Source organism: Motacilla alba, chromosome 7, assembly GCF_015832195.1.
Source record: "Motacilla alba alba isolate MOTALB_02 chromosome 7, Motacilla_alba_V1.0_pri, whole genome shotgun sequence".
Lineage (NCBI taxonomy): Eukaryota > Metazoa > Chordata > Aves > Passeriformes > Motacillidae > Motacilla > Motacilla alba.
Genome location: NC_052022.1, coordinates 37,183,227 through 37,464,165, shown reverse-complemented (window position 1 = coordinate 37,464,165; position 280,939 = coordinate 37,183,227). Strand labels below are relative to the sequence as shown.

The 280,939-nt window shown below is 50.5% G+C and overlaps 12 protein-coding genes across 21 annotated transcripts; 9 read left to right on the top strand and 3 right to left on the bottom strand.

Annotated features, from left to right (window-relative positions):
* Positions 1 to 6,988: 6,988 nt before the first annotated feature.
* Positions 6,989 to 34,629, bottom strand: TRAF3IP1 (TRAF3 interacting protein 1). Its single transcript, XM_038142685.1, has 15 exons — positions 34,414 to 34,629; positions 33,816 to 33,884; positions 32,327 to 32,488; positions 31,369 to 31,509; positions 30,771 to 31,223; positions 30,074 to 30,151; positions 25,627 to 25,702; positions 22,278 to 22,376; positions 20,486 to 20,567; positions 19,743 to 19,826; positions 19,326 to 19,437; positions 18,764 to 18,800; positions 18,164 to 18,240; positions 7,777 to 8,000; positions 6,989 to 7,400 (listed from the first exon to the last, which is right to left on the bottom strand). Exons 1-15 carry the CDS (start codon positions 34,534 to 34,536, stop codon positions 7,235 to 7,237), a joined length of 1,983 nt encoding a protein of 660 aa, XP_037998613.1. The 5' UTR covers positions 34,537 to 34,629; the 3' UTR covers positions 6,989 to 7,234.
* A 4,572-nt stretch (positions 34,630 to 39,201) lies between these two features.
* USP40 (ubiquitin specific peptidase 40) lies at positions 39,202 to 63,760 on the bottom strand. The gene is made up of 32 exons (XM_038142667.1): positions 63,690 to 63,760; positions 61,748 to 61,964; positions 61,452 to 61,519; positions 60,585 to 60,698; positions 59,660 to 59,824; positions 59,076 to 59,222; positions 57,390 to 57,533; positions 56,247 to 56,375; positions 55,888 to 55,989; positions 55,226 to 55,333; positions 54,360 to 54,681; positions 53,793 to 53,874; positions 52,786 to 52,957; positions 52,220 to 52,304; positions 51,397 to 51,467; positions 50,216 to 50,535; positions 49,627 to 49,753; positions 49,228 to 49,285; positions 48,884 to 48,937; positions 48,398 to 48,486; positions 47,893 to 47,979; positions 47,386 to 47,422; positions 46,884 to 46,948; positions 46,714 to 46,788; positions 46,186 to 46,312; positions 44,973 to 45,067; positions 43,734 to 43,852; positions 43,204 to 43,269; positions 42,771 to 42,981; positions 42,552 to 42,647; positions 41,720 to 41,814; positions 39,202 to 41,219 (listed from the first exon to the last, which is right to left on the bottom strand). The coding sequence occupies exons 2-32, from the start codon at positions 61,944 to 61,946 to the stop codon at positions 41,114 to 41,116; spliced, it is 3,735 nt and encodes a 1,244-aa protein (XP_037998595.1). The 5' UTR covers positions 61,947 to 61,964; positions 63,690 to 63,760; the 3' UTR covers positions 39,202 to 41,113.
* Positions 63,761 to 66,224: 2,464 nt separating this feature from the next.
* Positions 66,225 to 123,229, top strand: LOC119703208 (UDP-glucuronosyltransferase 1A1-like). 10 transcript variants are annotated; one of them, XM_038142695.1, is made up of 5 exons: positions 66,225 to 67,221; positions 118,458 to 118,589; positions 118,696 to 118,783; positions 119,500 to 119,719; positions 122,213 to 123,229. In XM_038142695.1, the coding sequence occupies exons 1-5, from the start codon at positions 66,373 to 66,375 to the stop codon at positions 122,508 to 122,510; spliced, it is 1,587 nt and encodes a 528-aa protein (XP_037998623.1). In that variant the 5' UTR covers positions 66,225 to 66,372; the 3' UTR covers positions 122,511 to 123,229. The 10 variants fall into 10 exon arrangements, with proteins under 10 accessions (XP_037998623.1, XP_037998615.1, XP_037998614.1 ...); XM_038142687.1 differs by lacking the exon at positions 66,225 to 67,221 and adding an exon at positions 71,891 to 72,788; XM_038142686.1 differs by lacking the exon at positions 66,225 to 67,221 and adding an exon at positions 72,853 to 76,464.
* Positions 86,833 to 98,831, top strand: LOC119703214 (UDP-glucuronosyltransferase 1A1-like). The gene is made up of 2 exons (XM_038142705.1): positions 86,833 to 86,924; positions 97,018 to 98,831. The coding sequence occupies exon 2, from the start codon at positions 97,020 to 97,022 to the stop codon at positions 98,043 to 98,045; it is 1,026 nt and encodes a 341-aa protein (XP_037998633.1). The 5' UTR covers positions 86,833 to 86,924; positions 97,018 to 97,019; the 3' UTR covers positions 98,046 to 98,831.
* LOC119703216 (UDP-glucuronosyltransferase 1A1-like) lies at positions 90,210 to 92,476 on the top strand. The gene has a single exon (XM_038142707.1). It carries the CDS (start codon positions 90,680 to 90,682, stop codon positions 91,550 to 91,552), a length of 873 nt encoding a protein of 290 aa, XP_037998635.1. The 5' UTR covers positions 90,210 to 90,679; the 3' UTR covers positions 91,553 to 92,476.
* LOC119703217 (UDP-glucuronosyltransferase 1A1-like) lies at positions 95,259 to 96,996 on the top strand. The gene has a single exon (XM_038142708.1). It carries the CDS (start codon positions 95,292 to 95,294, stop codon positions 96,162 to 96,164), a length of 873 nt encoding a protein of 290 aa, XP_037998636.1. The 5' UTR covers positions 95,259 to 95,291; the 3' UTR covers positions 96,165 to 96,996.
* Positions 98,954 to 100,307, top strand: LOC119703218 (UDP-glucuronosyltransferase 1A1-like). The gene has a single exon (XM_038142709.1). The coding sequence runs from the start codon at positions 99,070 to 99,072 to the stop codon at positions 99,940 to 99,942; it is 873 nt and encodes a 290-aa protein (XP_037998637.1). The 5' UTR covers positions 98,954 to 99,069; the 3' UTR covers positions 99,943 to 100,307.
* LOC119703007 (UDP-glucuronosyltransferase 1A1-like) lies at positions 100,699 to 102,523 on the top strand. Its single transcript, XM_038142035.1, has 2 exons — positions 100,699 to 101,724; positions 102,406 to 102,523. Exons 1-2 carry the CDS (start codon positions 100,799 to 100,801, stop codon positions 102,521 to 102,523), a joined length of 1,044 nt encoding a protein of 347 aa, XP_037997963.1. The 5' UTR covers positions 100,699 to 100,798.
* Positions 104,005 to 105,676, top strand: LOC119703212 (UDP-glucuronosyltransferase 1A1-like). The gene has a single exon (XM_038142701.1). It carries the CDS (start codon positions 104,579 to 104,581, stop codon positions 105,614 to 105,616), a length of 1,038 nt encoding a protein of 345 aa, XP_037998629.1. The 5' UTR covers positions 104,005 to 104,578; the 3' UTR covers positions 105,617 to 105,676.
* LOC119703219 (UDP-glucuronosyltransferase 1-6-like) lies at positions 109,217 to 114,825 on the top strand. Its single transcript, XM_038142710.1, has one exon. The coding sequence runs from the start codon at positions 112,781 to 112,783 to the stop codon at positions 113,645 to 113,647; it is 867 nt and encodes a 288-aa protein (XP_037998638.1). The 5' UTR covers positions 109,217 to 112,780; the 3' UTR covers positions 113,648 to 114,825.
* A 7,360-nt stretch (positions 123,230 to 130,589) lies between the features above and the next one.
* On the bottom strand, positions 130,590 to 163,470 carry SH3BP4 (SH3 domain binding protein 4). Its single transcript, XM_038142678.1, has 5 exons — positions 163,338 to 163,470; positions 141,263 to 141,459; positions 137,053 to 139,415; positions 131,460 to 131,648; positions 130,590 to 131,156 (listed from the first exon to the last, which is right to left on the bottom strand). Exons 2-5 carry the CDS (start codon positions 141,378 to 141,380, stop codon positions 130,932 to 130,934), a joined length of 2,895 nt encoding a protein of 964 aa, XP_037998606.1. The 5' UTR covers positions 141,381 to 141,459; positions 163,338 to 163,470; the 3' UTR covers positions 130,590 to 130,931.
* Positions 163,471 to 207,239: 43,769 nt separating this feature from the next.
* ARL4C (ADP ribosylation factor like GTPase 4C) lies at positions 207,240 to 208,276 on the top strand. Its single transcript, XM_038142717.1, has 2 exons — positions 207,240 to 208,042; positions 208,189 to 208,276. The coding sequence occupies exons 1-2, from the start codon at positions 207,468 to 207,470 to the stop codon at positions 208,274 to 208,276; spliced, it is 663 nt and encodes a 220-aa protein (XP_037998645.1). The 5' UTR covers positions 207,240 to 207,467.
* The last annotated feature ends 72,663 nt before the right edge of the window (positions 208,277 to 280,939 follow it).

The window sequence follows — 280,939 nt, the reverse complement described above, 5'->3', positions numbered from 1 at the left end:
AGGGGAGTAGAGAAAACCAGGAGTGAAGTTGAGGCTGGGAAGAAGGGAGGGGTGTGCAGAAGATGTTTTTCAGTTTTGGGTTTATTTCTTGCCCTACTCTGACGGGACTGATAATAAATAAATCTAATTTCCCCAAGTGGAATCTGTTTTTCCCATGACAGTGATTGGTGAGTGATGTCTCCCAGCCTTTATCCCAACCCCTGAGCCTTTCCTTACATTTTTCTTTCTTGTCTGATGGAGGAAGGGAATGATCAAGCAGCTTTGGTTGCCACCTGGAATTCTGGGCAGCCAGGGTTAACCCACCACAAGATGGTCAGGGGAGAAACTTGAGTATTGTGGAGAGGAGCATCTGGGGCTCTTTCTCTTCCCACTGCCACCTCTCCAGTTAAAATAAAAGAAAGTAAAATAAAATTAAACAGCATTGTGCAAACGTTTAGGGGCTGTTTGTCTGCCTTTAGCAGGATGTGAGCAGACAAAGCTGCTGGCACAGGGTGCCCAGAGAAGCTGTGGCTGCCCCTGGATCCATGGAAGTGTTCCATACCAGGCCGGATGGGGCTTGGAGCAACCTGGGATAGTGGAAGGTGTCCTTGCCCATGGCAGGGGGTGGGGTGGTATGATCTTTTAGGTCCATTCCAGCCCAGATCCCTCTGGGATTCCATGAGAGCCCCGGTCTCTGTGCTCTGGCGACCAGTGTCACTCGTGGTGGTTTCTGTCCCCTCCCGCCTCCAGCCCCCGATGCTGACCCAGGCCCCAGCTCAGGTTCACTCCAGTTTCCAGCCCTGTAACGTGCACTGGAAGTTCTGCCCAGATTTATTTGAATTGGACAGGAAAACTTCCTTTCTCCCTCCCGAGGTTAAAGCCAGAGCAGCTTGGAACCTCCAGCTCGGAGCAACTGCTGCTTATCCAAACAGCTTCTCCTTCCCAGACGTGGATCCCCAGCTCCTCCCAAGCTCAGCCAACACTTGGGCTCCAGCAGCAGCAGATGCTGCTCCAAAAAAGCAGAGAAAAATCTGAAAGCACAGGAGAAATGAAGCACCTCTTGCCACCCAGCTAATCCCAGGGAAAGCTGCTGGCCAGGAAGCTATCCCAAAGCCTGGGAAGGAGGAGACACTGGGCAGCTCCTGTCCCACTTCCCATCCCTTTCCTTCTAGGCCCACTCAGTCCCCTGTTTGTTATCAAAGCTCTCTGCTGAACTTTGAGGCTTGTTTAGGAGAGCGGGACAGAGGTGAGGTGCCATCGTTTTGTCCTGGATGCGAGAGAACATTTTCAGTTCAGCGTCAGAAAAGGGACCCACCCTTCTTCAGGGAGGGGACAGGTCCTGTTATGCCCTGGCCATGCAGGATCCGCTGTCCTTCCCAGGGAAAGGAAATTCCTTCTGTTTGTCTCTGCATTTGGGCTGGATCTGTTCTTTCGGGTATTTTAATAGTTTCTCCTTTTCCTTCTCTGCCTGGGCCCATTGCCTGGCACTCCTCACTAGCCAAAAAATGCCCCAAAGGGCAAGACAGCTGCGAGGGCAAAGCCCACCTTGCACGTTCCCCACAGAGCTGAACACGCCCAGCCAGGAACCTCCGTGACCAGCCAGCACCTGAGCAGGAGTGCCCTGGGAAAAGCAGCCAAACCCATCCATTCCCTGCCCACTCCTGGACACACAACAAAGCCAGGCCTGTGGGAGCCAGCAGGGCATAAAACAAGGCCAACCCCAGCTACCTCTGCCTCACAAGTCATAAATCTGGGGGGGAATTCCTCTCCCTTTTCTCCTGGGAAGCGTTTCCCTCCTGTGGCTGCCATCGGCTCGTGGATTTGGGTAGGAGGGGGTGGGAGCTAATCCTTTTTTTCATCATGTTAAATTAAACTATAAACCATACCTCTTAATTCCTTTTAATTAAATTTCTCCCTGGAAAACGGAAATGTTCTTTTGCCATGTTTTTTCACAAAACAGGGCACGGAAGAGACGGGCCTTGGTGCTGCAGGGAGTTTTCCAGGGAGTTGTGGGGGGTGCCTGGGGCTCTCCAAGAGCTGAAGGGGACTCCATGGCTTAGAGAAACAATGGGAAGGATTCCACTGATTGATGAATGGAAAGAGATATTTGCTTTTAGGTTTGCTGATGAATGAAACTGGACATTGAAAGATGAAAGAAACAATGGGGAAAACCCCTAAATTCCATAAGAATTAAAAATTAAAAGGGAGGGTTATACATCAGAGGGAAATCTCTGGTATCAGGCAGAAGGTTTCAGGAGGTCTGAACCTCTCAAGTACCTCAGCCAGTGGGGAAAGAGAGAGGGGAAATGAGGCTGGGAAATGAGGATAAAAAGGAGGCTGCGTCCTCCAAAAATTGGAGAGACCCCAGGGGAATGCCTCGTGGCCTCTCCCTTTGTTTGAATAAACTTACAGGACTCCTCTGTCTCCTTTTTGGACATAAACCTCTGATGTTTGTGCATTAATTTTCCTAAAAGATCCAAGGTGCTTTGAGGAAAAAATATTTTTAAAAAATCACTGGACTATTTTGTATTTCAAGCGAAACTGCTGAAGCAAGACCAGCAAGAGCAGACACCAGTTCAAGGGAGTGAAAAACCCAGCCTGGACTCAGGGACATCACGTCTGAGTTGGAGATGGGATGTTCCACACATGGGAAATTCCTGATCTCAAGGCAAAACCAGCAATGCTGCTGAGGATAACAAGACAGGAGCAGAGGTGGAACTCTTTTCCCAGGGCAGCAGATGGCCTGGAGCCACAGCCCGGGACAACACAAAGCCTCAGCATTCACCTGCGGCCAAAGCTTCCACAACACTTCCACAGCATCCACACGTGTTCAGTGCACAGCAGGGCCGTGTCCCAGCAGGGCCACCACAAGAGTGAGCTCTGTCCCCGCTGGGGACACTGCAGGGCACCAGGGGAATGGGAATTTGGGGGTCAGAGTGTCCAGAGTTGAAAGGACCCCCAAGGATCATTGATCCAGCCCCTGCACTGACAGCCCAACAATCCCACCCTGTGCATCCCCGAGAGCTCCTTGGGCTCTGGCAGCCTCAGGGCTGTGCCCATTCCCTGGGGAGCCTGGGCAGTGCCATAAATTTGTTGTGGTTTGAATTTCTTTTATTGATTCCTTGTTAAGTGTTTCGTTCTGTTGTACCCACATGTTCTCCCCAAGTTGGTTTGCCCCTAGGTTTTGTCCTCCCTCAAAGCTGTCCCTCATGCCATTCCCCACTCTTAGCTCCTTCCCTGCCCGTCAAGGTAACCCAGCCCTTGATTCCTGAACCTTCCCTGTCAGTTTTGTCTTGGGCCAATCCCTGACTGCACCACCCCTCTGGAATTGCCCTATTCCTCAAAGCCCCACTGGCCCGTGTGACCTACCCTGTGGGGTCTCGTGCCCCGGATTGGGGTGACCCCGAAAGATGGAAAAGTCTCTGCTCCAACCCGTGCCTTCAAAGAAAGACTCAGTAGTCTTCTGTTGTCGGGCCTCAAGGTAGTTTATTGTTGGTTATCTAAAAGATTCTTCTCCTGAACTGCTGTGGCCCGTTCAGCAGGTCAGACAAAGGCACACTGCCCTCCCAGGGGGCTGGTGCCATCTTTTATATCACACATTATGTGTTACATGTTTATGCTTTTTCCCCAATGCCCATCATCTATATTGAATGGTGACTTTCTACTCTAAACCAATCTGTGAGTGCCAGCATCACCAAAGACATGGAGGCTAGGAAGGAGAAAGAAAGAGGACAGGGCACACCCAAATCCCTCCATCTTAAAACTCCTGACCCCCATGTACAAAACTTGGGCCCCTGCGTACGAGGCTTAAAACCCCCTTGTACAGCACTCAAAAATCCTTCCTTTCACTTTGTGATTAGCTCTACTATGCAATCTAAACTTGTGTGTGGCTTGTAATTCTTCATACAGAGTTAGTAATTTGCTCCATGGGCTAAGATCAAAACCCCACGTGTGTCTTTGGCTGCCTGCCAGGGACTCCAAGCCCCCTGCCAGCAGCTCTGGCCATCCAGGGCACCCAGAGGGATGTCCTGGGTTCCCACACTACCCTCTCCTCCCATCTGTCCTAACTGGTGCCAAGCAACTGATGTAATCCCCTCACTGCTCCCCTGAAGATTCCTTACTGCTCAATCGTTTGTATCCACCCCCTGAGTGGTACCTCTATAAAATCCTGTGCACAGAAGTGCTTGCGGCTCTTTGCTTCCAAATCCTTTCCTTGGAATAAACCTTTGCCTGTGGAACCTCACAGTCGAACAGCCTCCTCCTTGTCTTTTGCCCAGTCCCTGTTGTGTCTTGTGTCTGGCACCTTACAGCAAGTGGCTCTGAAGGTTCTGCCTCTGGCAAATCCCCATCCCGAGGCAGTTCCCCACTCCTGGTGGGGCACTGGAGCTCTAAGAGCTAACCCGGGTTCCAGCAGCCACTTCATGGAAGAAGTTTTTCCTAATATCCCACCTGACCTTGCCTAGCTGCTCCCTCAGGTCGTGGTGGTCAAGAAAGCAGCTGGATATGGAAACAGCTCAGACGAGCAGGGTAGCTGGGCTGGGGACACTGGGCGCTGGCATCTCTGGTGAGCAGAGGGTCCCTCACAACCCCAGCCAGACCCTCTTGTACCTAAATTCCACCCCAATCCCACGCCACACACCTCAGCCCTCCAGCCTCCCCTTCCCTTGAGCTGAACACAAAACGAGACCTCTGCCATTCCCACCCTCGGGAACAGCCTCCCACAGCCAGAGCACTCAGGGACGCCTGAGTTCCAGGGCAGACCTCTGAGCTCACCCTGTGTCCCTTTTCCTTTCCCCTTTCCTTTCCCTTTTCCTTTCCTTTCCTTTCCTTTCCTTTCCTTTCCTTTCCTTTCCTTTCCTTTCCTTTCCTTTCCTTTCCCCTTTCCTTTCCTTTCCTTTCCTTTCCTTTCCTTTCCTTTCCTTTCCTTTCCTTTCCTTTCCTTTCCTTTCCTTTCCCCTTTCCTTTCCCCTTTCCCTTTCCCTTCCTCCTCTGTCCCTGAGTGCTCCTGGCCTGGGGACGCGCTGTCACCCCCGTGTCCCTCCCTGTTGGGATCCTGCCACCAGCTGCCCCTTCGCAGCTCAGCAACATTCCCGGAGGCAGAGGGGCTGGCAGCCCCTCCCGACCTGCACGGCACAGGAATGTCAGACACGTCGTGAAACACAAATCCTTCTTCCCAGAACTGTCAGGCTCCATTAGCGCCGCCGGGGCTGACAATGAGAAGGGCTTTCGATCCCAAACCACCGCTCCGGCAAAGTTTCCTTTGCTAATGAACCACCCACAGGCTGAAACACAACTCCCGGGCCCGGGCTGTGCGCACACATCCCCAGCCCCTCCTCCAGGCACAGCTGCTCCCTTGGCTCTTTTGGGGCTGCCCCCTCAACCTGCCTCAGCTCCGAGGCTCTGTTCCATGCCTGGGACACGGAACAAATCCAGAGAGCTGAGGCTGCGCGATGTTGAAATGCTGTTGGACCTTAACGCCAGCCAGCGTTTGATAGCGATTCTCGGTCAGCAAGCGCGAGGAAACGGGCACGCCAAGATGCAGAAAGTCATCCCTGAGCTCTCCCAGGCATCTGAGCCCAACCTCGCCACCCCGAGAAGAGACAGGCACTTCTGACACAAGGACAGACTGACACATGTCAAAGAGCCCACCAGCAGGGACACGATGAGGGGAGGCTGAAGGGAACTTCATGGGGCAGCTGAGGGGAAGGAAAAATCCTGGCTGAAATCCTGTTTAGGCCAGAAATCCCTTCACATCTCTGGGGAACACCTGCTGGTGCTCCCACTGCTTTCCTGCCTATCCCAGGCTCCAGCAGCACCACGCTGGATTTTATGGATGCAGAGGCTGTGGAAGGGGATCATAGGGTGACAAAGGCTGGGGGACAGGTGACAAAAGCTCTTTAGGGGTGGCTTAGAACAGTGGGAAGCTCATGGGGCAAGAGTGAGCAATCCCAGCAAACCCCGTCCTGTACAATCCGAGTGTTCGAGGGGAAAAGTGACCACGCAGGCTTTCACCAGCAGTTCTGGGGGTGCTGCTGGACATCCTGAACCCCTTTTCCTTCATGTGCCGAGACCCCGGGTGCAGCTGAGGGGTTGGAAAAGGGCCATGAAAACACAAAGAGCTCAGTGTCGCAGGCGGTTGTTACAAGAGATCAAAACATTTCTCCTCTTCCTTCCCAAGCCCCCAAATTCTTCTCCACCCCCTCAAAAACCCCACAGAGCAAAGCCTCCCACCCTTCCAAATGTCTGTATTTAACACCCTAAACACTCACATTATGATGATCATCATCTGGTAGATTTTTAGGTCCAGACACCAGGTAAGGAAACCACGAAGGAAAAAGAAAAAAAAAAAAAAAAGAACCCGAAAAAACATAGATACACCAATCAAAGAAGGAAAAACAGGGCCACTAACACTTCATCCACGGCCCAAACAACATCATAAAATCCTTGGCAACAGCCTTGCAGGGGACTAAAGCCTCTGCACCCACCCAGCACAGAGTCACACAGTTGTGTCTGCACTAATACTCTTTGCAGATTTAGGAATCACTAATGCTGGACTCTCATGGGCAGAACACTCCAGGGTTCGTTAGGAAAATGCTCCAGACATCTGCAGTTCACTAAAGAAAAATCAGTGGAGTTATTCCCGTAGAAAAAGCTACGAGGACGTGCATTGGGGAGGAAACAGGTACTTAAATTAATCCTTTCCAAATGAATGTATGCAATAAAAATGGAATTAACACCTGTGCAGATAAAACACTTCAGCTCCCTTACGCAGTGATGCTCGAATTGCATTTTCACTTGGTCCTAATCAGATTCCTGATAGCTCTGAACAGGATTCAGGAACCTTCTGACCTGCAGGAGTTTGGAACATTTAAGGGGGAAAAAGAATTCTTTAATGCCCACTTACCAGGGCAGTGTGTTCAGAGGGAATTTCAGGGGAGATAAGGATAGGAAAGGAGACGTGGCCAGGGAGGGAAAGGGGGCTCTGGAAGTGAGGAACAGCAGCTCACAGTTAAACAAATAAAAGTTCTTTTAATAGCTCTGCAACTTTAGCATTCAAGTGAACACAATTTTATCCTGCATAATATCAACATCTAAAAATCAATGCAATAACAGAGTTTTTCATAACATTTTTTAGGGTTCTGGTCCTTAAACATTCTATATCTGAACGAGGCATATCTGCTATTTGGGTTTTGGTTTTTTGGTAGCAATGTCAGTCAGTGAGTCCTAAGGCTTTTTAACTCCTTTTCCCTCTTCTTCACCTTCTTGAAGACACACTTATGCTAAGAATCATCCTCTGGATTTTTTCGTCGTTCCTTAAATTATTTGCTTTTGCAGCACAGATCTTGTCTTGCTGGTCCTTCATCAGCTGCTCCAGCTCAGCCAGCTCAGCCTTTAGTGGTTCCAGAGTGCTGTCTGTGATGCTGGAAGAGACACAAAGGAACGTGATGTTGTTGGAAGCTTTCAAACTGCTTCAGGTTATTTAATACTCCAAGAAAAAAAGTTTCAATACCTGAAAGGCTGCAAAATATTCCATGGAATCACAGAATTTGGGTTGGAAGGCACCTTAAAGCCCACCCAGTCCCAGCCCCTGCCATGGGCAAGGACACTTTCCACTATCCCAGGGTGCTCCGATGGATTCATTGTGTTCTGGTGTGAGACAAGCAAGGCCAAAGAAGCTGTTACAACAACTGTCACTCACACCAGAACAACTCTCATGCTCTGGGTTCAATATTTCCATTGTTTGTAAGCTTTAAGGGCCCCTAAAATCTGTCCCCAGATGGCCCTGGCCACACTCACCTCTGCTCCCTCCGCAAAGCCTCCGCGTGCTCCCTGTTCTCCTGGCGCCACATCAGCAGCTCGTTCCTCATGGCATCCATGTCCTCCTGGATGTAATCCACCATCCTGCCCAGCCTGAAGACATGCTGGCACACAGTCTGAATGGAGCCCTGGAACTTCTCGATTTCTCTGGCTACCAAGTCTCTCTCCCTCTTCCTGGATGCCTCTGAGACAATTGGCTTCTCCTAACAGAAGGGACAAACGGGAAGCATCAGAATTAGGGAAAACTGTGGATGTAGGCTGAATGAAGGATGTTTGGAGACTGCGAATAGGGAAGGAGCTGGAGAAGCGTTCATGACAGTTTAAAATGGAAGAGAAGGATCGTGGAATCACAGAATGGTTTGTGTTGGGAGGGATCTTAGGGCTCATCCCATCCCCTGCCATGGACACGGACACCTTCAAGTATCCCAGGTTGCTCCAAGCCCTGTGCAGCCTGGCCTGGGACACTTTCAGGGATGGGGCAGCCACACCTTTCTGGATAAGCTTTGAAAGCAGCATCAAGTTCTGCTGCTCTGTGGGAGCTCCAGGGCACAGCGTCCTCTGAGTTCTCTGCATCAGCCCCTTCCATGTGCTTCTCTCCCTCCACTGTCCACATCTGGATCTCCAGCTCCTAATGCTGCTCCCAACAGCAGCACTTCAGAGCTAAAACAGCCACGGTTACTCCCTGCCTTGCACTCCTGTTCCATGGCTGTAAAACCATACAGGCTGCAGGTGTGGCCGCCATAAACCCCACTACTCCAAAGGAATTTGGGCTTGTGCTGCTTCCCTCGTGTGCAACCGGCAGAGTCTCCGTGGTGCAGCTCCTGAGGCCTCTCAGCTCACTGCAAGTCAAATGCAGAGTTTGCTCCAGTGGCACAGCCAGCAGAAGCAAAAGGATGCCGTAAAAAGAGCAGAGGGATGCCACGCTGCTAATACACTGGAATAATCTTATTCCAGCAAAGCCATTAAGGAAAAGCCTGCTGGGATTTTCTCCCCCATGAAGAAAAAACAACTTCATTTTTCTTTCTTTCCATCACTCCTGCAGGTCAAATTCCCAAACCCAGACACACAGAGCTTGAAGTAGAGTTAGAAAGACCTTTCCCTGCCACCCCAAGCAGAGGGCCAGCCGATTCCTAGGCACAATTCCTGCTAAACACCGAGGTGGCAGTGCTGGGACAGGGAACCCGTCCCCTGTCCCCTCCTGCCCTCCTCCCAACTGCCTGGCTTCCTGTGCGAGCTGTGGCTGTTTGCTCAGCTGGCTTTGGAGGCTGCAGGGCCTCCTGCCAAGCACATTTCAGCAGCCCTGGGCTGGCTGGAGGGCTGGGGACACGGAGGGATGTGTTTGAGGAACAGGCTTTGCCGAAGGTGCGAAGGCTCAGCCTGGCTGGGGGCTGCTGCCCGCACTCTGCCACGCAATGAAACGCTGCATTTCTGACTGCTGCGGGTTCCTGTTTGCCTGGTTTCATCAGGAGCTGGGCTGAGGTGACACACGCTGCTGGAGCTGAGCCCCTCGCTGCCCACATCACCTCAGGAGAGCTGGCTGAGCTGTTAACAACAACACGGCCCCGAGTGCCCTTCTGTTCAGGCCGTGCCTCCCTCGCAGCAGCAGGTGTTCATTACACCACGCCAGCCACAGGATTCAGGGCTTTTCTGGAGCCATCCATGCCTTTGCTGTCCTTTAGGATGGAAGAGCTGTAATCTGACAGCATTCCAAACCCTTCTCTCTCTATCCTGACTCTTTTCCTCTCCTTTTCCTGCTCTGTGCTCCTCCAAAGCCAGAGGGAAGGCTCAGTCCACAGCACTGCATTTTCCACACGGGGCTGGCAAGTGAACTGTGCAGACAAACACCTCCAGTCCATCAGCAGAGTTGTATCAGGTCCAACAGCTTCCCAGGAAGACATCCCATTCCCTTGTTTTTCCTCTCCTAAGTGCTCCAAACCCTCACCACTCTCCTCCCCGCCATCCATTATCCAAAGGCTCAGCCAAAAAATAAGGAATTTATTTCACATCCAGCTCTCTCAGAAGGGAGAGGACTCAGCCAGTCCATTATCTGAGGGTTGGTGTGTGAAAAGCTGCTGCATTTCTATTTCCCAAATGCCAAGTTTTGGAATGTTTCCCAAGGCATTCTGCTGGAAAAGCTGGCAGTCCATGGTGTGGATAAGTGCACTCTTCAAGGGATAAAAACTGGCTGCTGGCCACATCCAGCTGGGACTGGTCACCAGTGGGGTTCCCCAGGGCTCAGTACTGGGTGGGCCCAGCTCTGTTCAGTATTTTTATCTTCATCAGGGGATATGAGGGGATGGAGGGCACCCTCAGGAGGCTGCAGACACACAGCTGGGGGATGTGGATCTGCTGGAGGGCAGGAAGGCTCTGCAGAGGCATCCATGGGCCGAGGGTCAGCAGGGCCAAGGGCCAGCTCCTTGTGACCCCACGGGACACCGCAGGCTCGGGAAGAAGAGCCGGGCAGCTGGAAAAGGCCCCACGGTGTTGGGGACGGGGCTGAACACGAGCCCAGGTGGGCAGGAGGCCGATGGCCCCGGGCTGTGACACAGCCCAGGGCAGGGATTGTCCCCGGGGCTGGCCCTGCTGAGGCCCCTCCATCCAGGGCCGTGTCCAGCCCCGGGCCCTCCGGCCAGAGGGACACTGAGGGGCTGGAGCGTGTCCAGGGCAGGGAATGGAGCCCCTGGAGGAGAGGGAATGGCCTCAGGCTGGGCCAGGAGAGGCTCAGGGCAGACATCAGCAGGAATTTCTCCATGGAAAGGGTGCTCAGCCCTTGGAATGGGCTGCCCAGGGCTGCCAGGAGTGCCCATCCCTGGAGGTGTCTAAGGAACACTTGGACGTGGCACTCAGTGCCCTGGGCTGGTGACAAGGCTGGCATCAGGCACAGCTTGGATTCAAAGGTCTTGGGAGATCTTTTCCAACCCAAATGATTCTGTGATTCTACTTCTCATCCTTGTAATGCTGGCCTGACCTCTCCGATACCTAGACAGACCAAGCAGCCACACTTCCCTCCACAGAGAACTATAGGATCAAAATAAAAAATGAAATACAACTTTAAATCCCACAATTCAGTAAAGAAGCAAACCAGAATTGGATGCTTTAGATACAGAATATATCTACATAGAGATCTACACAGGTCTGTAAACACAGGTCCAGCTCATAATTTGAAATATTCCAGGCTAAAATACACAACTGCTTGAAAAGCTCAAGTGAAACAAAAAAAATAATTGGAATATTTTTCATGAATCAGTTCCTTAAAGTGTATTAGTAAATACTGAACATTAATTCCAGTGTCCCTGTAACTCCAGCGTGTTCTCTGTGCAGTTGAATACTTCAAAAGTGAGATTCAAAAGAGAAAATATCCCATCCAAAGTCAGTCACAGAATTACAGGATTGTCATGGCTGGAAAAGACCTTTAGGATCATCAAGGGAAACTGGCATTGAAAGAACTGAAACATAACACCACTAAAAAATCTATTAAATACTACTTGAAATAAAAATCTAGTAAATACTATTCATACAGGTTCATCAACAGGCTTGCTTAAAAATAAAACAAAAACAATTTTTAAATCGGTGTCTTTGAAACACATATGACACTGAAGTGGCGTAAGAACACCCAAGTTTCCAGAAAAATTTCCTCCCAAGAAAGATTTCCCAACCAGAAGGCACAGCAGCTCAACCTGTGCCAATCACCATCCATTCTCTGTCTCATTAACACCTGTGCTAATGATCCCAGAATCCCAGAGTGGTTTGGGTGGGAAGGAACCTCAAGGCCCATCCAGTTCCAAGCCACATCATGGGCAGGGACACCTTCCACTATCCCGGGTTCCTCCAAGCCGGCCTGGGACATTCCAGGGATGGGACAGCCACGATTCCACGTCGTGCAGCTCAAGGCTCAGAATTATCCCTGTGACCCTCTCAAGCTTTGCCATCTCACGCTGATCGTAAATAGTTAAGGGGAGAGAAAGCCACTAGAGCCTGTTCCCAGCTGCACAGTCGCAGCTATGGGTTAAAATCTCTGGAATGATGGCAGGAGGTTTCCCCCAGCCGGCGACGTGGGCGGTGCGAGCCCCGAGTGCCACCTTTGCTCACGCTGCACAAACGCGTAACGGGAGATTTTCAGCCGGGAGAAAAACGCCAGAACCCAAACTGTTCCAGGCTTTTTCATCAGGCCCTACACCTCAACCAACTCCCCTGTCCCAACAGCCCCAGGATCAATAAATTATCCCCGTGTAAAAGGCTGGATCACTTCTGTAGGCCCAACACGTTTCCTTTGCTTCATGTTTTTCATAAGGCACCAAGACAAATGTTTGCTTTGGATTCCTGGAAAAAAGGCTGCTTTTCCCATTACCTCAATGTGAGCAGAACAAAACGTGGACTCGGGTGCAGCCACCTGAGAAATCTGAAAGCAGGAATTTTGTTTTTTAATCAAGAAGGTGGAAATTATCAACAAGGCTCCAGAAGCCACCAGGATTTCAAGAAAGGGCACTTGCTTACTTTTATACACCTTCCCCTTTGTTTCTTTTTTTTTAATTAACAGGCTTTTAAATATCAATCAAATTAGTACAAGCATCCATCAAGCATTTCAATAGTTTCTACAGCCCCTTTAAACACTATTATTATGTCCCACTAGGAAAACAGACCCAAGTAATCACAGTTTTATTGAGCTCCACCATTTCCCCCCACCTCTTTCTACAGGACAGGGCAGAAACTTCATTTTGGGCAAGTAACTGGGATATATCCACTGCAAAACCAACAAGGTGGAGTGCTTTTTTTATTGTATAAAATATATTTTTTCATCATAAAGGGTGTTTTCTTTTCCTGGTTTTTACAGAGTCTGTGTTTTAAGTATATTGTAACTATCCACCAGGGATCCCCATAAGAAACTCTTTTCACAGAACCAGGGGGGAAACAGTAAATGTTAAAGCATTTCAAATGAACAGGATGCTTTTTCTGCTGATGCCAGGTATGGGGTTCAGGCATAGGCCAAGGAGCTGGAGACACAATGTTCTTTATCACTGCACTTCCCACAGTCAGTCTGACCTGCTCCTGAGCTGGAAGGCTCCACAAGAAAATAAAAGAATGGCTCTTTCAAGAGAGCTTTTTCAACCTCTTTTTTTTTTTTTTTTTTGGAGGGTGGTGGTTTTCCATATTAGCTGAAGCTCATACTCGATCCTTCCAAAAAGAGCTGGACTTTTCACCTGTCGATGAACACCCACTCCAGCCCACACACCCACCCTGCTTGCCTGGGGAGAAGTCAGTTCCCAAAATCTCCTGTATTTGAGGCAGTATTCAGCACGCAAAGCAAAATTACAGAATCATGGAATGGTCTGACTTGGAAGGGACCTCAAAGCCCATCTCATTCCACCCCCTGCCATGGGCAGGGACACCTGCCACTGTCCCAGGCTGCTCCAAGCCCCAGTGTCCAACCTGGCCTGGGACACTGCCAGGGATCCAGGGGCAGCCCCAGCTGCTCTGGGCACCCTGTGCCAGGGCCTGCCCACCCTCACAGGGAACAATTCCTTCCCAATATCCCATCCATCCCTGCCCTCGAGCAGTGGGAAGCCATTCCCTGTGTCCTGTCCCTCCATGCCTTGTCCCCAGTCCCTCTCCAGCTCTCCTGGAAGAGGCTCTGAGGTCCACTTGGAGCCTTCTCCTCTCCTGGTGAGCACCCCCAGCTCTCCCAGCCTGGCTCCAGCCCATGGGCTCCCTGTGAATCCTGAGCCAGAGGAGACAAACCAGGAGATGATTCCAGCTGAAATTAGTGACAGCTGAGCACATTAATTCACCCACAATGCCACACTGGTGCCAGTTCTGCCCAGCCTTCCCCCTGTCCTCACACTCCCCGTCCAGAACCTCTTCCTGCTGAAAGAGCACCCTTTCCTGGTGAAAAAGGACCTGGAATAAACCTGCTCCTTGTATTAAACAACTTCCCTCCCCCCAGGCTGTGCCCCAGCACCTTGAAACATGTGACAGGCCCTGAGCTGTGTCCTTTTCACACTGCACCTCTCCCAGGGGCAACCACAGCTGCCTCACCACTTCTGCACATCCTTTGTGTCCACAGATCCACCTGCTGTCTCACTTGGATTTATAGTGCACCCACAGGACAGGAATTCCATGGTTTGGGGCACAAAGGAGCCCTGACACCACCAGGATTATGAACAGAGCCCTGTTCCTTTGTTCACAGCTTGCAGCATTACTGCTTGGGGGCCACATTTTTGTTCCCTAGAGCTGGGAGCAGTGTAAGGACCCTGGAGCACACACTCCTTCCATCTGAGCTCCTGTGCTGCTCAGCTGCTGGGTTAGAAATCCTATTTTGGAGGAACTGTGTGCTTGCACCAGAGATTTCCCACTGAATTAGCATCACATCTCCATCAACAGAGATGTGACAGAGGTGAAAACCCTTCCATGGGTAACTCCTCCTCCATTTCCCTGTCAGCATTCCTGAGGACACACCAAGCTGGCAGGATGCTGTGGTGGGAATGATGAGCCTGCCCCAAATACCCAAGTGCTGGCATTTCTGACTCCAGCTGCTGAGCACAGCACATTCACTGCACGGCCTGGAGGGCACACCCAGATGTGCAGCTGATGGATTAATGTAAAAATCACTGACCTGCAGCTCTTCAAACAAACAGAATCAGCACTGATTAGATCTGTCCCAAGCTCTGAAGTGCATCATGTACCACACTGGTAATTCATGTTAATATTGCCCAGGTGCTGAGCTATTCAATACCACTTGTTCCTCCCAGAAGCCTCCAAGCTGCTGCTTTTTTGAAGCCCTTTTGGTAGTGCAAAGATGGGAATTCTGTTATCCCACTTGCTTCAGCTGTTTAATAACCTGCCTACGTTTTTCCACACATCAAATAAATGAAGTGGAATACAAAATGGAACATCTGTTTCTTTCTCTGGTTGACATTAGAGGCTTAGACTCTAAACAAATGCATTTAGGAAGTTTTTTTAGGAATTTGTTAGGCTGAACGCAGCTAATCAAGACAGCAAAAATCGTGTGTATTTTCAGAATGACCCCTTTGTTTGACCTCAAAATTGTGTATATTATTTTAAGTTTCTGCACATGCAAAACCTAGATGATGAAAGTCCCCGTTTTCTTTCCTTCTCCCCTGTTCTCCTTTATTAAAACTCCTAAAAAAGCAAATGTATGTTTGGGAAACACAGCACAGAAAGGGTTTTGGAGGAATGTTTTTAACATAAATAAATTTTCCCCAGGCATCAGCAGTTGGAAGGTGTGAAACATCCCTGAGAGGGCACCAGCGTTACACTTGGATTAAGCATTAATCCACCAACTTCACCTCATTTCTGGTTGATTAATCCCCAATAAATCAGGTGGATCCATTGATCATTTTTTTTGCTGAATACTGGAGTTAATAATGTATTAACCAAAAGTTCCAAGCACTCAGCCTGCTATTTTTTCCCTCTTCATTTTCCTAACTGGCAGAAGATCAAGTCTTTAAAGACTAATGAATAGAAGCGGGAAAACATTTCATTTCTTTGGGATGTATTGAATAGTTTAATAAAATGAGGGAAGATGAACATTCTAGTGACAGATAGAGGGAAGATGGAATTTCCCAAAGCAAGTTTTCTTTCAAGTATTCCCTGGGTTTTTGCATACCTTACTCCAAAAATATAGCCATACCCTTAATTTTACTCTGATGCACAACGCAGTTTGGAATACAGCTGCATGCTGATGCAGAAGATACTTCTGGAGAGTTTGATGGAAAACAAATTAAATAGACAGAAAAACGTTCCCAGAGGCAAGGCCACATTGGAAATTTGGGTTTTTTTTCACTTTTACTGTCACAGCAACTCCATTCTCAGGATTCAACTGTGTCTCTAGCTCTTGTTTTCTGAACTGTCGAGTGCCTGTCACACACTGCAAGCATTTTTAATCATCTTTTCCATTCAACCCTGCTGTCAGGAAAACTACACTTCTCTCTGGATCACAGTTTCAGGAAAACCACACTTATCTGAGAGCTCACCATTTCAGGAGAACCACACCCCTCTCTGGATCACAATTTCAGAACTAGACTCCTCTCTGGATCAGGATTTCAGGAAAATGACACTCCTTTCTGGATCAGGATTTCAGGAAAATCACACTTCCCTCTGGATCACAATTTCAGAAGAACCACACTCCTGTCTAGGTCACAATTTCAGAACTAGACTGCTCTCTGGATCACAATTTCAGAAGAACCACACTCCTGTCTAGATCACATTTTCAGGAAAATGACACTCCTTTCTGGATCCCAACTCCAGGAAAATCACACTTCCCTCTGGATCACAATTCCAGGAAAACCACACTTCTCTGTGGATCACAATTTCAGGAGAACCACACTCCTGTCTGGATCCCAAGCACTTCCACACTATTATCTGAAGAGCTGGAGCAGCAGAGGAACCTCCTGTAGCAGCAAGCAGCTGCTTGGCCAGGCAATCCCATGGTATTCCAGGAGCTCGGGCAGGTTTCCACGTGATGGACTAGGAAGTCAGCAGGTTTTTTTCCAGAATTAGTTCTCTATTCTCGGCACTGCTAACGCAGAGCAGGGCTTCAAAAGTGCAACAAAAGCCAAACAAATGCTGAATGAATGTTTCAAGGGCTGAAAACCAGCAATGGGACTCAATGGTGATTGTGGAGAGTCACAATTGGCCATTTAAAAATATTTAAGGGGTTAAAAAGGGACTGTTTTAGTTTGTTACTCTCAGTCAGGACAAAAAACCAACCAGAAAATTTAGCACAGACACCAGAGGAAGCTTCCTGAGCTTGAAATCCATGTGACTGTGTAAATCCTCCCCCATTATCCTGTTCCATGCCCGGTGCTGGACAGGACACACCACCAAAGAGGGCAGCCCAAGGTGAGGGAGCGCTGAGAGACAGCACTAATGAATTCCTAATGCTCTTCCCAAACTGAGCTGGGAACTGATGATCCAACAGCACCATCTAGTTATCAACAGGGACAGCTGCATGGCTTGGGCTCAAGTGCCAGCTCAGGAATGAGCTTTGGAGCTGCTGCAGAAACTCCAGAATCAACCTGGAACCCTTCTTTGTCTCCAAACAATTCCCTAAAGGCAGAATTTCACCAAGCAGGCAAATCTTCCCGTTAGATAATCTCATGCCAAGCAGTCAGAGGTGCTTCAGAGACCACAGACACCACAAGAAGGACAATTCTAACAAATGGATGCAATTCAGCAAGTTGGGTAAGGCTAAAACCACTCCTAACAGCTTATGGGCAGCAATCTAAAGGTGTTCTCCTCTTTTTAGAAGGATTTGGTTTCTTCAGTTCAGAATTATCCCAGAAGAATTCAGGCTGGAAGGGACCTTAAAGCCCATCCCGTGCCACCCCCTACCATGGGCAGGGACACCTGCCACTGTCCCAGGGTGCTCCAAGCCCCAGGGTCCAGCCTGGCCTTGGACACCTCCAGGGATCCAGGGGCAGCCCCAGCTGCTCTGGGCACCCTGTGCCAGGGCCTGCCCACCCTGCCAGGGAACAATTCCTAAATCCCAATATCCCATCTAACCCTACCTGGGCTCATCAACCACAGCCCTTGCAATACATGAAGAATTTTCTTCCAGGCCTGGATCTCAGCCAATCCCAAACTCCAGAAAGGAGGATACTCCCCCAAGAGTCAGATCTGCCACCCCAACTTCCTCAACGTGCTGGAAAAGAAAGGAAAGCCAGAAGAGGCAGACAGGAGTCTGCTTCCAGAGTCTTCAGGAGTCACCACTGATTTCACAGAGCTCTGTGAACAGCTGGTCTCAAACATTACAGACCATTCCTGAAAAGCATACACGTGGGAAAACCCCAAGATACTGAATCAAGATTAAAATAAATGTGACTGGAAGATGTAAGAGCTCATGGAATGCATTCACCTCCCCAAAACATCAGGTACTTGTCTTAATTTTATGAGACTTTTATCACTGCAGTGCCTCAGTGCCTCTCCCCAGCACATCAAAATGGATTTAGCAACTTTCCATGGGATCAGATGAGTCCATCTCTGTGTTCTGCCTTTGCTGCCTCTCATACCAGGAGCTCTGCAAGGCACACCAAGCCAGAGCTCTCCATTTCAACAGGAAGACACTCAAATATGGGGGATCAAGCTTTTGCTTCTGGTTTGTCATCACTGCTAGATCCTTCCCACACACTTTCTAAGTGACCAAAACAACAAAAAAAACCCTACAAAACTCAGCAAAAACAAAACCTACCTTCCCCTTCTCAACTGTGGGAAAAAATCACATAAGCAAGACAAGACATGACAGAGAAAAGCTTGATCACAGATGGAATAAAACACATTTAAAGCAAAGAAAAGGGTCACAATTGCAACATCTCATCTCCCAGTTCTTTGAAGGCCATTGCCACCTCACCCTGTCTGTGGTCGGTGATGATTTCTGTGATGCCTCATAATCCTTCTTTGTTTCTAGGATTCTTTTCACCAGCCCACCTGTTGAAAAACCAGGATTTTTCTAAACATTGATGGACACTTAACACTTTTAAACATTCAGACAAAAAAAAATAAAACCCAACTGTTTTGTTTTTTTTAATGCAGACAATTTTTAGAGCAACATAAACAGCATTTTATTTTGTATTTTAAACACTGACACACAAGGTATTTGTTATCTGATCTTTTTTCTCCCAAGCTTTTCTAGAATTTGTCCAACCTCGCATCTCGGAGCTGACAAGCTGTACCTGACACTTGAAGAAACGTTAATTTATGAGCTTTGGGCAGAATTTTAAATCCTGCTGACACTGAGGATGCATAGAAAACGTGTCCTTAACACAGTTGTAAATCCAGCTGCACAGGAAAACAAGCCTGCGTAAATAAGTTGGTTTTCCTGCAAACGTTGCAAACTTTTTCCCTCAGGAGGGATTTTAGTGCTCTGTTCAGCACTTCAAGTGTTCAGCATTTGGTTTAAACCCAGGGGTTGATTCTAGATCTGTATAAATATGCATAAAAGCAAACGTACCATGCTTTTGATCCTCAACCAGCTCCACTTCTGGCTCCTACACATGCAGGAAGAGAGCTTTAGTTGCAAAAAGTTGGCATTGCTGTAATATGGAACTATTCAAAAATATTCAGCAGGAGGATATTTCAACACGTCAGGGAATCATGGAATGGTTTGGGTGGGAAGGGACCTTAAAACTCATCCCATCCCACCTCTGCCATGGGCAGGGACACCTGCCACTAGCCCAGGCTGCTCCGAGCCCCAGGGTCCAACCTGGCCTGGAACACTGCCAGGGATCCAGGGGCAGCCCCAGCTGCTCTGGGCACCCTGTGCCAGGGCCTGCCCACCCTGCCAGGGAACAATTCCTTCCCAATATCCCATCCATCCCTGCCCTCTGGCAGTGGGAAGCCATTCCCTGTGTCCTGTCCCTCCATGCCTTGTCCCCAGTCCCTCTCCAGCTCTTCTGGAGCCCCTTTAGGCCTTGGCAGGGGCTCTGAGCTCTCCCTGGAGCCTTCTCCTCTCCAGGCTGGACATTCCAAACAAAATATGGAAAAAGGTTCAGTCAGCTGCAACAGGAACACACCTTTGGCATCTCTGGCAGGGGCGCTGCTGTCTCCACCACGAACTGCTCATCCTCCTCATCAGAAACCTGCTGCTCCCTGAGCACGCTCGGGGCCGCTTTAGCGCTGCCGCTCCTGTCAGGGACACAGGGAACCCGGGAATGAATGGAAATACTGGCATCTATTAGAATAAACTAAACTCAGCTAAAAGCCATCAAAAGATCACAGAATCCCAGCATCACTGAGGCTGGAAAAGCTCTTCAAGTCCAACCTGTGAGCAGTCCCCACCCAGAGCACTGAGTGCCACGTCCAGGTCCTCCTTGGACACTCCAGGGATGGGAACTTCACCATGAGGTGACCATCCCAAACTGATTCCAGAGGAGCTGGGAAGGGTGTGCTCCAAAAAACACCCCCCACTCTGCAACTCCCTCGTCCCTCACCTTTCTGGGATTAAGAGCTCGGTGCTCTCCTGATGTTTCACTCGTGGAGGTGCTGGCCTCGCGCTGCCAGGACGGGGAATCCGTCTGCAAGAACAGCGGGAATGAGGAAAAATCACCTTCACAAGTGACACAGTGTGGTATTCACATTCCCTGAAAATTCCCTTCGCCCAGGATTTTTCTCCTGGGAAGCTGAAAAGCCTCAGAGAAAAAGGAAAACAATTCTTGTCTCATTTGCTTCCCCTGTGTTGTGCTCCTGTGGAATGTGTTTGGGGATTGTTCACCCACAGGTGATTGCTTCACTGGATTCTGCTGTGAATTATTTTGACTTATTGGCCAATCAGGGTCAAGCTGTGTCGGGGCTCTAGAAAGTGTTGTGAGTTTTCATTATTATCTTTTTAGCATTCTGTAAGTATCCTTTCTGTATTCTTTAGTATAGTATAATATTCTTTAATATAATATAGTATAATAAATTAATAAATCAGCCTTCTGAGAACATGGAGTCAGATTCATCATTCCTCCCTGCCACGGGGGTGCCTTCAAGTACAGTAACACAGCAACACAAGCCTTTGCTGAGAGAAAAAAAAAAAATAATCAAACATTCAAATTGAAAAGCAAGTTCACCTCATCCATAATGCCATCCTTATGCAATGCACAGAGGAAATGCAATGTTCTCCTCAAAAATTTTACTAACATTCCACAGAGCAGTTTATGGATTGAGAAGGGAAGAAAGGATGGAAACACACCTTTGGGCAGGCCGAGGTGGGACATCAGGAGGTGCTTCCCCATTTTCAGACTTGTCAGGAGCCGCGTTCTCTGCTTCTCTTTCTATTAAACAAAACACCATAAAACTGGGGCTTAGCTGGGCTAGGAAAACCTCAGCTTTTTATGACATTATTTGGAATCTTAGCACTGCACTGAAAAAAAACACTTAAATTTCTTCATTTTTATAAGTTTCTTAATATTGTGAAATTCTCCCCTCTGTGAAAATTACATCATCTCACTCAATGCTCTTGTTTCCCTTAACCTCTTATCTTCCCCTACTGGGATTCTTGGTTGAGGTACTGGCCACTCCTTCAGTAAAGTCTACTCAAAGCACCTAAACTCAGCCCAATTATGTTTAAAAATTCTGTAATACATCACAAAAAGGGCAAAAAGCATTAGAGAAGGGCTTGATTTATTAAAAAAACCTCTTTTTTCTGTTAAAAGTTTTCAACTATGTTTGATGCTGCTCTTTTGTCACTGGAATGTTATTGCGTCTTTGGCAAATTAATCTGTAAATAACAAATAGAATGATTTTTTAGAAAAGTTCTATTTATTCTGCAATCTGATCAAGTTAGGCATGAAGCACACAGGAGGAATTACATCCAGAACCTGGGAACTACTCCCAGGGCCAGGAAAATTGGGATACAGAGCCTCGTTGCTCTGCAACAAAATATAACTGAAGCAGACAGAAATAATGTTCTAAAAGATCCAGGAAAATCAGTTTACTTCAGCTAATAAACAATGTTTTATAATCCTGGGCTCTTGGAATGTCTTGGATTTGGATCTTAAAGGTCCTGAACCAAAAAATGAGGGGTTTACAGCGCCTTGGTGAATAAAGCCGAAAAACAAGATCAGTCAATAAAATAAAGGTTGAGCTCAGTGGTAAAGGTTGGACTTGATGATTTTGGAGACATTTTCCAACCTTCATTATTCTTCTGATCCTGAATATTTGGTTCTTTAACCACCAGGGGATCCAATCCAAATCCATAATGAACCTGGGGGTAACTCCTCTTACATCCCTCCCAATTATACCATAAATTTATTTTCCACCCCAGATGCATTCCAAAGGACAAGACAGCTCCAAGAGATAAAAGGGAATTCACATGGAAGTTCTCCCAGCTGGGGAAGGTCACACAAATGTCTTGGCCAAACCATCCATATTTCATTAGGCTGCCACAGCCACGAGGCCCTGGAGGCCAAAGGTGGGCTGGGAACACCTCCCACATCCGTGGGATCCATCCTCCCAAGCAGGTCAAACATCTGCAGCTGGGGAGAACAAAAATGGAGCTTTTTGCTGCAATTTCAGCTCCTCCTCCTGCACTTTGCTTCCATGGCTCCATGTGTGTTGGGTAGCTGGATACACATCATGTCTTGGGAGCTATATCCAGCTTGGGGGAGAAATGGTGGAGTAAGAAAGAATGCAGGGATGGAATTTTCCTCTGGAATCCGGTAAAATGCAAACACTGAGACTCCCAAATAGTTGCACAAAACGGCAACGTGCAAAGATTCCCTTCTTACAGAGGACAAGTCATCAAGGGACTCAGATGCAGCCATTTGCCTCTTGGAAAACAGAAGAACAGGAAAAAGGAAAAGTAATTGCTTTATCAAGGGATGGACATTTTTCAGGGCAGAGTATGAATCAGATGTGATTAAAACACACAGCAGCACTTGGATTAAGTGTGAATCACCCTCCTTACACCATTTAGCTGCAAAGATTTGACCCAAACACTCTAGCGGGGCTTTCCATGGCAGCCACACTTTAACTTTCCCTACCCTTCTGTTTTTCTGCAAGGCCTGGTTCATTTTTCTCCTGCAGCTCAGCAGCACCATCCTCTGAAATCCCATCTGCCATACTCCTCGTGTCCACAGCTCCTGTAACAAACCAGTTTATGGTCAAATGAAACCCAAGAGCCAATAAAAATTCAAAATAAAAAGCCATGCTAAATACCTGCTAGGACTTCTTTAAGGGCTACCCTAGTTTAATAAACCTTCTTCAGTGTCAATAAATCACAGTCAAGGTGCACAAAGACTTTTTAAATGACTGCTGACTGAACTCCTGAAAGCTGAAATACTCAGTATAAACCTCTATAATTCATCTGCCCACAGAGAAGAGACATTTCCTCCTGTTGTACATTGATTCATTTCCAATTAATATAAGATCAAACAGAAAGCTCTGATCATCACCACCAGCGTGCAACATGCATCAGCACAGCTCCAGAAAGTTTTCCAATCCTCTGGATTATTCACCTATGGCAAGCCCAGTGTGTCAGAAAAGAAAGAGGGGTAATGCCCCAAAATATTCCTGGCTCTGATAAACAACAGTTTGAGCGCTGCATCAGGGAAAGAGGATTAAAATACTCACCCTTAAGTCATTCCCTGTGTTAAACTTATCAGGAAAACTGGATTCTGGTGTTAAAGGGACAATCCCATAAATATGGTGTGTCTGGTCCTTACAGTTCAGTGCCATATAACACAAATACTGAAATTTTGGGAAATAAAAGAAGTTACAGGATCAGCTGAGGATCACTAAGTAGTAAAATAAGGCTGCAGTTTTAATGGAATCCAGACAGGGGTTTTTCAGCTGCCAAATTACTCAGACTTCGCAGCACAGGAGACGTGACATAAAAATTTCAATTTTCTAGCACCAACTTGAATGAGGCTCCTAAATTAACACACATACAGGGGGGCTTTTCCGACGTATTTAAGGTGCCCAAACAAGGCTACTCATTATCCTGAAAGCAGGACTGATATAACTCCAGTATTTTGCCTCAGATACATGGCAACCTAAAACAGAAATCAAAAAAAAAAAAAAGTGAGAGCTTGGGAAGAAATCCAGCAACACATGATCTCTTTATATAAATGAGATCGGAAAATTAAGTGCATGAAGATTTTCATGCACCAATTTTTAACCAGAACTGGCTGTTATTAACAGGCATCAGTTCACAGGTGTCACTGAATCTTCTGAACACAGACATTACAGTGATTTATTCTTTCATTCTTCTTCTTTAGGATTAAAATACCAGGGGCACAAAGCACTGAAAGGAAATTAGGACCAATCACTGAAATAAGGAGGGAGAAAGGCACTGAAATACAAACAGAAATTGCAGTTCCACTGCTGCTGTCTGAGCTCTGGGTACAAGCCACTTTTATTCCTCATCCAGGAGTTTCTCCAGGCTCTTCCTCTTGTCTTCCTACACAAAGGGATGGCAGTGCTAAGCTAAGATTCTTTTCCTCCCGATGGGCAGTATTTGGGACATTCTGAAGATCAAGCACTTTCCAGTCAGTGTGTAAACATAGTACTCAAAGGCTGAGCTACGAAAGTCGAAAGTTGGTGACACAATGCCGAAGGCCACTGGAACCCAGGCTAGCTCTGAACACTCTGGTAGCCACAAGGGGAGGGGGGAACAGCTGGGGACTGGGGTTTGCCCACAGCTGAGCCCAAAGAGCTGCAAGCTCTGCGGTGCACGCTGTTACAGCCACGGCAGGGAGCAGGCGAAGGAGGAAGGAGGAGGCGCTTTGTCTTGAGGTTCCACGGGGAAAGGTTATTCCAGGTGAAGGGGGTAAGGCAGAAGAGAGAGCCCCAAGCACCCCAGGGCAAGGGGTTAAACACAGCTACACACCAGGGGGGGATACAGAAAATCAACCCATAGGGGGATTTCAAGGGTGGAGCAAGGGGATTACATCAACACTGTGGCACCCTGTCGGAACTCAGAATGTCCCGCAGACATTCTCGGATGTTCCAAACCCAGGTCAGAAGCATCTGAGACCCTGGCATGCAGCCAGAGACCCCTGTGGCTTTGAATCTGACCCATGGAACAATTTACCAACTTTGCAGGAAGAACAAGAAGTCACAAAAGTTTAGATATTGTAGTAGAAGTAGTCACGAAGTGAAAGGAAGGATTTTTGAGTGCTGTACAGGGGGGTTTTAAGCCTTGTACGCAGGGGTCCAAGTTTTGTACATGGGGGTCAAGGGTTCTAAGATGGAGGGATTTGGGTGTGTCCTGTCCTCTTTCTTTCTCCTTCCTAGCCTCCATGTCTTTGGTGATGCTGGCACTCACAGATTGGTTTAGAGTAGAAAGTCACCATTCAATATAGATGATGGGCATTGGGGAAAAAGCATAAACATGTAACACGGAATGTGTGATATAAAAGATGGCACCAGCCCCCTGGGAGGGCAGTGTGCCTTTGTCTGAGCTGCTGAACGGGCCACAGCAGTTCAGGAGAAGAATCTTTTAGATAACCAACAATAAACAACCTTGAGGCCGGACAACAGAAGACTACTGAGTCTTTCTTTGAAGGCACGGGTTGGAGCAGAGACTTTTCCATCTTTCGGGGTCACCCCAATCTGGGGGTGAGACCCGACAGCACCAAGCAGGATAAAGGGGAGGAGAGGGAAAAGACACGTGGGCCAATGGGGCATCGTGCATTAGGAGATTTGCAAGTGGGTGTTTCAATCCGGGACTGGCCTGGGGTGAGTGGCAGGGAACATTCAGGAAAAAGGGCAGGGTTGCCTTGACAGGCAGGGAAAGAGGGACAGGGTTGCCTTGACAGGCAGGGAAGGGACTAGAACAAAGAGAGAGCAATAGCTTGAGGGACAACTTTAAGGGAAGGTACAACTTGGGGAAAACATGGGGGGATAAGAGAAGGAACCAATGAAATAATGAAATAAACATGAACCGCAATATCATAATTGCAAGGAAGCACCTCCACAGAGAAATAATTTATTTGGAAAGCCTGGACCAACTGTCTATAAACCAAATTAAAACCACTTCAACCTTCACTTTGCTCTGCTGTAAACATTTAACAAATGTTACATGTCAGAAATAGTTGCAGACAAGTCCAAAAGCTCGTTTAGAGAGTAATTACACAGAAATTACCAAAAGCAGGCTGAATTTCTGTCTGCAACTGTGCACGGGGAACAAGAGCAAACTGAACTGAATCTCACTTCCTATATCCCAAACCCAGGCAGGAAAACTGCCTCTTGGACTCACAAATGCAGGCTGGGAGTCCAAGTCAAACCCTGGCAATAATAAACAAGGATATATTTCAGTATTTCTGCTATTCCTACTCAATAACCCCGCAGCATATCTGATAGAAGTAACAATATCCTCCCTGTGGTTACCTTCTCCTGCAGGCTTGGAGAGATGCCTTGATGCTTTTGCTGAAGGCTGCTTTGATATCCTTGCAGGAGTTTCATTCTGGAGAAAAGCAAAACAAAACAAAACAAAACAATAAAAGACCAGCAATTTATATAACAGTAGATCTAAATATTATATCATTATATCTAAAATTTACTTCCTTGTGTTGCTTTTCTAAGTATTATACAGAGCAAATATTGACCCAAGAATTGATCCACACGTTTATGTTATTTCCCTCACAACCTGTGGATATTTTTTCCTGGAGAAATGCCAGCTATTTTCTTTCACATGAACTTACTTGATGGAAAAACAACTTCCAAATGGGAACTACGAGTATCCAACCTTGTAGAGTAAAAAAGTTATAAAAAGGAGGACGATTCCTACAATCACCTCTGTGTTTCAGCTGCATCAGATACACAGCTCCTCTTCAACCTGCTGCAAAATCCTTTAGACTTCATTCCAAAAGAGAAGCAAGGATTTAAAAAATTGTGCTACCAGGCTTGCCCAGTGCATTACTTAAATGGCAACTTCCCTGGATAAAAATCCTGCCTAATATCCCAAATCCTGAAATATGTTTAGCACCTCCCAGGATCTCCTTCCTTATGTGCTTTTTTTTTGTTTTCTTCCAAGATTTTTTGTCAGCCCTGCTGATCATCATTAAGGTTGGAAAAGACCTCCACTGATAACCTGAGAATCACAAATTCTGCCATTTTTTTGCCAAGAAAGAACGGTTTGAGTAGAAGGGACCTTAAAGCTCATCCTCTTCCACCCCCTGGCCTGGGGCAGGGAATCCTTCCACCAGAAGTGTTTTTCCTCTTTACAAATTCTGGCATGTTCTAAGGAAAACCAGACAGAATTCCAATCTTGAAGTGGTTCATCTTAATTTTAATTCTCCATAATAACGTCCGCAAGCCCAACAGTATGGAAGGAGGGAAAAGAAAGCTCTTATCCCATCAGGAGCACATCTGGCACACTGCAGCCCCAGCAGCTCTCTGGGTGAGGTCATTATTAGCACAGGTGGGGAGGGGGCTGCCAATAGGTGCTGAGGCTGCTGCAAGAGGGGATTTGGTCATTTATTTATGTGGCTACAAACAGAATTTTTGTGGAGCCACATGTGCAGCCTGGCAGCAGGTGCAGGGTGAAAGCTGACGTTTCCTCACCATGGCAGCACACATGAAAACAGAAAGCCCACAATATTTATGACTGGGGGGCTTTCCAAAGGGAGATAAAAGAGGTTATTCCCCTTCAAGACTTTGAAAAGCAGCCACCGGAGCCATTAAAGGGAAATCTTGCACTTCATCTCACACCATGCTGGAAAAACACATTACAGCACAATCCTTGATGGATGCATGCACGCTTCCCAGTCCTGAGTAATTATGTTTCCACGTGGAGAGGATCCAGAGCCTTCTGCAAACCATCGGGCTGCTGGTTTGTCTTCATTATTAACCTTTAAAGAGGCCAGATTTCACTTCAAGACAGAAGAGAATGTTTGCTGGTGTTTCAGAGCTCATTACAAAAGAAGCCACTGTGATTCCCCCCTCTAATTCATCAGCTCTACTGATGATTCTCTAATAATAAATAAGAATTAAGTCTGTGAACAGCAATTTCATTCCACCAACCCTCCACAGTACTTTTCTTCTAATGAAACCCATAGTGCCAGGAGGTATCTTTCCACCTCTACAACAGAAAGCCTGCAGGTATAATTTTATGTAAGTAAAACCACATACAAGGAAAGATCTCCACTTGCTGAGGCCAGTTTGAGTGCTGTGCTGGTAAGACTTACTAGGAAAATATCAATCAATTCTCTTTTCCTCACCTAAAGTCTTGCAAGATGATGTTCCATTTGCATTAGATCCTGCAAATTAAAACTTCTCAAACACAAAGAGATGAGGAAAATCTGTTTTAAAAGCAGTTTAAATTAGGTATTTCTGATGTAGTGACACCAAAGAGAGAGGGACATTCCCAGCTCCAGAACAGAAATGTTTTAGCCACGTCCTGCAGATTTCCATAAGTGATTCTCTCTGCTGTCCTTTTTTTAATTCCACAGTTTCATTACATAACCTAAGTTCCAAGAGGAACAGAAGTTCATCAGGCAGGACTCAGAGGCTGCTTTAAGTGACTACTTACAGAGCAATAGGGTTTTCAGGGCAAATTCAAACCCCTTCTGCAAGCAGCCAGAAATGACAGGATATTACAGAAGGCTTTAGCCAAGAGCTCCAGCTGCCATGGGAAACATGGAAGAGACTTCTCCAAGGTGTTTGGCCTCAGGGGGAAATGATTTACCTGTTCTGTGGCCACTTCCAGCACCAGATGCTCTGTGACCTCCTCCACCTCTTGTCAAGTCTAAACAATAATGATCTTCGTTATTTAGAAGGTCCAAAAGGCCATTTTAAATCTGAATTTTCCCTGAGATGGACTGAGAGTGAACAGAACATGACTTAACCCTGATCCCAAACTGCAGGATGCAAGAGCCAGCCTTGAGGCAGGTTCTGATTGCCATGTGGTAGCCAAATGTCTCTTAATTCCTACTTATCCCTGCTTTCTTCCAGCTCCAGAAAATTATGGATACCCATGTGATGACTACTGCACACTAGGTAGCACAAAAAGTTTTTTTAGCAACAGAAAAATTACATTTAAATTACAAAAAAAAAAAAGTCAGCCTTAAGTAGATTTGAAAGCTGGCATCAATAATTAGCAGCAAGAAAAACTGAGATTTGCATAAATAGAGAAAATCTCATTAAGCAAAGCAAGGGATTAAACTTTAAGTGACAGCTTTGCTGTACATATAGAATACTAAAAAAAAAAAAAACCCTCTAAATTGATCTGTTCTCTAAAGTAAATGCATTAAAAAGGTAAAGAGATTAATCCTGAGGGGGGGAAACAGTGGTTGACTTGTTGGGTACTGCCTCAAACTATTTCCCTTCTATTATAGTGAACAGATATATTCTGTAACTATCTACAGAAAAAATACATATAAAAAGCTAAAGAGAGATGCTGAAGATGTATTAACTCTGCAGCAGAGACCACAAAATACGATTCATAATCCCTCATGTGCACAGAAAGTTGTTTGCCTTCTTTTGAATCCATGTGTTTCCCTGCCACGTGACTCAAGTGGAGCCACAGTGGTTAAAATGGGGTAAATCCCTGGAAATAAAGGCTGGGAAACTCCTGGAAGGACCAGAAGATCAACCCCAGTCCATGAGATGCCATTTCCAATGATTTCCTGCAGGAATTTCCTCTAAATCACTTTGTGCAGCTACCTCAGCTCCCAAAATTCACTGGGCACGTTTTCATGTCATCTCTCCCTTCCCCAGCTTTGAAACGATGGCATTTGCCATGCTCTGCTCTCGGGTTTGTGTTTTCATCATCTCAGAAGCGAGCAGCCTCCGCTGTTACGCAGGCAGGCAGAGGCAGGAATGCCATTTGGACTTCAGGTAATGATTCCAAAGCCTTGGAATCCCTCCCAAAAGCACTTAGGAGGGGAAATGAAACTTTACTGCCCCTCTGCACTATTGTGGTGCCCAAGAGCACGATGAGAGCTCGGGATGAGGCTCATAATTTCCATTAGAGACCAAATTTGCAGGAAGTTTGACTTGGCCACGAATATTTGCTGGAGGCTAAAAAAAAAACAAAACAAAACCAAACTCTTTTATAAGCTCTCCCTCCCAGTGCCAATAACTTAAAGAGTTTGGTTGGACTGGAGTCAAGGAAGAGCCATAAATTTGTCATCTCATGGGGAAGACACAATAATGACAGTGGGCCCAGAGACTCCTGCTAGAGTTGGGATCCTGCCTGGCTTTTCCTTAGCCTGTGCAGCTTTAGGTTCATTTACTGAAGTGTCCCTCTTTAAACATTTGGCCACGTGGCTTCGTAATTCCCCAGATTGCCTCAGGTCATCAGGAAGCAGCACATGGAAGCACAGTGGTGACACAAGCAGCAGCTCCTGTGCAGAGGCACTGAGCTGCTCTTCCAGCTGCAAACTGTGGACCCTGAAACAACACTGGACTCCTTTTCTTTCCAAAACAGTAACTCCTGCTAAAATTCAAAACCAAATACAAAAACCCTATCAGCTTTCCAGGAAAGATTCTGGGAAATAAAGAAAACTCATAGCAGGGGGTTGGAAGAGATGAGCTCCAAGGTTCCTGCCATCCCTAACCAGGCTGTGATCCTAAGAAGTGTCCAAAATATGAATACAAGGAAATAAAAACTGCAAAATAAAATAAATTGAGGAGACTCTTTTTTTTTCTGGTCCAAGCTCAGAGAAATTTTTAATAAATCAACAACCAAAAAACCCAGGGAAGCCTCTATTTCATGTATTTCCCAGCCCTAAAACTTGCCATTTACCCACCTTTCAAACCCCGTATTGTTTTTGAGCAGATTCCCAAATCAAAATGCAACACTTTGGTTATTCCTACCTGCTCCACTACTAACCTCAGTGTCTGGCTGGCACTTGCTGTCTTTAGTTGGCCTCTGTGGTTTTCTATGCATGGATTCTTCAGAATCTGAGGGCTGGAAAGAAATGGACTGGTTTAGATTCAGGAGAAGCATTTTGGTGCCCATCAATCCTGAATTTCTACCAACAGAACAGAAAAGAGCAATAGGAAATATTTGGAGGAAGAGGAAATAGAAGAATAACAAAATGAAAGGAGGTGGCTCTCAGGGCCTATAATCCTTAGGATATCCAGGAATCCTAAACTGGTTTGGGTTGGAAGGGACCTTAAAGACCATTCAGTCCCAACTCTGATAAGGCCCTCCAGCACCTGAAGGGAGCCAACAAGATGGAGAAGGACTTGGACAAAAGCCTGGAGTGACAGGACACAGGGAATGGCTTCCCACTGGGGAAGGAATTGGGAAGGAACTGTGCCCTGTGAGGGCATTGAGGCCCCAGCACAGGGTGCCCAGAGAAGCTGGGGTTGCCCCTGGACCCCTGAAGTGTCCAAGGCCAGGTTGGACATCAGGCTTGGAGCAGCCTGGGCTGGTGGAAGATGTCCCTGCCCAAGGCAGGGGTTTGGAACAAGGTCCCTTCCTGGTGGATGAGCAGGAATACCAACATGGAAGGCCACTGGAACAAACACAGTCCCAACCACAGTGTGGGGAAAGTTCTTCCCCAAAATAACATTTCAATTACCTTTTTCTCTGCTTTCTCCTTCCCGTGTTCCCTGAGATGCTCCCCATCTTTTTCTCTGTCTCGATCTCTTCTTCTCTCTCTGTCTTTCTCTCCTTCTCTGTCCCTGGCCTTATCTTTGTCTCTTCCTTTCAGCCTGTCCTTTTCTCTTCCTCCTTCATGTCTTTTCTCTCTTTCCTGTCCTTTATCATGCCTGAGGTCCTCTCCTCGCTCTGGGTCTGCTTTTCCTTTGGTTTTTTCTGTTTCTCTTCCTTGCTTGGTCGTTCTGCTTTTGCCTCCTTCCCTCTCTTGTTTTTCTCCTTCCTTAGACGTGTCTCTTTCGGGTTCTTTGTTCCTCTCTTCATTTTTCTTCTGCTTATCCCTCTCCTTTTCTCTTTCTCTGCTCTCTTTCAAATCTCCTTTGGATTTTCTGTCTCTGCTAGGGCTTCTGTCTTTAATTTCAGTGTCTCTCCTGCTCTGAAAAGAAAGCAAACACTAAACATTAATTCCAACACATGGCAACTCAATCACACAGTGACTCCACAAACACAGAAATGCTAAAAATACCCCAAAACAAATAAATCATGGTACCCCAGTACCCCCCCAAAAATGCAAATGCTACCTCTTTATCCTTATGGCTTTTTTGTTCTTCTGCTCTGGGCTCTCTGCTTTCTTTATGTCGAGGTTTAGAGGGTGGAGGTTTCCCTTTAGCATCAGCTTTTTCCCCAGCCAAGACCCTTTTTACAGCAGCATCACTGGACAGCTGCAAGGAACAGAAAAACACCACTGAAATGAGTAAACTGTCTCATTAAATAATTCATGCAGTAATTGTTATTTTAAGAGTGCAACAATTCGGTGTAAAAACACAATAACTCCATGAAAGAATGCAATAATTCTGTGTAAGAACAGCCCCTGCAGTTGTTTTTAATCAGTTATCAAATTTCTCCATTATTTCCATAATCAAAAAAGCACAGTGGAAAAATGACTTTCATTCCACAGTTAAGAGATTTGACTGAAAGGAGATACAGCCAAAGGTGAGCAGCTGGTTGTATAAGTAATGCGTCTGTATCCCAAAATTTTAAAGGTTCTGGAGCTTCATTTTGTGCTTCAAATCTAATAAATGTTATTAGATGACAAACAAATAAAGTGAACAACAGTGAGCAATAAAACCCTTGCTATTCAGAATGCATTTGTGTGGCTGGCTCAAACTCTTGCTGAAGATCATGAACTCTCTATCTGCTGTTGCTAAGGGGTGACAAAATGTTTCTACTGTGCAATTAAGGCACAGAATCATTTGGGTTGGACAAGACCTCCAAGGTCATCAAGTCCAAGCTGTGACTGATGCCCACCTTGTCCCCAGCCCAGGGCTCTGAGTGCCACATCCAGGTGTTCCTTGGACACCCTCAGGGATGGGCACTGCAAACCTCCCTGGCCAGCTCATTCCAAGGCCTGAGCACCCTTTCCATGGGGAAATTCCTGCTGATGTCCACCCTGAGCCTCCCCTGGCCCAGCCTGAGGCTGTTCCCTCTCCTCCTGGCCCTGTTCCCTGTGCGCATAAAATCTGTCTAGTTCTGTCCCACCTTATTCAAGCAACACTTCCCAATTGCCTGAAGGAATTCATTGGTTTTCTCAGGCTCGTGTCCAGCCACAACTCGTGCTGGTTTCACTGACAGTGGCTCTCCTGTCACCATCACAACGGCATCGATGGCCTTCTGAAGGAAGTTGATCTTGGAATCCTTATCCTGGCAAAAGAGCAATTAAGAGAAACTTTTATCTCCAATTATCACGTTTGTTTTAGTTTCACGACTACACTTCACAACCAACCTGCCCCAACTGCCCTTTAATAAAGATGATGTCTTCCAGTGATTGCATAAAAGCAGAAGTAAAAAATAAAAGCCCAAATAAACAAAGCAAAGCCAAGTGAAATGTCACAGAAGCCCTCACAATTAAGGAATTTCATTATTTCAGTCCTCCTTACAGCTCTCTCCTATTGATTACTCAGATAAAAATTATTCTCCTGATCTTCTACAACTCCAAGAGAGATCACAGTAAGGAAGCAGCCAAGTCTTCCTCCCGACCAGTTTTGGGAAGAGGAACTCAAGGTTGAGACATTTTCCCCCACAGTCCAGGATTTTGATCTCCTCTGCCTGAGCTCTGGAAAACCCCATGGGCTCATGGGCTGTGAAAGAAATTAGTGAGGAAATTATCAGAGAGATAGCAGCATGTAGATGCAGCAAAGACTGCTCAGGAGCTGCTGGGAAATCTGCTTTTTGGGCCAACAAGGACACTATCAAAAAACCCCAACAATTCAGTTATAAATTACTTAATTTTAGTTATCCTGACAGCAGAAGGAGCAGTCACAGAAGTAAACACACGTAGTAATCACTGACTAAAACGTGCAAGAACTGGCTGGAGGGATGAGAAGTCACAGCTCACACTTCAGTTGCTATGTTAAACAAACACCATGGGATCAGCTGCCTAAGTGGCAACACACAAAAACTGGTTTGTTTGCCAGGAATCAGCAACCAAAGCTCCCAAATCAGGCTGGGAGTTGGGGAACTCCGCATCAGCTCAGCCAAAAATCAGGGGAAAGCAGCAAACAGAGAGTAAAGTCACCTTTGGACTTAAGAAAATGAGTTTTCAGTAACAGTATTAACCTCCTCTTTCAGTAATCAGCCAGTTTTATACTGCAATAAAACTAATGTGGAATGCATATCCTAGTCAGGTGAGTCCTGGGATATTAAACACAGATATTTAATGTATACATCTATATACTATATATATGTATGTTTTTACATACACGCAAATATATAGGGCAGTAAGTTTAGGGCCACGGATTCTCTTGAGAGACCACAAGACTCTTTTAAAACCAAAAATTTGCACACAAACCTATAGGTGTTCACCCCATGGAAAGTATAATACAACCCACCAGCAGGAATTTTTGCAACTTCTTCACAAAAATAGCAACAGCTCCTTGGTGCTGAACACAGAAAAGAGCAGAAGAACCTTGTTGCAAGCTGCAAAAAAAAAAACCTGAAAGCTAAACAAATAAGAAAGTCCCACGCCCACCTTGACATTATCTGACTTCAGCTCGAAATCTGTGTAAAGTCCTCTCAGAAAACCTGTCACTCTGATCACCTAAAAACCAGAAGAAACAGAGTAAGTCATCAACATTTAAAGCCTCTGCTCAATGAACCTTGTGGGGCAGCGGGAAATGTGTTCTTCATGGAAAGGGGGCTCAGGCATTGGAGTGCAGTCCCCGTCCCCGGAGCTGCCCTGGACGCGGCACTCAGTGCTCTGGGCTGGCGACAGGGAGGGCATCGGGCACAGGCTGCACTCCGAGATCCCGGGGGCCTTTTCCAACCTCAGTGATTCCGGGATTCGGTGATGTTTCGCTGTCCCAGGCTGCTCCGAGCCCAATGTCCAACCTGGGACACTGCCAGGGGCAGCCACAGCTGCTCCGGGCACCCTGTGCCAGGGCCTGCGCACCTTCCCAGGGAACAATTCCTTCCCAATACCCCACCTAACCCTTTTCCTACCGCGACCGGTGCCTTTCCCACCGCAAACCCCCCGAACTCCCCCCAAAACCCCGCGATTTACACAGCACTCCGGGCACGCCCCACAGCGCCGGGGGCGGCCCGCGGTCCCCTCAGCCCCTCTCACCCACCTCGCAGATCAGGTCGTGCAGGTAGCGGAAGGGCGGCTTGCTCAGCAGCGCGTCGGTGAGCGGCGGCTTGCGGATCACCTGCCCCAGGGTCTCCCGCGTTTGCCGCGACACCGCCTCGTTCATCGCGGCCGGGCCGGGCCGGGATCGAACCGGGATCCAACCGGGATCCAACCGGGATCGCCGCGGCACCCGCCCGCCCCCGGCCCGGCGGCGCTCCCGGCGTGCCCCGCGCGGCGCGCGCAGGGCCCCGTTGCTAAGGGGCGCCGCGGCCATAGCAACGGGCCCGCCCCGATCCGCCCTCAGGGGAGAAAAACCGCAGAAACGGCCCCAAAAACCCGGGAACGGCCCCGAAACCACTGTAAACAGCCCCAAGCACCCGGAAACAGTCCCAAAACCCCCTGAAACAGGCTTCAAACACCCAGAAACGGCCCCAAAAACCCTGGGAATGGCCCTAAAATCCCGGGAACGGCCCCGAAACCACTGTAAACAGCCCCAAACACCCGGAAACCGTCCCAAAACCCCTGGAAACAGGCTTCAAACACTTAGAAACGGCCCAAAAAACCCTGGGAATGGCCCTAAAACCCCAGAAACGGCCCCAAAAAAACCCAGGAATGGCCCTAAAACCACGGTAAACAGCCTCAAGCACCCGGAAACAGTCCCAAAACCCCTGAAAACAGGCTTTAAACACCCAGAAATGGCCCCAAAAACCCTGGGAACGGCCCTAAAACCCCGGGAACGGCCCCAAAACCACTGTAAACTGCCCCAAACACCCGGAAACCGTCCCAAAACCCCTGGAAACAGGCTTCAAACACCCAGAAACAGCCCCCAAAACCCCAGAAATGGCCCCAAAAACCCCCGGAACAGCCCTAAAACCACTGTAAACAGCCCCAAGGTGCCCGGAAACAGTCCCAAAACCCCTGGAAACAGGCTTCAAACACTTAGAAACGGCCCAAAAAACCCTGGGAATGGCCCTAAAACCCCAGAAACGGCCCCAAAAAAACCCAGGAATGGCCCTAAAACCACGGTAAACAGCCTCAAGCACCCGGAAACAGTCCCAAAACCCCTGAAAACAGGCTTTAAACACCCAGAAATGGCCCCAAAAACCCTGGGAACGGCCCTAAAACCCCGGGAACGGCCCCAAAACCACTGTAAACTGCCCCAAACACCCGGAAACCGTCCCAAAACCCCTGGAAACAGGCTTCAAACACCCAGAAACAGCCCCCAAAACCCCAGAAATGGCCCCAAAAACCCCCAGAACAGCCCTAAAACCACTGTAAACAGCCTCAAGCACCCAGAAACAGCCCCAAAACCCCTGGAAACAGGCTTCAAACACCTAGAAACACCCCCAAAACCCTGGGAATGGCCCTAAAAGCCCAGAAACGGCCCCAAAAAACCCGGGAACGGGCCTAAAACCACTGTAAACAGCCCCAAGCACCCGGAAACAGTCCCCAAACCCCTGGAAACAGGCTTCAAACACCCAGAAACAGCCCCAAAAACCCTGGGAATGGCCCTAAAACCCCAGAAACGGCCCCCAAAACCCCCGGGAACAGCCCCAAAACCACTGTAAATAGCCCCAAACACCAGGAAACAGTCCCTAAACTCCCTGAAACAGGCTTCAAACACCTAGAAATGGCCCCAAAAACCCCAGAAATGGCCCCAAAACCCCGGGAACAGCCCTAAAACCATGTAAACAGCCCCAAGCGCCCAGAAACAGTCCCAAAACCCCTGGAAACAGGCTTCAAACACCCAGAAACGGCCCCAAAAACCCTGGGAATGGCCCTAAAACCCCAGAAACTGCCCCAAAAAAACCCAGGAACGGCCCTAAAACCACAGTAAACAGCCTCAAGCACCCAGAAACAGTACCAAAACCCCTGGAAACAGGCTTCAAACACCTAGAAACGACCCCAAGAACCACAAAAAAAGCCCCAAAAACCCTGGGAACGGCCCCAAAAACCCCGGAATGGCCCTAAAACCAAGGTAGACAGCCCCAAGGACCCAGAAACATCCCCAAAACCCCTGGAAACAGGCTTCCAACACCCAGAAACGGCCCCAAAATCCCTGGGAATGGCCCTAAAACCACAGAAACGGCCCCAAAAACCTCGGGAACGGCCCTAACACCACTGTAAATAGCCCAAGGTGCCAGAAACAGTCCCAAAACCACTGGAAACAGGCTTCAAACACCTAGAAACAGACCCAAAACCCCAGAAACAGCCCCAAGACGCCCAAAAAGAGCCACCAAAACCAGGGAAACAGCCCCAAACCCCTAGAAACAGCCCTCAAATCCCTGGAAAGAGCCTGCAAACACCTGGGGACAGCCCCAAAACCGCCACAAAAGCCCTGGAATCAGCCCCAAAGCCTTGGAAACAGCCCCAAAATGGCCCCAAAATTCCCCAAAAATCCAGAAACAGCCCCAAACCCCCAGAAAACAGCTCCAAAAACTATGGAAACAGCCCCAAACCCACAGTAAACAGCCCCCAGACCTCTGAAAACAGCACCAAAACCCCCGAAAAGAGCCCCAAACCCCCTGGAAACAGCCCCAAATCCCCTAGAAAAAGCCCTCAAATCCCTGGACACAGCCCCAAAACCACAGTAAACAGCCTCCAAACACCTGTAAACAGTCCCTAAACCCTTGGAAACAGCCCAAAACCCCTGGAAATAGCCCCCAACCCCCCCAAAAGAGCCCAAAAGCTCCAGAAACAGCCCCCAAATACTTGGAAACAACCCCAAAATCCTTGGATACAACCCCCCAAAACCCCAGAAACAGCTTCAAAGCCCTGGAAACAGCCCCAAACCCCCCAAAGAGTGCATCAAAAAACCCAGAACAGCCCCAAAACCCTAGGAAACATCCCCAAAAACATGGTAAACAACCGAAAATGCCTAGAAACAGCCCCCAAACCCCTCGTAACAGGCCAGAAACCCTGGAAACAGCCCCAAAAGCTCCAGAAACAGCCCCAAAACCCCAGAAAGAGCCCCAAATCCGTGCCCCCCACCCCTCAGTGCAACAGGCAGTGAATAAAATGTGTTAGGGAGAGATGCTGTGTGTCAGCAGGAGGAGAATGGGATCGGGAAAAGTTGGGGGTTTTTGCTTCATCACTTAACAGTGACTCTGTGGCACCCAACACAAGAAAAGCAGGGACTGCATGGAGAAAATCCACAGAGCAGGGAGATGCTCCAAGGGTGCAGCCAGGCTGGGAGAGCTGGGGGTGCTCACCTGGAGGAGAGAAGGCTCCAGGGAGAGCTCAGAGCCCCTGCCAGGGCCTAAAGGGCTCCAGGAGAGCTGGAGAGGGACTGGGGACAAGGCGTGGAGGGACAGGACACAGGAAATGGCTTCCCACTGCTCGAGGGCAGGGATGGATGGGATATTGGGAAGGAATTGTTCCCTGGGAGGGTGGGCAGGCCCTGGCACAGGGTGCCCAGAGCAGCTGTGGCTGCCCCTGGATCCCTGGCAGTGTCCAAGGCCAGGTTGGACACTGGGGCTTGGAGCAGCCTGGGACAGTGGCAGGTGTCCCTGTCCATGGCAGGGGGTGGCAGTGGATCACCCACTCCATTCCAACCCACACCCTTCTGTAAAGGAAGAATCAGATTTGGGGATTAAAAAAGGCATTGCACAGCAAATGGATCTGTTCTTAGTGCAGGCAAGGAAATTTTTCCAGCAAAAAGGAAGCAGACATTTCCATGCCAAGTGGGTCATTTCACCCGGGCTCCTGCCAGCAGGTGCTTGAGGGAAGTGAATTTTACCTTCCCCTCCAGCCCACTGAGGTTCCCAGACAGGCTCTGACTCCAGGACCTTGGGATCCTGGGAAGAACAGGAGGTGTTGACAGCTTCCACATCCCAGGGCATCGGAAGAAGTCTCAGAGGAAGCAAGAAGACTGGGAAGAAGCTGCTCTGGGGAAGAGGGATGTTTATTTTGGGTTTGTGTGGTTTATCTGGGTTTTTCCACTGACTCTCTAGGAAGCATCTGAGATGCCTGAGGAGGAATCTCAGGGGGCAGTTTACATTTGGCCTCATTAGCTCATTTTCCTGCAGAGGCAACCCAAGGAAGCACAGCTCCGTTTAAATGAAGAACCAAAACCCAGGGCCAGGCCTTCACCACCCTCACAGGGAAGGATTCCTTCCCAATATCCCATTCAACCCTGCTAAACCTCTTGGAAATGCCATGAACTCTGCACCATGCTTTTCAGGAAGGATGCTGAGAAAAGCACAGGAATCTTTCAGCTCAATTTTGGGAGAATTCCCTGTACCTGGCAACCCCCAGTCTCCAGGTCCAGAATCCCAGAAAGGTCTCAGCAAGCTGGGATGAGCCAGATGACCAAAAAGAAAAACAAACAAACAAACAAACAAATCCCTAAAAAGAATTAATTTCCCAGAAAGTGGCTTAGTAGTCTCTAGAAGCCAATCACTCATTTCAGTCAAAACCTGTTGTTCAAAATAACCGGTTGTTGTTCAAAATTGGGATAAAAAAACTTCCAAAGTTTTTTATAAGTCTAGGGCATCAGAGCGGCTTTAATTTGTGTCCTGATGGAGGAACCTTCCCTGCCATCCCCGGTGCTTTCTCCACAGGAATTGGAAACATGGGACAAAGCAAAGCTGCTCCTACACTCAGAGCCCCGAGCCAGGACCAAGCCAGGAGCCTCAGGAAAAGACAACAGCCACAAGGAATGGGGAAACCTTCCCCAGAGATGGGAATGTTGGTCCAGAAACGCTGGAAAATTAAAGCTAATTAATACTCACATCAGAAACCCATTTGTGCCATTCCCAACCAGTGAGACATCCACAGACAATGCAACTAGGCAGATAAAAATGACATTTTATTTTGTGAAGAACACTTGAAAAATAAAGATGAAAGCTCTTCCAGGCTTTGCAAATAACCATCAGAACCCACAAAGTCACCAAGACTCCGTTTTCAAAAGGTGTTTCCTCTCCCCAGCCCTGTTTTCCATGAACTCTCTCATTGTGGAATGGCCCACAAGAGTTTCAAGTAAGAAAAAAAAAAAAAAGCATTTTGAGCCAACATTAGAAATAATCCAAGATTGGTTCAGTGCAGGTGCTGCTACATTACACTTGAACAAAGGCACAAGATTCCCACTTGGAATTTGCATTTCAATTTCTCCAAACTTGGTGTTCTCAGGGAGAGACCAGAGTTATTCAAGAGCGGAAGGCTGAACTCAGTCCAGCTCTCCAGCAGGAACCAGAGGAACTGAAGTGGCAGCAAATAAATCCAACGGGCTGGAACCATGTGGGAACACAAACCTTTGGAATCAGCACCTCTGATCCCTGCTGTAAACCCAGGCTCCCAAGAACACCTGATATGGAAAGAAGGCGACACAAATTAAGATGGGAAAACATCTGCTGCCCTCCCCTCGGGCAGAAAATGTATCCATGAAACTGGGATTTCAGGATCCAAGCGAGTGAGGACATTGAACAGCCAGAGCATCAGCCCCAAAAAGCACAGGAGCACCTGCTGAACTCTAAAGATATGCAGAGAAATATATAATAATCGTGTGTTTCATGGTGCTTTTCACTTTGTTTGTTTTGCTGCTAGCAGAGTGTCAGTTTTTATCTTTATGCTGTCTGAAATACCAGAGTAGTGTTAACTTATAAAAGTTACATGAAAAATCTCACGTTAGCCAAAATTTGAGGAATCTGCTCAACTCGCAGCTCCTCTTACATACAGCAAATAGATCAAATATTTACTGCAGCCCCCAAAAGCAAACTTGTGTTTTGTCCTGTCATTATCACAGATTTAATTCAGGATAATCAGGCTCACTTTGGAGTTAATACTTCAGAGCCTTTGACCTAGAGCTCGGTGAGCTGCTCAAAGTCAGCTCAGGACACCAAGAGAAATGGGTTCTCCAATGTAACAGTATCAGAACAGCTGGAAAGATGGGAAATGAGGGAAATTCCTCTGAAGAGGAGCACTGAAAATAAATGCAAGTCTTTTTCCTGAGTACAGTAAAACCCACTGAAGATAAAACATCAGATCTGCCCACTTTTTCCAACCGTTTTGCCTGTTAATGAAGTTCAGGGACAACAAAAATGCCCTAGAAATTGCAAAATGAAGTTTATGGGCAACGAAACAAGCCCCAGAAACTTCAAAATCTAAGATTACGTCCCTGTTGTTCCATATCACAAAATGTCTCCAAGTTTTACATCTTGACAGATCCTGGACTTGTTCTTCTTGAGCCAATTTCCTACACTCTGCTCAGAGATTTCTACTTTGCCTTCATTCTTAGGGCTGACTCCAGCTCCTACAGACTTAGGTTTAGAGATAAAGAGAGAAAAGCAAATTCTGGTATCAGCAGCAACTTCAGTGATCAAAGATGGGAAACAATTCTAAAAAGAGATGATTACGACTGCATTAGATCTCAGTAGTGATGGTGCAGGAGGTCAGACCTAACCCAACAAAGCATTTTGGGTGGTTAAAAAAGAGTCACTGAGGGGTTATACAATATATTAATCCTTTTCCTCCTCCATAAAGTGCATTTACTCAGCCTGAGAGTAAGTACCACACTGAGAAAGGGACCTTAAAGCACTTCCCCAAGAGAGAGCAGAAGAAAATCAAGAGTGATCCTGAATCCTACAGCCAGTTTGTGCCTCAGGGATCCTTGAAGACACTTTGGGACAGCCCCTCTTGCTGCTGGAGCTGAGGCCCTGCAGGCCAGGTTAGCACAGGGTGGTGTGGCACAGCAGCTCCTGGTGCTATCTGAAAACCCCCACGTTGATGGAAAGAGCCACTTCTGGTTTGCGGGGCTTCGTGGGGAGCCTCTCCTCGGGGAAAAGGGGATCCTGGACACGCTCCTGGCGGCTGGAAAACAGAAATAACCTGGTTAGTGTTCAGTGCTGGGCCTTAGCAGGGTGAGCCTGGCCTGAACTGTGAGCTCCAGCGAGCTGTGAAAACAGCCTGTGCAAGGCCAGCCAAGGGTTCATCTTCATCTCCACGGTGTGTTCCAGGAGGGAGAACCACGAGGCTCAGTGGAGGAACACTGAGAGCCAGGAGTCTGAATTATCCAAGTGCTCCCTGCAGGATTACTGGAGTTGTGCAGTCTGATAGCACCCAGCTACTACTGGCCTCAAAAATTATCCAGTTAGGCTGAATAATGGAATGGTTTGGATTTCAAGGGACCTTAAGGACCACCCAGTGCCACCCCCTGCCACAGGCAGGGACACCTTCCACTATCTCAGTTGCTCCAAATCCCGTCCAACCTGGCTGAGGACACTTCCAAGGATGGGCCAGCCACAGCTCCTCTGAAAAGCAGCAAACACTTTGCATATTTCTTAAGAAAAACGAAACTAAATGCTCACTACCTTTTCCTCTTTTCCAGAGCCAGCTGCCTTTGTTTCTCTTTCCCAATGTCATCCCTGACAGTGCTGAAGTCCTTGGTGTCATCAAGGAGAAGGTTCTGTTATAAAAAAGGATTGGAGAAATCAAAGTCAGAAGGTAAAACTATTTCCCAGCTGACAATATAAATTCCCAGATTGTTTCTTTTGATTCGTTTTGCACTGATGAATTTCAAGTTCATTGGAATTGCAATGGTTTGAGTTGGAAGGGATTTAAGGATGATCCAGTCCCACCCCTGCCATGGGCAGCGACACCTTCCACTATCCCAGGTTGCTCCAAGCCCTGTCCAGTCTGGCCAGGAACACTTCCAGGGATGGATTTCTTCCAACAGGTTAAAACAGCAGGACAGGGCATCACATTTTTCTCCTACTGCTCTAAAACCCAGCCAGAATGTTCTTTCCTTCTAACTAAGCCTGATTGCTAGCTGAGAGCTCAATGCTGGGTGATTGCTTTTCACACCATAAAATAGAACTGTCATAGTTCAGTAATCCATAATATGTAACAGTTTGTGTCTATAATGTGATTTTAAAAGGGCACTTCCTTGGATTTTACTCACAATTTAAAAAAAAACAAACCACCAAGTCAAAAAATGAGGGCAAGAAAAAAGATCCAGGAGAAAAAGGAAAAGCAGCAGCAGCAAGAAATTTCCTATCAACACAATGCAGTGTCCAAACCCACACCCCAGTACTCCCAGAAATGGAGCAGGATGAGAGAAAACCAGGAAGAAATGAAGATCCTGCAAAGGGGACAGTGCCTGAACCTGATCCTCATGCAACAATTAAATCCTGGGAAATTTACCTTCACCCCAATGATGTCTCCATCCTTCAGGTGGTAAGGTGCTGACTGCAAACTTGCCTGCTTTTTCCTTCTTTTCCTTTTGGAGATTTGCTGTGTCTGAACAAAATCAAAGCAGAAGAGTTCAGATTTCTCCTTAAATTCAATCCCTAAGGAACTGCAGCCCAGACCAACACGTGCTCCTCTCCAACAACTGTTGGATTCTGTCACTCCAGATCTTACCCAGCTAGATATTGGCAGCCACTCAAATCTCTCAGGGAAGTATTTGGCTATTTCAATTTTATCTACAGGGAGACAATAGTGAGAAGCCACTCTCTGCCTCAGAGCCCAGGTTGTGCATTCCTTGGAGATATCCCACACCAAATCCCGGGAGTTGGAGTAGTCCCTCTCTCCTGGTATTCCCATCTGGACTCGCAGCAGCAGCTCGTGGGGGCTGGCAGCAAGATGAGAGAATGGAAACTCTTGTGAGCCATGCTTTCAGAATTCCCAGCTTTCCCCCCCTCCTGCCCTCCCTCACTTTGTTTGTGGAAAACAATAAACAACCTCCAAGGTTTCCCACATCCTGAGAGCCCTGAAGTCAAAAGCTGTTGAGTGAAGGCTTCCCTCAAATGCAGAGCTGTAAGAAACAAAAGAAATAAAGATCTTGAGCTCTTACCCCAGATTTTCTTCTTCTTGCAAGGGTTCTATGCAGATTTCCACTCTGGCACCCAGCCTGTAGTCACTGAAAACAGAGCAGAGATTGTCTACGTGGCTCTGGAGCTGGGCTGGGAGAGCTGGGGGTGCTCACCTGCAAGGAGACCCCAGAGCCCCTTCCAGGGCCTAAAGGGGCTCCAGGAAAGCTGAAGAGGGATTGGGACTATGGATGGAGGGACAGAACAAGGGGGAATGGCTTCCCACTGCCAGAGGGCAGGGATGGATGGGATCTTGGGAAAAATTCCTCTGTGTGAGGGCAGTGAAGCCCTGGCACAGGGTGCCCAGAGCAGCTGTGGCTGCCCCTGGATCCCTGGAAGTATCCAAGGCCAGGCTGGAGGCCCTTGGAGCAGCCTGGGATAGTGGAAGGTGTCCCTGCCCATGGCAGGGGTGGGACTGCTTGTCTTTAAGATCCTTTCCAACCCAGACTGAGCTGATGAATCTCCCACAGTCCATCCCAGAGCCAGTCTGTTGCACATTCCCCAGGGAACCCACCTGAGTCTCCTCTTGTTGTCCCGTAGGAGCTTCCCAGGGCGTTTGCTGTCCACTGTCCAAGCTCTGAGGAACGAGGGCAGGGGCACAACCTGCTCCTGGCAGCAGGGCAAGGTCAGAGCCTGAAAAACAGAAATACTTGTTCAATAATTTTAGCAGCCAGTCTCCCTGGAAAAACAGAAAACCACTGGATTAGCTCCCAAAAAAGAGGGCAAGGTATCGAGATTTATTCCACACCAGCTGTTGCTTGTGGCTGTGAGCAAAATACTCACTTTTCAATCTCAAAGGGAGTTGGATTTCCCTCCCTCTCAACAATTCTCAACTCAACTTCCATTTCCAAAGTACCCAATTTCTTTTTTTAACGAAAATTTGAACAACTGGGAGGGAATGAGGTGGTTGCAGTCGTTGCCCCAGTCTCCAGCCAAGTGCTGAGCTCCTCTAAGCCCTTCCCAAGGACACAACACATCCCATGCTCAGCCAGTTCTCTGTGATCAAGCTGCAAACAGTTCTCCATAGCAGTAGCCTGGCAGAGCCCAAAACTGAAGTCATACCCAAAAAAATAAGTGTTGGTATGGAGCAGAATCAGGTGAGACATCCTTTTCCATGCTGTTCAAGTAGAACAATCACTGCTTAAACCACACAGAGCCTTTTGGTAGGACTGGGTTATACATTTTTGTGGGTTTGGGGTTTATTTTTTTCTTTTGGGGTGTTTTGCTTGGTTTGGTTTTTAGTGTATTAAAACCATACGAAGGTATTTTAGTTTCTGGCCAAACAAAATGAGCCAGACCTTCCTGGCTAACAAACCTGTGCACCCCAAAGCAATTCTTCGTTCATCAGATTCCACATACAGAAATTAAAAGAAAGAAGATGCAGAAAACTAATACAGGAACAATGTAGAAATGGCAAAGTGGCTTTTTAGGAGGTGCTTGTTATGTGTGTGCTTCCCATGGAGAGATTTTACACTGAAATAAAGACAAAAGCTGCCAGGCAGAGCTTCAGCTGATGTGCAACGAGGCTCCTGCAGGCCAGGACACGTGACAGGGAGGATGGGGACAGCAGGGACACTAAGGAAGTGTCTGAGCTACGTGCTCCAGCTGCCTCTTGGTACTTACCAGTGACCATGGCATAAACACCATGGCACAACAGACTGGAGACAGGGGAAAAGGAAATAGAAAAGAGCTGTTAATAGAGCTTGAGTCATCACAGCGCTGCTGCACAGTCCAACACAGGAGAACATCTAACCTGCATCTTCAGATCTTCCAGAGAGGCCTCTCCTGCTATCTCTATCCTGCCAGCATAACAGAGATCCAGGCCTGGGTGGGTGGGTTCTGGTGGAGCTTTGAAGGGGGGGAGAGGGAGGAGGAAGAAACAAATAACAGAAGAGTCAACGTGATTTGTATAGCCCTGAGAGATAGCAGCCACTTCATGGTCACATTTCACTTAGAGAAGGAGTCTGGAGTCCACTGAGAATATCCAGGAATCTCAGACTGGTTTGAGTCCCCTTAAAGGTGACCTCATTCCACCCCCCTGCCATGGCACACAAAATACATCCCGACAATTTCCAAACAGTTCCCATACAGATCCTATAGTGCAAGTTTCAGAGCTAGGAACAGTTATTGACACTGATAAATAGTGTTAGTTATTGGGTACACCTACTGCAAGCAAAGCTGAATTGCTCTTAGCTCCACTACTGGAATCAACAGGGGAGAAAGTGAAACTCAGGAAAGGTCTGAGGCAGAAGGAGAAAAATGCTACAAAGACAACTTCTACAAGGGGAGGGGTCCTGCCCTGCAGCACAACTCAGCACCAGAGGAATATTACTTTTAAAACAAAATGAAAAATCAATTTGTTCCCCATTTTTCAATTCTCTTATTTTCACTTCATTTTCTTCTCCCTTCTCAACCCTCACTTGATTTTGCTGCCCTGGCTGGTTTTGGATTTGACCTTTGGGAGAGCAAACACAGTTAAAACGCTGCAATTAAAGATTTTAATACTATTCAAGCTTTACCCATCCTTTCTTTTACAACTTCCCAAAAAGCAACACAGCCTGAAGGGAATTCATTGTTCTTCAGGAGTCTGGCATTTGAAACCAATCACATCTGTGCTCATGAAGGAGATGCTTTACACTGCTGCCACTGCCTAACATTCTAATCTGTGTCAGAATTTTCTGAGACTGAATCTATAATGTTTTGAGACTGACAAATAAAGCACCCCTGCTACAAAACTTAGTGGTGTTTTGAGCCAGTCCATCTGAGGAACATCCCTACAACAGGATTATCCAGCATTTATGTCCAAAACTGCATCTGTCTCCTGAGTGGTCCTTTCACCATAACCTTGATGCAACTCATGCAGCCCTTCCTGGGTTTCAGAAGGGTTTTAAGGCTTTGGATTAAAATTTGGGTTTGACTTAAAGAGCAACCACAGATGATTCTTTTCAAAGCCCGGCCAAGCTCACCTGCTGCAGCAGACATCTGCAAAGCCTCCATCTTCCAGGTGATACCATTCACCTGGTCTTGTGCATTCTCTCCATGTTTCTTATGGCTTGAAGGCTTCAGCCACCAGATGGGGATTTTCAGGAAACCCTGGAACAGAAAATACCAGGTGGCTCCTCAAGAGCTGTGTGCAGACAAGGTGAAATTTCACCTTTAGCACAGGAAGAGAGAAAATATTTGTTTAAAACTAAGCTTTTGGAACGGGCTGCCCAGGGTGGAGTCACCACTCCTGGAAGTGTCCAAGGAATGTGTGGATGTGGCAGCTGGGGGTGTGATTTAGTGGGGAACACGGTGGTGGTGCAAAAATAATGATGCTACAGTTTAGAGACACAATCTGTTCAGGGCCAGGCTGGACAGGGCTTGGAGCAACCTGGGATAGCGGAAGGTGTTCCTGCCCATGGCAGGGTGGCACTGGATGGGCTTTAAAGTCCCTCCCAACCCAAGCCGCTGTGGGATTCCAAGTCTCCAGACACTGCCCGCTCTCCTTTTACCTTTTCTGGAAGCTTTCCTTCAGTTATAACCAAAGTGTCTCCTCTGCAAACGTTGAGCTCCTTCAGGGTGGCATTCTGCAGGAAGAGAAAGCAGAGGATCCCTGTCAGCCCACAGCTGCCTTTCTCCCCAGGGAGCAAAGAACCAATGAATTCAAACAGGCTCCTCTTACTTCTGGACTTAATGCTTCCCCTGCTTCGTAGCACCAGTCAAGCCTTCTCAAATGCCAGCTGTCACCTACCAAAACAGAAACGAATCAGTCAATAACATCAGTGTGGGAAAATATTACAAAACTCTTAACAAGTGTCAAGGGTCCTTTTTCTTTTGTCCTTTATTTTTATTTGCTTTTTAAACACAACTCTGGCTAAATGAATTATCACTTTGATCTTCCCCAGACCTTTTGCTGTATGAAAATAATCTTTTATTTGCAAAGGTCGCTCTTCCTCACCTATCTAATTATTTTCCCTGGTTTCAGAGGAGAGAAGGAATTCCCATGTATCAAACTATCACTTGAATCTAAGACATGTTTATGATCATGTTTAGAATTCTTTCCCCTCCTCCCATTACAATGACACAGATCATTGAAAAAACTTACAAGGTTTAGGGTAGGAAAAACCTGTCTTAAAAATGTTAAAAATTCCTTTTAAAAATATGTAAATAACAACACAACTAACCTGATAATCCAGATTTCTCCAGCATTAAATTGAGACACTGAAAGAAGAAACAGGGGATGAGAGTTGTGTCAATGCTGAGGCTGGGAAATAAATTTTTCAGCAAAGCTATGTTAGAATTTTCTAACATTAAGAATGATTGCTGGTCAATTCTTAAAGCTATACAATTAGATAGACAAGAAGTATTTGGGGTATATATTAAACCCTTCCTGGATGAGATGGTTTTCAGGCAAAAAATTCACCACAGCAGGTGAGCCAGCTTTCCCAAGCTGGTAAAAAATTAAAATATGTGCTGTCAGTTTGTTCCTTCACTTGAACAAATTCTGCCCCAGAGTTTGCAGATGAACCTTTAAAATTAAAAAAAAAAAAAAAAAAGAATCAAAGCTGCAAATTCAACACTGGACTGGTAGCACCAGTTTCCTTCACTCTGTGCGTGGCTCTTCCCAACTCCTCTGCCTCCAGGTCTGTGCAAGGAATGTTGTCCAGGAGCTTGGGAGCAGCCAGCCTTACCTCTCTGACAGAGGTAGTCTCCTCCACAACTATCTCTGTCTCAGGGCTGCAGCTTTGGTCACTGCCAACCATGAAGTACAGGAAGAGCTGAAAATCCAAAAGCAAACTATCAGAATAAATATGGAAGTGTAAGAACAATTCCTGTGGCAAGAATGTCATCAAAAAGCACTAAAATGGCACAAAAAGCAAAGATAGTTGGGTTATGGCCATCAGCAGATCCTCATTAGCCACCCCCTGGTCTCCAGAAATGCACAACTACCCCTTACCCTGCACATCAAGGCCGGGTTGGACAGGGCTTGGAGCATCCTGTGACAGTGGAAGGTGTTGCTGCCCATGGCAGGGCATGGAATTGGATGAGTTTTAAGGTCCCTTCCAACTCAAACCATTCTGGGATCCTGGGATATTTACAGCTTGCACGTTCCAAGAGCAATATCCCCCCTTTTTTTCCTTTATTCTCTTTAGGAAAGTCCCTGCAGCAGGCTCCTCCCATCCCACACTGCTGTACCTGAGTGGAAGTTGGAGCTTTCCCACGGCACAGCCCAAGCAAGCTTCCCATCTTCAGTTCTGCTTCCTTGACTGTGTAATCCTCAGGCACTTCAGGAAGGACAAATAAAAACATCAATTTTATCATCCTCAGAGCAAGCTAAAACCCTTCAGTGCTCTCTGGAGAGCTTGCTCAGCCCTGACAGCAGATCTGTGAGTGTCCTATGAGGAGAACAAAGGCATGGAGATCTCCCAGAGTCTATCAGGAGCACAGGGGGATTAGGGATGTAAGCAATAAAACCAAGCTGAACTCCATCTTTGTATTGGTACTGTGAATTAACTTTAAAACTGGAAAAAAACCAAAAAAAAACCCACACAACTGGTTCAGTTAAGCTTGGGAATCAGCGGAGTTATGTGTGGATAACTTCTCCTCAGAAAAGGACCAACAGAGGCTCAAATTCTCCACAGTGAATTTCTTACAGAACAGTGATTCAAGAAATCAATTTACCTGGAGACAGAAGTTTCCCATTGCCACTAACAGGTCTAAGACAGCTCTCGTTTGCTGCAGCAAAAAGGGCAGGAAAGAGAGAAGTATTAAGCAATTCAAATGGGAATAAAATAGGAATTTGGCTCAGAATCTCATACAAGTAACACCTTTAATATTAATTACAACAGCTTTATCTTAGAGGTCTCCCTCTGTGACATCAAAAATAACTGGAGAGAGATGGCTCGAGACTCCAGCAACAGTCTCAGATTTTATTCTTTCACTGGAAGGAAAATTCTACCACTAAACCCACTCAAAAGCCAGTAAACTGTAACACTAGCAGAATGATAAAGCAGCTGAACACTTACCCAGCTCCTCCTCCAGCTGAAGCTCCCGGATCGCTTTCATTTTGATATCTGACATCACCTAAAATTCAGAGACATTAAAAGGGATATGAACACCTCCAGCCTGGAATGGCACCAACACACCCCTGCTTGTTCAAGTGCCAGTGCACAAAGATAATCCTTCCCCTCTCTTTCAGCTCTGGTTACTGACACCAACTCAAACTTCCATTTACAGGATGGAACAAACAGAAAGGCGTTTGACACTAAACACTGCACTGGTTTATGCTACCTGCAAGTACCCCAGAGATTGCAACCCCAAGCTCAACACTAATTTCAGCAGGGAAAAGCTTCATCCCTGAGGCTACATCGAATGAGCTGGGCCAAGTGCAGGGGCCAAGCTGTTCAGGAAAGCAGAGTCCTTACTGTTTCAATAGTGGCAGTGATTTTAACGTGTTTCTGCTCCTCGTCCCCCCCACAGAAGTTCTTCACTTGGAGCCAGCTGATGTCATAGGTGAAGGCAGTCAGATTCCCACTTGCCACGTTGACAAAGCTGTGGGAATCAGCAGTGCAAAGACAGTCAAGAGACAGGAAAACGAAACATTAGCAGGGCTACACCATTCACCAGCACAGCTCCCAAATAGACCAACGATGCCAAAGTTGTTCATAGTGATGGCATCTCACACAGCAGAGGCCTCAGGGAGCACAGAGTGTCATGAGACCACAAATTTGCCCCTGGCAGCTTTGGATTCACTGAGCTTGAGTTGTTCCCACCAGGTTTTTCCCCCTTTACAAGTGTAAATCAAAGGTTGTGACTGGTGCTGCATTTTGTGGGCAAGAAAAATCTAACAGCTGATAAATAACTCGTCTCCAACACTTAAGAGGAAAATAATTATATTTGTAAGCTCAAAGTGATAATTAATTACAAGAATATATGCTGTTAGTATAATTTGAACTAAAAGGTTTTGCCAGAATTGCTTTTTTGTTTCATTACAATCATAATCAAAAACGTTACCTTTGGTCATGGCTGTCTAAGATCAGCACAGAGCACCCATCCCTGAGCCCAACACTTCGGACTGTTTCCTTCATGTCTTCCTCATGGAACACTTCCCAGTTCTTGGCTTCTGTGTCTGCTCCCGAGCCGTTTTTGAGGATGATGCCCCCGGCGGGAGCCAAGGCAGAGTGCAGCTGGCCCAGGCTGGTGCTGCAGGAGAACACGTGCTGGGCCTCGCTGAAGTGCTGCCCCTTGCCGCCCTCGTTGTGCTCGGCCAGGCGAAGCACGTTGAGCACCACGGGCTCGTGCTCAGGGCCCGTCAGCACCTTCGTGCCTCCAACCTGAGGGAAAGCAGGAAGGAGTGACAGCTTTGTGGGGGCTGATCCAGAAAATACAGGAGAGACTGGGCAGGGAGAAAACTGAGACCAAAGCGGACACTCTGCCCCATACAAACAAACCTCCTCGGAGCAAATTCAAACTGAATAAACAAGCAGAGTAACCCACAGGTGTTGGGAAGAGAAAGAAAAATGTTATCCAGAGAAGCTGTGGCTGCCCCTGGATCCCTGCAAGTGTTCAAGGCCAGACTGGCCAGGGCTTGAAGCAGCCTGGGATAGTGGAAGGTGTCCCTGTCCATGGCAGGGGGTGTAATGAGATCCTCAAGTCTCTTCCCAAACCATTCCACGGTAAGTGGCTGGGAAACCAGTGGACACTTGGCAAAATCTAGGACATAGGAATTTAGCCCGTCAGGACATTAAAGAATTACCCAAATGTGACTGAACATTGTGACTTTACATTTTAAAAGCTTGATCTTTCTGATAGTCAACCTAAGCTCCTTGCTGAAGAAAATGTAATGACACAAAAGCTGCAATAGAAAAGAACTATACCAAAAATAAAATCAAGACAATACCAACTCTGTTACTACAGGTTTAGGTGGTTTTGTTTAATTTGGGGTCTTCTTTTTTTTTGATAAAGTCAATATCAAATGGATACTTTTATAATAAAAATAATTTTACAGTAGCATTTTATTCCACTAGAAAGACAGAATAAAATGCTTTGCTTCACAACCACTTCCAGGCTAAGCAGAAGCCTTAAATATCAAAAGGAAGATGGAAAAGTACAAAAGCAGTACAGGATTTCCAGGAGACCTTGCACAGTCTTATCTCTTTAGAGCTGACAAAGAAGGAAATCCTTGGTTCCTTTACCTCTTTTCCATTCCAGACGAAGATGTCTGCTCCATCAGCCAGCCCAACGCCATCCAGGGTCAGCTCATCTCCTAAAAAATAGGAGCAAATCATCAAGTTCTTGCTCCCTATAAAACACACCAACAGGGTCAGCAAGTTTTTAAAAATCACTACACTTCAAGAACTGTACAAGCATGGGGAGGAAAACTTAGAGCAGCTCTGAGTGTCTCTCTTTTTTGATGTCAACACCGTGGGGAGTCGGGTTATGTTCTGGTTCAACAGTGATTTTCTGAAGCTGACCACAGAGAACATAACATCTGAAAGTTGCTAAAGACTGACACTTAGAATTGCCTAACAAAGCAAAGCTGGAGACAAGAATGACACTTTGAAAAACTGATGTACCCGTAATAAATTAATGAACTCTTCACGGGAGCATTTCCCTTTACAAAATTCCTACTTCAGCTGAAGTCTAACCTACATTTTCCTTTGATGTCACCCTGGCTCCTCTCTTCTATCCTCTCCTCCACCTATTAGGCCAATCCTATGAAAGCAAACATCCACAAGCAAATCAAGGGCAAGACACAGACTGATACATTCTTGTCAGCAAATGTGCTTAGCTGGCTTAAGATACGCATTTTACAACAAAGATTTCACAGCAAAGTCTCAAAATCATTCATTCCACTTATAAGAGTGAAGTAAGTAATTTAAATAATTATACATGAGTTTGAGCTGGAAGAGTGTTCAGTAATACACATTTCCAGGATGATTTATAGATGAAATCTTTGATGGCTGCAGGAATTAAAATACAGCAACAGCACAGAGGCCTGGCATGCAGTGCTCTTACCATCAAGCACCTGGTAAAGATGTAATCCTGCTGGTAAAGGCTTGGCCATGCTGAGAACCATGTCTCCTTCCCAAGACTCCAACATCTAGTTGGGAAAAATAACCAGAAAAATTATGTCAAATAACAGCGAGCAGTAACTCCCAGCACTCACAATAATTACAATCTGCTGAAAGCTGCCACAGCCTGGCTCCCAGGCTCGCTTAGTGACATTTAATTGGTGACTCCTTGAAAAGACAAAGACAACTGTGTCACAAAAAAAAATATTAAGAGTAAGGCTGGAGTTCTGCAGTTTCAATCCATGGCCATGCACATGCTGCCCGAATATAATGAATTAGCTCATGTGAACTTTGAAGTCTCCATAGTTAAAATTCCAGCAATTTCACGGCTTCAAGAATAGACCCTGCACCACTCTTTCCTCCCGTGTAAACTCACATTAAGTTTTTAGCCTCCTAAGCTCCATTTACTGTTGAAAATTTCTCCTTGACACAAAGATTGCAGAATAAATCTCTTTGCAAAGGTTGCAGCGGCTCAAGTGAAAGTGAAGTTGAGTTTGACAGAGCAGGTACCTGGAAGACTGCCTGCCGAAGGTCTCCCAGTGTCTTCCTTCTGTCGATCGTCAAATCCACCACACTCTCTTTCCAAGAAAGTGAAGGATGCAAAGCCCCATTGTGGAATTTATAGCAGGAGCTCAGGTGGAGATGTAAATCAATGCCATTGTTTGCTGAGTCACATTCAGCTCTTTGGGAGAACAACACAACCAGGTGGTGAATTTAATACCAAAGAGATGTTTCTGTGCAGCTCTACTGGAATTAATCCCCCCAGGGCTAAATTCCCCATCACATCCCCTCCTTTCTACCTCTCCCTAGCTGTAGCAGCAAACCTTTAAAAAAATAAAGTAGTGGAATTCACCCAGAAACAGAATCCCAGGATGGTGTGGGTGGGGAGGGACTTAAAGCTCATCCAGTCCCACTCCTGCCACGGGCAGAGATACCTCCCCCTACCCCAAGCTGCTCCAAGCCCCATCCAAGTGGCCTTGGACACTTCCAGGGATGGGGCACCCACAATCTTGTGTGAAATATCCCATAAACTGTAACTCCTGTGTCTGTATTTTGATATCTTTACTGTGATTCAGGTGTATCAGCACCCATGTCCCTCAATAGAGGGGAAGGTTTTGTTCGACCTGAATACCACAAGCTCTTCACTTTTCTGGCAGAGACTATAATTTATCTGTAAATTCACTGTAAACCAAATCCTTCCCCCTTCTCCCAGTGAACAATTCCCTCTCTAAACACAGTTAAGATACCACATTCCACTCTCTTTCCAGAATTGCAGTGATTCTCACCAGAAAATGGTACCATTTGAAACTGTGTCTTTCCCTTGAAATTCCATAGGCTGCCTGCCAACAGGGAAGGCAGGGAACCAGCAGAATATGGATATAGAAATTATATTCTTCAATTAACCTCTGACATTGAACCATTTCAGTTCTGACTCTGCTCAAGGAATTTCTTTCCTTCTGAATCCCCTGGGAGTCCTGCAGGTAAGAGCTGTTTTGAGTACAGTGACACCAATATACCTCTTTTTTTGCAGCTCTGTATTAGCAGCATTCATTTCATTCAGCAGGTGCTCAGGAATTTGGTACCTTGGATTTCCACGTGCTGCAACAAAAAAACATAGGCTTAAAATGTGGTTTGGAAAACAAGAAAAGTTATCAAGAGGAGACATTACAGTACAATAATCACTGATATAAAATAATAATAATACTGATATAATAAAATAGAATAAAATATCACTGATATAATAAAAACTCAACTGCAGGATGATATAAAGAACAAACAAATGCTTTTACTCCTTCCAATCAACCTTTCTTTAAGAGAAATTCACACATAAATGCCATTAGCAACAACCTGTATTTGTTGCAGCTGATGCTCTGCCATTATTTGTGCAGCATGCTAAAAAAAATCAGTCAGCTACAGCAAATCAACACATCACCACCTCCTTGCATCTTCATTTAAGTCTTTTTTCAAATGATCACTATAAGGAAAACTGGGGAAAATAAAGCTTGGAAAGGACAAAAAAGCGCTCCAGAAAAAAATGTCAAAGCAGGGAGCCCCCCCAGAATCTCCAGATGAGCTTTGTGTACCTTCAGGGGGCCTCTTCAGCTGAGCTTTTCTGTAGAACAGCATGTAGGCACTCTCTTTACCCTGGAATTGCTTCTCAATATCCTTCTCCTTGATGGGCTGGACTTTGGAATCATTCAGATCAAACCAGTGGCATCCAACAGAAGCAGCCCTTGCCCTTGGGGGTTTCTTCTCACAGTTCCACTGGACATCATTGTTCTGGGAAGGGCTCTGGAGATTTTGTCCATGAGAATCCAGCTTCAGCAGGAGCTTGTGTGTTTCCTTCAGGCTCACCTTATTTCCATCAGGACTCAGCTGGAATATCTGAGGATGATTCTGCAAATACTGCAAGGGAAGCAAGGACAGGATGAAGAAGATGCCAAGTTTTAAATGCAGCAGCCTGCATTAAGCTGCTCCACCTGATTGTCCTCAAAGTGGAACACAAACCCCATTAATTCAACCCTCATTTTATGGTGCTTCCTCATGCATTTTGACAGTTTACCTCTGTAAAAGCCTCACATCTACGCTTCATACCCACATTTAAATATTTCTTGTGGAAACTGCAAGTAGCTCCCTTCAAAAAACAAGCAAGTATCAGTTTTCCACCTATCTACAACACAAGTGCTGAAGTATTTTCCTTAAGACATCATAAAATACAGCAACCAATTGGAAAATTGCACTAGTGAAAAAAAAAAATACACAAAGTCTCAGGCAGACAATTCCTTGGGAATCTTATGTTCCCCAGCCTGCTAATTCACATTACAAACCTCTCCTTGCACTTGCTAATCCAAGGGTCCATATTCTCAATTATCATCCTCCTGACTATTCAATGAGAATATACATGATTATAAAAGCTATCTAAAACCAAGACTAGCAAACCTGTGATTACCTTTCGTAATGCTCCGTATTGTTTTCTGTATTTCTTATTCCAGGACACCCCTTTCTTCTCCAGTAATTTCTGCCCTAACTGATCCACGGGAATTTGTTTAGATTCTTCCTGCAGAGAAATGAAAAACTAAGGTAACAAAGGCTACAAAAGTCAAGGGGTCAACACAAAGAAGCCGATTTGGAAGTGTTTTAATCATTCCTGGTTTTTAATAAGCTATCATATGGAGCTGTGTCAGGGGAGTGTTAGGTTGGATATCAGAGAAAGGTTCTTGCTCCAGAGGGTGCTGGGCACTGCCCAGGTTCCCCAGGGCATGGGCACATTCCCAAGGCTGCCAGAACTCCATGAGCTCCAGGACAATGCTCTCAGAGATGAACAAGCGGGGATTGGTGGGGTGTCTGTGCAGGGCCAGGAGCTGGATCAATGCTCCTTGTGGGTCCCTTCCAGCTCTGGATATTCTGATTCGTTTTGCAACAGCTTTGGTGAGCAGCTTTAGAAATACTCCAGAAGAGCCACTGTTAATATCAAAGCCAAGTTTTAAATGCTTCATGCCACGCTCAGAAGAGCTCTGGACACTTAAGCCTGCCCACTCTCACAAACACCAACCAACCCCCTGCAGGTTCCTAGCTCCAAAACCAAAGCAATGAACTCCTTACATACCATACCTCTGATAAAATCCCTTTTAAGACTGCCAGTGGGTTTTCTGTTTCTCTGGCATTCTCGGTGTCTCTTAATGCTTTCTCTTCAATCAGCCCATCTTCTTCTTCCTGGGTGAGAAAGACACTCACAAATACTGTGGTTTCACACACAAACAGAGGACTGGATTATTCTGTGCTGGCTTTATCATGCACAATCTAGGAGTGTGAAGGACATTCTGTTAAACTGCCCTTCTCAATGAGGCAAGACACACAAAGCCTCATTAAAATATTAATTAAGCTTGGATGCCACATTTCTCCCCTAGCTTTTAATACCTTTCTGGAAAGTACAACCTCTAAAGCAAGGAAGAAAAGCCTTTAGGACTTACTTGGAGTTGCCAGTTTCCTAATTCATCCACATCTCTGATATAAACATGATAGTGTCCTCCATAGCAGCCACCTTTGTGTATAATAACAGAGAAGAGCTCATACATGTACTCTGAATCATCCATCTCAGTCTTTAAAAAGAAAAACAATAATTGTAACAACAACTGAGGTCAGTCTCTCACACAAGGACAGCTTTACACCTTTAGCATCACTTCAGAGATTTCTCAGTGTGTGTTTGCACAAGCAGAGACTGAAATGGCTTTTGAGGGCTGGGGACACAAGGAAGGACCGGCACAAGCCACGGAGCAAGGCACAGGCTGATAAATCATAAAATCCCAGAACGGTTCGGGTTGGAGGGTCCTTAAAATTCATCTGGGTTCCTGCCAGGGGAAGGGACAATTTCCAGTAGCCCAGGTGGCTCCAAGTCCTATCCAAGCTGGCCTTGGACACTTCCAGGGATGGGGCAGCTACAGCTTCCCTGGGCAATCTGTGTTATTAATCAAGCAGGATTCTGAACCATACTGGAAATTCAAAATATTCTCCATTTCATTTGTTTGTTCACAACCAAGCTTATTTTGTTTAAAAGAGGAGAGAGAAAAGAAGCAACACTTAGAAACTCTAAAACTAGGGAGGGGGAAAAAGGCTTCCTCAAATTCTAACACTGAGAAATTTCCAAGCTTGCATCGCAACACTTCAAGAAGAAAAATGTCTGTTCCTTAAGAGTGCCTCTGTTGTGTTGTTCAAGAATCAATATTTGTCATCAAGCCATGGCACAGATCAGTTTATAACCAGAAACATATTTATGAATGCAAACAGAGATTCCTAAGAAAAATGGAGTAACTACAGGCACCTAAAGCACATATAGATCAATTTATGCATGATGCTATCAGAGAATAACCCCACATAAATAAATTCCAATTTCCATGTCCAGATAATTATCTTCCTGTCAAGGAAAGGTTAGATAACTTCTGGGTAATTATTTTACCCTTTCCCCTCGTAGCTACAAGGCAGCTCAGTTCAAAAGTGAAGGAGGACACCACAAAGTTACTCAAATACCTGACAAAATGCAAAATAAAAGATAACCTCGAGCTGTAGGTTCTCTGCTGAGCATACAGAAAATTTCAACAAATGTTAACAGTGCCCACCTGCTCACAGAAAGGCTTCAGGTTGATCTGGATGGGGAATGTGTAGCAGCTCGTTTCCTTGTACCTCTCACACTTCTCAAAGTCAAAGTTGAACCTCAGGAGGGAGATGGTGAGGAAGGGAGGCAGCTTGCGTAGTTTAGCAGACTGGGGAGGGATTTAAAGAACACTTTAAGCACAGACTCAGAACAACACTGTGCTTCCACTTTGCTGTGGTCAAATCCTTTTCCACCAAAGCTTTGTTACCACCAGAGACAAGATCGGTGCCCTCACTTTGAAATGTCTTCACCAATTGTCAATTTCCATTCCACCTACACAATCTAAAAGTGACCCAGATCTTCTCCTCCTGTTGAGCCCCACATCCTCCTTGATTGGTGATCACCAGTCCCACACCTGATCCTGCCACAGCAAATGAAGGATACTGGTGAAATTCCAGTCAGTAATGACATTTCCACAGCCCATGGGCTCTATGCAGGCAGTCAGAACAACCAGGAGCTAAAGTCTCCCTCATTTCTACAGGGGAGCACCCTCCAGGCAGGAAAGCCAGGATAATACATTTTAATGGTTCCAGATTAATCCAGATCTGACCACTTGATGGGTGAGCCCGTCAAGAACCCTCATGAGAAGTAAAACCAACCATCTTGTACCACCTGTGACAGCAGGTGTGGGCTCCACGACCACATTTCTCAGCCTTTCCAATGTCTCCATCTTCCTCTCCAGTGCCAGAGCCATAACAGGAACACACACAGGGTTTAAGAAATGCCTTGAATTAGGAATTCCATTTGCATCCACAGCCTGGCAACTCCCAACTCTGTGACTTCCTACCAAAATTCAGAGTTCCCACTCTCCTCCTGCATGGATGAGCACTTGTGAGAGGCAGACAATTTACCCTGTACTGCCTCTTGAACCCAGCCCAGATAAACCCCAGCCAGCCCTTGCAACAAGACATGTGAGGCACTGCTGAGAGTCCCTGAACTCCCAAGTCACTGATTAACCTGGCCTGACCTCAGCTTCCCTTTGAACTACTCCTTCCACATCCAGAGGGCTGCAGAGTTTGGCTTTCACTCATCCTGCAGGAGGCCAAGGAGCTCTGCTGCTGTGACAAGGGCAGAGGGCAAAAACAGCCAGAGTCTGCTTCCCTCCACAAAAACACAGCAATAGATCCCATTCCCTGCACAGAGCAACAGCTGCCCATTGTTCTCTCTCATTTGGGTTCTCCAGAAGTGAGCTTCCATGATTTCTCCCATTGCACATTTTTATTTTATGCTCTAACTTATCTTTTAGCCAATCCTCCAGAATGGCCAGAGCAAGGTGCAGCAGCGGTGTTGAAGGAGTCAATACTTTCAAATCATACCACACTCCATGTTAGGGACAAAAAACTGAAACAGCGTTTGGGAAATGAGCCACAGGAGCTTTTCTTGACACCCTTGCTGAGGTTTCATAGAATCCCAGGATGGTTTGGGTTGGAAGGGTCCTTAAAACCCATCCAGTGCCACCCCCTGCCATGGGCAGGGACACCTTCCACTATCCCAGGCTGCTACAAGCCCAGCCTTGGACACTTCCAGGGATCCAGGGGCAGCCTCAGCTTCTCTGGGCAACTTGTGCCAGGGCCTCCCCACCCTCACGGGAAGAATTTTTTCCTAACATCCCGACTAACCCTACATCATCCCACCCCAAGGTGTTTGTTACCTTTGAAGCTTCAACCAGTTTATCACAAGCTCCACACCGATACAAGTTGTCATTCTCAAAGTATTCTTCCTCCACATACATGTTCCACAGGGCCTCCTCCAAGCCAGCCACACCTTTCACTGCCACTGTGAGGTCTAAGAAATCCTCCTGGGCAGAGAGGACAGCAAGAAACGAGGTTCTGAGGGGTGTAAGTTTGTGGTGATCAGAAAGAGACCCATCCTATTCATCACAGTGATGGGCAAAAAAAAACCTCACACAGTCACAGAAATTAATTTTTTAAAATGGAATTTTTTAAATTACAAAGAGCATAAAAGACTGTCAAGGTATGTTCTGCTGTTACCTCACTGCACTCTGTGCTAACTACATCTACTAAAGGCAGGGCTTGTGAACTCAGAAGATGCAGAACATTTGGGTTTTTTGCCTCTCATTTAGAAAATGCAGCCAAAGACCCAAAGTCCAACACTCACTACCTGGATTCAACAAGGCACTCAACAAAGATGACGTTATTTTTGGACTTTAAAAACAAGAACACTTAAAGTCAACTGCCTGAAGAGAACCCCTCAGTGGAAGATCCCTAGCTTTACCTGTCTCTCGCTGATGTTCTTGCACTCCTTACAGACAATCTGGTTGACAACAATGCCGTGGTACAGGCGGTTGATGAGGTCGTGGCCCGATGTCCCCACCAGGGAAGTCTCCAAAGCACTGAAGAGGATCCTGTTCAATTCCTGCACATCATGCTGCCTCATCTCCTGCAGGAGGGAAACACAAACAGGAGGGAATGAATCACTGCTGTGCTTGGCCTGTGGCTCAAAAACAACATATCAAGTGTCCCGGAGTCTCAACAACTACTCATTCATTTACTCCTTGAGTAGTAACGTACTACATTTATTATTGTTAATTTGGTTATGCTACAATCCATCTAAGACACTTTCACTTGGGTAGAATCATAGAATTACAGAGCAGTTTGGGGTGGAAGGACCTTAAAGATCATTTTGTTCCACCCCCTGCCATGGGCAGGGACACCTCCCGCTATCCCAGACTGCTCCAAGCCCCAATGTCCAACCTGGCCTTGGACCCTTCCAGGGATCCAGGGGCAGCCACAGCTGCTCTGGGCACCCTGTGCCAGGGCCTGCCCACCCTGCCAGGGAACAATTCCTGTCCAATATTCCACTCACACCTGCTCTCTGTCACTCTGAAGCCATTCCCTAGATTTAGATTAATCTCTGACTGACACAGTTCAACGTGGGTAAGAATCTAAATATCTGAGCCTGTTGGAAAAACACTCCTGTAAACCAAAGGAAAAGCAACTGGAACTGTATCTAAGAGAACAATCATCTCCTGTTCCTCCCTGCAAACAACTGCCATGGACTCCATGTGGAGATCCAACAGGAGATGACCCAACCCAATGTCATCTCCACAGCTTGAAGCATTTTAAGGTGTTTCCCAAATGCCAGACTTCCAGAACCCATCCGTGCGCAGGGAGAAGCGCGTGGGGATGGAGATGGGCACCTCATGGCTGCTCCAGCCGAAGCTCTCGGTGAGGTCCGTGGTGGATGCGGCCTGCTGGTCCAGGAGCAGGAGCTGAGCAAAGAGGCGCTGCAGCTGCAGCGGGATGATCCGAACCTGGCACGGCAGCGGGGAACAGAGCCAGCACGTCAGACACAGCCTCACACCAGCCAGCCCAGCAAGAACAGGGGCAGCTGCCCACAGAGCTGCTGACTAACTAGCCCTGGGGATAAACTACCCCTGCCTCTTTCATCACACACGTTACTCACTTCACACCGAGCAGTCACACGCGCTTCCCAAAAATCGACAGTGCCTCACCTTACACAGCCAAGCGCAATGGATTGGGGTGGGAGGGACCTCAAAGCCCATCTCATCCCACCCCTGCCATGGGCAGGGACACCTCCCACCATCCCAGGCTGCTCCAAGCCCCAGTGTCCAACCTGGCTTTGGACACACCCAGGGATCCAGGGGCAGCCACGGCTTCTCTGGGAATTCCATCCCAGCCCATCCCCACTCTCACCTTCCCAAAATCCCACCCATCCCTTCCCTCTGGCAGTGGGGAGCCATTCCCTGTGTCCTGTCCCTCCATCCCTTGTCCCCAGGCCCTCTCCAGCTCTCCTGAAGGGCTTGGTGGTGGGGTGGAATGGGGTGGGAGGAAGAACACCTCAGCAGAAACAGACTCCACGTCTGATTTCTGAAGTAAAACCTGATGGCAATGAAAGCTTAGAATGCTGCGAAAAATCCAGAGTCAGCCAGAGCAAAATGCCTCTCAGTGTCAAACTCAGGTTTTCACTCATTTTCCTAAGTTCCACATGAACTGCAGCCATACTCCTCCAAACCAACAGTGAAGAACAGGAAAATTCCCGGCACCTTTGCATCTGGTTTCCTGCTGTCATCCAGAGTGCCAAGTTCTTCAGGTCCCAGGGAGAACAAGGCCTCTGCAATTGGTGAAAAATTATTATTTAAAAGGACAACATCCCCTCCTAAAAAATGTAATGTATTTTAATGTCAAACACTATGATTTAATTCTGCAATACTTTATTTAAAGTGAACTGTGCCCCAAAACCACCAGAGTTCACCGTGTTTCTTAAATAAATAACCAGAAGGGCAAGTCTCACTAAGACATCAATCCCAACGTTATTTTAAGAAGGTTTTGAGCACCTCACCTCTAAATTCAGGCGTGAAAAGCAGAGTCTGCAGAAGGGAATTGAGGTAGCAGGTCCCACCCTGATTTTTGATTCCACTGAGGTTGGTGAAATCCCTGGGAGCTGGAGGCTCAAACTCTCTGGGCTTTGATTTCTTCCCTTTCCCATAATGATTGTTGGAAATAAAGGAAAAATCCTCTTCAAATAAGTCCCCAAACATTGTGAAGGCAGGAGAGTCCTTTAAAAAGATACAGCAAGTATTTACTATAAAAAATGCAGTTGAACCCAGCCACCTCAAATCCTCCAAGATAAACCTGGAAGCCCTGACTGAAGAATTTGTTTATATATTTTTTTTTTCCACCTTATTCTGGTCATTCTAAAAATAAACCCATGTAAAAATGTAAATTAATGTAACAAAAAAAAAAAGGTGAATTAAAAGCATTTCTGTTACCACAGGTCTGAGCAGTCTTTCCACCAGGATGAAACCCACCACAATTCCATTTTGCACAAGGCTGTTATTTATTCCTGCAAGTGAACTATCCCCTACCTTGGATTATCCTTACCCACCTCCTCCAAATCCCTGGCACTTCATCATCTGAGACATTAAAGCTGAAAGATTTTTAAGTTTCACTTTTCTAATGAACATTAATAGCAACTAAATCACTTTGCATCAGCTTCTCCCCCTCTGAATGCAGCTCCTGACTGCCTTAAAAGCTCTAAAAGGCCCCCTCCTCCCAAGCTGCTGGATGGAATTCCTGGGCTTGGCACTCAATCCAAGCTGTCTCCCAGCGCTCATTCCCGTTTCCAGTCAGGCCTGTTGCACTTTAGATTCTTCCCCACCCTGCATCTCCTCCCAGCAGCTCCTGAGTGGATGGTTGGTCCCAAAAAAGGGCCATATCCAGGAGACACCACCCACCCACCACCCTGGAGAGGCACTCGAGTGCCAAATCCTCCCTCGCTCCTTATTTCTGCATCCTCCTTCCCTTAAAAACCACACAGGAATGGCAGCTGGAAGGGATTCTGGATGGCCCAGACACAGCTCAGAGCACAGGGCCTCAGGCTGGAGTGAATCCACGGCAGGAGAAACCAAAATCATGGAATAAACCCATGGCAAGAGATCCCAAAACCTCTCTGACAAATGCATGACAGGAGATCACAAAATTCTCTAATACTTCCATGACAGGAGGTCCAGAAATCCCTCTAATAAACCCATGAGATTCCCAAACCCCTCTAATAAATCCATAGCAGGAGATCACAAAACCCTCTAATAAATCCGTGACAGGAAATTCCCCCAAACCCTTTAAGATACCAATGACAAACAATCCCAAACCCCCGTTTGGGATCCACAGCAGGAGCTCCCAAACCCCTCTAATAAATTTATGAGAGCAGAGCCCAAACCCCTCCAAAAAACCCATAGCAGGAGAGTCCAAAACCCTCCAATAAAGCCCTAAAATTCCCAAAGCCCTCTAATAAACCTATGACAGATGTTCCCAAAACCCTGTAATAAACCTATGGCAGGAGTTCCCAAAACCTTCTAATAAACCCATGGCAAGAGATCCCAAACCCCACTAAAAAATCTGTGACAGGAGATCCCAAATCCCCCTAATACACCCATGGCAGGAGTTCCCAAACTCCTCCAATAAACCTATGCCAGGACCTCCCAAACCCCCCCCCCCTTACAAACCCAGGGCAGGAGTTCCCAAACCTTTCAATAAACCCATGTCAGGAGTTCCCAAAACCTTCTTAATAAACCCAAGGCAGGAGATGCCAAACCTCTCCAACAAACCCACGGCAGGGGATGCCAAACCCTCTAACAAATCTGTGACAGGAGACCACAAATCCGCCGAAAAAACCCACGCCAGGAGATTCCAAGCCCCTGTACCGAAGCCATGCCGGGAGCCCCTGGAGCCCGGCAGTCTCCCCCGGGCCGGCGACCCCCGGTCCCTCAGAACCCCGCACTCACCGTGCCCGGCCGGGCCCTACGGCCACGGGCCCGCGGCCGCCGCCATATTTGTTGTGTGGCGCAGCGCAAAGCACGCCGGGACCGGCGGCCCGCGGGCAGGGCGGTGGCGGCGCGGGGCATGCCGGGAGTTGTAGTTTCACCGGCGTGAGGGCAGGGGGAGTCATGGCAATCTGTGGGACTTCCATCCCTGGAAGTGTTCCAGGGCACACTCGATGAAAGCTTGGAGCGACCTGGGATAGTGGAAAGTGTCCCTAGAAATGCCACGGGGTGGAACGGGATGGGCCTTAGAGTCGCTTCCAACACAAACCATCCTGGCATTCTACAAAGACCAGCTCCCGCTCTCAAACAGTTGTTTTCTGTCGTGGATTTGTTACACGGATTTAGGATATCCCGCCATGCTTTTAATAGAGAGGTTCTGGGATCTCCTGCCATGTATTTATAAGAGGGACTTGGGGCTCTCTTTTCATGGGTTTGTTAGGGGGGTTTGCAGATCACCATTCATGGATTCATTAAAAGGGATTTGGGATCAATTTCTGCATTTCTTAGAAAGCTTTGAAAATACATCCTTTTCATGGATGTATTACTGGGGTTTGGGATCTCCTGCCATGTATTTATAAAAGGGGCTTGGGGATCTCTTTTCATGGATTTATAAGAGGTCGTTTGGGATATCCAGTCATGGATTTTTTCCGGCCTTGGCCGGCATGTTGTAGCCACCCTAATGATTTCCTCCTGAGTATTCCCTAATCATTCCTGAGCCTGGGATGGCCCAGCCTGCACCTGACAGAATCATTCCCCTTGGAAAAGACCTCCCGGATCACCCAGTCCCAGCCTCATCCCAGCACAGCCATCGTCACCCCTGAACCACGTCCCCAAGTGCCACATCCAGGCTCCTCCTGGACACTTCAGAGATGGCGACTCCACCCCCTCCCCGGGCAAAGTATTCCTATGCTTAGCCATTCTTCCAGTGATTTTTTGTTTCCTAATACCCACTCTGAACCTGCCCTGGCACAACTTGAGGCCATTTCCTCTCATCCTTTCCCTTGGGACACAGCAAGACAGCCCGATCCCAAAGCAGCTCCGGTCAGGGAGACGTAGAGCACGACAGGGTTCCCCCTGAGCCTCCTTTTCTCCACAAACACCCCCAGGTCCCTCAGCTCAGGAGAGTTTTTATTCCCTTCCCCAGCTCGGGTACCCCTCCCTGGACAGGGCTGCCCCCAAATTTGTGCCTTTTCACCCAAATCCGGCCTTCCCACTGTCCCTTGGCTCAGGTGTCAGCAGGGAGCAACTTTGATCTCGTACTGCCTTGAACCCAGCACATTCCAGAATTCCTGCCTGGGATAACCTGGGATAACCAGGCCAACTGAGGGAGCCTCTGACCAGGTCACAAACACTGAGGTATTGATTAACTTCAGCCGTCCTGGGACTGCCTTTGCATCCACTCCTCACGCTGAAGGTTTGGCTGGAAAATTCACCCTGCAGAAGGAGGGAGGGCAGGGCAGGCCGTTTCCCTGCCAGCCCTCTCCTGATCCCGCTTCAGCAAACAGCTGGGGTGCCACCACAAAATACAGAAATTAACTTCTCTTTCTGAGAAAATTCTCTTTTCTAAAATGGTCAGCTTCCCAATGCCCAGTTCCGCATGTGCTTTATAAAAATCTGAACACTTGTGGTGCTTGTTGCTATGCTGTTTTCCCTTTGCAGTTTAGAATAGAAGATTCAGAGAGTGTTTTAGTCTCTTTTACCTCAGAGCTTCTGCCCTCCACTCTGACGCTCACAAATCAGGTTTTCTGGAAAGCCATCCTGGCATAAAACTGCTCTCTGCCACCTTCCCAAGAGAAATAATTCAATACATTGGTAAAAGAGGAAAAAGAAATAAATAAGGCTGGTATGAGGAAAACAAGATGCAGTTCATTGTGGTGCACTGAGCGTGGCGTGAAGGGAGAGGAGAGAACCTGTGTGCCTGAGGGATGGAGGCTGCATGGCTCCGAACATCCTGGGGTGCAATATTCTAATTTTGCCATCAGTGGCAATGCTGTGACGCTGGGGAAATCACGTCTGTGCTGAACCTGCTCCTTTGCTGAGTCAGGTCTGAAACCTGAGCCTCCCGTGGATGGGAAAACTCATTCAGGGCTGCTCTGAATCCTGGCGGGGAGGAGTGTTCAGCTTCCCAGGGGCCACCTCCCAGGCTGGGAAACAACTCTGTAAAGAGCTTGGGCTACACAGAGAGAGGTCAGCACCTCTTTGTGGTGTCTCTGGCACTGAGGAAATTGCTGCCAGCTCACAAGAGCCCTGAGCCTTGTCCTGAGGGTCTCTGGCTCCATCCCTGGAGGAATCATCTGAGGATGCGCGTCCAACTTGGAGAGGCTCTGGTCCTGGCCGAGGTGGAACACAAGACACAACAAAGATGCAGAGTCCTGAGAGATCCAAGCAGCACGGTGAGGAGCTCATGGAACATCGAGGAACTCCAGTGACTCAGCATGGAAAAGGTCACCAAATCTTGGCTTTCCAAGTAAGGAGGATAAAGGCAAAATAAACTACCCACAATCCAAAGCAGTGAATCATTAACACCAGGAACATCAAAGAGCACAGTGCAACAAATCCAACCAGCAGCTGCTTTCCAAAGCCTCTTCAGGCTACAACCTGCAGGAGAAATCTCCTCCACATCCCCTACTCCGAGCACAGCAACATGGCTTTGAGGCTGTGCTGTGCCTGGATTTCCATCCTCCTCCTCCTGCCCGGCCTCTCAGACGGAGGGAAGCTCCTGGTGGTGCCCATGGTGGGAAGCCACTGGCTGAGCATGCAGGAAGTGGTGGAGAAGCTGAGCGAGAAAGGACATGAAGTGGTGGTGCTGCTTCCCGAGGTCAGCTGGCAGATGGAGACCACACAGGCCTACAAGGTAGTCACGTACCCTGTGAGCCAGACCCTGGAAGACCTGGATAACGCCTTCCAGGAATACCTCGCCGTGCACCTGACGCAGAAGCCTTTCCCCCTCAATGCCCTGGCCATGTACAACGCCTCGGTGCATGTTTTCAGCACCTTCTTTGGGCAGTGCAAGGACCTGTTCCGCAGCCAGGAGACCCTGAGGTTCCTCAACCAGAGTGGCTTTGATGCCATCCTGACGGATCCGGCCTTCATGTGTGGGACAATGCTTGCCCACCATCTCTCTCTTCCCTTTGTGTTCTTCATGAGGGGATTTGGATGCAACCTGCACTTTGCAGCCCCACAGTGCCCAAGCCCTCCGTCCTACATCCCAAGACTCTTCAGCTTCAACTCAGACCGCATGACTTTTTTCCAGAGGGTGGAAAATGCCCTGATTTTACTCCTGGAGCTTGACTACTGCAATGGCTTCTATGCAGAAGCGCTTAAGCTTTCCTCAGAAGTTCTGCAGAGGGATGTGTCCCTGATGGACCTCATCAACCCTGCTGCCATTTGGATCCTGAGGTTTGACTTTGTGTTCGAGTACGTCAGGCCAGTGATGCCCAACATGGTCTTTGTGGGGGGGATCAACTGTGCTAAGAAGAAACCACTGCCCAAGGTAATGTTCCTTCATCGACAAATTGTACAATTCCCAATGAAAAGTCTTTCTATTGTTTGAGGAAGTTTATCAGTATTGTTTGTTATTTTTTTTAATTTGTGGTAATAATTTAATTCATCCAGGTTTGCGTATCTGTTTCCCATAGGCTGAAATCAAACAACCTTGATAGAGACTTATTTGAATAATGAGGGTTTTGTAAGAAGAAAAACCAAAAAGGGATTTCATCTGACAAATGGAAATTACTGTCCTCAGTGAATGTGTCTTAACCACCAACCAGATCCAGTTTTGATTTCATTTTAATGGCATCTGACATGTATTTCTTTTATCTGATCAACAACCCAAGAGTCATTTTTTGTTTTTAACTCCGGGCTCAGCAGCATCAGTTTATTCACTTTAGTTGTAATTTCATGACAAATTCTTTCCAAACTGGCTGTCTGTATTAGGTTACTCCTGTTTGGGGGTTGAAATATAAATGTCGCATTGAAATGGCAAGAAAGAATCTTACAGTCGTGGATTGGGTGAAAGACACTTGAATGCAGAGCTCAGATAAGTTCTCATATCTTGCCATCTGCTTTTACCAGAATTGTTCTGCAGGGTCTTAAAGCTAATCTAGAAATCTAAGTCTATTTGACAGTTAACATGCAATCTCTAAAATGGTAACACTGGACAATTCTTTCCAGGCACAAAGCAGGACACAAATCTCTTTCCTAGGAAATTGCTCCCTCACCTCTGAATTGCGGTCACGCAATATCTCTGCACAATGTCTTTGAGCTGGAGGGGTGGGATTTTTCTTTCTTCTTTCAGATTTCTTTTATGCTCTTTGACAGGCTGATGGAGAGCCCTCTAAACTTGATAAACAAGGCAAAAATAATATTTTAAAACGGAATATTAGGATACAATTATATCTAAGCCATTCTATCTCGTTAGGCCGACAAGAGGGACACCAGTTGGAGATTTAAGAGGCAAATTCTTGCTGGTTCCACAGAATAAGTCTTTACTTTTATATCCTGAACGTCTCAGAGCTGCAAAGAGTTCATAACTTTGCTACAAGGGTAGAGACCTCTTGCTCTCATTTTATCCCTGCCAGCCCCTGTCTTCACACTCCTGTTAGGTGAAAATCACAAGTTCCACACCTGGAAAAATCTTCTGCAATTCTGCTTTCTTCAGTCTCTTTTCTAGCTACATTCTCTACAGACTGCAGAGGAATTCCTCCTATTTCATTTTGAACAGTGCCCAGCAGCCGAGTGTAAACAAGAGTAAAGTGAATCATAGTGGGTAATGGAATCTGCCTGTTCACACACACCAGTAAAGCCCTGGGCTGGTCATTACTGTTCAGAAACATAATCCTGTGGGAAGAATAAATAGTTCCCCAAAGCGTATTAAACCCATTGCTCAACAGGTATGAAAAGAAAAAGGATTACTGGGAGAGGGAGAGAGAAGAAGAGATTCAAATTGCAGATTCCTCCTCAGACAAGGAATCCACAGGCCTTTTTGTTACACCACTTCCACAGTTTTCCACAGGCAGAAGAATGGGGCACGGTGGTCTCATTCCAGATAAGAGCTCCTCTCTGCTGGATCTGATGTGGTGCCATGGAGGAGCTGCTCTGAGCTGAAGGAGCTCAGGCTTGTGCAGAACAGGCCCTGCTTACCTTATCCAGCTGGGAATCCAATCCTAAATTGTGTAAGGATCATCAAAGAGGTTGTGGGAGAACAAGAGACCACAGGGCTGGGCCTGGGGGAACACAAACTGCATTTACACCTTGATCAACTGCCTCAGGCTGATTTCCTCTCGACCTGCACTTTGCATGGGGATGTGTCTCAGCAGCAGTTACACCTTCATTAACAGGCAGAGAAATCCCACGTTTCCCACTCCTCAAATGTCTGGAAGCTTAACACAAGGCTTGCAGGAATCAGAGCCAATATCTTGGCTCTAAGAAGTACCTGAAGGCTGGCATGGTGACACTGCAAATCAACTCAAACTGTGAGCCCTGAGAAGACACTCAGGTGACAATCTCATCTTTAGCCAAAGTTAATGCAAAGCTGCTTTTTTGGCCAGCTTAGAAAACCAAAGGTACTATGATTTGATTAAACCAAATCATAGGAATTTAAGCTACAGCCATCTCTCAAAGGTCTCTCTGGTTTTTTCTCACCTAAACCTCCCAGGACTTAGTTAAACAACTGGTCAACTGAAAACATTAAATTAACCCCAGGTTAAGTAGGTAGCTACTCAAGTAAAGACACAGTGTAACTGAATAAACACCTTTTTCTCACCAGCACAGGACTTAAGAGCAGAGATCCTGCTTTAAAACCCTCTTGATTTTCCCAGGGTTTCTATTCATGGCTTAGGAAACAGCCGCCCTGGAAATGATCTGTGTTCTATGATTTGCTTCTTGCTCTCACAAAAATTTCTATTCCTTTCCAACTCATGTAACTGCTTTTATGGGTTGTTTTTCCTCTAAAGCTAGTGTATCTCCAGAGTGTTAAAAGAAAAAAACCTGAGGGGGAATCAGGCAGGTTCCTGTCAGCAGCCACCAACCTGCATTTCCCAGATGCTGCTTAGCACCAGAAAAAGGGTCTGGGTTCAGTTACGCAAGGACTCCTCCATGGATAAGCCTGATCCATCATCCAGGAACCAGGGACATCAAATGACATAGAAGCACAGGCAGGTTTGGGTTGGAATGAATTTTAAAACTCTTCCCATTCCACCCCCTGCCATGGGCAGCCACACCTCCCACTATCCCAGGTTGCTCCAAGCCCCGTCCAACCTGGCCTTGGACACTTCCAGGGATGCACAGATTCTCTGGGCATCACCCCCCCACTCTTGGGGTTGAGCAACCTTTTCCTGCTTGCAGCACCCAGAGCCTAAGTGGGTCAGCAATCTCACCTCACAGCAAGGAAGCAAATCCAGCGGATGAAACCAGCATTCCAGGCTGAAACCTACACTTTGGCTGTAGTTTTAGTGGTGCTGAGGTTTCTGTTTGCTGCTCTCTTTCCTTAGTGCCACTCACAAAAAAAAAACAAACCACACATCATAGCCAGTGCCACTCACAGGTGAACCGCTTGAGAAAGTTTGAGCGCCTCTTGGAGCTGAAGCAATGGCAGGGTGAGGGGCTCAAATCCTGCAGAGCTGCTCCATTACTCCCTGCCAGCTCCAAGAGATTCCCTGGAATAACCCACACAAGCTTTATCACTTCTGAGAGGAAAACAAACCTACAGTCCTGGTTCACGCGAGCCTTGATGCCCTTTGCTATTGCAATGGGGAAGGCTTTCCTCCAAGCAGGCACCTGGGAATCCTCAGCTCCTCGTTTGCACATAAAACAGGAGCTGGAAACAAGCACCACACCCTTCAGAGCTGACAAAGGTGCCCTTTGCTACTGCTCATCAAAAACAAACACATACAAACTTAGCTGTTGCTTATCTGAAAAATGAGCCTGGCTGTTAATTTTCTCCATAACAACGACTCACCTTAAATCTGACCTCAGCTGATCCTGTGCTAATCTAAGAACTTCATCCTTTCTTTCTTTCTTTGTCCTGCCTTTCTCTCTCATTTCTCTCGCCCTTCCTCTTGCTGCCTCACTTGTCCCACAGTTTTTGCTCAGATGGTCTGGTACCAAAAGTAGGGAGCCTGTGGACTCCATAAGAAAGTGTGACCATCCTTTCAAGAGACTTTTTCTGTTATAGTCAAGGGAAATGAACTTGCATTGGCTGTTGTCAGCCAGCTGCTGCTGCCATTGAAAATCCAATTGAGTCCAGACCTGAAACACACCAAGCAGCAGCTTCCAAGTTAATTTGGTCAGCTCTTGTCACAGCAGTTGCAATGATGTCTTTGCATCCAGATTTCCTGCATTTAATGACAATTATTTGTAAACCCGTTCAGTGTCCTGCTTTCAGTCTGTGCCGTTGTGCTGATGGCAGCTTCTCCTCGCAAGGACTCCTTCCTTAGCACCGTGCAAAAGGCTTTGCTCTGGCACTGCTTTGACTTGCACAAAGACAAAACATTCCTGCAGCGGGATTAGTGGGAGGTGCCGCACCTTCTCCTCGATTTTGTCTTGCTCACAATACATGGAAAGGCTTTTCAAGACAGCAACCAAAGACCAAAACTCCTACTTGGTGTCCCCGTGCCGGCCTGCTTTCCCTTTGTTTGCCCTGAACCCGTCCATTAGTCCACATTTTGCTGTAGTGCCAGGAGGAAAAAAGCCAAATGGGATGGTTCTCCTCAGATTTGGGATTGCCTGGTACATCCTGGTGGCCGCGACACCTTTGTAAGAGGTGCAGGTTGGGCTGCTTCCAGGGGGTGGGAGTTCAACATCAGCCTCGTGTCCTCAGGAATGGAGTTGCATCCATTCTGCTGGGTGTATTTTTATTATTTTCTCACCGTGTATTTACCACGTCAATGGTTTTAACCACGATTATTGTTACAACATGACATCCCTGCTCTTGGTGTCACAGACTCAGGGCTGACAGTGTCTTATTGCTGACAGGCTTCCAGGCTTAAACATTAACAGGAGGTACAAACGATATTCCTAAGGGCACGGCTTCCCTAGCCTTCCAGAAACACAGGCAAAATCACAGGCTAATCACAACCCTCTTGGGAAGTTAAATATTAATTTCTGTAGCCAATGAATTCCCTGCTTAGTCTGCAGGCACCATCGTATAAAGGAGTGCGTGGATCCCTCGGGAGCAGAACCCTCTGGTTCACTCCCAACAAAATGGCTCTTTTTTACCGAGGTACCTGGATACTTCTCCTCTTGACGCTGTCTTTAATCCTGGCTGAAGGTGGAAAGATCCTGGTGGTACCTCAGGATGGAAGTCACTGGCTCAGCATGCGCCCAGTAGTGGAGAAACTGCAGCAAAAGGGACACGAGGTTGTTGTGCTTGTACCCTCCACCAGTCTCTATATGAAGTCAGAGGAGCCTCAGAATTACACAGTCCAAGCCTATCCAATCCCTTACACAGAGGAATACTTGGATGAAATGCTCAAGGCCTTCGTTAACGCCCATTTTATTGAACAGTCTGTTTTGAATGTTGTTCTGACCTCGTATCGAAGCACAATAGAAATCTCCTCGGTCTTCTTCACCAACTGTAAGAGCCTTCTGCAGAACGAGGAGCTGATGCAGTACTTGAAAGAGAGCAAATTCGACGTGATTTTCACAGATCCCATCCTGATGTGTGGGCCCCTGGTGGCCGAGTATCTTTCCCTTCCTTCTGTCTACTTCCTGCGGGGCTTTCCCTGTGGAATGGATTCTGCTGCTACCCAGTGTCCAAGGCCTGCTTCCTTTGTCCCCAGGCTATTCCTGGATCATTCAGACAGCATGACCTTTTCCCAACGGGTGAAGAACATGCTGGTCGACCTGCTGGAGCTCTTCTACTGTAAGCCTATCTACGACAACTTTGAAGAGCTTGCATATGAGGTTTTCCAAAAGAAAGTGACAGTGACAGAACTCCTGAGCCGTGCATCCTTCTGGCTGATGAGATACGATTTTGTGTTTGAGTTCCCGAGACCAGTGATGCCAAACATGGCTTTTATCGGAGGGATTAACTGTGTTCAGAAGAAAAAACTGTCTCAGGTACAAAATTTTCTTTTGCTTTTAGACGGAGAAGGCAAAGTATACATGTACCATAGAATGGCAGAATGCTTTGGGTTGAAAGGGACCTTAAAGATTATCTCCTTCCAAACCCCCTGCCACCCTGGGCAAGGGATGTCACTCACATCCGCACCTCGAACCCTGACTGGTAACAGCTTGGTGTTTAAAGATTGAAATCCTGCATGATGCAGAAATGTTATTTCCTAATATCCAGCCTTCAGCTTGTTATAGATAAATAGCCAAATTATGCCAAATCAAATAATTTGCGGGAGCCAAATTACGGGGCAGCAAAAATATCATTTATTTTGCCAATCGGATCATTAAATTTGTCAGCCAAAAATCAAAGGAACAGGGTCGAGCCCGGGTCTCGACTCTGGGTGAACGCAGCTCTGACCCACTGGTGCGTCAGAACTGGTGAGTTCACAAAGTCTGTCCAAGTCAGTCCAGGTTTTATACCCCTTTTCTTGCCTGAAGCTACTTTTCCTTTGTCCTTTTCTTTGTTGACGAGTATTCCGATGGTCCTTCGTTGTTTGGAGAATCCTTTCAGATGGGTAAACAGCGCCGAATCCGGAGTCTCTGGAATATTCATGTGTTCCCTTGTTCTCGGTCCGGTGTTTATAGACTTCTGTCTCTGGCTTAGACAATAGCTGCCTCGGGATACACATTCCGTGTCCGGGAACAAACACATGTGTAATGGCGGTTACGGGAATCCCCTTTTTACATGTTAGGTTTATTACGGGAATTCTCTTTCACATGTTAGTTAGGCTCAAGGGAACTCGGTAGTCACACAAGACAGTTTACTGGAACCACACCGTCTCCGGTTTATCTGGGATCACTACGGGCCGGTGATGGCTCGGATGTCCTGAGATCCGTTAAGAATTTCTAGGGAAGAAGTCCCCCTTTACTTGCAAATTAAAGTTTCTATTCAGAGGACACCTGTGGAAGTTGCAATGTGATGAAGAAACCGATGTCCCAATTCCTGAGTAGGATTTTTAGGATTCCAGGTACCCTTCTGTGTTATACCCCGAAGCATGATTTTAACGTATCTATATATATATGTGCTTTATATCTATTTCTCAAGTGTTATAATTTCTTTGAGCACGAATTTTATTCTATCTATAACAAGATCATATCACATCCTGCCAAACCTAAAGCCTTACCAGACTTAATCAGGACAATTGAAGTGACATGTAGCTTTTATGCAAATGACAGTCTCCTTTGCTGAACTGAAGGACTTTGCTCTCCTCCTCTCCCAGCTGTCTCGTGCACCGTCCATTTATCCCCTCTCCTTTCATCCACAGGGAAAGTTATAGGACTGAGGAGTTTGCCTATTTTCTACCACAGCCATCCACTAGATTGATTCCTTTCCATCTGCCTTTATTGTCAAGGTGTCAAAATCTAAGCCCCAAAAGAAATCCTCCTCCAGTTCCATCCTCCCCTTCTCTTCTAGATTATGGAATTAGGTTGAAAGCTGTCCTGGGTGTGGATATCTCCCGTAAATTCCCATTTGGGCTTTTGTGTTCCAACCTTCCCGTGTTCATTTGGCAGCCTTGTCTGAGGTTATGGCCTGTCTTCTGTGCATCTCCATCCTCTGAGCTGTTTGAGAATTCCCATTAAGTCAATCCATGCTGTAAACTACCAAGATGGGATCAGCGTGAGGGATGGAGCTGCTGCTGCTCCTTTTGGAGGGCAGGTACTCAGCAAAGTCCAAGATTTCCCACCAGGCTTGGGAAGGAACCTGCAGAAACTGAATGGGGGAAAAAAATCCAACATGATTTTAATGCCCAGAGTGCCCCGGAGAAGGAAATTGTTTCCCGTATTCACCTGCTTATAGGCTTTAACGAGAGGTTATCGCCAACATTAAACCCCAGCACTTTATAACCAAGAAGGACCTGGACACAGGCTTGAGGTCCTGAACGACCCAACACTGGTCCTGAACTGACCCCACACTGCCCGTGAACGATTCATGACTTTGTGCACTAGAGAGGTGTTGTTGGTCTTTGTTATCTGGGGTACAAGGCTGAAATGCTCTTTTGCAACTTCTTTTATACCTGATAGGATAAGGGGTTAGCTGAAATTTCCATGCAGAGATGAGGAAAGATTTTCTGCTGGCTGGTTCTCTTCCAAAAAAATGCAAGTTTGCATTAAGGAAAATCATTTTTTCTCACGGGTGCCCGCGGGTTTTGGCTATTGAGAAAAAATCAAACCCAAACCCCAGGTACTGTTACACTGATTTCTCATATCAATCCTTACTGGAAGTTATGTTTCACTGTACTACTTGCGTCAGCTTCTTCAGGGAAGAAAGTGCTTTTAAAAATGCCAAATTGCCTCAGCCTGTGACAACTCCGTCAGCCTTCAGTGGCAGCGATGGAAAAGAGTCCTTTCCGTGCTCTCTTGGTAGGCACAGTCTTCCCATGTGGGCTCAGCAGTGTTTCTGCCCACAAACTCTGTGGGTGCATTTTTTCATGGATTTTCCCTGCATTTTGCCATCAGACCTTGGGCGTGCTGGGCTGGTGGCAAGAAGTGCCACACAGCCGGGGTCCTGCGGAGGGAAGAAGGAGGCATTGAGCCAAGAACCTCAGCTTGGCATGTGTGAAGGTGACACACCTTTCTTGACTCACGCAAAGCCACCTTTGAAATCCAAACCTGCCCTGAATCCTTCCTAATCTTTTATTGATTTCTGTGACATTGGCGCAAAGTTCTGATGACCCGAAATGGGAGGAGACTCAAAAGGGCAGAGGTGGAGCGCAGCTACAAAAGCTGGCAGAGCTCTCCTGGCCTCTCTGGTGCCAGGCTTCCACTCTGCACGGCCCACACCATGCTGGTGGCACTGCTTCTGCCCTTCCTGTGCCTCCTGAGCCCGGCTGCCACTGGGAGGCTCCTGGTGATCCCCATGGAGGGCAGCCACTGGCTCAGCATGAAAAAAGTGCTGACTGAGCTGAGCAAGAGAGGGCACGAAATCGTGGTCATCGCACCGGACAACAAAATCCTGATCGATTCCTCGGATGTCTACGAACTGAAAACTTACCCTGTGCCATTGAAGAAGGAGGACGTGGAAGAACATGTACGCTCCCTCAGTGCAAAATCCTTCAGCCAAGATCCTTTCCTGGTGAGATTCTGGAAGCTTTTGCTGGAGTACCGGCAGAGCGGGACCATCTTCCATGCTTCCTGCAAGTCCTTGCTGTACAACCAAGAGCTGCTGAAGTACCTTGGAGACAGTCACTTTGATGCCCTACTCACGGATCCGGTGTCGCCTTGTGGGCAGATCCTTGCCCTGCACTTCTCCATCCCCAGTGTTTTCTTCCTGCGGGTGGTTCCGTGCGCCTTGGAGGTCCGCGCGGCTCAGGGCCCGGACCCGCCGTCCTACGTCCCACGCATGTTCTCGGAAAACACCGACCACATGACCTTCTCCGAGAGGGTCAAGAACTTCCTGATTGCCCTCTCCGAGTCCTTCATCTGCAATATTGCCTATTCTCAATTTGAGGAGTTGGCCTCAGAGTTCCTCCAAAAACCGATGACAATGACGGAGATTTTAAGTCACGGATCCATCTGGCTGAGGAGAATCGACTTTGTCTTTGAGTATCCCATGCCCATCATGCCCAACATGGTTTTCATTGGAGGCATCCACTGTGGAGAGAAGAAGAAGCCGTTAGCTCAGGTCAGTGGCCGGCTAGGAGAGGTTGTGGCACTCACACACCTGCACGGTCCAAGTGAGGTATTTGAGAGGGATGTATCTCATCTCTCTCTTGGAGGGAGACTATTTACAAGAGCCCGAGGTGTTGGCACAAGGGCAGTGGCTTTCAGCTGCCAGAGGAAAGGATTAGAGGGGATATTGGGAAGAAATTCTTTCCTGTGAGGATGGTGAGGCCCTGGCACAGGTTGTCCAGAGAAGCTGTGGCTGTGGTAGAAAATTGCTCCTGGATGTGTCCCAGGCCAGACTGGACAGAGCTTGGAGCGACCTGGGATAGTGGAAAGTGTCCCTAGCCATGCCATGGGGTGGAATGGGATGAGCCTTACAATACCTTCCAACACAAACCATCCTGGCATTCTACAAAGACCAGCTCCCTCTCTCAAACAGTTGTTTTCTGTCGTGGATTTATTACAGGGATTTGGGATATCCTGCCATGCCTTTATTAGAAAGGTTTTGGGATCTCCTGGCACGAATTTATTAGGAAGGTTTGGGGCTCTCTTTTCGGGGCTTTATTAGAGCAGTTTGGTGATCTCTTTCTGGATTTGTTAGAAGAGTTTAGGGTTCTATTTTGATGGATATATTTGGCGGGTATTGGATCTCCTGCCATGGGTTAAATAAAAGATTTTGGGACCTTCAATCATGGCTTTATGACAGGGGTTTGGGAATCACCTTTCATGGATTCATTAGAGGGGCTCAGGGATCTATTGTCATGGTTTTATTAAAAGGGATTTGGGATTTCCTTTCATTAATTTATTCTAGCAGTTTGGGCATCTCTGACTGGATTTTTTAGAGGGTTTGGGATCTCCTGCCATGGGTTTATAAGAGGGGCTTGCGGATCTCTGTTCATGGATTTATAAGAGGTCGTTTGGGATCTCCAGTCATGGATTTCTTCCGGCCTTGGCCGGCATGTTGTAGCCACCCTAATGATTTCCTCCTGAGTATTCCCTAATCATTCCTGAGCCTGGGATGGCCCAGCCTGCACCTGACAGAATCATCCCCCTTGGAAAAGACCTCCCGGATCACCCAGTCCAGGCCTCATCCCAGCACGGCCATCGTCACCCCTAAACCACGTCCCCAAGTGCCACATCCAGGCTCCTCCTGGACACTTCAGAGATGGCGACTCCACCCCCTCCCCGGGCAAAGTATTCCTATGCTTAGCCATTCTTCCAGTGATTTTTTGTTTCCTAATACCCACTCTGAACCTACCCTGGCACAACTTGAGGCCATTTCCTCTCATCCTTTCCCTTGGGACACAGCAAGACAGCCCGATCCCACCGCAGCTCCGGTCAGGGAGATGTAGAGCACAACAAGGTTCCCCCTGAGCCTCCTTTTCTCCACAAACACCCCCAGTTCCCTCAGCTCAGGAGAGTTTTTATTCCCTTCCCCAGCTCGGGTACCCCTCCCTGGACAGGGCTGCCCCCAAATTTGTGCCTTTTCACCCAAATCCGGCCTTCCCACTGTCCCTTGGCTCAGGTGTCAGCAGGGAGCAACTTTGATCTCATACTGCCTTGAACCCAGCACATTCCAGAATTCCTGCCTGGGATAACCTGGGATAACCAGGCCAACTGAGGGAGCCTCTGACCAGGTCACAAACACCGAGGTATTGATTAACTTCAGCCGTCCTGGGACTGCCTTTGCACCCACTCCTCACGCTGAAGGTTTGGCTGGAAAATTCACCCTGCAGCAGGAGGGAGGGCAGGGCAGGCCGTTTCCCTGCCAGCCCTCTCCTGATCCCGCTTCAGCAAACAGCTGGGGTGCCACCACAAAATACAGAAATTAACTTCTCTTTCTGAGAAAATTCCCTTTTCTAAAATGGTCAGCTTCCCAATGTCCAGTTCCGAGTGTGCTTTATAAAAATCTGAACACTTGCGGTGCTTGTTGCTATGCTGTTTTCCCTTTGCAGTTTAGAATAGAAGATTCAGAGAGTGTTTTAGTCTCTTTTACCTCAGAGCTTCTGCCCTCTACTCTGACGCTCACAAATCAGGTTTTCTGGAAAGCCATCCTGGCATAAAACTGCTCTCTGCCACCTTCCCAAGAGAAATAATTCAAGACATTGGTAAAAGAGGAAAAAGAAATAAATAAGGCTGGTATGAGGAAAACAAGATGCAGTTCATTGTGGTGCACTGACCGTGGCGTGAAGGGAGAGGAGAGAACCTGTGTGCCTGAGGGATGGAGGCTGCACGGCTCCGAATATGCTGGGGTGCAATATTCTAATTTTGCCATCAGTGGCAATGCTGTGACGCTGGGGAAATCACGTCTGTGCTGAACCTGCTCCTTTGCTGAGTCAGGTCTGAAACCTGAGCCTCCCGTGGATGGGAAAACTCATTTAGTGCTGCTCTGAATCCAGGTGGGGAGGAGTGTTCAGCTACCCAGGGGCCACCTCCCAGGCTGGGAAACAACTCTGTAAAGAGCTTGGGCTACACAGAGAAAGGTCAGCACCTCTCAGCACCTCTTTGTGCTGTCTCTGGCACTGAGGAGATTCCTGCCAGCTCACAAGAGCCCTGAGCCTTGTCCTGAGGCTCTCCGGCTCCATCCCTGGAGGAATCATCTGAGGATGCATGTCCCACTTGGAGAGGCTCTGGTCCTGGCCGAGGTGGAACACAAGACACAACAAAGATGCGGAGTCCTGAGGGATCCAAGCAGCACGGTGAGGAGCTCATGGAACATCGAGGAACTCCAGTGACTCAGCATGGAAAAGGTCACCAAATCTTGGCTTTCCAAGTAAGGAGGGTAAAGGCAAAATAAACTACCCACAATCCAAAGCAGTGAATCATTAACACCAGGAACATCAAAGAGCACAGTGCAACAAATCCAACCAGCAGTTGCTTTCCAAAGCATTTTCTGGCTACAACCTGCAGGAGAAATCTCCTCCACGTCCCCTACTCCGAGCACAGCAACATGGCTTTGAGGCTTTGCTGTGCCTGGATTTCCATCCTCCTCCTCCTGCCCGGCCTCTCAGACGGAGGGAAGCTCCTGGTGGTGCCCATGGTGGGAAGCCACTGGCTGAGCATGCAGGAAGTGGTGGAGAAGCTGAGCGAGAGAGGACACGAGGTGGTCGTGCTGGTTCCTGAGGTGAGCTGGCTGTTGAAGACCACACAGGCCTACACGGTGGTCACGTACCCTGTGAGCCAGACCGTGGAAGAGCTGGATAACGCCTTCCAGGAATACCTCGCCGTGCACCTGACGCAGAAGCCTTTCCCCCTCAATGCCCTGGCCATGTACAACGCCTCGGTGCACACTGCAGGCCTCCTATTTGGGCAGTGCAAGGACCTGTTCCACAACCAGGAGACCCTGAGGTTCCTCGAGCAGAGCGGCTTTGATGCCATCCTGACGGATCCTATCCTCATGTGTGGGACCATCCTAGCTCATCATCTGTCCCTTCCCTTTGTGTTCTTCATGAGGGGATTCCCTTGCAACCTGCACTTTGCAGCCCCACAGTGCCCAAGCCCTCTGTCCTACATCCCAAGACTCTTCAGCTTCAACTCAGACCGCATGACTTTTTTCCAGAGGGTGGAAAACGCTCTGATTTCTCTCCTGGAGCTTGACTACTGCAACGGTTTCTATGCAGAAGCACTGAAGCTTTCCGCAGAAGTTCTGCAGAGGGATGTGTCCCTGATGGACCTCGTCAACCCTGCTGCCATTTGGATCCTGAGGTTTGACTTTGTGTTCGAGTACGTCAGGCCAGTGATGCCCAACATGGTCTTTGTGGGGGGGATCAACTGTGCTAAGAAGAAACCACTGCCTAAGGTAATGTTCCTTGCCTTGATGCCCTTTGCTATTGCAATTGGGAAGGCCTTCCTCCAAGCAGGCACCTGGCTCTCTCCCATTGGGAATCCTCAGTCCCTCAGCTCCTCGTTTGCACATAAAACAGGAGCTGGAAACAAGCACCACACCCTTCAGAGCTGACAGGGGGCCAGGTGCGGATGGTGAGGCCCTGGCACAGGTTGTCCAGGGAAGCTGTGGCTGCCTTGCTCCTGGATGTGTCCCAGGCCAGACTGGATGAGGCTTGGAGCAACCTGGGATAGTGGAAGGTGTCTCTGCCCATGGCGCAGGAAGTGGAATGGGATGAGCTTTAAGGTTGTTTTCAATCCAAACCATTCTGGAATTCTACCTAATGTTATAGGTAAAAACCAAAATAGGCCAAATCAATAATTTGCGAGAGCCAAATTATAGGTTAACAAAAAGAAATAGAATTTATTTCGCGTATCGGATCGCAGTTTTTGCCAGCCACGAATCAAAGGACCAGGGCCAAGCCCAGGACTCGACTCTGGGTGAACGCAGCTCTGACCCCCTGACGCATCAGAACTGGTGAGTTCACAAAGTCCATTCAAGTGAGTCCAGGTTTCATACTATTTTTCTTGCCTGGAGCCAATTTTCTCTTGTTCCTTTCTCTGTCAGCGAATATTCATACGGTCCTCCGGTGTTAGAAGAATCCTATCTCTTGAGCAGACAGAGCAGGGTCCGGAGAGTCACTCGAATATTCATACAGTTCCTTTGTCCTCCCTCCGGTTGTTGCAGACTCCTGTCTCCTACTTGAACAAAGCTACCTTGGAATACACAACACGCGTCCGGGGAAGGCATACATGTAAAATCAGGGTTACAGGAACCGGGCATTCACATGCTAGTTGATTTCCTGGAACGGGGTATTCATAGCTAGTTGGTTTAGGGGAACTACAGGAACTACACTGTCTTCGGTTATCTGTGGTCATTATGGGCCAGGTGCTGGGAGACTTGCTTAGAATTTCCATAGGAGCAGGTTTCCCCTTCACTTGCTAATTTGGATTTCTATCCAGTGAACACCTGTGGAAGCTACATTCTGAGGAGGTAACCGGTTTCCTGATTCCTGTGAAAGATTTCTAAAGGTCTGGGTGCTTTTCTGTATTGGACCCTGAAGCGTGACAAATATATTTATTTGAGTACAAAATTTTAATACATTTATTACACTAAGGATATTATTTAGTTTAAGACTTTCTGTACAGCCAATCCAGATAAAAAACAGGCCAGAAGCACAAGATGTGATTCCAGCTCCTTTCTTTAGGTCTGCCCAACATGTGGATTTTGCTTGTTGATGGCATCACATGCTATACTGTGTTTAATTCCAGCTGAAATCAGGCACAGGAGCTCTCAGGCAGGAATTAATGCCAAAATGGGCTGGTGAATTATAACAGCTCTTCCAATAATTTTTTTTCCTCAAGTAGAAGGAAGGGGAATATTTCTTCAAGACCACTAGCTGCTTATCTAGTCAGAAAAATACCTCACTGGGTCATGTGCAAGAGCTTCATGTTCTCTGTTATATACCAGCAATTTTTGAGTCATAGGCTCATATTTTGTGGAGAAGGTTTTGGTCCAACAGCTTCCATGAAAACCAGCTGAAATCTCAGCTGCTATTTTAGGACACATCCAGTTAGGATGGGGAAATTTTGATGGGTTGTTGCTGGGGAATCTGTGGACTAAAAAGCCCTTGATTAGCTCCCTAGTGCTCAGGATGTACATTAGCTTCTTGCTGCATGTGATGTGTATTCTTACTTGCTTGTGCAGTCAGTGGAATGGTCTCATGTGAAGCCAGGGATTAAGTGGAAGAGGAATAAAGGAGAAGGGAACTCTCTTCAGCAGTGATGGATCTGTGCTTGGTGTCATGCTGCTCTCTCAGCAATACATCATTTGGTTTCCTAAAAAGTTTTATCTTTGTGAACATTACTTAAAAATCGACAAACTCTCCTCTCTTCTTCCCTCGAACTTTTTTCACTTGACAGCCTTTCCAAAGCCCTTAGAATGGATTCGGCCTAGCACCACTCTTATTCTTCCCTCAACTTCACAGGCTTTTGTGAACATGAATGAGAGAAACTTCACAAGAGATTTGCTTTTCACACCTTCCCCAGAGCCAACTTTCCCTACCCTCGGGCTTTGCTTCACTCCTTGAACTTCCCTAGTTCAGCTTCATTGAGTTGTTTGTTTCTGTTGCTCTGCTTTTTCACGAAAGTCTCTTTCAAATTGTTACCAAGCCCCCCTTTTATCAGGGCAGTGCTTTTTCCTGTCTCTTCTGTCCATCAGAGCTGCATAACAGCTCCTCAGGAACAAAGGCAGGCAGATCCTCTGGGAAAGCAGCAAGACATCCTGCCTGCAGGCAAAGCCATGGAGCAGCTCCAGTGCGGAACCAAACTCTTCTCTGAGGGCAAGGCTCCCTCGCTTCTTTTTTTTTTTTTTTTTTTTTTAAATTTTTCCCCCAGGGGCAGAGGTCATAGTCCAGCAGCAATATTTATTGCAGAAATACTGACTATTCGCTCCTGATTTCTTCCTTTCTCTCCCAGAAGGAGAAAATTATGGAGAGAAATAGATCAGGGTGAGAACAATTAATAGAGTATGTGACAGCATCAACCCAGTGGTTTTCCTCTACTGATACAAATCCTCTGCTTCTCCAGTGGATTAAATTCATACCTGGTGGTGTTCCTGGCTCCAGTGCTGAGCTTTATGTAAATCCCAGAGCCTCTTCCTAAGGGTTTACATAGATATTGTGCTGTATAGGGGCGCACACTGTTATAATTTTAAACATGAACTCGCCAAGCATTTCAGAACAGCTGCAAAATCCTTCTCAAAAAGAATGAAACAAATAAAGTATTTTAAAACCTGCTTTCAGCAAGCCTGGTTACTTCCAAGTGCCAGCACTATTATTGGGATTTTATGTTGGCAAAGGCTGATTTTATTTTCAATCTAGCATCAATCAGCACAGATTGAGGCCGAAGGGAGCCCCACTTACCAAGCCCAGTTCTGCCCCACCCAAATTCATTAATCACTTAAATGATTCATCAATGCCTTCAATGGTTACCAGTGAATGGTTCTGCTGGAAAAGCCGGGTCGTTGACAGGGAATGTGGGAATCTGGCAGGGAGCTGTGGCTGTATTTAAAAGCTGCTAGGTCGAGGCAGATGAGCCGAATTTGGATTTCTGGGAACATGGCTCCTGTGGGTAAATACAGCTCCTCAGCCTCTGTGTGGATTCTGCTTTTTCTATCCCTGTTGTGCTCGGCTCGTGGTGGGAAGCTGCTGGTGGTGCCCATGGATGAGAGTCACTGGCTCAGCCTGCGCTTGCTGCTGGTGGCCCTCAGCCAGAAAGGCCACCAAATTGTCACCATGGCACCAGAAGTGAACTCCAGCACTGAGGCATCTGCATATCACAGCCTCAAAAGGTATCCAGTGTGGTTATGCAGGGACAAGCTGAGAGCATGTGTGCGCTCCCTTGGGAATTATCCTTTTGAAAGAAAACCTTTTTGTCAAAGAATTGCTGCTCTCCTTGAAAAAGTCTGGCTCATCTCCAACCTCTACACCTCCTCCTGTGGCAGTCTGCTGCGCAGCGAGGATCTGATGCAGTATCTACAAAGTTCTCACGGATCCTCTTGTACCGTGCGGACAAATCCTGGCTCTGCATCTCTCAGTCCTGTCTGTTTTCTTTCTCCGAGGATTTCCCTGCAGTTCGGATTTGCAGGCTGCTCAGTGCCCAGATCTGCCTTCCTTCGTCCCAAGAACGTTTACGGACAGCTCAGACCACATGGCATTTATCTGGCATTTTTAATGCTGCTGGCTGGGCCACGGGGTGTTCCCAGGAGCTGCATCAAAGCCGGATAGCTCAGCTCCGAGGAGAGCCCGTCCCCCCGAGCCTTTGGAAGCCTTTAGTGATATTCAGCTTTTGTGATTCTCAGCTCATCAGTGATTTCAGCTCTTGGGCTTGCTAGGCTGGCTGGGGCATGCAGCAGGCATTCGGAAGACCAGGAAAAGACGAGAGGAGAGAGGCTGTGTGAAATATTCTGCAGCAATGTCCTTTATTAACTTCTTTCTGCAAAGGGGTTCAGTGACAGCTCCTCTCTGATGAGCCGGGCAGAAACAGGGGTTTATATAGGGCAAGAGGGGATTGAGAATTGTCCAATGGTAAGGATTAAAGGAAAGTGACCTATAGCCTTACAGAGAGATAAGCAAGGGTCCGAGAGCAGGAGAGAGGGGCTCCTAACCTCCAGTCATCATGACTTGGCATTTTGCCTGTCTTAGGCCTCAGAATGCCAAGGCAGGTTTGCAGGGCCTGCGCCTGCTACACAGCATGTGGAAAAGTCAGCTCTCAAGTTCATAGATTCCTCTCTTTGCCATTTTGCCTATCTCCCATTTAAACTTTGTGCCTCAGATGTTCTTCACAGACAAGAAGCAGTGGAGGAGCTCTTCAGCCATGGATCCATTTGGCTTGAAATAACAGATTTTGGGTTGAGTATCCCATGCCAGTATGAGATATGACTGCTCATCTTTAAAAAAACAATTAAAGATTTATTAAACCTTAACAAAAAATACAACAAAAGACCTAAATAAGGAAAAAAATACAGCACTGGGAGCCCCCATGGTTTATCAGCCACATGCTCATCTACAAAAATGGATGTTCTGCCTTTTATACCTTTAGCCCCGTCCCAAAGTTTTGTCAGTCAACTCTTTCTCTGCTGTCTATTGGTGGAATTGCTTTCTTACATCTTGATTGGAGGTCAGGTGTTGATATGCCACACCTCCTGGTAACAAGCCAGCCTCTCTATTTGCCCTCACTACTACGGCTGTTACAATGGCGAGGAGAAAGGGGACTGTGGGAGGACATATTACTGTAACATTACTATGCATTTTAACATCCGCATGATATCTGTCTCTCAGTTGTGAGAGCCGATTATTACAATACTTATCTATAACACCAGTGATTCCCAACATATTCTTATTGAAGGTATAAACTGCGGAAAGAAAACGCCATTCTCTCAGGTTCAGTGATTGCCGTGGTAAAATATTTGGATGTTTAATGCTGTTTACAAATGTTTTGTATATCTATAACTATGACCATTAATTGGTTTTACTGTTGCAATTGATTTTTAAAAACGGAGAATCTTTTTGGCTAATAGATCCACCCTTTCATCATTTAAAAATGAAGCATCATAATGCACCAAGTGGTAGATAATGTTCTGGTTGCTCTGGCAGCATCTGCATCTGCAAGAGCTTTATGCTGCCTTCCCAAAAGTTTCCCTACAAAGGATGTGCCTAGAGCTGCAGTAGTTTGATAAATGTCCTTAAAAATATTCTGGTGTATGCTATCAACCACTACACTAAATGATTTTATTGTCAAAATTACTTCTGTGCAATAATTTTCATGATTAGGGCTTGTCTGCAAATACTGTCTGTGCATTAATATTGTATGCTTTCATGGCCCAGGGGCAAACTCTTCCAGACTGATCTAGAATGGTATTTCGGAGTTCCTGATTCAGTTTTAAGTACAGCTGGCAAAAACCATGTCTGTGTCCTTCCTCCCTAGTTCATCTTTCCAAAAAGAAGCCTTGCAGGGAAATGAACTTTGATAGTCAATTTTCCATCTTCTTTGTGGTGTCACAGTATAAAACTGGTGAAGAATCCAGACTTGTGTGAAGCTTTAAAATTTTTTCTAATCTTTTGCAAACAGAAAACTATATGGAATGGCAGGAGGGGAGGAATTATCTTACACTGAAAATTCATGTTTGGAAAATTAATGATCTGTTAATTTGCTCTTTTGAGCAGACCACTTGGTGAAGGATCCCTCATTTACTTAAATCATAGAATATGTCCTAGGAGGGTCTGTTCCATGATCTTACCAGACACAGAGGTTAGGTTGACAGGTTGATAGTTCCCTGGGGATTCCTTTCCGTCCTTTTTAAAGGTGGGTGCAATGTTTCCCTTTTCCCAGTCACTGTGACTTCACCTGACTGCCAGGACTTTTCAAATATCGTGGAGAGTGCCTTGGCAAATCCATCAACCAATTCCCTCAGGACTCTGGGATGCATCTCATGAGGCCCCATGTGTTTGGGTCATCAGATGCCCCTATGTTTGGGTTCCTCAAGCAGTCACATGGTCTTCTCTTACACTGGGTGGAATTTTGCTCCCCCAGCCACATCTTGCCATCCATCCACTCAAGAGGTGTGGGAAAAGAGGTTGCCAGTGAAGGCTGAGGCAAGGAAAGTTCTTGAGTCCCTCAGCCTTTACTTTGTCTATTGTTTCTAGTTTCCTAGTCTTGCTTACTGGGAGGTAAAGACTTCCTTTGACCCTCCTGCTGTGGCCCTTCTTGTTGTTATTTTCACCACCAGCCAAGTTCAGGTCCACCTGCACCTTGGACTTCCTGACTTCCTCCCTACATAACCAGGCAGCATTCCTCCAAATCCACCATTCCTCCAATAGAGAGAGGGGCGTGTTTCCCAGGGTTGCTCTGGCCCCGATTTGTGTTGGCCAGATTAGATGAACCTTAACATTTCTGCCACCTCTGCCATGTCCATGTTTAAAAATTTACCAAATGCAAATAAGTCTAAAGATCATCCATAAAAACCAGAGACCAGATCACTTAAAATCACTAATCTGGGGAACTCTTTCTGTGGAGGTCCTCAGCCGATCCCTGCAGGAATGGCCCCAGGGCTCAGTGCTTCTCCACCAGTTGTGCTTCTTCTCCTGTCCCTGCTGGGTCTGGCTGCTGCTGGGAAGCTCCTGGTGGTGCCAGCAGATGGGAGCCACTGGCTCAGCATGCGGGAAGTGGTGGACATCCTGAGGCAGAGGGGACACGAGGTGGTTGTGGTGGCACCTGAAGTGACTTTGCACATCAAACCATCCAAGAACTTTGTGATGAAAAGGTACTCGGTCCCCTATACACAGGAAGATTTGAAGAAACAATTCCAGGCATTTTTTCATTTTTCATTTGAACAAGGATCTTTTCTGGAAAGATTTGTTAAAGCGTACCAAGGTATCAAAAGAATCACTAACTTTGGGGTCTCCAGCTGTGGACATCTCCTGCAAAACAAGGATCTCATCAGGTACCTTGAGGAGAGCAAGTTTGATGCCATCCTTACAGACCCTGTCCTACTGTGTGGGGCAATCTTGGCAAAGCACCTTTCACTTCCTTCTGTCTATTTCTTACGAGGAATCCCGTGTGGGTTAGATTTTGATGCTACTCAGTGTCCCAGGCCCCCTTCCTATGTCCCCAGGGGATTTACACAATTTACAGACCGCATGGCCTTTCTCCAGCGGGTGAAGAATCTACTTCATGACATCCCAGACATTTTTCTCTGTGATTTTGCCTTTGAACCCTACTCAAGACTGGCTTCAGAGTTCCTGCAGCAAGACGTGACTGTGCAGGATCTCTTACGCCAGGCTTCAGTTTGGCTCCTGAGGACAGATTTTGTTTTAGAGTATCCAAGGCCTTTGATGCCCAACATCATTCCAATTGGAGGAGTAAACTGTGCTCACAAGGAGCTGCCTCAGGTAGGTCACACTGTTTTTAATCCATGCCATGATTGATTTCTGTGTTCGGGAGGGGCGGAATTTTTTTATGGAATAGGCACTGAGTTTCTGTTTCTGGTGAGTGGGGTGAATCCTCATGAAAGGAACCATTTATCTCTCCTTCTTCCTGACTTCCACTTTGTGTGTAGACAGCTGTTCCTTCTGGCTTTTAAAGAGTGCTCTGTTAAAGGGATCACCAGGGGTATCTGGTGAAGGTCTGTGATGGGACACTGATTCCACCAGCAGAGTGCCCAGCTCTGATGCCTGGAGCAGGTCTCATTTGACACATCCAGTGCAGCTTGACTGGCACTGATGATTTGGGTTTGGGTGCAGCCTTGGGGATGATGCCATGTGCTTGGGTTCCCTGGGATGCTGACAAGAGCCCTGTGCAGTGCTCCTCCTGGAGAGTCTCCTCTGCTGATCCAGGGCAGAACCTGGTGACTTGGGTGAGTGCTTTTGGTGCACTGGCTTTCTCTTCAGTCCTGTTCCTTAGGATTGCTGTGATGTGGGCTGGGGTAATGAAGCCCAATATGTGGCTATGCCACTCATCCCCAAGTGTGGGGGTGGCTGTGACATCTGACAGACATCCCCGTGCACGCTGGGATTGGCCACGTGAGCATTCACACAACTCCACTGCTGCTGGACACCATGGGTGCTTTGTCAGTGACAAAAACAATGCCAGAACTAGGCCCTGAATTGTTCTGTGAAAAGTCTCCCTCAAAGAGTGTTGTCAGAATTTGACACTGGTTAGAAGCTAGGCACCCACAAAAAAAACCATTTATTCATTCTCTTCTGCTATATTGGCGCAGAGGAGGGGGAAAGAAAAGACAGAAGGGGCTCATGAGTTGAGGTAAGGATTGGGAAGAAACATTTTAAGGACAGAACAGGCTGAAAACTTAAAAGGTATAAAGAAAAACTGATTGACAGAATTAAAAGAGGATAATGAGAACTAAAATAAACCTTTAGCATACCTTCCCCTGCACCCCTCTCCCTTCTTTCCTTCTCACCAACAAAGCCGGGAGACAAAACATGGAGGTTTTAGTCAGTTTGTCACTTCTAAAAATCTTTTTTCAGTTTGCTTAGGGAGAAGAGTATCTTCTGCTGTGCCATGGGGTCTTTTTCATGGAACAGGTCTCTGTGAACTTTTCCAACGTGGTTCTAATTTTCACAAGTAGCAGCCACACCCAACCTGCTACGACATGAGTCCCTTCCATGGGAAAACAAGTCTTCCTACAACTGTTTGCATGCGTCATTTTACTTCATGGCGTGTAGTCTTTTAAGGATGAGCTGCTCTAGTTTGGAAGCAAGGGTCTTCTTTTTCTATCTCTGGAAGCAAGGGTCTTCTCTCTGTGTTCAAATTTCTCACTAGATCACAGCTTTTCAGCATCCACACGCTCCAGTGTGAGGACTCTTTCTCAAGGGCTGTAGGTGAACTCTGAATTCCCCCATGCACTTCATAAATTATGGGGAAACTGTTGTTTTTTAGACGTCACCACAGTGTGCAGAGGCATCTCAGCTCCAAGGCCTGGAGCACCTCTTCCTCCCCCTCCTCTTCCTCCCTTTTCACCGACCTTAGTGTCGCCATGTTGTTCTCCTCACTTCTTCACTTTTCCCTTTTCTCTGACTCGCTAGAGAATTGCTGTCCACGTTTTCATTTCTTCTCACGTTCTATTAATTGAAAAGTTTTTATAGAGTCCTGCAGCACCAAAAGGTTGATCTCATCCGGGCCCCACATCGGGGAATTGCTCGCCATGCCCCTTGCTGCTGGTCACATGGTTGCCGCTGGCACCACGCGAGCCGCACCGGCCGCTGGCTTCGCTCAGTGCCTCTCCTCATGCAGGGTGCCAAAAAGGAAACGCCGCCTGGGCCGCCACTCCTGTCTCTTCTGCCCACAGCACGGCAAGCTGAAAGCGGCCAAGGAAGCGCAGTTCACTGTGGATCGTGCTGGCATAGCCCTGGCCGCATGAGCGCTCCCAGCGCCTGACCTGAGTGCATGGCATCAGCCGCGAGTCCACTCACAGCGCTGGGATAGCCCCACCCCGTGACACAGCCCTGGCCAGGCTGGGAAGGAGCACAGAGGCCCCCTCACCACCCTGTGTAGGAGAGGAGGAAAGAGGACTTGCACACATTTTCTAGTTCTGAATTATGTCCTCCCAGAGGCACTACTAACTTCTCGAATTAGGCCAGCCAATCTGTCAATTGTCAGAGCCTTCAGGAATTGGCTCTGCTGGACTGAGTAGAGGTTTTGATGAGCTTCTCTCTCAGAAGCAGCCTCTGTGCCTTCCTCTGCCCCCACTGAAATCCAGATTGTGTTAAACTAACACAAGTGTTCATAAAGTCCTTCTCAGAAACCTGGCGTCATCCTTCCACCTCTCCTGTCTTCTCAGGCTGGAAAACATCTTAAAGAGCTGCTCCACAGCTGCTGTGGGGTCTGGGTCTCCTAGAGATGAGTCTGGCAAGTGAGAAGGGACAGGTCTTGATTGTGGGAAAGGAGAAGCGTCTGCTGGTCTGAATGGTGATGTGCATGTGACACATGCCCTACACGTGACACATCTCCTGAACATGCAGAAGGTCCAGCCAGAGGGAAGGAACCAAAGTGCAGTCCCAGAGGCACACCTGCCTCCTTCCTGGGGCACTCTTTATTGTTCCTCTGATAGAGACAGATGGGAGTTATCTGGTCATTCTGTGCATGTGGCAGCAGTTCCATGCTTGTTCTGCACCCTTTTATCGTATCGTGGATTACACATTCACCACCCAGCACATTAAATAAAGATCCACAGTGGGGCTGTGGCACAGATTGCTTGAAAGTGCAGAGCGGGTGCTGGAGCTCTGGTGCTCTTGGGGATTTCCTTCCCTGGAAGCCCTCAGCTGATCCCTGCAGGAATGGCCCCGGGGCTCAGTGCTTCTCCACCAGTTGTGCTTCTGCTCCTGTCCCTGCTGGGTCTGGCTGCTGCTGGGAAGCTCCTGGTGGTGCCAGTGGACGGGAGCCACTGGCTCAGCATGCGGGAAGTGGTGGACATCCTGAGGCAGAGGGGACATGAGGTGGTTGTGGTGGCACCTGAAGTCTCCATGCACATCAAACCATCCAAGAACTTTGTGATGAAAAGGTACTCGGTCCCCTACACAAAGGAAGAGATGGAGAAAGATTTCAAGGCATTTTTTCTTGGTTCATTTGAAGTAGGAACTTCTTTTGGAAGATTTTTTCATATGCGTGAAGGTATGAAAACAATCACTGCTTTTTGGGTCTCCAGCTGTAGACATCTCCTGCAAAACAAAGAGCTCATGAGCTATCTTGAGGAGAGCAAGTTTGATGCCATCCTGACAGACCCTTTTGTGCCCTGTGGGGCTATCCTGGCTGAGCATCTTTCACTTCCTTCCATGTATTTCTTACGTGGAATCCCATGTGGGTTAGATTTTGAAGCCACTCAGTGTCCCAATCCTCCTTCCTATGTCCCCAGGGTATTTACAGACCTTACAGACCGCATGACCTTTCTCCAGCGAGTGAAGAATCTGCTCTTTGAAATCCCAAATGTTTTCCTCTGTGATTTTGCCTTTGAACCCTACTCAAGACTGGCTTCAGAGTTCCTGCAGAGGGAGGTGACTGTTCTGGATCTCTTACGGAAGGGCTCTATTTGGCTCCTGAGGTTAGATTTTGTGCTCGACTACCCAAGGCCTTTGATGCCCAACATCATTCCAATTGGAGGAGTAAACTGTGCTCACAAGGAGCTGCCCCAGGTGGGTCACACTCTGTTTTGAATTTGTGCTGTGATGGATTTCTGTGTTCAGGAAGCTTGAATTTTGTGTTGTTCTAATCGAGTTTCCCATTTCTGGTGAGTGAGGTGAGTCCTCATGAAAGGAACTGTTTTTCTCTCACTTCTGACTTTCCACATCCTGTGTAGGCAGCTGATCCTTCTGGCTTTGAATCTGTTCTCAGTTGAAGGGAATCACCAGGGTCTTATGGTGAAGGTCTGTGATGGGCTGTTGATTCCATCAGCAAAGGGACTGTGGACATAATTTGTGGACAGTAAGACGAAGTCTTGGGTTTCTTCTATGACCAGCTCCAATGGGATGTCCCAGACACTGTTAAAGCTCTTTCCTGGCTCCCAATCCCTGATTGCTGGAGCATGTCTGATTTGACACATCCAGTACAGCTTGACTGTGAGTGAGGGTTTGGGTGTAGTGTTCTGCATGATACCAACTGCTCCAATGTGCCATGTGCTGGGGGTCCCTGGGATGCTGGCAAGAGCCCTGTGAGTGTTCCTCCTGGACAGCTTGCTGTTCTTCTCTGGGGGAGAACCTGGCGAGTTGGGTGAGTACTTTTGGTGCCCTGGCTTCCTCTTCATTCATATTCCGTAGGAATTGTGTGGTGCAGGGCAGGATCACAAAGGCCAACATGTGGCAATTCCACCCAGCTTGAAGTACAGAGATAGCTGGGACAATTTACGGACATCCCCATGCACAGTGCGATTGGCCACCTGAGCAATCACACAACTCCACCACTGCCAGACACCATGGGTGCTTTGTCAGGGATCAAAGCAAGGCCAGAATTAGGCTCTGAAGTGTTCTGTGGAAAGTCGCCCTCAAAGAGAGTTTGTAAATCTCTGCTCAGAAACCTGGCATCATGCTTCCACCTCTCCTGCCTACTCAGTCTGGGAAACATCTTAAAGAGCTGCTCCACAGCTGCCGTGGGGTCTGGATAAGCTACAGATGAGTTTGGCAAGTGAGAAGGGACAGGTCTTGATTGTGGGAAAGGAGAAGCCTCTGCTGGTCTGAATGGTGCTGTGCATGTGACACATGCCCTACACGTGACACATCTCCTGAACATGCAGAAGGTCCATCCAGAGGGAAGGAAGCAAAGTGCAGTCCCAGAGGCACACCTGCCTCCTTCCTGGGGCACTCTTTATTGTTCCTCTGATAGAGACAGATGGGAGTTATCTGGTCATTCTGTGCATGTGGCAGCAGTTCCATGCTTGTTCTGCAGCCTTTTATCGTATCGTGGATTACACATTCACCACCCAGCACATTAAATAAAGATCCACAGTTGGGCTGTGGCACAGATCTCTTGAAAGTGCAGAGCGGGTGCTGGAGCTCTGGTGCTCTTGGGGATTTCCTTCCCTGGAAGCCCTCAGCTGATCCCTGCAGGAATGGCCCCGGGGCTCAGTGCTTCTCCACCAGTTGTGCTTCTGCTCCTGTCCCTGCTGGGTCTGGCTGCTGCTGGGAAGCTCCTGGTGGTGCCAGCAGATGGGAGCCACTGGCTGAGCATGCGGGAGGTGCTGGACAAGCTCCAGCAGAAGGGACATGAGGTGGTTGTGGCGGCACCTGAAGTGACTTTGCACATCAAACCATCAAAGAACTTTGTGATGAAAATGTACTCAGTCCCCTTCACACAGGAAGAGTTGGATAAAGCATTCCAGGCCTTTTTTCATGGTTCATTTGAAGAAGGTTGGGTTTTGAAGAGATTATATAAAGGGTACAAGGGTATGAAAACCCTCACTGACTGTTGGGTCACCAGCTGTGAGCACCTGCTGCAAAACAAAGAGCTCATCAGGTACCTTGAGGAGAGCAAGTTTGATGCCATCCTGACAGACCCTGTAGCAACTTGTGGGGTGATCCTGGCTGAGCATCTTTCACTTCCGTCTGTGTTCTTCTTACGAGGAGTCCCGTGTGGGTTAGACTTAGATGCCAGGCTGTGTCCCAGTCCTCCTTCCTATGTCCCCAGGGTATTTACAGACCTTACAGACCGCATGACCTTTCTCCAGCGAGTGAAGAATCTGCTATTTGACATCCCAAATGTTTTCCTCTGTGATTTTGCCTTTGAACCCTACTCAAGACTGGCTTCAGAGTTCCTGCAGAGGGAGGTGACTTTGCAGGATCTCTTACGCAAGGGTTCTGTTTGGCTCTTGAGGTTGGATTTTGTGCTAGAGTACCCAAGGCCTTTGATGCCCAACATCATTCCAATTGGAGGAGTAAACTGTGCTCACAAGGAGCTGCCTCAGGTGGGTCACACTGTTTTTAATCCATGCCATGATTGATTTCTGTCTTTTCAGGAAGTTGGAATTCTGTGTTGTGATAGAAATCAAGTTCCCATTTCTGGTGAATGAGGTGAATCATCATGAAAGGAACTGTTTATCTCTCACTTTTTTGCTGACTTTCCACACCCTCTGTAGGCAGCTGTTTCTTCTGGCTTTTAATTGGTGCTCAGTTGTAGGTAAACACCAGGGTCTTCTAGTGAGGATTTTGGTGGGACCTTGATTCTGCTAGCCAAGGGATTTTCAAAGTTTGTGGATCTTAGGAAAAAATGCTGGGTTCCTTTAAGGAATAGCTCCCATGGGCACTCCCAGAATAGCTTACCAACTCTTTTCTGATTGACAACCCAGCCCTGATGCCTGTAGTAGTTTTGATTTAACACATCCAGTGCAGGACTTGACTGGCACTGACAGTTTGGGTGCAGCCTTGGGGATGATGCCAAACTTTGGGTTCCCTGGGATGCTGGCAAGAGCCCTGTGCAGTGCTCCTCCTGGAGAGTCTCCTCTGCTGATCCAGGGCAGAACCTGGCAACTTGGGTGAGTGCTTTTGGTGCCCTGGCTTTCTCTTCAGTCCTGTTCCTTAGGATTGCTGTGATGTGGGCTGGGGTAATGAAGCCCAATATGTGGCTATGCCACTCATCCCCAAGTGTGGGGGTGGCTGTGACATCTGACAGACATCCCCGTGCACACTGGGATTGGCCACGTGAGCATTCACACAACTCCACTGCTGCTGGGCACCATGGGTGCTTTGTCAGTGACAAAAACAATGCCAGAACTAAGTCCTGAATTGTTCTGTGGAAACACCCCCTCAAAAGTGCACATAAATCTCTGCTCAAACCTCCTAGCTCACAAAGCCAACTCCTGCATTCCTTGAGGCAAGTCTGGGGCACAGGAAGGGCTGCTTGATGTGGGTCACATTTCCTGCAAAAACCTGGCATGGTCCTTCCATCTTCTCCTGTCTTCTCAGTCTGGAAACCACCAGAAAGAGCTACTCCACAGCTGCCATGGGGTCTGGGTCTCCTAGAGATGAGATTTCCAAGAAAGAGAGAGAGGAGACAGGCCTTGATTGTGGGAAAGGAGAAGCCTCTGCTGGTCTGAATGGTGATGTGCATGTGACACATGCCCTACACGTGACACATCTCCTGAACATGCAGAAGGTCCAGCCATAGGGAAGGAAGCAAAGTGCATTCCCAGAGCCACACCTGCCTCCTTCCTGGGGCACTCTTTATTGTTCCTCCGATAGAGATAGATGGGAGTTATCTGGTCATTCTGTGGATTTTGCAGGAGTTCCATGCTTGTTCTGCAGCCTTTTATCAGATCAGGGATTACACATTCACCACCCAGCACATTAAATAAAGATCCACAGTTGGGCTGTGGCACAGATTGCTTGAAAGTGCAGAGCGGGTGCCGGAGCTCTGGTGCTCTTGGGGATTTCCTTCCCTGGAAGCCCTCAGCTGATCCCTGCAGGAATGGCCCCGGGGCTCAGTGCTTCTCCACCAGTTGTGCTTCTGCTCCTGTCCCTGCTGGGTCTGGCTGCTGCTGGAAAGCTCCTGGTGGTGCCGGTGGATGGGAGCCACTGGCTGAGCATGCGGGAGGTGCTGGACAAGCTCCAGCAGAAGGGACACGAGGTGGTCGTGGTGGCACCTGAAGTCTCCATGCACATCAAACCATCAAAGAACTTTGTGATGAAAAGGCACTCAGGCCCCATCACCCAGGAAGAGATGGAGGAAAATTTCAAGGTGTTTCTGCATGCTTCATTAGAAGAAGGATCCTTTCTCGAAAGATTTCCTAAATTGTTCCAACATATGAAAAGGCTTGGTGATTTGGCACTCAGCAGTTGTGAACATCTCCTGGAAAACAAAGAGCTCATGAGCTATCTTGAGGAGAGCAAGTTTGATGCCATCCTTACAGACCCTGTAATACCTTGTGGGGTGATCCTGGCTGAGCATCTTTCACTTCCTTCTGTGTTCTTCTTACGCGGAATCCCATGTGGGTTAGATTTTGAAGCCACTCAGTGTCCCAATCCTCCTTCCTATGTCCCCAGGGCATTTTCACAACTTACAGACCGCATGACCTTTTTCCAGCGGGTGAAGAATCTGCTATTTGACACCCAAAACCTTTTCCTCTGTAATTTTGCCTATGACCCATTCACAAAGCTGGCTTCAGAGTTCCTGAAGCGGGAGGTGACTTTGCAGGATCTCTTACGGAAGGGCTCTGTTTGGCTCCTGAGGTTGGAATTTGTGCTAGACTATCCAAGACCCTTGATGCCCAACATCATTCCAATTGGAGGAGTAAACTGTGCTCACAAGGAGCTGCCCCAGGTGGGTCACACTCTGTTTTGAATTTGTGCTGTGATGGATTTCTGTGTTCAGGAGCCTTTAATCCTGTGTTGCAGATGGGAATTGAGGTCCCATAACGTGTGGTTGTATGAATGCTCCTGAATTTTTCTCTCCCTTTCCATTTGTAGGCAGTAGTCCTCTTCCTTCCCACCTCCAAAGCGTGCTCTGCATTTACTCTTTTCATTTCACGTATTCAGAGCCATTTTGTATAACTTTGTCTAACTTGGTACTCTCGTAGTGAGTGACCAACGAGTCTGTGTGGGGCTGCCAAGGGCTTGCAGTCAGGTGTAATCCCTAATTAGCAAATTGTTCTAGTTGGGTCTGGTGTTTACTGAGAAATGCACCTCAGGCTTCTCTCCTAGTTTTCTCACAACCTCTTTCTTTGCCGGTGAATTTTTGTGCTTCTTCACCCGGGTATTTCCAAAGCTGGGCACAGGAGGAAGGTGGCAGGCCGGGGGGTCTCAGGCTGAGAAGCAGCCCCTCTGTTTGCTGGCAGATCTAGCAAAACTTTGCCTTGGTGATGACGGCTGAGTGAGGCACAACAGCAAATTCCAGAGGGCTCAGGGGGCTACAGTGACTTGTCAGGTGGCATCCAAATGTGACAAAAGTGCTAAAGGTTTTGTTATAAAACATGAGGCTTATCTGGTGCATCCCCACATTTATCAGCTGCCTGAACTCTGCTGCTGGTTATGCAGCCTTTTATCACATCTGTGATTACACATTTACCACACAGCAGATAAAGCAAGGATACAAAGTGGGGCTGTGGCACAGATTGCTTAGAAGCGCGGGGCGAGCGCCGCAGCTCCTGTGCTGCCGTGGGTTTCCTTCCCTGGAAGCACTCATCTGATCCCTGCAGGAATGGCCCCGGGGCTCAGTGCTTCTCCACCAGTTGTGCTTCTGCTCCTGTCCCTGCTGGGTCTGGCTGCTGCTGGGAAGCTCCTGGTGGTGCCGGTGGACGGGAGCCACTGGCTCAGCATGCGGGAATTGCTGGACATGCTCCAGCAGAAGGGACACGAGGTGGTCGTGGTGGCACCTGAAGTCTCCCTACACATCAAACCATCCAAGACCTTTGCGATGAAAATGTACCCGGTTCCCTTCACTCAGGAAGAGCTGGATTCAGTTTTCAAAGGGTCAATAATGGATTTATTTAAAGAAGGATCCTTTCTGGACAGAGTTATTAGACAGTACCAACAGGCAAAGAAGACCTCTGCTCTGTTCCTGGCCACCTGCTCACACTTAATTCACAACAAGGAGCTCATCAGGTACCTTGAGGAGAGCAAGTTCGATGCCATCCTCACAGACCCTATCCTCCCCTGTGGGGCAATACTGGCCGAGTATCTTTCCCTACCTTCTGTGTATTTCCTGAAGCAAGTTCCATGTGGTTTGGAGTATCAAGCCACCCAGTGCCCCAATCCCCCTTCCTATGTTCCCAGAGTATTTACAGACCTTACAGACCACATGACCTTTCTCCAGCGGGTGAAGAACATGCTCTATGACATCCCAAACTTTTTCATCTGCGATGTCGTCTTCCAACCTTATGCAGAACTGGCTTCGGAGTTGCTGAAGCGGGAGGTGACCGTGCCGGATCTCCTGCGCCAGGCTTCCATTTGGCTCATGAAGCTGGACTTTGTCTTGCACTTCCCCAAACCCTTGATGCCCAACATGGTTTTGATAAGTGGAGTAAATTGTGCTTACAAGAAGCTAAGTCAGGTGGGTCCCGCTCTGTTTTCTCTTGCTGTTCCTGCAGGCTTTGGAAATCTCGGGGAAGCTGAAACTCAGCTTTCATTAGAAAGGAGGATTTCAAACCAGTCCTGCTTTGCAGGGAGGTGCTGGTTCTGGTATCTGGGAAGGGCTATCAGAGTAGAAAGGTGGAGAAAGTGTTGAATATGGAATTAGCTCGGGTAGAATCCCCATTGGCTCTGTGCCCCGTGCTCCAAGGCAGCTTTGGATTGGAATGGGCTCCTCAGAGCCTCTTCCATCAAGGCTGTTGATGTGATGCAATACACCCTTTAAATTGAGGACGTGTTAATTTATCCTCTGGTCCAATCTGGCTGATTTCCTCTACAATTCCATCTCCTTTTGTTCCTTTATGAAGGATTTTCAATGCTCTGAATTGTCACAGGCACATCAGACATTGTCACCTGGAAGGACATTTGAGGTCTCTGAGAACCTCCTGTCCAAGCATGGCCAGTGAGGTCAGGACGTCATTTTCTCTCTCTTGTCCAGTTTTAAGGGTCCCTACAAGTTCTAATAATTGGTACCTTTGTGTAACTTGGTACTCTCGTAGTGAGTGCTGAACCCATCTGTGTGTGGCTGCTAAGGGCTTGCAGTCAGGTGTAATCCCTAATTAGCAAATTGTTGTAGTTGGGTCTGGTGTTTTCTGAGAAATGCACCTCAGGCTTGTGTCCTTGTTGCCTGTCTACTTCTTTCTTTGCTGGTGAATTTTTGTGCTTCTTCACCCAGGTGTTTCCAAAGTTGGAATCTGGAGCAAGGTGGCAGGCCGGGGGGGTCTCAGGCTGAGAAGCAGCCCCTCTGTTTGCTGGCAGATCTAGCAAAACTTTGCCTTGGTGATGACGGCTGAGTGAGGCGCAACAGCAAATTCCAGAGGGCTCAGGGGGCTGCAGTGGTTTGTCAGGTGGCATCCAAATGTGACAAAAGTGCCAAAGGTTTTGTTATAAAACATGAGGCTTATCTGGTGAATCCCCACATTTATCAGCTGCCTGAACTTTGCTGCTGGTTATGCAGTCTTTCATCATATCTGTGATTACACGATTGCTACACAGCAGATAAAGCAAGGATACAAAGTGGGGCTGTGGCACAGATTGCTTAGAAGCGCGGGGCGAGCACCGCAGCTCCTGTACTGCCGTGGGTATCCTTCCCTGGAAGCACTCAGCTGATCCCTGCAGGAATGGCCCCGGGGCTCAGTGCTTCTCCACCAGTTGTGCTTCTGCTCCTGTCCCTGCTGGGTCTGGCTGCTGCTGGGAAGCTCCTGGTGGTATCGGTGGATGGGAGTCCGTGGCTGAGCATGCGGGAGGTGCTGGACATGCTCCAGCAGAAGGGACATGAGGTGGTCGTGGTGGCACCTGAAGTCTCCATCCACATGAAACCATACAAGAACCTTGTGATGAAAATGTACTCGGTCCCCTTCACACAGGAAGATATGGACAAAGCATTCAAGGCATTTTTTCATATCACATTTGAAGAAGGATCTTTTCTGGAAAGATATTTCAAAGTATTTGAAGCTGTGAAAAGATTCACTGATTTTGGGTTCTCCAGCTGTAGACATCTCCTGCAAAACCAAGAGCTCGTGAGCTATCTTGAGGAGAGCAAGTTTGATGCCATCCTTACAGACCCTGTAATACCTTGTGGGGTGATCCTGGCTGAGCATCTTTCACTTCCTTCTGTGTTCTTCTTACGTGGAATCCCATGTGGGTTAGATTTTGAAGCCACTCAGTGTCCCCATCCTCCTTCCTATGTCCCCAGGGGATTTACAGACCTTACAGACCACATGACCTTTTTCCAGCGGGTGAAGAATCTGCTATTTGACACCCAAAACCTTTTCCTCTGTAGTTTTGCCTATGACCCATTCACAAAGCTGGCTTCAGAGTTCCTGAAGCGGGAGGTGACTTTGCAGGATCTCTTACGGAAGGGCTCTGTTTGGCTCCTGAGGTTGGAATTTGTGCTAGACTATCCAAGACCCTTGATGCCCAACATCATTCCAATTGGAGGAGTAAACTGTGCTCACAAGGAGCTGCCCCAGGTGGGTCACACTCTGTTTTGAATTTGTGCTGTGATGGATTTCTGTGTTCAGGAGCCTTTAATCCTGTGTTGCAGGTGGGAATTGAGGTCCCATAACGTGTGGTTGTATGAATGCTCATGAATTTTTCTCTCCCTTTCCATTTGTAGGCAGCAGTCCTCTACCTTCCCACCTCCAAAGCGTGCTCTGCATTTACTCTTTTCATTTCACGTATTCAGAGCCATTTTGTATAACTTTGTCTAACTTGGTACTCTCGTAGTGAGTGACCAACGAGTCTGTGTGGGGCTGCCAAGGGCTTGCAGTCAGGTGTAATCCCTAATTAGCAAATTGTTCTAGTTGGGTCTGGTGTTTACTGAGAAATGCACCTCAGGCTTGTGTCCTTGTTGCCTGTCTACTTCTTTCTTTGCCGGTGAAGTTTTGTGCTTCTTCACCCAGGTATTTCCAAAGCTGGGCACAGGAGGAAGGTGGCAGGCCGGGGGGGTCTCAGGCTGAGAAGCAGCCCCTCTGTTTGCTGGCAGATCTAGCAAAACTTTGCCTTGGTGATGACGGCTGAGTGAGGCACAACAGCAAATTCCAGAGGGCTCAGGGGGCTACAGTGGCTTGTCAGGTGGCATCCAAATGTGACAAAAGTGCCAAAGGTTTTGTTATAAAACATGAGGCTTATCTGGTGCATCCCCACATTTATCAGCTGCCTGAACTCTGCTGCTGGTTATGCAGCCTTTTATCACATCTGTGATTACACATTTACCACACAGCAGATAAAGCAAGGATACAAAGTGGGGCTGTGGCACAGGTTGCTTAGAAGCGCGGGGCGAGCGCCGCAGCTCCTGTGCTGCCGTGGGTTTCCTTCCCTGGAAGCACTCATCTGATCCCTGCAGGAATGGCCCCGGGGCTCAGTGCTTCTCCACCAGTTGTGCTTCTGCTCCTGTCCCTGCTGGGTCTGGCTGCTGCTGGGAAGCTCCTGGTGGTGCCGGTGGACGGGAGCCACTGGCTCAGCATGCGGGAATTGCTGGACATGCTCCAGCAGAAGGGACATGAGGTGGTCGTGGTGGCACCTGAAGTCTCCCTACAAATCAAACCATCCAAGACCTTTGCGATGAAAATGTACCCGGTTCCCTTCACTCAGGAAGAGCTGGATTCAGTTTTCAAAGGATCAGTAATGGATTTATTTCAAGGAGGATCCTTTCTGGACAGAGTTATTAGACAGTACCAACAGGCAAAGAAGACCTCTGCTCTGTTCTTGGCCACCTGCTCACACTTAATTCACAACAAGGAGCTCATCAGGTACCTTGAGGAGAGCAAGTTTGATGCCGTCCTCACAGATCCTGTTCTGCCCTGTGGGGCAATACTGGCCGAGTATCTTTCCCTACCTTCTGTGTATTTCCTGCAGCAAGTTCCATGTGGTTTGGAGTATCAAGCCACCCAGTGCCCCAATCCCCCTTCCTATGTTCCCAGAGTATTTACAGACCTTACAGACCACATGACCTTTCTCCAGCGGGTGAAGAACATGCTCTATGACATCCCAAACTTTTTCATCTGCGATGTCGTCTTCCAACCTTATGCAGAACTGGCTTCGGAGTTGCTGAAGCGGGAGGTGACCGTGCCGGATCTCCTGCGCCAGGCTTCCATTTGGCTCATGAAGCTGGACTTTGTCTTGCACTTCCCCAAACCCTTGATGCCCAACATGGTTTTGATTAGTGGAGTAAATTGTGCTTACAAGAAGCTAAGTCAGGTGGGTCCCGCTCTGTTTTCTCTTGCTGTTCCTGCAGGCTTTGGAAATCTCGAGGAAGCTGAAACTCAACTTTCGTTAGAAGGGAGGATTTCAAACCAGTCCTGCTTTGCAGGGAGGTGCTGGTTCTGGTATCTGGGAAGGGCTATCAGAGTAGAAATGTGGAGAGAGTGTTGTATATGGAATTAGCTCTGGTAGAATCCCCATTGGCTCTGTGCCCCGTGCTCCAAGGCAGCTTTGGATTGGAATGGGCTCCTCAGAGCCTCTTCCATCAAGGCTGTTGATGTGATGCAATACACCCTTTAAATTGAGGACGTGTTAATTTATCCTCTGGTCCAATCTGGCTGATTTCCTCTACAATTCCGTCTCCTTTTGTTCCTTTATGAAGGATTTTCAATGCTCTGAATTGTCACAGGCACATCAAACATTGTCACCTGGAAGGACATTTGAGGCCTCTCTGAGAACCTCCTGTCCAAGCATGGCCAGTGAGGTCAGGACGTCATTTTCTCTCTCTTGTCCAGTTTTAAGGGTCCCTAAAATCTCTAATTATTGGTACCTTTGTGTAACTTGGTACTCTCGTAGTGAGTGCTGAACCCATCTGTGTGTGGCTGTCAAGAGCTTGCAGTCAGGTGTAATCCCTAATTAGCAAATTGTTGTAGTTGGGTCTGGTGTTTTCTGAGAAATGCACCTCAGGCTTGTGTCCTTGTTGCCTGTCTACCTCTTTCTTTGCCAGTGAATTTTTGTGCTTCTTCACCCAGGTGTTTCCAAAGTTGGAATCTGGAGCAAGGTGGCAGGCCGGGGGGGTCTCAGGCTGAGAAGCAGCCCCTCTGTTTGCTGGCAGATCTAGCAAAACTTTGCCTTGGTGATGACGGCTGAGTGAGGCGCAACAGCAAATTCCAGAGGGCTCAGGGGGCTGCAGTGGTTTGTCAGGTGGCATCCAAATGTGACAAAAGTGCCAAAGGTTTTGTTATAAAACATGAGGCTTATCTGGTGAATCCCCACATTTATCAGCTGCCTGAACTTTGCTGCTGGTTATGCAGTCTTTCATCATATCTGTGATTACACGATTGCCACACAGCAGATAAAGCAAGGATACAAAGTGGGGCTGTGGCACAGATTGCTTAGAAGCGCGGGGCGAGCACCGCAGCTCCTGTACTGCCGTGGGTATCCTTCCCTGGAAGCACTCAGCTGATCCCTGCAGGAATGGCCCCGGGGCTCAGTGCTTCTCCACCAGTTGTGCTTCTGCTCCTGTCCCTGCTGGGTCTGGCTGCTGCTGGGAAGCTCCTGGTGGTATCGGTGGATGGGAGTCCGTGGCTGAGCATGCGGGAGGGGCTGGACATGCTCCAGCAGAAGGGACATGAGGTGGTCGTGGTGGCACCTGAAGTCTCCATCCACATGAAACCATACAAGAACCTTGTGATGAAAATGTACTCGGTCCCCTTCACACAGGAAGATATGGACAAAGCATTCAAGGCATTTTTTCATATCACATTTGAAGAAGGATCTTTTCTGGAAAGATATTTCAAAGTATTTGAAGCTGTGAAAAGATTCACTGATTTTGGGTTCTCCAGCTGTAGACATCTCCTGCAAAACCAAGAGCTCATGAGCTATCTTGAGGAGAGCAAGTTTGATGCCATCCTTACAGACCCTGTAATACCTTGTGGGGTGATCCTGGCTGAGCATCTTTCACTTCCTTCTGTGTTTTTCTTACGAGGAGTCCCGTGTGGGTTAGATTTTGAAGCCACTCAGTGTCCCCATCCTCCTTCCTATGTCCCCAGGGGATTTACAGACCTTACAGACCACATGACCTTTTTCCAGCGGGTGAAGAATCTGCTCTTTGACACCCAAAACCTTTTCCTCTGTAGTTTTGCCTATGACCCATTCACAAAGCTGGCTTCAGAGTTCCTGAAGCGGGAGGTGACTTTGCAGGATCTCTTACGGAAGGGCTCTGTTTGGCTCCTGAGGTTGGAATTTGTGCTAGACTATCCAAGACCCTTGATGCCCAACATCATTCCAATTGGAGGAGTAAACTGTGCTCACAAGGAGCTGCCCCAGGTGGGTCACACTCTGTTTTGAATTTGTGCTGTGATGGATTTCTGTGTTCAGGAGCCTTTAATCTTGTGTTGCAGGTGGGAATTGAGGTCCCATCACGTGTGGTTGTATGAATGCTCATGAATTTTTCTCTCCCTTTCCATTTGTAGGCAGCAGTCCTCTACCTTCCCACCTCCAAAGCATGCTCTGCATTTACTCTTTTCATTTCACGTATTCAGAGCCATTTTGTATAACTTTGTCTAACTTGGTACTCTCTTAGTGAGTGACCAAGGAGTCTGTGTGGGGCTGCCAAGGGCTTGCAGTCAGGTGTAATCCCTAATTAGCAAATTGTTGTAGTTGGGTCTGGTGTTTACTGAGAAATGCACCTCAGGCTTCTCTCCTAGTTTTCTCACAACCTCTTTCTTTGCCGGTGAATTTTTGTGCTTCTTCACCCGGGTCTTTCCAAAGCTGGGCACAGGAGGAAGGTGGCAGGCCGGGGGGTCTCAGGCTGAGAAGCAGCCCCTCTGTTTGCTGGCAGATCTAGCAAAACTTTGCCTTGGTGATGATGGCTGAGTGAGGCACAACAGCAAATTCCAGAGGGCTCAGGGGGCTACAGTGCCTTGTCAGGTGGCATCCAAATGTGACAAAAGTGCCAAAGGTTTTGTTATAAAACATGAGGCTTATCTGGTGCATCCCCACATTTATCAGCTGCCTGAACTCTGCTGCTGGTTATGCAGCCTTTTATCACATCTGTGATTACACATTTACCACACAGCAGATAAAGCAAGGATACAAAGTGGGGCTGTGGCACAGATTGCTTAGAAGCGCGGGGCGAGCGCCGCAGCTCCTGTGCTGCCGTGGGTTTCCTTCCCTGGAAGCACTCATCTGATCCCTGCAGGAATGGCCCCGGGGCTCAGTGCTTCTCCACCAGTTGTGCTTCTGCTCCTGTCCCTGCTGGGTCTGGCTGCTGCTGGGAAGCTCCTGGTGGTGCCGGTGGACGGGAGCCACTGGCTGAGCATGCGGGAATTGCTGGACATGCTCCAGCAGAAGGGACACGAGGTGGTCGTGGTGGCACCTGAAGTCTCCCTACAAATCAAACCATCCAAGACCTTTGCGATGAAAATGTACCCGGTTCCCTTCACTCAGGAAGAGCTGGATTCAGTTTTCAAAGGGTCAGTAATGGATTTATTTAAAGGAGGATCCTTTCTGGACAGAGTTATTAGACAGTACCAACAGGCAAAGAAGACCTCTGCTCTGTTCCTGGCCACCTGCTCACACTTAATTCACAACAAGGAGCTCATCAGGTACCTTGAGGAGAGCAAGTTTGATGCCGTCCTCACAGATCCTGTTCTGCCCTGTGGGGCAATCCTGGCCGAGTATCTTTCCCTACCTTCCGTCTATTTCCTGCAGCAAGTTCCATGTGGTTTGGAGTATCAAGCCACCCAGTGCCCCAATCCCCCTTCCTATGTTCCCAGAGTATTTACAGACCTTACAGACCACATGACCTTTCTCCAGCGGGTGAAGAACATGCTCTATGACATCCCAAACTTTTTCATCTGCGATGTCGTCTTCCAACCTTATGCAGAACTGGCTTCGGAGTTGCTGAAGCGGGAGGTGACCGTGCCGGATCTCCTGCGCCAGGCTTCCATTTGGCTCATGAAGCTGGACTTTGTCTTGCACTTCCCCAAACCCTTGATGCCCAACATGGTTTTGATTAGTGGAGTAAATTGTGCTTACAAGAAGCTAAGTCAGGTGGGTCCCGCTCTGTTTTCTCTTGCTGTTCCTGCAGGCTTTGGAAATCTCGGGGAAGCTGAAACTCAACTTTCGTTAGAAGGGAGGATTTCAAACCAGTCCTGCTTTGCAGGGAGGTGCTGGTTCTGGTATCTGGGAAGGGCTATCAGAGTAGAAAGGTGGAGAGAGTGTTGTATATGGAATTAGCTCTGGTAGAATCCCCATTGGCTCTGTGCCCCGTGCTCTAAGGCAGCTTTGGATTGGAATGGGCTCCTCAGAGCCTCTTCCATCAAGGCTGTTGATGTGATGCAATACACCCTTTAAATTAACGACGTGGTAATTTATCCTCTGGTCCAATCTGGCTGATTTCCTCTACAATTCCGTCTCCTTTTGTTCCTTTATGAAGGATTTTCAATGCTCTGAATTGTCACAGGCTCATCAAACATTGTCACCTGGAAGGACATTTGAGGCCTCTCTGAGAACCTCCTGTCCAAGCATGGCCAGTGAGGTCAGGACGTCATTTTCTCTCTCTTGTCCAGTTTTAAGGGTCCCTACAATCTCTAATTATTGGTACCTTTGTGTAACTTGGTACTCTCGTAGTGAGTGCTGAACCCATCTGTGTGTGGCTGTCAAGAGCTTGCAGTCAGGTGTAATCCCTAATTAGCAAATTGTTCTAGTTGGGTCTGGTGTTTTCTGAGAAATGCACCTCAGGCTTGTGTCCTTGTTGCCTGTCTACTTCTTTCTTTGCCGGTGAATTTTTCTGCTTCTTCACCCGGGTCTTTCCAAAGCTGGGCACAGGAGGAAGGTGGCAGGCCGGGGGGTCTCAGGCTGAGAAGCAGCCCCTCTGTTTGCTGGCAGATCTAGCAAAACTTTGCCTTGGTGATGACGGCTGAGTGAGGCGCAACAGCAAATTCCAGAGGGCTCAGGGGGCTACAGTGGCTTGTCAGGTGGCATCCAAATGTGACAAAAGTGCCAAAGGTTTTGTTATAAAAGATGAGGCTTATCTGGTGAATCCCCACATTTATCAGCTGCCTGAACTCTGCTGCTGGTTATGCAGTCTTTCATCACATCTGTGATTACACGATTGCCACACAGCAGATAAAGCAAGGATACAAAGTGGGGATGTGGCACAGGTTGCTTAGAAGCGCGGGGCGAGCGCCGCAGCTCCTGTGCTGCCGTGGGTATCCTTCCCTGGAAGCACTCAGCTGATCCCTGCAGGAATGGCCCCGGGGCTCAGTGCTTCTCCACCAGTTGTGCTTCTGCTCCTGTCCCTGCTGGGTCTGGCTACTGCTGGAAAGCTCCTGGTGGTATCGGTGGACGGGAGTCCGTGGCTGAGCATGCGGGAGGGGCTGGACATGCTCCAGCAGAAGGGACATGAGGTGGTCGTGGTGGCACCTGAAGTCTCCATCCACATGAAACCATACAAGAACCTTGTGATGAAAATGTACTCGGTCCCCTTCACACAGGAAGATATGGACAAAGCATTCAAGGCATTTTTTCATATCACATTTGAAGAAGGATCTTTTCTGGAAAGATATTTCAAAGTATTTGAAGCTGTGAAAAGATTCACTGATTTTGGGTTCTCCAGCTGTAGACATCTCCTGCAAAACCAAGAGCTCATGAGCTATCTTGAGGAGAGCAAGTTTGATGCCATCCTTACAGACCCTGTAATACCTTGTGGGGTGATCCTGGCTGAGCATCTTTCACTTCCTTCTGTGTTTTTCTTACGAGGAGTCCCGTGTGGGTTAGATTTTGAAGCCACTCAGTGTCCCCATCCTCCTTCCTATGTCCCCAGGGGATTCACAGACCTTACAGACCACATGACCTTTTTCCAGCGGGTGAAGAATCTGCTCTTTGACACCCAAAACCTTTTCCTCTGTAGTTTTGCCTATGACCCATTCACAAAGCTGGCTTCAGAGTTCCTGAAGCGGGAGGTGACTTTGCAGGATCTCTTACGGAAGGGCTCTGTTTGGCTCCTGAGGTTAGAATTTGTGCTAGACTATCCAAGACCCTTGATGCCCAACATCATTCCAATTGGAGGAGTAAACTGTGCTCACAAGGAGCTGCCCCAGGTGGGTCACACTCTGTTTTGAATTTGTGCTGTGATGGATTTCTGTGTTCAGGAGCCTTTAATCCTGTGTTGCAGATGGGAATCGAGGTCCCATCACGTGTGGTTGTATGAATGCTCATGAATTTTTCTCTCCCTTTCCATTTGTAGGCAGCAGTCCTCTACCTTCCCACCTCCAAAGCATGCTCTGCATTTACTCTTTTCATTTCATGTATTCAGAGCCATTTTGTATAACTTTGTGTAACTTGGTACTCTCGTAGTGAGTGACCAACGAGTCTGTGTGGGGCTGCCAAGGGCTTGCAGTCAGGTGTAATCCCTAATTAGCAAATTGTTGTAGTTGGGTCTGGTGTTTACTGAGAAATGCACCTCAGGCTTGTGTCCTTGTTGCCTGTCTACTTCTTTCTTTGCCGGTGAAGTTTTGTGCTTCTTCACCCGGGTCTTTCCAAAGCTGGGCACAGGAGGAAGGTGGCAGGCCGGGGGGTCTCAGGCTGAGAAGCAGCCCCTCTGTTTGCTGGCAGATCTAGCAAATCTTTGCCTTGGTGGTGATGGCTGAGTGAGGCACAACAGCAAATTCCAGAGGGCTCAGGGGGCTACAGTGCCTTGTCAGGTGGCATCCAAATGTGACAAAAGTGCCAAAGGTTTTGTTATAAAACATGAGGCTTATCTGGTGCATCCCCACATTTATCAGCTGCCTGAACTCTGCTGCTGGTTATGCAGCCTTTTATCACATCTGTGATTACACATTTACCACACAGCAGATAAAGCAAGGATACAAAGTGGGGCTGTGGCACAGATTGCTTAGAAGCGCGGGGCGAGCGCCGCAGCTCCTGTGCTGCCGTGGGTTTCCTTCCCTGGAAGCACTCATCTGATCCCTGCAGGAATGGCCCCGGGCCTCAGTGCTTCTCCACCAGTTGTGCTTCTGCTTCTGTCCCTGCTGGGTCTGGCTGCTGCTGGGAAGCTCCTGGTGGTGCCGGTGGATGGGAGCCACTGGCTGAGCATGCGGGAATTGCTGGACATGCTCCAGCAGAAGGGACACGAGGTGGTCGTGGTGGCACCTGAAGTCTCCCTACAAATCAAACCATCCAAGACCTTTGCGATGAAAATGTACCCGGTTCCCTTCACTCAGGAAGAGCTGGATTCAGTTTTCAAAGGATCAGTAATGGATTTATTTCAAGGAGGATCCTTTCTGGACAGAGTTATTAGACAGTACCAACAGGCAAAGAAGACCTCTGCTCTGTTCCTGGCCACCTGCTCACACTTAATTCACAACAAGGAGCTCATCAGGTACCTTGAGGAGAGCAAGTTTGATGCCGTCCTCACAGATCCTGTTCTGCCCTGTGGGGCAATCCTGGCCGAGTATCTTTCCCTACCTTCCATCTATTTCCTGCAGCAAGTTCCATGTGGTTTGGAATATCAAGCCACCCAGTGCCCCAATCCCCCTTCCTATGTTCCCAGAGTATTTACAGACCTTACAGACCACATGACCTTTCTCCAGCGGGTGAAGAACATGCTCTATGACATCCCAAATTTTTTCATCTGCGATGTCGTCTTCCAACCTTATGCAGAACTGGCTTCGGAGTTGCTGAAGCGGGAGGTGACCGTGCCGGATCTCCTGCGCCAGGCTTCCATTTGGCTCATGAAGCTGGACTTTGTCTTGCACTTCCCCAAACCCTTGATGCCCAACATGGTTTTGATTAGTGGAGTAAATTGTGCTTACAAGAAGCTAAGTCAGGTGGGTCCCGCTCTGTTTTCTCTTGCTGTTCCTGCAGGCTTTGGAAATCTCGGGGAAGCTGAAACTCAACTTTCGTTAGAAGGGAGGATTTCAAACCAGTCCTGCTTTGCAGGGAGGTGCTGGTTCTGGTATCTGGGAAGGGCTATCAGAGTAGAAAGGTGGAGAAAGTGTTGTATATGGAATTAGCTCTGGTAGAATCCCCATTGGCTCTGCTCCCTGTTCCAAGAAAACTTTGGCTTTGGAGTAGGCTGTTGCCATTGTGCAAGACGCTTTGATTTGTGGAGCACTCCATTTATCCTCTGTCTGCTTTCCTCTACAATTCTGTCTTTTTCTTTCTTTCTTTTCTTTTCCTTAAAGTATTCTCTGTGCTTTGGCTTGTCATAAACTCATAGAACATTTTCACCTGGAAGGACATTAGAGAGCTCTCTGAGAACCTCCTGTCAGAATACATCCAGGTCAGGTTTTTCCTTTCTCTCTCTTGTCCAATTTTAAGCATCTCCCCTAGTGAACACACCTTATTATGTCCAATTGATTCCTGTATCCAGTTTGAATTTTCCGTGTTGCAGTGATTGTTGCCTCTTATTCTGTCACTGTCAGTCTCATTTTTTTCTTTAATTTTTTGTCATCTCCTGCATTGAAGCTGTAGTGCACCTGTCCTGTGGCATGGCATTCTCCCATTCCAGAGGTAGAACATTGCATCTGCCTTTGCTGACCTTCATGAGGATTTTATAGGCCCATTTTTCCAGCTTGTATATTCCAGGCTTGTGATGCTCCTTAGTCAAATTTATATCCAGCATTGAAAAAATAAAGTATAAGTTACTTTATTCTTCTAAAATGAATTCATTTTAGCCATTTTTAATGTGTTTTTAAATAGCTTTTGTGGTTTGCAGAGTATCCTCATGGATTCTATTTTTAATAATAGCTATTCCTGTTGGGTTTTTCAGATATTTGCTTTACAAAATGCTGAGATAAGTCTGATATTTCAGAGAAAGCCCAATCTCACACAGTAAAAATGGAGGATTTTTAAGATTATTCAAACTTGGCACTCAGGCTAGAAAAGTGGAGAGGGAATAAAGTGCACAGCTAAACCTATGAAAATAATTATGGCAGAGGTCTGTAAAATCTGGAAAATCATAGCTAAAGGCACAAGGGGAACTGATAGTTTCTCCTAATATTTGTCCTATGACTAACACTGAAATGCAACAAGCTTAGAGCAAACAAAGGGGAGTATTTTTTCACACCATGGCCCAAAAAACCCCGAATCAGCCTCTCAAGATGTGGAGATTTTCTTTTTTGTAGACAAACCCTCTGAATTTAAAAGGGCTTTAGGGGGTTAATAAGAGGTACAGGCTGCCTGCCAGGATTTGTAGGCTTACAGGAGAGATAATCATGGATTCCCTTAGCCAGATATTTGCTGTACTGTTTCCAGCTTACAACCTTGGCACTCAGTTCTGTACTTTTGCTTGACTTTCTCCTCCTATCTCACCTTTGGAACGGGCTGGACTTGTGGACTTCACTCTCTGCACTCGTAAACACGTGGAGGGTGTTCATGTGCTGCTCAAAATCCAGTGTCCCAACTTCTATGAACTTTTGCTGAACTTCTGTGAACTTTTTTTTTTTTCCCCCAACTTTTCTGAGCTTGGCCTCAGGGGTTTGGGTTGAGGGGGTTTTCTTACCTCTTTAGTGTTGTTTTATAGGGTTTTGTTTTAGTGTCTCACAGATGAGACAAGTTTGGCTGAAATGTTAGCAGAGCTTAACTGGGTGGGAGTGATTATGTACCAAATATGAGGATTTGAGAGGCCTTTGTGCAGGGTGTGTTTCTGCAACTCTGAGTTCACTACCTGAGTACGTGCTGCCACCTTAAGGCTTGTTGAATGCTGCATCACCTCATCATTTGAGATCTTTTCCCACAGAAATGAGGAAATGCAGCCCTGGCAGGTGAGAATCCCTTGCCTCCACTTCCTGTCATTTTTGGTCTTTCAATGCTACCCCACGGCCAGCTAGAGCCACAGTTCTGCTTCACCAGCTGCAGAATGGGACTGCATCAAATCACGGAACTGTTAAAGCTGGAAAAGCCCTCTAAAATCAGAGTTCAACCATTAATCCAGCACTGCCAGGTCTACCACTAAACCATGGCCCCAAGTGTTCCATCCGCACATTTTTTGAACGTTTTCAGGGATGGTGATTTCACCACTGCCCTGGACAGCCCCTTCCAGTGCTTGACAACACTTCCACGAAGAAATTTTTCCTAATATTCAATCTGAACCTCCCCACTGATGTCTGAAATTCCTTCCTATTTAGTGCATTTTCCATAAACATTACAGTCCTTTTTGGTGGCTTTTAAGAACCCCTTTCCTTTAATAGGCCACATGGAGGACCTCCTCTCCAAATGAACATTTTAGGACACACTTAGTCTTAATCTTGGAATAACACTTAGGATTAGCCTCAGAGTGTATTTATCACACTCAGGTGCCTTTGGCAAAGGTAGCCATTTCATGGATCAGATTTCCCATCATTCCTACCTGCTCCAAGAGAACCCTTTCAGGCCTGGAGAGACTGCTCAGAGTTCACTCTGTTCAGGAATGCTTGGTTGGGGGATCTAAAAGAATCTGTCTTCTCCAGTCAGCTCTTGTCCAGGTACCATTCCTGTATCTTGTATTGCTCTTGTAAACTTGCAAACTTTTGGCATCCAGCTTTTCCCTGCCCATGTGGAATATGCCTTAATGGCAGGTGAGATCTGCTTGGCCAGGCCCTTCTGTCCACGAGTATGGACTTCCACATACCACGTACCACAGCCTAGCCTTCTGAAATTTGGGAAAGGGGCTGTTATTAAGAGCTTTCAAACCCATTTGTCCTGTAGCCTCTCACCCCAAAGTCCCGTGGCCCCTCTTGAGCAAGAGCCTCATATTCTGCTGCGTCATTGCTTTTCAAAAAGATGTTTAGCCTCGAGCCATTCACCTCTAAACTCTGATGGCCCCTCTTGAGCACAAACTGTGCTTTCTGCTCTATCACTGCTTTGCTAAAAAGGTGAAAGGTGGTTGGTTAATGTGTTACCCAAACTTTGGTGACTCTGCTGCTCCATGTGCCAGCTCCTGCTTGCCATGGAGAACATTCTCTTTGAACTCCAGCCACCCTCCTGAGCAAAGACTGGGGGTTCAGGTCTTGTTTGTCAACAGTGCAACACAATTCTTGTGATACAAGCTCTGTGGAGTGGCCATAAATTTGATTACTGAGTTGAATCTGGCCCAGGACAGTGGAGCGCACAGTGAGTCACTTGAAACAACCCTGACACAGCAAAACCCCTCCATGAACAACTTTTGCTTTTTCTACCGATTATTCTGAATAATCTGAGATAACCTAAATGAATAGCAAAGCATAGCTGCCCTGATAGCACTTTAATCAAGGCTTTTATCAGCAATATGGTCTTCGAACTCCAATAACTTGTATCAGTAAACATTTTGTAGAGATAAGACATTGAAGTCCAGCACAATATAAATGAGGTACAAGGAGGTTTTTCTTCATATGCTGCTGAACAACATAAGGAGGAGCAGCTAGTTTCTTTTCCTGCCCCATGACAGTTATGTGGGGGCACCAGGTACATGCTGGGCTTGTGCTTTTCCTTGCTTTCTGGAGTCTGGCAGATGGTGGGAAGCTCTTGGTGGTGCCTCAGGATGGAAGTCACTGGCTGAGCATGAGGATGGTCCTGGAGAAACTCTGGGAAAAGGGGCACGAAATCGTGGCCGTGGTTCCTGATGCGGCCTTGCTCTTGAAAAGCTCCCAGTCCTTCACCATCAAAACGTACTCGGTGCCTTACAGCCAGGAGTTTGTGGACCAATACTACCAGAAGCTGGGGGAAGATAGCTTTGAGACCCTGACGCTCTCATTTTTACTCAGCAACATCACAGAGCTGACCAACATGTTCACTTCTGCTTGTCGGCATCTCTTATCTGACAAAGAACTCATGAAGTACCTCCAGGACAGCAAATTCGATGCCATCATGATGGACCCTGTGCTGCCCTGTGGGCCAATTCTGGCTGAGTATCTCTCCCTCCCTTCTGTGTACTTCATGCGTGGCCTTCCTTGTACCTTAGACTACAAGGCCGCGCAGTCTCCCAGCCCTGTATCCTATGTGCCCAAGACTTTATCATCTCTTTCCGACCACATGACCTTCCCAGAGCGCGTAAAGAACTTCCTGATCGGGCTCTCAGAGCCTTTGCTTTGCCATCTGTTTTATTTGAAATATGAGAGCTTGGCCTCAGAGTTCCTGCTGAGGGATGTAACGATACAGGAGCTGTTCAGCCAAGCATCAGTTTGGCTGATGAGATACGACTTTGTTTTTGAGTATCCGCGCCCCATCATGCCCAACATGGTCTATATTGGAGGCATCAACTGTCTGCAGAAGAAGCCACTCTCAAAGGTTTGTTGTTGCTTACCCTGAGGGTGCTTGTTCAAGATGTGCTTTCTTTAAGCGTTTCCTGTAGTGATATTTGTGTGCTTGAGGCAGGGTGTGATCAAATCCCAGGATGGCATGGGAATCTTAGGCTTTGAGATGATCACAAGGCTTGCTGAAGGGTTTTTCTCCAGGAGAGCTTAGGTTGAGTTGTCACCATCACTCTTGGTATGCTCTATGTCCAGGCAAATAACAAAATAATTCTAGGTCAGAGGATTTAATATCCCTAAGGAATGTGAAATGACAGTTAATTGCAGGAGACTTTATTGGACAAAAATTAGAAATACAGAATTAACTCTGTGGATATACCCAGGCACTTTTGCTGTGCCACTGAACATGAAGCTGGGTGAAGCACAGAGCATCAGGAGACCGGGTCAGGCTGGGTTTTAGGAAAAAGTTCTTCCCCCAGAGGGTGCTGGGCACTGCCCAGGCTCCCCAGGAAATGGGCACAGCCCCAAGGCTGCCAGAGCCCCAGGAGCGTTTAGACAATGCTCTCAGGGATGCACGGGGTGGGATTGTTGGGCTGTCTGTGCAGGGCCAGGGTTTGGATCAATGATCCCTGTGGGTCAGGAAATTCTAACCGAGGATTTTCCATGTGCACCAACAGCCCAAAACCAGGGGTGTGCAAAGACGGCAGAGGGAGCTCTGTTGCCTCTGGATTTGGTCAAGCAGCAGTGCAAGATAGCAAATAAGAGGATGGTTGGGAAAGGAAGCCTTCAGGATTGTAACTACTGTCCCTTGTTCAGATTCCCCTCGTGCTGTGCAAACAGTGCAGATATCCCAGGGTTATTCTGCTTTCAGACGTTGTGGTGCTGTGACAGCAGGAGTTATTGCTCCACTTACAACACATTTACTACTGTAGATTCAGGGCTTTCACTCTGATAACTGCTGTGATAGAGCAACAAATCTGGAGATAAACCTTTACAACCCACTCAATCAAACCTCTGCCAATCTTAGCTTCTTGGTTACACTCTGGGGGCACAAAGCAATCCAAAGGTCAGATTTGTGCTGAGTTCCATGTCCAATCAGTGCAGTGGACTCAAGGTGGGGGGTTGATCATTAACTGGATGTTAATGATGTAGTGATGGCTGGTCAGCCCCATTCATGGCTCTCATTCATGGCTCTCAGCCCCGCGGGCTGTTGGTCACTCCTCCCTCCTGGTGTCAGTCCAAACATTCAGGTTCACCTCACAGCACCCACTCACCGAAAGCCTTCCCTGCGCACAGATGATAAACCCAATATTTACCCACAGTTAAAAATTACCCCGATTTCTGCCTGTTAAAAGTTAAAAACCCACCTTAGTTAAAATTCAAGTGGGAAGCACCCCGTGATTCATTCCTTGTCCCTGGCCGCAGTTTCACCGCCGTTTATAACTTCGCTAGCGGCACCAGGGAAATGGTTTCTCCAAAGCCAGGATTTCTTTCTCTTGCCTCTTGGGCTGTGTTTTTCCTGCTGCTGTGGACCTCTGGTGAAGGTGGGAAGCTCTTGGTCATACCCATTGATGGCAGCCACTGGCTCAGCATGCTCCCGGTCGTAGAGAAGCTCAGGGACAAGGGACACGAAATCGTGGTGGTTGCGCCGGAGACAAATTTGCGGATCCATTCATCCCCAATTTACACCTTGAAAACCTACCCTGTGTCCTACACCAAGGAGTTTGTGGAGGCAGAGTTTAAAGAGATGGGCCACAGGAGTTTCACACCTCATCCCTTCTTGGAAAAACTATCCAAAATTGCCAATTTTACAAGCATGTTCTTGGATTCCTGCAAGCGTCTGCTGTCGGACAAAGAGCTGATCCAATACCTCGAAGGAAGCAAATTTGATGCCATCTTTATGGATCCCTTCTTCCCGTGTGGGCAGATACTGGCGGAACATCTGTCCCTGCCCTCTGTGTACTTCCTGCGGGGGCTGCCGTGCAGCCTGGAATTCCAGGCCACAGTGTGTCCCAGCCCTCCTTCCTACGTCCCGCGGTTCTTCACGCGCTCCACAGACCGCATGTCCTTCTGGCAGCGCCTGGGCAACCTCCTGGCCACCCTGGGCAGCTCCCTGGCCTGCTCTGTCCTTTATTCCCCCTATGATCCCTTGATCCGGGAGTTCCTGCAGCGGGAGGCGACTGTGCCTGAGCTGTTCAGCCACGCCGCTGTTTGGCTCATGAAATACGACTTTGTCTTTGAGTACCCCAGGCCCCTCATGCCCAACATGGTCTTGGTCGGAGGCATAGGCTGCACTCGGGAAAACAAATTATCCCAGGTTAGTTCCCGTTTTTTTCCCCGAGTTTAGCTGTGGGTGCGCTGTGAGGTCTCTCCAGGAGATGGAGCTCCCAGGCTGGAATAAAAGATGCCAGGTGAAAGTGGCTGGGAGTGCATTTTGCACAGCTGCGTCCCTTCAACAATGAGGGAAAAGTTACTTTGTGGAACACCTCGGCATTCCCAGTCAAACCTGCGAAAGGAAAGGAAAGAAAAGGGGAAAGGAAAGGGGAAAGGAAAGGGGAAAGGAAAGGAAAGGGGAAAGGAAAGGAAAGGAAAGGAAAAAGGAAAGGAAAGGAAAGGAAAGGAAAGGAAAGGAAAGGAAAGGAAAGGAAAGGAAAGGAAAGGAAAGGAAAGGAAAGGAAAGGAAAGGAAAGGAAAGGAAAGGAAAGGAAAGGAAAGGAAAGGAAAGGAAAGGAAAGGAAAGGAAAGCTTTTTCTTTTCCAATTTTTCCTATCTGTTTCCATTCCCTTTTCCTTTTTCCTGTCTACAGCTTCCTTAAGAGGGGCAGTGGAGGGACAGCTCCCATCTCTGCTCTCTGTGGCCAGGGACAGCACACGAGGGAGTGGCTGGAGCTGTGTTGGGGATGTTTAGGTTGGATTTTAGGAAAAAGTTCTTCCCCCAGAAGGTGCTGGGCACTGCCCAGGCTCCCCAGGGAATGGGCACAGCCCCAGGCTGCCAGAGCCCCAGGAATGTTTGAACAATGCTCTCAGGGATGCACAAGGTGGGATTGTTGGGCTGTCTGTGCAGGGCCAGAGCCTGGATCAATGATCCCTGTGGGTCCCTTCCAACTGAGGATTTTCCATGAACTGCAGACAGTTCAGGCAGGCTCGAATTAAATCCCCACCACCAGTGAAGCAGCACTCCTGCCACTTTTGTGTAAAATACTCTGCACTGCAACTGTATTTTGCTTCAACTGTGCCAAAATTTCTCAGCATGGGATATCTTCCACTTTCTATTAGGAAATCCTCCTAATTCTCTTATTTTTTGCATGAGTCTCCACAGCAGATATTTTGTAAAAGTATGAGCAGGTGCTGATTAAAACCACTACTAAAATAACCTGCATATCCCCAAAGCTGGGCTGCAAAGAGTTTCCTCATAGTAGGAGAACTTCTGAGCAGAAAGTCAGACCTTGGAACTCAAAAACATCTAAAAAACAAAGTAAAACTGACGTCCCACAGAATATAAATAGTATTAAATATGCCTTGAGACAGCCACAAAAATATGGAAAAGAGCATAAACTGACAGAGTCAGTCTCTGTTGTCCCTGCCCATGGCAGGGAGTTGGAATGAGACAATCTTTAAAGTCCCTTCCAACCCGAAGTATTCCATGTTTCTCTGGTTATCCCCTCAGATCTCAGAGATAACATGGCAATTGCCAGACTAACAGAAATTTACAGTTCATTGTTTTCCCCTTATTTAACTCTGATGCCTGCAACAATTTCCTCCAGTTTTGCCTTTCCTTCCTTGGCTCAACCAAACATTTTTCTATTTCAAAGAATTTTTGCTCCAGCCTTGGGCTGTTTTTCTCTGCTTCATTGGAATCTTTTTGTTCCTGGATTCCGGTGCTAGATCTCCTTCTATTATTTAAATCACTCAAACAAAAGGGAGACAAAACTGGCAGCAGTTCAGTGTTATCACACCCAAAGCAGATACAATAAATCCAGACATTAGAAATTTGAGATACCTGCTGTCAGAACCCTCTTCCAGGATTTTAATTCTCTCTTGTAGCTGCGTGGCCTGGAAAGAAGAACATAAGCTCTGAATCCAGGCTTGGGTTACATGTGCCCATTTTTACTTCCTAAAGACTCTTTTTCTTTAGGATCATGGAACAGGTTGGGGTGGAAGGGACGTTAAAGCCCATCCAGTTCCATCCCGTGCCGTGGGCAGGGACACCTGCCACCAGCCCAGGTGGCTCCAAACCCTGTCCATCCTCCCCTTGGACATTTCCAGGGATCCAGGGGCAGCCACAGCTTCTCCGGCCAGCCTGCGCCAGGGCCTCCCCATCCTCACAGAGAAGAATTTCTTCCTGATACCTAACACAAATTTCTCCTCTTTGGTTTGAACCCATTACTCCCTGTCCCATCACTCCAGTTCCTCGTGAAGAGTCCTTCTCCAGCTTCCTCTTGGGCCTCCTCGGGTACTGGAAAGGCTCTGAGGTCTCCACACAAAAGTCTTCTCTGCTCCAGGCTGAACAGGATGTCCCAGCCTGTCTCCATAAGGGAGGTGCTCCTGACTCCTTGTCAACTCCATGGTTCTCCTCTGGACTCGCTCCAACAGTCCCATGTCCTTCTCATGTTGATGACCCTGGAGCTGGATGCAGGATCCAGGTGTGGTCTCACTAGACAGGGAGAATCCTGTCCCTGGACCTGCTGGCTGTGCTGCTTTGGATGCAGAACTGTCAATAACCACTCGTTTTCCTGGTCCCAGTTTTGTGGGAGTTGTGCTCACTGCTTGTTCCGTTGCCTTTCCAGGGAGTTTTATGGGAATGTGGCAGCAACTCCAGCCTCTGACAAGAGAAAGGGCTTTGACTAAAGGCTTGCTTTCCTTTGGCAGGAATTTGAAGCCATGGTGAACGCCTCTGGAGAACACGGCATCGTTGTCTTCTCGCTGGGCTCCATGGTGTCTGAGATTCCCATGAAGAAAGCCATGGAAATCGCGGAGGGCTTGGGAACAGTCCCTCAGACGGTACCAATCCCCTCTTCCCCTTCCAGCAGAGCAGCTCCACGCTGTTATCACGTCCTCCCTCCCTTCTCCTGCTGGGATCTGACGTGGGCTTTGCCTCCCTTGCCAGGTCTTCTGGCGCTACACCGGCAAGGCACCCCCCAACCTGCCCAAGAACGTGAAGCTCGTCAAGTGGCTGCCTCAGAACGACCTCCTGGGTAGGTCTGACACCCTGGGCTGACCCCAGGCTGGTGCTGGTGCTCCAGGGCTGCTGTGGTGAGGCCCCAAGGGCATCATCTGTGGCTCAGGTGTGAGTTAGCATCCCCTGACCCAGCACTGTGGGTCACAAACCTTCCTCTGGCTGGTGAAGCCAGAGCTTGTCCTTTAGGAACTTGGCGGGGAATCGCCAAATTATGAAAAGAACTCTGTTGGAAAAGGCTTTCCAACAGTTCAGTACCAGTCAAAGATGAGGGTCTTTATGTCTGACTAAGCAGTCTCAACAGCCAGCTGTGCTTTTGTCCTGTCTTCTGGCCTGAAAAGAAACTTCACGGTCCTCAAGGGAGCATTCCAGAGAGGTCTTTGGGCTTTTAATCCTGAAATTGTTGTCAGGATTTGCTGGTAACAGAATAGGTTCAGCTGTGAGAGACCTTCACTACCATGGAAGAGATGGTGAAAAACTAATTGGTGGTAACATCCTTTTTAACCTCTCCTAGCTCTGGTTTAATCCTAAGGTCGGAGGATCACCCAAAACCGAGACAGAGGTCTACAAAGTTCCAATCCCTAAGTCTGGCCATGTGGGATGATGCTCACAACAGCCCCAAATCCTTGATTTATCCCAACCACGGCCCTTTTTGGTGCATGTTTTTTCCCTGGGACGTGTTGCTGGGAGTCAGTAATTCCAGAAGCTAACATAAGCCTGTGTTTCCCTCTACAGCCCACCCCAAGACTCGTGCCTTCATCACCCACGGAGGCTCCCACGGTGTTTATGAGGGAATCTGCAATGCAGTGCCCATGGTGCTGATGCCTCTGTTTGGGGACCAGATGGACAACGCCAAGCGAGTGGAGTCCCGGGGAGCAGGGCTGACCCTGAACATCCTGGAGATGACTTCCAACGACATCTCCAATGCCCTGAAAGCAGTGATCAACGACAAAAAGTCAGTACCAGAGGCACAGCCTTCCCCCTTCTTAGTGTGTAGCCCCAGCACGTTCACTTCCAGCTTAACAGGGTGTTTTTCTCTTCCTAAATGGCTTCTTTGATCAAAAGTTTGGATTTGATAGCAGCTGCTTCCATGGAGAAGCTGATGCTCGCCCTGGGTTAACTTCAGGCTGTCCCTTTGAGGGGACAAGAAGTGGCTGAGAAGGGAGGCTGCAGGGAGCAGGGGAGATGGGCTGGGAATGCAATGGAAGAAGTCAAGTTGCCAAAAAAATTTGTGTCACCTTCTTAAAGCCAAGGCAGTGACAGAGAGGGCTTTGACACAAGTGGCAAACAGCTTTTGTTCCCAAACCTGTGGTGACACCGGTCTGTGGGGAGCCTGAAAAGGGTTCATCAGACATATTTATCTTACAGGTGAGTTTTCTCAGGCATTTTTCCCCCCCTGTCAGTGCTCATGAGGAATTCAGTGAGCACAAAGAGCCTTGCCTGGCTCAGCAAGGCTGGACAATCCCAGCACAGAGCAGGAGGAACCTGCAGGGATGCACTGAGGAAGTCCAGGGAACATCACAGGGCTGCAGTCAGCACACCCAAGGGGTTTAAAGGCAGCACAGAGATTTCTTTGAGACATAAGAGCTCTTCCCTGCTCCCATGCGATGATGCCAAGAACCAAGAAACTCCACCACGTTCCTGACAAATAGCAGCTTATTGACATTGTTTCCTACCCGTTTTTTACAGCAGTAATAGCAATAACACTACTACTAACAAAAACAATAATAATGCAGCTGGAAAAGCTGGCCAGCTTTTCCACCCCCAGTCTTGCCGTTCAGCCAGAGACCTTCACCCCAGAGATTCTGCTGAGAGCTCAAACTAAGTTTTCCCTCTTTTTTTTTTTTTTTTTTTTTTTCTTTGGCATTGGAAACAACACTTCCTGGGCCTCTAACTTCACTGCCATCCTTCTCAAGGGGCTCAGTAGCACAAGAGCTGCGGCTGTCCCCTCCCTTGAAGTGTCCTGGATGGGGTTTGGAGCAACCTGGCCTGGTGGGAGGTGTCTCTGCCCATGAGGGATGAGCTTCAAGGTCCTTCCAACCCACCCCACCCTGTGATACTGATGCCTTGGAGTGGCCACCTAGAACAGAGGCTAGACAAGGTTAAGAGAATAAAGAGGGTATTTATTAAAGGCCTTCAATAGGTACATCTTGGGCAGCCAGAAGCCTCCCAGAGGCTACACCCAAGATAGATGATGGTCACGAGTTTTTCAGACAATTGTAAGTTTGGTCCATTCACATATCAGGGGTTAATATCCCAATTACAGCTTCAGGCAATGAAGTCACATATCCCCAGTTTGCCCCCCTCCTGTTCACGGTTGTTTACATTTTTCAGGACCTGAGGCTGTAGGGTGTCCCTGAGTTTCAGGCCCAGAGGAATTGTTTTGCCTGAATAAAATGGGAGAGCAGCAGATGACAGGCTGTGGAGTTGTCGAGTTCCACCCTAAAGCAGTGCAGGATTTAAAAAACATAACAGCTAAAATCCTAAGGCATCAACTCCATGTTTGAACAACACCTTCTCTTGTAGCAGCGTGGGGTTTAGACGGTGGTTGCTGCTGCCTATTTTCCTGTAAGCACCTCTGTGGTATTCACATTCTCTGAACAGAGAGAGACATAATTCTCTCTTCCAGGATTTTTGCTAGGGAAGGCAGTGAGAAACCTCAGAGAAGAAAACGATTCTTATTATCTATTCACTGCTCCTGTTTTTTGCACATGTGGAATGTGTTATGGAGATTGTTTACCAAAAGTGATTTGGTTAATTGGACACTGGTGAAAGTTGTTTTGAGTGATTAGCCAATCACTAAAAGCTGTGTCCTGGCTGTCTCAGACAGTCACGGGTTTTTCTGTAGTGTAGTATATCTTTAGTATAGTTTTAATATAGTATTTATAATATCATATAGTTCTGCAATTGTCCAGCCTTCTCCTGCAAACCAGCCTTCAGGTGAACTTGTGTCATTTCTGGCTCAATGGTGACACATCTCCTGTGGAAAAGCTGCTTGGGTGAGCATTCAGGCAGGGCAGTCAAATCCACACACACCACACTCACCAGGCCTAGCTCAGCCAAGAGAGGCAGAAGGGCCTTTCACACGGTCAGTTCCAGTGAAGGTTTATTTCTGCTCAGTGAAGGGGAAATCAGGGACAAAAGGCCTGTCCGTGTGCTCTGCACAAGGCCAGTTATGGGGTGAGTGGCCAATGGTCTCGGGGCAGTGGCCTACAGGGAAGACAGGGCCGGCCACCAGGGGTACCACAACCAGTGAGGGAACAGGGAAAGGAAAAACCATGAGGCTTTGGGACATATGGGGAAAGGAGCTGGGGTGGATCAGTGTCGCAAGGCTCCATGGGGACGTCTTCTCTTTCAGCCTGGGTGGAGACTCTGTGGTGTATTCTTCCAGGGCGAGGCCCTGGGGATTTCCCCGAGGGGTTCAAAGGACTCCACGTTCTCTCGGCAGGTACAAGGAGAACATCCAGCGCCTCTCCGACCTGCACCTGGACAGACCCATCCACCCTCTGGACCTGGCTGTGCACTGGGTGGAGTTTGTGATGAGGCACAAGGGGGCCCCTCACCTGCGCCCCGCCGCCCACGACCTCAACTGGGTGCAGTACCACTCGCTGGACGTCATCGCCTTCCTGGCAGCCGTCACCTTCCTCTCCCTCTTCATCTCCTTCAAGTGCTGCCTCTGCTGCTGCCGAAGGTGCTTCTGCAAGAAGGGCAGGACGGGGAAGGCCACCAAAGCCAAGTCCCACTAGCACCTGGGAATGGTGGTAGGTGACCAAACTCCTGCTCCAGACCCAGCAGCGGGGTCAGGGAACAGCTCGAATTTCACTGCAATGAATAAAACACTGTGATTTTCAGCCAAGGAATGATAGGGATCCTTTAAAATAGCAGCACCAAAAGGGCTGTTCCACTGATCTAATTTTGGCCTTTTAATTAAGAATGGGTTGTTAAAAATACCTTGTGTAGGAGTGCTGCAGTCACTTGGGAAGGTCTGAGTGTGAAATCCTCAGCCCCTGGCTTCCACCTGTTAGTGTGCAGAGGACTCGGTGACTTTTTCTTTTAACCTCCACCTGCAGCAGAGATTGGTAGGGATTTTGGAGGACTTCAGGAGAACCATCTTGTCAGATTTCTGTTTGAAATCTCTGTGTGGCTGCTGTTGAAGGAGAGGCAAATGTTGTACACTCACAGTTCCTGTCGTGCAAACCAAGCTCGATGCACATCTTCATGGGTTTACAAGACCCTGAACAAAATCAAGCTGCTGGAAAACCACTGGTGTTTCCCCCAAATTGCCCATCAGGCAGATGTGCTGTAGCTGGAGCTCACCTGCTGGGGAGGAGATCTTTGTAAGCATTGCTTATAAACCCCCACAACTCATTTGCTCTCTGTAAGTGATGCTCAGGGAAAAACCCCAAACCCCAGCCCTATAAATAAACCCCAAATACTAAAAATAAAGGCTGCTGTGTTTTCTGTCTTGAGAGTTATGGGGGGGATGCTTATTTGTTCATGGAAGAAGAGCTGGAGAAGGGACAGATTGAATCCCCCATGGTTTGATGGTGTGAAAGCCACCTTGATACACAAATCCCCTTCATTCCTGTCCCTGCTGCCTGGTGACCTGGTCCTTGCTGAGAGGTGACATCCTGAGGCTGCCACAGCTCCCAGGTGAATATTCCAGGCTCTGAGCTGGGGGACCCCAGTACATCAGGGCAGCACAGCTGTCCTGCTGAGACCCTGCTGCTGCTCTTTTCTCTGGCAGTTTGGAAAAGCAGGGATTTCAGAGGAAGATGTGTGAAGTCCAAGGCAGTCTCTGTCCTCAGCCTGTCCCCACGGCCGTGCCCAAATCTCCTGGATGCCCACCATGCCCACAACCTGCCCAGCACTCTTCTTCCCCTCCTCCTGCCCATCACAAACAGAAGGAAACCTTTCTTTGGGGTGTGCAGACTCCCCACGGTGTGTGAGGGCTGAGCTGCTTGGAAAATGCAGCTCCTGCAGCTCCGCACGTTCCTGAGGTGACAGCTCTGGCTGTCCCCGTGGCTCTGGTGACAGCTGGAAAGGAGACCCTGCAGACCTCTCAGGGCTGTCACAGCACAGTCACGGTGGCTCCAGTCCTCTCTGAGCATCTCTGGCTCCTGGCAGTGTCCAGTGCCGAAAAAACACCCCACTTCAAAATGTCCTTGAGGAGAAGTTCTCCGAGTGCCCTGCTGCAAACTGGCTCTGGATCAACCCAGTGACTTTATCTGCATGGACAAGGGGAGAACTCTGATTTCGGATCAGAGGAGCACGACTGAGAAAAAAATATAAAAATATCCCAATTGCAGCTCCAACCGCCTTGTGCAGGGGAAGTAAACCTGAAAGGAAGGAAGTTTCAAGATGCCCATCCCATGACTTATTTAATTTCAGAAATATTTTTAACACAGACAAAGAAAAACAACAGCAGAATCCAGGTATCCTCTTTCTCTCTTAGCTCTCCTCACCCTTACTGCTTTATCCTGCTCTTGATTTTCCCCTGGAGAAGGAATGTGCAGGGCCAGGGCTGGAGAAGCCTCCCTGTGCCCAGCAGAGGACACTCTGGGATCACCCAGAGGCAGGAGCAGGGACAAGGCCACCCTTCCCAGCAAGCCAGCCCAGGTGGGGGCTTGGAACTCCACGGGGACTTGTTCATTCCCCACCCCGTGCTCCAGGAGTATGGACACTGCTGCCAGGAGAGGATTCCCTGAGCCAGTTAGGAGCCAAAGCACTTGGGACAAGTGGTTCTGGCTCAGAGGAAGGAGCTGGATCATCACCACAGCTCAGGCTTCCCAGGAAGGGTTAATCAGGGGATGATGTTCCCTCTTATTGCCCCTTAACTGGGGGCTGTACAGAGCCAAAAAACAGGGCAGAGCTTCCAGCCCAGCTTCCCTTGCTGGGAGATGGAGAAATCCACAGCCACAGCCCAGAGTAAAGCACAGAGCTGACACTGAGGCACTTCCCAAAAGGGGAAACTGAGGCAGGGCCAACCACTGCTCCTCTCCCCGAGCTCCTCAGAGCCCCAGGCCTGCAGCCTTTCCCAGCAAATCCTTCAAATCTCAGGGAAAAGGCAGCAGCCAAAATGCCCTCCCTGCCCTTGGAGAAAAGGGGTACAAACACCTTCCACCTCAGCAGCTCCCCCCCACCCAGAGCTGGTGATTTCTGCTCCCACCCAGGGACCTTTTGAGTGTTTCTCTTATTTTCCCCTGGATTTTAACATCCAGTAACTCTGGGAAGGAGACAGCGCTGCTTCCCAGCTCTTCTGGACTGCTGAGACCCACCCCAGCTGCAAATTATGGCTCTGAAGCTCTCTGGTTTTGGGATGGGGTGTCCTGGGGGACACAGCAGCCCTGGCTCCGGGGGAAGGATGCAGCCAGCATCTCTCCCTGCTTCCCACCAGCCAGACCACGGGAAATGACAGGGATTGCTGGCATTTTTCTGCAGCCACAGGGTTTCTCAGCCTCAGCCCAGTCCCCAAGGGCAACAGAGAGGTTTTCCCACTGCCATGGGAGCTCTGGGTGGATCTCGGGCTCCTCCAGCTCCCCAGTGTGGGGGTCCATGGAGACCCCTGGCCCATAGGGAAACACCAGCGTGTCCAAGCCCTGTCCAACCTGGCCTTCGACACTTCCAGGGCTCTAGGGGCAGCCACAGCTCCCCTGGGCAACCTCACCACCCTCAGAGGGAAGAATTTCTTCCTAAAATTCCATCTAAACCTATTCTCTGTTAGCTGAAAGCCGTTCCCCCTTAGAAGTATGTCCTTATAAATAAATATCCTGGTTATTCACAGGCACAGGGGGCCCTTCCTTACCTCCACCCACAGGTGGGTCCCTTGCCCTGGACACTCTCACTTGGGTGCTCACACTCAGACCTGCAATTAACCATTTAATTCATTTATCTGCTCATCTACCTTTTGGGTGGCTTTGTGAAAAGTGAATACTTACTGCTGCTGGTACCCAGGCACGACTCCAGTTCAGGGAGGTTTTCCCACTCAGGGAGCTCATTTCCCACTGTGGGAAATCATGGAAGCACAACTTGAGAAGATGAGGAGTGCATCCCACCTCCCTGAGGAGTGTGGACGAGGGAAACCAAGCTGCCAGGAGCAGCACCAGCCTCATTTCACCAAAACCACCCAAACTCACCCCAAACCCACGTGCATCCACAAAAAAAAAAAAAAAAAAAAAAAAAAAAAAAAAAAAAAAAAAAGTGGCTTTGGGATTGCGGCTGTGATGGTCCAACCTGGGAGCAGTGCAGGGATAATGCTGTGGGAACAACCACGGGAAGGGGTCCAGAACACGCCTTGGCCCCCGCATCATCCCCCAGAGGTCTCCTGCAGCCTCCCAGAGGGTTTGGCACTGCAGGTGTCCCAGCCCAGGGCAGTTTGGATCTCTGGCACTGCCTGAGGGTGACACGGAGCTGGCACCAGCAAGCCCGGGCAATTTTAGCTGGAGCAGCCGCAGAGCCCTCGGATTAATTATCACCTCCAGAGGTGTTTTCAGGAGTTATTTATGGGTGAGTGGGATGAAACCTGGGGAAAAGGGGTTGCCAAAATGTCTGAGACAAAGGGCAGGACAGACTCTCCCTCCACGGGACGGAGCATCAATTCCCTTTCTTTTAAGGAAGGGTGAAAGGTTTCCTGTGCCAAATCTGATTGCTTGGGGTGACAAAAGCCAGTCACGGAGCAAATCCCAAACCCCCCTGGCAGCTCCTGCCTGCCTTATTGAGCCTGTCCTCAAAAACCAGCCTGAACAAAAGGAGCGGAGCTCTTCCCAGGCATGCCACTAGCCTGGATTATTTTAGGGGAGGGGGAGATATAATCCCTGCTCGACTGGGGCAGATTCAAGCATCCCTCCGTGCTTCAGCCCCAGGGACTCTGTGCTGGACAATGCCACAGAGCTGGAAGCTTTAACTGATGTTCGGTGGGGGGCACCAGGGCAGGGCAGGAAGCCACAGCCATGCCCCAGAGGCTGCTGAAGGGGTGCTGGGGCCGTCCTTGGGGGCTGGGTTGGTCCCAACCCCTCGGAGATGATCTCAGCAGAGCGGGACGGTGATTCAGGGCTGGATGACTCAGGGAGGGGCAGGGGGAGGAAAGGCAAACCACAACCGGCGTCACTCCCAACGTCCCAACACCGAGTGAGGCTGTTAAACAGTAAAAAAAATTACACATTCCTCCCCCAGCCAGAGCCCTCTTCCTCTTCACTTGGACATCAGGGTCCTTCCACCACAAATCCTGCAATCAGCCACCCCTTGGGAAAAACATACCTTTACAGCCTTCTTCCCCCCCCCCCCATTGTAATAAATTATTGTTTTAAAAGCCCAAAGGTGCCATTTGTTGCTCAGGAGCTCCTGAATTCCAGCAATGGATTAAACCTGCTGAGCTGGGAAGAGAGGAGCCTCAGGGGATGCTTTGGGTAAAGCCTGTTGCCAAAAAAAAAAAAAAAAAAAAAAAGACAAAAAAGGGCTTTTGAAAGGAGGCTTGAGTGGGTCATGCTGTGAGCATGGAATGGGAGTTGCATTTCCTGGGATGATCATCATCTCCCTGAATTTCCAGCCATGCAAACCCTCTTTTTGTGAAAAATCAAGCCTGATTAAGTCACCTCGGGCTATTAAGGTAAAAAAATAAAATAAAAAATTAAAGATCCAACAAACAAGGAAATTAAAGATCCAACATCAAGGAAACCCAAAGGAGGAACAGGACTGCTGAGCCAGGTGTGCTCAGAACACCAGCAAATCCCAGCCCCCAGGGATGGTGCAGAATTCCAAGGAATTCACTGTGATCCTTACTGAAGGTTTTTCCACAAAACAAACCATCAAGCCTCCAGCTGGCATGGGAACACGGCCCCCATGGAGGGGGGATGCAGGGGACAGCCCTGGAAAGGGAGGGATTTGGTGGCAAAAGAAAAACCTGAGGGAGACTGGGGAGCAGCCCTGCTCCTCTGAGCACTCACACCGTGTCCTGGTAATCCACAACAGGCTTTTCATGAAGAGCTGGGAGGGAAGCAAATGCAGGGATTTTCAGCAGGCATTTCTGGGGATGAAAACAAACACCCAGAGAGCTGCAGGGTCTCATCACAGGCTCCAGATTTCCCTGCGGACCACGCTTTGAGTGAGGACCCCGATAGCCACGGGGTGACCTTCCTCTCCCTTCCCCTCCTGACACCTCTCCCTCAGCCTTTTGGGGCTGGATGAGCCCGTGGAAGATGATCCCTCACTTGTGAGGGCTGAAGCAGAGGAGAAAATGCTGTGGGGATGCATTTGCAAGGTGACCCGTGCTGAAGCACTTGCTTCCCTGAGGAGTAAAAAAAGCCAAATCCTCTCTTTCCCTGAAGCTGGAATATTCCAGGGAGCCAGGCAGCAGGGGAGAAGCCAAGGGGGAACTCCCCAAACCATCTGGCTGGTGTCCCTGTTTCCCAGAGCAGGGTATCCATGGTGGGGCATCCCCTGTGCCCACCCCACAGAGCTGGGGCAGGGCAGGAGGGGCCTGAGAGCCCCAGCAGAAACCAAAATATTTCCCTTCCCTGGCTTGGGATCTGACCTTCACTGGGACTGGGAGCAGCACAGCGGCCTTGGCTAAACACAGGGCTGTTTTCTCCAGCCAGAAAACAGCCAGGAAAACTCCTCTGTGCCAAAAGAAATCCTGCAACCACACCTTGTCCCACTTCAGGAAGTTCCTTAGCTAGAGCTTGAGCATAAGCAGCACTCTGGGGGGGTGAGATGGTTTCCAGGCACTTTTCCCCTGGAGACAGTGGGATGGGAAGGCTCAGGGAGGAGATGAGATTCAGGATCACTGGCTCTGGGTGCTGGCACAGTGGAAACCCCACTAAATCAATCCCACTCTGCTTTGGGATGGAGAGACAGCAGCAGGTGACATCTGACTGGGAGCCCCGGAGAGTAACAGCTTCCACTGGAATGGGGTTTTCCCCCCAAAAATGTCCTTTTTCTTTAAAAAGGGGACCATTAATGATAAGAACAAAAACCAGTTACTGCACAAGAGTGGCAATGAAAAGCCCAGACAGACTTTTGGGAGAAGGCCTTGATGTTTAGGTCAGAAGGCATCAGGGGGACACATTCCCAGCCCCAGCATGGGAGGAAGGACTGGATTTCAGACCAAAAATGGGGATACATGAAGGCAGCCTCATCCCACAGGCCCCCAGACGTGCTGGCCATGGTCCCAGGGGTCTGGGCAGGGCACAGGGAGGTGAGGAGCTGAGCCCAGGGTGCTTGAGGCAGCCAAGGTGGGCACTCAGAGCACCTGGGGCAGACAGAAAAACCAGGGGGGAGTAAAAAACAGCTGGGATTTTTCATGGACCACGGGAGGCTCCAACTCCTGCCCTCACCTGCAGCTGCCACTCTCCCAGCACAGCCTCCTGCAGAGCTCTGGGGTCTGCCAGGAGCAGGGCAAAGCCCAGATTTGGGTAAAAGCCCAGATCTGGGTAAAAGCCCAGGGGAAAGGCATCCTGCTGCCTGCACCGGGAGGTGCCCTCACTGCAGCAGGGCTTTTAGCTCCTGCATGGAAAAGCAGGGAGAGGGAAAAGGGCTGGGCTGCTGGCAGACCCCCTGGGCTATGGGGACTTGCACAGGAAACCCCTTAAAGCCGCCCCGAAAGGAGAAATTTAAGGTGCTGCTGTGGGGTCCATGGAGAGTGATCACTTCTGGGGACGGGATTTTGGCATCCCTCCACCAGATGCCTTTCCTACTCTTTTTCTTCCACTGTTTTTTTAATTCACCTGAAAAGAAAAAAAAAAAAAAAGCCATCCTTTAGTAACCTTTACACATCCTCTGGTAGCAGCTTTTCACTAAAAGGAGCCTTTGCACCTTATTAAAATAACCTTTCTGTGCAAAAATATTTCCCTCCCAGGTAAAAAAAAAAGCTGAAAGCTGGGGAGCAGGAGGAGGAAAGGAGGTAATTCAAAAACTCAGATTTAAAAGGAAGAGGAGAAAAATACTATGGGCACTGGGTGACACAAATATTGAGGATGTTGGCACCAGGTTTATGGCAAAGATTATTTACAAGTTAAACTGGATTTGAGGAGCCTTGAAGAATTAGAAATCAATGGCAAAGTGCACATGGAACATCCCCAGTGAGACCAGATTTCAAATTAGGAGAAAGAGTTTCTCTTGTCCCTCTTTTTGGTTTTTTGTTGGTTTGTGTGGTTTTTTGTTTGGGTTTTTTTGGGGTTTTTTTTTTGTTTTGTTTTTTGGTTTGTTTGTTTTTCCTTTGCCTGCAGAGGGATTATCTGCATGGCAACAATTTCCTCCCCCTTTCTGGCCTCTTCCCCAGAGCAGGAGCACCTGGGGACTTTGACTCCCTCTCACCATCCTCCTGATCCATCTCCTGAGGTCTCTGGCGAGCCCCAAACCTCCAGCTTCTTCCAGAGGTGTCCTGCACCACATCCAGGTGGGAAGAAGCTCCTCCTAGTTAAAAAAACAGAACAGGCAACTCCCTGGCCACAAACAAGAAACTCCACATCTTCAGAGACATGGAAATAACCCAAAAATCAACCAAAATGCTCATAGAGCCTGTGAATAAAATAAAAATATAAATAAATAAAATTTTAAAAAGGTCTTTTTTGGTGCAAGGTGCTGCTTGGGCTGAGCACATCCCAAATTTAGGGACAGCCCGAGTTCCTGTGGTGTTTTAGTCACAGATGGTAACTCAAAACCTGCCTGTAGTGGGGGGAAAGGGCATTTACTGTGCTTCCTCTTAAAATATACATTTACAGGACTCATATTTGTCTCACAGCCCACCATTTCAAAGCCGTTTCTACAACCTAAAACCAGCCACAGCTTCCCCCACCCCTCCCCAAAGCGGTCACAACTTCTACTGCTCGTTACAAAAATTAGACTTTTATTTGTAAATGCCTAGAAAACGTGATCTGTTTTGGGATCCCTCCCCGCCCCCTGCCCTCCTGAAAGGTTTTTTTGTTTCCAGTAAGAAATGGTTTAACTGGATGAAAAGCCATCCCCTTCCAGATGAACCCCCATCAGGGTGGGATATCTCCTGCTGATTTCCAGTCCTGGTGGAGAACTTGCAAACTTTGGCCTCTTCAAACCCAGGAGGGAGCAACCTCCACTTCTTCTTCTTCTTAAAGTCGACTGCTTAAGAAAGGGAAGGGGGGGGAAGGCAGAGGGAAAAAAAAATTCCCAGCCACGGAGAAGTGGACAGACACGGGCTAGATGGCAAAATCCTCGTGGTCCTGGGGGCTGAAGGCAGCTGCCCGCAGCATGTCCAAGGAGTTGACGAGGATCAGGGTGCCCGTGAGGTGCTTCCAGCGCTTGGTGATGGGGTTCTTCATCTTGTCCAGCCCCGTGTGCAGCTCCTGGATGACGTCCCTGTAGCTGTCCCCCATCTGGCTGCTCCAGGTCAGCAGGAAGTCGTACGCCGGCTTCCACATGGCCTGGGGAAGAGGGGGGGCGACAGGTGGGAGGGGATCAGAGCTCAGCCAGCATCCCAAAACAGGCACATTCCCAGGAAAACAGCCCCCCAACACCCTCAGATCCCTGTGCTCCTCCAAGGAGAGTGTGCTCAGGAGGAATCTCCAGAGAAACACGGAATTGTTCGGGTTGGAAAGGCCTTCAGGACCATTGGGCCCAACCATTAACCTGGCGAGCCTGGCAGTGCTGGCTCACAGGCTGGACTCCCAACAGCTTGAAGGTGTTTTCCAGCCGGGAGAACTCCAGGATCCGTGCGGAGCCCTCACCTCGCTGTCCACCGTGCCGCTCCTGTCGCGGTGCGGCGCCTCGTAGGCGTCCATCTGCTGCTTGGACACCTTGGCCAGCTTCTCGGCCAGCTCCCGCCAGCGCTGGGCCACCTCCACGGCCGTGGTCAGCAGCACAAAGTCCTGGATCAGCCTCACCACCAGCCCCTGGCAGTCCATCTTCAGCAGGGCCTGCAGGACACGGGGAAAAGCACGCGGGGAGTCAAGGCCGGGGCTGGGCTGGGCGGCCAGCTCCCCTCCCAAAAATCCTCCTGCCTCCCTTTTTAGTGACAGCTGGGGAAATGAGGCCAGCAGGCCTGGCAAGAGAATAATCCCGTTAACTGAACGGAGCGCTGCGCCCCTCCGGATGGGGCTGGCAGCCTCCTTCTCCAGGCGGCCCTCCTCAGATGTGCAGGCCCCACCTTAAGCAGTTTAAAGCATCCCAGGGGCTGAGGACAACAGATGCTTTTAATCCAGGGAACTAATCCAGACTCCACCCCAGAGCTGCGGGATCCTTCAGAGCAGTGGGCAAGGCACAGCCAGGATGTTCTGGGATGGGACCTGGACATCAGCCCTGTGAGGGGGTGGACGGGGGCGAGACCCAGGTGAAGACTCTGACACTACAGAACCACTGCTCAGCTTGGGATGTTCTTCCTCTTCTCCTCCTCCTGCATCACTTATTGTCCTAAAAGCTGAGATTTTCCACAAATGGTTTTGAAGTGGAAAGAGCAAATGCATCAGACCGGGTTTTCTAGGCAGGAGTGACTTAGCCAGGCACAAAAAGGATGGAGTGGGGTTGGCTCCTGCCTTAAAGTGTCAAATCACATTCAAATCCCCTCAGAGTGGGATGAAGCTGCAGTAGGGGAGAAGCCCCAGTGCAGCCCTGGAAAAGGAAGGGTTTAATGGCAGTGTTCACTCTCAGAGGATGGGATCTGACTGCCAGCATCATCATCCCACTCCCCAGGGCTCCCACAGCCTCTGCCAGAGCCTCTGGACCACAACAGTCCCAGCAGCAGCAACCCCAGACTTTGGGCAAATCCCACCCTGAACCTCAGGAGGGGCTTTGATGTTATTAAAAATGGAAATGAAGCCAACAGACCCCACCCACTCCTTCACAGCAGCACAGGGACGGTTCTTATGGAAATCACAATGATAAAGTGGTTCCCCAGGTGGCCAGAATCCCCTTTCTGCCCCTCTGGGTCCTGACACCTCCTCCCAGCACAGGGGTCTGGGCAAATCCACGTTTGGCTCTGAGGCAAAGAAGGGTTAAATGCTCCCGCCGGAGACAGCACGGGGACAGCTGGGGGAGGGAAGATGGGAACATCTGAAACCACTCCAGCGATTTGCAAAGAAAATGCACGTTGATTTTCCCCTTATCTGCTCCCTGCCTAAAGCTGAGCCGGGTTCTAATCACAGCTGCAGCCCAGCACGTGCCTGCTCCTCCAAAGTGCTGACACCGGCTTCCTGTGGGATCCGGGGAGGCCATAAACCCCCTTGTCGAACAAGCAAGGGAAATCCATCCAGAGGAGCACATCTGGCTGGGCAAAAAGACATTCAGGAGCGTTTAGGTCTCACACACCTGCGCCAGAACCGAACCACCTCCTCTCCTACAGCCCACGGAGCAGCTCTCCTCTGGATCCTCCTCCCTCTCTGGATCCTGCTCCCTCTCTGGATCCTGCTCCCCCTCTGGATCCATCTCTCTCTCTGCAGGGTCCTAAGGAAGGGGGCAGACTGAACATCCCCAAACCTGCCTTTCCAGGCAGCTGGATGCCAAGTCCCGTGCACAGGCTGGCATTTAGGGGAGCAGGATGAAGGAGCTGCTCCCATCTCCTGCCCGAGGTCAGAGGCAGCGCCCGGAGCCGGGAGCGCTGCAGGGTTAAGAAGGATGGAGCTGCAGGAGATGGATTCTCCTGCTCCTTCTGCTGCTCCAGGTGAACAACAAAACAGCAGCAAGGAAAACTCCCGGGAGGGCACCTCATCAAAGAGATGCAAAAATCACTCGAAACGACGACTCTGGGAGAGATGGATGGGTCTGGGTAACTCGGAAACCTACTGATGGCCACGGCACCACCTGCTGTGCCCCGGCAGCTCCAGTCCCACGGGCAGAGGTGACAGGACACCGGGACAGCACCAGAGCCACGTGGGGATGGGCTGCAAGGCATCACAGACGCCGAGGTGGCAGCCAGAGGGGGAATATTACTGGAAACGGCGGCGAGACACTGGGATTAGCTCAGCAGACTTAATCCTCCAGTGGGATTATGCCACAATTTCTTCCATCCTCCTCCCTTGCCCTGGACAAGCCTCCCAGGATAGCTGGGTCCACTCACTGTGCCTCCATCCCTCATCACCCAGGTGTGACCTGGGCTGTGCTTTGCCAGAGCCCCTGGAAATATTTATTATTTATTGTTTATTATTTATTATTTATTATTTATTCCCCTGGGAGCAGCTGGGAACCGGCTCTGCCGGCCCAGCGAAGAGCACAGAGGGTGTTTGATATTCAAATCCCAGTTCAAAGCAGAAACACCTCAACTTAAAAGGCATCCAGGAGAGGCTGAATTTACATCCCAGCTTTGAAATGCAGAATCCCATTTCCTAATGAAGGAAAGCAGCATTGTGGAGGGAAAACAGCTCCCACCTGGGACTTCCTCAAACACAGGGGATAAAGGCCCTGTGTCCCCAAGGAGACCATGAGACCAACAGGGTGAAAGGATGCTCCTGCACAGGCTCCTGGCTCATCATCCTCTCTAGGATACAGGTCAGGTTTTGACCCCGAAAAAGTTAGCTCTGTGCAAGTGTTCCCCAAAATAACCCTTGTTTGGGCATCAAACGTCTCTTTCCCTCACTGTTTTGGCCGTCACCACTTCCAAAATCATCTTGCACGTTTAAAACACACACACTCAGCCTTAAACACTGGGTTTGTTTTTTTTTCTTTTACCTCATAAAGTCTTGCACTGCCTCCATGGGGTGATTCCCCGGGACATGATGCCCATCTGGATCTCAAGGGTGGTGAGGACCCCCTGGCACTGGGTGCTCAGAGATGTGGCTTCAGAGATCCCTGCAAGTGTCCCAGGCCAGGCTGAACAGGGCTTGGAGCAACCTAGGGCGCCGGGAGGTGTCCCTGCCCATGGCAGAGGGTGGAAAGGGATGGGCTTTAAGGTCCCTTCCGACCCAAAGCCACGGACACCCTGACCTGCAGGGCTTTAGGACAGCTCCAGCCCCCCAGCAGCTCTTTGAGGCCTGGACACACCAGGGACAAGCAGAAACTCTTGGCAGGAGGCAGGCAGCAGCACATGGATACCTGGATACCGGGAGTCAGAGCAAACAAAACAATGGGAGGGGAATAAAAATTATCCCAAGCTCATCTCCTGTGTGACCTTTACAAGTTGCCTGGAGAAGAACAGGCTCAGAGTTTCCTCTGCACAGCTCCCTGCTGCCGTGCCAGGGGCCGTTCCCAGCAGAGCCGTGTTTTTCCCAACAGCAGTGTCTGTTGGAAGGATGATAAATGAGAGTCTCCCCGACAGCCAGAGAGGGAGAAAAGCTGCGTCTCAGGGCAGGTCTAACCCCACGGGCCTTGCAGGCACCAGGGGCAATGAAATCTTCTTGAATCCATGCCCAGCTTTTTTATCCAAACCATCCGTGTGCTGCCTGCTTCCGAGGGGCAGAGAGGAGGGAGGGAGAGCTTTCCCTCTCTGCTGAGTAACTCCTGGGCCACATCCCCCCGAGTTACCTTCACACCCCAGTGCTAGTGCCTGATTAGAGAAGTAGCAATTAAAGGCAGATTACTGATTAACCAGTCATCATGACCAGCCTTTTCCTTGCTTGGCTGCTGGTGCACGACTCTGCCACTGGCGCTTTGTGTACTCAACACTGATAAATCTGCTTCTACTTCTCCCTTCCCAGTCCTTTTGAGGGGAGACGACCAACTTTCAGCTGAAATGGCCACACTGGAGCTTAGTGCAGCTGGCTCCCCTTGCCAGAAAGCCAGTCCATTTGTTACAAATAAAATCAGATTTAAACACAATAAAATCCATTACTGCTCCATTGCCATCCCCTGAAACATCATTATTTTCTTCTTTCAACAGGCTCAATCTAATTTCTCCATAGGCTAAGGAGGATTTGACGGCAGCCAGGGTTTTTGGAAGCAGCATCATGTTCCACCAAGAAAGGAGCTCATCCTTTATCCGCAGGCTCAGCCTCACAGAGAGCAGGATTAGAGAAACAAGGAGAATAAAACCTGCCCTGGGACTCTGCTCTCCTGACAGCCACAGGGGAGCAGGATGTTTTCCTGCAGCTCCCAGCCCTCCCCTTGAGTCAACAGCTCCCTGAGCCTTATCTTTCCCTTTGTCTCCCCGTGAGGATTCTCCATGACCTACAGACTGCCTGGGAGCCCTGAAAACAATGGGGAGAGATAAAAGCAACACCGACGGGCTTTGCAAACAGGTAAAGCAAACGGTCCTGGAAGCATCCAGCAAAAGCAGCACGGATTTCATCCCAACACTCATTGAGCCTGATGATTAAAGGAGCAAACCCTCCCTTAGGGGGGAAACAGGGGGGCCAGAGGGGGGATTTTCCAGTCCTGGGTGAGGAAAGGGTCACTGACGGCCAGGAGAACCCTGCAACAGAAGCAGCGTTGGTGGCACGACCTGAAAGCTGAAAGTCAAAGCTGAAACATCGCCCCACAGGCCCCAGAGTGGTACCCAGGCACAGGGAACTCTCCAGACAACATTTCCATGAACAACAACGGATCCCATACTCTTCATAACACCTTCTACCCAGTCCCTAAATTCTCCCCTTCTCCCTAAAAGGACTGTGGGAACTGAACTCCTCCATTCAAGTCCCCTTTTGCCGTAATTTCATTCTGCCAAGCAAGGCCGCCGCTATTCCTTAATCCAATTGACATTTTAAACCATGCTCTTCTCCGTAACTCAGTTAACTCTGCTCCTGTGGGACAGCACGGAACGGCAGAGAGCTGCAAATCTCTCCCAGACATTTTGCCCTGTATTTTCTTTGGCTCACTTCCTACGAAACGCTAGAAACGATCGTGGAGATGGTATTTTGTGAAGGATTTACTTGCTAACAGCACCCTAAAAATACTAGCAGGCAGCGCTCCTCCCAGATTCCTTTCAGGACATGGAGCAAGTCACACATTTCCATTCGTAATGTATTACACATTTCCCTTTGTAATGTATAAAACATCCCAGCTCAGAGGTGCCACTCAAGAAAAAGGCTCCCCATCCCTGAAAGTGTTCCAGGCCGGGTTGGACAGGGCTTGGAGCGACCTGGGAGAGTGGAAGGTGTCCCTGCCCATGGCAGGGGGTGGGACTGGATGAGCTTTGAGGTTTCTTTCAACCCAAGCCATTGTGTGATTCTGGAATTCCAAGCACCTCAGCGCATCCCTCATTATTGCCTTGATCCTGCTAAACCAAGATCCCACCCACCACAGGGTTGGACTCCCGCGTGGCAGTGCCCAGCAGTCTTCAGAAGACCTTCAAGGGGGGCTTCACTCTCTAAAGGCTGAATTAAGAAACTGCCACCTCCCCCGATCCCTCTGCAGAGCGAGGAATGAAGCCCCCGCTTCGCCAGGCCTCAGACTCACCGTCATCAGCTCCTTCTGGAAGGATTTCCTCTCCTTGTTCTCCACGCTGTTGCAGTCTTCCTTCAGCTTCTCCAGGACGGAGGCCACTCGCTCCGGCTCGCTGTCCAGCTCCGCCCGGCAGAAGAACGTGAGCGGCAAGTTCAGGTAGCCCAGGGCGTCGGCGAAGGAGCGCCAGCTGCTGAGGTTCTCCATCAGCAGAGTCCTCACCGAGGCGTAGATGTAGGTCAGGAACTTGCAGGGCCTCAGGATCTGCTCCAGCAGCAGGCTGGTGGTGAGATCCGGCCCGGAGAAGTAGCTGGGTTTGACCTTCCCGACCACCAGCACGTTTTTGGTGTGCACAAGGCCGACTTTCCCCTGGTAGTAGCCAATGTACCACTCCTTGGTCCACAGCTGGCCTTTCAACCTGATCTTCTCCTCACTGAGGAGGGCTATGACGTCTCCCTTCTTGTACTCCAGCAAGTAGTGGTTCTTGCTCTGCCTCACCACCGTCTTCAGCAGCTTCCCGTACTTCAGGCTCAACACCGGCCGGTCCTGAAAAACCGGATACTTGGCGGTGGCAGCCAGGGGGGAGAGGATGATCTTCCCCACCTCGTTCTTCTTCAGGAACCGCCTCTGCCCCGTGGGTTTGATGGCGCTTTTTGGAGGCGGCTGCGGCGTCTGGACGCAGAACTGGGTCAGAATGGCATCCTGGTCATCCTTGACTTGTATCCTCAGCGTGAAGTCCGAGAGCTCGTTGGGGTCGTGAGACGCGATCGGGAAGATGAGGCGGCTGACCTTGCCCAGCTTCATCTGGAAGCCCCGGACGATCTTGGCTTGCTCGCTGGCCTTCACCTCGTAGTTGGTCATGTTGGAGAACATGCAGAGCTTGAGGTCCTGCGGCCGGGACAGGGCAAACTGGTGCTTCCCCCAGAGCTGGAGGGCGACGGGAGCCGGGCCGTGGGACTGCCTGGTGACCTCGTTTACCAGCAGGGTCTTGGGGGCGCACTCGTGGCCGAACATGGCCACCACGGTCTTGAAGGAAGGGTGGATGTGCTTGGGGCCGTAGACGCCCACCGTGATCTTCTTGCTGATGTAATCCCACACGGTGTAAGGGTAGAGGATGTTCTGGCCCTGCGCCACGGCCGCGATGTACATGCAGGGCTCCAGGTTCTCCAGCTGCACCTGGATCGTGTCCCCGTAGGAATAGCTCAGCTGCATCGGCGTGTAGGGCCCCTCCTTCATGTCACTGCGCAGGCACTGCAGCCCCACCAGGCTCTTGCTCATCGCGTCGTTCTTGACTTCCGCCGACACCTTCATCTCCAGGATGATGAAGGTCTTCACCTCCATGTTGCTGAGCTTGATCTGCAGGACGGGGCTGATGGTGCTGCACTTGTCGCTGTTCAGCTCCAGCGGCGGGTCCAGCATGGCCTTCATGGAGATCTGCTGCGTCTCCCCGGGGCACACGTGGCCCTCGGGCACGTGGATGCTGATGTTGGTGTCCGGCAGCTGGACGGCCCCGCCGGAGCTGTCCAGCTTGCACACGATGTTGGTCTCCACCGGCTGCGTCTGACCCCAGCCAGGATTTTGGCCAAGCAAATCCAAGTCGTGGCAAGACCGAGCCAGCTTTCTGTGGTTCAGCCACGCTGTCCTAAAATCCTCCCTGCTCTGGAACTGCTCAGGGGTGGGAGACTTCAAACCACTGAAGAAACCCAACGACGCCGGCGCGTCCGACTTGGCCTGGAGGACAGACAGCTCGGACAAGCTGTAGGAGCGTTTACTTCGGAAGAAGGGGTTGTCCCTTCTCACGGGCTGTTCCACATCCAGCCTGTTGGTGGAGGGGAACTCATCAAAAAGGTTCCCCAGGCTGCTGTTGGCGGCCGAACTGGGGAGAGCCGCCGTGGGAGCCGCCGTGTCGAAGAGCAACAAATCCACGGCCACGCTGGAGTCGGACTCTTTGTCCGAGCCGGGCGCTGCTTGCAGATTCCCATTCAGGAACGGGTTGGTCTGCACTCCGTTCAGGAAGGGGTTGTTGTGGTAGGATTTGGCAGAGTTTCTCTTCACATCAGTCCACTCCCCGAGCAGGTCCAGCTCCTTGACGCCCTCGTCGGGGCTCTCCAGCAGGTTGTCGATCACCCCGCTGTCGGTGAGGGAGGAGTTGCGGTGGTTGACGGGCTGCACGTAGGAGGACGGGATGTAGCCCATCTCCGTGGTGTTGTGGGCGTACCACCACTCCCCTCCCGACGTGTCCAGCACGTACAGGTGGTCCCCCTTGGAGAACTTCAAGGTGGTGAAATTTGTGGGGCAGTAGTCCTTGATTGCTACGACTTCCTTCGCGTTCCCGAAGGATGTGGGGTTGTCCACCAGCAAGGCACTGGGAGAAGGCACTGCAGAGGCAAGGAGGAGACAGCACTGTGAGAGATGCTCAGCAGCGTCACCACTGACTTGGAAGCCTTTATTCCAGGTCACCATTCCATGCTGTTTTAAGGGATGAAGGTAGTTCTGGGATCACTGAATCATTAAAGCTGGAAAAAGCCTCCAAGGCCATCGAGTCCAACCATTAACCCGGCACTGCCAGGTCCACCACTAAGCCATGTCCCCAAGTGCCACATCTATGTGTTTTCTGAACATTTGCAGGTCCACTGATTCCCTGGGCAACCTCTCAAGCCTGCAGGTATTTTTCTCCATACATTTTTTTCAAGAAAACTCCACTGTTTCTGGTACATTCACACCTCTCTCCCCTAAAGGGTTCATCCAAACCCAAGATAAATCTCCCTACAGGCTAAAAGCTCTCTTGCTCTGCTGTCACCCCTCTCCTGCACGTGTAAAACATGCCCAGAGAAGCTGTGGCTGCCCCTGAATCCCTGGAAGTGTTCCAGGCCAGGCTGGATGGAGCTTGGAGTAACCTGGGCTAGTGGAAGGTGTCCCTGCTTTCAGGTCCCTCCCAAATCTAACCGTTCTGTGGTTCTAAAGGTTACCCAGTTTGAACCCTCACAGAACCTCACATCTCCCTCCCGCACTTCTGTTCTGGTCCTGGCAGCATCTCTAAGCTCCCCTGCAGAAGTGCCAGGGGAAGAGTTTTCTGCCAGGGGATCCCAATTTACATCCAGGCTGGGTTGAGCCTACGCTGCCACCCTATTTATTGGCTTTGCTCTCATTTTCAGGACATGTTTCTGTAAAAAGCACTAAAAAACAAGCTGCAGATGATGTTCCGTCAATGGTTAAACGTGTGCTGTCTCCCTAGAGGGGCTGAAGAAAACAAGGAAAGCTGGATTTTCACCAACAGGGAGCTGCAAGGGAACTGGGACAGCACCTGCTTCAACAGGCTCGAGAGCTCTCTGGGAGGAAAAGGGAGTTTAGAAAACACAGGAAGCCCTTAAAATCCTGGAGACAAAGGGATGGGAGCTCAGGCTGCACGTGCCTGCAGTCTCCACTCACTCGCAGGCTGGCAGCACTTCTCAGCCACTGAAACAACGAGGCAAGGGAAGATAACAGCTGAGCAAAGAGAGGCCTTTAGATATAGCCCGGGGGGTTGAGTATTCGAAGGAGAAGAGTTTTGTACACATCCTGAACAGCTCATCCGCCAGCAGGCAAAGGCGTGGGGGACATTCAGCCAGTGGGAGACTGCACAGAAACTCTAAATTGGAATTTGGCAGCCTGCTAGGTTGGAAGCCGCTGTTGTTAACTCAGTCATGCTGCAGGATGGAGCGTTTTTGGTGTCAGATCAGACAAGCAAGTGGCTGTTCCCTCGTCCCTCCAGCTGGGCATGCAGGGGTTAACAAGGATGTGCTGAAACCCCTTGGAGAAGGGGAGCAATTCCTAGTTTTGCATTGAAACCCATCTCATTTGCAGCCAGTGTTTGATGTTCAGGTGCTACACCTGCAAAAACAATCCCCTCTGTGCGTGTTCACTTTCAAGGCCCTCAGCGCTCTCCAGCTTCCACCTGCAGTTTTTCCTTGGGATGCTCTCCTGCCAGGGGAGCAGCAATTCCCCTCCCACCCGACCACGGCTTTTATGCTGGGTAACACAGCATAAAAGGAAAACACAGCAGGGGAAAAAAAAGCAACAAAAGATGACAAAAAAAAAAACCAAAAAAAAAAAGGATTATTGGAGGAGCAACCCGCAGGCTCCCAGCACTGAGGAAACACCTTTGTCACAGCCTTGTTGGTGTCACCGAGCCCCCCCAGGGGGTGGGGAAGGGCCTGGAAGGATGAGGGGGGTGATGCCCAGGCACCTTTGACGTCGCAGAGCGTGGTCTCAGCAAAGCCCTCGCCCAGGTCGATGAGCGTGCCCTCGGACTTGCACCGCGGGAGCCCTCCCGAGTTGGCCGCCCGGATCCTCTGCGCTGCCATCTCCGCTCCCGGCGGGCACTACATGGCCATGGCCCCTCTGCCGGCGATGGGGACCCCGGTGTCCCCTCGGGGAACCAGCCTGGGGGAGAGAGACAAAGGCCAGGGTGTTAGAAAGGCTCCGGGCGCCCCCGTGGCTCCCAGACGCTGATCCCGTGGTGCTGACACAGGAGAGCCTGTCCTGCTCTCCTTAAACCATCGTGGAACACAACCTGGATGCTCCCAGGGACCACAGCAGTGCTTACAAACCCCTGGGGAGCAAGGACAGCCTGGTCCTGCACGATGCTGGACACAACCCCATAGGACGCAGCCCTCTGGCCTTTAGGAGTTTTTTGGGAATACGCTGCTCCCAGGACTGTAAATTGGTCCTTCTCCCCACTTCCCAAGCATCTGCAGGTTGCTGTAACACAGTTACAAGACCACCAAGCACCAGGCTGCTGTGGGAGCGGGGAAGACCCAGAGGAGTGGGCTTTTTCCCTGTTCCAATGGGTCACATCCCTCCCTCCCACTGCAGCATCTCCTTGGATGGGGACTGGCTCTTCCCGCTTGCTCTCCGTGTCTGCCCCCTCACCTGGCCAACCAGGCAGAGCAACATCCCTTCCTGCACTGAATACAATAAAAAATAAAGGGAAAAAAAAAAAGGAAAAATAAAATTTTCCCTCTTTTTTTTTTTCCCCAGAAGCACTTGCAGAACCCCTGTGGAAGAGCAGCTGCATTAGCCCACTGGAGCCGAGAGGAAAAGGAGCCCATTCCCACAGGACACTCCGACCACCAACGTTGCAGCTGATGCAAGCACGGGCAAGAGCTCCCCTGACGTCACCCCTGTCCTCTGGAGCTGGGACAGTGGCCAGATGGGCCAGGACAAGCAGGGGAGGCTGAAGGCACGGCTGGAGCACAGCCTAGCCATGAGTTGCTGCTCCAAGCTTGCACCAGGGAGCAGGAACGCTGTCCGGCGTACCTGGGATCATCCTGGAAATTCTGGATTCAGCCCCTCCCTCCCGCTCCCTCAGAGCTGCCACAAAACTCCAGCCTGGCTGCAAAGCACCAGCAGGTCTTAACCATAAAAGTTTTAATTAGAAGTTATATCCAAATCCCTTGTTTTACAAAGGGATTTTCATCCACCCCTTATGCTGTTCTTCCCTTCTCCCCCTCCCGTGCAATTTTTTTTTTCTTTTCCTCCCTCTGCTTGAAAATGAAATCCAACAGAAAATAACAGCCAGACCCGAATTCCTTAGGTGGGAACACAGAGCTGATGTCTCCTCCAGCACTGTGAGGGGGAGCAGCAAGTCCTGAAGGATTTGGTGCCCTTTTCTGGAATGCAGCAAGAGGAAATCTGCAGGGGAGAGCCTGAGCAGGAGATACTCCAGCCTGCCTGAGATGCTTCCCAAGCCATCCCCAGGGCTGGTATGCCGGGAATGTGGCTGGCTGGAAGGGATGCACCCGGCTGCAGCCAGAAAAGGGAAGGGAGAACTTGAGTGCAAACACTTCCCCTTCGAGGAGAGCCTCCCCTCCTCTCGGGTCCTGCTGGGAGCAATCCAAGGGGAAAGGGTTTGGCAGGGAATAAACACAGGGAAACCAGGCTTTGAGTCAAGGCTGAGCTTATCAGAGCTGGGACAGGTAAGAGAGGGGACCTGGAGCTGCTGCCAGGGCCAGGACAAAGGAATAACCAGGAATAAGCAGGCATAACCTCCGGCAGGAAGCAAGGAAGGGAGGAAAGGGAGGAAGGATGCTCCCCTTGGCTGGCACCATTCACCATCCACCCATTTCCACCCATTAATGCCATTTGGGATCGCAGCTTTTCTAGGTGGTGTGGAAAGAGCCCAACCACACCGTGCCTCCCTCTAGAGTCCCCACACCTCACCGATTTTGGCGATTCTTGTACACAATCTTGTAAAAAAAAAATTTAAAAAAAAAAAATCAAACCGCTGCGGCATCCCAAAATTCCCCCCTGCTTGGGCAGCACTGCACAAAGTAGGAAAAAATCTAAGTGTGAGCCACGAATATGTTTTGAAACACCTGCCTGCTGGTCCAGCATCAAATGAGTTTTATATTAATTATGGCAGCTACAGCCCTGACAGCTCTCACCGACATATCCACAAGCCTGGGATTCGCAGGGATGCTCCCCCCCACCTCTATTTACATAAGGAGATGGGAAGCTTCCTGCTAAAGGCCTCTGACAGATGTGGCTGTGTGGAGAAACAGCTGGAAAAATCCCCTCTGCATGCAACCCCGAGGCCTCAAAAGGCAGTGGGAATCTACACACAAACGAGGGATAATGGGAAGGTATTTCCTCTCCTGACAGCAGCACCCTGGATCTGCCTGTCCCTCCTGGATGTAGGGATGCACGCACACACTGAAGGATGTGTGGGTTTGGGATGGGAGCCCTGTTTTGGAGCTGGGGATGGAGCCAAAATGTTTCTGAATGCAGAGGTAACCAGCAAAGCCTCAAATCCAGGCTGTGTGAGGATAAAAGGGATAAGTGGGGGGAAACAAAGGGTGGAAGGGGTAGGATTTGTTTAGAGATCACCGAGACAATGGTCTGCAAACTCCTCTGAAGGCGCTTTAAATTTAGCCCGGGGTTAAATATAGACCAGGGAAAAACCCAGCCCCATCTGTTTACCCAAAGCCACAAACAGCATCCGAAATGAATGGTGGGGGGAAGGAAACCAGTGGGCGACCAGAGCGCACCCTGACAGCGCCAGCAGCTCCTCAAAGGCACCCACACCTGCTTTTCACGCTGCTTTTTCCCTCCTGTGAGGGACATGGAATGCTGCAAGGTCAAATCCAGCCCTATGAGCCAGGGGGACCTGCTGCCTGCTCCCCCCATCCCAGCAAATCCAGCTGCCTGCATCAGGGCCCCACAGAGGTTACATTTTCCTTTCAGATCCCAGGCAGGCTTTGCTGGGAGCTGGAGAAAGCTTTCGGGAAGCCCCGGCGAGCAGATTTCCACGGGTGCATCCTCACAGCTTCCTGGCATGGATGGTGCTGCCCCTGGATTTAACCTTCCCTGGGGAGCCTGGGCAGTGCCCAGCACCCTCTGGGGGAAGAACCTTTTCCTAAAACCCAGCCTGAACATTCCCTGACACAGCTCCAGCTGCTCCCTCAGGTCCCCCAGGCACGGAGCAGCAGCAGGTCTGGGGCTGGGGGCAGCGTCACATCTATTAAATAAAAAAAAACCAACCCACTTACTCAAACTTCACTAAAAACGAAACCAGGTTTTTCCTGCAGCACTTGAACATGCAGCTGCAATGTTTCCTGGCGTGCAGCGGCATGGAAAAGGTTAAAAACAACTTCTGCAAAACGTCTGGTACAACTTCTCCCAGAAATCCAACTGCAGGAACAGGGAAGTCCCCCGAGACCTCCTGGCACAGGCAGAGCCCCGTCCTGCCCAGCTCCAGCCATCATTCCTGACGGGATTACAGGATGGACACACCTCTGGCTGGACACTGAGCTATCAAAGACACACCACGGGCACCCAGCCACGCCGCGCAGGGAAAAGCAATCCCGGGAAAAAGCCCAAACCCACGTCCTGGAGCAAAGAAATGCAATAATAAAACCACGGGAACACCCAAAAGTGCAGAGCCCAAGGCTGGGAAGAAGGATCTGCTGCTGGGCATGGGAAGGCCCTCTCCAACAAGCACTGATGTGGTGCAGGTGGGACAGGACCCCTCCAGGAGCCTCAGAGAGGAGAAATCCCTGTCTGCCAGGAATTGGGGCTGATAAGAGCCAGGAGGGCTGGCAGGGCTGGGCGGTACCAAGCACCGCCAGGGCTGGAGATGGAGCCAGGTCCTTCCAGGGGCAACCAAGGAGCTGCCAGCAGCAAAGGGAGCAGGGCACATCCCTGCCCAGCCCACATTCCCAGCCCTCCCTCTTGGGATGGAGCCGCAGGGTCCATCCCAGCAGGGCACGTCCATGTCCGTGGGAAGCACAAGGAACAGGAGCCACCGAGACACAAGACTGGTCAGCTCTGCCTGTAACTACCACCCTGCACCCCTCTTTTCCCAGGAAAATCCACTGAAAGCCTCTCAAGGCCGTGGTGCAAGCTCAGGGGAAATCTCCCACCCTACCCTTGGCCACAAATTGAAAACTGGGGGGAGGAAAAAAAAAAAAAGGAGCTTCCAATCAATCCCTCATCATCCTCTCCCCACAGCAGAGCCAAGATCAACTCCAGGCACTTGCTGCTTTATGGCTTTTGATTTGCTTTTTCTGTCTCCAAAGTCGAGTTCCTCTGGCTGTCCTACAAACACAGAAATGTTTTTGGAGGTTTCTTTTAAAAACAGTTGGCTTTGCTTGGATATGAGCAAATTTAAACTTTTCCTAGGGAGGAATTCATGTCCCAGAGCCACGGCGCTCCCCACACCACCTGTCCCACACAATGAATTTACTGCAAATGTTGCTTTTATCAGCCACAAAACCCCCAGTAATTCAAATCCATGGGGGCAGATGCAGAGAAGACCCCTCCACACCCTGGGGACACCCCAGCCCTGAGGGAGCTGCTCAGGGAGTGCCAGATGACACCAACCCGCTGCAAGGCGCAGTGGCCTACAAAAGAAGCTGTAAAAAGCCCCAGAGTGACCAAAACTTCCAAATTTTAGCAAACAATCTGATTCAGGAACTTGGTTTTGCCCTGTGAGTTCTTCACCTTCAAGATCTCCCTCATGGCTACCACACAGCACAACGCTGGCCTGTGCTCCACACGCTTCCCTCCACTGGAAAAGGATCCCACCTCCTCAGGAATTCCCTCCTTTTCCTGTGCTGACAGATCTTCAGGCAGGCGAAAAAACACAATCTCCTTGAAACGGCCAACCTAAATCCAACCTAAACATCAGCACAGCCCCACCCAGGTCCTGTGCAGCCTCCTGCAAGGCTGGGATGGCTTTGGAAGCAGCTGGTGGCAAGGAACAGACCGGCGACCTTGTGGCTCGTCTCCTGGTGATCCAGGTCTCTTCCATGAGCCTTGCCGGAGGGGATGGGTGGGGAAGAGCTGGCTGCTGTTGAGATTTTCCCCTCAGAAGGCCAGCCCAAGCATTCTCCAAGTGTGATGCCAGCCATGCCCAGTGATTCCTGACCCCGCTGCCTCCCTCTTATCTCCTCCTCCTCCTCCTTCACCGCTTGCGTTTGCCAAGCCAACGCTTTCATCTTCCAAAAATAAAAAAAAAAAAGAAAAAACCCACCCAAGCCAAGCAAAGATAAAACCACCCCTAAAGACAACACCAAACACCAGCTCTTTGTACCAGAAAGAACAGCCTGGTGTGAACTCACACGTCCGTCCCAGCACGAGCCTCCCGGGAGCTGCCAGGAACACAACACACGGCGCTTTTAGTCCCTTTTCCAGCAAACAAGAAGGGACTTGTGGAAGCACTGGGACCTCCCATCCCTCCTGCAGCACCCTCACGTCCCAGGGGTTTGCTTTGGAGCCCATTCCCACCATGTGATGTGGGAACGGCTGCACCCAAGGTGGCGGCAGCGGAGCCCGGCCCCGTGCCACGCCGTGCCCTCCGCTCCCTGCCAAGCCCCATGGAAAAATCCCGCCCTCGAGCTCCAGCTTGGCTCAGCTCCTGCTGCCAGGCAAGGGCAAGCCAAGCATGGCCGGGTGGATGGAGAAGGGAGGGGAATGAAGGCAGTTTTGGCTGAGCGTGTGCTGGTGGTGCCTGGTGTCCATCACGGCCTCCCCGCCGGGGATGTCATCCTTCACAGGCAAAGCAGGAAGGATGGGAGAGCTTCCTTTTATGGCAGCCACTCTGGAGCACGAGTCCCCCTGGATATCCATCACCAGCTGCATGAGACTCAAATATAAATTAGCCTTGAGGGTAGGAAAAGGGAGTTTTCCCTGCAGGACCTCCTGCTGCTGCCCAGCACCGATGCCACGGCAGAAGAGGGTCCTGGAGATGCGGGCACCGCCCTCAAGCACCCACAGCAACCCCAAAGCCCACCCCGAATCCCTGGAAACGGTGCTGGTGTGGCAGAGATTGCAAGAACCTGGGAGTGCAGGAAGGTGCTGCACAGGGCAGGAACACCTGTGAGGTTCACAGGGACACAAAAAAGCTTTTCCTGGGACCACAGCCCGGGTCCTCCTGCTCCACAGCAACAAAACCATGGCACGCACGCCCCTCCTGATAACACAGGGAAGTAAAGAAAGCCAGACTTGCTTCCATGGTTGCAACACTACCACGGGCTGCAAGACCAGCCACCCCCCTCCGGCACTCCCAAAAAAACCAAGGCAGAGGGATGTCACCAGCGGGATGGTCCCCGGTGCAAGGGATGCTGCCGGAACAGCGGCACGGGGAGCGCGGCGCTCCCCAAGAGCAGATTCCCGCATTCCACAGAGCCAGGGAAAAACCCAGAGGTGCTGGCTGCCCAAACATCTCTTGGTGAGGCAGTGAGATCAAAGCAGACCTCAGTGGGGACTGTTCTGCAGCCTCGCCTGGACCTCTTGCCCAGGGGAGGGCTTGGTCAGTCCTTCCCTGAACCCACAGACATTTCTGCCTCCACAGTGTCCTACAGCAAGGAGCTGCACAGATGGGCTGGAAGGCAATGGGAAGCTCATCTCCACCAGGAACAGGCTCTCAGCTGGTGTCCACCAGCCCTCATATCAGAAGAGGCAGAGTTCAGTCCTGGTCCACCGTGCCCCTGCTGCCTGCTCAATGTTCTTCCAAGAGAAAAAAACGTTTCCTAATTCAGGCAGGGCACTCCCAAAGGTGTTCTGGCTTTTTAACAGGGAGCTGTGGATGGATGCTCCTCTGGCAGGGCAAGGAGTTTAATCCAGACAAGTCCCATGGGCAACAACAAAACCACAAAAACCCAAAGCCACATCCAGTGCTGTGCTCCCAGAGGAGTTACACACAAAAGCCATAAACTCAAGCTTTCAAACAGGAGTCCAGGAGAGAACTGTCTTCCTCCAAGCCCTCACAGCCCCTCCGAAGTCCTTCACAAGCCCAAGAGTTTGGCCAACAGCCAAAGCAAGACTGTCCCTGAAGGATGCTTAGGGCCAAAAGCATGGACCAAGTGTCTCTCAAAGCAGGGAAACTCAGGTTTGAGCTGGATCAGGCAGCAGCCCAAGCTCCCACAGGCAACTGGTGGTGAGGGAGAAACGAAACCCAGATTTCCAGGGCCACAATAAGACACTTTTAAAGAACAGATCCTGCCAGAATCACCAGGACAATGCATACAGACACCATGGTCACCCAGGAGATCTCAGGCCAACACCCACAAAGAGCAGAGTAAGGGAAACCATGGAAGTCAAAGGGAGGGGAAACAGCTTCCCACCTCTGTGGGTGCTGCAAGAACCATCTCATGATCACCCAAGGGGGGCCACTCAGGCCCTCCTCCCCATCTCAAATCAACCAGATCCATGGGAGCGTGAAGGCAAAAGGCACTAATTGAGAAAATCCTGGAGCAGCTCGCTATCTCCCCACCCTCCAGCCGCAGTCCCGGCAGCTTCCCCTCCCTCGGATAATTTGGATGCTAATTTGGCCTTCAAGAGCTGTCAAAACCCAAAGTCCCTGAACTGCTGAGCTTCCCCAAGAGGAGATGATGACAGAGCTTTAACTGAATCGACACTCCAGAGCCCTGTCCCCATCACCCTTCGCTGATTCTGCCCTTGCCTGACGGAGAGGAGCTGCTGCAATGCCACGTGTTCTCCTTGTTCCTGGCTGGAAAACCAGTCCCACCAGCGTGACCAGAGAAGGGCAGGCACAAGAAAGTCACTCATGCTGCTGGCTGGACAGGCTGCCACCACAACTGGTGCAGAGAGGACAACACAAAGCTCCAGAGATGAGCTGCAGACCACCAGAGACGAGGCAGCTCCCAGCAGGTCATCACAGACAGCTCCATGCAGCTCTCCCAGCCCAAGTACTCCACCAAGATTGATCCATCTCCAGGTATCCTCAGTCAGGAGGTCCATTTTTGGGAAAAACAAGGGGTTTTGCTCCCAGCTGGCCACCTGGACACCAAGCAGTGATGAATGAAACCTCTCTGGATTCCAAGAACTGGTTCAAGGTGGGGCAAAACCACCCCCTTGGTTTAATTTTCTAGCACACCTTCCTGATTAATCCATCACTGATCTGCTGCTGGATTACAGGACAGCCTCAGCTATGCTGAAAATGCTGACGGGAGCCAAAAACCTCCTTTCTTCCCTCTCTTTGAACAGAAACAAACAGAATCAGCACATTGCAAAGAATTCCCTCTAAACAGCGGGGTTTTTTAAGCTCCTCTTTGGTAAACATTCCCAAACCAGACTGCCCAGGACACCTGGGTTTAGGCAGCTTAACCCTTTGCTGGAGCTGATGGTCTTCTCCTGGGAAGGAAAGATGGGGGTTGGTTGCATCATGGGATGCTCCATGTTTGACCCAACCTCACAAACCAGGGATTTCCATGTCAGAAAGCGGGCAGAGATACCTGGAGAGCAAACATCCAGGTGATGACACAAGTAGGAAGAGGATGTGGGGACAGGTCAGAGAATCATGGAATGGATTGGGTTGGAAAGGACCTTAAAGTTTGTCTCATGGGCAGGGACACCTTCCACTATCCCAGGTTGTTCCAAGCCACATCCAGCCTGGCCTTGGGCACTTCCAGGGACCCAGGGGCAGCCACAACTGCTCTGGGCACTCTGTGCCAGGGCCTGCCCACCCTCACAGAGAAGAATTTCTTCTTAATATCTGATCTAAACCAACCAGAGCCTGGATTAGGACCTCAGGTTTGACCTCACCTGCAAACCCAGGCAGCTGCAGACCCATCCCAGAAAGTGTTCCTGCTTCCATCCAGAGCAATGCTTTGATCACCACACCCATTATGTGGACACAAAGACCACGTGGCTCGTTTTAGGTGGTTTTCAGCAGCACAAGTCCTCACTTTAATTTAGCTTAGATCTTCTCCAGGGGTGGGATTGAGCTTTCCAGGTGCAGACATCCACCTCTGCCAGCCAGGAGGGTGCCTGAGATACACCAAAACCGGCTGCTGTTTATGCAACACAAGAGCAAACACCGTGCCTGCTTGTTTAATTAATTACCCCGAAATTAAAGCCCAGCAGACTGCACAGAGGCTCCGTGCAACCTGCAAATTACCTCAGCCTGGGGGTGAGGGAGGTCAGACACCATCCAAGCACTGGCTCCAAGCATTTTCCACAGCATCAGGAGCGCCGTGAAGGGGGAAAAAAAACCCAAAACAACACCACCCACCCCCATCTGTCAGAGCTCCGGGGTTTTGTTGTTTCGGTCTGGCCGGGTTAAGAGCTGCTCAGTCCCGTCACCGCGGGTCAGATGGCCGATAAGAAACCAATTTCATCACTTTTAAGCCCCAAATGTTTACGGGCAGGCATTATCTGCAAACAAAGACACGCACTTTGAACCGCAGCTCTGCGTCAGCGCAAGAACGCGCGAGGCCCCAAAGAGAGCCAAAGTCCCCTCTCTGCAGCCTCCACCGTGTGTGATGGCAAAGCTGCCTCTCTGGGCCAGGACATAACCCCCGGCACAACATTTAGCCATTTTGGGGATAGATGCCCCTCATTTAGCAAGATGCTTTGGCGCAAAAAATAGTAATTTATGCCAACCTGGCAAAAACCTTTGATCGAAATTACCCGCCTCGCTGGACGGAGCAGGACGTAATCTCAAACACATTTTTTTGCAGCGTTAGTCACCAGGCAAAATTAAAATGATACCTGAAAGTCATCCTAGAGCCACGGCAGGTTGCTCCCTGCTCAAGGCAGAGCTCTATTGCTTGAGTGGAGTAATTCCCACAACTCTGCATCGCACTCGTAAGGACAAGACACCTCCCGCGTGCGCCTCAGACACAGGAGCGTCCCTTCAGAAAGGGACAACTGGAGCCACCACAGAGGGAACACTTCCAGAGGACAAGTTATTCCCCAAGAAGTCAGCCCCAGGCAAGGCTGGAAGGAGACAGACCCGTCCTGGCTTCTCCTTGCCCAAGAGGAACCCCAGAGCCACATGCTCCGTTCATTCCCACTGAGATTCCACAGAATCCCAGAAGGGTTTGGGTTGGAGGGGACCTTAAAGCCCTTCTTTGCCCATCCATGGGCAAACAAACCTTCCACAAGACCAGGCTGCTCGATTCCCATCTGTAAGACAGCACAGAGCTAAGTTTTGGGGTTTTGGAGCTGGAGTTAGGGGTGAAGCGTTATCAGCTGAGATAAGGGGTGGTTTGGGGCCAACCAAGTGCCCAAATTAGAGGAGACAAGACAAAGCCACTGAGAGCCACACAGGGGATACAGCAGACCCCAAAGCTCGACCTCTGTCTCTACAAGAACACCTCTTTTCAAAAAGCAAGGACTAAACTGAGGCTGAAAAGCCCCACACGTTCAGGGACAGATTCCCTGGGTCAGCGGGCACATCCCTGTGAGCAGCACAGAACCCCCTCCATTTAGGGATTCCTGTGGAGAACAACTCCAGCCCCACCACCAGCTCTGCTCGGAGGCTGCTCTGACACGCACCGAGATCTGCTCTTAATTTAATTCAAATTGGAAATTTTAATTTCCAGACCCAAACCATGGGGCTGCAGGCAGCAGGCTCCTGCCTGGAGAAGACAAATCCATGGCACCTCCACCGACCTGCTCTCAGCATCTTCCACAGCAACATCAACATGGGGAATGGCCTTAAAGTGACAGAGATGGGATATTGGGAAGGAATTGTTTCCTGTGAGGGTGGGCAGGCACTGGCACAGGGTGCCCAGAGCAGCTGTGGCTGCCCCTGGATCCAAGGCCAGGCTGGATGGGGCTTGGAGAACTTGGGATAGGGCAAAGTGTTCCTGCCCTGGAATGAGGTGAGCTTTTAGGTCCCTTCCAACCCAAACCATTCCTTGATTCCAAGAGCAGGACACAGCAAGAACTTTCCAGGAGTCCAGCACAACCAGCTGATGGCCACATGCAGCCCGCAGGACTTTGCAGGGTCAGGCTGGAATTAGACACGCTCCTGATGAGGAAAAAAACTCCCTAAATATCAAACCAATGCAGATGGACCTCTCCTTTTTTATTTTTTTTAAATTTTTTTTACTTTTTAATTAAAACTTGCTTGAAGTGCCACATAAAAGAAGTGAAATCCCAGGCACAGCTGACGCATCAGGAGAGATTTATATTTAGAAGAATGACTTAAGTACTCAGCAACAGGAAAAAATGGGAACTTTTTCAGCAGGGTCCAGAAGGAGGAAAGAAAACCAAAAGGGAGACAGTCACCACCACCCATTATTCCTTAGGGCAACATCCACTGGCATTTTAGCCTCCCAACAAGCCACTTCTGCAGTGAATTCAGCTTTTTTTTTTGGCCATGCATGATCCCAGTAAACAACATTTACAGCCAGAACACATGATGTGCATCACAAGACAACTGGCACCAGTATTATTTTTAAATACCATCAGCTCTGCTTTTAACAGGACGACGGGAAATGTGTTATTACTCGAGCATAAAACAAATACATTGAGGCGATTAAAAAAGAAAAAAAGAAAAAAAAAAAAGCCATTCCCAAGTTTCACAGAGCAAAGATTTAAAGGGAGATAAAACAGAGCACCACCAGAAAAACATAATCCTTCAAAATCTGCCATTCCTCCTGCTGCATTTATTCATTTGGGAGCTTTCAGTCCAAAAGTCAGAGCCCTGCTTAGCCGGATATCCGATCGTTTGCTGGGCCTCATCCCAAATTTCTCCAGCATTACTCACGTTTTTGTTTTTTTTTTTTTTTGTGCAGGAAGGGGGATGAGGATTTTCTGGTGAAAGGCAAAAGTGAGGCAGGAGTGTTTGCAGCACTGTGGAGCGTGGGATTTCCACGGACAGGCTCAGACCTCTGCTTCCAAATGATTCCCATGCACTGAAGAAGAAGAAAGGGATCGGGGAGATGCTGGGACTCTGCACAGTTTTGGAGCTGAGGATGAGCTGGGAGCTTTCCAGGCAGGAGCACCGGGCACTGGATGCTCATCCCAAAGGAAGATGCTCTGCATCCTGGTAGCTCCCAGCAGCATCACCTCCTCCCCTGCCAGCACTCCCACTGGGAATTACCCTCTGGCCCACTTCCACAAGCCCCACTGCCTCAAAGCAGGAATTACCTGCCCTTTCCCCCTTCCCTCTCCAAGCCAGGGGAGCACCTGATGCAGCATCACCACTCTGCGATCACAATCTCTGAAAAATGAGGCCCAACAGCAAAAATCCCCACCCTGACTCATTTCCCCACCCCCACCAGGTGCCCTTTTGGAATGACTTTAGAGCCCATTTTTGGAGACACGGGCACCACGACTGCAGAGAGCACAGTTTAACCTTCCCATGGAGAAACGCCGTGCCTCAGTTTCCCTGCGCCATTTTCCAGGGGTATCCAAACCCTTCAGGACACACATTTCCTCCCTTTTGCCTCAAGGATGCATCTCCACCTGCCAGCACTCAGGTTCCCATCCCAGCCAGGAGAACCAGCTTCCCTCAGGATGTCTGTGAGGCCAGGCTTTGAAACAGAGCCCGGGGATGGAATGGTCGCAGTGCAGACGGGGTTAAACACTCCCCCTTCCCAAATCCCTGCTCCAGGGCCCCGCATTCCTCTGCTCAAACAGCGTGCAGGGCTTCCCCTCTGCTCACTCTTTCCATGCCTGGCCGTGTCCTGGATGTGGTGGAAGTTTCAGGAGCTCCTGCTCTGCCCCGGGAGGAGCCGCAGGGATGTCCCGTGGCAGGGCCAGGGGCACAGCCATGGAATGCTCTGGGCTGGAAACACCTCAAAGCCCATCTCATTCCCATGGGCAGGGACACCTTTGCACTATCCCAGGCTGCTCCAAGCCCCATCCAACCTCTCCATGGACACTTCCAAAGATCCAGGGGCAGCCACAGCTTCTCTGGGTGCCAGGGCCTGCCCACCTTCCCGGGGAACAATTCCTTCCCAATATCCCCTCCAACCCCGCCCTCTAAACCTGCGAGTTTAAAGCGATTCCCCCTTGTCCTGTCACTCCATGCCCTTGTCAAACACCTCCCGGGGCAGGTCCAGAAGCAAGGATGCTCTGGAGAGCACAGCACATCCCATGGGGATCTGGATGAGTCCCTGTGTGTCCTCCCCATCACCATCACCGGGGTGGAGCTGCTGCGACCTCATTCCAGGCTCTGCAGGAGCCCAGATGGACCATCTGGCTAATTGAGTTAATTAAAGCATTTTTCAGCAGCGATTAACTTTCAGGCAGCTCGCCCTGGGGAGCAGGGGCCACAGCTCAGGAGTAGCAGGAGAGACGGAAAAAATTACTTGGAAGCACTGAGGGCACCGAGCTGTTCCTCTGCAGCACTGGCTGGCTCCAACAACTCCCAGGGAAAAAAGAAACAACCCCAAATCCCCCAAAACTTCACCTATTTTGCAGGACGTGAAGAGCCAGGCAAGGGAGGAGAGCACCACAGTGATGTCCCCATCCCAGAGCATCCTTCCCAGGCAATCTCTTGGAATTCTGAGCTGGTCAAGGGCAGCATTAGCAGCATAGGGGCTCTGCTTTGCTGATGAGCTAATTGCCACCCTCCAGGGGTTACAAACACCTTGTCCATGGTCAATTCCCAGAAAACTAAGGAAAAGACTTCCAAAGACCCCAGGAAAGCCTTGTTTTGTGGTCTCACTCGCTGATAAGCTCAGCTGCTGGAAGAAGATGCTTCCAGGAAGCTGGTATCAAAAAAAAAAAGACACAAAACACCCCCAGAATAACCCATCCCGGTGCTGGGGATGCCAGGTTTTCCTCCCCTGTCCCCAAAAAACCCACTTGTCCCACCTGAGCTACCACAGGATGCATCCCTGCAGAGGTACCTCTCCTGGGGAGGCTGCTCCAAGGAACCTGCAGCCAACGGCATCCACGGGGAAGGAGGAGCTGGAGCAAGGGAGAACAAGCTGTGGCATGCACCCCTCCCTTCTCCTCCTTCCTTTCTGTGGGATGCACTTGGGCATCTTCTCTTCCGTTTTCTGGGATGCACCCCTGTCCTGGGTTGACCAGGACAAACCCCACCTGCTTCCCCTTTTTTGTGGGATTTACTCACATCTCCTCCTTTTGAGGGATACCCTCATCTCCTCATCCTTTTTTTTTTTTTGTGGGACACACTCACACAGATCCTCTTTTTTTCCAGGACACACCCACACAAATCCTTCTCCTCCTGTGGGATGCACAGCTCTTTTTATCCTGGATCTACCCACACATCTGCTCCTCCAGCTTTTTTCTGGGATGCACTCATGCATCTCCTCCTCCTTTTTCTGCAGGATGCACTCCCCACCTCCTCCTTTTTCTGGGATGCACCCCTACCTCCTCCTCCTTTTTTTTTTTTGCAGGATACACTCACACAGGTCCTGCTTTTGTGGGATGGACTCACAGATCTCTTTTTTTTTTTTTTTCAGGATGAGCTCAAGCATCTCTTTTTTTTCCCTTATCCTTTGCAAGGACCAGTTGCTCCCAGGCCCATTGGGAACTATTCCCTGCACTTCCTCAAGGATTCCAACAGCTCAACCTGCCCCAAAGGTGGAGCCACACGCACCCAAAAAGCCCCACTGAGGATGTTCCTGGCAAAATAAGCACGGAGGGGATTTGGGGCAGAGAGCAGAGCCATTCCCCAGGCTGGCTTTCCACGCAGGCTGCTGCCTGGGAAATGCTTCCCAGAGCAACCCCACCCCGGGAGCCCTAATCTGATGGCAGGTTTTCAATGGAGCAGCCAGGATGGGGAGGGAGAGAGGCTGGAGAGGGGGGAAAAGAAAGCAAGGAAATGCCTCTGAGGTGAGGAGGTTTTTTTCTCTGGCCGGGGACGCCTTGTTTTGTTTGCCTGCCTCCAGCGCTGCCATTTTCCGGAAGCCAGAGCGCTCGCAGAAAAATGGGAAGTTTCTCTTTGTTTAATTTTAGCCGTGGCAGCCTCTGCACCGAGGGAGCCAGCAGAGCTCCCCCAGCTGCTCTGGGAACGGATGTGAGCCAGGAGGAGGGAGCAGCAGCAGGGAATGAGGCAGGAATTAGGGATTTCGTATCAGACACGGCCCGGGCTGAAGCGCTCTCGGTCCCAGAGGTGTGTGAGACTGGGCAGGCTTTGGGCTGAACTCCCTGTGTGACCACTGCATCCACCACTCCAATTCTTGGGGTTTTTTTTCCTGCTCCCTTTCTCCAAGCTTTACCTGTGGAGGTGTTTTTGGGTGGATAACTTGAACACCTTCCCCCACCACACCAAACAGAGCGATGAATGCTGCACCCAGCCCTGGACACATTAAGAAGTCCAGCCAAACCAGCTCTTGGACTTATCTCAGATTCACAACTGAGGGTGGGAAAGACCCTTGGAATCACAGCTTCCAGCAGCAGTGCCCGTGAAACACCTCCTGCCCTGCTCCTCTGCGCTGACCCATTGTTCAATTCCAAAAAAAGCCTTTTTCTCCCCGTTCCTAAGGAAACAGCCGGCGCTGTTCAAACGAGGCCACACGCCGTGCCGACCCTGCCCCCCAAAAACGACCTGGAATACTTTATGGGGATGACCTAAAGCCCTCGATCCAGGTGGAGTGGCCAGGCAGGGCAGGAGAAGGGCAGCAGCTGGATTCACCCCTGGAGAGAGGGAAGCAGGGAGCTTGTGCAGCATGGGATGAGCCGAGCAAGGCAGCCTCAGGATCCCACAGCAGAGCCAGGAGTCTCCGCTGGGTCAAGATTTTCTGGAGTCAGCTAGAAAATATCTGGTTTGGCTCCCTGGCAGTGATTTCCTCTCTCAAAAATGATGGGATGGTCCCCAGGGCGACCCTCCCATGGGGCAGGAGAGGAAGCAACTCCAGAGAATGACCAGTGAAAAGGAAAGGCTTTCACATCATCATCATCATCATCATTATTGTGGTTATTAAAGCTTTCCCCATCATTTAACGGGACTGCAAACCAGATGTGCATCACCACCCCTCCAATGTACACAAAGGCAGCCAGATGATGAAAAACCACCCAGTCCCAGAATGGTCTGGGTTAGAGGGGACCTTAAAGCCCATCCCATTCCACCCCTGCCATTCCAGGGACACCTTCCACTACCCCAGCCTGCTCCAAGCCCCAGTGCCCAAGCCTGTCCACCCTGGCCACCTCCAGGGATCCAGGGGCAGCCACAGCTCCTCTGGGAAAACTGTGCTGGCACCTCACAGAGAAGAATTCCTTCCTAATATCCCATCTAAACCAACTCTCTTTCATCTTGAAGAAACATCAGAGCAATTACAAAACAAGAGGCTGGGCCACCTTCCACCTCTGTATTTTCACGCACTGAGGTCTGAGGCTACGAATTTATTCTCCCAAACTGAAAGAAACTGAGTATTGGGCAGGAATTGGGAAAGTCCCTGCCCATTGGAAGGGAGTGGAAGGGGATGAGCTTTAAGGTCCCTTCCATCCCAAACACCAGTCTGGGATTCTGTGGTGATCCTACAAACAGGAGATGGGATGTGCCATCTTCCCACGGCTGGCTTTGACACAACCTCTCTCCTGGGTGAAGCAGGAGCACCCACTCGGGTAGGAAAAAGCAGGAACACTTCTCTAGCCCCAGGAGCTGGGGAATGAGAGAGGGCATGACTATCCCATTGATATGCCAGCTGGGAATGGGAATGGAAACGGGAACGGCTGCCCCCCGGCACCGAAAATAACCCCCTGCACAAATAAAAAGCAGGTTAAAAATAGAAATTTCCCATGGGCTCATGGGGTTCCCAGTGGAGGGGCACAGCCTGGCCACCAAAGAATGGGATTAAAGCCAGGAAATGCTGCTGGTAGCACACTGAGTGATTCCTCCCAAAAACCCGCGACCCACCCAAAATGCCAACTTCCCAGCAGAGGGACAAAAATCCAATCCAGGGGCACCATGGAAGAGTTGAAAGTTTTATGGTCTGCTCTTTGATCCGTGAAAAAATGACTTTTCCCTGGGAAACACCTGGACCCGCAGCCCCCCTGAGGCAGCAGAGGGATTCCATGCGCATTCCTGCATTCCCTGCTGCTGTGAACCATCCCACACATTCCCATCCAGACTCCCACACTTCAGGAGCCCACAGGAACAGAAATACACAGAAATCACTCCAAGGACCACCAGGAGAAATTAAGGACCCCAGGCTGCAAGGAGGAGCACAAAGAGGGGGGGATGCCACAGCTACCCTCAAAAATTATCCTTCAGTGTGGAGGGTTGTGGTGTTAATGGAACCGGAGCATCACTTGAGCACTAAAAACCAGATCTGAGCTGCTGGGGGCAAGTCTTGTTTGGGAAGCAAAGGGGCTTGTCAGGACATGCACGTGCCAAAGCTGCAGGTCCTGCAAGATCCTTCTCCTTTTCCCCCTTCCTGAAACCCCAAGCATTATTTACGGCCACAGGGGCAGCCGGGGCTGCCGATCCTTCTGAGTGCAACAAACCCTGAAGCCTCATCATTACCAGCAAAGCTGCCCTGGTGTCCCCACAGGCTGGTGACACCAGCCCTTCAGCTCCTCTAGGGACAGGGCTCAGCCCCACCACCTCCACCAGGAGCAGCCCAGGGTTTCTCCTGCCTCTTCTCAGCTTCCCAGTGCCATCAGAGGGATTTTCCCTGTGCCAGCACCAGCCCAGCCACGTGCTCCCTGCCCCAGCCAAGGCTGGCACGGCGCTGCCGAGGCCCCCAGACAATGCCAGCCCTGTGCCCAAGCCCAGGGCAGGGTTAATGCAGGGATTGCTGGCCGGGAGGGAGCCCAGGGAAGCAGCTCCTGCGGAGGGAAGCGATGGGGGACGCGTTCTGCGCTTTTAAACCTCGCTCTGCAAATTCTGGGGAGCGGCTTGGATGGGTCCTGAGCTGGTGCTGGCAGTGGAGATGGCTCCTGCATCCTGGCAGGGCATTGTGCAGAGGGCAGGGAGCCCCAGCAGCGCCCACACCCTGCTCTCCATGAACACCTTGCTGCAGCCACCAGACAACCCCAGAACAGTCTGGGTTGGAAGGGACCTCAAAGGTCATCCCATTCCACACCCAGCCATGGGCAGGGACACCTTCCATCATCCCAGGCTGATCCACCTGGCATGGAACACTTCCAGGGATCCAGGGGCAGCCACAGCTTCTCTGAGAAAACTGTGCCAGCACCTCACAGGGAACAATTCCTTCCCAATATCCCATCCATCCTGCCCTCTGGCAGTGGGAAGCCATTCCCTGTGTCCTGTCCCTCCATGCCTTGTCCCCAGTCCCTCTCCAGCTCTCCTGGAGCCCCTTTAGGCTCTGGAAGGGGCTCTGAGCTCTCCCTGGAGCCTTCTCCTCTCCAGGTGAGCACCCCCAGCTCTCCCAGCTGGGCTCCAGAGCAGAGATATATCCCAGTTGCTAAGATATCCCAGTTAATAAGCAGAAATACATTTCCCAGAGGGTTGATCCCTTGTTTCAAAGCCGACTCATCACTGGTCCCTGGGGAAGTCAACATTTTGGCTACAATACTTTCATGGGTGTCGCCATCCCCTGCTCCCTGTGCCAGGGACAGCACCCGAGGAAATGGCTGGAGCTGTGTCAGAGGGGATTTAGGTTGGATTTTAGGAAAAGGTTCTTCCCCCAGAGGGTGCTGGCACTGCCCAGGCTCCCCAGGGAACGGGCACAGCCCCGAGGCTGCCAGAGCTCCAGGAGGGTTGGAACAATGCTCTCAGGGATGCCCAGGGTGGGATTGTTGGGGTGTCTGTGCAGGGCCAGGACTGGGACTGGACAATCCCTGTGGGTTCCTCCCAGCTCAGGAAATTCCATGATTCTACAAAAACCCATCCTACCTCCTCAGCACCTCCCGTGGAGCCTCCGGGCCAGCCCGCAAAGCTCAGGTGCTCTCAGGAGGGATTTTGGGCAGGAAAGAAGAGGCAGGTGCCAAACCCGAGGTGAGATTATTTGTATTCCCTCCTATGCCACTTGCCAGCAGAAATCCACCCACGGAGCCAGGAGGGGACACAATTCTCAGACCCCCTGGAAACAAGGAGACCGAGGAGGATGCAAATTCCCCTGCACGTCTCCCTCCGCATGGACAACCCCAGCCACAAAAAGCCTCTTGCCACATTTAAATGCTTTTCCCATTTAAAAAAAAAACCAACACACACAGTGTCTAAACCACCTCCTTACCATCCCCACAAGCTCTTGCAAGCAACCCCACCAGGCTAAAATAAATATTTTAGCTTGGCAAATAGTTTTCCTCTCATTAAAAGGCAAACATAATTAGGATGTCGAGCGCCGGCTGCAATCGCTCCACGCTGCTCCGGCTCTGCTTGATTAAAAGTAACGAGGCTGCTATTTTTGAAAAGCACATTCCCTTCCACAGCCTGAACGGGATTATTTTGGAAATATATAGCCATGGAAAGCTGGCATCTCTGCCTGCAAAATTCCCCAGCCAGGAGGGGATGCGCTCAGCGGGTCCGTGGGATGGGGGGGGGGGTCATGAGAAAAGTGGGAATTCATTTGCTGTGAGTGACCAGGGGGGTGAAGCTCGCTGTGGGAAGAACATGGGGACCCTGGAAGGCTGAGGGAATCACCAGGGAAGCATGGATAGTTTGGTTGGAAGGGAGCTCGAAGTTCACCTCATGTGCAGGGACACCTTCTGCCAGACCAGGGCGGCTCCAAGCCTCATCCAAGACTTCCAGGGATGGGGCAGCCCCAGCTCGTCAGGGCAAGCTGCTCCGGAGAAAAAGAGGAAAGAAGGAAAAAGCAGAACAGGAGAGCAGAGCTGCCACCAGAGATGCTGGGTCTGGTACCAACACAGCTGCGCAGGAGCAAGAGCCAGGAGGAGACGTGGACACTCCGAGGACCCCGGAATTATTCAGCTTGGAGAAGCTCTCTGAAAGCTTCAAGCCCAAGCATTAACCCAGCTGCCAAACCCACCACTGACCCCTGTCAGACCTACAAGCCATCCCAGGAGGAGGTTACTCTCATTACCAAGAATTTACTCTCATTACCAAGACTTTTTTCTACTTTAAGGCAAATTCAAGCATCCCGCTGGTGCAGCCAGGCAGGAGGAAACCAAGGATGGATCCTTATTCCAGAACCTCAGCATCCAGACAGAGCTGTCAACACAACACAGCCCCCAGCCCAACTCCTACCCAAGCTGCTGCTCCACTCAGCATTATTAACTTTTAATGTATATATTAATTAACAGCCAGAAGTTAATCATTGCGAATCTCAGGGAACATCAGCCAGCGAGGACAGGCTGGAGAGGGGAGGAAGGCAGTGACGGGCATCCCAGAGCTGGGAATTTGCATCTGCCTGATCCCACATCCCACAACTCCGCTGGGTTTTGGAGCTTTGATGACACGTGGCTTAATTTGGGCACAGAACAACCTCACGGTCACCGCTGTCCCCCTTCGCACCGAAGTTACACCGAGCCTTAGTAACATCCACTTATTCCTGAACAGCCAGGGATCCCAGAAAATCGGCGCTGCCGGGAGCACTCAGCACCCCCCGGCAGTGGGGAAGCCGAGCCCGGCGCAGCATCCCCGGCTCCCGCAGCATCCCCGGCTCCCGCAGCATCCCCGGCTCCCGCAGCATCCCCGGCTCCCGCAGCATCCCCGGGCAGCCCGCAAGGAGCAGAGAGGTCGGCGAGCTGGGAAAACCCTCCTGGGAAACGCACGCCAGGCACAGTCGCTGGAAGGCGGCTCGAAGCAGCGCCCAGCTCCCCGGAGCGGCGGCCCATAGGGAAGGGGAGGCAGCCCGCGGGACACGTCCGGGGACAGCGGCAGGGTGACAGCCCGGGGAGCCGGGCCCATCGTGGCCGTCCCCTCGCGGCAGCGCCAGCGGCACCTGGGTGACAACGGGGGTGCACACCCACGGAGGGACGGAGGGCACGGCTCCCCCGCCCCGCGGCATCGCCCCAGGAACGGGGACACGGAGCCGCTGACACCCTGGCACGGCACACGGCAGCGGGGACACAGCGCGGGGACACCGAGCACAAAACGCGGCCACGCACACAGGGGACACGCTACACACACAGGGACACAGCCACGCACGTACAGGGACACGGACACACCCAGTCGCACACGCAGGGGACACGCTACACACACACAGTGACACACGCAGGGGACGTGTGGCACGCGCAGTCACCCGGGACACACGCACAGAGTGGCACACAGAGGACACGCGACACAGCCAGGCACTCAGACACCAATAGGACACACACAGGGACAGCCCCACGGAGGACACGCAGAGTGTCACACACACACAGGGACAGCTCCACGGAGGACACGCAGAGTGTCACACACACACAGGGACAGCCCCACGGAGGACACACAGAGTGTCACACACACACACAGTGATGGCTCCACGGAGGACACCCAGAGTGTCACACACACACACAGCGACAGCTCCACGGAGGACACGCAGAGTGTCACACACACACAGTGTCACACACTTAGAGTGCCACACACACTGACAGCCCCACGGAGGACACTCAGAGTGTCACACACACACAGTGACGGCCCCAAGGAGGACACCCAGAGTGTCACACACACACAGCATCACACACTCAGAGTGTCACACACACACAGGGACGGCCCCACGGAGGACACCCAGAGTGCCACACACACACACAGTGTCACACACTCAGAGTGTCACACACACACAGTGACGGCCCCACGGAGGACACCCAGAGTGTCACACACACAGAGCATCACACACTCAGAGTGTCACACACACACACAGTGTCACACACTCAGAGTGCCACACACACACACACAGTGTCACACACTCAGAGTGCCACACACACACACAGTGTCACACTGCCACACGCGGACACGCGACACTTGTACACAGTCTCACACACACAGAGGGCACTTTACACACGGCCACCAGCTCACACACGGTGCCACACACGGTGTCTCACACACACACAAACACTCGCTCTCTCGCTCTCCCCGGCCGCCTCCCCGCGCCCCGCCGCTGGCTCTCCCCGACCCTCCACCGCCACCGCCGCCCTCCCGCCGCCGCCGCCGCTACAAACTTTTCCCGGGCGGCCCCGGGAGCCCGCGGGGAGCCTCTCCCATCGCCGGCAGCCCCCGGGCTCGCCCGGCTCCCGGCTCTCACCTGCGCCCGCTCCGACAGCGGCACCGCCGGCACCGGCCCCGCTGCGCTCCCGGGCGCGCTCCCGCCGCCACGGGCCGCGCGCGCCCGCCCGCCCTGACGTCACGGGGCGTGGCCGGGGCGTGGCCGGGGCGTGGCCGGGGCGCGGCCCCGCGGAGGGCGGGAGCGCGGGGGGTGCCGGGGGTGGGGGGAGACGCCGGGGTGAAACACGTGGGGAGGGGGGGAAGGACGGGAAAACCGGGATGGGGGAGCGCGGGGGAGCGTCCCCGTGCGAGGGGCGAGCGTGCAAGCCGCGCCCGCCCTGCCCGGTGGCGAGCGGGGGCACACCCGTGGCGGGCACACTCAGACCTTGCTCTCTGGGCAGATGAGGGTTTATCCGCCCTCCCCATCCCTTTTTTTCTTGGCCGTTTTCGTCAAGGAAGCGGAGCCGCGAAACCCTGGTAGAGCAGGAATGCCGCCCCTGTTGCTCTCCCGGGGTGCGAAAGGCAGGAGAGACACGGGGGAAAGCGCCGAGCTCTGGTTTCTTGTGTTGAGCAGGGTTGGAGAGTGGCTTCCAGGCTTCCCACAGCACCCGACGCTGGAAAAAGGGGGTTGTGCTCCCTGAAAATCCCATAGAACTGAGGGAGCATCCCACCCTGGGGTTGTGTGCCTGGCTGGGATGCAGGGTTAGGAAATGGGCTACCAGGAGCATCAAGGCAACATGGATACAAGGTGCACCCAGAGCTGGTGGCCACCAACAGCACCACGGTGGCCATCTCCCGTTGGAAGACCCTTTGGAAAAGCAGCTGAGTGAGAAATACTGGAGCAGATGGGTCTGGGCTACTCGAGTCGCTGCTCTTCCCACCCTCCTCCTTGTTTTTTCCTGGGTTTAATCGGGATCTGATGATTAAATTTCCTCTTCCTGGTGCTGGCTCCTCCTGCGCCCAGCACGGCAGAAGGAGATGGAGTTTTGGCCGGGCTGAGACAAAAGCGGGGTGGCAACGGGGTGGCTGCGAGTCCTTGTGTGGCCAGACCCCAACCCAGGGGTCAGCTGGGACTTCCCAGCCTCATCCCAGCTTTTTCCTGGCTCCCCAAAAGGAGCCACACAGAACCACTTCAAAGCACCCTTGGGAGCTCTTTTCTGCAGTGTTTTTTTTGGAGCTTTGGGGGAGCTCCCGGCAGCTGGGTAACCCGGTTCTCTAACTGCAACGGGGCACTTCCATCCCGTTTTGCCAGTGGAAAACACTGGGATGGCACCTGGGATGCAGCTGGGCTGGGTGCTGCCCCCATCCATGCCTTGGCAACGAGCCTGGGGTGCTCCTGTCCCTCTGCTCCTGCGAAACTCTCATTAAAATCAGTGTTTCAGTTGCTGATTTATTCCTCTTCTCCATCTCTGGTGTGATTCCCCATCGTTTGCATACTGGAACGTCCACATTTATTCCTGTCTTGGGCTGGCACCTAGAGTGGCTCTGGGGACAAAAACGCCTTTTCCAATGGGCAGGAGGAGGTGTATGAGAATCCGCAGTTCCAGCTCAACATCCCTTGGGAAAAAACACATCTCCAGGTGCCAAAACCGTGCTTGGACTCCATTAAAAATCAGCAATTTGTGGGTGACAACAGTTGCTTATCCGGGGAGCAGCTTTCCCAGCGCTCAGGATGTGCCTTGGGATGGAGGGATGAGAATTCCACCTGCACCCATCCCTCTCTGTTTTCTGAGAGGTTTGCAATGCCCAGGAGCAGCTCAGAGCAAGGCAGCCATCCTGGGGAGCAATTAGCCCTGGACAGAATGCCCTAAGGAGGCCAGGCTTTTCTGTGGTGCTGAGTTCCATCTTGCAGGAATTCTATGGTGAAGTTCATTTCTCCGTGCGTTCCCCTCTGTGGTGTTTCCCAGGCACAAAGCTGGGGGGAAATTGTTGGCCTGACAGTTCTTAGGAACCGGGCTGCTCCGGGATGACATTCCCATGGGTCGGGTGTGTGAGTGTAGCCAGCTTTTTTTGGGGAAGAGAGCAGCTCCTTTCTGCTCTGATGCTGCCTTGGGAATTGTGGGCAGGAGCTGGGCATCCGGGCCTGGCTCTGCTGAGCCCCAGAGTCAGCAACACCAATCCCCTCCCCAGGGCTGCAGCACGGATCCTCCTCGCCAGGAGAATCACGGAATCCCAGAACCATGGAATGGTGTGGAGCCCATCTCATTCCAACCCCTGCAGGGGCAGGGATGCTCTCACAGACACAGCAGCAGCTCAGCCATGAGCCCTGAGCTCCCAAAACCTGCCAGAAGGGAGTGTTCCCAAACCTGAACCGGATCAAATCCACTTCCACGTGGAATATCGGAACACCCCAAGCCCCGTGTCTGTTGCTACATGCCACAGGGAGCGTTTTTCCCGTGATCCTGCAGCTTTGGTAAGAATCCAGTGAATCCCAGAGCCTGGACCATGCTCTGGATGGCTTTCTGGAGCTGGGGGAGCACGTGCTTGGCTGCCAAGCTACGTTTAATAACACTTGCTTGGTGCAGCACTCCCAGCAAAACCCCGGGGCGAGCTCTTCCCAGGCCAACCTTCCCCTTGCTGGGAATTAATTACAGCCCTGATGGTTAATGACAACTAACGGGCAGGGTTTGATGTCCCTCTTCTCCTGGGGAAGCTGAGGTATTGACACCTTCCCGGGAAGCGGCAGCAGCTCTTTGTTTGCACCCCGAGGCAGGGATGGAGGCTCTGGAGCAGGGATGGAGGCTCTGGAGCGTTGCTGCCCCAGGCAGCGCTTGCAGGTGTTTGCTCAAAGGTGCTCGGGGGGTTTAGGAGCTGGATGGAGCCAATAAATTCCAACCAGATTTATTCCGTAGCTATAAACATTCCCGCTTCAGAGCCAATTACCCACAGAAGTGCCTCGTAAAGGAGGCTTGCCTCATTTGGAGCTGGCAAACAAGCCCTCTGCCAGGCTCCCCACGTGGATTATTCCTGCTTCCTCTTCGGAATTCTGTTCTGAATCAAAGCAGGGCGGATTTACTCCTCCTTCACCCATCTCCACAGGCATCCACCTGACTTCCTCCTGCAGCTGGGAGTCTGGAGGGTTTGCTCCTGTTCCATCCGAGGCAATGGCTGAAGGCAGCAATTCCCTACACGACATTGGCAAGCCTGGCCTCTACTTTTACCAGAGGGCAGGGATGGGTGGGATATTGGGAAGAAATCCTTCCCTGAGAGGGTGGGGAGGGCCCTGGCACAGGGTGCCCAGAGAAGCTGTGGCTGCCCCTGGATCCCTGGAAGTGCCCAAGGCCAGGCTGGACAGGGCTGGGAGCCACCCTGGGGTAGTGGAAGGTGTCCCTGCCTTGAAGGAATGAGCTTGAAGGTCCCTTTCCAACCCATTCCCTTCCACGATTCATAAATCCGTGGCTAGGTTGGTGCCGAAGAGGAGGGAAAGCTGTGGGAAGGGGGGCTGGTATCACCTGTGATCACCCCTGGAAGGGGTTTGTGAGGTGACAGGAACACCTGGCCAGGGGACAACCACTTCCTGCTAATAACAGGGATTAGTTTTTTAAGCCTGATGAGGACGTGCACAGAGCAAAGGACAGAGCTTCCGGAGAGGCTTTTAATATCTCTGCCTGCCTGCCATCAGCTGAGGGAGGGAATGAACAAAGGACAGCAAAGAGGTGGAGGGGAGAGGTGAAGGAGCTACAGGGACGGGTCTTGAACCTTCTGTGCTCCTCAGGGGAAATCCTGCAGTGTCCTTCCCCCGCTGCCCTCAGCTCTGCACACAGATCCTGCCCCCATCACACCCCTCACCCCTGCCACGGTACAGGTCCTGCGGGAAGGGATGGGTTTTGGAGAGATTTGCACCAACCTCCCTCCTCCTGGAAGACTACTCCACATGGCAAAGGCCTTTATTAGGACCAAAATCCTAGAATTCTAGAATGGTTTGGGTGGGAAGGAACCTTACAGCCCATCCCATTCCACCTGCTGCCACGGGCAGGGACACCTTCCACTGTCCCAGGTTGCTCCAAGCTCTGTCCAGCCTGGCCTTGGACACTTGCAGGGATGCAGGGGCAGCCACAGCTGCTCTGGGGAAACTGTGCCAGGGCCTGCCCACCCTCTCAGGGAAGGATTTCTTCCCAAAATCCCACCTAACCCTGCCTTCTGGCAGTGGGAAGCCATTCCCCCTTGTCCCGTCCTTCCAGGCCTTTGTTCAAAGCCCCTCTCCAGCTCCTTTGGAACCTCTTTAGGTTTTTCTTTGGGTAACCAAAATCCTTCTTTTTAAGCCACCATCCCCAGTAAATCACCCAGTTCCTTTTTCCTTGTCACCCTTTAGAAGCCAAGGAATCCCTGTCCTCCCCTCCCACGCTCACGGCAGCAGGACCCACAACCCACGAGTTAACTCTGCCCTTCCCCTTCTTCCCTTTCCTCCCCAAGTCCCATCCCACAAAATAAAACAGCTTTTGTTCCCGCTGGAGATTCTCCTGGCAACGGAACCACGGAAGCTGCAAAAAAAAAAAAAAAAAAAAAAAGAAAGAAAAGAAAAAAGAAAAAAAAATTCCCAGCCTCAATGATAGCTCTATCTAAAACCAACCCCCAGGATGAGGCTGTTTCACCATCGTTAGGGGATCATGGGAGCAGGGCAATCATTGCTGGTTATGAAGGATTCCCAGGTGGATAAATATCCCTGGCTAGCAGAGGGGGCATGCAAAGGGGGATACAGTCGTTGGTGCATCCTTGTGAATCTTGACGCGAAAGTGAGATGGCTCCAACCTCCTCCCTCTGTGCACCAACAGATTCCAGATTGTGGGATTTCTACAGTCAGGCTCCAGCAGATTTCTGTGGGCCTGGAAAGGGCCCAGGGCTTGCAGGAGAGAGTCAGAGGAGCAGAAAGTCCTGTTTTTCAGCCAAGAATACTTTTGTCTTTAGCTAAGCATCCTCCTAGGCTGCCTTTCCCTGCCCCTCAGAGGCTCGGAGCAGCCCTTTCTCCACCTCTTTCGGGCTGCTGATGCCCACATTTTCCCTCCACACCTAAAGATTCTCTGGGGAAAAGGCATGGGGAGCAAGAGCCATTTAGCGGTGCTGCCAAGGGGTGCACCTTTATTTATTATGATCGTTTATTCCCTTCCCTCAGAACACTGCCAGAGCCCTTCCACTTCCCAGACAGCTCTGTGATAAAACAGGGGAGAGTTTCCCTCCTTAAGCGGCGTTAAGACACAATAATTCCCCGTGCTCAGTGACAAACAGCCTCGTTTATGGCTGTTGCTGTGCTCCTGCACTAATCAATGGGGTTAATTGAATTGATGACTGTGCTGGCTTGTGTTCAGAGCAGCTGCTTCACATCATTAGCTCTGTTTGGATCTGCCTGTGGTCATTTCCACCTGGATTTCCGCCCTGGGTGTCCCCACTAGACACCAGTGTGGCTTGGGACAGGGACAGGCGTTTGGAAGACCCTGGCACAAATACAGGGCATGCTCAAAACAAGCAGCATTTTCTACAAATTCATCTCAGGAATACCAGGTGGAAGTGTCCTGGATAAAAGCAGAGGATAAAAGTATCAGCACCCTGCTATTCACTTTGGAAAAGGGCTCAGGACTCAAAAGATAAAGGAGAAAATAAGAATTCCCTCATTTTTAGAGGCAGAGGAAAGTGGGAGAGAGGAATTAGACCAGGTTGGGGATGACCTGGTCTAGTGGAAGATGTCCCTAACCATGGCAGGGGGTGGAAGAAGATGAGCTTTCAGATCCCTTTCCAAACTCTCCTGGGATTCTCCGATCAGCCCCATGTAGCACAGCAAGGGCCCAGTGCTGAAATTTGCCAGCGTGCCCATAATTCAGGATATTTCCAGTGATTTCAGGGGATCTCAAGCCCAGCTTGAGGGGCTGACAAGTCTTTCAGCCCAAAACTGTGCCGAGATAAAACTGGGGACATTTATAGCCAGGACCAGAGGGACAAAGCAGTGATGCTGATGCTCAGATTTCCCTCATTTCCCCTGGCAGGGTTTGAAATCCATAACCACTTTCCCTACTTCACCAGGCATCCTCCAAGGACGAGGACGTGGTGGCTGTTTTGCCACACAGGTGCCTGTCCTGCATGGTTTTTGCATCCAGCCAAGGACAAAGAGCATCCCAAGTGAGTTTTATCATTCTGAAATGATGTCAAACATCAGCTGCCAGGTACAGCCCCACACACCGCCCTGCCCGTGGCTCTCCCAACAAAGCCTGGCTTGTCCAAAGCTCTGCCTGGCTGAGATTTAAGCCAGTCACAGATAACCACTTGGCTGTTCCTTCCCTCAATGCCTCCTCTGGCCTGGTGGAACACACTTCCTTTCTGTGCCGCCGGATTTGCTTTTCAATGCCCCATTATGTCCCGAGGTCGCGGCGGATCGCGGAGTTTGCTCGGCTGCCCTGCAAAGAAGCAGAGTCACAAGAATTAGAATTCCAATTCCCCCCCCCCCCATTTAATAACTGCATGTGCTGAGCCTGAATTGCTTTCTTTAAGCATGTGAAGGGGAGCAGCAAGCGCTCGGCTCTGCGTTTTTCTTGGCACTCCCTCTTTTCTAAGCCCATTATTCGCCCTCTCCTTTTCTCCAGCAAAGAAATGCCCAGTTCTCTTCTTTTCCAGCTGGCAGGATCTCATTTCGTTCCCAGTGCCGTGGGATTATTAGCATGGATGTTAAGAGACCCTCCCTGCAACAACAGTGGCCACCAACCCATAAGCTGAGCGTGCCACCAGCACGAATGGCACGATTCCCATTTCAGAAGTGGGGAAATTGGAGCGAGGTAGCATCCATCAGGCTGCTTCTGGTGTGGTGGGCACCCCGTGGAAGAGATTTGGGATTTGTGTGGTCCGTTGATGCCAGGGTGGAGCAGCAGGGTTTTGGGGCAAAACGTGGGTTTCTTTGAAGGCAGCAGTGAAATGCCCGCTGGCTCTCACCACCAGCCGCGGCGTGGCCAGGGCTCTGCAGACCTGCTGGCGGTCAGAGCCGGGGCTGGAGCCTGTCTGGTGGCGTCCCCTTGCCAGCCTCTTTGTACTATTAATTACGGCTGTGAGTCTGCAGGCTTTCCGAGCTCTCTGGCTCCAGTTTGCCATGTGGGAAGGAGCTGGGATGCAAACTGAATTCCCCCTGCGACGCTTCCCGACAGGTCCCGCATTATTTATACCTCTGACAACGCTCAGATCCATCCTCAAAGCATCCTCAGAGCAGCTTTTTTTTTGTGGGACAGAGTGGTTCATGGGATGCAAAAACCTTCTTCCCCCTGGACTTGGCATTCCCATTCCTGCCAAGGCTCCAGCTGCAGAGCCAAGCAGCCCGACCGGTTTTCCACCTGCGAATTTTTGGCAGATCTCCTGACACAAAGCTGAGGGTGAGCAGTTCTTGGGCACTGGCAGCCCCCAAGTATCCCTGGAAACCTCTCTGCAGTTTTCCAAAGGTGAGGTTTATGCAATTCCTTCTGTGTTACAAATCTCACCTCCTGGGCTATGAGTTTTCACCACTTCTCCGTGCTGATGTTTGCTGAAGGTGAGGTCCACGCCACCACACTTTCTGAGGAGCCTTCAAGGTTGGACTTGAGGATCTTGGAGGTCTTGTCCAGCCCTCATGATTCTGTGGTTCTATTTACAATCAGATCTGACACAAGGATAAATCCATCCTGGCAAAATTTTATATGGGAAAACATCTGTAAATGTCTTGGCTAGGTGCTCATACCTTATTAAACACCAGAAAACCCACATCGAGGAAGATGTAAAAGTTACGAACATCCCCAAATCCATTGCTGGGTGAGTTTTTTGGAGACTTTGAGACATGGAAGGAGCAAGTAAACAAGCTGGGATTTTCCCCTCTGCATGCAGGAACGTCTCCAGCACGGCGGAAAGTGTGATCAATAATTGAGTGAGAAGCCACGCGGCTCAGAGCTCTCACAAAGCACAGCCTGAGCATTCAATATTTATTTTCAAGCCTTAAATAATGCATTTGCAAATGCTTCTAACTGGATATTTTAAGGCAAACAAATTTATGTCATGAAAAGTTAATTGGCGAGAGCTTCTCCAAAGGAAAATCACCGGCAACCATGGGAAACACCCCTCAGCTCCTCATTGCATTGGTCCTGTTCTTCCTTGTAAATTAGGGGCCAATTCCATAATTTCTAATTAAGGAATCATTTGCTATCAATTAGCCCATGTAAGTAGATTTCACTCGCTCCCCAAGCTAAATCACTTAAGCCCTGGCATTTCCTCCTCGCTGCTGCGGCGCCGGCGGCCAGTGGAGCGGAGTGGGAATGGGAGGCAAGGGATTCTTCTGACACCCGTTTCCCGTGGGAGCTGGGTGGGATGGCTCCATCCCCATGGCTCAAGTCACTCTGCAGACGTGTGGCAGCTGCTGTAGGCAAACAGAGGAAAAATCACCCATTGTCCAGGGAGGTGGGATGGGTTGGACTTGGGTGATACAAGTGGTTCGCTTGCAACTCGGAATATTCTGCAGTTCTGTGGTGGGAGGTGGTGGGATTTGCATGGCATGGAGGGGGGGATATGGCTAGGACAGTGGTCACAGGTGGCCCTCAGAGGGGTCCTGGGGCTCGGACAGGTGGAGGTATCACCATGAAGGACAACTTGATCTGGAGGTGAAGGGAATGAAGCTGCTCCAGTGCCTGCTCCCAGGCACTGCTGCATCCCAAAACACTGCCCAGCGTGGGCAGGAGCTCTGGAGGAACGACCTTGGCCAGGGCTGGCACCTTCCCACAGGTGTTTGCTTCCACCTTGGCAGCAGATTAAGGGTTTGCTGTTAAATCCAGCACGGCTCTAACGCTGACATGTTCCCTCCACACCTTGTCCTTCAGCCCCCCTGTCCCAGGGAATGAGTAAATATGGCCAGGGATACAAGGACCTTCCACTTTTCCTGGCCCAGCCTCATCCCACATTACAAACTTGGGGAGCAGAGCTGGCTGCAGCACCCCCAGCCACCCCAGGTACCCTGGCCCCCAGCTCAGGGATGAGCTGCTGCCATGCCAGGCTTCTCCTTATGAAACCCAAAGAGATAAAGATGAGATAAGATAGGAAAGGTTCATAACCTCTCATCACAGGATGAGATTTCTCATCTCCAGCCAGGCTCTCCTGCCTCTGATGTTTATTTGCTGTTCAAGCCAGCATCCAGCAGGAGATGAGTTGCCTCCACTGGGATTTCAACCCGGTCTGATCAGAAGAAATTGGTTTTGACAGCTTTGTGATAGAAACACCTTGGGCCAAACTCGCCCCTGCTTGAAGCTCTCTGGGGTCCCTGGGGCTGGATTTGGCTCTGGCTGGATGGGAAAATTAAAACCAGGAATGAAAAGCCTGGAAACAGAGTAACCTGGATCCAAAAACAGTTAACAAGGGATGGCTTAGCCCACAACACCCTCAGGAGCTTAGAGGGTAATGGGGGGAGAGCCAGAAGGAGGGAGAGGCTGGCTGTAGCTTCATGGGCTGTGTGACGTTGGTGTTATCCCCTCCAGGGCTTAGGCACAAACACAGCCTTAAAAATCATAAACCAATCCCAAATGCTCCCGTGCAAACCGAGCTGACCTGGGAGAACCAGTGCTACCACTTCTCCAGGAGTTATTTCTTCCTGGGCTTTAGCGAGAACCAGGGTCATGCTGACACAGAGCCCTGAACACCCGAGTGTTGCTCCTCAATTTCTTTCTCATGGCAAAATGTTTGGACTGAGGGAGGTTTCCCCACCCTGCAAGATTTGCAGGAGGTGGGAGGAGTGGGGAAGCACAAATGCGCTTTTCATGCCTCGCTGCCCTCAGTTCAAAAGGCTTTCACCTCCCCAGGAGCACGTTCACCACTCCTATCTAGTCCCAGCAGCTCTCCTGCTCGTCAGGAGCTGGGACAAACAGGAAAGCATGGAGTTACTTTGATCCCGGCCTTTAATACCTCAAGGCTTTATTTTACTCTTGGATTGTGGGAGCTGGATGCTGTCAACACATCCAAGCTCAAGGATTTTTTCTTTGGAGCCTGGTTGAGGTATCAGGCTCACTTGGATCCAGCTCCACCAACCCTTTTGATTTGGGCTCAAAATTCTTTTTTTCCTCCTTGGAGGGTGGGGAATGGGTGACAGATAAACATTTCTATGGCAAAATTGCTCAGTTTTGCTTCATGGTTTTATTTTCAAGTAGGCCCACACGAGTGCTAGTAGAATCCTGTATCCCTGTATCCATCCCAACCCATCCCAGATGGATAACAGGGCTGTGGTACTGGCAAAAGTATCCTGGATCTTGGAGCAGCTGCAATGAAAAAGGGTTGTCACAGACACTTACACAACACAAACTAAATTTGGGATGAAAACACCACTTAAAAAAGTTTATCAGGAATTACGTCCGAGCATCGTAAAACTTGAGAAAAGCATAAATCTGACAGGAATTTAATGGTTACAAAAATACCCTCATCTCAGTCTCCTTTTCATCCCTGTTTTTCTGCCCATAATTCACCCACTCAGGCTTCATTAAAGACTCCAGTAAATCATTCCCAGGGTCGGAAGCTTGCCAGTTTGCCTACAGCTTAATGGCACCTTTCACTTGACTCTTGTTTTCTTTATTTGCTTCACACTGCAGGCAAATACTCAAGCCTGACTTAATGTCAGTGCGAGGAGCATGGATAATGGGAATGGGAAGTTTAGCCCTGGTCCATTTAGCAATTGCTACACTGAGGGCTCATGGATTTTTAGGATATGCTTATTAAAACACGTATAAAATGGCATCTATTATATGTGTGTGTATATTATGCCCAGAGAAGCTGTGCATGCTCCATGTGGACAGGGTTTGGAGCAACCTGGTCTAGTGGAAGGTGCACCTGCCCATGGCAGGGGTGGAACTGGATGAACTTTGGGGTCCCTTCCCACCCAAACCCCTCTGGGATGATTTTTATGCGCATTTACTTTAAAGCACATTAAATCCTCCCTGCCCCCCATCAAACCCAACAACAGAGAACTGAAGTTTTGCTCTTTGGGGTCACTGACCACTCTCCAGATCCCAACCAACACCTCTGGGACCTGCTGGAGCACCAGTTCAACAAATACACATCTCCTGGTGGATTTTTCCAGCCCTGGAAAGGAGCTGTGACCCTCATGGACAAGAGAGAATGAGTCCCTTTGAGACCTGGCAAGGATCATGATGGGTTTTCAGGTGCCCATATCCCTCATTTTGAGACTTTTATTTGGTCCTGAAAAAGCAATTCAGCTCCCTGTTTTCCATCCCTACCCACCACCTCTTTCTTGCTCAAGGGGGATTTTCCTTAAGGCTTTGTGAAAAAGTCTCAGGAGAGAACCATCAGAGATGCCAAACCCTCAGCAACGCTCAGCCTCCCTCCCTCTGCAGGCTCTGCTGCACCACCCCGGGGGAGCAGCAAATTTGGGTGATTCAGGGGCAGTCACAGACTTTGAGCAGAGCGTGATCACCTTTCCTGATTAGTGCCACGCTTCACCGGCCTTCCTGACTAATTCACCATTAACATTCCCCTCCTTATCCCGAAATCTCCTGGCTCTCTGCTTGGCAGACCTGGTGTATCATTTACTGAGTCCATGAAACTCTCCGGGGTTTTTCCCAATTTTTTTTGGGAGTGGGAAGAGGGCTGACTGTGCAACCCCAAAGGAGATCATGGCATCCCGTGATGGAGCGAGGGCTGATACACAAACAAGGAACAGGAGTGGCATCTCCACAGGATTAAAGGTGCAAAGGAACAGTGGGGTGCTCTTCCTGCACTGGTTTAGGAGAATCTCCCAAGAAAATCAGGATTGCTCCCCTTCCCTCCGTGGCAATGTGGCTCCGAAACCTGGCGGCCCAAAGGGGAGAAGTTGTGGCTACACCTGGAGGCTGCTTCCTCTCTGCCCTTGCTCCAGGAGCCTGCGTAGCTCCTTATCCATGGACAAGGGCTGCCAGCTGTCATTGTGCCTTGTGAAAGCCACTGGGGTGTCAGAAAAGGGCAATTTTCAGTTTACAAACACTCACTGGTCTCCCGATGGACCCTGAAACGGGGCACATTCATTGTTCAAGGCACGTGGGCGGCCACAGGAATGCAGAAGAAATTGCAGTGCGGACCCAGGATCATGAAAACTCGTTAATTCTTGGCTCCTCTACAGCTGCAGAGTCTGGACGCTTTTTGGTTCAATTTAATCTAATCTGGATTGGAGGAGCTGCCCCCGAGGAGGGGAGGATCATGAACAACGGCTCTCCCAGCTCTATTTGGATTGTGATGTGATTTCCCAGAGCAGTGAGGGGTGAGAGGAGAAGCCTTTCCCAAAGTGCTGTTAAAAATGATCGAGGGCGTGGATTTGTGCCCAGCGCCTCTGAGCCCTGAGGTGCTCAGGTGAGTCTGCTCTAATGACAGCAAAACTCCTTTTCCCAGAAGGGGCAGGTACTGATGTTGCTTGACAAGCAGTAAAGTTTTACAACTTGCTGTAAAAGGAGGCACAGAGGTTGGTTTTTCCCCTCCCAAAAAAAAATCCCCATTCAGCAGTCAGGGGGAAGATATCCCCCTGGGCTCCATCCACATTTGTGCCTTAAAAATACCTGTCCTTGAGGTGTAGATTCCCCACCCATCCCCGAGCGCCCTGGACATGATCACAGACTCATTAGGTTTGAATTCCTAACGTGGACCAGTGCCAGGAGAGACAGAAAAGACTCACTTGGGATCCCCATATCATGTCAGGGAAGGAAAGAAAGCATCAATCTGTTGTTTTGCCTTTGCCAGGAGCCCCTTTCCTGCAGGCTCCAGGTTGCACTCTACCTGCAGAGAGAAGCCAAGGAGTTTTGGGATGCTGAATGGGATGTTATCCTGCCAGCTGTCCTCCTCAGGTGGTTTTGGGGTAGGAATTTTTGTGCAGGAATCAACTGATCCTTAGACTGTATTAACTGGAAAAGGGCAGAGCAGACCAAGACCCCCAGAGAGGGTGAACTGAGCCAGCAACATTTGAACTATCCCTGCTCAGCGAGCCCCTTTCTAATGCTAATATCCTGCGGAGAAATCCTGCCAAGGAATTGTTCGCATTCCTCCCTGCAACAACAAACCCACAAGAGCCAAACCCCCGGCCCCCCACATTCATCCTGAGCCCGTGCTTGCTTCAGGCTCTGTGTTCCGCTGGCCGTGTTCCCTTTCTCTCCCAAACTCACAGCCTGGCAGCCCAGCTCCTGGGGCAGTTTTTCCATGGAATTCGGTGCAGGCACTGCGTGTGCACACCCATCCTCCCTTCCCACCACATATCCCAGCTCCCCGCCTCCCCTCATCCTCCCTTCCCCTCCACCTCACCTGCAAAGCCTCAAGCTGATACTGGTCTGGAATTCCTGCGAGGAAAAAGGTTCTGAGGGGGTTTCAGAGGTCTGAAGCAGGACAAGGTCTGTGCCCCCCTTTCCCATAGATGTTGGGTTGATCAGCAAGGGATGGGACCAGCCAAAGAGCAGCCTGGGAGCAGAGCAGAGACCCAGGCAAGCCAGAGCAGTGCAGGGTTAGAATCACAGAATATCCCACAGGGATCTTCCAGTCCAACCCCTGGCCCTGCACAGACACCCCAACAATCCCAGCCTGTGCATCCCTTGGGAGTGTTGTCCAAACGCTCCTGGAGCTCTGGCAGGATTGGAGCCGTGGCCACTTGGACTCAGCCCAGGTGGCAGAGGAGGAAGGTGACCTGGGCAGCCCTGCCCTGCCTCCTGCCAGCATCACCATCCACGGAGACCCTGCTCCTCCTTCAGCTATCAGAGCTTCCCACAATCAGCTAGGAAGGCCTGGGTTCCTTCCTGGTGAGCAATTAACTGTAATTAACACGCAATTAGAGGGTTTCTATTCCATTGTATCCAACCAGTGGGACTGGAGGCACTAATCATGGCTAACCCCAAGAGATTGCAAGCCTGGGGGTGAAGCTCTTCTGCGAGTTCTACCAAATTCTAGCTCCTGATCCACAATTCCCTTCTCTAATTAGGGTCCAGACACACAAAGAGACTAAACATCAAGTGGCTACAGTGAAAGCTCCCTTTAAATATGTCTACTTTTCCAAGGGGAGCCATTCCTTGGCGGGCTGGAGCGTGCTCTGGATTCAGATAAGCAAATTCCCACACGAGGGACAATTCCAAGACGAGCCCATGAGACGATGCCATGGTCTGGGAGTGAGAGTGAGACACCGCACGTGGGCTCTCCATTGTAGCTTGATGGAAAAGCAGGAACAAAACCCAAGTCCTACTGAGCCTGTGTTCCTGTACAACTCCGAAAATAATTGTTCTGGAGGCAGATGAGAACATAAAGCAGAATGAAAACACTTTTATGTTGTCCAGGCACTTAATTCCAAGGAAGAGTCCATTGACAGAGCATGGTAGGGTGCACGGTGCTTATCAGCCCCTCAATTTTCTTTGGCATCAGGGCCATAAACAAGAACAGAGCAGCACTGAGTCTCTGAAGTCCAGAAGAAGTCTCCTGGCTTAGGGAGTGCTCTGTAAACATCGGGGCAGACGCTATCTTAAAAGGCTCAATGCCTTTGATTATGTTCCCGTGTTGAGTTTCCTCCACTTATTTTTGTCTCATCGTCTGTAAAGTTGGACTGTGTTGCCTGTAGAGAAGGTTGTGAACTGAAACACCACTGCGAGTTTCTTCTGATGGAGCCTGAGCTCCAGCAGAGAAATTGGCACTCTAGTTTGGATTTTGTCAGTATTCCCAGCCACAGGCTCAAAAGATGATTTTTTTCCTAATGGCAGAGCTGTTGTGGCTCTGAGAGTCCAAGGTCACGGGTAAGGCAAGATCTATGAGCGGGGCTAATATATTTTTTAACCCAGCAAAACCCTCAAGCCCCCAAAAACAAGTAAAAAACATTAGACAGGCTGGGCTTTCACAGGATCTGTCTTACTGTGAGGGAGTAAAGTGTTCCCAATACATGACAGCAATTTCCCAAAAAGACTTCTAGACTTTAAAAAATGAGAGTGGAGATTGTTCCTTGTTCACGTGACTTCACAATCTGGGGTTTCCAGTGAACTTCAGGTTGGGCTGGGCACGCAGCAAAGCCATGTGAGGTGATGACACCTGTGTGACTCTGATCACAGCTGTGGGACTTGTGGGCTGGATAGAGAAGGACCTGTAGGTTGGGATGGTGTAGGACCTGTGGGTCGGATGGAGGAGGACCTGTAGGTTGGGATGGCATTGGACCTGTGGGTTGGATGGAGAGGGACCTGAAGTTTGAGATGGTGTTGGACCTGAAGGTTGGGATGGTGTAGGATGTGTGGGTTGGATGGAGGAGGAACTGTATGTTGGGTCTGGAAGGTGTAAGACGTGTGGGTTGGGTGGTGGACCACCTGTATGTTGGGATGGTGTAGGACCTGTGGGTTGGATGGAGGAGGAACTGTAGGTTGGGAAGGTGTAGGATCTATAGGCTGGGATGGCATTGAACCTGTGGGTTGGGTGGTGGACCACCTGTATGTTGGGATGGTGTAGGACCTGTGGGTTGGATGGAGGAGGAACTGTAGGTTGGGAAGGTGTAGGACCTGTGGGTTGGGTGGTGCAGGATGTGTGGGTTGGGTGGAGAAGGATCTGTATGTTGGGTCTGGAAGGTGTAAGACGTGTGGGTTGGGTGGTGGACCACCTGTATGTTGGGATGGTGTAGGACCTGTGGGTTGGATGGAGGAGGAACTGTAGGTTGGGAAGGTATAGGATCTATAGGCTGGGATGGCATTGAACCTGTGGGTTGGGTGGTGGACCACCTGTATGTTGGGATGGTGTAGCATGTGTGGGCTGGAATGGAGAAGGATCTGTAGGTTGGGAAGGTGTAGGACCTGTGGGTTGGGTGGTGCAGGATGTGTAGGTTGAATGGAGAAGGACCTGTGGGCTGGGATGACCTTGTTGCTGCAGCTCTGGCTCTGACCAGCCCGTTGACGCTGGTCTGGGAGCTCCTGTGCTTTGCTGTCACCTCTCTGGGCCAGGTGACCTCTCTCACAGCTGCTGTCCCACAGGCCACCACACAGAGGCTGGCTTTGGCCGCGTGTCCCCAGGAGGAAACATGGCCCCCACCCCAAGACAAGGAGGACTGTCCCAGGGCCCTGCTGGTCCGACCACGTTCTCTCCAGACCGTGGCAGAGTTCCCACTGCCTCCAGGGAGAACGGAGACCCAGCCATTGTCCAACACCTTTGATATTTTCTGTGACTGAGAGGAGCTATTTTTGGGCCGGGAGGGTCAAAGTCAGAGCAGGCCCAGGGGAGGAGGGTGGACAACTTCAAAGGCCAGCTCTGAAGTCTCTGCGGGCAGGAACACACGTGGAGACATCCAAAGCACCGCTGAGCAACCTCGCTTTAAAGGAGGATCCTGAACTCTGTTTTCATGGTGGGAAGATCTTTCCAGAAGAAGGTTTCATAACCTGCTGGAAGGCCTCAGCCACTTGGCTTGGTCCTTCTCTGCTGTCAGTTCAGCCCCATCTCCTCACTCCAGGCTGAGCGTTGTCCCCCGCCTGCTCTGAGGATATTTGGGATATCAAGGCCATTAAAGTCCTTCCCAAAGGAAGTCACAGCCTGTCCCGCTGGCTCAACCCCACTACTCACTATCTCTTGTGTTAATTAATGTTTGCCATTAACCACACACTTGATAATTTAACAGAGGGAGGAAAATGTCCCTCGCAGCCATCAACCCCGCAGTTGGGATATCTGCTTGGCTGAGCCCTCTTTACTCTGTCCAAGGAACGATTATTAGGAACATAAATTCGCCCGGAACATCAAAAGCCACCCCTCCCTCCCGTTTGCTCTTGGCACCTGGATGTGGATGAGTCACACCAGCAATCGAGATCTCCAAAGGAGCCGGCAAGGCGGGAGGGAAGGAGGAAGGGAAGCTGCTGTTTTCCCTGTTTTTTAGTGCAAGAGAGATGTCAAAGAGAAGTCTTTTTGCTGAGGAGCATCTGTCAGCTGTGAAGTGTTGATATTTGGGGCGGACATGCCAAATACCTGCTAAAAACCCAGGGCTCAGTTTGTGAGGGCTGATCTTGGAGGAAATGGAAAGGAAACAGGGAGGAGACTGAGCATCTTTCTTGGGCAGCAAAATTCCACGAACCTGTCCAAGATTTACCAGCAGCAGCAGACCTTTCTGCCTGGAAGATAAGCAGAAAAACAAGTGAGAGGTCTCGTTAAAAACTTACCAGTCACTTTAGTGCTGACGTGTTGAAGGTTTGGGCTCAAGAACCAGAACACCACCACTGCCCATTCTTTTCCTTGTTTCCACAGATGACACACCCCTGTGCCTCTTCGCCCTCCAGAAATGTCCCTGTCCCTTTGGCATTACCAAAATAAACTCACACATTTGCCAGATATATTTGACCACGCAGGCACAGCTTTGGGAAATATTAATAGCCAGAACTTTTCCCTTGGGAACTTAATTCCTAGGAAAATCTATTCCCCTGACTGATTTAAGCACCACGATTGCCCTCACGAAAGTGGGTGCCAACAAAGTCAAGGCAAAGACCACTCAGTGCTTCCTGCAGCTCTCCAGATCCCACCCAGAGCACCCAGGAGCTACATCTGCCCAGGGAACTCTGGGACAATGTGCCAAGAGGAGTCTCCTGGACCCTGCTCCTAGTGCTGAATGTTGGGTGGTAACCACATGTGGCCATCAAAATGGGATGTGGGAGTGGGGTGAACAAGAGCTGGATTATCTGGAAAGAAGGAATTTTATTAGAATAGAATAATAGAAACTCAGAATAATAGAAACTCAGAATCATGGAATGGTTTGTGTTGGAAGGGATCTTAAAGCTCATTCCAGGGCAAGGACACCTTCCACTATCCCAGGCTGCTCCAAGCCCTGTCCAGCCTGGCCTTGGACACTTCCAGGGATCCAGGAGCAGCCACAGCTGCTCGGGGCACCCTGTGCCAGGGCCTGCCCACCCTCTCAGGGAACAATTCTTTCCCAATATCCCATCTAACTTTACTGTCCCTCAGTGTGAAGCCTTTCCCCCCTGTCCTGTCACTCCCTGCCCACGTCCAACCTCCCTCTCTTGGAGGGTGCTCCCTTGGAACACCTTTAGATGCTTATCTCAGTTTTCAGCTGGGGGAGGATGTCTGTCTCTCCTCATACTCATGAACCCCATGAGCTCAGCCCTATCTGAAGACAAGGCCCTCTTCCAAAACCTCTCTGAGATGCCTGGTGAGCAAGAGGACGGGGAAGCTGAAATTCTCTCCAGCCTCAGTAAAAGCAGGGCTGAACTTGGCCAGGTTTTGACCACATTCTTTCCTGCTGCTCAGTCATCACTGCAAGAGGATTTTTGCCTTGGTCTAGACACAGACATGAAGCCTTCCCTGAAAAATCTCTTCTGGGGGGTGAAAAATTTGGAATTGGGTGGTGGCTTAATGGTTTGACTCAATGATTTCAGAGGGCTTTTCCAACTGAAACGATTCCATGGTTCTCTGAATAGTGCTGAGGTTACTGCAGCCCAGGCTGCAGGGACAAATCCACACTTCATGGGCATCCCGGCTTTGTCCTGGCTTTGTAGCAAGAAAACAAAGAGCTTTTGGGCTGTGAAAAAATAAAATAAAATCTGACAAGCACAATTCTTGTTAAAAAGCATGGAAAACTACTCGGCAAAGAAGGGGTGAAATGGGGTTCCCCACCCCAAATCTCAGCAGCCTTCCTGAGGGCTCTTTAATCCCATGGGACAGCTCACATTCCTCAGTGATTTACTGAGCTGTGGAGTGGATTAGTTTCCTGAAGGATTCACATGCTTGGCAAGGGAGGTTTAGGAGCAGTTTCTTCTTTTATTGCATTTTTTTGCTTATTGTTCTTTAGCTTGCTAATAAATAGGTGCATTCCAGGGGTTTGAGATCACAAAAGGAAGAAGGAATGAAGGTAGGAAATGAAAACATGAAGGGGAGCAGAGCCACAGGCAGAGGCTTTGCTCCCTGGCTTATTTTGTGGCCAATTTCCCAAATTCCAGGCTCTTTGAGGATTAACTGTATCACGACTCAAGCAAACATCTTTCCATTGTGTGGGTCTTGAGCAGGCAAAATATCTCAATGTCACAGCAAGCAAAGGTGAAAATATATTTGAATAAAACATTGTTTTTATTATAAAATACTATTTTTCAAATATTTAATAACATAATTAATATTTAATTTAATATTTCTTTTAATGGGATTTCTTAGGAGACATCAGTGCTCCGTTTCTGGCTTTGGTAAGGAGACATCAGGAAGACTTTCAGAATTTGGTAAGCTGACATCAGCTCTCAATTCCAGCATCTTTGATGTACAAACCTGAGTTTGGTTGTAACCCCCCCCTAAAAAGGGGGAAACTTTTAGAAATCAAGGTTTTGAAATCCTAACAGGCTGCAGAATGGAGGGCAGGTGTATTCGAGTTTAAATTAAAAAGTATTCAATGGCTTTTATCCACGGAAAATTTCTTTACCGATGTGAGGAGAAGTGAAGCACCGCCTTCCTAGAAGCTGGAGATTAAGCTCTAAATGAGTTTTTAAAACAAGGTAAACTCCCTTGCTCCAGGGCATGAACCAGTGAAGACCTGGAAGAAACCCCAGCCAAGCACAGTCATTCCCTGCCTGCTTCCAAGATTTTTATCCCTTTTTTTGCAGGCTGGTGATGCCAACGAGCTCCGGGGATTGAAGAGGTATCAAACTATGGATTATTGTGTGTCTGTTTCCAAAGATTCCTCGGAAAGGCTCACGGAAAAGCACACTTCACTGAGGTTTTTGTCTGCTGCTCCTCTCATGTGTCAGCTAATGAGCTGCCACAGCCCCAGAACAGGGCCAGGCAACTGCTTTATTTCAGTTAAATGGGACGTGAGAGCAGCGTTCTGGCACCTCCACCTCCAAACCGACAGCAAGGTATTGATTACTGAAGGAAATCAATTAAGTTTGGGCCTGGAATTGGCAGTGCATTCAAACCTGTGCGAACAGCAGGGTTATTCCTGAACTGAAAAGGAGGTGAAGGCTTAATTACATGGCTGAATCCAGGGCTGCCAGCAGGGAGAAGTCGGGTGTTGAATGTCAGCATGGAAGCAGATTCCTATGGCCGGTTACAAATCACTGGGATTTATAATCACTTTATAGTCCAGGAATGCTGACAGCTTTAAATATAGCACCGTGCCTGTGATAAATTGCTGGCATTTTATTCTTGTTAGCCTTTTGTAACTAAATTTAAGGTATCCATTTCAGCGTGATCCAATTATGGAAGCGTAGTCGGGAACGGCTCCCCATGCAAGAGGCCACATCTATTTTTGCCTGCGAAGCTTAACTCTGCATTTCTGAGCTCATGATTTATGGCAGGCTTTAAATTAATAATGAGGCATCCATCCACAGGCAAATATTTGTATTTGGAGAGCCATTCAGGCCCCAGCCAAGGCTTCCCGAGCAGCCAAGGATCAGTTACAACAATGCCCACACAGATCCTATTTCAAACATCACCTGGCCCTGCACAATTAGCATCGACTCCTCCTTGCTAATGAGAGCCCGAAATTAATGGCATGTCAGCCGAAACTATTGGAGCCCTATGAAACTATTCATTCCTGAGACCAAGCTAAAGGCTGTATTTCAGCTAAATTTCTGCCGGGCCGCACCCTCGCCTCCGTTGCTGATGGATAAATTCCCATAAATATTTCCAGGGAAACTCAATGCAGGTGTCCCGCAGACCTTGTGGGATCAAGCAGGCAGCTGAGCAGGCGCAGATGTGACCACACAGACAGACAGACCCCAGGGGGGTGCAAAGCTGAGAGGGAGAGGGATCAACCTTCCCCAGGCTGTTACCTAGCAAAGACACGAGTTTGGGGACATTTTGAGCCGTCACTTCTCCTGCATTAATCTATGGAAAAGATTTCCTCAGGAAAGTGCCTGAAGACCTGTTGGTGGCAGAAGCCCAGAGCCAAACGCTGTTACCGTGGTCAGAGTTCAAGAAACCTCCTGCAATTAGTCCTGACTAGAGCAGCTTGTCCTGGAGACAAGGATTTATTTATTTTTGAACAGCTGGGGCCGTTGCAGCTTCAGGTTACCTGTGGAAATTGCAGCTCAATTTTCTTTCTCTCGAGTCACCATAGAACAGTTCGGGTTGGAAGGGACCTTTAAAGGAGCTGGAAGACGCCACGGGGAGTCACAGCAATATCCATGGATAACCTTTCCTGGTTGGCTTTGTGAGTAGAGGGTTGTGTTGCCTGCTTGGTGATCGGATATTAGGAAAAATTTCTTTGTGGAAAGAGTTGTCCGTCCCTGACACAGGCTGCCTGGGGTGGTAGTGGAGTCAAGATCCCTGGAGGGATTTAAAACAAGTGTGGATGTGGCACCTGGGGACATGGGTTAGTGGTGACCTGAGCAGTGCTGAGGGAAGGGTTGGACTCGATCTCAGAGGGTTCTTCCAACTGAGGTGTCTGGAGCTGTCTGAGCTGGGCTGCCCTTACGGCTGAGGACAGGACAGGAGGCCTGAAGATGCTCCCTGATCCATCTGCCCCACAGGAGACACAGAACAAGGGGTGTCCCACCATGGTCAGTGGCAGCATGGAGAGCAGGATCTGGGTGTCCCACGCTGATCCCCGTGCGATCGCGATCCTTCCTCTCAAAAAGTCCATTAACTCCATGGCTTGATGGTCAAAAAGTCCATTTACTCCACAGCCTCCATCTGGAGTAAAGCTCCTGGTGCCCACCTTGAGCACCCTGGGCAGCAGCACCATCACTGGTGGACATTTTTATCAGTAGTTAATTTAATGGTGCTTTGAATCACATCCGTGTGTTCCTCTCCGTTGATGTGGGACCGTGGAAGAGTTCATCTGCTTTATTCCTGGTTTTTTTTTCTCTGGGAATGACCAGCTTCCCTTAAGATACTTTTCCATGTCTGCATGGCGGGAGGTTCTTTGGGAAAAATGATGTAATCCATGGAGGTCCTGCCTTGTTTGCCTGGCAGCCCAGCGGGAATGTGAGCACCACGCAGCCTCAGCTGAGCGTCTCCAGGCTCTCCAGGCTGCAGCAGAGATTAATTAAGTGGTGAGTAAACATCTCTGCCCAGCCTGGCAGCCAGAGCGGAAAGCTGAGCTTAGCAGTGAAGGACAGCAAGGCTGTGAGTGATTTGGATCATATCCCAGAATCCCAGACTGGGATGGGTTGGAAGGGACCTCAAAGCTCATCTGGTTGCACCCCTGCTATGGGCAGGGCCATCTTCTACTCTCCCAGGCTGCTCCAAGCCCTGTCCAGCCTGGTCTAGATTGGATATTACGGAACATTTCTTCTCTCAAAGGACATGACCAGGCTGCCCAGGGATGGAAAAGCCCTGTGGAGGTGGCACCTGGGGGCATGGCTGGTGGTGGCCTTGGCAGTGCCGGGGGAACAGTTGGACTCAGAGAGCTTCTCCAGCCTTAATGATTCTGTGATTCAATGATTAAAGGTCCCTGCTCTGCTCTGAGCTCATGACCCCCAGCACCCAGCAGGGTGAGACAACAGCAGTGCTGACAGCCCCTGGCCTGGGCTGGGAGCTCCGTGAGGAAGGGATTTCCAGCAGATCCCAGCCTGGCTGTGGCTGTGTTCCATTCTCTGTGGAGGAGCACATCCTTGGGGCACCTGGAAACGCAGCCCTGCCCTCCACTGCTCATCTCCTACACCTTACATGGCTCAAAGCCTGCTCTGAGGTGTCCTGCACCTGGGAAAACTCAGGAGAGCACCGTGTTCCCAGAGATCCTGGGGCCAGCCCCTCTGGACAGTGACTGTGTTGCATTTTCTTCTCCCCGTGTTTCACCCTGTGCAGGGAAGGGTAACAGCCACTTCAGGCAGGCAGGGGGTTTATCCAGAGTCTGGGAAAGACCTCCCTGCTCCAAAATGCAGCTGGGTGTGGGGAGGCACCCATTTGCCCAGAACTCCATTCCTGCCTGCAAAGCAGGGGCAGCACTGCCCTGGGGTGTCCCCAGCTGACCCCAATCCATTGGATATAATTCATTAATCACTCCTCACTGCTTATTAACATCATTAATGCTGCAGAGCCCGCAAGTCTTCACCACTTCACCCTCCATCTGTTCACGGATTACTCCCTGTTTTTCACACTGCCTCGTTCCCACGGCGCTGAACCGAATGTTCTCCCCTCCCCTCCCTCCTCACCCTGTCTGCTGACAGCCCCAAACACCCAGTCTGATCTGCAGCAAGGTCAAAATTATCTGACAGACTTGAAAAGATGGGTGAGCCTTTGCTGCAAGACAGCCTGGCACTGCCAGGGGGGAACGGATGACAGCAGCAATTTGTTTCTTTCACACAGAAAACTGAAAGATAGGAGTTTTTCCTAATTTTTTTTTTCCTGAGGTGTTCCTGAGGTGATGTTTTCCCTCCCCAGCTTGTCTGAGGGTTCAACCAGAAGCTCGCTTGGTGGCACTGCCCCAGTTTCTAATGGGCCCATCCCAAGTGAAAAGTCATGTCAAACCAAGTGTGATGCTTTTCCTTTCCCTCAAGGATGATCTGAGGGCTTCTCACCTCTGCCCAGAGCCTTAACTCAGCAGCACTGACAGAATGTGCCCAGAGAAGCTGCAGAATTTTCAGGGCTGATATTAAAGAGCAAAAAACCAAAGACACCCGAAGGCAGGAGAGATCCCAGAGCTCCCTGACTCTGGGGCACAGGCAGTGCCTTGGAGCTGCAGTGCTGAGCCCCGCTGTGATTTTCAAGCAGCTCATTTATTCTGTCCTCGCTGACTGCTCGGCTCTGCAATTATTTGTCCTTGGTTTTACCAGCTCGGGACACGCAGCCTTTGCTTCTCCCCTCTCACAAATCTTGCTGTGCAAGGGGCAGAGCGAGCCCTGGCAGCAAGGACGGCTGTTGCAAGAAATCCAAGGCTTCAGTGGGCATTTACAGAACCCTGCTTGCTTTTAAAATGGTCTTTTTCCTGACCCTTTGTGGCTCCTGGTTGGACAAACCACCCCATAAATCCCAGGCACCGGTCCAAGGCAGTCTGCAGCACAGACCCAGACTGGGCTTAATTTTCAACTTGCAAAGCAGTGTCCTGGGGTGACTTTATGATGCTGAATTGTATCCCCATTCATCTGTTCAGCTCAGAAATAAGTTTTGCACCTTTAAAACTAGATCTGAGAGTGAAGGGGGGGAGAAGGAGAAGGGGTGGAATGGCTGAGGAGGCTGTATTCAAAAACAGAGAGAAGAGCTTCAGCCTTCCTTCTCCTAAACTGTGTTGTCTGCAGGACGGACAGAGGGAGAGAGCTCTCCTTTGCTTTTTAGTTAGGTTTTTTTTTTTTAGCTGGCTGAAGCAGGAAAAAAATCACTGAGCCCTTTCCCTTGGGGAGGAAATTTCCCTGACAGGTCCCAGGCTCCTGCTGGAGCCCAAGTGAAGCCCTGCTAAGAGCATCCCAGTGCACCTGGAGCACAGCCAAGCAGGTCTGCAAGGGCTGGGGGAGAGCAGGGATCCATCAGCGTTGGGTCTTCCCAGCTCAAGGATGCAAATCCTTCCCCAGTGCACACTCAGAGCGTTGAGCTTGGCCTGGGAGCATTTATGAGACAGCCCCAGGGCTCTGTGGTGAGATGATGCATGAATGGTGATAACCCAGGCCAGTTCCATGGAATGGGGCCAAAGGAGCCCTTCCAGGGGCTGCAGGAGAAGCTTGACCTTGAACACGGGCTGAGACCATGCCGTGAGAGCTCGCACTGGCCCCTCCTCGTGACAAAATCAACTTTTCCCAATAAATAGCAGCTTCAAGGAAGAAAAAACCCCGCAGAATAATTTCTATCCTAAGATTCCCTAAATTTCAGTAATTTCAGCATAAAGAAAGATTTGGGTGACATCTGATTTTGGAATAACATCTGCCTCTGGGGACCAAACCCTTTCAAACTAGTACAGAAACTGCAGTATTCCAACAGATCTAACCCCAATAAAATCCCAGCTTCCTTGGCATCTGGACAGTTGGCAGGGGTAAAAAAACCCCAGCAGATGCAGAAAGCAAGCAATCAGGGCAGAGTTTATTTCAATAAACTCTTGTGACTGCAATAATCTCAGCTCTGATTAGCAGTGGAGATTAAAAAATGTAAATATTTACCAGAACATCTTCAGTATCCTCATGGAGTCAAAAGGGCAGTTTCTGCATGCAGCGTGTCAGAACTACTTGCTCTGGCAAACTCTCTCAGACAACTGTGGAATTATGCAAAGAGCTTCAGCATAATTAATTGCATTCATTACAAAGCGAAAATATTGGAGTTTTATTTGCTTTCTGTTCCAGCTCTGAGCTCTCTCTGCTTTCTGCCTCTTGTGTGAGACTCCGACAGCTCCTTTAACAAAAGCTGTGATTCCCACTTGGCTCCAGGAGCTGCATTTAATGAAAACTAACAAGTTGCATGATGCCTGCAGTAAATTTGGGCTGCCAGACCTCCTCTAAGTCCCTTCAGGAGGGATGTCTTTGCTTCTCCTTCATTTCAGCAGCCCAGAGAAGCTGTGGCTGCCCCTGGATCGCTGGAAGTGTCCAAGGCCAGGTTGGACATTGGGGCTTGGAGCAGCTTGGGATAGTGGAAGGTGTCCCTGCCCATAGCAGAGGGGTGGAGCAAGATGGGCTTTAATGTCCCCTTCCACCCAGGCCATTCCACAATTCCGTGATTTTGCAAGCCCAGGACACAGTGCGACTTGCTCTGCAGTGGGGACAACTCTCTGCCCTGGGTTGCTGCTGGCACTGGTTCCCAGTAAGCTCTGGCTGTAGCACATCAAAAGCAAACCAGTGGCCTGGCTCCATCCCCAGCTTGCCAGCCACCTTGTTTGAAGAGGCTTAGAGCTGGTCTTAATTAACAGAGGTGCTGTGAATGGGCTGGGGCCTGTCCTGCCCTCAGAAATAGGATCACATCCCAATTAACTCACCCTGGCACCGAGCCTGCTGTGTGTGTTTTGGGGCAGGCTGGGAATTTGAGCTGAGGCACGAGGAGCAGTGTCTCCCTGCTGACACATTCCCATCCTCTGCTGTCTTCCCACCTTTCTGCTCCATTCCCATTTTCTGCCATGATCCCACCTGTCTCTCAGGAATGCACAATTCCCAGTTTTAAGCACGAGCAGGTAGAGGTAAAGATGCCACCTGCCCTTTGGTCCAGGCCTCCAAACTCACCTTCCAGGGCCATTCACACCCACCCAGGATGGAGGGCTTGGAGCTGCTGCTTTTGCTGCTGGGGTTGGGTCACTCTGGATCCTGGACCCAGTCTGGGCACGCAGCACACGTGGAGAAAACGGAGCAAAAAGCATCACCCTTCCGCCCTTACACCCCAATTTTCTCTTCCTTGTCCCCCTTGTGCTCCCATGCCTCAGTCCCACGATGCCAGGTTTAAAATCTCGATGGGATTGGGTCTGTTGCTGATGCAGAAACCCCATGGCTGGACTAAGGAGGAATGGAAGCTGTGCAGTGAGGGAGTGACACAGGACAATAAATCCAAAGAGGCTTTTTATTGGTTAAAAAATCCCCAACAGATGCCATGGGCCCGGGTGAGGGGAAAGAGGGAAACTCCCCTCCCTTCCAGAGGGTGAGAAATGCCAGCACGGGCCTTTCCGGGACCCAGGGTCAATCCAACCTTGTAATTGTGGTTGTTAAATCATGCAGTGAACAAAGATGTGGTGGTGAGTTTGGGCAGGAGAGGTGTCTTTGCTTTCCCTGCCTCCAATGAAGGAAAAAATCTTGCTTTTGGGGGCAGCAAAGGTGCTTGGGGGGCTCAGCAAGATGCAGATTTTGTGCCATGGCTTTGCTCTTATGGAGTGAGAATAAAAATCGAGTCAGACAGATGGGGCGTAGTTCTTAATAAGCGGTAGGTTTCAATAAAACAGCTGGGACTCAGTTTCTTCATGCAGAAAAGCCAATTCTTTATTCACAAACCTCATATTTATAGGAAATATCAGAAGGCACTGTGTTAGACCTGACTGGCTAACAATACACTGACACTCAGTTTATTGGTCTGTAAATGGCCAGGGTGTTTGTCTGTCAAATCTCTCTATTTTTGGTCAGTTCACATATTTTGTTCTCTGATCCTCATGGGACAGATTTCTTGTTTATCACAGGTGCAAACGGTTTTCTTACCAGAATAGCTTGTTGTGCCAACTGCTTTCATTCTTAGGATTTTTCACTGGGAAGTTACAAGCTAACTGCTAGCTTAGCTAGAGTAGCAGGGCCTAAACCATACTTTATAAGGCTTTTTTTTTTTTTATGATATCTCTACCTGTATGCAACAAGTGGTAAAAGCCACCAGCTTCCTGGGTTTGAGGCAGAAACCACAGCTGAGGGGCTTCAAATCTTCCTGCTGAAGATGCCACCACCTGCAAAGAGTGGGGCTGGCAGAGATGAAAAGAAAGAGGAGGAATCCCTACCTCTTCCTGACATCCTTAACGCATAAAAAAAGATCCTGGGAAATATGATTTTTTTTTTTTTAATACTTAAAATCTGGTTTGAGTTGAGCTCGTTTCAAGGCAAGCAGAACAAGAAGAGGCCGAGCACGATGAGTTCACGCAGCCACTGCTAAAAATGGGGGGGAGAGCTGTCAGAAACCCTGAAGCAAGAAACCAAGTGGGATTTTTTGGATCTGCTCCGTCCCTGGATCCCTTCCCACTCGGGCTGAGCCTCGCAGCAAGCCAACCACTTGTGCTCAGCCAGGCCTGCCTTTTAAGTAGTGCTGAGCTGCTAAAAAAGAAAACGCACAGCCCCACAACAGAGGAGGAGCAGCTGCTCTGGAAGGGCAGAGCAGGGGGACAATGAGTCCCCTCAGGCCAGAGGAATCAGCCTTTCCTTCCCCCCAGGCCGTGAAGGAAGGGACAGGCCCGCCACAGCCCCGGAGTAAACAGAGGGGAGCTGCAAAGCTGTCTCCGGGCCCAGCCCTCCAACAATGGGGCCCAGGGGGAAATGGAAAAGCAAATATTAATGTTTTGCCATTCGCACGGCCCCCAAGAAAAGAGAACAATGCTTTCGGTTGGACACCACCTGGATGACTTCCTCCTCCTCCTCCCCTCGTGCTCGAAAATGTCACCTCAGGAGCTGATTCCTTTGGATGGAGCAAGGGAGAGCTGAGGGCTTCCTGCTTTTTTCCTCCCACACCAGAGGGAAGGATGGCTCCACTGTAAAGCTGTTTCTGTGCCCTGCCCCTCCAAAGCCAGGCTCCTCCTCGTGAAGGAAAAGCCAGACGGGCGTGAGGGCCCAGCAATGGATCCCAGCAGCTCGGGGAGAGCAGCACCAGGGAACACGGGCACCCAACTGCCCTTAAACCTGGCAGGAAGGGTGGGCACAATCCCAGGGACCAGAAAACAGGGCATGTTTCCCCAGGGAGAGGCAGAGATGAGGGCCTGGCTTGTTGTTTGCTTTGTTTATCTCTCCAATGGAGAGAGGCTGGGAGAGCTGGGGGTGCTCACCTGGAGAGGAGAAGGCTCCAGGGAGAGCTCAGAGCCCCTGCCAGGGCCTGAAGGGGCTCCAGGAGAGCTGGAGAGGGACTGGGGACAAGGCATGGAGGGACAGGACACAGGGAATGGCTTCCCACTGCCAGAGGGCAAGGCTGGATGGGATATTGGACAGGAATTGTTCCCTGGGAGGGTGGGGAGGGGCTGGGATGGAATTCCCAGAGCAGCTGGGGCTGCCCCTGGATCCCTGGCAGTGTTCCAGGCCAGGCTGGACACTGGGGCTTGGAGCAGCCTGGGACAGTGGAAGGTGTCTCTGCCCACGGCAGGGGGTGGGATGGGATGAGTTTTAAGGTCCCTTCCCACCCAAACCATTCCATGACTCCATGAGGAAAATGCCTCTCCTGGCCTCACCATCAGCCCCGGGAAGGATCTCTGGGGCAGGCAGGTGACCAGAAATGGCAGTGGAAATACAGGCCAGGCTCCCTCAGTGCTGAGGGAGGAAGGCTCCTGCTCCTCCTGTGCCTGTCAAGAGCTGTGCAGCACGGCTGGGCTCTCATCCTGGCCTAATTGTTCCAGAGGCAGACGGGAGCAAGGAGGAGAGGAGAGGAGAGAGCCCTTGTGCTCGGCCATTTGATTGGGGAGGTTGCCGTGGAAACCTCTGTGTAATTAAAGCCTCCCTCTCTGCTCTTGGAGGCTTTGGCTGTGCTGGGCTGCTCCATTTGGGGCTTTTCAGCTCCTGCTGGTTCCAAAGCCAGGTGTCCTCTCGGAGTGAGGCTGTTCCAGCAGCAGGACCTCACCCTGGGCGGGATGTGCCAGGGATAAATGTTTGTTGTCTTCGAACAGCAGCAGTTTTTGTGGCTGAGCAGCAGCCAGGGCTGTCCCACCCTGTCCTTTAGTCCCTCTCCTCCAGAGCAGCAGGGATGGGGGCTGGTGGCCTCTCAGGACACACTGCTATGGAATATTGGGCTAGTTAATGCTGGAAGAACCTCCCAGATGATCACATCCAACCTTTAACCAATGCCCACTGAATCACGTGGCCACATCTGTTCATTTCTTGGACATTGCAGGGATGGTGACTCCACCACTGCCCCAAAGCCTGACTGCTCCTTCAGTGAAGAAATTCTTCCTAAGATCTGACCTGAACCTTCCCTGGCACAGCTTGAGGCCCTTCCCCCTTTTGGTAGTTTTTCCTGGGAGAAGAGGACAGGGACATCAGGAGAGGGGCTGGGATGTGCACAAGTATCTCTGCTGCCTCATAACACACTGGGTTTGAGCCCTTCTGTCTGGCATAGAAGGAATCTCTTAAAACAGAATTGTTTTTTCCTTCATTTTCTTTCACACACGTAGCTGAAAGGTCAGGGTTTTACTGGGTTTTTTGGTGGGTTTTTTTGCCTTTTTTTTTTTAAATAAACCTCCCAGCGTGGGATGAATCACTGTTTTATCATTCCATCTCTCACATTCTTCCCCCAAATGGCACAAGATAAGTTGTAACTTATTAAAATCAGAGGAACAGACCAAAAAGCCTCACCAGCAGTGAGGGTTCCTTTCCCTGCATAGCAGCCAGTAAATTAAGCTCTACACTGTAAGGGAGCAGGTTCATTAAATTGTACCACTTTGATGTTATCTCTTGGGCTGAGCTGCGGGGAAAGTCTGGGGAAACACGTGACACTTCTGGGGGAAAACACTTGTTTTGTTCATTAGTATGCATTAAAGGCTGGCTGCCTGGGAGCCAGGCATCACCAAGTCAATAAAGCAGCTCTGATTTCAGGTGAAAAGCAATATCCACCCTAACAAGGCAGCTGTGAGCAGCCCTCGAGCTCAGGTTTTCTGCGGAGACCTCCAGCAATAACCCTCGTGGCCAAGTGCTGCAGGCCAGGGGGTAAAATTTCATCCCACCAGCTCCTGAGAGAGCTTTGTGTGACACAAAGTGCTGCAGATACGGGCTCAGGGAAGCCCTGGAGTGAGGATGCTGTGGAGGGAATAATGTGGTGGCACACCAAGGGGAAGGGACTGGCCACCTCCTGAAATGTCAGGGCAAGGCTGGATTGAGAAATTATGTCTTTGGGGCCAAGACTCTGGAAAAAAATGCTGCAAACTCACTCCTTCCTGAGCTGTGGAAAGGAGCTCGTTCCTCTGGGGCAGGCAGGCAGTTAAGGATCCTGTTTTCATATGGATGGGAGTGATAGCATTTAAAAACCAGCCTAAATCCCGCTGATACTCATTACAGTGGAGAAGTCTGATCTCGCCTTGAAATAATTGAACTTGTCTCTTGATATCTCAATTCCAGAGCAGGGTGGGGAGAAAAGCTGGAGCTGGCTGTGATGAGCAGCTCCAGCCTTCCCTGCTCCTGGTCAAAACCAGAGGAGGGCTAATTTTTAATGGCACTGTGCAGGTAGACAGGACAATTTAGCTCAAACAGGGAAGGTGGTGAGGAGAGGAGCACCGAGGATCAGCATCTTGGATGAAATGCTCACCCGGCCAAGGTGAGGGGACAGGGGAATGTCCCGTGAGAGAGACCAAGGAGGCACAACTGGTGGGAGAGGCAAATGGGAAATGATGAGACTCTGTCCCACTGCACATCCAGGGTGCAGGGTGAGGATGGGGCTGATATTCCCCCCCCTCAAACACTGTGCTCAGCCCCAGCGTGCCTCCTGTTTTCCCAGAAAATGCAGATGTGCCTGTTCTCTGATGGATATCTTTCATCCTTGCAAAACACTGCAGGACTGCTTCAATAGCAAACATGAAAAAAAGGCAGCTCCATTACCATTCCCCTCTCTTTATATGACAATTTGTTTTGCAGCCTGATTGCCAGCAGCAGAGGCAATTTTGCCATCAGCTTTACAGAGTCTCCCTGCTGGAAAAAATAATAATAAAAAAAAACAACAGCAAAAAAGAACATTAAGAGGCTGCACGGTCAAGTGCTCTGATATTAAATTGTGCTGAGGCAGAGATCACCTCCAACAGCAGAATTCTGGGAGTTTTACGTGGATCCTCAGCATTTCACAGGAGCAGAGACAGGAAGGTGGAGGCAGCACTCCCAGCACAGCCAGCCCTCCCCAGCCCCTTTCCCAAGAAGGCTTTCTCCTTGTCCAGCCCAGCTCCTGATTTCTGCCACACCCTGCGTGTCACCGCACCTTTTGGGCACGAGCCCTTCACACATCCCATGGAAAATGTAGAAAAAGCATGAATCCAGAGCTGGCAAGCTGCTGGAGCCTGGAAGGTTTGAAATGAATGTGGAGAGCAGCAAATGGAGATGATCCTCAGGGGAGAAAGGCCATGGCTGCAATCAGGCTGTGCTGCCTTCCCTGGGAAAAGCTGGGATGCAGGCACAGTTTCTCTTACTCTCCAAGTGTGCTATCCCAAAGGAATACAGCTCACTTCATCAGGCTGTGCTTTGCCTTTGCAAAGCCACCCACAGCTTCTCTGGGGGGAGGTGAGGGTGGAGGCTTGCCCCCGATTATCTCCTCCCATCCCACAGCTTCCCCAAACCTCTGGCACACCCAGCTCTCCATCCCCAAAGGGTTAAAATCAACAGACTGCAGAGCCCCTTCCAGGCCCTAGAGGGGCTCCAGGAGAGCTGGAGAGGGACTGGGGACAAGGCATGGAGGGACAGGACACAGGGAATGGCTTCCCACTGCCAGAGGGCAGGGATGGATGGGATATTGGGAAGGGATTTGTCCCTGTGAGGGTGGGCAGGCCCTGGCACAGGGTGCCCAGAGCAGCTGTGGCTGCCCCTGGATCCCTGGCAGTGCCCAAGGCCAGGCTGGACACTGGGGCTTGGAGCAGCCTGGGACAATGGGAGATGTCCCTGCCCATGTGGAACAAGATGGTTTTGAAGGTCCCTTCCAACCTAAACTATCCTGGGATTCTGTGAGTCTATTTCAGTGCAACGGCACCAGAGATCCAAGCTTTTGGAAACCTCTGCAGATTCCCAAATCCCAGCCAGGACAGCTGACAAGGTAATTTTTGTTTTAATGCTGTGGAAAGGAGGGAATGCAGCCCAGCACTTGGCTGAGTGACAGTCATTGATGCTGGCGAGCAGGTCACAGTAAAAGTGTTTTTAAAGAGAAATGCGATTCTTTGGGTATTTCCCCGTGGGTGTTCCTGCCATTCCCTGTTATTTCCTGATTGCAGCAGCTGAGTCACTGCTGGCTCTGGAGGGCTGAGAAAGTTCAGGAGGAAAACTATCAGGTCCTCGTGTCCCTGGTGACCTCCACAGAAAGTCAGAGCCGGAGTTTTGCACCAGATGGAATTTGTCAAAGGCCTGAAAATGGTCTGAGATCGATGGGAATTAACAGCAGAAAGGCTCACAGTAGGGGTGAGAAGTGAAGGCGAAGTTGAGTGCTCCCTCCTGCTAAAAAAGGTGTACAAAATGAGGATTTTTGTGTTTTGCACAAAAGCTTGAAGCCTCTGTCCTTAATTTTGCCTCGTCTTTAAAAACAGTTGGCGAGTGAAATTTGTGGGGAGAAGCTCCAAGCCCTCGAGTGAAACCCTCAGAAAATGTGGAGCTGCTCAGGTGGAGCAGCTCTGGGCTTAAGCAGCAGCGAATACCCGAACAGAAGCCAAAGGCCAATCTGCAAAAGCAACTCCTAAACCCAACAAGCCCACAAGTGGTGACTTTCCAAGCACCAGCCTGGGAAGAGGTGAGGCCGATGGGGGCATCTCAGGAAGGAGGAGCTGCCCCAAATCCTGAGGCTGCTGCAGCTCCATGCCCCAGACCCAGTCAACCCTTTCCCATGTTATCCCATAAATCCTGTGCAATCCCGATGTGCCCGTGGTGTGTCCTCTACCAGCAGGCAGGGAGTCCCCAAGGTCACCAGCTCATTTGATGGGTGTCACATCAAGTGCTGGGACAGCTCTGGGCAGGTCCCAGGTGGGGCTTTGGTCACAGAACCTGAGGCAGATCGGTGTCTCCTTCAGAGGGAAGGCAGGGAAAGCAGCAGGGAGTGCAGGACGTCTCTGTATTATTTTTCCTCCCAGCCCAGGCTCGGTGCCAGCAGTGCTGCTGGTATAAATAATGGAGCGTGATGACAGGGACATTTTTAAAGGAGAACAAATCGCCAGACTCCTTTTCCCAGCTTCTTTGCTCTAGTCTAAAGTGATGCTAATGAGGGAGGTCAAGCCGTTTCCATCTCTCCCTGCTGCACGAGCTGGGACATTTATCTCTTTTGACAAAATAAAATAAAAAAAAAATCAAAAATCCTAGAGTAGATTTTTTTTTTTCAGCTTGCATGGCTGGTGTGTCCCTTTCCAGCCTCCTGGATGATGCCCTGGGGGATGCACCAGTCTTTCCCCACTGCCCTTGCTGCCTGCAGGGATCAGCTGGAATGTTGGATCCCGTGAGGTGCTGCCTCCAAGGTCCCCTGGGGGATGCTGGGGACATCCTGTGCTGCAGCAGCACTGGTGACAGGGCCAGCTCTCCACAGGGAGGGCTTGGAGCTCAGCAGGACACGGGGGGGGATGCTGGCAGTGTCTTCATGCAGGGATGACTTCTTGTCAGGAGGATGGCTTGGAGTGACAGCACCTTTCCAACCCTGAGCTCATACCCCAAATATCCATTTTCCCCTGATCCACGTGGGAAGCACTCCCGTTTCCTGAGCAGCAGATGCCAGACCACACACACGCCAGGCTCTGCTGAGTATTTGGGTAAAACTCGATATATATTCACATTCCTGAAGTTTGGGAGACAACCCAAATTCCTGGGAGAGTGCTGCCTTTCCTTCCTGCTGGAAATGGCTGAGGAGTTCCCAGCTTCCCTGGACTCCCAGCTCCTCCTCTCCAGGCAATCTGGGTGCGTCCAAAGGGCTGGGATTTTGGGTCTGCTCCTCGGGGGAAGATGCTCCCTCCTCCAGACAGACTGGATGTTCTCAGGGAGGATTCCAACGGAGCTGGCAAGGGCAAAGCACGGCTCAGGCAAGAGGAGTTGAGTCCTCCAGGGTGCAGCCCCTCTTGGAAGTAGTTGGTGAATGTTGAAATGTGCCCTGGGCTCCAGGGAAGCTGAAAATGGTTGGAGAAGTAATTCTTGGGAGAGCATAAATCCCACAATGGTTTGGGTTGGAAGGGACCTGAAAAAACATCTGATCCCAAACCCCTGCCATGGCAGGGACACTTTCTGCTATCAGGTTGCTCCAAACCCTGTCCAGCCTGGCCTTGGGCACTTGCAGGGATCCAGGGGCAGCCACAGCTGCTCTGGGCACCCTGTGCCAGGGCCTCAGAGATTCTCTGGCTGCCAGGCGGAGCGGTGCAGGACAGGTGTAAAATGGCTTTTGTCACCCGTGTAAAGCTGCATTAGGAAACAGCAGCCACTTCCAGTCATCCATGCTGAGCCCTGTTAAATTTGTCAGGTGAGGTGAGAGCCTGGAAAACAAGGATTGGCTCCTGTCGGGCACCTCAGCATCCCTCCTGATCACCAAATCCTCTCCTCCGTGATCAGTACACCTCCTGTAGGTGGGAATGGCTCTGGGCAAGCTCGTGGAATCCCAGAATGGGTTGGGTTGGGAAGGACCTTAAAACTCATCCCATTCCACTCCCGGCCACAAGCGGACACCTTCCACTGAACCAGGCTGTTCCTGGGGCCCATACCTGGTTATAATTGTGGTTCACACTGGAATTTTTGCTTTATTTAGCAAGAGAGTGGTGATTTTGTTCCAGTCTAACAAAAAAAAAAAAAAAAATCCCTGTGGACTGGTTTATGTCCTCTTTCAGTGCCAATTCCTGACCAAACCATCCTGAAAGTGCCATCCTCCACCCTCCTCCAGGGCCAGCAACACTGGCAACCTCAAATACCCCAAGACTCTGGCTCAGTTCCTTAAAAATCATGGAGGAATATTCCCTGTTCATGGTTCTTACCTCTCAATTTTGCAACTAGCTCTACAAGCCTAATTTTATTTTTTTTTACAAGAAAAGCCAAAATTAACAATCGCCTCCCCCACGGCTTCAACAGAATAATTTAAAATATCTCAGGAAATGCAGACAGAAATAGTGGTGACACTGTCTGTCTCTCAGAAGACCTGGCTTCTTGCTTTGTTCCCACAGATTGCTGGCTGATAAAAAACCTCTAAGAAATATTCATCTTTTCAAAGACGGAGACAGAAAAAAAACCCCAAACTGAGACAAATCTAAATTCCCTGGAGCCTTCCCATTTGGTGAATGGGCTCCGTGTGCTTGACACTAATTAATTAATTTCCTCAATTTAAATTGCTTCTTATGCATCCCCAGTCTACAGGAAAACTCACACCAGACCTGAATGCATAAGAAGCAGAGTTTATTTAAGGTATCGTTTAATAAGAGCATATTTATTTATTTATTTATCTATTTTAGTCTTTGGGGGTTTTTTTCCTGTGTTTTGTCTCCCAGATTGGGTTTGGTATCCAGGGATGCAGCAGCCTGGGGAGTAGTTCAGCTCTTTTTGACCACCTGGAGTCAGGGATGTGCTGGGAATGAGTCTGAAGCTGTAGGAGGAGCAGCAGCCTGAGACACAGGGGTGCTGCTCCCTCTGCTGAACCACGCTGGGGTGATGGGAGCCACGCAGGAATCACAGAATTCCAGCCCGGATGAGGTGGGAAAGGACCTTAAAATCCATCCAGTTCATGGGCAGGGAGGGACACCTTCCACTGTCCCGAGTTGCTCCAAGCCCCATCCAGCCTGGCCTTGGACACTTCCCGGGATCCAGGGGCAGCCAAACCCCCATCATTCCGATATTTGTAAAGATTTTTAACGGGATCTGATCCAGGACTGACCCCTAAAATGAGCCAGGAAAGTGCATGGATGTGGGGACCTTTGAGGCTGGCCATGTCCTGCGTGTCCCAGCGAGCCGGGGGTGCCACCACCCGGGCGGGGACAGCGGGGACACCGCAGGCTCAGCTCCATCCAACAGTCCGACGCTTCCCTCTAGCGACACGGCAGCCGAAGGACGGGAGTCCCACCGAGGGGAATTCCAGCGCTCGCAGGGAACTCTGTGGTTGCACATGGCACTGGATTTTTTGCTCTCATCCTTTAAAAGCCGGGCTCTGCTGATGGAAACCCCCCTTGTGCTCCCACAGCACCCATGGGGTGGAACGGGATGGGCTTCAAGTGCCAAACCACTCTGGTTCCATTAAACTCCTGATTTACACCCTGGTTGTGGCCGCCCCACTGGCTAATTAGGGTGAACACGGTGCTGCCTTTCTCAGCAGCCAAAAAAACCCAAAAACCTCCCGCGGGTCAGCTCCCATCGCTCCGAGTTATTAATTCTATTCATTCTGCACACCAGCTTTTTACTGACTGAAAATAGGAATGAAGGCAGCCAGAACCCGAAGTGCACACGAATTGGGGAGAGTGTGGGAACACACGGGCTCCCAGGCAATGATGTAAACTCGGATTAGGCTCAAATTCTCATGAGAAGGGCCAGTGCTTTGCCAGACCTCAGAGCTGCCAGGTGTGAGGGGCTTCTGTGGGTTCCTGAAATCCCAAAGCAAGGCTTGTCCCTGCTCCATCACCAGGTGGCCCCAGAAAACTGCTTTTGCCTGCCTTGCTGAGCCTCCCGCGGCTGGTTAAACGCCACTGCTTTTAGGTTTTTTGGCTTTGGTGTGCTCCAAAGCAGGAGGGAGGCAAACGTCATTGCCAACATCTCTGGGGACAGATTTCGGCCCTGACTCCCTGGGGCTGCTTCTGACTCTGCTGCCAAGGACAGGGGGAGGTTTCTGTGCCACCAGGAATTTGTTTGGTATCAAAGTCCCCTCGGTGGTGATTTGTGGACGCGGGAGACACCCCTTGATGGTGTGACCGTCACACAGGTGGCCACATGGGAAACATCCTGACGGAGAATTCATTCCAGGGAGACATGGATTGCAAGGAGGGGCACTGATGTTCAAACCATTCCCTGGCCAGGGAGCACAAGCAGGACCTGTCCTCATCCTTGGGAATATCCCATGGGAAAAACAAGCTGCAGCTGTGCCCTTGCAGCAGTTTGCCCCCGGGGTGGGTCGTCCAGGCCAGCCCATGGATCTCAGCTGACCTCGGGTGGTGAAGTGCAGGATGCTTTGAGAAATTCCTGCTCCAGCTCTTAATCCACTTCTCTATCCAGCCAGAGAAACTTCCTGACGACACAGAAGGCCAAAAGAGGGCAGCTTTTAGCTCAGATTCCTCCCCTGCCCAGCAGACAGGGATGTGCAGCCAGGAGCAGGAGCACCTTCCACTCACCCAAGTTGTCCCAAGCCCTGTCCAACCTGGCCTTGGACACTGCCAGGGATCCAGGGGCAGCCACAGCTGCTCTGGGCACCCTGTGCCAGGGCCTGCCCACCCTCACAAGGACAAATCCCTTCCCAATATCCCATCCATCCCTGCCCTCTGGCAGTGGGAAGCCATTCCCTGTGTCCTGTCCCTCCAGGCCCTTCTCACAAACCCAAAGTCCATCTCCAGCTTCCGTGGAGCCTCTTCAGGCACTGAAATGTGCTCCAAGGTGTCCCCATGAAAGCAGGGATCAGGCAAAACCCTTCCCTCCCCCCTGGATGAGCCAGGACACCAGATCCCCTCTGCCTGGAGGGGAAGAACCCTGCCCTTCTCCAGCTCTGCTCCTAAAACCTTGAACCTGGGCTGTCCCTTGCCCCTCACTGCCCACAGCACCAGGGGACAGCAGGGATTCTCCCTGTCCCCAGCCAGCCCTGCACAAGCCTCATCCTTCCTGCTCCAAGGCTTTGTTTTCCCCAAACTGTTGCTGCAGAGGGAATTTGGGGATGCCTGGCACCGGTCAGGTGTGGATTAGGAGCTGAGATCTGACCTTCTCCTTGATCCTGGTGCATTTTTCCCTAAATCAGGCTCAGCGAGTAGCTGCAAACAACCCTGCACCTGCTAAAGAGCACGGAGCTGGATTTCCCCCCTCTGGCCACGGAGCAGCTCCTTTAAGGCAGAAAAAAAATCCCAACCCACCAGTCAAGAAAAAAAAATATAAATAAATAAAGAGGACAGACAGCAAATAAAGTGTTCTGACATTTTTTTGGGGCTAAGCAGAAATTTGTGGTGCAAATCACCCGAGGAGGCAATTTGAGATGCTGGTGAGCCCCGGGTGATCCATGAGCCCTAAATCTCCACCAGCCCTGTGCTTTCCCTCTCTCCACAGCTCTTGCAGCTCAGAAGGCTCCAAGATTTACTGCCCTGGGAATGGGTGCTGGGAAATTGAGGGTTTTTCTAAGTCTTCTCTGCTTATCATTGGCAGCAGGGCTAATCCACTTTCCTTTTGGGGTCTTTTTTGTTGTTTTTTTTTGTTTGGCTTTTTTTTTCTCTTTTGGCTTGGGACAGAGTGTCACAGAAAAATTAAAGGGTGAAATCTGCATGGCTGACTCCTTCCCCAGGCAAGACTGCTTCGGTCAGGAATTTTGCCTCGGTGGGAAGGGGCAATTATTACCCAGAATTATTCAGGACAGGAATGAGGGAGGCCAGGTTGGACAGGACTTGGAGCAACCTGGGACAGTGGAAGGTGTCCCTGCCTGTGGCAGGGGGTGGAACAAGATGATTTTAAGAATGGTTTGGGTTGGAAGGGACCTGAAAAAACACCGTCTTGTTCCACATGGGCAGGGACACCTTCCACTGTCCCAAGCCCCATCCAACCTGGCCTGGAACACTTCCAGGGATCCAGGGGCAGCCACAGCTTCTCTGGGCACCCTGTGCCAGGGCCTGCCCACCCTCACAGGGAACAATTTCAACCTGTCATGGTTCCACTCAGTGATCTCACAAATCTTTCCCAGCCTAAATGGCTCCTTGATTCCTAGGCACCCTTCTGAGGGCAGCAGGGATTTTGGGAGCACGGAGTCCCAGATGCAGCAGATAAACCCCTTAAAACCACTGACACCTCAACCCCTAAAACGATCACAAGGAGGAAATCCTGCTTTCCTCACTCTCCACACTCCAGGGTTTTATTCCAAGGGCCCAAGCAGCTGCTTGGCACATCCAAACGTGAGCACAGGTGTTTAGGGAAGAAATAGAAATGCTGCTCGGCTGGACCCGGGGTGGGAGGCAGCCCCGTGTCCCTCCCGGTGTCCCCAGCAGCAGCGGCAGTGCCAAATTGACATCCTGCAAATCACGGGAACAAAGGCAGGGAGCTCGCTGCTTTTGTCCCTGCCTGCTCCACTCACGCACATGGTTTGTTCCTCCTGCCCAATTTCATGGCTTGGCAGGGAAAAAAAAGGGATGGGCAGAGTTGGGGCTGCAGTGAAAGCACAAGAAGAGAGATGTTTTGGTGAATATCACAGCCACGGGTTAACTGCAAGGCTGTGCTTGGGCTGTGAGAGTTTGCAGAGGACATTTCCAGGCAGCTTTCACACCTCTTTATCCTGCAAAAATCAGTGAGCCGAGGCATTCTGCCCCAGGATGCCGAGAAGGGTAAAAGCCTGTAAAGCTTCACCGTGGGTGTGAATTCATGAAGTTTAAAAAAAGACTATAAAAGAAAAAATTTCTAATACATGCCTGTCCTGGTCCTGTACTCCAGCGACCTCCACCCCTGGCTGCTGGACTACATGGATTTTGGGCTGCCTTGGGAAGGCTTTTTTGACATCAGTTCAGTTCGTTCCTCTTGGGTGTGTGGATGTTTCGGTGTTTCCTGTGGCCGAGGCTGTAAAAGTCAGTTCAGGCTGCCTCTTGGAGGACCTTGCTTGGCCTGAGGAGGCATCTGAGGTCATGAAAAGGAGCTGAGCTGCTGCTGTGCTGCAGATGAACGGATTATTTCCCACTCCTGCATTAGGAGCTCTGTGGATTTAGTAATTTCTCCACTATGACGCTGCTTTTATCGCCCCTCCAAGCCCTTCCTCCGCACATCCTTCCATCCTCCATCCACCCGGGAGCACCTGGAGACACCTCTGAGCCACCAAGCCGTGGTGTTTACCCCAGGAGCTCTGGGAAGGAGTGGGTAGGGATGGAGGGACACTCCCAGAGCGAGGCTGAAGGCTGGAGGGTGAGACAAAGTACAGAAAACACCCACGGGAGGCTGTCCTCAGAAACCACAGGACAAACTCGGGCAGGGGTGTGAATGGAGCGCTCAGAGGGATCATCTGGTGTTAAATCTGTAGGGTCTGTCTGTCTGTCTCTCCTCGTTGCCCTGTGTTCCTCTGCTCTCCCCCATTAACCCTTCCCAGGGGGGCCCCGGCTGTGTCACCCAGCGCCGCGGAATCCAACCTTTCCCTGGAAGAAGGAGCCCTGTTAAACCCGCTGTGCTCTTTTCCCTCCGAGTTAACATCCCAGAGGCTCCCATGGGACTCCCAGGCTCCTCAGCCCTTAAATGATCCTGCGGCACCTGGCCTCGTTATCCAGCGAGTGGGAAATCCTCGGAAAGGCAAGGAGTGGATGGAAGGAAGGAGGAGAGGATGCTGACCACGACAAAGGCCTCCCCGAGGTCTTTCCCCCCTCCATCAGGGCTCAAAAACTGGGATGAGCGTTCCCTGCACGGTAATTCCCATTGCTGCCTCTCCCAGGGGAGAAGAGGGAAGGAGCCCCCCCAGCAGCTGGAGACCCCAATCCGTGCCTTGTCCCACCACCGGCTCTTCCAGAAGCGCCGCTGCAGCTCAGCGCTGTTCCCGCATCCCAGGCATTAGTCACGGGCATGCCATTAATTGTCCCCGCGATCCCCGGCAACGGGGGCAGCCCTAATTACAGCCCCGCTTTGTTTGGGCTGGTGTCGTCTCTGACGAGAAGGCAGAAACAAAAGGCGGCGGATCGGGACAAGCGATGCTACAAAGGAAGGAGCAGGGGAGGCAGAGAGGATCCTGCGTGCTCCAAGAGTTGGGATGCTCCATGCAAATCGATCTTGCCCCTCTCTAGCTCACGGGATTTGGCAGAAAAGCTCCGGCTGAAGCGGCTGCTCCGAGGTTTCGCTTCGCCCGGGTGATGGAGGGCTAATTGGATGCAGATTAAAAGTCACTATTAGGGATAATCCCTGCTCGGCCGTGGAACCGCGGGGAACATCCCTCCCTCAGCTCCGGGACTCCGGGGCCCTTTGTATCCCCCGCCCCACCCCCCAAAAAAAAAAAAAAAAGATAATGAAAAAAAAGATAGTTGGAAGCGCAGGATGAGCTGGGGGAAGGGAGATGGGATGGGGGAAAGCTGGGAAGAAATAATTGCCATGTCTGAAAACAGTTACTATGGCAGCGACAGTCTTCGCGCCGCCTGAGCGAAATGTTGGGGACCAGCAGCGGTCCCTTTGTCACATCCTCAGACACACATTTAGATGCTAATGCTGCCTTTAACCTTGGCTGCTTAACCTTGATAGGAGGGGAAGGGCGGCGGCGGGGGAGAAAAAGCAGCGAGAGACGGGCGGGGGGGGGGGTTTACGGAAAAGACGGGTTTCCTCTCCCTAAATTTGCCGCCGAATGGACTTGGCAGACTCCTCTCAGCTGCGATTAACGCCGTTATTTCTGCGCTTAATATTCCGCGGAGGTTTTACCAGCTTATTTATGGATAGCTGGCATTAGCCGCGGCATAATTCACCGCTGCGACGCTCCCGTTTATCTCCATCCCCTCGGGATTGTCTCATCTGGGGCCGGTTTGGAGAGCACTCCCAGGTTTGATCGGCCTGGCTAGCAAATCTCGCCTTTATTTAAAACCGCCGTGAAAAAAAAGGAGGGATGCGCAGGAGAGAAGGCTCCCCTTTAGACTTCGGATGGCGGGGAAAGGAATTTTGGTGGCCTGTGGGGCTTTTCTTGAGGCTCCAAGCTGTCTCCAGCAGCGGGATGAAGGAAGAGGGATGGAGAGAGGGAGGGAAGGAGAGGGGGAATTCCGTGGGGAGCGCTACCTGGCTGAAACAGCATCTCCTGCACTCCCGGCCCCGAGCACGGGCTCACGGCCCGGAGGTAAATTCCTAAATCCCAGCCCTATTGCACACAGATTAGCCACTAATTCCGGGAGCAGCCCGGGATGCCCTCGCTTTGGGATTATCCTGAACTGCAGCCTTTAAGGAAGCTTTGGCTGGAGCGATTCAGGCAGAGGAGACGAGAGCGGAGCCAGTGCCGGATCTGCCGCTCACAGATATGACCCTGTTCTTCTGTTTCTGGCTTTTTTTAAATTCTTCTTTAAAGCTCCGGCTCCTGGAGTCAGGTGATCGCTTACAGCTTTCTCCACGTGCTCTCGGAACCTCATTTCTTTGGCGTGGTGGCAGACTAAAGCCCGAGCTCACACCAGCTCAAAGATCAGTCCAGGACAGCCCTACTACACAAAATACTTCAATTTTCCAGTCCATCCAGTGCCCTTGCCTCGACTTCGGGTCGGCAATGGTGCCTCACTCGTGCCACGGAATGTTTCTCCCACCTGCGCGGTGCCGGGCACAGAGTTCCCTGCTCTTTTCCCACTGCCACCACACGGTGATTTCCACAAAAGTGTGCCCAGTGTCACCTCTGAGGGCTGCAGAAGCAAGCTGCCGGTATTTTTAATGATGGCATGTGTTTATAGGGAGCCTCATCTCCACACAAAGCCTCCGCACGCATCCCCGGGATGAAATATGAGCGTGAGGAATGATCCCGCCCCAGCCCGACAAATCCTCGCCACACACCGAGGGGTGAAAGCATCCTAAATTAAAAGCAGTATCTGTCTTCTGCAGTGCACTTCTTTCTCTGGGGCTTTTGGCTGAGCTGTCACATAGAGTCGATGTTTATTTTACAAAGGCTGTAAAAGAGGCAGTGGCTAACATTGTAGCAACCAGCCTGCTGCTGCTTTTTGGCTCGGGAGCGAGAGCAGAAATAAGAACATGAGCTGTGGCGCAGGTTTTGCCCAGAAAAGCTGGGGCTGCCTGGAAATGTCCAAGGCCAGGTTGGACAGGGCTTGGAGCAACCTGGGGTAGCGGAAGGTGCTCCTGCCCGCGGCAGGGAGGTGGAACTGCATCTTTAGTTGGAAGCAGATCTTTAAGGTCCCTCCTGTGAGTAACTGGCACAGAAGTTCCATGGCTCAGATATCCGGAGACCTCAGGAGCTTCATCAGGGGTTGAGGGCACTCACAACCTTTACAAAATACGAGACCCAAAAGGCATTAGCAGCAGCGACCAGCATCAGAGCCAGCCCTGCCCTGGATCCAGCACAGGTGAGGTTTTCCCCCCGTGGCATCTCTCTGCTTGGGGACGCTGTGACAGCTGCAGGGGACGCAGGTGCTCCACACTGCTCTGCTCCTTTCCGGCTCGAATCATCACTGGTGCCAGGTGTCCCTGGAAAGCTGTGCCTGAGCAGCTTCTGGTGCAGCCCCTGGTGTCCCCCGTGCAATGAATAATCCCAGAATCCCAGAATGGGTCAGGTTGGAAGGGACCTGAAAAAAACATCTTGTTCCACCCCCTGCCACGGGCAGGGACACCTTCCACTACCGCAGGTTGCTCCAAGCCCCATCCAGCCTGGCCTTGGACACTTCCAGGGGCGGAGCAGCCCTACCTATCTAGCGTGGTTACTATTTTTAAGGGGTTTTTGTACTGCTTGCCGCAGTCGGTCACGACGACGAACAGAAGGATAACCAAGCCTCCGGCACAGGGGGGTGGCGCTCCCGGGGGTCTCCGAGGAGCAGAGGCGCGGGCAGGGCCAGGTGAAGCTCGGGCAGGGCCAGGTGAACGCGGGCAGGGGCGGTGCCGGCACGGGCGATCCGGGCAGGACGCGGGGCGGAGCGGGAGGAAGGCGGCGGCGCGGCCCCTCCTCCTCGTCCTCCCATCCTCTTTCTCTTCCTCCTCCTCCTTTCCCTCCTCCTCCTCCTCCTCCTGCCGGGCGGGGCGAGGGTCGGCAGTCCCGGCGCGCTGCCGCCGCGTGGAGCCGCGCTGCGTGTTCCCGATCCCAAATCCCCGATCCCATCATATCCCCGATCCCTGCTCCCCGCTCCCGGCTCCCTCCGCCGCCCCGAGCCGTGCCCCCGCTGCGGGCCGGCGGCGCGGGGATGGGCGCGGGGCTGTGAGCGCGGCCGGGAGCCGTGGCCATGGGGAACATCTCCTCCAACATCTCCGCCTTCCAGTCCCTGCACATCGTCATGCTGGGCCTGGATTCGGCGGGCAAGACCACGGTGCTCTACCGCCTCAAGTTCAACGAGTTCGTCAACACCGTGCCCACCATCGGCTTCAACACGGAGAAGATCCGGCTCAGCAACGGGACGGCCAAGGGCATCAGCTGCCACTTCTGGGACGTGGGCGGCCAGGAGAAGCTGCGCCCGCTCTGGAAGTCCTACAGCCGCTGCACCGATGGCATCATCTACGTGGTGGACTCAGTGGACGTGGACCGGCTGGAGGAAGCCAAAACGGAGCTGCACAAGGTGACCAAGTTCGCGGAGAACCAGGGCACCCCGCTGCTGGTCATCGCCAACAAGCAGGACCTGCCCAAATCGCTGCCGGTGGCCGAGATCGAGAAGCAGCTGGCCCTCCACGAGCTGACCCCTTCCACCACCTACCACATCCAGCCCGCCTGCGCCATCATCGGCGAGGGGCTGACGGAGGGCATGGACAAGCTCTACGAGATGATCCTCAAGCGCAGGAAGTCCCTCAAGCAGAAGAAGAAGCGGTAGAAGCCCAGCCGAGGCGGGGAGGGATGGGGGAGCAGACAAAGGAACCGAGGGGGAGACAGAACCAAAGCGATTCTTTTGGGTTTAATCGTTCTTTTTTTATTTTTTTCCCCCCCTCTTCATTTTTTTCCCTCCTTCCCCAAAGGACAGACAATAGTGGTGATAACAAAGCGGCTCCCGCCAGCCGAGCCCAGATCCCGGAGCTCCCCTCTCCCACCGCCCCGTGCTCCTGAGGGTCTGATCCGAACTCCCTTGGGCTGGAAACACGGAAAAACGGGATGAATCCCCCCGGGATGAATCCCCCCTCTCCATCTCCGGGACCACCGAGCCTTTGTGTGCCGGGGAACCAGCAGGGCAGGACCCTGCTGAAGCGCGTTCGAGCGGAGCCCAGCGTGCTTCTGAGTCTTTACCGTGGGCATCTGGGGGTGTCGATGCCAGCCCCTCACATGCATTTTGGGGGCGGGGGGGGGTCGGTGCTGCGGGGTGTGCGGACGCACCGTGGCTCGGCAAGGTCAGCGGGGAGGGGGCTTGCAGCCCTCATCCATGCATCCCCGCATTCCTGGATCCCTCCCCCGCGGGTGGCGGTGGGAAGGGGTGTTGAAAGCTTGGACGGGGGTGGGGGGGGGGGGGGTTGCACCAGCAGAAAATGTCTTGGAGGGGTGGGTGTGGTGGGTAAGGGGACATCCGCCCACCCTGGCTGGTGTTTTAGGGCACAGAGCAAGGACGGGCAGCCTTTGGCTTGTGGCTTGGGGTGGGAGGATGCGACACTGGGGTGCTGAGCAGCTGCTGAATGGTGCAGAGCTCTAAGCTTTTGGCTCAAAAAAAGGGTGAAAAAAGGAAAAAAAGAATACCCAAGGGTTTGGGGTGAACGCTGCTGGAAGCTTTGGGGGTGGTTGTGCAGGACCCCCGTTTCTCAAAGGCTCGGCAGTGTCGCCTTCTGCAGCAAAGCCCCCCGCAGGTGTGCATTGTCCCCGTGCTCAGGGTGCTCCCAGGTGCGGCTTTGGAGGGGATCCAAACTGGGGGTTACTTAGTGAAACCCCCCAAAAAGGCAGAGTTCGGGGTTCTGGCCACTGTGCTGCTCTGCAGTGGGGCAGGAGGCCAAGTCAGGGAGGGTCATGGCAGGGCAGGATGGATGGATGGATGGATGGACAGAGGTGGCCAGAGCCTGCAAAAAAAATCTCTGCTGGAAAGGGAAGATGGCAGGGGGTGAAGAGGCATGAGGGGGTTCTGGTAGGTTTCTAATAAAGATTCAAACCCGAAAAGCCCCTCACTTCCCCCAGGAGCGACAGGGGCAAGCTGTGCCCGCAGAGCAGCCTGAGCAGCCGGGCAGGGCCGGGCCTGGCCGCCCCCTCCTGCAGGTGAACATTTTATACCTGCACGGGGCTGGGGACCAAAATCCACTTGCTGTCTGTGTTTCAGCCTGGGATCCGGCTCTCCGGGGTCCTGGCTTCCCACAGAGCTGAAGCAGGCAGCCCTCAGGGGCCAAAGATGCTGAATTTGGAGGCAGGCAGGGTTTTCTGGTGATTTTACACCAGCTTTCCCGTTTGCAAACCCCTTCCCTGAGCAGCCAAGGGGAAAGCGCCAAGCAGACAAAAGCAAAATTCCCTTCGGGTTTCGGGGAGTTGATCCTCCCCTTGCAGCGATGAGCACCTTCCAAACAGCATTTCTGGGGGGTGGGGGGGTTTGTTAGGGAACAAATGTTGCAGCCGAGTTGTTTCTTCTCCTCTTGCCGGGTTTGAGTTCCCGATCTGTGTGGGCTGGTCCCATCCGTTCAGGTGGCTCTCTTCCCGCTCCCTCGGGTTTCCCTGCTTTGTCTTCACCTCCAACACTTTGGTACTTGCTGTCGAGAGAGAGAGAGAGAGAGAGAAAAAGAATTATTTATTTTTGATGCCACAGAGGCCACTTGTATTAACCCGTTTTTGGCAGAGCGACCTGTTTGAAATGTAAAAGCTGTGTTGACCCCAGCAGCTCCAGGGCGATCAGGTTTTAGGAATGACACGTGCAGGCTGTTGGTGGTGGGTTTTTTTACCTCCTGGCTGATCTCGGTTTGGCAAATGGAAAGGCTGGTTTTTATGGAGCTGGGTCCTTCCTGGGAGCCTGTTCCACCCAGCTGAGCATCCCCTTGGAGAGATGGCAGAGGGCTGGGAGGTTCGGGTGGGACGCTGCGCCCGTGCCCTTGCCAGCCACTCTGCTTTCTGCAATAATTAAAAAGACTTTTCCAACCAGTAGCTCCTGGCTTCCGTGGTGTTTCCGTAACGTTCCACCCGGTTTTCCCCCCGTGTGAAGATGAGCGTCGCCCTCGGTGGGCTGCAAGAAGGGGGCCCTCAGCAGAGCAGCCCCCAAGGGGAACTGTCTGGGCTCTCTGCAAGGCCGTGCATCTTCTCAGATTCTGGATGACCTGGGTTTTTTGGCAGGTCTCACTCCCCCAGGTCCATTCCCCGTGTTCCCATCCGCGTTATCCCGTGTCCTGCCCTCGCCATTGTCCGTCAGTCTCTGTTCCTCCCGTCTTCCCTTTTTTTTCTTTTTCTGTTTTTTTTTTTTTTTTTTTTTTTAAGACGCAGACATAATGCTGTGAACTGAAATAAATTATTTATACAATGAAAGGGCCTGATAAAAAAAAAAAAACAAAAAACAAAACCAACCAAAACCCAGTGTTCTGCTCATTTCTCAGTATCAGTGCTGCATTTTGTGTGGTTTGAAGGAGGTTCCTGTGCCTCCCCGAGGAGAGGAGACAAGGGGACAGAGAAGTGACCTGCCGAGGATCCAGTGTCACGGGTCTGTCACGTGGCAGCCTGCTAGGACACGGGGGACATCCATAATTTGCTGGTTAATGAAATCTGAGCTCTTTGGCAGGTCACTTAATGTCTCTGCATCTCTGCTGCTGTGAGAGAGGAGGGTACTTTTTGGTGGGAAGGGGAGGGGGAGTTTTGTTCCACCACCTCCTCTGATTTTAAATCCATGTTAGGGGGGGCGATCACGCAGAGAGAAAGCTCCCCTTTTTGCTCAGCATGGCTTTTTTTAAGCGGGTGGCCTCGGGCGAGCGGTGTCGGTGGCAGAGAGCCAGGTCTGCAGGGGTTAAAACAGCACTTGGGAACAGGATGCTGCAGACAGAGCTTGAGGCTGCCTCTGCTCCTGGGTGGCTGCTGACACAGGAAACCCAGGGTGACATTTCGGGGGGGGGGGGGAGCGGTGGAGCTGGGTGGCAAATGACTTTCTCTCTCTTTTTTTTTTTTTTTAATTTATTTTTTTATTTTTTTTAAATGATGACGAGGCAGCCAGAGGGGAAATGATGAGCCTGACTTGTGAAAGTGAGATTGGGAAGGGCTTGGGGTGTTCTCACCCCGCCTGAGGTTTGTGGGGTGCGCAGTGCCTGGGTGAGGGGATGTGGTGTCTGCTCTGCAGGACCAGGGCTGGGGGGCTCTGAGGGGTGCTGACAGGAGCCCAGGGCACAGCTGGACCTGTGTCAGGGCAGGTCAGGCTGGAGATCAGGAAAAGATTCTTCCCCCAGAGGGTGCTGAGGCACTGACCAGGCTCCCCAGGGAACGGGCACAGCCCCAGGCTGCCAGAGTCCAAGGAACGTTTGAACAATGCTCTCAGGGATGCACAGGCTGGGATTGTTGGGCTGTCTGTGCAGGGCCAGGGGGGTTGGACTCTGTGATCCTTGCAGGTCCCCTCCAGCTCAGGAGATTCCATGGTTCTTTGAACCCAAAGGCTTATCCAGCGCCGCAGCTGCTGAGCTGCTATCAAGGCTCAGAAATCCCTTGGAGCTGAGCTGGACCGTGGCATTCCAGGATGGAGTTGTGCATTGCTCAGCTGCCCCCCGACCCTGCAAGGTGCAGTGTTCCCCACGGGCTCCCTCCTCAGCATCACTGATGGGCTCCCGTCCCTCTGTCACATGGTCCAGTGCTCCTGAAGATGCTCCTGACCATCCTCTGGCCCCATTTTCCGTGGGACACTGTGTGCTCCTCCTGGTTTCATGGATCTGAAAGCCCAGCACTGCCTCCACCTTCCTTAGCCTGAAGGGGCTCACCCTCACCGATCCCACCTGGCAGAAGCTGATCTTTGGGGGTTTTCCAGCTGGCCTGGAGGTGCGGATGCTGACACTGTGTCCCCGGGCTTATCTGTGAGCCAGGGGAGCTGCACTTTGGGCACCACGTGGAGCTGGGGCAGGCTTTCCTCCTGGTTTAAAGGGGGAACCATCCTCTTGCCTGCAGTGGAGGAAGAGAGACAGCTGCCCTGGCTTTGCGAGGCTGTGACCGGCTGTGTGTGGCTCTGCACGCAGCTGCATCTTCCCCCTCCCGCAGCGCCGTGCTGGGGCCGAGCTGGGATTTCTCCTGCCAGGCTTTGCGGGAAAAGGGCGGGAGGGGCTGTGCCCTGTGGGGAGCTCCTCGTGCATCCACGGACATCATCCACGGACATCCTCCCCGTCCTGCCGGCCGGAGTGCCGCTGTTTGGGCCGGTTGTCGTGAGAACGTTGTCCTGAGAACGTGGCACAAGGGGCTGCTGGCCCTGGTGGATGGGGCTGCGCCACCGCCCCGGGCGGGCAGAGCGGCCGGACAGCGAGGGACGGTCCCCGGCGTGGGGTTTGGGGACCCTGATGGCACACGGGGCCGCCAGGCAGCGCCCAAGGGTGCTGCAGTCCCCTGCACGGGACACAAAGCAGCGAGGGAGCAGGCGGGCAGTTCCAGCTGAGAAGGAGCCGGAACATTCCAAGAGGATGGGTCAGGGCTGGGAGCAGTGGGAGATGGGGTCGGGACAGCAGTGAGCAGAGATGAGGCCCCAGTGTGTCCCTGGTGGATCCCCCCCTCTCTGCAGGGCACCAGGGAAGGCTGCTGAGCGCTCTCTGAGTGTCCCCTGGGTGCATCCCGCTTTTCCAAGCACGCGGCTTCCCGACGTCTCCTCCACGCCGGGAGCCCCTCTGCTGCAGGTTCTGCCTTGCCTCGTGCTCTACCAGCCACACAGGTCCTTCTGCCTCTCTTCCCTGGCTTTGCCTCGTTAAGCCAAATCCCTCTGCTTTATTTCAAATGGGATTTGCTTCCCAAGCAAGGATCTTTAAAAGGATCATCCTGGTTAATGCAATCCGGAGGGCGCTGGGTCCTTGGAGCAGTGGAGCAGGGCACTGGCAGCTACTGCACAGCACCAGGTGCCTTCTGGCCAAATTTTGGGGTGGGCTGAGGATGACCATCCCTTTACAACAGGCTAGAAAGCGCCGCCAGAAGAAATAAAGAAATCCCACAGTGATTCAAGTGTTATTTGCTTTGTTTCAGGCAGCCCCATCCTGGAGCTTCTTCAATGGGAATTGCCCCCAGACCACCAGAACTTTTTGTCTGAGCAGCAAAAGGCCACTGCTGTGAGTTGCTTTAAGCACTTTGCGCATGCACCAGGCAAAAAATAAAAGAGCCTCGTGCTGGCCTGGCAGAGCAAAATTGAGACATCTCAGCACAAGGATGTTTGAGTATGGAGAGCTCAGCCTGGGAATATTTGCTCTAATAAACCATTCTGTTTATTTCAGCTTAGCCTGTGTTTGCTTCCCTCAGACATTCGTGTGCCATTTCAGGCAGGGAAGCTCACAAAGCCCATCAAACTCTCCAGCAATGACATTAAAACACTGCTGGAAGGTGAGTTGTGGAGCCTGGACACCCCCCGGGTGAAGGAATCCCATGTGTCCCATGACCCCCTGTCCTCCCTCCCTGACTGATGGCATCCCACAGCTTCCCAAAATGCTGGAAGCACGATGGGAATTTGTGAGAAGGGCAGAGAGCTCTTCATCAGCCCACAGATGAGATTCTTCTCATTTATTATTAGTCATCCTTATTTATTGCTGTGAATGATATCACAGATGGGAATTCTAATTCTAATTATTGATATTAACAATATTATAACATACATACTTATTAATAAATAGTGATAAAAACAGTAAATAAATAAGAAAAGGGTAGGGTGAGCTGCTCTGGTTCTCATGATCCCATGGTGCTGGAGCATTCCCAAAAGATGGGACTGGGGAAACAGGCACTCCCAAAGCTCCTGATCCCACCTGGCATTGCTTTCAAGTATTTTGCTGCCAGGAAGAGAGCAGGATGCAAAGCTGGGCCTAAATGCAGGTTTTTTTTACACTCTTGCTTGCCTGACCTTGGTCACATGACTTAACTCGCCCCAAACTTCTTTTCCACAGAAATAAAAGGAAATTTCCAGCATTTTTCCTCCTCCCTGGGCTTCAGAGAGGAATTGGGGCTGGTGTGATTCTCACATCCCCATGGTAAAGAAGCTCAACCTGCAGGGTCGTCCCTTCCCTGGTGGAGAAAGGGGCTGAAGGCTGAGGGTGGGGGGGAGATTCCTGCAGATTCAGGTGCTCCTGCCGTGCCATGGCCACATTAGTGGGTCCCAAATTATTACTGTGTCCCAAATTATTATTGGGAAATGATTTCTGCTCTGGGACAAGAAACTCAGGGTATCCCCCCCAGACTCTCAGCTGGAGGTAGCAGGGATGCCTTTTCGGGGCTAGAATGGGGTGTTTGCCTGGGCACCCCCATTTGGGCCACCAGAGCTGCACCAGGGCTGGCTGAGCACCTTGGCTCAGCTCCCAGCAGCTCCAGGCCGCTCTGGTTTCATTGCTGAGCCCCCTGAAACCCTCCTGCAGCCGTATCCTGCAAGGTGATGGCTGTGAGAGGGGAGGTGAAACCATCCTCACCCCCGACCCCACAGCTGGGGGGTCCCTGCAGCCACGGGGACCCACGCTGGCACCCTGTGGGTGGCACAGGAGCTCCTGTCCCCAGCACAGCACCGTGCCAGGCCGGGTCTGCAGGGCTGGGAGCAGCTCAGGACTCTGCAACGCAGCCACCAGAGGGGAAGGCCCTGCCCTGGCAGTGGGAGCTGGGAACACAGGGCTGTTGTTGTGCTGGTTAATGTTTAAACAGCCCTGGAAAGCCCCTCCTGCCCTCCCTACAAAGGGGCCCTTCCAGCTCTTTGGCAGCTTTCCCCACCCTTCTGCTGCCCGGTGGGAATGCCCAGGGGCTGCAGAGGGAATGGCAGTGCTGCAGGTTTCCATCCTCCCGGGATGGGCTGTGCTCTTCCCGAGCATCCTTGGAAAACACCTGGATGCTTGGAGGGAGCTGCTGGAGAGGACGGTGGGGGCTGGGGAGAAAAACACCAAGATAGCGACTCATGATCCACACACAGAATCACAGAATCACAGAATGACAGAATGACGGAATCACGGAATCACGGAATCACAGAATCACAGAATCACAGAATCACAGAGTGGTTTGAGTTGGAAAGACCTTAAAGCTCATCCAGTGCCATGGGCAGGGACACCTGCCACTAGACCAGGTTCCTCCAGCCTGGCCTTGGGCACTTCCAGAGACCCAGGGGCAGCCCCAGCTTCTCTGGGCACCCTGTGCCAGGGCCTCATTGCCCTCACAGGCAGGAATTCCTTCCTCAGTTTCTCCTTGGAGCCTGTGCTGGGTTGTTCCCCATCTCCATGAACAAATGACCTTCAGCCTTCCCCGTGCACCTGGACATTCCTTCTCTCCCAGGAATGACCCAGGGGCCCAGAGATGGTCCCAGGGAGCTGGGGAGACTTCTGCTGCCTCAGCCCAGCCCTGGGACCTGCTGTGTTCCTTCTGGGACTTCCAGCAACTCCAGGGTAGCTCAGACTGGCCATGAGGTGCTAAGGATGGGATAAAATCATCTTCTGCCGGTTTTCCCTACAGATTCTGGCACCAAACATCTTCCCACCAAACATCTTCCCACCAAACATCTTCCCACCCAGCCCGGCCTCTCTGGAGGTGCTGCCCGTGTTTCATCACGGGACTGGGGTGCAAAGAGTCCAAAGAGCTGAGAATTTGTCCCTCATCAGCTGCAGAACCTCCTGCAGGGCAAACAACCCCCCCGGGGCCCTGCCCTTCTTCCCCTGTGAGGGCAAGGCAGGGGGGGAGGGCTGAAACTATTCATTCCACCCGAGCATCAGCATTCTCTGTGTCCCAGGGAGCTGCTGGGGTGCAGTGGGGGAAATCCAAGCGTTATTGCTGGCGAGGAAGTCCCGGTGTGACAATGTGGAGCATGAGGGGGCCATAAACCCATCAGGAGGAAAGAGAAGTCCTGCTGGAGTTTTATCACTGAGGCCTGAGGGGTTTGTGACCTCTGAGGACGGAGGGAAAGGCTGGGAGAAGAGGATTTGGGGTCCATGAGCAACACCCTCATCCCACACCGTGGGGCTGGAGCTTTTGGGTGCAGAGGGACACAGGCTGCTGCTCCCAGCCCTGGGGAGGGGCTGCTAACACCAAGGCCTGATGTTTATCTTCCAGGGGCCCTTGGGAGACTTGGGTGCTCAAGGCTCCTTTATTTTTAGCTGGATAATGGAGAGAGTGACGCGGGAGGAAGGGAGGGAGAAGGCAGGGCTGTGTCTGCTGAGATATTCAAGTTCCTTATTTGTAATTCCTGGTGAAGAAGTTCTGGATATGGGGGGGGGGGGGGGGGGGGTTTACATATATTTATGTATATTTATATATGGGTGTTTATTTCCCACCCATGTTATGGTTTTTGTATTTATAAAATTGCACACAGGGAAGGATATATTGCAAATATTCCCTTAGCTCCTTCTGCTCCTCTGCAAGAGGAGCTTTAAGGTGTGGATGTGACACTTGGGGACACGGTTTAGTGACGACCTTGGCAGTTTTGGGCAGGGTATTTGGACTCCACGATCTTAAAGAGCTTCTCCAATTCCACACTTCTGTATTTCTCCTGGTGGTTGGCATCTCCAGCCCACCTCCAGCTTTTCCCATCCTGTGCTGGGTGATGCCTTTCCCCACACCACGGATGTGTTTATGGAGGCAGTCACAGATCCCTGTGACCTGTCCATGTCCCCATTAAACTATTTGGTCCCAAATTATTTCTGCTCTGGGATAAGAACCTCAGGGTATCCCCCAGACTCTCAGCTGGAGGTGGCAGGGGTGCTTCTTTGGGGCTAGAATGAGGTGTTTTGGGGGGGTTGGTCTGCCTGGGCACCCCAAATTTCCAGCAAGTCCTGAAGTGGGAATGTTGCCCATGGAGTGAGAATGTTGCCCATGGAGTGGGTGTTTATCCAGCCCCTGTTCCCAGCAGCCTCAGCCGGGTCATGTCCTGGTGATCCATTAACCAGGGGGGGACAGAGGGCCCTGTGCAAACCTTGGCATCTGCAGTGGAGCTGCTTGGAAAGCAGCCAGTGCTGCTCTTCCCTGGCCATCCACAGAAAAAAAAAAAAACCAAAAAACCCACCCAAAAACCCAAAAAGACCCACCCAAAACCACAAAAAAAAACCCCCAAGTATTCATCAAAAATGGAGCCATTTCATGGAAATGCTGGTGGCAAAGTGCCACGGTGAGGGGGGACAAGAAGGGAGGTGCAGTGACCTTGGGTAATGCTGAGACGACGCTGCTGGGATGGATTGTGCTTGCTCTGAGATGGCTCTTCACTGGGAATTTTGGAAGGAATTTTGCATTATTGGAGGTGTATAATGAAATTCTGTCAGGCCATAAGGGGTATTCTCCATGCTGAGGCCGTTTTCTCACTGGGTGTCCACAAATTTCCAGTATTGGGAGCCCAGGAACCCCAGGAAACTCTCAGAAATGGCAGCAGGAGAAACCTTACCCCATTTCCCCCCTGCTCCCGAGCTGCTTGTGTCAGGAAATGTGCAGGAAAACTGGTGCATTTCTGATGATCTGAGCTCCCTCAGTCAAGACAAGACCCGGCTTGCAAAGAATGTGGGTAATTTATGTGTGGATAATAACGAGAGGGAGAGCAGCAGGCAAAAGGAGTTTGTCTCTCATCCCCCTCAGCCCTGCTCCCGAGGCTTTGCCCTACCCAGAAAAGTTATTCCTGATTATCCCAGGGGGATCAATTCACGTGGGGACCTTCCTGAGTTGTCCCTTTTGCTTTAATCAACCCGCTGTGGATCCAAGTGCTAAATCAGAAAAAAAAACCACAAACAAAAAAACCCCCACAAAACCAAAAAAAAAAACCAAACAACAAAAACAAAACAAAAATTACTTTTCTTCCCAAATTCCCCCTAAACCTGTATTCTTTTGCATCCTTGCAGATTCTAGACTGGCTTTTCCCTACAGACTGGTCCTTGGGAACACAGCAGAAATAAATCCAGCTTCCAGGTCCAATGTAGTAACTCACTCTCCAAACTCCTCCTGATGCTGGCAGAAACCAGAAGCCCTGACACATTTATTTGGTTTTTTTTTTTCACAGAAAAGCCCTAGCAAGGGCAAATATAGAGCTTGTGAGAGGTCTCATGGCAGAAGGAGAGCTTCAATGAACAGATTTATTGCCTGAAACAGCAGGAGAAGGCCTGGGAGCTTTGCACTGTGTGGCACAACTCTGAAAAGGAAAATCCTTTAAAAGGTTCCATTTTGGGCGAGAGGAGCCTTGGCACCTTCAGGTCTGATTGGGAAAATAACGCAGGGAACTCTGCAAGGCTCAGTTAGTTTCTTTTTTTCCCCCTTCTCTCCATCTCAAAAGGGGATGATCTGTGCCTTCTCAGAGCAGGGAGGGGTTAAGCCTGACCCCTGAATTCCTCACTCTATCCCCAACACCAAATCCATGGATAACATGCCTTTAATTACTGTTAATTACTTAATCGTGCTCTCCAGCTCTGCTTAAGGCTCTGCCTTAATTGCTCACAAACAAGCTCTGGACATGCACGGGGTGTAATGGAGACAGCAAGTCCCTAAATCCCATTCCCTGCAGGTTTGGCCTCTCCTTCCCCACCTTTCCCAGCAGATACAATTCCCAGTGGTTTGCTCCAGCCTTCCCGTGGCAGTTTTCCAGGTGATTTTCAGGCTGACCTGATGACACAGGGTCTTGCTCCAGGCTGCTCTCACCCCCCTGGGGGCTAGCAAGGCGTGGGACATCACTTCCAGCAGCTCCAGGGGGGACATCCCAAGCAGGTGGGATGGGAGAGTCCCTTCCCCTGCAGGAGGAGAAATGGGAAGCAAGAAGAGAGGATGAACCCCCGGCCCTGGCTGAGCTGGGTGCAGCGAGTTCTGTGAGAAAAGAACAACGTGAAAAATTCAGTTTTAAGCCCAGACTGCTCAGGCCAAGGCCTAATGTCTTAGAGGGAAAGCAGCAAGTCCCCACTGCGGAAGAATTACAAGGAAATCGACTTCCGAGACAAAACAGTGGCAGAATCTCCAATCAACACCGGCTGCAGGCAACAAAATCAATCCCAATCGCATTTTCCCAGCCAGGCTGCTCATCAGACCTGATCTTAGTGGGAGGAGGAGGAAGAAATACAAACTGGAATTCCTATGGGCAGAGCTGAGCAAATCCATGGATACATCAAGCACCACATCGGCCAAAACACAGGAAAGCCCCATGGCAACCGTTCCCAGGATGAGACGGGAGGAGACTATCAGAATCACCAAATCCCAGAATAATTTGGGTTGCAAGGACCTTAAATCTCATCCCATTCTCTTGCTTGGAGTAGTGGAGACCCTGTTCAAATTCAGTCCCCCAGAAGCTGCTTTTGCCAGCGCAATGGTAAAATAAGAACAGCTGTTCAACAGGAATGAGACTGCTATTCTTGACTTGCTATGAACGGAAAACCCACAGTTTCACACCCAACTGATGAAGCATGAACGGACACGGACAGACACTTGGACATCTATTCCATTAAAAACAGCCAACATCTTCCTTAACCTGCGCATATTTCTTTCTCTGATCAATTAGCATAAGAAACAGAGATTGGACAATGAAAAACCCCTCACAATGGTAATCAAACTGTTATTGTGAAGCGAAAGATGCCTGGGTCAAATAAGCACAATGTAATTCTCAGCTAATGGCAAAGATGCTCTGAGCCAGGGCAGGGACACCTTCCACTGTCCCAGGCTGCTCCAAGCCCCATCCAAGCTGGCCTAGGACACTTCCAGGGATGCAGGGGCAGCCCCAGCTCCTTTTGGTGCCTGGCTCAGGGCAGGAGGCAGCAGGGCTGGATGTGGCAGGGACGTGCAGGGGGGGATTTCCCCTCTCTGGGTATCCCCACAAGATCAGCTCCATCACCCCCAGGTACAAAGGAGAGGCAGCGAAAGGCTCCTCCCGGGGAAGAGAAATGGGTGGGGAGGGGGTCCCTGAGCCCAGCTCAGCCCCCAGAGTGTGTCAGGCAGGAATGAACCTCTCCAGGGCACCTGCAGATGTGGGATCCCTGCAGTGAGAGGCCTGGCAGTGCAGTTTGCTCTCAGCCATCAGCACAAACCACTCACTTAGGCTGGGGCACCTCCCAGTGATTCCAAATGCTCCTGTTCCAGGTGAAATCCAAACCCTCCCAGTCCAGTTCCAGCACCCCAAGTGTTTCATGCCACATTCCTGTCCCAAACCACCTCCAGGAAGGTCCTTGCCTGCCCAGGAGATTAATGCAGGGACAATCATGAGGATTGTGCCTCTCGCCTTCCCTGAAACGCCAGCTCCTCCACAGGCTGCCAGCTCCTGGGAATTTCATCCCAAGCTTTGTGGTTTAGCACAAAGTTCCACATCCTGGGGGTAACTTTTCATGCTGAGGAGCCCAACCTTCCCTCTCAGATGTCAGAAGGGGAGCTTGCAGCCTCCTGGGTGATGCAGCAGATTGGAAAGAAGCCAGTACCCATTTAAAACAAACAAACAAACAAACAAAAAACCCCCAAAAAACAAAACAAAACTAGCAAAAAACCCCCAAAACAAAACAAAACAAAAAACAAAACAAAACAAAAACCCAACCCAAAAACAAACAAGAAAAACCACCCACCTCAAACTAAAAATGAATTCCCGAGTTTTACTCCTGTTTCAGGATTTTGCAACAGCTTGCTGGAAGTGGCTTTGTCCCTTCCAACCGCAGAAGTTGCTCCAAAAGTTGTGCTAGCAAGTAAAGTAGGGCAGTGAGAGGAAACAGAGGGTGACTGCAGGGACCAAGCCCCAGCAGGCTGAGTTTTTCCACCCACGAGGCCCCGTGAGAGCTGGAGATAAAACCCTGTTCTCCCGGAGGTTTGAGCTTGTCCCTGTCCCGTTGTGAGAGCTGCACCCCACCACTGTGTGTGTAATAAATAACTCTGATCGCTGTCCTGAGGGTGAGATTCTGAGCCATGACATTCCCAAGGTGCAGAGTGAAAAATCAGGTGTTCTGCTCCTTTCCCAAGGAAAAAAAGGAGACCTTGAACACCAGCAAGTGTGGGAAACCCCTGTGGGGGCCATCCCAGCTGACCCAAACACTGCCTGCTGCCATTCTTGGCATCAGAGACATCCCTAAAAGGGGATCCCTGGCCCCAAAGCTTTGTCCAGGGTGAAAGGTTGACAAAGCCAAGGTGCATTTCCCAGATGGAAAAGCCTCAGGTCCCTGTGCCCTCATTTTATGGCCCTGGTTGCTGTGGGGGTGCTGGGGAGTGGTGGCTGCTCTGCCCCTGCCTGCAGAGTGAATAAATTAAATTCCAGTGGCCGTTTCACTCTCGTGGGGAGACTTTAACTCCCAGGGAAGAGCAGCTCCCACAGACCACAGAGGGATGAGCTCCCCCACTCTTGCTCACCCTCCACTGTTGGAGGGAAGGGAAATCAGGGATGGAGGGTGATGATGAAGGAATCTGTGTCCCAGTCTCAGCCTGGGTCCCTGCTGATCCATCCCCAGGCTGTGCCTCAGCTCACAGAGCTGGCAGGGAGACACCAGGGAGGGACAATCCCGGCTGCTGCACGGGAGGCAGGAATCCCCAGGGAAGAAGAGCATCCCCCAGGGGAGCTGGACCTGGCCCACCTCCAAAATGGTCCTTTTTGTGACATGGGGGGGTGAGCTGTGGCTGTGGGGAACGTGGCAGAGCGGGGCTCGTTCATCCTGACCCCTTGGACATGGTGGGAGGTGGATCCTGCCCAGGGGAAAGCTGCCAACACAGACAAGCAGGAGCAGCCTCAGGAATGTGGGATATTCTCCAGCCCTCGTTGTCTCATAGCCCTGGCTCTACCAGGTGTAAACCTGAGAGATCCTGTGCCGGGGCTGGGAAGGGAAAGGGAAGGACTGATGAGACCGGGAAAAGCAGGATTCCTGTCCTGCTGTCACTGGCCTCTCCCTGACCCCATCACCCCCCATCCCAGGGGAGGAGCAGCACATCTCCCCAGCTCCAGGAGGGAGACAGATGAGATTTTGGGGTGGGCTGGGGGGAGCAGCACATCCCCAGGGCAGGAGGTGACCCTGGTGTTGCCTTTGCCACTCGATGCAGGGCATCCCCCCTGGAGAACCCCTCATTCCCCAGCCACCTGGGCAGAGGATGGAGTGCTGAGGGACCCCTTGGTGGCATCAGGGAAGCAGAAAGTCCCTCCCGGTGGCCCAGAGCCCCCCCTGAGGAATTCAAGCTATGCAGGGAGCAGAGGTGGCCGCAATCAGGTGCAGTGTAAAAGGGAAAGATAAACCCCATAAATCAGGCTGTGGGAAGAGGAGGGGGGGCACAAGTGCACAGAGCTGCAGGAGGATGGTACAGGGAAACCCCCCCGGGCAGAGGGAGGGGGAGCTGAGGGATAACCTGGAGCAGCCTGGAGAGGGGGGAGCTGAAAGCATCCTCAGTGGGGGAAGGCCTCTCGGTGTAAAAAAACCCAACAAAACAAAAACCAAACCAAACCAAACCAAAACAAAAAAATCTGGGGAAAACAGGAGCAGTGAGTTCAGCATAGAAATAAAAAGCCCTCAAAATACCATTTTACTTCAATTTTAGTCTATTTTTTTAATATTACTGTCATAATGGAAGATGAAAGGAGACACAAAGCTCTCCTTGAAGAATGCTACAAATGAAGCATTTAAAACATGTAATTGTTTTTTCTGCCTAGACAGGGAGAACCCCCTAAGGCTGGAAGCTCCATTGTGCAACCCTCCATCCCTGTGGCTCCGGCTTTCCACATGGTGACAGATGGATGGATGGATGGATGGATGGATGGATGGATGGATGGATGGATGGATGGACATCTTGGCAACTTAGCTGGTGACCTGTTCCCCTTTCCTGAGCCCTCCAGGAGAAAATGCATCCAGGCCCATTTTTGGGACACAGGAGTAGTCATAAGCTCCTGGTGAAAATCCAGGCTGGTCCACATGATGTGTGATCACGAGGGTGGTGAAAAACCCAAAGAGAGGCTCTGGATCTCATCCCACCTGGTCTGGTCAGAGCTGGTGCACCTTGGGGGGGATGATCCCAGCAGAATCCCAGCTCCCGTGCAGGGTGAGAAGGAAAACGTGAGTGTGTGGAGGAGCAGATGGGAAATGTGACCCTTGGGGCCGCCGAAAATGAAGAGGGAACTGCGTGGTCTCGTGGCTTTCAGCTTGAATCCACACACGAGGGGATTTTAAAGTGCACCATTGTCAGTCCTGAGGAACTTGGAGCCGCTGGGCAGTGTCCCCAGCCCTGGCAGAGGAGCTGGAGCCTCGCTGACACGGAGCGCCCACAAGCCGTGCGAAAATAGGTGACTTGCTGGAGGAGAAAGAGAAAAAGCTATAAATATCCCGAGTGAGGGAAGAATTCATCACTCACTCACTCACTCACTCAGCTCTTATTATACATCACAGAGAGCTGTTACACAAACCCCTGCCACAAAGAGAGGCCCAGGCATGAATCACTCCCCGTGAGATATCCAAGAATCCAGCCAGAGGCAAAACCCAAATGGACCCAGACAGCCTTGGAGCCTCTGCTCCAACCACCAGCTCCTGTTCATGTTCCTGTGATCATCCAGGAGACACTCTGTCCTTTTGGGAAAGATATCCAGGGGCAGAGAAGAGAGAACATCCCCCTCTGAAGGACTTGCAATTCAAAAAGACTGAAGGGGAGCAGTGACCAAAGCCCAGGCACCATCCCCAGCCTAAAAGATCGGGGGAAAGGGGTTTTTAGGATGCATAAAATAGAAGAGACAAGGGTCAGCATGACAAGCCCATCTCCCTTCCTCCATGGGCTCCCACTGTGCCTCGTGTGACTTTTCCAGCCTGCAAGGATAGCTGCACCCCCCTGTTCAAAGCCAGTTCATGAATTCACGGAATCCCAGAATGGTTTGGGTTGGAAAGGACCTTAGAGAACATCTCATTCCAGCCCCCCTGCCGTGGATAGGGACATCTGGCTTCTCCCCTTAGCTCCCTGATGGAGAGGAGGAAAGGATCAGCTGAAAAGTTAAAGTCTGAAGGCCGAGGGGATGAAACCTGTTCTCCACAATCCAGGATCACGGAGAGGGCTGGACACTGAGATAAGGCAGATGCCTAGAATAACCCAAATAGCTGAGATAAGCCCTGGTTCTGGGCCTGGCGCATCCATCCATCACTGACCTGGGGCCAGGAGCCTGCTCTGGCCTGACCCAAGCCCCAAACACCGCAGCCACTCTGCCTTCCAGACCCCAGGGCTGCTCCAGGCAGGGTCAAGGTCTCAGAATCCTGAATCCACGTACAGGAGGGTGACTGGGGCTGAGCCTGGTGACTCTGAGCTGTGCTGGACCAGCCAAGGCAGCAGGGTGGGGTTCAGCGGGTTCTGACCAGCCTGGCACACGGGGAAGGGTTGGCAGTGACCAAGGTGGGACACCGGCTGTGCAATGGAGACTCTCCAGTGTCTTTGCTCATGTGACACCCCCAAACCAGTGGGATGCTGCTCTCGAAAAGGTCGGGAATGGGCTGTGGAGGGGGCTCTGCATGAATTTATTCCCCCTGACGAGCTTATGTCTTGGCAGGAGAAAGCTGCAGATGAAGCTGAGTGGTTTCTCAACAGTCCCATCCGTGCCTCAAGCAATGCCGCCCAGTCCTTTGCTCCCGGTGGAAGAGATAGTGAGGGCCTGTTTTCCAGCTTCTCCTCATTTTCTTATCTCTTTTCCCACTTCCTCAGAGCCTACCAAGTCACCTCTGAAATATGAGCCCTTGCTCATCACCATGTCAAACCATTCCCCTGAATAACTGTGGTTAAAGCCGAAGCCCCACAGCTTCCCTCTCCTGGAATTCCAAGGGTGGAGAGCCCTGGGAAGGGAGGGCAGCTCTGCTGACCCGACAGAGGGGATGGATGGGATGGGAAAAATGGATCAGAGGTGTCTTTGCTTGTTGCGGGCACTTTGCTGCCTCCTGCAAGGAGAGGCTCTTGGCGCAGGGCAGGTGCCCACAGGAGGCTGCAGGAGCCAGCAAGCTCTGCTCCTGTCATCATTCCTCCCAGGAAAAACAGCTCCCAGCACTGGGAACCTTAATTGGGCTTCCCTCATAAATCACCTTGATGTCACCCAGGTGCAAGCACTTCCCAGACTGGCATGTAAAGGCAATCTCTGTTTTCATCCCACTCCATTCTTCACCTGACCCCTCAGAGCCTCTGTCCCCCAGCCCCCTGGGAGATCCCAGGAGCCCTGCCCCTCCAAGAATGTCAGCTATTCCAGGTTGTTTTGCCCTGCTGGACAGGCACATTGATGCTTTGAGAGACACTTGCCCTGCTAGCAGCCAGCCACTGCACCTAGTTTCCTCTCCTAGATTAGTCATCCTTCCCAAATTTCCTTCTTTTGTGTAGGGATTCCCTGTTTCCTGCTACAGACTTCATTTTCCCTGTTCCGTGAGCACTTGGAAGTATTTGTACTGCCAGGGAGGCTAGTTCATCTGTTCAGCTATTTTTATTCCTCCTGCTGTAGCATCTAAAGAATTGTTTTTCCAGAATAATCTCTGCAGGTCAGGAAGGGAAAGAAATCATCTTGGATACAGCTGAATGGGTTGAAAGCAGTTTCCTACACGCCAGGACCCCATCATCCTGCTGAATTCTTTAATATTGATACTCCATGACTTGATGATCCTTGCGGGTCCCTTCCAAATTCAGGATATTCCACGATTTAAGTGGCAGAAATTCAAAACAGAACCATGTTCTTTGAGACATCAGGTCCTGGTGTCAAAGGTGCCAACGCTGGAATTGTGGGGGATCCACTGCACCCCTGAGGACTAAAAGGTTTTGATTTCCTTCCAAAACTATTAAACCTCAGCCGAGCATCCCACAAAATTGCTCTTGCTCTCAGCATGCCCAGGCCTGGCACCAGGAAACAAGCCCTGCCCGTGGCAGGGAAGTTGGAATGAGGTGATCTCTGAAATCCCTCCCAACCCAAACCATCCCGCTCAAGCCTCTGCAAATACAGATTCCTTTGGAAAAGGATAACCAAAATATTTCTGGGCTCAGCTCATTCTCCGTGGCTGCATCAGTATTTGGGGATTGAGGCTCCCTCCTGCTGCAGCAAACGCAGCCTTGCCCACCAGTGTGGGATGTGTGGAGCATCCCTCGTGCTCTGCCTGCAGGGACACGCCTGGCATTCCAGCTCCAAGCCCAGGACTGGCTGCTTCTGGCAGAGCTGTGCCCAGGAGATGGAGCTTTGCCAGCTCCTTTTCCCTGGCTCCTTCCTCTGGGCTCGCTCTGCTCCCAGCAAGCCCCGACGCCTCCCCTGTGCCAGCCATCCCTGCTCCAGGAGGGATCCCAGCCCCACAGGGATGGATCAGCCTCACCTCATGGGTGATTTCACAGGGGACAAGTCCAAATTGGAGCACCCTTCTCAATTGCCTCTGTGGGTGCTTGTAAGGCCGGGCTGTGCTGAGCCCCAGTGCCGAAACGCGTTCTCCTCGTTGCATTCAGCCAAAACATCCCCACGGGTGTTCCTGAGGGAGAGCATTTCCTTTAGGCTTGAACTGCACATCTGGGCCAGGAGGAGAAACAGCAAATGTGGAGTTTTCCTGGAGCAGAAGAGCCTTTTCTGGGTACTGCTGATGCTATCTGTCATTTGTGGGGCACGTTTGGAGGTCTGCCTTTAACGCCCTGAGCTTCCAAAATGCTGTATTTTTCCTCATAGTAGCTTTCAAAACACAGTATTTTCCCTCATAGTTGGTGTTTGGAAGATGGTGCGTTCCAAAGCTCCTTGAAACACATTTTTTAAAAAGGTGTTTGGGGTGTTTGGAAGATGGCACATTCCCAAGCTGCTTTCGACACCGGTGAGGTTCAAAACTCAGCCTTTTGTCCTCACGAGTGTGAGCAGCCCGAAGCTGCTGGTTCAGAGGAACGCTTCCAGCAGCCCCTGCTCAGTGACCCTTGGTGGGAACTGGAAGGATAGAAACTTACACAGGCACTGAAGGGTTTGATCTGCAGCCTTGGAAGAAGCTTGGATTGATGTTAAAATAAAGTACGCAGGCATTAAGCAGAAAAACCATAAACTTACGTTTCTCTAGTTGTAAGGAAGAATATGCCTTAAGTCAGTGAGAAACTGTTCTGATGAGATGGTGAGGGGTTTATAATGTAGGAAACTGTATGGATATGATTGAAGGGTTACAATGTAGGGGTGTCATTGTATAGAGTAAGCTGAGAGTTTAGAGGTTATAACAGAAGCACACGTGTGTACGTGTGGTAATAGCCCATTGGATAAAAGTATCTGCAGTGCAGTAGAAGTAAGTAAAGGTGATAGGTCAGAAAAGCAAAATAAACTTTGTGGCAACTGTCCACTGGACTAGGAAGTTCTGTATTGTCTTGTAACGAAGAAACTTGTGACTGCTTTGAGCTATGGCCGACTGCTTGCTCCTTCAAAATCTCTGAGAGTGATGTTTATCTGAGCAATAGATCGTTCTGAGCCTGAAAACAGTCCCATCCCTTCATTACTACCAGTGGCAATAACCCTTGGTGGCCTGTGCCCCCCAGTTTGGCAGTGCTGGGGCTGCCAGAGCTGGTGAAGGGCTGTCTTCCAGCTGCAGCTCCTCCTTGGATCACGTCCTCGCTTCCCAGCTCCTCCCTGGCCAATCTGAGGGCAACTCTGCCTCTCCCTCCTCATGCACACATCCGAGTCACATCCAGCCTTGGACCAGCCCCAGTTTTGCCCCTTCCCTCCTGTTGTCACCATGAGGGGTCTCCAGTGAATATGGCATTCCCACCAGGACTCATCCCAAACCTTCTGGGCTCAGCCCAGCCCTGGGCTGGGGGTGTGTGGCCAACCCAGAGGAGCTGTCTGAGCTCTCTCTTAATCCTCCTCTGGCCTCTTCCCTGTCCAGGGCATCACCTAAACCCTGACACAGCCCCCGGCCTTTGATCATTCATTCCCAGGCAGGCAGATTCTCCCCTTCAGGAATTCCAGGCCTCTAATTGCATTGAGAGCCAGGCCCGCACCTTCCCCTGTAATTTAGCTTTAATTAATGCCCATTTGTTATTAACTGTTTTCAGCTGGGCTTAGGCTTAATATCAGCTGGTTGTTATGCAGAGGCCAGCACGGATTGTTTTCATCTCCTTTGTTACCCGTTTCAGCGATTTTCCCCCCTCCCCTGCTGACAGATGCCCGCAGAATGTGCACGATCAGCATAAAGGATCCCTGTGAAGGAACAACGGGGCTTTCAAAGCCTCCAAAACCCAGGGAAAGCCTCCCCACGTCCCCAGGTCAGCGCCCAAGGGATGTGGACAAAGGAAAAATCCCCATGTTCCGCAGGAGAGATACAGTTTGTGTTTTTTTACTGGCGCACAAAATCTGTGATTGAGGGTGGAAATTACCCAGGAGCTATTTTGAAAGAATTGGGGCATTTTCATCTTCTTTTCCTATTTTCCATTAGCTCATTTCTGGCTTTAAGAAAATTAAAAAAAATAAAAAAAAAGAAGAACAGAAAGAGAAACCTTTCCTTCTACTTCCTTTTATCACATTTCACTCCCCACCCCCCTCTCCCCCCCCCCCCGCAAAAAAAAACCATAGGAGCAGTGAAAGCACAACACCACAAATCCAAGAAAATAGCAATATTTAGGAGAGGCCTTCAGAGCCTGGATAAAAACAAAAACAAAAACAAAAAAACAGGGAGCTGAAGAAGGAAGAGGAAAGGTTGAAAAAGATCATTAATTCCAATCATGAACCCAAACACTGCCAGCTCCACCAAAACCATGTCCCCAAGTGCCACATCCACACACTGAACCCCTTCCAGCGCTCCACCAGTGCCCTGGCCAGGCTTTCCATGAGGAAATTTCTCCTGATATCCAATCTAAACTGTCCCTCCTCCAACTTGGCCAAGGGCAGGGAGGGTAAAACTCCTCAGAGCTCCAGGTGGGCTCTGGAGCCAGCACCAGGCACCACCAGAACAAGCAGAAGCCTCCACTGCAAAGGGTGGCAGTGACAATTTGTGAGGGAAAGCAACACTGGCAGAGGTGAGCAGAAGAACTGAGGCGTGGCAAAGCCCCTTGCTCCCCTGCTGGGGGGTGGAAGAACATTTTGAGAAAGGTCAGGAAGTGTCAGAGGAGCAGAGACATCCCCAAGGAGGGATGCAATGTGTGAATGCAGGTAAAAAAAAAAAAAAAAAAAACCAAAAAAACCAAAAGGAAGCAGTTACAACTGCTCGGGCTTGACATTTCCCCCACCCTTAGGGGACATTTCAGTTCAAGGGGATATTTCAGTTCACTGTTTCTTGACAATTGTTGTGAAATTGGCAGCTCTTGCCACATTCAGCGCTTTCTGCTCCTTGCTTTGCGCTAAGGTTGCAAAATTGGCTCTGTTTTTTTTTTTTTTTTTTTTTTTTTTGTAGGGAAAGAAATCAGCACTCCAGAGTTTCCAAGACTCCAAATCCCACCTTGCTCCCAACCTCCCTTTGCCCCAGGGGTGTGGGGGACACTAACTCTCCTTAAAACCTGGAGTGACACCAGGCAGGCTCAGGTAGAGGTCCCTTAAAGCAGGCCGGGATGATGGGGACATCCCAAGCACCTGCTGTGGCCTCGTGGAAATGGGAAAATAATGGGAAGGAGGGAGAAGTCTGAGCAGTGTTAAACCATCTCAAAGCATCCCATCCCCAGCACAGCGTGAGGGCTGCCCCGGGACAATTACCTTGAGCCATCCAGCCGGGAGCTCTTCCCCGCAAAGGCCTCGTTTGCTTTAATTACTCTCATTTGGAAGTCAATTCAGAGCAGCTTTCCTCAAGATGCCTGCCTGGAGCAGCCCTCGAGGAGCTGGAAAACAACGAAACCCGTTTTCAGTTGCATATCAGCCCCCTCAGGCTTGGAAAAATAGCGGAAATGCATCAACAAAACACTTTAAAGATGCTTCCTAAAGATGTTTCCCCCAACTTGCTCTTACCCAGGCTTTCAGCACAGGCAATTTCCCGGCCCTTAAGGCTGGAAAAAATCAGAGACCCATCGCCATCATCATCATAGGATTTGGGTTGGGAGGGACCTTCAAAACCACCCCCTGCCATGGGCAGGGACACCTTCCACTGAACTAGGGTGCTCCTAGCCCTGTCCATCCTTCCCTTGGACACTTCCAGGGATCCAGGGGCAGCCACAGCTGCTCTGGGCACCCCGTACCAGGGCCTCCCACCCTCACAGGGAGGAATCTCTCCCCAGTATCTCACCTATCCCTGCTTCTGGAAGCCAGTCCCTGTGTCCTGTCACAGAAACCATCCATACTGGATGCTGCCAGTCCCAAGGACTTTTTGGTAGCCAGGAGCACCCTGCCTGATGGTCCAGCGTGTTTTCATCCACAGCAGCTTGGGCTACCAAAGCAATGGCTGCCTGTGGCCACAGCAGTGTATTTTGGGGGATCTGGAAGGCTCAAGGGTCGGAAAAGAGCAGCACACTGGCAAGGAAGGGTTTCTGAAATATTTTCTAGCACTCACTATTAACAAAAAAAAAAAAAAGCTGATGTTTCAGCAAAATGCCACTACACCAGGAAAGAAAAATCCAGAGCAAGGCAGACCTGTCCCCTTCTCTGTTGACCCCCTCCTGCTCTCCGAATTCCCTCGGAGCTGAAGCAGTGACTGCCACGGTCTCTGGCTCTCCTGGGTGTAAATCCATCAGGTTGCAGCCACTTCCGAGCCAGACTCTGAAAATAAGCTCTGCCTGGCCTTGCAGGTGACCCAGAACAAGCAGCAGAGCAGGGTTTGGATCACAGCTTTTAAATCCTGGCTCTGCTCCTGCCAGCAGCCCTTGTCACCAGCTGATAACCAGGAGCAAAGGGCTGGATGTGGCACCAGCGCCCTGGAACAACAGCCTGTCCTGCGGGGAGCAGATGGCAGCCTGCATCTGGGCATCACCTCGGCTTGCTCAAGGCCCTGCATGTCCAAGCCTTCTCCTGGCATGAATGGACACATTTCCCACCCAGCAGGAGCTCTGCAGCAGCTCTGCACGGTCCCTTTTTCCCATTTAGGCAAAATCCAGGAGCGGTGGAGCTGTGGCTCAGTTTCCTGACGCACACGTGGGATCCCCGCGGCAGCAAGGATGGAGCCTGGGGATCAGCATCGCTGGGAAGTGGATTTTGGAGCGCTGGAAACGTGCGTGGGGGCACAGCCTTGCTGTCAGAAAGCCTTCTGCCACCTCCTCCTCAGGGAAACAGCCTGCCCGAGGCGGATTTCTCACCTCGCCAGCCCGGCGAGGGGAAAGGCACAGACTGCAGCGAAGCTGGAGCTGCCTGGAAAATTGGGCATGCTGGCACCTCGCAGGGTTACAAGGGCTGCAGGGTGGCCCAGGCTCCTGATAAAGCCAGTGCCAGTCCTCCAGAGGAAGGGAAGTGCTGGGAGCATCCTCCTGGGAGGCTGTAATTCCTGCTGGCCCTCTGTCCCCACTCCATTTGCCAGTAGATGCTCCTGGCGACCAGCAGGAAGATTTTTGAAGCCTTGGCATTGGGACCGGGAGAGCCTGGAGCAGGCACAGGCAGCTTGGAACCCACCCTCACTCTGCAAACAGAGGTGTTTCCCTTCCTCAGAGCTCCCAGCCCTTCCCAGAGCCTTCCTCAGAGCAATTTCCAGGGTCAGAGTGGCTGGGTTTGGGACATGGGGACAGCACACTGTCCTGGCATCACAGACAGGGCAAAACAGGCAAGAAAGCAACAAATTAAAAGGGTGGGCAGGCCCTGGCACAGGGTGCCCAGAGAAGCTGTGGCTGCCCCTGGATCCCTGGCAGGGTCCAAGGCCAGGCTGGACAGGGCTTGGAGCAGCCTGGGACAGTGGAAGGTGTCCCTGGAATGGCAGGGGGTGGGATGGGATGGTTTTGAAGGTCCATTCCAACCCAAACTATTCTGGGATTCCATGGCAAACAAAGCCTGGCTATTCTGCCTCAGAGGGGAGCAGGCATGGAAATGTGCCCTCCAACCTTTTGGATCACTTCCCTTCCCTTCTCCAAGGCAGGTGTTGTTTTGTGTTCAGATCCCTCCACCTCCCCTCTCCTGCCCTAGCACAGGGAGAGCTCCTGAAATAGCTGCTCCCGAGCCTTTTATTTGGGATGCAAATCACTGGTATTCTGCAAGAAGAGCTCTCTCCTGGAGAGTCATCCTGCCAGACCTGTTCCAGCTGATTTCCTCACAGAGCTGAAGCCCTGCCCATAAAAACCTCCGGTCACAAACCAGGGCTCGCCTCCTTCCTTTCTTTATCATTCCAGACCCGTCCCCCTCCTCATTTGTCTCCTTTTATTTCCCTCCCCTCACATCTGCATTGCTGCGCTGTTAATAAGATTTATGGCTGAACATTCTCTGGCATCCAGGAAATTCCATCGGCGCTTGCTGGTCCGGTTTGGAAAGCAAACAGCTCCCCTCACCATTCCCCTCTGGCTCTGCTACCTGAACTCCCTCGGGCAAACCCTGGGGAAGGTAAATATTTGGTCCTGGCTCCAAAGCTTTAAGGCTCCCCTCTCCGTGGGGGGATCTGAGCAGGGTTAGGGATGCCCTTTCCCATGCTGTGGGGTGGGTTCGCTTAGGACCAACAGTGCTGGAGAGGAGGGGAAATGGGAACTCTGCAGGACACTGGGATCACCAAATCAGAGCAATTCCATGGGAGAAGATCCCAGGAGGCCACTGCTCCAAACCCTTGTTTGGGGTTTAGGCACCTCCAGGGATAAACTGGAATTGTAGGAAGATGCTGCTTCTCGGGGAGGATTTTCTCAGGTTTTCTTCAGCTCTGCACAAGCAGGAGGCATTGAGAGCTTGTCCAGGAGTAAATTAAAACTAAGACATCCTATGCCTCCAGTCAGGAAAGCAGAAAATGGGGAAAACAGCTTCTCCAAGAGTAATTGTGCAGCAAAGTGACCGAATGGGGCAGACAGCAGAGGATAAATCCATGCCATGGATCCTGTGGCAGCAGCACCACCGGGAAAAGCTCTGTGGGCTTTCACACTGAAGAACAAGCAAGGGAAATCTGAGTGGCATCTGCTCCAGTGACTGGGAACTGGGAATTTGCAGGTAACAGAGCAGGAAGGTTTCAAAGAGCTGTGTTCATGGGATCACGGAATGGTTGGGGTTGGGAGGGACCTTCAGGACCATCCCATTCCACCCCTGCCATGGCAGGGACACCTTCCACTGTCCCAGGCTGCTCCAAGCCCCATCCAGCCTGGCCTTGGACACTGCCAGGGATCCAGGGGCAGCCACAGCTGCTCTGGGCACCCTGTGCCAGGGCCTCCCAACCCTCCCAGGGAACAATTCCTAATTCCCAATATCCCATCCAGCCCTGCCCTCTGTCAGTGGGAAGCCATTCCCTGTGTCCTGTCCCTCCATGCCTTGTCCCCAGTCCTCTCCTGAGGTGTTTTTCTGCACGTGGACCACAGCAAAGGGACCTTTTTTCACCAAACCAGGTAACCCAGCTCCCCAAAGCGTGGTGACAACTCGCAGGATCATGGTGGCAGGACAGAAACCTTTTTCCCTTAGCTCCAGATCTTCCTGGAAACTTCTCTGTGAAGCAACAGAAGGAAAACCAGTGCCAAAATGTAAGCTGAGAAACCTCCCAAATCTCTCTCCAGTCCATGGGCCCAGCCCAGGTCTGCCATGGGATAGGAAATTTATATCATCTGCCAACAAAAAGAGCAAATTGAAGGGAACTCTGTTTTGCACCTTGCAGTTTCTTCTGCTGCTGGCTGCTGGGATTTATTTTTATTTTAAAAAATAAAATATTGGTTGTGCTTGTTTGGTTGTGCTTCCTAGAAGGTGAAGTCTTGTTCCCTGCACTTTCTCCTCCCTTGCTATGTGCTGCAGACCCTGTGATATTTACAGGGCATCTTGGGGACATGGTTTAGTGCTTGCACTCCAGCTTAGAGGGCTTTTCCAACCTCAGTGATGACTCTGTGATCTTGCTCCTCTTAGAAAATCCTGTCAATTTTACGCTCTGTGCCAACTGCCCCTTTGAAGGGCTTGCCCAGAGTGGGCCAGGAGGGGATTATCCATCCTGGAATCTCCCTGCCAGGCCTGCAGGCAGGGATCAGGGGAATGGCACGCTCCAGCCAGCCCATCTGCAATGCAGTGCCATCAGGGAGGGACTGCGTGGCAGCCCGGGCACTCCACGGGCAGTTTTCCCTTTCATGGAGGGCACTCCCTTGGAACAAGCACTTGGCAGCAGATGAGTGAGGAATGAGATGGCTCTAATCCCGTAATTTAATTAGAGCTGTGTGGAACTGCCTAAGGAAAAGGCCATTTCCTGAGCAGGCTGCAGTGCCGGCTGTCTGGGACCCTCCCACACTCCCCCCAGCTGCCCACCCCCAAATGGAGTGGTCTGGTGGGGAGGGGAAGGGCAGGAGTCCTGGTTTCATCCCACAGAGGCAGGAGGTGGCAGTGGAAATCTAAGCTCCAGGTCTCCTTCCGTGTGGGAGAAGTTCCAGGCCTCCTATTTTGCAAACGAGCAAAAAATGTTGGCCAGGACAAGCCAAGGATCTGCTGCTGAAGGAGGACGCTGGGGGTGACAGGTCCCATCTGCCCTGACCCCCTCTCATCCCATCCCACGAGTAGGAATCTCCCTCAGGATCTCCCCAGCTGCTGGGGAGCACCAAAGAGATCGGAGCACCCTGATCGTCCCATGGAGTAGCTCCCAGATGAACTGAGAACAGGCTGGGATGGCAGGGCCTGGACACCACTTCGGAGCACAATCAGACCTGCTTCCAACTGGCCTCAGTGCCCAGCTTCCCCTCCATGACCTGCCTGTGTCCCTGAGGGTGGGGAGGGCCTGGGAAAGGTTGCCCAGAGGAGCTGGGCTATCCCTGGAAGTGTCCAAGGCCGCACTGGAAGGAGCTTGGAGCTGCCTGGTCTGGTGCAAGGTGTCCCTGCTCATGGAAGGGGACGGATCATGAAGAGCTTTAAGGCCCTTTCCAACCCAAACTGTGATGGAGCAAAAGGACCTGGGAGCGAGAAGACCGGCAGCCTCAGGGACTGCTTGGTAAAGGCAGGAATGCATAAACCCGTCCCTCCAAGAGGGGAGCAGCCTGTTGCTACCTCCTCCCTGCCTCAGGGAAAAGCTCCATCCTGACCCAAAACCCACAGGGGATCAGTTCAGCAGGAGGTTTTGCCTGGATTCTGGCTCGTTCCTGCCCCACACATTCCTGCTCCCAGCAGCCTCCCAGGGGCTCAGCCAGACAAAAAGCCCCCCTGGTGCAAACAAATTCCTGCACAGCAGCAAAATCCCAGCAGCAAAATGCCTGATTAACAATCCCTGGCTGCTGGCCACCCATGCACCAGGCCCCGGCTTGCAGCAGTAATTGCTGCCCCATTATGTGCTCCGGATGCTCCAAGGTGAAAGGGAGCTTTGTCCCAGGGCCCTGCGAGAGCCAGGGATGCCTCAAGCTGGCAAGCAGCTCCTCCTGCACAAAGTCCTGGTGCTGGGATGAAGGCAGGGCTGGGCATCCCACTCTGCTCCTCAAAGCCTTGGCCAGCTCCCAGCTCCAAGGGGAAGGGGGGAATTCTGGCGTCTCACTGCGAGTCCTAACCAGTGTCCCTGGTGGTGCACTGGAGACACCTCTGGGAATGCATCCCGGGGATAACATTACCCCCTGTTATTGCTGCTTTTTAGGAATCATTCTCTCTGGTCATAAGTCTCCCATACTGAACTGTGCTCCTATCAGCAAACTTCTTGGTGCAATAAGCTCTAGAATTGTCAAACCTCTTTGTAACCTGCTGAACTCCTTCTTGTAGGTCCAATATTCACCTACAAGTCCGATTTCAACAGTAATCTCAAGGTGACCTCTGGGGACAAACTCAGTTAAATGCTCCCAGGAGATGCCACCATCCCAGTCCCACAGGAACACCCCAGGAAATGTCATTATCCCAGTGTGCTTGGGCAGGGATTCCCCTGCTGCAGAGACCACCTTTGGCTCACCTGTGTCACATTCACATTCTCTGAAAAATCCCTTCGCCCAGGATTTTTCTCCTGGGAAGCTGAGCTGCCTCGGAGAAAAAGGAAAACAATTCTTACCTCATTTGCTTCTCCTGTGTTTAGCTGCTTTGGAATGTGTTTGGGGATTGTTTACCCACAGGTGATTGTTTCACTGGTCTCTGCTGTGAATTATTTTGACTTATTGGCCAATCAGGGTCAAGCTGTGTCGGGGCTCTAGAAAGTGTTGTGAGTTTTCATTATTATCTTTTTGGCATTCTGTAAGTATCCTTCCTGCATTCTTTAGTATAGTATAGCATAGTATTCTTTAATATAATATAGTATCATAAAATAATAAATTAGCCTTCTGAGAACAGGGAGTCAGATTCATCATTCCTGCCTTCGTCTGGGGGGAACCCAAATACAATACACCCGCCGCTGCGGGAGGGATCAGAGCCACTCCAGCCTGTGGGATCTTCAGAGGAAGCAGAACAGGCAGAGAAAGACCCTGAGGACCAGAGGGAGCTGGGAAAACTTGGCTGTAAGAACTGCTCCTGGTTGCAAGCAAAAAAAGGAATGAAGTTTTGTGAATCCAGGGCCAGCACCTTTGGCTCAGGTGTGGTGATGGTCTTGGGCTGTACCTGAAGCAGCCAGTCTCCCACAGCCCAGCCCAGCCCTGCCCCAGCCTGGAAAATCAGCACCAGGCACAGCCAGCCCTTGCTGTCCCAGGGCAAAGCCTGCAAGAGAGCTGCTCTCCTGCCATCTCCCTGAATTTCTGGGTGTTCCTGAAGGACCATTATCATTTATAGCACATTTCCCCAAAGGATTGCCCTTCTGCTTCTCACTTCCTTCCCTTTCAAACTATTTAGGCAAAGAGTAAATCATAGTTTGCTAACCCAGGCAGGAGGAAATTGCTCTTATTTAGCCAAGGCTCTGCACCTTGGTGAATTCGGTGGCCTGGTCTTGGAGCAAAGCAAGCCTGGCCAGCGCAGCTGTAGGAAACCACCTCAGTATGTTTTGATCCCACTGCTGGTTCCCGAGGGACTCCTGAGTGAGGAGAGACTCTAAGGGTGGCCAGCTGCTCCAGGCAAACCCAGACCTCCCCCAGCTGCTCTGCAGGGCACCAGGCAGGGCTCTTCCCACCAGCTTCCTCTTCTGCAGAGAGCTCATGTGTGGAGCTACGCCCAGCAGACACAGAGCAGCTGCAACGTCCCGGCCCCAAAATCCCCCCAATCCACCCTGCAGGCAAAAGTTTTGATCCCATAAAATCATAGAATGGTGTGGGTTGGAATGGACCTTAAAGATCATCCAGTGCCACCCCTGCCATAGGCAGGGACACCTTCCACTGTCCCAGGTGGCTCCAAGCCCCAGTGTCCAGCCTGGCCTTGGACACTGCCAGGGATCCAGGGGCAGCCACAGCTTCTCAGGGCACCCTGTGCCAGGGCCTGCCCACCCTCACAGGGAGAAATTCCTAATTCCCAATATCCCGTCCCTGCCTTCTGGCAGTGGGAAGCCATTCCCTGTGTCCCTCCATGCAGACCCTTGTCTCCAGTTCTCCTGGATCCCCTTTAGGCCCTGGCAGGGGCTCTGAGCTCTCCCTGCAGCCTTGTCCTCTCCAGGTGAGCACCCCCAGCTCTCCCAGCCTGGCTCCAGAGCAGAGAGGTCCAGCCCTTGGAGCTGTACTGTAGCTCCACATCCTCCTGCTTTGACCCCAGGGCTGGTCACAGCTCTGCAGGTGGGGTGTCACCTGAGCAGGGCAGAGGGGGAGAATTCCCTCACTCCCTGCTGCCCAGGCTGTGGGATCAGCCCAGCACATGGGGATTTTCTGGGCTGCAATGGCTGGGACCTGCTGAGCTTCTTAACAAGTCCTTCTCCTCAGGGCTGCTCTCCATCCATTCCCCACCCAGCCTGTATTTCTGTATGTCTGTATTTCTGCTTCTCACTGGGCCGTGCAGCCCCAGGCTGTAAATTCCTTCTTCCTGCCACGAAACAAGCAGCAGGAGTGAGGGATGCAGGATTCCCAGCCGTATCCCCTGCATTCTGTCCCTTTTTCCCACCTGGAGTGGCAGCCAGGTGGAGCAGTGCCGGGCTCTCAGCCTGGTGGTGCTGGGATGTCCCTTTCTGGAGACACCTCCGTGTGGAGCATTCCTCCACGTGCATTCCCTCCTCTCTCCAGGGAATGCAGGGTGAGGAGGGAGTTCAGGAGAGGTTACAGCACCAGGTAGGGACAGAGAAAATGAGATTTATTACCCTGTTGTGCTTCAGGCTTTGGGTGAATCACAAGTGACTCAGCTGGTTTGAGACCCAGGGCAGCTGAACAGCTGAGGTGACTTTGGCACTTTATGGCCCTCATTATTCTCTTCTGAGTGTTGTCCCCTGATGGTAAGAGGGGTGGGAATTCAGGAAGAAATCCCCCAGGAACCTGCAGCAGCCATGAGATGGACTTGAGCTCAGTGGTCATTCCAGGATCCACTCCTGGGAAAGGCAATCCTGTGAGCAAGCGGTGCCTTTGGAGCCTGCAGCACCTAATTATGAGGGAAGCTGAGGAGAAAGAGGGAAAAACAAAACCCACCAAGAAAACAAAGGACATTTCTGAGCAATGATTGGTTTACCACAACTGCATTGCCATCCAGCCTCCAAAAATTCTGGAACAATCCCACTCCTGTGTCATCTTGTGTAGTTTCTGGAGTTAAACAGCTGCTTTTGGGAGGGATACTGCACTGTCCTGCTCCAGCAGGAAACCAAAGCAGTGGATTTATCCTGTCCTTTCCTGCAGGAGGGACAGAGCAGTGGTTTCTGGCAGCAGTGTTTACACACATCTGCAAAGCCCTTCCAGGCCCAGGCAGCAGCCAAACCCGCAGGGAGACCTGCCAGGAAAGGAGCTCAATCCTCTGGGATGCAGCAGGGCATTGGGAAGGTAAAATGGGAGATCCAAGCAGGGCGAGATGCAGCTGTGGATGGACTAGAAAAACATGGAGAAGGAGGAAAAAGAGGAAGGTAGTGAAGGGAGCCTGTCAGCACCAAGTAGATGAGGCAGATGTGGGAATTAGCCCGTCTTTCCCATTGGAAAGGTATTTCCATCAGGATTTCCTTCTGGCATCAATCAGGATCAGCACAACGCATCCATCCAAGCCCAGTGCTCCTAACTGGGGCTCCCAGAACAAGATGGGCCGCTGGGGAGGCTGCTTGGGCAACTGAGCTCCAGCTCTGTGCCCTGGCAGAGCTTTCCTGCAGGAAGCTCTGTACCCCCGAGGGAGGGGACAGGGAGGGGACGGGGCAGGAGCCAGCCCACCTCGGGAGAAACAACAATCCTGTCTGGACAAGAAACAGCCAGGGTTTCCAGGCTTGCCTGCAGGATCTGGGAGGGTGTGCAGGGATATTATCACATTCCAGGCTGCAGCAGCAGCGTGGCTAAGCTGATATCCATCTTCCCCCTTCACCGGGCCTGACCTCAGCAGAGGCAGTGGCTGTGCCTGCTCACTCAGGATGACTAAAGCAAGGTTTGATCCAGCTTCTCCCAGCCCAGGATTGTACACATACCACGCTCCTTCTCCAAGGAAAGGGCTGGGGGGGAGGATTTTGGCAGCTCCTCTTTCCCCAAATCAAGGGCCGTGACACCCATGTGAGAAATGACCTTGTTTTATAGCTGTGCAGAGAGGTTGATGTTTGTATTCAGTGTGGCCATCCCATGCCAGGAAGTTCCACCACAGGGCTTCAAAAAGAGACTGGGAAGATGAAATAGCACCAACATTTAAGGGGGTAGAGAGGGACAGGGACAGCCCTAAAGTGGGTGCAAAGAAATAGGTCCCTTAATTTTCAATGTTCCTCTCATGCTAAAATTCCCTCCTTTAGCAGCTGAAAATGCTGTTTTTGTGGGATAACACCAGGAAGTTGCTTCCTGCGCCTCCAGGATGCTCAGAAAGGGAAAGGTTTTTGAGCACTGAGTTTTCACAGCTCCCACCTTCACAAGTCCCATCTTAAACACACACCAGCCGAGGCTGGGGAGTGCTGGGCTGTTGGGTGACCTCCAGTACCATTGGGCTAGACTGGTCCTGCACTAAGGGAGAAAAAAGAGTCTGGGTACGTCTGGTCTGGGCAGTGTACAGGCCAGGGCCAGCCTGGTAATGAGGCAGCAAATTCCCACTCCAGAGCCTGCTTGGGAAAAGGAACTCAGCAGGAGCTTACATCAGGCTGGGCCAGAAGTGTCTCCAGGACTGAAGGAAGAGCTCCTGGCTTGTGACAGGAGGCCAAGTGACTCAGTTGTGGTGGGTGGGGGCAACAGGGAGAAGGGGATGTGGTCGGGGAGCTGGGCATGAGTCACCAAGGAAGGGCATCTGCTGATAACAGCTGGATAAACTCACAGCAGAGACGTCAGGTCTGCTCAGGAGAACATCCGAGCTGGAAGCCAAAGGCTGGAGACAGCGATCCTGACAGGCAGAGCAGGGGAGAGCTGTGAGAAGCTGGCATGGGCTTTTCCTGCTTGGCAGCTGCCTTGGTTTGAAAAGACAGGTGTCTGTGGAGGAAGGCAGAAACCTCCCCTGAAATGGAAAATGTAAACCCCCTCCTTCCGAATTGTTATAATTTTGAAATTAAGGGGCTCTCAGGCAAAGATATGGGGATAGGAATAACAGTTCTTTATTAGGGAAGAAAATAAAATAAAATAAAATAAAATAAAATAAAATAAAATAAAATAAAATAAAATAAAATAAAATAAAATAAAATAAAATAAACAATGCAGTAATAGGAAACAACACTAGGCCCTGACACCCTGTGGGTCCAGGTGTTGGTAGCATTCCCATTAAATGGTGGCTGCAGCCCTCCTGCAGTGCCAGCTGTGGTTCTGGTGGAGCAGGGATCCTGGACAAGGGGGGAGTTTTCCTCTGAAGGTCCAGTGCTGGTGGAGATGGGCCTGGCCTTCCTCTGGGAATGCAGTGGGCAAAGGCTGCTCTGGTGTTCCAAGTCTCAGATTATATCCAGGTAGGAATGTTTGGCTCCTCCCCTGAGCAGAGCCTCTCCCAGTGGGATGATGGAATTTTATCAGCCATGCAATAACACTCACTGGCCCATGAACAGAAGGGATCTCCTGGAGGTAAGATTGATTGTGGAAGAGATAAAGAAAACTGCCCAATGAACAGCAGAGAACTGCCCCAGCTCTGACAGATGGGGATAGAATGCACACCCCCAGCCACATCTTCCAGCCTAAGACAGCAGCCCAGCAGCGGCTCAGGATGAAAACATTTTCCAGCAGGTAACGCCATGGCCTCGTGTCTCGCCACTCCGTGATTTCACCATTCATCTGGGCTTGGAGTCAGCCTTGTTTCCTGCTGTATTCCCTGCTATATTCCTTCCCTATATAGGGACAGACAATTCCCTCTCATCCTACAAGGCACCAGTCCTGCAGACTCCTCTGTGGAGCAGTTCCCTACAGGAATGCTCTTGGGCAAGAGGCAGGAGCACGGCTGAGACGTGGGTCAGCACAAATCAATTTGCGCTCTGCTGCTGCCTCCTCTCCTCCACCACCCTCAAAACCTCAGCTCCGAGCAGTCGGAGATCCCACTGAAGAAAATGAGGGGAAAGGAAAGGCACAAAGGAACCACCTTCACCTGGTGGGAATGACACAGAGGGTACAAATTACAAGTCTCAAAAACGCCCCTGGCAGCAGGTGAGGAACCTCAGGAAGGGATATGGGCCAACGTGTCCAGCGAGGAGACCAAGGACGAGAATTCATTGCCAGGTCCCTGGGACACTGTGGTGCTTTGTGGTGGTGCCCACCAGCCTGGGAGGCCATGGAAAAGCACAGACTGGGGCCAGGATTCCTGCTGGATCCTTTACCAGGCATTAGTCAGCACCGTGGAGAATAAGTGCAGCCGGAGTGGGATCACATCTCCATGATCTAATCCCTGCTCTCCACCAGTGTCCAGCTCCCATGGAGCTAAAATCCTCCTGCAAACCTATCCTGCCCTCCCTGGGAGCTGACTAACGAGATGTGTCATGGTCACAAGGCTGCTCCTCTGCATCCAGCACTTCCCCTTCAGCCGGGAAATTGGAGAAGCAGTGTCTACGTGGCGTAGGAGCAGTGGGGGAAGAGGTGCCTGGCTGCAAACAGCAGCTCTGTCCCTCTGTGTCCTTGGGGACTCATCCATATGATCCTGGTGCTGTCCCACATGCTGGACCCATCGCTGACAGGGCACCAGATTATCCAAGGGATGTGCTCTCTGTTGCTCACAGTGCCAGGGAGAGGGATTCTCACGGGAGAGGATGAAGATGAGGCCATGGAGACCATCTTTGGCACAGGAATTGGGGGGAGACCAAAATTCCTGAGCGTGGGGAAGCCACAAACCCCCCAGCTCAGTCAGCAGTGCGTGGGGACATTGGTCAGCTTCCCTGCAGGGAAATGTTATCTCCCCACGATCCCGTGGCAAGGAGGAAGGTATCCATTGCCAGGAGATGGGCTTAAGAGCAAGCTGGGTCTAGGAAGAGCTCAGGAAACACAGCTTTCTCCTCATTCCTGTGCCTTGGCGTGCAGTCTGACCACATCTGTGCAGCTGTGTCATCCCAAGCACAGAACCCAGATGCTGCCATTGCCAGCAGGTTTTTTTCTACTCTCTGTGTCAGGACCTGAACTCATGACCTGCTGACTGTACAGGCACTTTATCCATCCAGGGCAGATTGCAACTCTTGTTTTTTTCCCCCCCATGCCTTGCTTTAAACAGAGGAATAATGTGTGTTTTGGAGCAGTGCATCCTTTAGTTGTGTATCCTGGAGCAATCCCCCATTTGCTTCCAGAAGTTGCTAGTAAACGTTTTCCTAAGAAAAAAGGCTCCTGCTGCTTGTGCCTCTCCCAGTGCCTGAAGTTCTCTATCTGGATGTGTCCATGGCCCCACAGACCCAACTACATCCTAATCCTCCCATCTCAGACTGGTCTGGGCTGGAAGGAACCTTAAAAATCACCCCCTGCCATGGGCAGGGGCACCTTCCACTATCCCAGGTTGCTCCAAGCCCTGTCCAGCCTTGCTTTGGGCACTTCCAGGGATCCAGGGGCAGCCACAACAATCTGGGCAAAGGAGGCTCAGTTACCCTGAAGAATAATCCCATTAAACACTCCACACCAGGAGTGAATTGCTTTATGCCAAGCCTGCATTTGCCAACGTGTGCTGTAAATAAATATTTGATTAAGGTAATAACCCTGGTGCAAAAAAAAAAAAAGAGATTTACATTACCACCTTTGAGCTGAACACAATATCTGGTGCCTGCATGTTGCAAAAATTAGACCCTCCCTCCAAGCTCTCGGAAGCAACAGGAATCACAATTGTGGGAATTACAATTTCCCACTTTGTGGGAAAGCCCACGGGGCAGAGGGAATTGCCAAGCACTGCTGAGAGTGCACTTCTCACCCCAAAGGCAAAGGGTGAGCAGACCTGATCCTAAACCTCCTGCAGAGAGCAATCCCACCAGTGCAGGGATGCTCCAGCATTACTCCTGGCACTGGGAGCACTGAGTTACATGAATTAATTACTCCAGTATTACCCCAGCTCCACAAAAACCAGTAGGATAATTTCCTTGCCTAGGCAGCCTTAATGATGCTCCTGTGTGGCAAGCTGGGAAGGGAGGAAACAGGGAGATTCCAGGTTTGGAGAGAGGCTGGAGCCAGCTGAGATGGTTGGAGGAGATGTCGGTGCAGGCAGACAGGTGTGGGCACAGATGTCAGCTAGGCTGGCAAAGTGAAGCCAGCAGGGTGCAATCACCTCCTCCTTGCCAGCCTCCAGCCTGCCCCAGGCGTGCCCTTACACCAGGGCAGTGCTTTTCCTGCCTGGGAATGGCAGTGCTCCCATGGCATCACTGATGGATTCCCAGCCTGCTCCAAGCCCAGCCCACGTTCCCATCCTGTGGCACCGACCTCTGCAAGCTGTACCCACAATCAGCCTTCCAATTCCAGCATCTCTCTGAGCTCCTCCACACCTCTTCCACTGGCAGCTTGCTCTCCCCGAGCTGTTTGCTGGGCAAGCTGTAACCGAAGCCTCGGAGGGAGGCAGCAGAACTTCCCTCTCTGCTAAATCCATCTCCCAGCACTGCACTAGCAACATCCTCCTGTGCCTACAGCCATCCTGCAGTCAGCTTCTAGCCCACTTCCTCTTCCTGTGGCCGTTCACATGGACCAGAGTCCAGCAAATGGGCCAGGTTTTATTAATAGGGATTAAAGAGATGTTGTTAGCAGATAAAAGATGCAAACACACTACCTGCATGACATCACCTCACTCTGCTTCTCCTGGCGGGCCCCAAGGTCGTTCCATCCTCCCCTGTGGGACATCCAGGTCCTCTCCCCTGTGCTCTCCACAGTCTCAGCTGCAGAAGTGATCCATGTGCTCCTCCATGTGAGCCCAGCTGATTAGGGAACATATTAATGAAGTCAGTGCTATTAATGAAGTCAGTTCCAAACTGAGTCCCTGAGCACTTCTGTTCACCGCTGAACACATCCTGTTGCTCATCCTGCTTCCAACCCACCTGAAATTTCTACAGCAATTCTCAGGTTGGCTCCCTTCATTGGAAAGAAAAAAAGAAATCTCTTATCAATAAAATGCATTTTGGCTCCATCTACTCAAGCTTGTGATATCAGTTAGATGTTTATTGAGCTTTTCACCTGTTCAAAACAGTGTCACAACTCACCTTAACTAAAATCAATCCTTCTGTCTGAGGAGGAGGCCAGAGGAGCCAAAGTCAGGGGGTAGAGGCTCTGGACAACCATCCATGGCTTTGGCTGTGGGTGGCAACACCCCTGTGTAGGAGTCAGCAGTGATTTGGGCAAGAAGATTCCCCATTAATGAGCATTTTGCTTTTTAAAGATGAGTCTGAAGCTGGGTCTATAAACAGAGAATAAATTAATGTTTCCCATTCAGGCACAAGTGCCGGAAGATGTGTTTCTGTGTGAAGATCATCTCTGGCAGAGCCAAGGTCGCCCCATCCAAATCAAAACAGGCCCAAAACTCTGCTGAAAGTCAAACCAAATCTCCCTCATGCTGGCAGTAACAAGCAAAAACACAGATTGCTGCTGCCAAGAGAAAACTAGCCCTGTCCTGCAAGGAAAGGAGAATCATGTGTTTCAGGGAGAAAAAACTGGGATCTCGACTGTTTGGAAGTCAGCAGCACTGCTGATTGGTGTCCAAGAAAATGTGGATGTGACCCCTGGGGACATGGTTTAGTAGTGGGTTTGGCAGTGCTGGGCTGGACTTTGTGGGCTTGAAGGGCTTGTCCAACTTCAATGATTCCGTGATTGCCACAGAACAAGAATTCCTCACCCCAAACCCTCCAAGACTGAACGGTGACATCGAATAGGGGTGTATTTAACCACAGGGACATTGGTTAAAGCCCACAGGCATCATCCAGAACTGTTGAGCCTTTGCTTCTTTTAAGGATAGACTGTCCAATTAAGAAATGGCACCTAAATTATTTTTACTTTTAACCCAATAACCAACCACCCATGGCCTGCAATGTGGACTTTTTTATCCAATTACACAAAACCACCCAAACCCATGGAGAAGAAGGTGAAGAAGAACGTGAAGAAGAAGATGAAGAAGGAGAAGAAAAAGGAGAAGAAGAAGGTGAAGAAGGACTAACCTCTGCCCTAAAACCTCCTAATCGTGCTTTATCTATATTACTATATTATAAACCCTTAAACTCTCAGATTTCCACCATGTGATATTACACACTTCTATTCAAACTCCACACCCATAATTTTAGTTCTGTCAATCAATTTTGGAAGCCTTCTCCATGGCCTCAGGTCAAATGCAGTGCTCTCCTGGGATTCAGTCTGTCAGCACAGAAAGTCTAAAATTCTCAGCAGCCAGGCCTCCAACCCAGAACGTGGCCAAAAAAGCTGCCAAGGACAAATCCATGCGAGCCCTCAGGGCCTAGGAAAAGGGCAGGGATAAGAGAGTGGCTGGACAGCACAGGACGGGAGGTTTCACTCAAGAGCAAGCAGATCCAAATGTCCCGAGAGAGAATTTCCCAGGAATTCATCATGGGACGTGGACACTGCCACCCCAAGAGCAGGTTTGAGGGTCGCAGCCAGCTCCTTCCTCAGGCACTTCCCGAGCACTCACAGCTCCCAGCAGGAATTCCCGCTGGACACAGAGACACCAGCTCAGCACCTTGGAGGCAAAAGGGAGCTGCTGACCCTTTGGAAAGGCCCACAGTGTCTGCAGGAGCTCCCTGGGGCGCCGCAGAGGAAGGAGCAGGAGCGCTTTGTGCCTCACCTCCCACGGACAAGCAGCGCGCCGCACCGCCGTGATTCACTCCCACTGCCCAACCTGCGAAGGTGCGAGCGCTTGGGCGCCTTCCAAGCTCTGCCTGTCTGTGCCTCGGCATCACAGCAGGCTGGAAATGATTCCTGGAGACGGGGAAGGAGCTGCTCCAGGCAAAATTTTGGTGCATTAAATGTCTGGTGAAGTCCCGTGAGAGACGGAAGCCAAATCAATTATGAGCTGAGGCCTGATGCCCTTCTCTAGCTTTATGGGAATTTCCACCAACCTGCACTAGGAAAACTGTCTTCTTAGGAGCTGATACAGGAGTCAGCATGGAGGAGAGAAGCCCCAAACATCTGAGGTGCCTCAGAGAAGAAAGCAGCTTGTCCTGCTTTGTTTGATGGTTCTAAAGATGAGCAGAGATCACTCCAGCCTATAGCAATGCCCAGACCAGGAGACACCATCCCATAAAGGTAAGATCCAGGATGGCAATTCCAGCAGCACAATGCCAAGTTTGGCAGCCTTTCCCTGGGGTTTGATCCAGAGGCCATTTGAGCTCAGGACACAGAGACTGCAGGGATGATGTATTACAAAGCACTTCGTTTGGTGTGAGCTTTTGGAGGGGTTGAAACACTCATTCTCTCCCTGATCCCTTCCAGCACACAATTCCAGAATCCATCTTTGACTGACAAAAGCCAGCATCCAAAAAGGATAACTGTCTTGGTTCAGGGCAGAATTTAGGAGAGAACCCTTAAAGGGGTTCTTCTAGAAAAGCAGATTCAATTGGCCTTTCTCTTAACCGGTTCAGGAGAAAATGTTTATTAAATAATAAAACAGTAAAACCTAAACAATATTAAACGATGAAAAATATTTGCTGCTCTAAAAGAGATGACAAACTCAGAAAAGTGTCCTTTCTGAGTGGTAGCTCAGCTCACTTAGCCTCCCTTGACTCTCTGAAACAAGTCTTAAAAGTGCAAAACTTATTATTCAACATAAACATATAAAAGCATCATATAGTCAACCCAGGACAATAACCCAACCTTCCCTATCTATCTCCATGAAAACAGACTCCACACATTGGGGATTAATCCAGTGATCTCAACCAGCTGCAGCTTTGGAAGCAGGTGGGTTTGCTGCCAGCAGTTTGCTGTGTTCCCACTTGACTCTGCAGCTTCAGGAGTCTGGACAGGTTCCCCCTGCCCTGATGGGAATGCTGAACAAGAGAGCTGCAGTGTCTCATCCCAGGCACAGCAGGGAGAGCATTGTGAGGGCCCCCAGTCTCTGCAGGAGCTGGGAACTGCAGGGTCTGGTGCCTGCATGGCAAAGGGACAGGTGACAGCAGGCAGGAGGCAGCCACCACGTCCTGTGGTTTCACACGGCAGCCATGAGACGATTCAGTCTTGGGTGCCCATCTAGAGAGCTCCTTTGGCTGCTGATTGGGCTGACACGAGACCCCAGCTCAGGACTGCAGGATCCTGGGGGAACGTGGAATTCCAGAGCGGTTTGAGTTGGGAGGCACCTTAAAGCCCATCTCATTTCACCCTCCTGCCATGGGCAGGGACACCTTCTGCTGGGCCAGGCTGCTCAGAGCCAGTGGCGGTGGCTACAAGAAATATCTGTGAATGAGGCCCAAGCTGTTCCCCGTGGGAATCACTAAGGCCTGGCAGTGGGATTCCAGCAGCCAGGGCCTGGGAAAGGTGGCTGTGCCCTGTGCTCCTGCCACCAGCACCCAGCACCTCTCAGAAAGCATTCCTGACCTCCCAGGAGCCACGCTTTATCCCCATTTCCAGAAGAGTGGTTGCTACAGCAACAAAAATGGTTTGCATTTTTAAATGCTTCCTCAAGGACGTCCATGAAGGAGGCTGATGATCAGGAGAGCAGAGGGATGGCCCCAGCCGCGGATGAGCAGGTCTGGAGCGAGCCCAGGTGTCCATCCATGGATATTGTGAAGTGCAAGGGCCTCCTCTTCACCCTCCCCCTGCACGGAAGGCTGCCTGCATGTGCATCATGGAAGAGAAGATCCAGGCAGGAAAAGTGTTACTGGCAGCTTGACACAAACTGGGAAAAACAACCACAGCCTCACAAAAAAAAAAAAAAAAAAGAAAAAAGGGTTGGGGGGAAGAGAAAAAATTCTTTTTCTCCAGAAGGTACTAAAATTGACTCTACTGTTCTCATTTAAATGGACAAGGACATTCAGGCAGCACTCGCCAAGTTTCCTCCCCGAAAAAAGACTTGCAGAGAAAGTCCTCTGAGGGATAATTAACTGGCTGGCAGACAGGAAACAAGGATAAAAATAAGTGGAATATTTCCGCCATGGAAGGAGATAATCTGCGGGATCTCTTCCCATGAGTGCTCAGCAACTCGCGGATCACAGAGCCACTCCCAGCCAGCCACTGGAGCACGGGTTTGGTGCCACCACTGCAGAAGGGAGAGCTCCCAGGTCGTGGGATCATCACAGAATGCTTGGGTTGGAAGGGGCCTTAAAGCCCATCCCGTTCCACCCCCTGACACCTTCCACTAGCCCAGGTTGCTCCAAGCCCCATCCAACCTCCAAGGTGGAGCATCCCCTCTTTTTAAAAAAAAATTACGTATGAGACACTGAGATGGATGGGGGAAGAAAAAAAGCAGCAACCAGCAGGTTTAAACCCAACATTTGCGCTGCTAATTGTTTTTAAATCCCCACAGTGTCCTGAACGTGTTTTGCTCACATGAGAATCACTTCACCACACCTGGGATGAACGCAAGCGGTGCAGATTGTCTGTGTGCCCATCCAGGCAAACTCCAGCTGGGATGCATGGCCTGCATCCCACCTGCCTGCCTCTCTCTGCTGTTCATGGATGCCTCCCACCCTGCCAGCTTTGGGATTTTCTCCTGGCTCTCAAACCAAGCTGAGCTGGTGCAGAGAGTCTCTGTGAAACCACACCCTGCATACGTGGACTGTATGGTCCTGCCAAGGGCTCGGTGGCTTTCTGTGCCACTGGCTGGGCCAGTGGTGGCTACAATAATTACAGGGGAGCCTGTGGACCTCAGGGGAGGCAGAGGGGAAAGACAGACTCGGTGGAAGAGGAGCTGCACGTTGTGGAAGGTAATAATGCAAAAAGGGAGAGCTGGGTGTGGAGATGGTGCATGGGGAAACCTGCTGGAGAGTCACAGCTGAGCAAAGGCACCTGGCAGGGGACGCTGGTGGCAGTGAAGCCATGGCCAGGGCCAGGAGAGGCGTGTGGGACAGCTGGACATGCAGCAGGAACAGCACAGCTCAGGCACCAGCATTTGCTTGAAGGGAGAACAAGTGCTACACAGGAGGGGCATGGAGAGAGTCCAGAGGAGGCCATGGGGATGCTCAAGGGCTGGAGCCAGGCTGGGAGAGCTGGGGGTGCTCACCTGGAGAGAAGGGTCCAAGGAAGACCTCAGAGCCCCTTCCAGTGCCTAAAGGGCTCCAGGAGAGCTGGAGAGGGACTGGGGACAAGGCATGGAGGGACAGGACACAGGGAATGGCTCACACTGCCAGAGGGCAGGGATGGATGGGATATTGGGAAGGGATTTGTCCCTGGGAGGGTGGGCAGGCCCTGGCTCAGGGTGCCCAGAGCAGCTGTGGCTGCCCTGGATCCCTGGAAGTGCCCAAGGCCAGGCTGGACACTGGGGCTTGGAGCACCCTGGGCTAGTGGGAGGTGTCCCTGCCCATGGCAGGGGTTTGGAATAAGATGGGCTTTAAGTCTCTTCAACCCCAAACCATTTTGGGATTCTGTGATCCCCAAGCCTGACTGTGGAAGAAGCCATGGTGGGAGCTGTGGTTTGGAGTTTTGATCCTGCCAGCCACGTGCACTGCAGCACTGGGAATGTCCCCAAACCCTGGTGGCTTGCTGGAGATGTTTTAATTTTTCCCAGGTGTTTGTTTCCTTCTGTTTTCTAGGCTTCCATGGTTTGAAAGCTTCCTTCTTCACCAGCAGCCCTGGTGGCAAACCTTTTTGAAAAAAAAAGACCCTTTTGAAAGGGCTAAAAGCAGATATTCTGTGCACTGATGTGATTTCAGAGCTGAGATTTAAAACCCAAGCAAACAGACAATGCTGCAGACTGGCAGCTGTGGGGTTTGCTCTGGAACGGGCCTGGTAAGTGGGAGAAGAAATCTTCCCCACCAGGGAAATCTCGGGTGCTACAAGTAAGCAAACTCCACCCTCCAGCCCCCAAAGATCCCCAGCCCCCCAGCACACGTGGCTCTGGCTGCCCTGCTGCAAAGCTCCACATCTTCCCTCCTCCCACCCACCGGCTGTCCCTGCTGCAGCTCCCAGCCTTTCCCCAGGGCCTGCTCAGCAAAGGATGCTCTTCCCCAAAAGAAACACTCTCCTCTCTGCTCAGGAATGCTCTGGCACCAGAGCTGCTGTTTGCCCAACCTCCCGGGATCACTGAAGTTGGAAAAGCCCTCTAAGATCACTGAGTGCAGCCTTGCACTGCAAAAATTCATGACTAAACCGTGCTACCCAGGCTCTGATTTTTGCCCATTTTTTTTGCCTTTCATTCCCCATCTGCAAAGAGAGAAGAACTGAAGCAAAAGTTTTGCCAGCGAGTCAGTTTTCTGCCTGTGTTGGTAACCCCACACCAGAGATGTTAGTGGAGGTGAAAGGGTTAAGGCAGGCTGGGGACAAAAGCAATGGATTTACTAAATGAAGCAGAAAATCCTACTGTTTTCTTTCCTGCCCTTGCTGGAAAACATTTGCCTACTCTCCTCCTGACTTCCATCAAAAGCCCTGCAGGAAATCAAACTGTTGAAATCTGCTTTTCTGGCTACAGTGGTTTCTAACAGGTCAAAGCACTCTCTGGCCAGCTGCAACCTCCTCTTCCCCCTCCCTCCACACCTGGCATGGTAGAGGTTTAACACCTCTGTTGATGAACACTTTTTTTTCTCCCTCTGCCTGATCCACCTCAGGTTTTCCACCCTTAGGAATGCCCTCAAGGGTGGCTGAGGCAGAGCAAACAACAAGAGAATATTGCAGGAGGAATTCCTGCATTCCCTGTGGCTCTGAAATTGCCAACTCCTGCGGCCACCAAGTTTTTCCAGCGCTTGCAGGAGAAATGGAAAGTTCATTTTCAAGGAAAAGCAGTGGGATTCCTCACTCCCTGTGTGCTTCTTCCTCTGCAAAAGGAGCCATATGGCAGCACTTAACTGCACTCACTGTGCTGGAATGACTTGGCCTTCTGGCTGTCTTCTCCAAGGCTGCCCAACTGTGCAATTGCCACCAAGCTGCCACCTGCCTGCCTGGCACTCATTGTCCCCCTCCCCAGGCTCCAAACTTCTGCAGGCAGCTTTGGAGGGCTGCAGTTTGTTCCCAATCTTGGATTTAGAGTGGTCTAGCTCGGTGTGACCACCCACAGCACCATGGTGTAGGCAGGTGTGCTCCTGTTGGTCCCCTCCAGGTCACAGCCTCCATGCTCTGTGAACTAGCATTCGAGGCCAGCTCCTCCTCCTCCTCCTCCTCTTCCTCCTCTTCCTCCTCTTCAGACCCCATCATGTGAATTCTTGTTATCTCCTCTAGGTCAGGAGGATTGAGAATGACTTTTGCCCCATGTGGCTTCTACACTCTCCAAAACAAGTGAAATCCCAGGGAGAAAAAGCCAAAAAGAAAACCCAACAGAGGTTTAGGGGAACACCAACATCTGGCAGTTCCGTGTCACGTCTGATCCCACGTTCCAGCTCAAGCCATGGGATGGGCACCGTGCTCTCCTCTGCCCCAGGAGCACAACAAAGTGGCCACAGGGCTCCTGGCAGCAGCTGATGGAGCAGCAGCTGCTCCTCTCCTCTGGGTCACCTCCTGCAGCCAGCTCTGTTGAGAGGAGACTGGTGAGGACCAGCTTTGGCACCTCTCGCCGCGGGATTCTCGGGGTGTCCTGTGCAGGATCAGGAATTGGAGCTGGTGATCCCTGTGGGTCCCTCCCAGCTCTGGGTATTCTGTGATTCTGTTCCTGCCAGCAGAGCCGTGTGTGGAGCAGACAGATCCAACAGGGATGGTCACAGACCTCAGCAGCTGGAAACAGCAGGAAAGGGGAGCCTGAAGGGCTCTGAAAATAAATTCAACCTCAGGAAACGTTGTAAGAGAAGCCAGGCAGGTGTTAAATCACAACAGCAGGTATCTGCTTTAAGATCTTTTACACAACAGTGGTAATGATAAAATCCAGGTTTCTGCTTCCCTCTCAGAGAGAATAAATATTGGAGCCACTCACTACTAGAGCCCAAGCAGGGAGCAGGGTCTAAGTGGGCTGGCAGGGGAAAACTAAGATTTTATGTGGGTGAGTTAAACAGTAAAAAGATTTCATATTAAAGCAAAAATCACATTTGGTGTTAAACTCAGTGTAGTCGGAAGGTGAGGCTCGCTTCACTCCCAGGAGAGGAGATCCATGGTGGATCTTTGCATGGTGGGTTTATCTTCAGCTTAAACAAACAGATCACTTCACAAATTAACCCAGCTCCACTGTCCTGGGGTACCTGGGGTTACTGCAGTGGCTGTGCCAGGCTGGGGCTGTCTGTGCTGCTGTGTCAGCCTCGGTGTCTGACACATCCTCCTGCTTTGGAGAGAAGGATGTGACTTGGAAGGACCAGAAACGTGCACCAGGCAGCTCCAGCACAACCAGCTCCCATTTCCCTGGGCTCTGCTCTTCCAGATGCATTACCAGAGCTCATCATTCCTGCCCCAAGCTCGCAGAGTTCGTGGGCAGATAAATGCACACGGTGAGAGCACCCAAAGGGGAGGGAGGAACCTCTCCCATGCAGGTGAGAGCCAGGCTCAGCCCCACGGAGAGGTGGTGGCTCAGCAAAGCTCTGCAGGATCCCTGCCAAGCACTGCGTGTGCCACAGGATCAGGGGCTGCTTCACAGACAATGCCAGGAGAGCACCCATCAATTCAGCTCCCTTTGCACAAAGTCTTATTTTTAGCGCTCGCGAGCGGTGCCAGATTGGCAGCTTTATAAATAGAAGACTTCTATTTATCCTACAGTCTGGGGAGCGCCGTGCTAAGTCACTCTTACGACCTCAATAAATCCAGATTAGGTGCTCTCGAGGCTGTGTCACCATAGAAATGACATCTCCTCTGCGTTCAGACCCAGCTGGGGGGGCTGCTGTACTCCGTACCCCAGCGTGGTGCCCTCTGATGCGTCATGGTGTGACACGAGTGTCATTCAAACGAGACAGGGCATCTCACCCTCAGAGCCCTCAGTCCCATCTGAAAGGTGATTATGTGCCTTACATTTTGGGGATTTGAGGGTTTGCCTCCCAGGACAGGGAGCATCACACTCTACACCCTATCCCTGAAAGATGGCAAGATGCTGTTCAGGGCAGGGTTCAGGACATTGTGGTGGCCCTGGCCCCATCAGCTGCGCCCACCATGGCAAAACACCAGGGCTGGGAGTGAGAGCAGCCTGCTGCTCTGGAGAGGTGGGAAAAAAAGGGCTACAGCAGGAAAAAACGGTGTGGTTTGAATGGATAACTTACATGCAATAGTAACATGTTGCTTTCCTAACATGCTGACTGTCAATAACCATTAAAACACCACGTCAGAATCACAGAATGGTCGGGGTCGGGAGGGACCTTAAAAATCATCTCATTCCATGGGCAGTTCCACTACCCCAGGTTGCTCCAAGCCCCATCCAGCCTGGCCTTGGACACATCCAGGGATCCAGGGGCAGCCACAGCCTCTCTTCAGCCTGTGCCAGGGCCTCAGTACCCTCACAGGGAAGGATTCCTTCCCAATATCCCATCTAACCCTGCCCTGTGGCAGTGGAAGCCATTCCCCCTTATCCTGTTACTGCAGACCTTTGTCATAAGTCCCTCTCCAGCTCTCTCAGAATCTCTTTAAAGCACTGGAAGGGGCTCTGCAATCTCCCTGGACTCCTAATAATTCTTTCCCTCTTGAAAAAAACAAAACACCCTCTCCAGTTCCCTTCCACTTGTTGTTTTTCCTTTCAGTGAGGGGTTGCTTCATTTAATCTGTGGCATTATGACAATTCCTAGCACGACAAGCATTTCCTAGTGGTCACACAGCTCCCTTTGAACTGGTTGTGCTGGTCCCAGGGACAGGGACTGCTCTTCCTGCTGCTCCTTTCAGGATGCCTGCTCCCAAAAATGCCACCTAATTCCTTACGCATCCACCTGAGCCCATGCACTCCTCCAAAGCCCAGGCATGCTGCATGCCTGGACACTGACTGGTCTTCCTCTAGGCTCTCAGCCAGGGAAGGGCAAGGGGAAAAGGTTTGGAAGCCTCCAGTTACCCTGGAATTACCTCTGTGGGAACCAGCCTGTCCGGCTGCTTTGGTCCCCGCCGGGAGTGCAGGGAGCGAAGGCGCTGGGAAGCAGAGCGTATCAAAGGGCAGAGGAATTCCAGCAGCTGGAAGCTCCTGATCCTTTTCATCTCGGGGAGATTTTTGCAGTTTCCAAAGCTGGCAGCCTGCAGCAGTACAAGCTGCTTGGCTCAGGCACAGCTCTTTGTCTGGTCAGCTGCTGGGCAGCAGGAGGAAGGCGCTGGTTTGGGTCGAGCCTGCCCAGGCTGCCCCACGAGAGCTCCATCCTCCTCCTCACCTGACCTAGAGCGGGGTCTGCAACGGGGGCACAACTCCCCAGAACTGCAACAAGATGATCGTGGAAAGGAACAATCTTATTAATTTCATAATATCATCAAAGGGGTTGGGCTGGAAGGGACTTAAAGCCCATCCATTCCACTCCCTGCCATTCCAGGGACACCGTCCACTATCCCAGGTGGCTCCAAGCCCCATCTAGCCTGGCCTTGGACACTTCCAGGGATCCAGGGACAGCCCCAGCTTCTCTGGGCACCCTGTGCCAGGGCCTGCCCACACTCACAGGGAACAATTTCCTCCTAATATCCCATCTAACTCTAACCCTGCCCTCTGTCAATGGGAAGCCATTCCCCCTTCAAAGCCTGGATCTGGAATGGCTGCTGGAGAGGCTGGAGGTTTGGGCTGTGTTTTGTTGGCAGGGGAATGGAATTAAAAGGCAAAGTGAGGCAGGTTGTAAAGAAGAAGGAATTTTTAAAAATTAAGGGTAATATATAATTAAATAAAGAAAATAAAATAAAGAAAAGATAAAAAAATATTAGCTAAAACAAGCCAGACCTTGTGAGTTATTTGCCATGTGTTGCTGTCTGGGTTCAGAGCCACGAACCTGAGCACTAAAACCACCACAGAGCCATTACAGAGCTGCCTGTGCTGCTAAAGAGGTTTTTCAGCCAAATTCCCAGTGCTCAGGAGAGGCACTGCATCGCTCACGGGCCAGGATGGGATGAGGAGCTGGGATGAGAATGAGAATCTGGGATGAGGAGTGCTGGAAGGCACATTATGAGAAAAGGATTTGTAGGAAATCCTCAAAACCTGACAGAAGGCTCACATACTATACATCTGTAAGCAAACCTTGAGATTAAAAAGTAACTCAAAAATTACTTTAAAATCCCGTAGAATTAGACAAACATCATTGAGAGAGAAACTGAACTAGAAACAAGTTTCAAGGGATGGCCTTGCAAATAAGACTTTAAAGAAACAGAACTGTGAAAGATACATTGTAGTAGGACCCATGAAGAGTAATTTTAGATGATTGGCTTTAAGGCATTTACAGCTAAAGCTGATGGGACAAGGAACACCTCTAGTGTTTTGCAATAAGGAAATAGTTAACTTCGAATAGCAATGCTGTGAATTATAGCATCTGTATTGTCTCACCCTTCACATGAGACTGAAAATGGAATAAAAGTCTTTAAAACACCTCTCAGTTGCCCCATCTCTGGGTCAGAAAAGAGCGTAATCCAACAGCACGAGGGTGCTGGATCTCCCTGGCAGGAGGTGATCGATCCCATTTCACACAGCAGCTCCAGAGGTTTCAGAAGGAGTTCCCTCTGCCTGAAAGAAGAGCAGCAGATTTCAGATGCTTTCAAAAAAATTTAAAAACGGAAAAAAAAAATAGGAATTTTATTGAAATGTCTATTTTGGGATTAAAACCTTCAGTATTTCCAGGACAGAGGGGATATTGTGCTGTGTAAGGCAGTGGTTGGGAGGGTGGGGTTCCCATCCAAGCCACTCCAGCTCTCATCCATCCCCCCTTCCCAGAGGCATGGAAGCAGTTTGGTACCCCAGCAGTGTGAAGACACCGAGCTCAGCAAGAGCAGCCCTGTGGCTGCAGTGCCACCGAGCCAGAGGGACAGCACGGGCTCTGCCACGCAGCCCCTCCGTGCTTCCCGCTTGGAAAGGGAGGCGGAATAAAGGGCTGAAGCCACCCGAGGAAAGCTATGAATGGTGTGGCAGGAGGGTGGGGTGTCCTGCGGCCTGTTAGCACCCCCAGCTGGTCTGTCATCCCCGGCTGCCCTTCCAGCCCGGCTCCAGCTCCCAGGGACACGCTGCTCCTGCCAGGACAACACTTTGTGCCTCGCACCTCCCCGCCCTGGCATGCTCTGCCTGCAGACAGCTCTCCTGCTTGCTCCTGATCTCTCACCAGAGGATCCAGAGCTCATTTTCCACGAGTTCTGCCTGAGTGGAAGCGACCTGAGCCTGGAGAAATCTCCTGGACAGCAGGAAGCCCTGGCTCCTGATGGCAGAGCACACTCTGGACCATGCTGTGCCCATCCAAGGACAAGCAGGGCACTCAGCAGTGCCTGTCCCTCTGCTTCCTGCGCAGAGCCCAGCTCCCAGACACACGCCAGGGTGCTCCAGAGGAGGGACAAACAGGCTGGAAAGCTGACAGCTACGTTGGCTTTCCTTGGATCTGTTCCTGAGCTGCCAGCTCAGCCAGACAGAAGGCTGCTTCCTTATTTATTTCATAATTAAAGTGAAAGGCATCTTCTGGGAAGCCCATTTTCCTCAATGCTCACAATAGTTACAACAGTCAGTAGTTTGCCCAAGGATTTATGCCTTCAGGATCCCTGGGATCCTTGTGAGGGAGCTGGAGTTCTCTGATCCACCAATCCTTCATCACTGAGGCTGAGGATGGCAGTCCTGTGGGATGAAGCACACAACCCCTGGAATCAGCTGGAAAACATGATTTTTCTCTGCTGGAACTCATTTCAAGCCTAGCTGTCCCACTGCAGCGACCACAAACTAGCTCTGAGCTGTCACACTCAAAAAAAAAAAAATTCCATGGAGCAAATCCTGCTCTCAACTTCAGACCTGCTCTAGCACCAGCCCAGCTGGGGTAAGTCAGTGTTCAACCAGCACAAAGCAGTTTAATCCATTTATGCCTTGTTCAGTGGGAACCCCTCCCCAGACCTGTGTTTCCTGCACGACCACCATGGGCTGGGAATGGCCAGGAAAGATTGGAAGAGCCACCTCATCCCACAGGGTCTTGATGGCAACCCCAGGGCTGTCCCCACCCCAGAGCTGAGGCAAATCCTGCCAGCCACGAGGTGTAACATGACGCTGAGCTCAGTGGAGAAGGAACACGATATTCCTCTTGGCTTTCTCATTTCAAATCCTTGGCGATGAGCTAAAATCATCCCTCAAACTGAACACAGGTCATTTCCTTCCTCGTGCCTCAGTTCCCTGACACAGTTATGGGAAGGAATTGTTCCCTGTGAGGGTGGGGAGGGGCTGGGATGGAATTCCCAGAGAAGCCCCTGGATCCCTGGAACTGTCCAAGGCCAGGTTGGACACTGGGGCCTGGACCAGCCTGGGCTAGTGGAAGATGTTTCATGGCAGGGGGGTGGAACTGGATGATCTTTAAGGTCCCTTCCAACCCAAACCATGCCAGGATTCCATCCTGACTGTGCCCAGAGGAAGGAGCTATCTGGACGTGCCAGCTTTGGCCCCACCCCTGTCCCCACCAGGAGCAGCAGTTTGGTGTCACTAAATGGAAGCAGCCCCTGAGTGTGCAGTTTATTTATTTCCAGATCATTAAGCCTTCTCCTAGCGACAGTGTTTAAAAGCCTTGATGACGTTTCGTTCCTCCCCGCCCCCCCCCTCTGCTGTTTGGCTCTTGAAAATTAAAAGATAAGCTTTGTAAATCTCACCGAGAAGAGGGAACTGTCACTTCAGCTTTAGAAGAAAAGCCAGCAAAGAAACAAAATTCCTCTTTTGGCAGAGGAGAAAAAAATCCATTATTAAAGGCTTAGAGACAAAGGCTCTCGACACAATTAAAGGCAAACCTAAGCCTTTGAAAGCAGAGGGCATGACACTGGAATACACACAAGAGGTAGAGATGAAAGCCTCCATTGTGGGGCTGCTGAAAAAGTTAAGGGGGAAAAAAAAAAAGAGGAGAGTTACAATGGATGCATTTGCCTAAACCAAACTGGATGAGAAGCTTCCTAGAGAAGGGCTGGAGTCTTCCCATGTGTTTACACAATGCGCAGAGCCACTGGGCTCAGCCTTAATTAGGATCCTGGGGCATTACTGGAATAACTTGGGGAGCGAGGGTCACAGCGTTTATTAAGCAGAAAGAAAACAGGGCTCTGATATTTTCCCTGGGAAACTTTCCACCTGGGAAGCCTTATCTTCCTCTCCAGCCTGCTCAGCTGAGGCAGATGATATTTGGTTTGGTGTTGTCAAGGTGTTGGTTTCGTGGGAGAGCCAGCTGGGGACACGGTGCTGCTCCCTCTCAGCCCAGCAGCAGTGGGAAGAGGTGGCCACTTCTGGAAAACACTGAGCCTTCCTGGCTCTTGCAGCCTCAAAATCAAGAGCACCAGATCCAAGGATAACCAACATCCAGGATGGCAGAAACGTTGTTGAAGTGCTTTGCTCCAAAACCTGCCCCTTGCTCTCGACCCCTCCGTGTCCAACCAGCAGCACCACGAGCCAAACCCTCACCCTGAGCTGCTCCCAACCACCATGGAAATCTCCAAGACCCCTGGCTGCCACTTGGCAAGCCCTGTGCTGGTAAGAGACCACCAGCACCACTCCGTAAAACCACGGATTTGCCATCCATCCTCTCCTGCAATTGCCCACAGCCTGGGTGGCCTGACCCTACGTGGCTGCACCCGGCTGGGGAGATGATGATGTTTCTGCTGCCCTAAACTCTGACTCCTCCCCGAGAGGCTCAGAGGGTTTCAAAGGAGATCAGCTCTCTCCTTGCTGTGGATCACACGGGCTACAGCAGCTCATGTGTCTCTGGAAGGGGATGCTCCAGTGGTAGCTGTTTTTTCCCCACCTGGTGTGTTAACACAGGCAGTTTAATTTTTATTAATGCTGGGTTTAATCCAGGGCTCTGCAGGGAAGGCAGGAATTACTTACACTCAAATTCAGCTCCGTTTTTGGGAGGTTGGAGGGGGAGACTGTGTGGTAAGGACAGTGCACAGGGTGCCAGGAAGGTCTATCATTACAGGTACATGACCTTTTAATCCTAATTCTCCTCTCCACAGAAGCTCCTGGGATAGCTGAGCCGGGTTTGGGATGACTCAGGTGGAGGCCAGAGCCACGCCAGGCACACTTACATCCTGCTCATAGCCACAGGCCAGCCTAATTCACTGTCCTCCACTCTGAAAATGAAAGCAAGGTCCAAGGATGGGTTTAGAGTCCTTTTTTTGTGTGTGTGTGTGTTTTCCATTGGTCGGTTCCATCACCAAGGAGACCGAATTCCTACACTCGCTGTTTTAGACGTTTCGCCGGAACACAAATCCCGGCTCCTGTGCCAATGGCCATCACAGCACAATTACATAAGGAATGTGTTGTGCGCCGAGCTGGAGCTTTGCTCCCCGTACCTGTGATCTGCCGGGGGTTTGTGGCCATCCAAAGGGGAACACAACATCCTCCAGGTCTGCTCCAAGCCCAAATCCCTCCTAGCATCGTGGCCCAGAGTCGCCTGGAATCACTCGCCTTGTATCCGTGTAGAAAATTCTGCATAAAACACAGCAGGGCATCAGGGAAAGGAGAAGAATTCCTGGGGAGCTCCTGCAACAGCAGCTGAGGCACGAATTCAGAAAACAGCTCTCGAATTCAGAAAACAGCTCCCGTGCCAGGCCATTTCCTGTCCTCATGGAGCAGCAATGCCCCTCTCTGTGCCCTAATCCTGGTTTTTGTCCCTCCCCCCTCTCAACCCCACTCCTAAGTGTGAGATCAGTTTTCAAAGCACTACACAGGATGGTGTTAATGGGAATTCTGTGCCCGGGATGCCTTTCAGAGGCCAAGTTTATCCCGAGTCCCCCAGGACACAGACTGTCTCATGTTGTTTGCCTGACGCCTGTCACACTGGCCTCCATCTCCATGGCAATCCCGAAATCCAGCACCTGACTGGAAAATGGGAGGCAGAGATGCTGCAAGGAGGGCAGGGCAGCGTCCACTGCGGGATGCTGGACCAGGAGACAAACGGGGTGTTTGCCATGGGTCAGAGATGCCTCGGGGCTCTCAGAGCTGTGGAACCTCAACACAAACCCACTTACATAAATGGTTACCTAAGGATGTGTCTTCCCAGATCCGCATCACAGGGAGCTGATCCGCAGGAGGGCGGCTCCAGTGACACATCAGGGAAGATGTGTCAGGAGGAATTCATGATCCTGAGTGCTGGAGGTTTTGGAGGTGGAAGTGTTGCCTCTCTGAGCCCTCCAAAGCAGCCCAGAAGAGAAAGTCAGTGAGATGTTGTGCTTTGCAGCAGAGAGATCCCCCCGCCCCATGCACTGCTCAGTGTCTCTGCATTTGACCTCCTAACCTCCCAAAATGCAGCCCTAACACATCTGGTCTTCAGGACTGCCTTTTTACATCAGCCCCTGTCCTGTCCTCTTCTAGAATCAGCAGCAAAACCCTTTCTTGAAGCAACAGCTGGTTTCCATGATCTTATTTTCAAGCCAACTCCTTAACAGATACTCCCTTCCCCTCCTCCCCCCACCCCCCCCCCCAGTTTTAGCTGTGTTACTGCTCCATCTGGTCCCTCCGTGCTTGGAGGAATGCCAATACCTCCTAGGAAAGGAAAAAAAAAATCTTCTCTTCAGTTGGGGATTGCTGGGAAAACGTGAGCAGGCAGCGGCAATGCCTGTGTCCATTCTCAATTCCGACTCCGGAGCATCCCAGGAGGCTTCCAGCAGCTCTGAGCCTGTGTCTGCAGCCAAGTGAAGGTGGTCTCCAGCCCCCTGGGCATCTCTGTGCACCCCTTGGGCCACTCTGAGGTACAGAGAGAGGAGCTGAGTAGGTGACGCTGCATGGAAAAACATTCCTCTGGGGTTTTAACCTGTCTGCAGACCTCAGGCGTTCCTTTCCTCCTGCTCCTCTGCCCCCCGAAAAAATGAAACGCAGCAACTTCTGAAGATGCTGGCGAGCGTAGAGGGAAGTCCTGAAAGATTTCTCCAAAATCCAGGAGACTGTGGCACCGTTTCTCACCTGTTGAAGAGAAACCTGCTGCAGCAGCTCTGCTTTCCTGCTCCCGAGTCAAGCAGCAGCAGCACTTTTTTAGGATTGGTGAGAAGGAATACGTAGTTTGCCATTTCTGGCTACACCAGACCAGACAAGCATCCTGGAAAACATCAGGAAGCCCAGTCCAGGATGAAGAAAAGGCTCTGGGGCACTTCCTATTGTTGCTGGTGCACGTGAGGAAAAGTTGCTTTGTTTTTAGGACAATAGCTTCCTTGCCTCCAGGGATCCTGGTTCCAGCTCCTTTCTTGCCTGTGTTACGGCTCAGGAATGAAAAACAAAGAAGGAATTGAGGAAAGCAAGTCCAAGCAACCCCAGGAAAGGGTGGGTTTGTGCTCCCCTGAGCACGGGCTTTGTTAGGGCATCCAGGGAGGTGTGAGATTATGGCAGAGGGGATTTTCCCTGCTGGTAGCAGCCCGTGGCCGTGGCTGGGTTTGTCACAGGCCCTAGGCTAGCGAGACCCATAAAGGACAGGGATATAAAATCTCCAGGACTCAGGACCACGCTGGGAAGCTGCAGCCCCAAAAATAGGGTGAGCCAGCTCAGTTTGCCTCTCTGCCAGCAGGCTGCCTGCATCCAGCTCCTGTCCTCGGTGCCTAATCCGAGGAGACAGCAAAGACACTCACACTGACAGGCGTCCTCCTGGGAGCGGGGCTGTGCCTGCCAGGGAAGAGTCTCACAGTGGCTGAGCATTCCAAGCTCTGGGAAGGGCGTGATGGCCAGGCAGGGGAGCAGGCAGCTGGTTCATGCCACAATGACTTGCCAGGAGAGCGAGTTCCCTGTTTAAAGCAGCGCAGCCCAGAGAGGTCTCAGGTGCAGGAGGGAACCCAGGCACTTCCAGAGCTGGAAAAGGATTGTCCTGTGCTTAGGAACACATTGTGACATAAGTTATGCTCTTCTCTTAAACCCATAAAGAATTATGGAATTGTTAAGGTTGGAAAAGACCTCCAAGATCATCAAGTCCAACTGTTCCCCAAGTAGGGCCAAGGCCGCCACAAAAACGTCCCCATGGCAACATCCAAGTGCCTCTTGAGCACCTCAGGGGATGGGGACTCCACAACCCTGGGCAGCCCCTGCCAAGGCCTGAGCACCCTTTCCATGGAGAAATCCTTCCCACTACCCAATCTAAGCCTCCCCTGGCCCAGCCTGAGGCCGTTCCCTCTCCTGGAGCAGAGTCCAACCATCCCCCTCCTGTCAGGAGTTGTGCAGAGCCACAAGGTCCCCCCTGAGCCTCCTTTTCTCCAGGCTGAGCCCCTTCCCAGCTCCCCCTGATGCTCCAAAACCTCCCAGCCCTGCCCCATAACAGGCACATTTTTAGATGCAGTTTAAAGGGATTCTGGATCAACCCCAGCCATCAGCAGAGCCTTGGATCCCTGCTGCCTCCCCTCCCTGGTAGTGAGGAGGTTCCCAGAACTGCAGGTCAGCCTCTGGACATAAAGCCAGGTTTTAGAAGGTGGTTCAAAACCTTTCTCCTATTAGGAATGATTAAGAGCCTAAAAAAAAAGCTTTTTTGGGGTGATATCCCCCCCAGTTTTGTAAAGCAAGGGGGACAAATCCTCGAACAGAGTCAACAGTGAGGATGCCATGGCTTGGGAAGGTCCTGCTGAAGGGGCAGAGAGGTTCCTACTCCCTTCCACAAGCCTTCGAGCAGGGAATAACTTAACAGCCCTCTGCACCACTGACAATTATTTGTGAGGAATCTGTGAAAACTAATTAGATGTTAGGAAGCTTAATTAGGCGGCTTTCCTTGAAAGGAGAGGAAAAATTAGGGACTCTCACATCCTTCAGTGCCACCACCCCAGCTTAGCTGAGCTCAAGGCCCAAGTTACACCTGGTCAACCACGGCAATCCTTCCTGGGAAGGACCAACAAGGATCGAGTCCGCACCAACAATCCCATCCCTGAGACATGGTCCTGAAGCTCCTTGAGTTCTGGCAGCCTTGGGAGTGTGATCATTCCCTGGGGAGCCTGTTCTAGGTGCAGGAAAGCAGCCCCAAATCGTGCTTCCAACACTTCCAAGCACCAACCTCGGCCAGGGGAACCGTGGCTGTGTGAGGCAGAGTGTCCCTTCCCTCTGATCCAGCTCTGAGCATCCCTTCTGCTCCTCAAAACACACTGATGGGTGGCCCTGGAGGTGGCACACAGCAAGGCAAGAGGCAGCCCCCGGCACGTGGAGCAGGGAAGGAATCCTTTCCTCTCCACAGGACCTGCATCTGGATTCCATCGAGCTCGTGGCAGGCCATTCCCAGAGAAGCTGAAACCTGGAGTGAGCTGATTAACAATTAACAACACAGGTCTTGTCTGTGGGGGGGGGGAATTCGTGGGGCTCAGCAAGCCTCGCCCAGCCAAGTCGTGGTTAAAGGAGATAACAGCCTAGAAAATACCTAGGGAGCTAAAAAAACCCTAAAAACCCTCCCCTCACTGTGGGGAGGTCCAGAGGTGGACCTGGAAGTGTGGAGGTAAGGCAATGAAGAGGCCTGGGTTTGCCCAGGGCTGAGGATGTTGCAGCAGCACCCACGGGGCAGAGGGTGACACGAGGGACAAAGCAGCCCCATTGAGATGGGGCTCCAGGATCCAAGGGGGGCTGCATAAATCCATCAGGAAAGGTTGGAAAGGTTGCCTTTCCCAAAGAAACAGGGCTGTCATCCAGCTGAGGGTCAGACCACAGGCCTGGGGCTCTCCTGGCTTTTCTCCCAGCGTGGTGTCCCCAGAACAGCTGGCCAGCTGCAGATGGGCACTGCCTGCTCCAGCAGATTGAGGGATCCCAGCAGCTGCATGGGGCTCCCTCTCCCCAGCAGCCAAACGGGCAGGGTGATTCAGCAGGGTATTGATTTAACTCTCTGCAGACAAATGACCTCTCTCTCTCTCTCTGGGCCACGCTTTTTAGTGCAGGGCTTCAGTCTCCTGCATGAATATTTGAATAGATTTACAGTGGAATTGCTTCACCTCGGAGAGGGAGGCAGGGATGGGGAGAAGCAGGAAGGGAAGCACAGGCTGGGAGGTTTGGAGTTTCTGCAAGCAGGCTATGAAATTGAGGTTTTTTTTCCACATAAAGAGGTTCCCAATGCCCTTAATTCCCATTAGCATTGCATCAGAAGCACACACTTGGCTGCAGTTCTCCAGTCTGCAGCTCAGAGGAGGGTGAGGGATCAATCACGGCATCATTTGGGGTGGAAAGAGCCCCCAAGGTCATCGAGTCCAGCACTGCCAAGCCCACCACTAACCCACATCCCTCGGTGCCACATGAGCGTGGCTTAAATCCCTCCAGGGATGGGGACTCCACCATTGCTCTGGACAGCTTCTTTCCATGAAGAAATTTTTCCTAAAATCCAATCTAAACCTAAACCAAGATGAGCTACACTGGAAGGGGAGGGGGGGGTGCACACAGCCACCAACATCCTGTGGCTCGGGTGAGGCTCACACCTCACCAAAATCTCCTCTGCTCTCATTCAGCAGCACAAGAACTCCTGGCAGAGGGGCTTCTCCATGGCTGCAGAGAACATTTTCCCTCCAAAACATTTTTTTTCCATTTTTCCCTGTGCAAAGGAAGTGTTGGGACCCTGGCTACTGAGAATTTTAGACTTTCTGTGCTGACAGAAGAGAACACTGCATTTGACCTGAGGCTGTGGAGAAGGCTTCCAAAATTGAATGTTAGAACTAAAATTATGGGTGTGGAGTTTGAATAGAAGTGTGTAATATCACATAGTAGGAAGCTTAGAGTTTAAGGTTTTAGAATACAGTAATATATAAAACAAGATAGAGGTTTCAGGGCAGTAGCTAGTCCTTCTTCACCTTCTTCTTCACAAGTTTGAGTAGTATTGTATAATTAAATTAAAAAGTCCACATTGCAGACCACAAGTAGTTAGTCATTAAGTTAAAAGTAAAAATCATTTAAGTGTCTTTTCTTAATTGGTCAGTTTATCCTTTAAAAGCCTTATAAAGAAAAAGACACAACTCCCTTTTTAACTTATTAAAGTACTGTAAAACTCACAGTTTGTAAAACTATAATATAAATAAAAACTAATAAACATCTAAATCCAAACAAAAACCACCACCTCACAGATTTAACCCCAACCTTAACAAAAAAAACCAAAAAAAAACAAAACACAAAACCCCAAAAATTCCACAAGGAAGCAGCACACAAACCATCACAGCCTTGGAGGAATCCAGGCTGCTTTACCCCAGCTGGGAGAAGGCATCTCCAAACTGGAGATATTTTGTCACTGCGTGGCTGCTGTGACAGCTCGAAATGGAATCCTGCGGCACCCGGGATCATCTGCATCCCAAATCCAAACATCCTGTGTCATCCCCTGCAGCAGAAACCAGCTGCTCTCTGGCTGTGAGCTTTGAGAGGGGGAATGCCTGCATTCTGCAAGGAACCCTGCAACAGAATTCTGCATTCTGTAATCAATAGGACAAGGCGTGGAAATGGTGCCAGCCCAGGCTCCCAGTTCTGCCTCTCTTTACCTCCAGAATCCCACCCTTACACAGAATTACTCCTCCCAGGAGTCCATTCCTAACACAAAATGTTGGGGTTTCCAATCTGTTCTTGAGCAGCCTCCATCTCCTCGGCGTGGTGGAGGAAAATCCAAGCTGCTCTTTTCTCTCACAAAATGGGAATCTGCCACCAAAGCCAGATGCGACTGAGACCTTACAGTATAAAAAACTTAATTTTTCAACACAGCCGCTGCTGCATCCCCTGCAGACCTGGCTTTGATGGAAAAATTAGGCAGGAATTCCATGGCTGCGGAGGTTCCAGTAATCTTTAAAGGATGAGCTCATCTCAACCCTTTTCTTACATCGAACTAAGAATGCTTTCTTGCGTCCAGGACAAAACTACAGCACCCCACCTCCATCCCACCCTCCTAAACAAACTTCAAAGTTCAATAGAGAGCTTGGATAACAAATGAAAAACCAAACCCACCCCAGAACCCAAAGGGAGAGTTACAAGCAGCACCTATTTCTCCTTGGAGTTCCCAGACACGTTGGAGGACCAGGATTTTTACCCCTTTTCCAAGGCTGGTGGTGCAGAAGCCTTCCCACTCCCCCAGGTAAAACACACTTCCACCACACAATAGTCCTGAATCCACAGCGCCAGGAAGGCTGCATTTGCTCAGAGATTTCCAGGAAATGAGTCAATCAGCAGAGGAGAAACACCGCATTGAAAAGGGGAATGGGAATTTAAAGGGATTCTTTTCAAGTTAACCAACAGAGCCGTCTGAGATGCAGAAGCACTGAATTTGCCCTTAGGCTGTGGGGAATGAGTCATTTTCTTTTCTCTCTCTCGGTATAAATGTCACTCCTCGGTGACTTCACCTTTTTCTCTGCATTGCTGGGAGACAGTGTCGGGCACTGCTTAAAGGTTTTTAGCCCGGGGAGAGGATTGTTGGCTGCCCAGGCCGGTGTTTATTACGGGATTGCTTTGGCTGGCTCAGCCAGGGATGGGGGGAATGTGGGGGACCTTGGAGTCTGGTCTGCAGAGCAGATGGCTCCAGCTCTCCACTCAAGTGCTGCCTGTACCCAAGCACAGCTTAGTCCCTACCCGCAACTTCACGTTTTCGAGAAATGAGTAACAGAAGAACACTTCTTCTGCCCAAAGATCTCCAAGGGGGTCTGAGCCCTGGGAAATAAACCAGCCAGGAAAGGGAGCTGAGCCACAAGCAGCAGCAAAGTTAGGAGACCCTAACCCTGACACATCCAGGTCCCACACAGCAACCCAGGACTCGACAGCTCCCAAGCTGGTTCAGGTCTCTGCATGTCCCATTTTGCCCAAGGAGTGACCCAGGAGCTTAGAAGGCTCTTCCCAACCAAGCTCAAGGGGCTGAGTGAGCCTGCCTCACAAAGATGCTCCAAGGGCTGGAACCCCTCTGCTCTGGAGCCGGGCTGAAACTGGATGTGCTCACCTGGAGAGGAGAAGGCTCCAGGGAAACCTCAGAGCCCCTTCCAGGGCCTGAAGGGGCTCCAGGAGAGCTGGAGAGGGACTTGGGACAAGGCATGGAGGGACAGGACCCAGGGAATGGCTTCCCACTGCCAGAGGGCAGGATGGATGGGATATTGGGAAGGAATTGTTCCCTGGGAGGGTGGGGAGGCCCTGGCACAGAGTGCCCAGAGAAGCCTCGGATTCCTCACCCCTGGAAGTGTCCAAGGCCAGGCTGGACAGGGCTTGGAGCAGCCTGGGATAGTGGGAGGTGTCCTTGCTCATAGCAGGGGGTGGAATGAGATGGAATTTTGGGTTCCTTCCAACCCACACCTCTCACCTGTGGAAGGAAAGCACAGCACACGCCATGACAGGATGGCAGCTCTGCTCTCAGCTTTGCTGCTGGAGCTGGGGCACAGCTGTGGGCACTGGGATAAAACATGGCCTGCAATTTAACAGGAACCTAGTCAGGCAGGGAGAATTGGTCCATGGGATTTCCTGCCAGCCTGTGCCAACAGTCTCCCGCTGCTGAATGCGTCCATCCCAGCAGGGAAGTGGAAGAGAAGGGTTTGGAGCAGTGAACAAAATAAAAATTCCCCTCTCTATTTGAGGAAAACTGATTGCAGCCCTTGCATTCAAGATGCCACCTGAAGCTATGTCCTGTTGTGCTCCCACCGTGGCACCACAGGAGAAGGACACAGTGACACAGAGATGCTCCCTGCCCTCCCTGCCTCCCTCGTGCCCAGGCCTCACCCCTGCCCTGGAAGCCTTTTTGGGGAAGCTGTCAAATCAGGCTTCGTGCTGGCTCCTGCCCTTCCACCATCCCAAATAATTTCTAGTGAGGGTCAAGTAGCAGGATCAACCTCCAAGAAGCTCTGAGGTGTTCACAGAGGTACAGAGCCCAGCTCTGGGTAATTTACAGGATCCTCTGTGGCTGAGGGAAATCTTTGGCTGTGCTTTGGCTTCCAGCAGGCTGAGCAACACAAGGAGCTGCTCTGCAAAATATGTGTGTCATCCTAGAGAGTTTTTTTCCAGCTGACTTTTAATGAGATGTGGTCTCCCTCCCCACCCAGCTCCCCTTCAGATTAACTTGGTTCCCTGCCTGGCAGGTTGAATCCCCACCAAAAACACATCTCAGAAGCTGCAAAGGAAAGGGGAAAACACACTTTCCCCCCCTAGAGCAGCAGCACGGCAGAGAGGCAGCTGCACCTTGCACTGCAGGGATGTGCTGGGCACCTAATTCCACACACACACATCCCCACTTCTCCATCCCCTAATTCATGCCACGTGTGTCTGAGCATGGATCTGGCCCAGCCCAGGCTTTGATGCGCCCGCCTGCCCAAGGAAGCAGAGCAGATGTGGAGTTATCTGCTCCCCGAGGACTCCAGGCAGCCAGGGGGGACAGTTGCCTTTGGCTGAGGATGAAGGCACCTTTCTGCTTGGGACAAGGACAGTTGGACTCAGCTCGTGTTCCCCCAAAACCCCCCTGGACCAGCACTCAGCAGGGTCTGACCTGTGCTCCAGCCGCAGGACCTCAGGCTGCCTCCTCAGCGGCCAGGGCTTCCAAAGTGTTGGTTTGTGTCTCCAGACACAGCTGCACTCCCAGCTTTCCACCTGGGACACTCAGTCCCTGCTGTTACAGATACATGTTATACTATTGGCTTTTTGCAAATATTAAAATGGATTCTATATGTGTGGTGTTAAAGTAACTTTGCTATGAAGATAGAGTTGTTTTTTTTTTTATTTCTCTTGTTAACTAAAGCTTAGAAACAGCTAAAATAGTATGCTTGTGTTAAAATGCCTGCTTGGATGGGATAACATCCAATGAACATGTGAAGAGGACACCTGCTACAGATGTGCCAACTATCAGCACTCGCGGTCTGAAGAAAATAGGGACCAAAGCCCAGACTGGAGGTGATGATAAGCATGGACTAAAACCACAACTCTAAAAAGGCAGACCCGAGGAGGAGCCATGCTAAACAGCTCTCGGAACACGTAAAGTGGTGTGGAGAAAAGCTTAACATGCATAATTGTTTCTGAATATGTAATGGGCTGATGCAATAGAAATGGTATATAAAGGGTGTTTCCAAAATAGCCGGGATGGTCTTTCCTGAATGCCAAGAGGTACCCGGCCATAAATCTTTGCTTTATTGTCTTTGTCTCCTATTGTACTTGATTAGACTTTCTAAATTTTTGCAAGAGAGTGAACCTTGTTTTTCACACTTCTCAGAAGGCCCTTCAGGGTGTTCACAAGCCCACAGCCTGCTCCAGGCTCTCCGTGTGCAGCGTTACCCACGGAGAGCAGAACACAGTGGGACATCCTTTGGACACTTCCAGGGATGCTGACTCCACCACTGCCCTGGGCAGCCTGTTTCAAGGCCTGACCACCTCTTCACCTTTTTCCTGCTATCCAATCTAAACCTGCCCTGGAGCAGATGAAAGGAGCACTTTCCCTGCCGGGCTCTGAGCTACCAAACTCTGCTCCTCCCATCAGGAAGGGTTCTTCCATGAGATACATATGGTGGAATGCTCCCAAATCTGGCACAAATGGTAAATACAGGACTGACACGCTCAGGTGAGGCATAAATTACAGCTTCAATAGTGCAGAAATGTTTTTGTCACAGGACTCAATCCCAGAATGGTTTGGGTGGGAAGGGATCACAAAGTTCATCTCATTCCAACCCCTGCCATGGGCAGGGACACCTTCCACTACCCCACATTGCTCCAAGCCCCTTCCAACCCGGCCTGGAACACTTCCAGGGGTGGGGCAAACATTCAGTACTCTTGCTATAAACCATCCCAAAACAAAACCACGAACCAATACAAATAATATAATATACTTTCAGTATAACAAGCCTCAACGTTCAATAAAGAACTGTCCAGTACCTGTTAAAACAATCAATCGTTGTCCCAAATGTAAAAAACAACAACAAAAAAAAGACACTACACCAGTCAATACCATTCCAGATAGAACATAAATAAAAATATTCTTCCAAAAAACAGATTTACCAACACAAAACACCACCACACGACAAAACAAGAAGTAACAAATACCCAAAAATCCTTTAGAAACCAAAAGCACATACAATCAACAAAATCATTAAACACCTGTCCCATGGGAATACTCTGGGAATAAAGGGCTGAGAGGAAGGCAAAAACGAGATACAAAGCTTCCCATAAAGACATGGCTTAACTGCAGCCTGGCTCTCTTGGAGGCAGCTGTCCTTCACACCCAAACACGGGGGACACTTCTAAAAGCATTTGTTTTTGTCCTGCCTTTTGCAAGAGAAGCTTTAGTTGCAGCAGAAACTTCACAAGAGTTTTCAGAGGGGTGGAGAAAGAGCCTTGGTAACGTCCAGGGTAATTGCAGTGCTCAGTTTACCCTGAAGCTCCTGAAGGCCAAGGAAATTACTATGGGCAATAAATAGAAAAGGGTGGTCTGGGATCCTGCTCTCCAGCACAAAGTCCATAATTTCAGACTGAGGAGGAGATGTTAATTTTTCTTTTTCTTTCTTTTTCCCCCTAGCACCATTTGAAGTGGTTTACTTAAAAACCCCACGTCAAACCTAGCCCACTCTTTACTCCAGTACAAGATTTTTTGGCTTGATGTGTCCCTGAGCTGCTGTTCCAGCCTAGGAGGATGGTGGCTCACTGGATGCATCAAGATAAAAAAAGAAACGTCTAAGTCTGAGCTTTCCTTGGACCACCTAAAATTCTCACTACCGAAATGATTTCATCAAATTCACATCACCGCAATAATACCGTAAAATTCCCACTGACCATACACGTGCAGGAGCACCCATGGACAGGACATGGACACAGGGCAGCAGCCCAGGAAACCTCAGAGCCCCAGAGCTCAGTTACCAGGAGTTTCCCAGATGCTGCTGGACACGGATCACCACCTCAATGCCGAGGTGGATCCCAGTGCATCCCTATTTCACAAAGGATGAGAGGAACCAAGGGGAGTTTCTCAAGCTTTGTCCCACTCCTCCAGCCTCCAGCAGCAAATCATCCATGACATGAGGCTGGCTCCTCCAGAAGAAATAGGGAGCAGAGATTTTCCTAGCCACAAAATGATCTTATTGTGTACTTGTGTTCCCAAGCAGGAAGATGTGGAAGCTGAGAAGCCCACATCTGCTTTTCTTCCCAAAACAAGCCCAGATTTCAGCCCCTTTCCCTAAAACACACAAACCTGCAAGAGGCAACCCTTCCAGCCACTGCCTTCAGGATGGAAATGCCTCTTCTGCTTTCCTCAAGCAGGAGCCACGTGTGTCCTCTCCACCTGGCAACTCCCTCATGGCAGTGGGAAAGGCCTGGGACAAGGTGCTTGGAGCTGGGAAGGATTATCCATTCCATCTGAAGGAAGCAGAGCAGCTCCACAACTACTGAGCAGGCTGCATTGTATGGCACAGGAGAAACAAAAGGGATTGATTAATAGAATTAATTGATAAAATTTGTGCACTGGCAGCACAAAGAAAGCAGTGACAGGTGCCAAGCCAAAACACAGGATCACAGGGATTTAACTTCCCTTCTGAAGCACCCCTCACCTTTCAGCAGGGTGCTTTGCCACCTTTTAACTCCTCCTGGTTGAAAATTTGGCGGCAACTCTGGCTGGTCATGCCTCCAGCCACGAAGTGTTCCACCTGCTGAACTTCCTCCAACTTGCCCAGCCCCGATCCCTCTGAACTCCTCAGGCATTTTCCTCTTTGTTAGAGCAAGCTGACAACACTCCTTACTTTACTCAGAGGGCACTTTTCCCCTTCTGTTGATCCAGTTCCAGCATCCCTCCCTGGTGCCAGAGCTCACAAATACGGGATGTAACAGCGCAGCAGCACTTTACAGCTCAATGTTTGATGTAAAAGTTTAAATGAGCTGCTGGAACAACAGCTCACCTGCATTTCATCTTCCTTGAGAAGTTCACCCCAGTAAACACCTGGGAGTAAACTGCCTCATACTACCGAAGCACAGACAGGAGATCAAAACCCACCAGAAAAAGCCTGAAATAATCCTCTGGTCCAGGCCAGTTCCAGGTGTTTTGAAAGCAGGTCCATGCAGAAAATCCTGGTGGATGGTTTAATGCTGGGTTTTAACCCCTGGTTTAATGCTGGGCTTGGCAGTCCTGGGTCAGAGGTTGGATTCTGTGATCTCGGAGGGCTTTTCCAGCCTCGAGGGCTCTGGGATTTTACCTTCAAGCCTCCTCAAAGGGAGCTGCACGGTGACTCTGCCAGGCTTTAAAAACCAGCTCAGCCCAATCGATTTTAAGCCAGGCAAAAAGCCCCACAAAAGTAAATGTGACTTTTAGTGAAAAATATGAGCCTGTTACTCACCATCTGAGAATCCTGCTGCCTCAGAGCCCCTCAGGAGTCACAAAACCTCCGAGCCCACTCAGGTTTTGCTCCAATTTCCTTCAAATTCTTGCTGACGCCCGGGCAGGAGTTGGCTCACCAGCATCACTCTTAATAAGAACAGGCTTGATCAGACCATGCACCACCCCAGTGAGGACAACCAGCCCTTATCAATAACCTCAAACAGCATCACAGACAAAAAACCCTGTCGAGGGAGGCACCATTAGCAAGAGCCACATTTAAGCCCAGCAGTGGCACTGCTGTGAGCATTTAAGGCTTGTGAGCACTGCTGGGAATGTTTCCTGTCCCCCCAGGAGCTCCCAGACTCCCTGGACCTGCAGGAAAGGAAGCCTCCTGCAGAGATGCTCCCTGGCACGTAAAGCATTTACCAGCCTCTTTTTTATTTATTTTAATTTAATTTTAATTTAATTTTAATTTTATATTTATTTATTTTTATTTTCTTGTTTATAATTGCACTGAAACATGGTGTGGGAGGGATGACCTGGTGCCTCTGCTCTTACTATGCTCGCTTTCCCCTGGTCCCCTGACTGCAGCATGGGCAGAACAAACTTTTGTCAAAATTTTTGTTAAAATTAAGACACAAGAGTTACTACTCAAACAGAAGTACTAAGTTACAAACTTACAAAAAACATTCAATACTCTTACTGTAAACTGTCCCAAAACAATACCACAAGCCAACACAAATAATATACTTTATATTATAATAATACACTTTATATTATAATAATTATAACATAATAGTTTATAATATAATTCTACTCTTATTACATATTAATCTATAATAAAATTATAATGTTATATAAAATTGATAATATAATCATTATCATATACTTTGTATTATAACTAATGTCATATACTTAAACCTAAACATGTAATAAAGCACTGTCCAGTGCCTGTTAAAACAATCAATCATTATCCCAAATGTAAAAAAAAAAAAACCAGTGAATACCATTCCAGAGTTGATATAAATAAAAATATACTTCCAAAAACCAGATTTACCAACACAAAACACCATCATATGACAAAACAAGTAGTAACAACTACCCAAAATTCCTCTGGGAACCAAAAGCACACACAATCAACAAAACCATTAAACACCTCCCCAGTAACCCCAACCTCTTACCCCCAAGTCATTCTACACCCTAACAACTTCCAAATTAATATATTTTATTCATAACTTGCACTACACAATACCTACAAAAGTTACTACAACAACCAAAAAAAGACACATTTTTAAAATTATATTTAAAAAATGCACATCACACCATAAACCTTATAATTTACCCAACAATTATTTCAATAAATTACCATAAAAAACCCCTCAATTTTAACGCAAACATCACAACCACCACTGTAATTCCTACAAAAAAACACAATTAACCACAACCATACCTACTACAATTACATGCAAAACAGTAAATACCAGTCTCACACTCACACACCTAGCACGAGACACAGACACAGAGGGTTTTTTGTTTGAAGCTGCTGGAGCAGAAAGGCTGGGCAGCAACAGTGGGGCAGGAGAGGCAGAGGGGCTGGGCAGGTGGGAGGAGAAGGGAAGGAAAGGGATTTCTGCTTGGCCAAGGGACACCCAGCCTGGTTCGGTCCCACAGGGAGGCAGCCAGCAGTGAGGGGGAAGAGGAGAAGCTGTGGAGGAACCCCTGGGAGCTCCCAGTGCAGCAGGGTGCTCTCGATTTGGGTCCAGCTGCCCCACAGCTGGGACAGGAGCACTCTGTGCCGGGTTCGGAACTGGCTGGATGGGTGCAGAGAGTGGTGGTGAACAGAGCTCCATCCAGCTGGCAGCCAGGCACCAGCGGTGTCCCCCAGGGCTCTGTGCTGGGGCCAGCTCTGTGCAATATTTTTATTGACCACACGGATGAGGGGATTGAGTCTGTCATCAGGAAATTTGCAGAAGACACTAAGCTGGGAGTGTGTCCATCTGGTGGAAGGTAGGAGGGCTCTGCAGGGAGACGTGGAGCAGTTGGATGGATGGGCTGAGTCTAACAGGATGAAGTTTAATAAATCCAAGTGCCCAGTCCTGCATTTTGGCAACAATAACCCCCTGCAATGCTATAGGCTGGGGACGGTGTGGCTGGACACTGCCCAGGCAGAAAGGGACCTGGGGGTGCTGGTGACAGCCGGCTGAACATGAGCCAGCAGTGTGCCCTGGTGGCCAAGAAGGCCAATGGCTCCTGGCCTGGATCAGGAATGGTGTGGCCAGCAGGAGCAGGGAGCTCATTCTGCCCCTGCACTCGGCACTGCTGAGGGCACACCTCGAGTGCTGTGCCCAGCTCTGGCCCCTCAGTTTGGGAAGGACCTCGGGATGCTTGAGCACACCCAGAGGAGGCAACGAGGCTGGAGAGGGGCTGGGGACACAAACCCTGAGAGGAACCACTGAGGGAGCTGGGGGTGCTCAGCCTGGAGAAAAGGAGACTCAGGGGTGCCCTCATCACTCTCCACAGCTCCTGAAGGGTGGCTTTGCTCAGCTGGGTCTGGGCTCTTTCTCCAGGCAGCACTGACAGAACCAGAGGACACAGACTCAAGCTGTACCAAGGGAAATACAGGTTGGGTATTAGGAAAAAGTTTTTTACAGAAAGGGTGATGAAGTTCTGGAATAGCTGCCCAGGGAGGTGGTGGAGTCACCATCCCTGGGTGTGTTCAACAAAGCCTGGATGTGGCACTGGGTGCCAGGGTTTAGTTGAGGTGTTGGGGCTGGGCTGGACTCGATGATCTTGAAGGTCTCTTCCAACTCAGCAATTCTGTACACAGTGATAAGGGGTAGATACTGGGGACATGCACAGGGAGCCCTCACACCACCCGTGTGAAGAACTGAGGTCCTGCACCCAAGCCCAGCCCTCTGCCAGCAGACAGCAATTAAACAGATGTCGAATTAAGATGTGCACATCTTCCTCTGCTTCAAAAACTGGATTTTACAGAGTGCTGCAGGCTGCAGCGTCTCCTGATAAAACACACAGAAAAACTCAGGCAAGAAAGTGCAACACTCACAAGAACTGTACCCAAATGAGCTCATGGAAGCTGAACTCAGGCACAGAAAGCAAACCAGGGTTGAGGCTCGCCAGGGCAGGCCAAAATGCTGGCAGGAGCTGCAGCACTTGGCCAAGGAGGTGGCAGTGAGGGATGCTGGTGTCACCATCAGCAGACACCGTGGCCAGCTCTCCCCTCCACCAGCAGGGTCAGGAATTGCACACACAGATGTTCACTCCTTCCTCTCAGTGTTCTGTATCAGCTCCACCACCTGCATTCACCCACCTTTCCCCTCAAGAGCCACACCTGCTTCTGCAGCAGGCAGTCCGAGAGCCCACTCACCTCCATAATCCCTCTCGACTCGAAACACAGAAATGAAACTTGTGGTACCTTCAGGCTGCCCTATGGTCAGAGTTCACATTTGCTATATCTGGCTATAAAAATGACCCTTTCTTTCCACTGGAAAAACAGTGCAGCTGTCAGATATGATGACCGAAGACAAGCACTGGTTCTTGTAAACATAAAAGCTTTTAAAACCTGGCCCCTGGTTTAGGTTCCTGAGTCAGTGTGAACTCCAGGGACGATGGGGGAATTACAAATATTTAATGAACCCTGGTGAACTCACACTGTGCACATTCCTTATTCATTCCTCTTGACAAAGTACTGCTCAAAACTTTTGAAAAGGTACATTTAACTTACCTGAAACTCCAAGCTCTCACAAAGAAACAAGAATGGGGCAGATTTCAAGGGCTCAGTCTGGAGGATGTTGACTCTAATGAACAGTCAGAAGTCCTTCTGGCCAACCTGGACTTTGAGCAAGGAGAGAGGCAGTGCCAGAGGGAAGGGATGGATGGGATATTGGGAAGGAATTGCTCCCTGAAAGGGTGGGGAGGCCCTGGCACGGGATGCCCAGAGAAGCTGTGGCTGCCCCTGGATCCCTGGAAGTGCCCAAGGCCAGACTGGATGGGGCTGGGATAGTGGAAGATGTCCTTGCCCATGGCAGAGAGTTGGAAAGATATGATCTTCAAGGTTCCTTCCATCCCAATATATTCTGATTCAATGCACTGAGACCCACAGACAGGCAGAAATTCAATTCAGCTGATGGTGCTCCTTCTGCTTGATGCCTTGAGAAGGCTGAGCTAGAACAGAGGCCGGACAGAGTTAAAGAATAAAGGAGGGATTTATTTAAAGGATCTCCTCAATGGATCCACCTTGGGCAGCACAAGAGCACAGCCAGGGCTGCACCCCAGAGGAACCCAAAATGTCACAAAATGCACAACTGGTCACAGGGTTTCTCACAGTTTTATAAATTCTGCTCCGTTTGCATACTGGAGTTCATTGTCCCGTTCCAGCTTTAGCCCATGCACTCCCATCCTGCTTGTTTTTCTCTCTTCAGCCCATGCTGTTTGTGCTCTTGGGCCTGAGATTTGGATCATTTTTCTTGGTTCCCAGGTGGAGCAGGAATTGTTTTGTCTCCCTGCTCTGTGCAGAGAGCTCACCATCCCCTGATATGAACCTCAGACCCACACACTAAAGCAGCACAGAATCTGAAACATAGAAAAGCTAAAACCTGAGGCGTCATGCTGGCAAGGCCACGTCAGTTTACAGGCAAATTGGCATCCATGCACTTGGAGAACCTCGGTGCTGAAATGTGATCCAGTCCCTGAGGAAAATACTGATCTGCAGGATAAGAGGAAAGTGACACTGGCCCACGGCAAAGGGAACACAGAGCCAGTGTCGCTCAGTCCTGCCACAATCACAGCACAGCCACCAAGCTGGCACGGAATCCTCACACACAAATGGCAACTCCTTCATGCCAATTAAATTTGGGATTAGACTTCCCCCCTCCCCCCCCCCCCCTTCATTTTGCCTTTCTCCAGGATCTCTGGAGGCTTCAAAGGCACCTTTTGCATCACACCAGGATGTTTTCTCATTACAGGGAGCAAGCTTATCAAACAAGTGCTGCTTAATTCCACCCTTCAGCCCATAAGCAGTGACCCAGATTCCTGATCTCCATTAGGAGAAGTTGGCCCCTGAGAATTTCAGGCTGGATAACCAGACAGGGAGGCTGCCAAACAAGGATGTGACGCAGTGAGAGGCAGAATGAGCCAAAGCAGTGCTGGAGTTTGGCCTTCCCAGTGGTCACAGCCAGGTCAGGTGCACGGAGATGGGCTCATTCCCTGAACTCCAAGCCCAGGGAAGGGATATCCCACCCTCACAGGCTGCTGCAAGCTCAAATCTAGCTGGAGGGCTGCAGTAAGAGTGCAGAGATCAGCAGAATACTCGAAATGACCCAGGAATGACACCAGTTGACTCTGGTTGGCCAAGCCCTCTCAGAGCCTTGTTTCCAGACTGCCAGGCTCAACAGGGGCAGGTGGAATGTGAAATAAAACATGGAGAAGTTACAAAGAAACCCAGGAGATGAGTACACCGAGAGGCAGCCAAATGCTGCAGTCACACTGGGCTGCGAGGCTTCATCATAAATCACAATTCCTCCTCCAAATGTGTTTCACACACTCCAGCCAGACCCTGAACTGTTCCTCTCTGCGGTGTCTCACCAACAGAGTCAGGCTACTGCTGCCAAACTGTGCCCCACACCTGTTCCCAAAGAGGATTTGGGGTTAAATCCCCAGGTAACGGATGCTCCTGTCAGGAGGGTTTGCAAGTTGTACCTCCTGAGCCAGGTGAGACCAGCACAGCTGGGTGTCCCAGTGGAGGCACCGTCACCCCTGCTGTGGGAGTGCCTGAAACAAATTTTTTAGCAGGATCTGTTGCCATGGGACAAGGGCTAAGAGACAAATCTGTGCAACAGCAGCTTCAGGAGAGTAGAGTCGTAGAATAGTCTGGGCTGAAAGGGACCTAAAAGTTCATCCTATTCCAGTCCCTGCCATGGACAGGGACATCTTCCACCATCCCAGGTTGCTCCAAGCCCCATCCAGCCTGGCCTGGGACAATTCCAGCTGTGTTTCCTTTCCAAGTACCAGGCATAGTCGATTTTGCAGCCAGCTGCAAAAGGTGCATGTCACACAGAATTAAAAGCAAACCCCTTTTTGCCAGACAGGATGGTGTCCACAGGGAATAACTCACACTAAACACAGAGTGTTCAGCATCATCTCCTGGCTCTGACTCTGCATCCAGAGAGCTCTGTCTGAGCTACCAGAGCAGCCACCAACACCCAGGCTGGTGTTCATCCTGACTCTGATAGATCATGGCAGCCCAGAGGGGCCAAACACAGTTGTATTTGGCAGCACAGGATGTAAAGAAACCCAATCCTGAGTGTCCATGGAGGATCAGAGCCAAACAGATGTACAAAGCTTGGTGCAAGGACAGGCAAGGTACAAAAAAAAAACAACTTCAAACAGCTTTTTTGTTATTGCTTTTTGGGCTTTTTCATAAACCCAGTCAGCTGCCTAATGCCTCAGTGTCCCTCCTGAGGCATAGGCAGGGAAATCCCTCTCTCCAGAGCCAGCAGGTTCAATCCTCTCCTTCCCACAGCCCCATCACTCCTCACACTCATAGGCACAATCAGGGGGGAAAATCATGTCCCTTTTCAAGGTCAGGCCAAAATTTGGGGTGAAATGGTGGAACATCATGGCAAACAGAGAGGCGGGTCTCCACCTGGCCTCAGCAGCTCCAACTGGACACACCCCAGTGCATTTCTAACAAACAAACCTTCGAGCCCTGCTTCAAGAAGAGCTTCCAGTACACCCCAGCCACTCCAGAAAGGCACAAATGCCAGCTTCTGACACCTGAGGGGCAATTTTATAGGAAAACTTGATTTCCCTGTGGAAGAGGAATTGCAGGATTGGTCTCTTCACAGCTATCTGAGCCCCAGAGTATTTCATCTGCTTCCCTAATGGCTTGTCTGCAGCAACATTTTCTTTGAAGGCTGCTCGCTGAAAGAAGCTAATAGCTTTAGAGCAGCCAGAATTATTCATTTTGAATCCTCCAGTGCATAAACACCCTTTAAAATACAGAAAATAAACCACCACCCCTGCTCATGACTGGCTAGCAGAACGCACACGGCAGTGAGCGATCATCACAAGCGCTGCAATCCCTGGGGACGTAAAACAGGGATGTGTGGAAATCTGTTATCCTGAGGGAACACAGAGCTGCTTCTGGGGGAGGAACAGACTGGCTCTGGAGGATCTGGCTGTGGATCCATGCCTTGGCTACCCCCTGTCCTTCTCTAGGCTGAAGGGACACCCTGCCAGCGATCCTCCTCCATGCACCACCATGCAGCCCCAAAAAGTAAAAAAAAAAAAAATTCCCTCTGGGAGGAAGCCTCAGACTGTCTCCCTTCCCTCCCCAGGAAGAGATGCCACTCTCCAGGCCAAGGCCAACCCCCTGATTTCCTTCCAGAGGCCACCCACACTCTTCTCAACAAGGTACTTGAGAAGCAGCAAGTTGGACGGAACTCACAGCAGCAACAAATTTGGGCAATTCTCACAATTCCCAGTGGTGCAAGACAAGTTTCTAGAGGAATCCATAGAAATTCCAACGTGACTTGGATTGGAAGGGGTCTGAAAGACCACCTAGTTCCAATTCCCTGCCATGGGCAGGGACACCTTCCACTATCCCAGGCTGCTCCAAGCCCTGTCCAATTCAGCCTTGGATATTTCCAGGGATGGGGCAGCCAGAGCTCCTCTGGGAAACCTGCGCCAGGGCCCCACCATGCCTGCCAGAAACAAAAACACACAAGCCAGATCCATGGCAGGATTTGTCCTTCCAGATAAGTATCCTAGAGAGCCGGAAAGAGTTAGAGCAAGGAGGATGCATCCTCGATGGGAGGGGATCAGATCAAGGAATGCTTAAGCCAACCGGGCGCACATTTGTCCATTGCCACCAATAAAGAGACAAAGATATTCAAAACAGAAGTGACACTTCATACCTGGAGACTGAAGTCAGCCAGGACATCAGAATTCCCCTCAGCGGCTGATTTTCCCACGTTTTCAATGGCTGTGCTAAATCATTAATAGAGGTTAGTGCTGAACTCACCCCAGGAACGCTGAGCTGAGTCACTGCTGTTCTCCCACTCCAGTTTATCCTTGCAAATCAGCTCGAGATGAATGG

Coding starts and splice junctions, on each gene's coding strand:
- TRAF3IP1 (XM_038142685.1), bottom strand. CDS start 34,536: ATGAACGAGGCGGTGTCGCGGCAAACGCGGGAGACCCTGGGGCAGGTG. Junction 22,377..25,626: donor CTCCAAGCCTGCAGGAGAAG/GTAACCACAGGG, acceptor GGTTTGTTACAG/GAGCTGTGGACACGAGGAGT. Junction 8,001..18,163: donor CATCACCGACCACAGACAGG/GTGAGGTGGCAA, acceptor CCCTTCTGTTAG/GAGAAGCCAATTGTCTCAGA.
- USP40 (XM_038142667.1), bottom strand. CDS start 61,946: ATGTTTGGGGACTTATTTGAAGAGGATTTTTCCTTTATTTCCAACAAT. Junction 61,520..61,747: donor TTTCACGCCTGAATTTAGAG/GTGAGGTGCTCA, acceptor CACCAATTGCAG/AGGCCTTGTTCTCCCTGGGA. Junction 52,958..53,792: donor ACAGAGCTGCAAAAAAAGAG/GTATATTGGTGT, acceptor GTTCTCCCAAAG/AGCTGAATGTGACTCAGCAA.
- LOC119703208 (XM_038142686.1), top strand. CDS start 75,511: ATGACCCGAAATGGGAGGAGACTCAAAAGGGCAGAGGTGGAGCGCAGC. Junction 118,590..118,695: donor TGGGAACAGTCCCTCAGACG/GTACCAATCCCC, acceptor CTCCCTTGCCAG/GTCTTCTGGCGCTACACCGG. Junction 119,720..122,212: donor GCAGTGATCAACGACAAAAA/GTCAGTACCAGA, acceptor TTCTCTCGGCAG/GTACAAGGAGAACATCCAGC.
- LOC119703216 (XM_038142707.1), top strand. CDS start 90,680: ATGGCCCCGGGGCTCAGTGCTTCTCCACCAGTTGTGCTTCTGCTCCTG.
- LOC119703217 (XM_038142708.1), top strand. CDS start 95,292: ATGGCCCCGGGGCTCAGTGCTTCTCCACCAGTTGTGCTTCTGCTCCTG.
- LOC119703214 (XM_038142705.1), top strand. CDS start 97,020: ATGGCCCCGGGGCTCAGTGCTTCTCCACCAGTTGTGCTTCTGCTCCTG.
- LOC119703218 (XM_038142709.1), top strand. CDS start 99,070: ATGGCCCCGGGGCTCAGTGCTTCTCCACCAGTTGTGCTTCTGCTCCTG.
- LOC119703007 (XM_038142035.1), top strand. CDS start 100,799: ATGGCCCCGGGGCTCAGTGCTTCTCCACCAGTTGTGCTTCTGCTCCTG. Junction 101,725..102,405: donor GAAGCTGAAACTCAACTTTC/GTTAGAAGGGAG, acceptor TTCTTCACCCAG/GTGTTTCCAAAGTTGGAATC.
- LOC119703212 (XM_038142701.1), top strand. CDS start 104,579: ATGGCCCCGGGGCTCAGTGCTTCTCCACCAGTTGTGCTTCTGCTCCTG.
- LOC119703219 (XM_038142710.1), top strand. CDS start 112,781: ATGACAGTTATGTGGGGGCACCAGGTACATGCTGGGCTTGTGCTTTTC.
- SH3BP4 (XM_038142678.1), bottom strand. CDS start 141,380: ATGGCAGCGCAGAGGATCCGGGCGGCCAACTCGGGAGGGCTCCCGCGG. Junction 139,416..141,262: donor CACGCTCTGCGACGTCAAAG/GTGCCTGGGCAT, acceptor TTGCCTCTGCAG/TGCCTTCTCCCAGTGCCTTG. Junction 131,157..131,459: donor GCGGCACGGTGGACAGCGAG/GTGAGGGCTCCG, acceptor CCTCTTCCCCAG/GCCATGTGGAAGCCGGCGTA.
- ARL4C (XM_038142717.1), top strand. CDS start 207,468: ATGGGGAACATCTCCTCCAACATCTCCGCCTTCCAGTCCCTGCACATC. Junction 208,043..208,188: donor CTCAAGCAGAAGAAGAAGCG/GTAGAAGCCCAG, acceptor CCTTCCCCAAAG/GACAGACAATAGTGGTGATA.